Source organism: Loxodonta africana, chromosome 16 (assembly GCF_030014295.1).
Source record: "Loxodonta africana isolate mLoxAfr1 chromosome 16, mLoxAfr1.hap2, whole genome shotgun sequence".
Lineage (NCBI taxonomy): Eukaryota > Metazoa > Chordata > Mammalia > Proboscidea > Elephantidae > Loxodonta > Loxodonta africana.
This window is the reverse complement of record NC_087357.1, coordinates 15716872-15984814: the sequence shown is the minus strand read 5'-3', so window position 1 is coordinate 15984814 and position 267943 is coordinate 15716872. Positions and strand designations below refer to the sequence as shown.

The following is a 267943-nucleotide window of genomic DNA, read 5'->3' as shown; positions in this document are numbered from 1 at the left end:
CTGCCGCTCGGGCTCCGCCCCCCCGGCCGCACGCCTCCCCCAGCTCCCGCCCGGGCTCCGCCCTCCCGGCCGCGCCCCTCCCCCAGCTCCCGCCCGGGCTCCTCCCTCCCGGCCGCGCACCTCCCCCAGCTCCCGCCCGGGCTCCGCCCTCCCGGCCGCGCCCCTCCCCCAGCTCCCGCTCGGGCTCCGCCCTCCCGGCCGCGCACCTCCCCCAGCTCCTGCCTTGGTCTCCGCGCTCCGGTCCCGGATCCCTGCTCTCGCCCGGCCCGCCGTTCCCGCCCGGGGCGCCGGGCCTAGTCCTCAACCTGCTCTGCCCGCTCCGCACAGTGGATGGCTCGGCCGCTTCCAGGCCGGCAGAGGGGTCACCTCTCGGAGCCCTCGTGTCACAGTAACAACCTGGCCCCGGCCTTCTGCCGCATTTTACTGGCAATTAAAAAAAAAAATTTTTTTTTGTTGTTTTATGGACATTACCCTGGAAAATCTTTTCCATTGCCCACAAGGTCACGCATACACAGTATGCGGTATAATTAGGGCCTGCTACTTAATCTGCAGGGCTCGTGAAAAATAAAAATGCGAACACACTCCATACCTAAACTAACACAAATAGTGGTAGAAAATCTAAGTAGATTCATAACAAAAGAAGAAATTGAAGACGTCATTAAAACAAACAAACGAAAAAGCTTAGGCCAAGATGGATGGCTTCACTGGAGAATTCTTCTAAACATTGAGATAAGAGTTGACACTTCTACTCAGACTATTCCAGAACATAGAAAAGGAAGAGAACAGAGGACTCCCTGAGACTATAGCCCTGAGACACTCTTTAAACCTAGAACGGAGCCTATCCCCTGCGATCGCCAGAGTGGGGCGGAAAATAGAGGATACCAACAGTATGACGCGAAAACATCAACAGTTACTCAAAAGCGAAGACAAGAATATAAGGGTGCAGGGGAATTAGAGTACTGGGAAGGGAACAAACTGACCACAATTAAAAAGAATGTTGACACATTTTGATACATGTAACTAATGGCACTGAACAACTTGTGGGTAAATTGGCAAATGGGAACATAACTTGCTGTGTAAACTTTCACCAAAAATGCAATAAAATATCATTAAAAAAAAAAAAGCTAAGAGGGCAGCAACAGAGTATTACATCAAGCCCCAGCTGTCCCAAACCTGTGGATATGGCCCTGGGTACAGGCACCGTTTCTCAGCCCCAGTCTTTCTTCAGCCCCAGGACAAGTCCAACTCCTTCTGCTGAGTCCCAGATCACACAGGGACAATTTGTAGGGGAACAGAAGCCTCCACTCTCCCTCCCCGTGCCTGTCCCAGCTTGGGGTGGGTGGGGTTGTCTGTGTGCAGTTGAATTCCTGGAAGCCAGAAGTGTATTTAAGGCGCTCAGGGGGGCTCAGAGTCCTGGGTTGGAGGCCCAGCAGCACCACTTCCTTAGCTATGTCCCTGGACAAGTTTCTCTCCCATCTGTTTATTCTCCGATCTATAAAATGAGGTCAGTTGTACCTATCTCAGGTATTTGCTAAATCAAACAACATAAAACATGTAAGAGCCCTTAACAGAGCACTGGACACATCGGAAGTGCTCAGGACTAGCTATTTGCACCCAGCTGGCCTATCCCCCCCACCCCCTCAAGCCCTGCATATTGAGGGTAACAAGTGCCCAGGGACAATCTCTTAAATTTGTGCCTTCTGCTACCCACAGCTCTTCCACTAGGGGGGGATGATCCCCAGCTGGCCTCGTGCAGAACCCTGCTTTGGACTTGCATTCAAGGGCAAGTGCCTCCCTCTGCCTTGGCTCACTATACCTCTGCAGCCCTGGCCTTGCCATTCCAGGAACAGGAAACGCTCATGGTTTTTCTTCAGGCCCACATGACTTCTAAGCACCCTCTTAGGAGACTGTTTTCCCTATGCTCACCTGGCTCACTTTTCTATAGCTTCCAAGAGCTCATTTCCTCTCCTCTTCCAGGAAGCCTTCCCCGACCCCCACAGCTGAGTGGGGGCGCCCCCTCTCATTTCCATCACACCCCGTGCATAGATGATTGGACCATGGTGCTCAGCACCTTGTTATTCTGCTGGCTGTACCCTCGAGTGCTTCACAAATCCAGCCGAGCCTTTCTAGAACAAGTTGAATCAAAACCTCTGAAATCTCTCAGACAGAATCCAGAGCTGTTAACTTGCCCATCGGGTTCTCCTGGCCCCACTACCATTCTCTCCTTCCCCCTTCCAGCCACGTGGGCCTCTCTGCAATTCCTCATCCATCCCAAACCAGCTCTTGCCTCAAGGCCATTGCACTAGCCCTCTGCCTGGAACCCTTACCCCCTCACATTTCAGGTTGTGCCATGTGTGATCAACAAAACCTTGAAATAGGTACAATTATCTTTCTCAATTTACAGATGAAAAAATTGACCTGGAGAGATTGACTTCCCTGACAATCCCATCTAGAACTTCTCTGCTCTAGCTGCTTGGTCTTTATTTTCCTTCCAAACATTCTAGGTATTTTTTTTTTAATTGTAATTTAGATGAAGGTTTACAGAGCAAATTTGTTTCTCATTAAATGAGTAATACATATATTGTTTTGTGACATTGGTTGCCAGCCCCACGATGTGTCAACATTCTCCTCTTCTGGACCCTGTGTTCCCCATGACGAGCTTTCCTGTGCCCTCCTGCCTTCTTGTCCTTACCCCTGGACTGGTGTACCCATTTAGTCATTTTACGGGCCTGTCTAATCTTTGGCTGAGGGGTGAACCTCAAGAGTGACTTCAGTACTGAATTAAAACGGAACCATACTTTTGGGGTTTCATCAGTCTGTCAGACCAATAAGTCTAGTCTTCGTGAGTTAGAGTTTTGTTCTACATTTATCTTCAGCTCTGCCCGGGGCCCCCTGTTGTGATCTCTGTCAGAGCAGTCGGTGGTGGTAGCCAGGCAGCTTCTAGTGCTGTGGACTCGGGCTGGTGGCAGCCGTGGTAGTCGTGGTCCGTTGATTCTTTGGACTAATCTTTCGTGTCTTTGGTTTTCTTCATTCCTTCTTACTCCAGATGGGGTGAGATCAGTGGAGCATCTTAGATGGCCTTTCACAAACTTTTAAAACTCCAGATGCTATTCACCAAAGTAGAATGTAGAACATTTTCTTTATAAACTCTGTTATGCTAATTGACCTAGATGTCCCCTGAGACCATGGTCCCCAGACCACCATTCTAGATATTTTTATTGTTTATTGTGTTTTCCCCTCTAGAACATCAGTGCTTGAAGATGGGAGTTGTCTTTTTGGTTTACTTTTGTGCCTCCTCAATACTGCTTTGGGCATGGTACACCAGGATTTATTGAAATAACGAATGTTTCCATGTCTGCCTTGCCTCCTAAACTGAGTTCCTTGAGTGTACAGCCAACATTTTATTCACCTTTGTGGCCCCCAAGTTAAATGCTCAATTGTTGACGCAACCAGAGAAGGAAAAATACAGCCCCACAACATAAGCTGAAATAACTGTGTAAAAAATGCCAAATATTTTAAAATGTTTATTTTTTATTATATATTTTAAATTGAGCAGTTCCAGAAAGAAAATAATTACAATGATTTCAAAATGCAATCCCTGGACTCAATAAATATCATTTATAATCACACCCAATCATTATCTAGAAATGTATGTAGACACTAAGTCACCCAACGAATAAAATAAGTACAAGAATGATGTAAACACGATCGCAGGGATGGGGGTCATGCATGGTCAGTTAAATCAGTTTGCCACTGTAAGTGTTTTCTTCAAAACATGATTCACATTTGTTTCAATCACACATATGTCCATTGCAAGAGTTAAATTAGATCGCTGATGCTAACAACTTAAAAAACCAATGATCTTTGTTACCGTAAAAGAAAATTCAGTTTACTACAAAGAAATTCAAGAAGACAATTTCAGGACCTTGATCAGAAGCTTTGAGTATTTGCTGTGCTACTGTGGTGTACTTAAGCATTCAAGTAAGGTTAAGAAAGTGTTTCTTTTTCCCATTGAAAATATGACCAAGAAGGAGGTGAAATAAGACATTCTAACCAGCCATCAAGATGTTACAAGTAACATTAGCAGCTAGCCAAGCTTAAAAAGCCTTAGACAATGTTACAAAAACACTGAGTACTATTTATGAATACAAGCATAATTTTCTATTTTTGCCTTCTATAAGCAATCGTCTTTGAAATGCTAACACTGGGCTCCAACCTGTGGTTCTTCTCTGGCATAAAAGGCTATACAGGTGTACATGGGATGACCTATTAATGTACTTTCTCAAAGTATTCTTTGGAAGCAGTAGGGCTTGGCTTGATCTGAAAACAGAAAAAAACATTAAATTGGGTTACTGTTGACTTTATGGTAATAGTCTCAAAAGTAAATTGCAAACTCCCAATTTTTAACTTAAAGTTCTTCAACTTTTCAAAGACTGGGTCTGTTTCCTTTAAAATACGTGGATAAAAGTCCTATTAACATTTTCTGGAATCATCTTAACAGCCTGCCTGGTCCCTGGTTCCCACACCCAGCAACTTCACCCATTCCCACACCATCTACACCCTTGCCCCAAGGGTGGGCTTTAGGTGGGCTCCTTTTGTGGATGTTCCAAGCTAGTAGCGTTTGAGGCAGGGAGGACCTGGAACCCTCAAGCCCACTGCTTTTAGAAAAGAAACCTACTGTAGGAGAGTCAGGTGTCCAGTTTGCCGGGCAGACTTCTCCATGGGTCTCCACAAACTGGAATGCCTTCACCAAGCGGAGGGTCTCTTCCACACTTCGGCCCACTGGGAGGTCATTGACACTCAAGTGCTTGATGATGCCATTGGGGTCAATGATGAAGAGTCCTCTACATCAGAATTTTGCCTCATTAGTACCTCAATGTCACCAGAACTAGGAACGCTCACTTCTACCCTTTTATATCTTTAAGTCTCCTTAATAAACACAGCATTTATTAAGCTCTATCATATGCTTAAAAATGGCATTTTCATGTTGCACACAAAGCTTAGAAGCCCTGGTGGTTAAGTGCTCAGCTGCTAACTGAAAGCTCGGTGGGGATTTTTTTTTTTGGACACAAAGCTTACTGTCTCTTCTTAATGACAAACGCTTCAACAAAGGCAAGACTGGACCAGGACACCAAGGAAAACAAGCAGTAAGATGTGTCACAGTTACAAATAAAAATCATGCCCTGAATGTCACATAAGTATCTACAAGTCACTGAACTAGAGAGCGGAGCCTTCTTCAGTTATTAGTGATCTGGCAAGCATTCTTTGAGCTGTCGTATCAAATCTTTGCAAGAAACCATCGGCAGATAGGAAGTGGCAGAGCTGTACTTTATGTGTATTCAACAAATATTTATTAAATGAGTGCATTCTTGGTGACTGGAGTGAAATCCCATGGGAAATTTTTAAAGAAAGAATGTGTTGGCCTTATGCCTATGCAGAGTAGAACTCTAAAGGAAAAACCAAGTCCACTTTTTTTCCTCACTTAGCAGCCATGTAATGAGATGACCACCTGGTATACCCCAGTGGTCTGTGTTCATCTTTTGCTCAAGTGTTGGTGTTGCCGTGATGTATGCAAATATGTTTAACCAGAAGGAGGAAGTCCATCTTAAAAGGGTATGGGGATTCCAAGTGTTAGTCACTCAGGGAAAAGGCAAGTTGGAGAACATTCACAAGGTAAAAATGAGCTTCTTCTTCCCTGAGCCTTGGGGATCCAGGTTCACTGGTCCTGGTGCCTGCTCCTGGGGCAAGGACCCAAGCTGGAATCCATCACACAGCAACAGATACAGAGCTAGGTCGGGGCAGGGCCTACGGACTCCAGGAAGAAGCCTTATCTTACGAGCCAGGCTCGGCCTCTCTCCCTTGTCGATCCTGTATGTTGAAACTGGTAGGGAGGTGGCTACAAAATTAGTGAGACCCCGCAAGGAAGGGGATCCCTAGGGGGAAAAAGACCAGCACTCTTTCCCTCTCTCCATGGCCAAGTCTGTCAGCGCTAGGTTTTAGCTTATTAAAGGAAGATGGTAATCTCTCCTTGGAGTCAAAAAGGCCCAAGTTCCAAGCTGCCTGCCAGCACTAAAATTCCAGGTGTAACCCAAGAATAGAGAAGGCCAGAGGTCAGCCACAAAAAAGGGTAGGTGAGCTGGGTTCCAGTCAGTCCCCACAGATCCAGGTGGAGCCTCTCCTCCTCCTTCACTCCTGCTCTCAGTGGTCACTGAATTGCCAGCTCTAAGGCCTAAGTTCTCAGCCCTCCTAGAAAGGTTGTATTTGAATATGGGGCTGCTGAAGACTGAAAGCTTTTCACACTCAATGGAATAAAGGGTTAGCCACAGACTGAATGCAGAAATGACATTCTGGGACGGGTTGTAAGGACAGCTAGGCTAAAAGCTTGTGAGGCCACATCTCATTTAACCCTCGCAACCAACCTGTGAGGTACATTCTCATTTTAGTAACGGGAAACCGGGGCTCAAGGAGGTTGAATAACTTGTCCTGAGTTACACAGCTATTAAGTAGTAGAATATTCAAATAAAATAAATAAATAAAAGCAAACCCAGGTCTGTTTGATGCAGGGCTTGTGTGAGATCTTAACCATTCCAGGATCCCACCCCCTACCCTGTTGCCTCCCCTTCTCCAAACAGTCTGATGGCTTCACAGCAGGAAAATACCCACACCCCCGCCATGGAAGTGGATCGGGGTGGTTAGAGAACAGTGTGACCAACAGACACAGAGATCCTTCCTGAGACAGAGATGCAGAGTGGTGGTCGGACACGCACGTCTTATCCATTTCTGAAAGTCTGGTGACCCTTGCAGGAGGCTTATTCAAAAATCTAGATTTTTTTTTTAACGCTTTGCCAAACTCTGTATAAATCCCCTAGGAACTAGGATGATGTGAAACATTAAAAACAACTTTAAATTCAAAAGTAACAGGATTTTACCTTAGTGCAAGACCAGGGTTTTCTAACAGCACGCCGTAGTCTCGGGAAATTTGTTTAGTTAAATCTGACAAGAGCGGGATGTTCATGTGGCCCAAACCGCCGTTCTAATAAAAATGCAAACATGACTCGTCGTTACACTGTGTGGTTTCACATCCTTGACCGTGTAACAGTATTTGAGACCCACAACAATGACAACAGGTTACAATCCGAACCCTGGGCCAGGCACTGTGCTAAGCTCTTTTTATTGGCTCATTTCAGCCTGGCAACCTTCCAGCAGTAGGTACTATTATCATCTCCATTTTACAAATGAGCAAACTGAGGTACACAAAGGTTAAGTAACTTGTCCCTGGTCACAGCTACAGGGGGACAGAGGCAGGATTTGAACCCAGCTAATGCTACAGACCTTTCTTTTTCCATTTCTTGTAACATCCTTTTAGTTAAAGACTAATTTCTAAAACATAAAAATGGAAGAGTAACACTGAAACCCTTTGAATAATTACATACTGACAATCCAGCAGCATAGCTAGAAAGCTGTCTCCCAAGCAAGTTTTTAGGGAAGAATCCTGACCACGCAGGACAGAGAAATCAGAGAGCCTCAGCTCCATCTCACAGCCCTTGAAGACATGGAATCTGTATTCAGGGCAGAGGGTGGCAACAAACCATGGCTGTTCCCGGCCCTGCCTCATCTGCTCTCTGTGGCTGCTCTGACCGTGGAAAGAACACGTGGAGTGGGGAGGACACGCACAGGCAGTGCGCTCCCGACCTTCTCTGGCCACATAAAGACACAACTTTATCTGAGTGTGTCATGAGTAGTAAGAACCTACAAATAGTCCATTACGGACTAGTCCTGCTTTAACAGATCCTAGGTTGGCCTGCCATGGGATCTTTTCTGTTTTTAAGACCAGACGTGCATAGGCAGGGTGGACAACATCATACCTTCCTCGGAGTATTTATCCAGGCGAGGTGGCTGAAGTGGGAATCCACCGAAACAGCAACGACGTCACAGTTCACGTCGTGAAATTCGTTGGCTTTGTCACTAAAAGCAACAATTTCTGTAGGACACACGAAGGTGCTGGGAAAAGGGCAGAACTTCTCATCAGAGGGTTCAAAACAGTGATTTAAGGTATAAACAGTGAGTAGTCTGAAAAACCAGTTCAGTTCACTTAAGGGTGAAAAATGCAAGATGGCTAGCTGTCCTCACAGGCCCCCCGTCACAGGGACATTCCAGCTTTACTCTGAGAAATACGATTATTTCCTCTTACCTTTTTATTTAAGAAATCTTATCAAAAAACGAGGGAGGGGAAGAGGGCATGTTCTAAGGCTAAACTTTTATTTACATAAATTTAGCTTTATGAAAAAAACTGATTTTATTACTCTTTTCTCATTTTTTCCCCAAGCAAAAAAAGCCCAAACCCACTGCTGTTGTGTTGACTCTGATTCATAGTGACTGTACAGGACAGAGAGCAGAACTGCCCCACAGGGTTTCCAAGGCTGTAAATCCTTACAGAAGCAGATTGCCACATCTTTTTCCCTCAGAGCAGCTGGGGGCTTCGAACTGCTGACTTTTCGGTTAGCAGCCAAATGCTTCAACGGCTGCTCCACCAGGGCTCCTTTATTTTCCCCCACACCTGTGAAAAGTTCTTACAGGCTGGTTTGTGGGAACCACATAAAATATAGCCATATGCAAACCAAATCAGTGAAAGGAATGCCGCTCCACCCCCTAAGTTTATCGCTTGTGAATAAGCTACAAGGCAAGCTGTATCTGACAAGGCCATCAGTGATAAAGAGTCAGAAGAATGCTTCCCTTGACATGAGGGGTCACCAGAGACAGGCTACTTCAGCAGGGAAGCGGGGATCTCTGCTTGCTCTCAGAATAACATTGAAGCATGATACAAATACCACTTACAAATCCAGAGGATAGAAGAAAAGCACCAGGTATTTCCCCTTAAAGTCATCCAGGCTTAGGTCTTTGAACTCTCCATTGACAACAGCTGTGCCCTTAAAATAGGGTGCATGCTGGGTGACAGCAGGAGCAAGGTAGGAGGAACCTGTGAAAACCATGTATGTATACAGATCACCATTTGCTGAATCAAGCACCTATTTGATTTCACTTAAACCACTCATAATACATAATTAGTTGTTGTTAGGTGCCGACTCATAGCGACCCTATGTACGACAGAATGAAACACTGCCTGGTCCTTCACCATCCTCACAATCACTGCTATATTTGAGCCCACTGCTGCAGCCAGTGTCAATCCAAATCGTTGAGTCTTCCTCTCTTTTGCTGACCCTCTACTTTACCAAGTGTCATGGATTGAACTGTGTTCCCCCAAAATGTGTGTCAACTTGGGTGGGCCATGATTCCCGGTATTGTGTGATTGTCCACCACTTTGCCATCTGATGTGATTTTCCTGTGTGTTGCAAATTCTACCTCTATGATGTTAATGATTATGTTATGTTATGTTAGCTATGTTATGTTACCGAGCAGGACTCAATCCATAAGATTAAATTGTATCTTAAGTCAATCTCTCTTGAGGTATAAAAGAAAGTGAGCAGAGAGACATGGGGACCTCACACCACCAAGAAATTAGAGCCAGGAGCATGTGTCCTTTGGACCTGGGGTCCCTATGCTGAGAAGCTCCTAGAGCAGGGGAAGACTGATGACAAGGACATTCCCCCACAGCTGACAGAGAGAGAAAGCCTTCCCCTGGAGCTGGCACCCTGAATTCACACCTCTAGCTGCCTAGACTGTGAGAAAATAAATTTCTCTTTGTTAAAGCCAGCCACTTGTGGTATTTCTGTTACAGCAGCACTAGATAACTAAGACACCAAGACACATACAAAGTACATGAGACAAAGCCTTGCCATCCTTGCTTCTAAGGAGCATTCTGGCTGTGCTTCTTCCAAGACAGACAGATTTGAAGAAGAATTGATGCCTCTGAATTATGGTGTTGGTGAAGAATATTGAATATACCAAGGACTGCCAGAAGAATGAACATATCTGTCTTGGAAGAAGTACAGTCAGAATGCTCCTTAGAAGTGAAGATGGCTTTGTCTTATGCACTTTGGACATGCTATCAGGAGGGACCAGTCCTTGGAGAAGGACATCATGTTTGGTAAAGTAGAGGGTCAGTGAAAAAGAGGAAGACCCTCAAGGAGACGGACTGACACAGTGGTTCCAACAATGGGCTCAAACAGCAACGATTCTGAGGATGGTGAGGCACCGGGCAATGTATAGTTCTGTTGTACTTGGGGTTGCTGTGAGTAGGAACTGACCGGAAGGCACCTAACAACAACAACAACATAAATCAATTTAAGGAGCCCTGGTGGTACAAAGGGTAATTGCTTGGCCGCTAACCAAATGGTCTGTGGTTTGAACCCACCCAGCATTTCCATGGGAGAAAAGACCTGGCAATCTGTCCCCATAAAGATTACAGCCTAGGAAACCCTGTGGGGTAGTTCTATTCTCATCTATAGGGTTGCTATGAGTCGGAATCAACTCAGCAGCACACAACAACATAAATCAATTAAAAGGTTCAGCTCAACTGCACATCTTCGATACAGCAATTTTTTCCTTCTATAGTTCTAGAATGTACAAAAATTCAATTCAAAGTACTAAAAAGAGCAAGGCAGAACATAGCAGGGATGGAATTAGGGAATATTGTGGAGATTTGCAACGTCCAGACGGGATGGGGAAATGGCATAAAGGAGGAAGGAACAGGGCACGTTGTAAGCAATGGCCCATGGCACAGTCTGATCAGAGCACAGAGTGTATGTGTATGTAAAGGACACCAGTGGGAGACAAACAAGCAAGAATGGCTAAAGGTCATGCTGTGAAGGTCCTTAAACAGCAAGCTCATGAGTGTGTTCTGAAAAGGAGAGAGGAGGGAGTCACTGGAGACCCAAGATGAGACAGCTGTGTTTCGGAAGGTAAGTCTAGCAAAGAGGGTAGAAGGACCAGGAGGAGGAGAGCCTGACCTTAGGCGGTGATTTCAGTTATCTATGTGAGGGGTATTGAGGGGAGGAGTGTGGCAGAGAAAGATGAAAGAAAGGAATGGATGCAAGAGATATATCAAAACTGGAGAGAACTTGTCTGCCTGGGAACAGGGGACAAAGGGGACCAAGTGCCTGGGCTTCAGTGTGGGGCTGCCCTGAACAGAAGAGGAGAAGCAAACTGTCAGGCAGGGGTTTTAAGCCTGTGCAATCACATCACAACTAGAAATCCTTTAAAGCTCGAGTCGTAAAACTGGGAACCTTTTTAGCACCCACAAACAAAGGCTTTGCTAAAGTACATTCCCTAAATTATTACATTTTAAATACATGCTTTTTCCACGGCAGGACGAATCTAAAGGAGGCATTTTCAAATACTTATCATCTGAGGCTCATCTCAGCAAAGCCCAGACCCTAGAGAATGGAGTGTAAATCTCAAGAAACAGCTATGTTCCTCCCTCAACAAGGCAGAGTCCACTGGAATGGTCTGGTTCCCAAGGGCCACCTGAAGCCAGGGTTGGCTGTGCCTGACCATCTTGAGAGGAGCTGCTCTCAGTTCCCTTCAGCTGCTCACTGTGCCCGGTTATCAGACACCTCTTCACACACGTCAGGCCCAAAGGGCATCTGGGTTTTTCTTCTCAGGCCCCTCAACATGTTGTTGCCATTAGTGACCCCATATGACGGAGCAGAACTGCGCCATAGGGTTTTCTAGGTTGTAATCTTTACAGGAGCAGACTGCCCGGTCTTTTCTCCTGTGGAGCTGCTGGGTAGGTTTGAACTGTCAACCTTTTGGTTAGCATCTGAGAGCTTAATCATTGCGACACTAGGGCTCCCCTTCATATGTGTTGTTGTTGTTAGGTGCCGTCCAGTTGGTTCCGACTCACAGCAACCCAACGTACAACAGCACGAATACTGCCCGATGCCACACCATCCTCTGGCAAACAATAAGGAACCGTGACATAGACAAGTACACTGTGCACATGAGAATCACCCACAGAACTTTTTAAAAAACTCACGTCTTGGTCTTACCCCCAGAGACTGATTTGTCTGGGATGGGACTGGGGCTCTGATATATTTTAAAAGCTCCCCAGGTGAGTGTAATGTGTAGGTGGAGTTTAGAGCCCTTGGTCCAGAGATGATGATTCATTTCCTTGACCTAGATCCAACCAAGTCATGGTAACACTTACCGGTGCTGAAGGAGCATTTTGCTTGATGAGAACCAGACCACAACGTGTTTGTCAAGCACTTTCTTCCAGAAGCAGCAGGTCTAAGGGCTGCAGAGGCAGAAACGCCCCAGGGAATGGCGCTCACCTGTCGGGCAACCTGGAAAAAGAATCACTTTATATGAGGAAATGTTTCTCAGATGGTGGCTTAGTCTCCCTGTTAACATTCTCTTCAACTTCCTTCTCCTTCAAGAGTGCACGGCAGAGAGGAAATATAACAACATAGGGACTTAAGAATCAAAAATTCCATGCTCTCAAAAGCAACACAGGGTTCAAAAACCAGAGGGACTTGGTAGGCCCGGTATATTTATTTAAGCCCTTTACCAGCACTATCTGCTGAGCATGTTCTACCTACCATCTGAGTTTTTCTTAAAAAAGACAAGGCCCTTCCCGCCCCAAACACAAGCAAACAAGTAGAGCAAAGTTCAGCCTTTGGGAAACTTTGGACAGGGCTCAAGGGAAATGTTTGCTCAACTTTAATATTCAGCATGACTCAGGAAGGAGAAAGTGCCTGCGCTCAAACTCATCAGGAGAAAGGGGGCAGGGTGGCAGGAGGGCTTCAGGCTTTGCACCAGAAAAGCAGAGAAACAGAACCTAAGGCAGATCTGGGGGCTGGAGGACAGCAGCCAGGCCGACCTGCGGGGTGGAGGATAACAGTGCCTTTTGCTACTCTAGCACTTTGCCCGTTTGCACCCATTTATTTGGATGATCGCAGCAACCCCATAATGCAGACATCATTCTTTCCATTTTACAGATGAAGTAAACTGAGGTTGAGAAAGGTGAAGTCACTTGTCCAAGGTCACAGTTAGCTACAGAACTGGGACCACGAGCTAGGACGCCTAGCTAGAGAGGGGACTGGGGAACTGCGAAGCCGACCAAGGAAAGACTGGGGAACACAGGGCGAGGAGGGCATGGGGTGCGGGCGCAGCGCGGCTCTGCGCAGGCGCAGGAAGCCTTCCCCAGGAGGCCTCCGGGTCCGTTACCCGCTGACCCCTGCAAGAATGGCGAACGTCCCGCAGGTCGCAGGAGAGCGGGGCCCCGTCTGGAATGCACGTCCCCAGAACCATCGCGGTGTCTCCGCGCTTGTCCCCAGCAGGCAGCCACTCACCAAGGCCCGGATTAACCTTCCCGCGGTAGCCGCCATCTTCAGCGCGCGCTGGAGGCGCCGGTAAGGCCGAGAAGGAAAGGGGGCGGGGCCTGCGGAGACGGGCGGGGCTTGTTGGGGGCGTGGTCTCCGCGGGAGCGGGAGCGGGTCCCGGGACGCCGGAACCCCAGACTTCCCGCCTTTGGGGGATCCTCCTGCCTGGTCCCTCGGCTCCATACCGAGGGGGGAAATTCCCGTTATGGCTTCTGAAGAGTTGAACGCTTGGGAAAGCTACACTTTGTCTTCTTATTTGTCGCCCTGACCTAACAAGGAATAATCCAGGTGGGGAAGTAGATATTGCCGTATTTGCTACTGAATTTTTTTTGTTAACCTTGTGTGGGTTAGAAGTCCCCGGGTGGCACAAGCAGTCTGCAGTTTGTGTTAGACCACTAACCGGAGTAGTAGTGGTTGGAACCCTACTAGCAGCACCACAGAAGAAAGGCCTGGCGATCTGCTTTCATAAAGATTACAGCCAAGAAAACTATGCAGCAGTTCTACAGTGTGACACGTGGGGTTACCATGAGTCGGAATCAGTGGGTTTGGCTTGGTGTGGATTAGTGTTTCTGCCACTGCATTGGACACATCTATTGCAAAAGACCTCTTTAAAGTGTTAAGAAGCAAAGATGCCACTTTGAGGACTAAGGTGTGCGTGACCCAAGCCATGGTATTTTCAATTGCCTCATATGCATGTGAAAGCTGGATAAGGAATAAGGAAGACTGAAGAAAAACTGATGCATTTGAACTGCGGTGTTGGTGAAGAATATTGAATATACCATGGACTGCCAGAAGAACAAACAAATCTGTCTTTGGAGAAGTACAGCCGGAACGCTTCTTGGAAGTGAGGATGGCAAGACTTTGTCTCACATACTTTGGACATGTTATCAGGAGGGACCAGTCCCTGGAGAAGAATACCATGATTAGTAAAGTAGACGGTCAACGAAAAAGAGGAAGACCCTCGACGAGATGGATTGACACGGTGGCTGGAACAGTGAACTCAAGCATAACAACGATTGTAAGCGTGGCGCAGGACCAGGTGGTGTTTCTGTTGTGTGTAGCGTTCCTATGAGTTGGAACCAACTCAACAGCACTTAACAACAACAACAACAGTGTTTCTACCATTTGTGTGAAAGGACTCCTTACCTATTTAGGCCTCTGGTAGAGCCCTTGGCTTCTTCATTAAATTAAATAAATTATTAATGCAATTTCAGTCAGTTAATAAATAAAGTGATTGGTGTTGAGCATGGTACTTTGAAGCAAGCTCATCAAACGTATATAAAAACCACATGATAGCCTTACAATTGGTAAGTGTGACAAATTGCAATCTCTAAGTTGGTATTTTCCAAACACCAGTCATCCCATTACCAATCTACACAGTGTCTGAAGTCTGCATACTACCTGCATATTATTTATGATCTCCTTTAAATTGATTCAGTTTATAAAACTTAATTCTCTGGCCCAGTTTTCTCACTCGTCAAATGGGAACAATATTAATACCTCGCCTACAGAGGTGCTGTGAGCAATAAGTGAGCAGGCACATAGTGTTTGTTATATTAGAGAAAAGGCCATCCTCACAATCATTGCTATGTTTAAGCCCATTGCTGCAGCCACTGTCAGTCCACCTTGCTGAGGGTCTTCCTGTGGTTAAGTAGCTCACCTCAAGTCACACAGGGATTCGTTGACTCAGGGACCATAGAAGCAACAGCTCTCCAGTGTTCCTACAGGTCTCCTGATCCCTGCCACTTATCTTAGAATAAAAAAGCTATCCTAGAATCTCAGACCCAGAAAGAATTTCATAAGGGAACCTTCCAATGGCGGATTTAGAGTGGCAAAGTGAGTGTCCACTAGCTAATCTCAGACTGCAGTCCATAGTTTCCCCCAAGAGAACAAAATCTTCTGTTGGTTCATCCCAAGAAAAGATAATAATAAAGGTTGTTTTATATATATATATATATATTTTTTAACATACGATTGCAGTTTTAAAAAGCATACAAATGAAGAGATGTCTGGGAGGGTTCTCAATGTGAGGCCTCCGTGTTCCAAAAAGGGATACACTACCCATCCGTGGGCCCCTGGGTGGCGCAAACGGTTTGTGCTTGTCTATTAGCCTAAAGGCTGATGGTTCGAACCCACCCAGTGGTACCACGGAGGAAAGACCTGGTGATTTGCTGTCATAAAGATTACAGCCAAGAAAACCCTTTTGGAGCAGTTCTACTCTGTAACACATGGGGCCACCATGAGCAGTGATCAACTCGATGGCAGCGATTTGGTTGAAATCAACTGAAAGGCAACAGGTTTGTTTGTTTTTCCTACCTCCCGTGTCTTTCACCAACCAGGAAGCCTGCCCATGCTGCTGATGATGATTTGACCAAATGAGTGCTTGGTCTTAATACTAATGAGCGTCTCTTCTGGGAAGTGTTCCCGGACCACCTCTGCCCAGTCCTCCCTGTCTGTCTGGGTTAGAGGACCGTCCAGGTTCCTCCAGTGTGTCATGTGTGGTATGCCCTTCTCGCTCCCATCACACATGTCATATCGTACTGGAATTTTCTATCACCTTGTCTGAGTCTTAGCCATACAGTGAACTCCTTGAGGGTAGGGCTCATGTCTTACTCATCTCTGTGGGCCCAATGACTGCACTAGTGCCTGGTTCATAGCAACTGCTCAGAAAAAGATTTGTTGAATGAATGAACAAGCTGTGGCTGACACGGTGGTAAAAATGTTCTTTCCACACTCGTTCTGGAAAAAAAAAAATCTTTTGATTCAGCTTTCTCTAGCTGCCACAACAAGGACACAGATTGTTTCCCTACAGGAAAAAGATGAGGTGACCTTGTCCTCGTGACCGAAAGAGTAAAAAATAACTGGAATTCTCCTTTATGAGTTCAGGAGACCAATTTTTGGACTGAATTGAGGGAAAGGCAAATGAAAGGCTGTATAGGCTACTTTTTATGATGATTAGGAAAGTACTGCCCTAGAACCACAAGTTAATGTGCTGGTAACTGGGGCTGCAATTAGAGATGGCAAACATTACTCTGGGTTTGGCTGTGTTCTTGTCCTTTCCATAGCAAAAAGCATTCAGTTTTTTCTTCTTTTCCCATTGAAGAAGAGCCCCAGATTGGGCTCGCTTCTGCGTTGAGCAGAGATGCCTCAAAGCTGAGCATCCCAGTGTCCCAATGGGTAGACTTACCCCTAGACTTATGCTACTGTCAGTTGATCCCCTCAAAGGCAGGCAGCCCAGTAATGAAAGGAGTTGGATGGTTCTCAGTTCAACACCTTCCTCCCTGTTATTTCACCTTTCAGAGCCCCAGGATCTCCATAGGAGCTTACCTCATAGACTTATTGTGAAGCGCCCTGTGAGACACAGCACCTGCCTGGCTCCCTTCCCTGCCCACCACCTGCATCACTTGGCTTTCTCACTTCAGAGCTTCATGACCTCCTTCTCCTCACTGTTACTTCCTAGCCTACCTCCTCTGTAGAGCTGTGTCTCCAGCCCAGACCTGTCCTCTGAACGGCCGCCTGCCAACATCTCCACTTGGATATCTCTTACCCACCTCAAACTTAACAATCACAATACTGACCTCCTGCTTTCTCTCTGTATAACCTGTGCATTTATTTGGAGACATTGCACAAGTCCAAGCAGGAGGTCTCCCTCATCTGCCTCCTCTCCTCCCCCCCCACCATGATGGGCCCTGCAACTTCCTGCTTCCACTTTTGGCTCCTTCCAATGCAGTCTCTGCTCAGCAGCAACAGTGATGCTTCTTCAAACACCATTCTGTCCTTTCGTCTGTTAGTTAAAGCTTTTCAGTGGGTTCCCATTTCATTAGAGTAAAACCTAAATTTGTACAAAGCCCTGCACATTCTACACCCCTGCAGGTCTCTGCACCTATCTACTTCTCAGACCCCTTATTCTGGGTCTCACCCAACCACGTTGTTCTATTTCCACTTCACTACACCTGCCCCTCATCTTGGCATGTGCTCTCCTCTTTGACCGGGATGTTCTTGAACCTCACTCACATCTGGCCAGCTCCTCCTTGCCACTTGAGTCATGGCTTAGCTGTCATGGTCCCAAAGAGAATTTCCTATTTATGTCTGTCATTCTCCGTCTTGGCTCTTGTTTGCTTCCTTTGATAGGAAACTTACAGTTACAATTAAAAGCACTTTGTTATTGGTTTATTGGGTATTTGCTGTTTTTTTCCTGAGAATCTGAGCCCTAACAGGGCAAGGACCATGCCCACCTTGCTCACTGTTACAGCCCTAGCACCTAGCACAGTGCCAGGCACATGGAAGACTCTGAGCAAATTTGGATGACTTGCTGAAGACTCAGATTAAGCCTCACCACTGCGCAGCCTCCTCTGGTGCCCCCCCGCACCCCCGGCAGCTGAAAGCCACCATTCCTTTCCCTAAATGCCTGTGGTGGTTATCATCAGCATCCTTGTTTTGGCAGTCAATCCTGTGTGTTTCATCACAAGCCTCTACTGTTGCCTTGACCTGTTAAAGTATCTTTCTGATGCCTTTCATAGTTTGCAGATTGAAGAACTGTCTAATTTACTTTTTTTGAAGTCCCTAAATACTTCAGAGTGTATTTCCTAAAAACAAGAATATTTGATTACTTGATAACCATATTACAATGATCAAATCAGGAACCTTAATATTGATACAACACCATTTCCTAATCCACTGTCCATATTCAAATTTCACCAATGGTCTCAATGTCCTTTATAGTGAGTGGTCTCCTTCCCTCTGTGATCCAGTCCAAAATCACACATTGCATTTAGTTGTCTTGTCTCTTTAGTCTCCTTGAATCTGCATCGGTTCTTCAGTCTTTTTTCTTTTTTTAATCTTCCTTGACCTTGACATTTTTTAAAATTGTGCTTTAAGTGAAAATTTACAAACCAAGTCAGCCTCTCATACAAAAACTTATATACACCTTGTTATATACTCCTAGTTGCTCTCGCTTTAAAGAGACAGCACACTCCTTGCCTCTACTCTCTGTTTTCGTTTCCATTCGGCCAGCTTCTGACCCTCTCTGCCCTCTCAACTCCTCTCCAGACAGGAGCTGCCCACATAGTCTCATGTGTCTGCTTGATGCAAGAAGTTCACTCTTCACCAGTATTGTTTTCTATCCCATAGTCCAGTCCAACCCCTATCTGAAGAGTTGGCTTTGGGAATAATTCCTGTAACCTTGACATTTTTGAAGAATACAGGCTGGCTATTTTGCAAAATGTCCCTCGGCTGGTTTGCCTGATTTCTTCAGGATTAGCTTCAGGCATTTTTGGCAGGAATAGCACTGAAGGGAAGTTGTGTCCTTTTCAGGGCACCATCCCAGGTGGCAAGCGATGTGACGTCCCAACACTGGTCATGTTAGCAGTGGTTAAGGTGCTGTTCCTTTTTTTTTTGTTTGTTTTTTTGCAATTAATTAGTGGGGGGAAACTTTGAGACTATGCAAATATCCTATTTCTTGTCAAACTTTCTCCTAACAGTTTTAGCATCCATGGATGATTTCATAACTCCATCATTCCTTCCATATTTAGGACTGTAAGAATTTATTTCTATCAGTGTGGACTTGGGGATTCCTAGTTTTTTTCAGTGGGTTATAACCCACTACTATCGTTATTTGTTTTGGTGCTGATTGTCTCAGAATTGACCAATACGAGCCCCTTCAAGGTGGCTGTTATTTCCTTTTGACATATCCCCCATTGATGGCTTTTATTCCTCCTCAGGATTCCAGTTCATTGCTTTCTATAAATGCAGATTTTTCTGGAACTGTGGCCATTTCAGCCTTATCATCCATAAAATCCCCTAAACATAAACCAAGGAGCCCTGGTGGCCCAGTGGTTAAGTGCTCTGCTGCTAATGGAAAGCTTAGTGGCACAAACCCACCAGCCACTAAGTGGGAAGAAGATATGGCAGTCTGTTTCCATAAAGACTATGGCCTTGGAAACCCTACTCTGTCCAATAGGATTGCTCTGAGTTGGAATCAATTTGATGGCAACAGGCTTAACAGGTATACATAACCTAGTTAACCCAGAAGACTCACCGTTCCCCAGACCCGCTGACATTCCCTCCTTGAGTTTGCTTGCACTGTGCATCCTGCCTGCTCTGCCCTCGCCTCACGGCCGCTGTTGGCCTCATGACTCAGCCCTCCAGGCTCAGCACCAAAGATTCTTTCTGTGAGTCCCTCCAACCTGACTAAGTGGTCCCTTCGCCCTCCAATCTGCAGTGGTACTAAAAATATATTTTTATTATAAAAGAAATTTGTATGCATTACCAAAAAAATAAGAAATTTCACACAAGCAGAAAAAGGGAATCATTAAAAAATGCCCAATCCCACATTCTTTTATCATCTTCTATATCCACTTGAATAAAATTTTATTGTATAGATGTTCCATAATTCACTTAACCAATCTGCTGTTGTTGGACATTTATGTTGTTTCAATTTTTTCTTGATGTTATAACCGATAATGAGATCTTTATAAATCTTTGTAGACAAATCTTTGCATACATTTTTATCTATTTCTTTAGGTTATATTTCTAGAAGTCAAATTGCTATGACTAACAGTTCTGTATGTTTCTATGGTTTTTGATATGTATTGCCAAACTGCCTTCCAGAAAGGCTGTGCCAATTTACACTCAGAGAAACCAAGTGAGTGAGAGTGGCTCTCTCTGGGAGATTTTGCCAACACTGATCCAAACAGTGTAAAACACCCCTCTTACAGCCATCGGTACTTCTCATGTTGATGTGTCTTCCATTCTAGCTTCTTGTATGTGTGACTGGTTGGTCCTAAGAGCCTAGAATCCATTTAAAGGTAGAGCTGGCATGTGTCATTCATAAATGTCTGATGAAGGACAGGATGAATGAATGAGTGAATAATGACACTTTATTATGGATTGAATTGTGTCCTTCCAAAATATGTGTCAAAATCTTAACCCCGAATATAACACTGTTTGGAACTAGGGGTTTTCTTTTATTATGTTAATGAGATCATACCAGAGTAGGGTGGGTCCTAAATCTAATCACTTCTGAGCTATAGAAAAAGCAGGATAGACACAGAGACACAGACAGGGATAGACAGATGACAAGGAATGCCATTGATTTACAGTAGTCTCCAGAAACAGGGAGAAAAGCCCACAGAAGGAATTGACATGGAAGAGACCTTGATTTGGACTTTTAACTTGCAGAACTGTGAGAAAATAAATTTCTGGTCTTGAATGCCACCCACTTGTGTTATGGTGGCTCTAGCAAACTAAGACAAAACCAAAAAAAACCAAGTCTTCAGCTGTTGAGTAGATTCCGACTCATAGCAATCCTGTAGAACTGCCCCAGAGGGTTCCCAAAGAGTGGCTGATGGATTCGAACTGCTGGGCTTTTGGTTAGCAGCTGAAGCTCTTAACCACTGCGCCACCAGTGCTCCAAACTAAGATACACCTTACATAATTGTCAGATCCTGCTTTAATGTCCTGTGTTACCAAAAATGTCACTAACATTGGTCTTCCAAAGTCAAACAACTAGGTGCCCTACTGGCCCAAATCAGCCAACAGTCCAGCCCTTTAGCAGTCTCCGTTTCCAAGGCCTCTCGGGAACCCCAAAGAATCTTAAAATTTATCCATATAAATCTGAATCAGGCTTCTCAGCATCCTCACTGCAGACAACTGTTCTGGGTTTCTGGGCTCACCTCTTGCCCTTTCTTCAGGAACGTCTCTGGGCAATCTTCTTGCACATACACACCTTTGGGTCCCACGGTGGTCACATGACTTTCCCTCAGTTCCCCTATGACAGCTAAGATAAGCAATCATTTTAAACTTTAAATTTCTGTGACCTGATAGCCACTTTATGAGCAGAGTTCCTTTTGCAGCCAGTGGGAGCTGTTTGGGTTATATGTGAACTGACCTGGCACACTCACCAACCGGTTTTAGGCAGCAAAAAGGTGGAACCTGAGCTTACTTCTGCTTTGTGGGGGCTGGATGCAGCTCCCCAGAGTCCGAGCTAGATGGCATCCTCTCTCTAAGAAGGAGACGTTGGCAGCCACCTGGACCATGTGCTCCAGTTGTGCCTGCCTGTTTCTGTACCAGCTCATTTCCAAGGCAGGTTAAGCCACGCCTTTGCTCCAAGATGCCAAGTGGCAGGAGGCACAGGAGGGAATTAAGCTCCTCCAAATCAGCTGGGCAAATTCCATAGTGTATCCTATTTAATGTAGTTGTTGAAAAAGCAGTCTGCGCCAAACATTATATTTTTAAACTCCGAATATCCATTACATTACATTTAACATATAACTGGCTAGCTGAGAATTCAATGAGGAGTGAGTGTGTTCTGCTTTTAGTGGGTCCATTAAATATTAAATTTCGTGTTCCAACCGTGGCCTACCTTAGGACAGTAAAAGCTTCATTCTAAGATTTCAAAGATAATCAGGCTGAGTCTCCGGAGCACGGGAAAGTTTCTTACGTTTTTGTTGCATTAAGGCTGAGCCCCTGTGAGTCCATCTCATCCACGAATCACTTGGTTATAAGGGCACCTAACGTAGAGTCCCTGGGTGGTGCAAACAGCTAATGCGCTTGGCTGTTAACCTAAAGGTTAGAGGCTCTAGTCCACTCAGAGGCACCTCAGAAGAAAGGCTTGGCAATCTACCTTTGAAAAATCAACCACTGAAAACACAATGGAATACAGTTCTACTCTGACCCACGGGGAGTCCCCATGAGTCGGGGTCAGCATGAGCCGTTGTCAGCTTGAATACAACTGGGTTTTGCAACGTTTTTGTTGTTTGTTTTTAACGTTACACTCATTTTGGCTTGCTTCCTCCTTCTTTCATCATGAAGCAGTTTTACCTTGTTGTTAAGACTGTACCCACATTTCAGCTATAAGCCCCATGCTCAAACAAAGGAAACTGACCTAGGTCATGTTGTGGCCTGATACATGCTGGTCGTAAAAAGACCGTAGTGAGGGTCTGGAGTCTTTCCTTATCTATATTAAGAGATAATCATTGGCTTTTAAATAAATTATGGTAGAAAAAACCCAAAAACCAAACCCATTGCCATTGAGTAGGTTCTGACTCATAGCGACCCTATAAAACAGAGTAGAACTACGCCATAAGGTTTCAAAGGAGCACCTGGTGGATTCGAACTGCTGGCCTTTTGGCTAGCAGCCATAGCTCTTAGCCACTATGCCAACAATGTTTAAGAGACTGTTTTTCCTCTCTGACTCTAAAAGTGCAGAATTAATTTTCAAACTCTTACTGTGTAATTTTCTTGCCAATTTGGACATTTTCCCTCCATTTTAAATCTGTTTTAATTGCTCGGCATTGAAATGAACCTCATGCCTCCAGTTCCCTCCTTTCAGCTCACCTTTCTCCTCTTTGGAACTCTTCCTAGATGCCTAAAATCACCAATTCTTCTCTGTTTCCGGAGCCCTTTGTGTCTCCACAACGGCCTGATTACATTGCATGGAGGTGGTTTGCCTCCCAGTTGGCTTTCCTTACTAGAGGGTGAGCTGCTCTGGGAAACCATCTTTGAATCCCGGCAGCACTTGGCACATAGAGGGAAACTTGGAAGAAGGTGAAGAATAAATGGGACCATGGAAGCACTGCCTCCAGCTGCTCCTGATGATTAGAAAGCAGCAGGACAAGGAAAGGGATGAAAACTCCCAGCTTCGGCACTTATTCAGAAGGCCGGTATGATTGTTCAGGCAAACGAAATCTATATTTTAGGAAGTAGATAGGCTTGTGGCTTTCCGGAATAGTAAATGTCTATTTATAAGACCTCTGACCCAGCAGCTTTAGCCACATGTGAGACAGGTGCCTCAGAAGAATGAGGAGATTCCTTGCTTCTTTTGCATCCTTGGGTCAGCTGATCCCGAGTGGAGCTGGAAATCAGCCATGTTTGATCTCGCTATAGTTCCATCTGTATTATTGCCCTAGGGCCGTCTGCTGTAACAAAGTACCATGAACTGGGTGGGTTATAAGAGCAGAAAATTATTGTCATACAGGTCTGGAGGCTGGGAGTGTGTGCTCAGGGTGTCAGCTGTGTTGATTTCCTTGTGAGAATCTGTTCCACGCTTCTCTCTTAGCTTCTGGTGACAGCAGCAATCCTTGGCCTTCCTTGGCTTGTAGATCACTCCAGTCTCTGCCTTTGTCTTCATTTGGCCATCTTCCCTCTGTCTTGTGTCTCTCTTCTTTACAAGACACATCACATATTGGGTTAGAACCCACCCTACTCCAGTATGACCTCATGTCATAACACTCTCAAAGGCCATATTTCCAAACCAGATGGCATTCATAGGTACTGGGGATGAGGATGCTAACATATATTTTTGGAGGACACAGTTCAATCCAAAACACCATCCCTTTCATCCTCACCCCTTCCTGCATTTGGTTTCCATTCTTGCTTTCAACAGGCTGCCAATGGCCCCCTTTGGACATTTAATATAATAGACTACATGGTACTCTTCCTTGAAACAAACCCATCTTTCAAGAGGACTACAAGTTGTTAACATAGTTAATTGAAAGGAAAGAAGCTATAATGGTGGAGTATGGATTGAAATAGGAACTCGTCCCCTCACCCCTAAGTCTTAATCATAATAGTCAACTGCCTGCTTAGCCTTCTTACAAAACAATTTGAGTTCATTCTGTTAATCAACCAGAGTAGTTAAACCAAGTTGACTGCCAGCCTGAGCTAGCTGGGGCTGAAGTACACAAGCTCTGAGTCAGAATGCCTGGGTTCAAATCTCCAGACTTATTTGTTCTGTGATCTTAGGCAAGTTGTAAAACTTCTCTTACCCTAGTGACTTCATCTGTAAAATGGGGCTACAAATGTTCCCTACCTCATTCAGATGTTGGATTAAATCAGGTAATCAATGTAAACCATTTAGCACAGATGTTGTACTGAATGAAATAATCCATATAAGGCACTTAGCACAGGCTTGGCCCACAGTTGGTGTTTAGTAAAAGCTATTATCATTCCATTCTGTGCATTGAAATGTACTAATTTCCTTACAGAGATACAAAACCTTGAAGTGCAACAGTTTATTTTGTAGGTAGGATGTGTTACTGTGTAACAGAGAGAGGACTAGTTGTTGTGTGTGGTCCAGTGGATTCCTACTTATAGCAACCCTATAGGACAGAGCAGAACTGCCCCATAGGATTTTCTTGGCTGTAATCTTTATGGGAGCAGATTGCCAGGTCTTTCTCTTGCAGGGCTGCTGGTTGGGTTCAAACCACTGACCTTCAGTTAGCAGCCAAGCACTTAACCATTGCACAGGACTCCTTGGAGACAGGACTAGAGAGGCAGTAAAACACCTGGGATCTCACTTTCCCTTACTTCTGAGTGACCATGCAGAACTTGCTATTCTCTCTGGGTCTCAGCTTTGTATCTGTAAAATGGAGGGGATGGGGACAGGCAGGGATTTTCCAGGGTTGCAAATTTGAATGTCTGCAGAGGCCAAACAGATAGTACCACTGGTCACTATATAGAGTGGTGGGGATTTTGGTTAACTGTAGACTCTTGCTACTCAAAAATGTGGTCCACTGATGAGCAGCCTTGGCATAACCTTGGAGCGCCTTAGAAACAGCAAAATCTCGGGACCCGCCCCAGACCTATTGAAACAGAATCTGCCTTTTAACAAGATACCCAGGTGATATGTATGTACGTGAAAGTGTGACAACACTGCTGTGGAACACAACTAAAAAAACTAAGCCCACTGCCATACAGTGCGGTCTGACTCATAACAAACCATTTAAATTTAGTTTTTTTTTTTTAATGTCAGCAAAACAAACAAAAGGTCTTTGGGCTGCAACAGGTCTCAGGCTGTTTGATGACCAGTATAGCTGGTGAGCTCTAAGGTGCTGCTGGCTCTAGGATTCTCTCTCTGTGAGCCACTCGTTCATTCTAAGCTAGGCTCTCGGGGTTTGTGGGTATGCAGCAAAGAGGAAGACAGCGTTGTTTAGAACAGTCATTCTTGGAGGGGAAGGTGCCTCAAGACGTCATCTGCTCAGCTTGCTGCCTTCTGACAGGTAACCTGTTATTGTTCCCGCTTTGCAGACAACATCAGCGAGGCCAGGGTGACCCACTGATCCAAATCCACACTCCAGGAAGTGGAGGGGGTTGAGTATACCCCCGCAGGTCACCTGCCCCCTAGTGGTGGGTGGCTCTCACGACAGGCAACCCTTTCATTTTTGGTGGGCTCTCGTTTTAGTTCCTTCACTCTTGTGTCATCAGTCCTGGATGTCATTGGTGTCACATGCAAACACTGCAGCTGCCAGGACTCTCTTTAGTTGGCACATCCGTGCAACAAGACAATCCTGCACTGTTAGAATCAGCTCCATTCCGGTTTCCAAGGCCTGGAAAAGTCTATTAATTTTATATTCTCCAATGCATAATAATTGTTCTCCGTATCTGTCGGCACCGCCCTGTGACTTCCTGGCAGCTCTGGGGATAGAAGGTTTCCTCTGTTTGGACACAGTAGGCCCAGAGCCTCCTTCTGAACGGATATCCGGCCTGCACGATGCTGAGAAGGCAAAGCCCTCATTGTTCCTTGGGGTCAGCCTGCCCCTCCCCCAGCCCAGAGGACACGCGTCGCGGACCCCCAGTAATCCCAACCCAGAACCCAGTGCCGTATACCCAGTAATCCAGGAGGGCCCATTTCCCAGGAGGGGGGACTTCAGAAGAAGCAAGGAAGCAGGGCTGGGGCCAGATCTGGAGTCTGGTGTTCTGAGCTCAACAGTGGAAAGAAGCTAAGAACACCAAGATAAATAAGCCTGGAATTTGAAAATGCATTTCAACACCGGCTGGGGGCGGGCCTGGCTGCTACTCATTGGGCTCCCCGCAGCGAGACTCGGTCTGTGTTATTAATTTGAGTAAGTTCGGTGGCACTGAGGATCGTTGATTTGCTGCAAGGCCGGGAGTGCTGCAAAGAGGTTTTCACAACCAGCCTCCTCCCACGCCCCGACCCCTGAGACCGACCCAGCGGTCACCAAGGCCCGAGGGCGCCCCGGAAACTCGCGGGGGCGAAGTGGGGGCAGCGGGAGGTTTGGGCGCCGAGGGCGCTGAGAGCTCAGACCCGTCGCCGCGCCCCGCACCCCGCGGCCGCCGGGGGGCGCTCGAGCTACGCGGCCAGTGCGCGTGCCTCCTGCTCCGGGTCGCCGCCGACTCGCAGACCCTTCGCGCCCTCCAAGGGAACAAAGTGCACCTTTGTCAGCGACCTGGCGCGCGCGCGCGCGCGCGCGTGTGTGTGTATGTGTGTGTGTGCGCGGCAGGGCCAGGCCGACCATCCTCCCGCCCCGGGGCGGCCCAGGGCTTCACGGTTCCTGCCCCGCTGAGACTTTCGCCCGCCACCGTGGCCTGCCGACTCCGCTTTCCCGGCTTCGGCAGGGCGGAAAGAGGGCGAACGGGAGACCGGAGCGCGGGGAGCCCGGGCGGGGAAGCAGGAGGCCCGTGCCCGGCTGGGCTGGGTCGCCCCTCATTGGCCAGCCGCGCCCTCACAGCCCCGAGTCCGTCGTCCGTCCGGGCCAGACCGCGGACTCCCCCAGCGCGCACGAGTCTGGCTCCTGCGCGGCCGGGCCGGGAGAACTACAATTCCCAGCAGGCCTCGCGCGGCGAGCCCGGCGGCCCGAGGCAAGCCCTGGCCTGGCGCCTGCGCAGTGCGGCGGCCGGAGCCTGAGAGTACCACACCCCCGGGAGGGACTGAGGGGAGGCAGAAGCATCCGAGGCATTAAAGCATCCGAGGGAGCCGGAGGGAGGAGAATGGAGTGACAGAGAAACGCGGAGGGTGGGGGGTGGGGGGGAGACTGCGGAGGGAGGGAGGAGGGGGGACACCGCGGGAGGAAGACGCGGCGGCGGCGGCGGCGGCGGCGGCGGCGGCGGCGACGGTGGCGACGGTGCTCTGTGCAGAGGGGGAACTCCGAGGGAGCCGAGCAGGAATAATGCGGTAGGCGGCGGGCTCCAGCTCCGGCTCCGGCTCGGGCTTGGGCTCCGGCTCCGGCTCCGGCGCAGCGGCGGCAGCACCGCGGCAGCACCCTAGGCGCTGACAGCTCCGCCGGCCGGCTCCCTCGCTGACCGCCGACTGTCAATGGAGCTGGAAAACATCGTGGCCAACACGGTCTTGCTGAAAGCCAGGGAAGGTAAGAGCAGGGCGGCGCGCCTGGCGCAGTGGCCGCGCGCGGGCCAGGGCGCGGGTGCCGGTGGCGCGGGGGCTGTGCCTGTGCACGGTGCGCGCAGGGGGTCGCCAGCAGGACACCTCGGAGGTTTGCCCTGCCCTTTGGGGCCGAGAATTCGGACTTGGGCAGAGAGGAGAAAGCAGTGTCACGGTTGCAGGGATTCGGATGCTCGGGCTCCCCTCGTTTCCAGCTCTGACCCTCCACAGCGTGCCATCCCGGCAGCTGCTGAAAGGTCAGTTGGGAACGCATTCATTCAGAGAGAGATGGGCAAACATGCAAAGAAAATAGCTTTTCGAGCCGGCCCGGGATGGTTCTGTGAGTGTGAATTGGTGTCAGTGTGTGTGGGGGTGTATGCGTGTGGAATTAACAGAAGCTAAGTCTTTGCTTGCGCAGGCTGAGTTGATACAGCTATTGCTGGAAACCCTCCGCTGGGAAATGTTTCCTAGGGAAATCCCGTTGTGTGGAAGGAAGCCTTTTAAAGGCAAAGTAAGATGTTGAGGAATTCGCCTGTTTATGGAATAACGAAAGGATGGTCGTACAAATCACCTAGAAACGAGTCAGGATTTCAGCGTTGGATTTTTTTTTTTTTTTTTTGAGGGGGGACAGATAACTGAACTGTTTGATTTCTGGCACAGTTAAGAAAAAGGGGGTTAAGTGTGCCGGTGCTTAGATGCGTGTTTGGGTGCATAATGATTAGACTTGTATTTAGTTGGCAGGAAATAGTGTCTGAATAGAGTGGGTAAAATCATATGTCAAACCCATAAACACATATTTTCACTCTTCCCTGGGATTTTCTTTATTTTAAAGTAGCTCGGAAACTTAGATGCTTCCTGAAATGATTGTGTTGTGTGCATGTAAACACACGTATTTAGGAACACCTGAAATTCATGTAACATCTCTTTGCCAAGATTTGAGCTCTGATGTACAGCCTTTTTACAAAAGGGGAAGTGGTTTTCACTTTTTGGGAGGAGGCTTTACTTGACACCCAGGGTAGAAGGCAGCCTGAGTAAGGTCTTGACTTTAAGATACTCGAGCAGTTTACAAACCTACCTTACCTATTTCCTAGTATTTTCATTCACCCACTTTGATGAATGAAGGAAGAACTTCTGGCCAGGAATAAAATGATTCATGTTTACCCAGCCCGTCACCCTGTGGCTCCTACAAGCCGTGTGGATTGGGGATACACCACCCTGGTTTCAGCAATTCAAGCCGGCATTCATTCATGTCGTCCTTTTGTTGTCACTTGTCCCTCTATTGCAGTCGCCTGGGAGGTTTGCTTTGAAAGCCCTGAAGAAGGGTAGTTGTTGTTGTTAGTGGCTGTCGAGTCATTTCCGACTTGTGGAGATCTACGTGTTACAGAGTAGAGCTGCTCCATAGGGTTTTCTTGGCTGTAATCTTTATGGAAGTAGATTATCAGGCCTTTCTTTCGTGGTGCCTCTCAGTGGGTTTGAACTGCCAACCTTTAGGTTAGTTGTTGTTTAGTTGCCATTGAGTCGATTCTGACTCATGGCGACCCCATGTGTACAGAGTAGAGCCTCACTCCATAGGGTTTTCAAGGCTGTGACCTTTTGGAAGCAGACCGCCAGGCCTGGGAGGGTTGGAACCACCAACCTTTTGGTTAGGAGTTCAGCACTTAACCATTTGCACCATCCAGGGCCTAACTGTAGCAAAACAGATTTTTAGGACAGGTTGTTACTTGGTGACTTCAGGCTCAAAGGCCTGAGTTTTTTTGATTTAGTTTTTTCTTTTCCCTAACCCATCCTGATGTTTTTTAGCGAATTGTATCTAGGCCAGGGCTGGTGGGCTCTATCTTGGTTTGGGCAGTGGGTTCTGGAGGGAAAGAAGGGGAGACAACAGCCCCTTGCTCTAAGCCTCTGCAGCCAGCCACCTAGTGGTGGGACATGGTAGGACCACTCAGTGTTTGGGGGCTGGGATGGTTTTCACCCTCCCTCTGTTCTGAACTTATTTCTTGGGAAATCTCTGCTATGAGGGCGCTGGAGGCCTTTGAGTTTCCCTGGTCCCTCCTGCTACCTAGGGAATTCTGCTCCCAAGACTGGCTCTAGACATTCCTTGGCCTGGGGGTTGCTTTCAGCATTTGGTTGCTTCTTTTTAAACGTATTGTTTAGAGTGGCAAAAGTGATGTCCTGATTCCCCCTTTTCCTTAAGGGTCTCCCCAAGATCTCACCGAAATGAATTTTATGCCTGGTGTTTTTGTTTGTCAGGTTAACAAGTTGGTTTTCTCAGATCCTTAGGCGAGGAGAGCTGCTGAACTTCCATCAGGGAAGAATTACAGAGATTAAAGGGCTCAAGAATGTGCCTTTTCGCTTCCTTTTCCTTCTCTTGGAGAGTTTGGTAGGCATCTCAGGGTGAGAAAATACCCTTTGGCGATGCCTTTGAGTGGAGAGGGCCTTGCACGTTAGGAAATGGGAGAGCCTGATAAATAGGCGAGAGAATTAATCACTTAATGGAAACTTCATTTCTAATTCGTGTTTTTTCCCCATTTTTTCATTTACATCTAGAGAGAAGCCACGATTTTAAGTGCTTCCACTTTCTTTTGTCTGGGCCTTTCTTAAGGATTTGAGTACATATATTCTAATCAGTGTGGAAGATTTTAAAAATAAAAGCAATTTATTTTTCCCTTCTCAGTTCTGATATACTGGAAGTCATTCTTTTAAATGAACTAATTCTCCAAGTAGTCATATTCTGCACATATTCAGGAATGAACATTCCAGTCAGTTAATGAATTATCTAATATAAAAAAAATTGTAGTATCTTAAACAATCCGAATTGTTTAAAATGTTTAAAAACACTTCTTGAAGATTCTTGTGAATGGTTACAGATGAGAAATATTATCGGGGTGAATGTGAAATTTAATTTAGTTCACTGAACAAAATACACTGTAAACAATTTAAAATGTGGCTTTCAAGTACAAGTCACATTTGTCCCAAACAATCGAGAAACAGACCTTGAAGAAAGACAGACACACTTTGCAAAAGCTATAAAGGGAATTGGATATGTTGGTGGGTAATTTTGGGGCCTATCTTTTGTTATCGTTATGTATTCTTAAAGGCAGAGGGCTTCTAAATTCATTGTAGATTCAAATTCTTGCCATAAGAAAACATGTATAAAACGGGAAAATTCATGTAGCAAAAAAATAGAAAACCTGTAAGTGGATTAGAGTAAAAAAGTAATTTATGTGGGTGTCAGTAATTACAAAGCATAGCAAGCAAGTTACACCTTTGTGACCAACCAAATATACCAAACCTGTTGCCGTTGAGTCGATTCCGACTCATAGCGACCCTGTAGGACAGAGTAGAACTGCCCGATAGGGATATGGGAGCAGCTGGTGGGTTCTAACCACTGACCCTTCAGTTAGCAGCTGAGCTCTTAACCACTGTACCACCACGGCTTCTTACCTTTGTGAAAGCTGTTTTGAAATAAGAAAAGATAGGGATCTGGGTTCAAAATTTTAAACCGCTGAAATGTACTTTGTGGGCTGTTTATTTGTCCTAGTCTCATGAGAGACATCAACTTGCTCACTCATGGGATCGTTAGATTACTCTCCTAAAAAGTGGTTAAGGAAAAAATGAAAGAAGTTAAGACTGAAGTCTGGCCAGTTCATGGAAATGAGCTAAGTGATTAAGCATTTAATGAGAAAGAGACCCAGACTAACTCTATCTATTTACATTTCAGAATCTCAGAAAATTGGCAGGCAAGCTAATGTTGAAATAATAGGAGCGAGAAGGGGTGTTTGCAGAATGCCTTTGGGGTGCTTCTTTTTGGTTTTATTGTTGCAGTAAAGGTTCTTGTATTTTTCTCATATTGTAGAGCTGTTGCCTCACTCCTGAGTGAACAGTGGGGAGAAGACATTGTGCAAGGGCCCACCTTTCCTTTTCTTCACACACCAGGAGTAGCCATATCTGATCAATAAAGACGATGGAGGGAGTACTGATGACCATTTCCTGAGCACGATACCAGCAAGAAGCACCCAGCACAGGAAATGAGAAGTTAGAAACGTTATGGCTTTGCCACAAGTGCCAAAAACCAAAATACTGTATGCAAGAGCCGCTTTCTCAGATGCCTCTGTGACTTGTTGGCCTGGAACCTCCTGATGGTTAAGCAGATGGTCCTGGGGCAAGGTGAAACGGGGAAGTAGGCGGGGGGGAAGTAGGCGGGGGACGGGGGGCAAGGAAGGGCTGAGGAGGACAGGAGAGGGAGTGAACGAACCCTTATCTAGCCCTGTGAGGGGCAGGCTCCACCAGGACAGACTTAGCACCCCACCACAGGGCTGAAAGCCAGCGCCCCCTTTATCTCTTTGCCTTGCATGCCTACTTCGTGATGCTGAAACCCAAACATTGGTGACCGAGCCATTAGCGTACTGGAATGTCTCTGAAGCCTGCAGCCCTCTCACTGCTGTCTCAGGCACAGGACTCAACTCTAGCCTCTCCCTTCAGTCCTCATGTGCAGAAGAGCGACACCTTCCGTCCTTGCCCAGACAGCTCAGTGTGCGGAAAAGCGGCCTGGCCCAGTGAATGCAGTACAGACAAGTGAAACTGCCTTGTGTTTTTTTCTAAGTTTCCTTTTCAGAACCGACACCTGGCAGGTCAAGAAACAAAAGGCGTGTTTTCAGAGGGACCTCGTTCTTACAGGAAGATTTCAAGTGATGATTTTAATTCATCTAGCTGCCTGTTTTCAAAATCACCGGATAAATGGTCACACGACTCCCATCTTTCAGTAGCTTCGTTGTTTCTTGTCAGAGCCTAAACTCTAAAAAGCTTGATTCTTCCAGTGTCCGAACTAATCCCTGTTTAGATGATGTCTTCAGAAGCTGTATTAACTTTTGTAGTGGCTTGAGAAATGATACTCTTTGGTTGGGTTTGGGCCGAAGACTTCAAAGATGCCCAAGTGAATTTCAGGAATGGGTTCAATATAGGATCAAATTCACCTTTAACCAATTGCCGTTGAGTCAATTCCAACTATATTCTTGTAATTGGACCCTGTAGGACAGAGAAGACCTGCCCCACAGGTTTCCCAAGGCTGTAAATCTTTTTGGATGCAGACCGCCACATCTTTCTGCAGAGCGGCTGGTGGGTTTAGACTTCGGACCTTTCTCTTGGCAGCCAGACACTTAACCACTACACCACCAAAAAAAAAAAAAAAAAAACACCACCAGAGCTCCTTAAATTCACCTTTAGCAGGGGCTATTCGGCTCATGCCTGGGAACTTCCAGTGTTTTTGTGAAACTATCCAGGATTGTGGACAACACTTAAAGTTAGTATTTGTTGCCGATGTGTTTGTGGCTCAAGAGAAAGCATTATAAAAAATATCTAGGAATCTCAGAAGTAAAGAAGTCTTAGGGTTCCAGAAAGGTATCATTGCAGTAAAAAAAAAAAAACTAGTGCCATCGGTAGATCATGCAATTCAGAGATAAGAATTGAGAACAAGAAAAGGTGACTACAAACAGGTGGCACTGAGAGAAGAAGATAGGAATTTCTTCTATCCTGCTACTCCCAGCTCCCACCTCTCTCATCAAAATAGAATAGCGAAGACAAAGGATTTTAAGATGTGATTAAAATGGGTTGAAATGGCCTTAAATAAGAGGGATGGTATCTGCTTTAAAACACATCCTGTTATACCTCAGCGAAAATTTCTATTTAAAAATAATCCTCAGTAGTGAAAAGATTTTAATCACTTAGTCAAGCTTAAAATTTTATCTTTTTGGGATGAAGACTATGCTGTTCCGTTTAATACCATCCAAACACTGGAGGAGATAACGTCATTTTTGTAAATCATGTCACGTTTCAAAGAGACAGCAATTACCCCCCCCGTGACTCTGCCTCCATCCCCATTTCTCATTCTGAGAATTCATTTCTTGAATTGTCTTCTGAAACTCTTACCAGGGTAAGATTCATTCAGTATTTGATTGTTTAAGGACCCTGTGCTGAGGTGACATTTTGGATGTCAGTGAGAGATGGGTGAAAAGATGGAATTGGGCAGCACTGTTATCTTTTTAGACTTTTACACTGGTAAGCTAGGTATGTATAGAGCTGGAATTTTTTTCCCAAAGAGCTGAAGTTGACTGTAGGGTGACTGATGTCCTTAGCTGCATGGACTGTGTTGACTTTTCCATGCCTAGAATTTGGACAAGTGGACAATGTCCTAAAGGACCAGCATACACTTTAAGGATAGTTAAAAGATCATGCTTGAGGGATATGCTCCAAATTGGAAGACAACTGTTAACTTTGTAAGACGTTGTATTTTTAATGAAGGTCTGTTCCTACAAATGGAAGGCAATGAAAACAGGACTATTTGAGAACTGACAGGATCTGAGAGGAAAACTGGTGTGGCCTTCTTGGTGAAGCTTTGGTAGTACATTTAGGGTGGAGGCCTAGGCAGAGTTGATGGTGGTTCTGGAGTAATGATGGTGGAGGCTGCCTTCCTTTTGGGCTTTTTGCTGGGATTGGTTGGGGCGTGTCCTCTGCTGGCCTCTTAGCTTGTCAGTGGGAATAGTCTGAAAGTGTTAAAGGCATCCAGTCCTCTAAAGCTACTCTGTCCAACATGGCAGTGACTAGCTGCTTGTGCTACTTAAATTCAAATTAATTAAAATAAAAAAAAATTCAGTTCCTTGGGCATGTTAGCCACTTTTCAGTTGCTCAGTAGACACATGCGGCTAGTGGCTACCATATTGACCTGTGCAGATATAGATCATTTCCAATATTCCAAGAAGTCCAATTGGACAGAGCTGCTCTAGAGAGTTCTACACATTGAATTAGGTAAGAGTGTGCTAAACTTGCAAATTCTGACCTTAAAAATTGGGGGAAGTAATGAGAGGGAGGGAGAGGGAGAGGAAGAGATAAGAGACACCTGGTGGAGAGAGAGGGAAATAGGGGGAGAAGGAGAATGGGGATGGGGTGGGAAAGAGATAGAGGGAAGGGGGGAGCCGAGGAGGGGGCCTGATAAGGTGCGAGTGGGGACTTACTCATCTAAGAGGAAGACTCAGCTGCTCCTTAGAAACTCTAACGGGCAGTACTACTCTGTCCTATAGAGTAGCTATGAGTCAGAATTTACTCGACGGCAACGTTTTTTTTTTTTTTTCTTATAGAGCCCTTCGCGCCTCCTTGAAACTCCTGATGTGGGACTATTTAAAAACAAACATTATGTTAAGGAAAAACACTGAGTTGTATGAGTATAGTAAACTCACAGGAAGAAGGAAAAAGTCCTTCTACAGAATTCCAAAAATTAGAGTGAAAATAGGTAAGACAGTTTTCAGAGTTCCCATTTCTTCTGGACAGGAGAGACTGAAGTAGATCATAAAGAAGGTATGTTTGAAGATGTCAAAGGCACACTGTTCTTGTACCCACTTTGAGATGATTGGTCCTTAAAAACTGTTTCCTGTGAGACTGGAAACATTTTAAAGACAAGAGGGTTAAAACACACTTAGAAAGCTGTATTAGCGTTTGAAACAAAACAGTTAATTGCTTGTTCTTAAAAGGAACTCTGTTTGAAGTTGTGCCAAAGAATCAACTGGTAACATATTCCTGACAGACAAAGTTGGTAATAAATTAGGCCCACTTCGATAGAGCCTGCCTTGTCTCTAGGAATTTGTAATCAGTGAAATATCAAAAATTTTTAAAAAGGCAACTATGAAATGAACCTTAGAGGACAACTTCCGGGGCATGTGCAGGAAGCAAAAGAAAATGAGATAAACAGATAAGAACATTCCTGGGTCATGACGTAGCAGAAGCCCACAGGAGCGGCCAGGCCTTGGCTGCCCCAAGCTTTCACTTGGTCTACCATCCTGTCCTCCACTGCCCTAGTTTAAGAGAGGGGGAAACTGAGACCAAAGAAAGGATATTATTTGTCCAAGCTCACTTTTTCTGAAGCTAGTTGGAAGCAGATTTTCCCCACCCTCCAAAGTGCCTTAATATTCCAAAATAAGCCTTTCCTCTTCCCTGTAGTAATTAGGCAAAAACAAAACAAAAAAATGCAAAGAAATAACAGATCCATTTCTCGGGTCTGTATGGTTTCTAAATGTAAATGCTATGAGGCTGCAATTGTGAAAGGGAAAGAAGTTAACTTCTCCTGGAGAAAGGGGCAACATGGGAATATAATTTCCTTCCCTGATCCTGATTTCAGCTAAGTTTCAGTTAGAGAGCAGTTTGGTAGAGTCCTACTAGAGCGTGAATGATTGGTAGATGCATCTTAAAAAGTAGAGCTGTTTATCACACACGCAGACGCGTGCTTGCGGGCGGCTGTGGACCTTTCTGAAGCCCCATTACCTGTATTGCTCCTTCCACCGTTAATCTCCACACCTCAACACATCCAAAGAGCAAGGTCAGCGTCTTGGCAGGGCTTGGAGAGGTTCTGGAGAGAATCTCGAGTAGCCAAAGAATTGCCCCTGAGGTAAAAATCCCAAAACCAAACCACTTGCCGTCAAGTCGATTCCAACTTATGGTGACCCCATGTGTTGCAGATTAGGACTGTGCTCCACAGCGTTTTCCTTTCAGAAGCAGATCACCAGGTCTTTCTTCTGAGGTACCTCTGGGTGAGTTCGAACCATCAACCTTTCTGTTATTAGTTGTGTGCTTAAGCGTTGGCACCACCCAGGGCCTCCACCTCTCAGATATGGGGTGTTAAACCCCATGGGGTGGTGGTGATGGGGACAGTGACAGGAAGGCTGGTATGGGTCATGTCACAGGCAACAGCACTACTTCCTTTCCTCAGTGGGGCCAAGAGGTGAGCAGTGGGCAGGTCAGTTCCTGCTGCTGGTCTTTTGGCTTACTACAGTCAAGTCACATCTGTCCTGCACCCCCTGCCGCTTCATTGGGTGCTGGCTACTCCTTGGGAGACCCTTTCCCTTGAGCACCTTTGCTTGATGGTGGTACCTCACATGTGTGGTCATATGTGTATGATCTTTGTATGGTCTTTGCAGCTTTTTAATAAAACAGTAGGGGGTTAGGAGCAGGGGTGGGGTGTAGAGGAAGCCACCACAGAGTGTGAAGTGCCCTTTCCCTCCCAAAGAGTGTGAAGTGGCCTTTCTCCCGGGAAAAGCTCTCAGCGTTAACAGTTTTCCATTTTTCAGTGGTAACTGTATGGATGCTTGCATTTGGGAACCACATCAACCCAAGTGTGTGTGTGTGTTGCCTCATTAATTTAGCAACTTTTCTTTTCAAGGATCTTTTTGAGGCAGGGGGAAGTCTGTAAGAGCTATGGGCTTCCTTGGGGGTCACTGTCAGATCTGAGATGCTGGAGGAGGAGTCAGCATATGTCACTGCCTGGTAATGAGGGGACAGAAGTCAGCTTTGATCTGCTCCTGCAGAGAAGGTGTAGCTCTGACTTAACCACTCCAGGAAAGGAAGGGGAAGTAAGGGATAGAATTACCCAACTACAGGATGGAGAGAACCCAGCCAGTGTAATTGGCCTGGATATCTGATAAAAGGTCTTGCGAAGCCTTATTTGAAAATGGAATTCCATCTTGGCATGGCCTTAGCACCACTTCTGAAATGGAAACAAGCTGGAGAAGGGTCAGCAAATGGCCCAGGAAAAACATCTTTAGGATGACTGATGCAGAAATGGGCTCTGCCGTCTTCATGCTGTCTGTTAATGCACTCAGGAAGAGCTTGCTGAGATGTTCAAGTAACATTCCACGAGAAGTAACTCCGAGCTCTAGGAAGAACTGGGGGAGAGGAATGTGGGGAAGAGAAGAGAAGAAGAAGAAAAAAAAAAATCGGGCTATTGGCTTGAAATGGCAAAGGATGTCTCAACATTCAATTTCTCTCAAGCTAAATCCTGTTGTGTTTTGATGTCACTAAGCTGCAGTCACAGATTGTTGTTGTTAGCTGCCCTTAAGTCGGCCCTTGACTCACGGCAACCCCATGCACAACAGGATGAATCGCTGCCCTGTCCTGCTCTATCGCTGTAACCGACTGCGAATTGGACCGTTGTGATCCGTAGGGTTTTCATTGTCTGATTTTCAGAAGTAGATCGCCAGCCCTTCTTCCTAGTCCACCTTAGTCTGGAAGCCTCACTGAACCCTGTTCAGCATCACAGCCACATGCCAGCCTCCACTGACAGATGGGTAGTTGCTGCGGATTGGGTGCACTGGCTGGGAATTGAACTCAGGTCTCCGGCATGAAACGTGAGAATTTCACCACTGAACCACCACTGCCCCAACAGTCACAGATTACGGAGGGCTTATGCCAGATGAATATGTACCTCAAGCATAGTAGGTGCTCAACAAACGTTCCCAGAATGAATGACTGTTGCTGTGTTTATGTTTCGTGAAGGAGCGGAGCAGAGCAGAGAAAGGAAGATCCTCAAGAAATGGCCTTGATATCCCAAAACCAAACCCACTGTCATCGAGTCGAACCCGACTCATAGTAAATTAGGAAATGATTGAACATGGTTAAGAAAGATTAACTAAGGGTAGAGGGGAAATTGGAAAACGTTTTCCAAATGTTTGTCTTAACTGTGAAAAACGTCTGGCCAGCAAACTCCCCCCAGCCCCCAATTTGGAAGTGGTTTGTTTCAGTTGTTTTGGAAGAAATAAATATTTGTGTTAGACCAAACATTTGGGGCAAACAGTTTTCCCCAGTTCTGAGGATCTGTGCAAGCTGGAGGAGATGGTTCATGCAGATAACACTCAGACCTTTTTTGGCCAAGTTGAAGGTAGCTTAGGACACAGTCTTCACATGCTTTTCACATCACTACTCAAAAGAGGCTGAGCAAATGGAAAGAAAATATGGAGCCAAGCAATGATCCTTCCAGACATAGGAATGGCTGATGACCTGGCATCTGAAGGATGTAATCGTTAAAGAAAAATTGCCTTTCTGCTCAGGAGAAGGGAGACTGGATCCAATTAAGACAAGAAAAACGTATGTTCACTCAGAAGAAAAATGTCTAAACAGTCAATTCTGTAATCCTCTCTGAAGGGGGAAGAGGCCAATGCGATGGGGCTTTATGGGTGATGCCAAACCCTGTGATATATAATAATTAGTAACCACTCGTTATTTTGCCTCAAGCTTATTCTCCAGACCACTAACCATGGCTTGGGATGGAATGCGCCGGGCCTAGAGATTTGCCCCAGATGTCTTCCCATCAGTAGTTCCCAATTAGAGGGATTTTTTTTTTTTTAAAGCTTAATTCTCTCAAATATATAGCAAAATATAAATGAAGGAAGGAAAAACCTGATTTTCTCAGATGGTTCAGTTGGTTACCAAGGTGAGGGCTAGTCTTAGGGGACCCTTCAAAGTACACTTCTTAGTTTACATTTCAGTAACGGCTGGGTGACTAATTGTTTTACACCATGGTGCCTGGTATTCTCTCTAGTCTTTTGGGTAGCTTAAAAAAAGCACTTCAGGAATGACTGTGAGAGGGTAGAAATTTGAGAGGCTGATCTGGAGTCACTGTTCTTCCTGGGGAGACCTGGTGGCACAGTGGTTAAGAGCTCGGCTGCTAACTGAACGGTAGTTTGAATCCACCAGCCACTCCTTGGAAACCCTGTGGGGGCAGTTCTGCCCTGTCTTGTAGAGTCACTATGAGTTGGAATTGACTCAACAGTAACGGATTTGGTTTTTTTGGGTTCTTCCTGGGCAAGCTCTGAGAAGTGAACCTGTGACTGTAATTTCTATCACCCAGGGGGTGCCCGTGCACTCTAAATATCTGCCTTAAAAAAGAGAGCTTGGGGTTCGGTAGGAGCAAAGTTCTTAGGGAATAGCCCTGGATTGGCCTCTGCTACTTAGGAAAAAAAAAAAAAAACATGTTCTTTTTACTTCATGAGTGCTGTTCATCCAGTGTTTAGGTGGTATTTACTGTGCCCTCGGCTTCATGCTAAAGTCCCTGGGTGGTTGCAAATGGTTAACCCACTTGACTGCTAACTGAAAGGCTGGAGGTTCGAGTCCACCCAAGGCACCTTGGAAGAAAGGCCTGGTGATCTACTTCCAAAAGATTCACCATTGAAAAGCCTATGGGGCACAGTTCTACTCTAACATATACGGGTCGCCATGAGTAGGAGTCGACTCCATGGCAGCTAGCGTTTTGGCACCATGCTAGGCTAGGATGAGCAGTGGAGTCTCCCATCTTCTTTCTAAAAGAATCATTAAAAAACTATAAGGCCCTTTTGTGCCCCTCATTTTATTTGATCCTTACAGTCCTGTGAGGTATGTTTTATTCTTGCCCCTTACAGATGAAGCATCAGAGGCTCAGAGAGGTAAATGACTTAATGACTTGCCCAAGAGCCCCAGCTACTTCCAGAGCCTGGACCCGGTGGCAAGCTGGTCTCCACAGCTACTTCATCACAGCTGCTGTCTCCAATAATCTTACTGACTACTTGGAACGCCAACACTAACATATGTTGTTGCTGTTAGGTGCCGTTGAGTCAGTCCAAACTCATAGCGACCCCATAGAGCAGAGTAGAGCTGCCATGTAGGCTTTCCAAGGAGCAGCTGGTGGATTTGAACTGCTGACCTTTTGGTTAGCAGCCAAGCTCTTAACTACTATGCCACCAGTGCTCCATATAAACATCCATATAGGAGACATTAAAAAATGAATTAAGTGTGTGGACGTGACTTACCATTAGATAGGAGTCATTCTATTTAATTTTTAAGAGTTTGAAATATTCTCACAAACAGTGCATGCCTGCTAAAGAAGATTCCAACGACAATGCAAAACATTAAGAAGGAAGTCAAAATCTCTCTCCTCTCTTGTGCCCCTTCTTCTGGTTCTGCCTTGCAAGATAATGCCTGTCAGCACTGAGGTGGATGTTTTTCCAGACCTCTGTCTATACATGCACATATGAACGTGTAGATTTAATTGTATACAAAAAAGCATCCTAGAATACACGCTGTTCTGCAGCTGTTTTCAGTCAACAGTGTGTTGTAGAGCTGTTCCGTATCTGTGTTTATAGTTTCCCATGAAATGGATGGGTGTTAGCAAAAATTGGGAAGGATTTTGGAAGTGGGCAAAAGATGACTGAGTGTCGTGTCACTGGCATGCTGGATGTTTGCAGCAGATCCTAGGGGTTACCCAATTCTGAAGGGGCCTGTCTGTGCTTTTCGTTATCTTGGACTTGTTTTCTAATTTATTTAATCAGGTCCCTATAGTGGGCCAGTTAGGTTTTCCAATTTTTAAATATAACTAATGTAGGAATAGCCTTGCCATTATATATATTTTATACATCATTATGCACCAACTCTATGGGGCAGTTCTACTCTGTCCTATAGGTTCGCTACGAGTCGGAATCGACTCAACGGCAGTGGCTTTGGTGGGTTTCATGCACTTACCTAAAAACTTAAAATTTTTTTTTTCCTATGGGGATATCTGCCTAATAACATTGGCCGTCGAGCCATTTCTGACTCACAGTGACCCTATAGGACAGAGTAGAACTGCCCCCATACGGTTTCCAAGGAGCAGCTGGTGGACTTGAACTGCTGGCCTTTTGGTTAGCAGCCAAGCTCTTAGCCACTGTGCCACCCGGGCTCCAGTGATCCCAGTGATCTACAAAGTATGTTTTTTTTATGAGAATACTCGTAAGGTGAGGTGACATTTTTGAGACCTTTCGGATTTAACACCCCTCACCTCAGAGTCTTTTCTGTGTTATTCAAAGCTTGGATTTCATTGCCCTTCGATTTTGCATGTATAAATCAGGCAGGGGAGAATACAGGCTTAAATAACTAGCCTGCAGCTTTGTAAAGGTGGTCCCATATTTCTCTCTTTGGATCCTCGCCACCACTCTGTGAGGTAAAACTGTTAGCTATAATAATTCAAGCTCAGAGAGGTGAAGCAGTTTTCCAGGGTCACACAGCAAGTGCCTGCTTTTGCACTTCCCCCTCTAGTGCTAACCCATTACATCTTTACGTCTAAGGTCTTTCGCATTTGTTTGGACACTGCACAACTCTTGGGGCATTGTTCACATCATAGAGATAGTCATTTCCAGATGTATCATGACAGGTGTCAGGAAGTTTCTTGAGGAAGGGGCACCCTTTCCGAATTCTCACAAAGGTGTGGCATATGGTGATGGTAGTCCCTTTCATGTCTTTTGCTCTTGTCTTACCTGGTACCATATTGTCACCCAGGAGTTTTCTGTGGCTTTTCCGTCAGTAACTACTTTGATTGGAGATTTCCATACAATTTACCTAGGTGAGAGTCATATGATTCCCACCTTTGTTACACACCTTGAGAATTGAAAGCTCAAATAAAAATACTATTTTTTTTTTTTTTTTATGGGGCCCTTCCATCCCATTCTGCCTCCCTCCCTACATCCCTCTAAGATGGGCTTGGCATGAGGGCAGAGTCAAAAGCCCAAGGTCTTTAAGATTTTTGTGAGTATCAGAGGAGAGAGTGGCATTTGCTTCCCTGGAAACAGTGGATGTGTTAGCCTGCGGTCCTCCGTGTGGCTCATTGCCCTTCTGCCTGGAAGCAGCAGACTGACTAACCCCAGAGAGGCCGCCCCTTAATTGGATGATTAGCCTGACATGGTTGTGCGGTCGGTGTCTTCTCAGAGTGCAGAAAGGAGCTCTGCCACACCAAGGGCAGCTCCTTCCTTCCCCCGAGAAGGAATCTGAGGTCCCAGGGAATCCCACATGGGCGGCAGTGCCAGGGCAGAAACAGGCTCCAAGTGCGCCAGGTCCCCAGGCCTGGCTTTCCCCCCAAGCTGGCTGGACAGCTCTAATAATACTGATTCCCAGGCTCTGCCCCTGAGGTACTGAACCAGAAGCTCATGGGCAGAGCCTGGGAATCTGTATTTTAAAAACTCCCCAGGAGAGTCTGAGGATTGGCCAGGCTTGGCAATCATTGGTCTGAAGAACCTTCTGTCTAACTGGTTTTCTGAGCCTCTTCTGAGATTATCTCAGGAGACTGTACTGTTACCCTGACTTCCGAAATAGGAACTCTCCTCTGCAGCTTCTCTAACAGGTAGTTTCTGGCCTCTGCTTGAATCTCTTTGGTGATGGAGATCTCACTCCCTCAACCAAGGCAGCCCATTCCATTTTGAACAGCAGTGATGAGGAGAGAAGTTTCTTGTCTCACCTACCAAATTGAAAACTCTCTGATGTCTGGGACTAGGACTCTTCCTTTCTTTCTGTCTCCCTGAGACTCACCAATGTTCGCGGTAAGCCCAAGAATGCCTGGAGGCAATGTTAACCCATTAGGTACTGGTTCTGTTCTTTGTGGGTATCAAAAATAAATTTAAGTACCGTGCTCGTTTAAACAAATTATCTATATGAGACCAGATGGATGACAGTTACTCTGAAGGATAGATGAGAAGTTTGGGGGGCAGTGAGACTAAGTTAATGGGAGTAAAACAACTAGAACAGAAATAATAAGAATGTTGACACAACGTGAAGAATGGAACCCATGTGATGGAACATCATGTGTAGAAGTTGTTGAACGGGAGCAGGTTTTGCTGTGTATATTTTCACCAAAAATACAATAAAATATTAAAAAAAAAAATGTACCCACTCTTGATGTGGAGGCCCATCTGGTATCAGCGACAGCAGTGATGCCCCACTGCAGAACGAAAACCAGCACCCCACATATGCCTATACCCATGTTTTCCTCACCTCAAGCTCAAGTAAGAGATACGTTCAACCAAGGGTCCGACTCTGCTAGCAGATGGCGGCGGTGTTGGTAACATCCCAGAAAGCTTAAGGATGTGGAAGTTTAATAACCTGCCAGAGGTGGGGTCAACACACCATTTTTTTTTTTCTGTTCAAGGTAATGTGGCATCTTCTCTTGCTGTTAAGTGCACCGAGCCAGGCTGTTTCAATTCCCATTGAAAACTCAGTCGGCAGCTGCAGTGAAAAGGTGGCAGGGGAGGGAAAGCTCTACCACCAACGTGCTGCATGAGCTTAGGTGGGCTGCTTGACCTCTCTGAGCCAAGCTTTCCTCAGCCGTATAAATGTGCAGCTTGGCCCAGGTGACCCCCGGGGCTCTTTCTACCCTTTGGATCTTGAGAATTTGCCAGTACATTTTCCCCAGATAGTAATTCACCTGTGGGTACTTGATAATAAAATTCGATGAGCAGGCATTACACATTAAAATGAAAATTACTCCAAGGAGAGATTTAGGCCCAGGAGGGGTTTACCTGAGTAATAGAAACCAACAGGAATAAGCCCTGCCGCCACTGCTAATTTCATTGATGCCTGCAATCTAAGAAAGGCTGATATATGATTCTAGTATTTTCCTTAGTGGATTATAGAGAGGGAAATTAAATCAAAAGTCAAAAATAAACACAGTTTGATTGTTCTACACTACATTATCTTAATAAGCAGTCTTCCTGGAAAGTTTAAAAATACACAGTGCTCTGTCTGACCAAAGAAAATGATAAGTAAATATTGTTGAGAAAATGTAAGAATTTTCCGCCTAGGAGATAGGAATGATGGAAACACTGCCACTTGGACTTGCAGACGTCCGGCCAGGAGCTGGGAACAGGTCAGCATTACCTGGGTTTAAAGGCTTATGGTTGGCAGCACTGGTGTCACATCTGGGGGAAGGGGCTGGCTGTAGGTACAGGCACTGCTGCACCTTCTTATAGGATCCTGGCAAGTCCTGACCCACATCTTCATTCTGCTGCAATGTCCAGTCTAGATGTCTGCCTTATCTTGACTGGTGACTCACAGGTTTCGTAGCCTCAATGACCCTGAGAGGACTGGTGGTTCACGTCTGCTTAATTTCTCCACAGCTGCAAGAGGCAAAAAGTGGACACTGGTGATCGGGTTCTAGTTCAAGCCTTGTTGCTAACTTGCCTGAGGCTGCAATTTAGCCTCTCTGGTAACTTCATCATCTGAGTCATAATAGAAGTTAAAAGTCAAGTGACAAGCAGGGAAAATAGCCCTAATATATACAGTACTCTTACAAAAATCAGACTGAGAAGCTAGAAATATCCAATAGAGAAATGAGGAAAGAACATGAAGAAGTAATTTGCAAAAGAAGACATAGCCAGTAAACAATATGTATCAGGCAGGAGTTTTGGTTGCATGTGACAGAAATTCAGTCTCAACTAGTATAGACGAGGGAGAACTCAGAGGGAAGGATACTGGGTTAGCTTGTATTTCAGCAGAAGGGTGAGAAGTACAGGGACCAGGCTGACCCTGAACACTACCAGCATTCTTTCTCTCTCTCATCTTGCCTCTCCTGATCTACCAGCTTCACGGTTGCTCCGTGTTTCTCATATGGTGGAGAAACATGTCATGTGCAAGCTCTCAATGGCTTTATATCTTGTAACTTCCACCAGTGGAGAGAAACTGGCATTTTCCTCTATAATTCTGATTTGAAAAATCCTAAGGAATTACTGATTGGCCTGTCTTGTGTCAGTGGACCACCTTGGAACAATCAACTTAGATTGCAGGCAGCAATTCTTGGATTCAATTAGCTTAGATTGCAGGCCAGAGGGGTGAAGTCACGTGAGAACATAGTGGCTCTTGCTATAGCCAGAGAGGATGGGGCTTGTAGGTGGGGAGGTGGTTTCTAGAGAAAAGGAGAGGGTACTTACTGGTCTGAAGGCAGACTACACATGAAAAGATCCCCAATCTCACTAGTGATGAAAGATACACAAAAATTATGAGAGTTTTATTTTTCCCTGTTAGGTTGGCAGAAATCTGAAAGATTGATAATTACCCACTTAAGAATGTACGGGTAAGGAGGTTCTTTTATCCATTACTTTCCCATTGCTGATAATCACTACCACTGCCGTTGAGTTGATTCTGACTCACAGTGACCCTGTAGGACAGGGTAGAACTGTGCCATAGAGTTTCCAAGGAGAGTTTGGTGGATAGGAGTGTAAATTGGTAAATCTTTCTCAGTATATTCTTCAAAAGGCCTAAAAATGTACGTAACTGCTGACCTCGAAATGCCATTTCTAAGTTTTGATCTTAAGGAAAAATAAGTGGACAAATGATATGTAGGAGACTATAGAGGATTTTATCATAGAAATTGGAAACAACTTCAGTGACTGTCCACACAGGATAAATAAAATGAATTTTGGCATATTCAAGTAATGAAATCCTGTAGCCATTAAGAAAGAGCCCTGGTGACGCGGTGGTGTAAGCATTTGACTGCTAACCGAAAGGTTGGCACTTCAAAACCCCCAGCAGCTCCGCGGGAGAAAGATGTGGCAGTCTGCTTCCCTAAAGATTACAGCCTTGGAAACCTAGGGGGAAGTTTTCTTCTGTCCTATAGGATTGCTATGAGTTGGAATCAACTCTATGGCAGTGGGCTTGGGTTTTAAAAATTGTGGAGATCATTTCTTATTGACATGGAGAGATGATCGTGATACCGTGAAAGGAGGTTAGGAAAGCCTGGAATTTGCACAGTGAGTATACGTTACACTTAGAATTAGAAGAACAAAGTTAGTTCCATGTGGGGACAGGGAATCACATTCAGTGCTTTGTTAATGTAGGCCACCTGATAGGACCATAAAGAAATAAAATCCCTAAAAAATAAAATAAACATGGCAGGCTTTGTGCATGTCCTCCTTAGCATTTTACCATGGGAAGTCATAAGCTTATTCCAGCTGTGTGGCTGGAGTTTCTCCTTGGACCTGCTTGATGACCGATTACCTAATGGAATGTGTGAATAAATGCCTTAATTCATCTCACCAAAAAAAATCAAACCTGTTGCTGTCGAGCCAATTCCAACTCATAGCGACCCTATAGGACAGAGTAGAACTGCCCCATAGGGTTTCCAAGGAGCATCTGGTGGATTTGAACTGCCAACCTTTTGCTTAGCAGCCGCACTCTTAACCACTACGCCGCCACCAGGGTTTCCTTAGTGCATTTAGTACACTTTTTTTGTGTGTGTGTCTCCTAGGTGGTGACACGTATTTGTCTTTCAAGTATGAATTCGACTTTGAGAAGAAAATCCTTTATTGTCAAAATTTGTTGATATTCACAAAAAAATTCCTTTAGTGTCAGGTTTGATGCATAAGGCAGGGACCCAAAAGGGTGGCAGTTTTGCAGGTGGGAAGTGGGCAGAATTAAGACTGAAATGAAGAATGGGGCTCTGTCTAGGACCTCTCAAGTCTGCCAGGGCACCTGCCTGGTTAGGCCGGGGCTCTTCTGAGTGGGTGGGAGGTCAATATTTGCTTTGAGAGGAACTACCTGGCAGGTGCTTTTATTCTAACTTCCTGTCTCCCTTATTATGCTTGAAGGCTGTGGGAGGGAAGAGCTTGGTCCTTGTCTGACAAGCTGGGAAGTTGATGAAGAGACCCGGTGACTGTCTGGAATCCTGTGACCAGGGGGGCACCAGCTCTGGCTGGTGAACTAATGACCAGATAATGAGCAGAGACATCTTTGGGGCGTGCAAAATTGGATTCAGTTTAACTGGAATGTACGTCCCACCTCCTGGATGTGTAACACAGAGCAAGGTGCTGCAGGAATGCAAGATGAAAGAGATTGCTCCTCCCCTTTGGGAAGTTCCAGTCTAGTTGTGGCAAAGACAAGTCCATGACCAAGTACATAATGAGATTGACTATGCATACAAAGACAGTTGTGATGGGGGGAGGGATCAGTAAAGGTTTCAGAGAGAGGTGGCATTTGGGCTGCACCTTGAAAGCTGGTGGCTGATAGTATGACAGCCACGGTTAACGGAGCCCCTACCAGATGTCAGGCCCTGTGAAGGGAGCTTTATAGTTATTTTTCACTACAGGAGCCCAGGTGGCGCAATGGTTAAGTGCTCAGCTGCTAACCCAAAGGTTAGCAGTTCGAGCCCACCGAGCTGTCTGAGGGAGAAAGACCTGGTGATCTGCTCCCTCAAAGATTACAGCCTAGAGAACCCTATGGGGGAGTTCTGTTCTGTCACATGGGGGTTGCTATGAGTAGGACGGCACCAAAGAACATTTTTCACTACAGCCCTATGAGTTAATTATCATTGTCATTTGCAGATGACAGATTCAACAGAGAGGCAAGTACTTGTCAAAGATCACAGAACAGAGAAGTGTTGAAGCTGAGATTAACCTTAGAGCCCGTGCAGTGGGGAGAATTCCAGCCATGAGGTTACAGGGTGGAGTGTGGTGGAGACAGGCTCTGGCAGTGGGGAAGGCAGAGGCCAACAGTGGTGACTGGGGGGAACAGTTCCAGGTGGTTCCCTTTACCTGGAGCATGGAGTCTCTGTAGGGGAGCAAGGGGCAGGAAGGCTAGAGAAGTAGAAAATGATATCAGAAGGTCTCTGAATGTCAAGCCCAAAAATCCAAGTGTAAATTTTTAGGCACAAGGGAGCCACTGAATGTTTTTGAGCAGAGGGAGCTGATACTAGCTTGAAGACGCTGGACCTGGCAACAGAGATCATGAAACCAAATGGACAGTGGTCCTGAGAAGCATGTGCGGAGGACCAGCATCCTGGAAAAACAAGAGGATGTGGGCTGGGTGGGAGAAGATTTGGGGGCTGAGTCTCCAGAATTTGGCATCTGATGGGATGTAGAAGTAAGTGGAGGGACAAAACTATGAAGTCCGAGCCCAGATGACATGGCAGGGCAGTCAGGAGAGCCGCTGGCCCTGGTGAACGGTGTTAAGCTGTTTTGGCCTCATTAGGTGGAGGAAGGAGCCCTGGTGGAGCAGTGATTAAGAGCTCCATTGTTAACCAAAAGGTCGAGGGTTCAAACCACAAGCCTCTCCTTGGAAACGCTATGGGGCAGTTCTCCTGTGCCCTGTAGGGTCTCTATGAGTCAGCATTGACTCCATGGCAACTGGTTAGGTGGAGGAAGGAGTCCCTGGGTGGTGCAAACTGATAATTGTGCTTGGCCACTATTTGAAAGGTTGGAGGTGTGGGTGGTCCAAAGGTACCTTGAAGAAAGGCCTAGGATCTGTTTCCGAAATATCACAGCCAGTGAAAACCCTAAGCAGCAGAATTCTATCTGGACACACATGAGGGTCGGCATGAGTTGTTACGCAGAGGATGGCCAGCGGAGCCTGGGAGGCTGCAGAGATCCCCCAGGCCAGAGGCGAGGATTCGGAGGACCGAGCACAGCAGCAGCTGTTGAAGAAACAGTAAGAGTAGATGGCGTCCATTGTTCTTCCCTGTCCAGCAGCACTCCCTCTCTTCCTGCTAATAGCACCTCAATTTTTCTTGGGGAACCCGTTCTCTCCGGTATTGGGTCTCTGTAGTTGGGTGGAGGTGACTCCCATTGGCTCCATACACCGACACGTGATTGGCCCTAGCCAATCAGAGCACACCTCTCTGGCCTCAGGCGCTGCTTCTGGGATGAGTGTGTGTGTCCAGCCAGGTGGGTGGTTTTCTAAATGTCCAGAAAGGGCTGCTCATCCTCTGCTGGGGTTGGCAAACTGGTGGGAGAGAAGCCAGGAGCTGCTGGTGGCTCTCTGCCACAGCCTGAGAATAAAGGTGACATAGGAAAATGTTGAATCAAGTGGCTGATGTGGAGGGCACAGGGGAAAGACGGGATGGAGAGAGATCGATTGAGAGACGGAGGTTGAGATTCCTCATTAGTAGTTCTGACTTTGGTTTCCAGCCATCCTTGAGGCCAGATATGCACCCATGAGCTTCCTGTTTAGGGGAACCAACAATTGGATGCTTGTCATCAAAGGGTCCTGACTGGGTCGGCTAAAAGTCAGGACGCTAGGGAATGCCTTCCTCAGGGAACCCAAGAAAGCAGGACTGGAGCCGTGGGTGTGGACAGGAGGAGGTAGCACGGGAGGGTCTCCAGTTATAGTAAAAAAAAGATCTGAAAACAAGTAAACAAACATGCTTGTCACCATGGAGATGCGAACCCATGGCCTTGGGAACAATAGCTGTGTGTGAGCCTGGAAGTAGACCCTGCCCACACGGACATTTATGTTGTCAGTTCCCCCTAGAGAGGGTAACACCTCTGTCAGCCATGGTTTCATCATCACTGGAATAACTATAACCTAATGGCAGTTCTACTCTGTCCTATAGGGTTGCTATGAGTCGGAATCGACTCGAAGGCACTGGTTGTAATACAGTGTTTAAGGAGTACCAGGGACCTGCTCAGAGCCAACCTTTGAGGCCGCTGCAGTTTTTATCTGGATTCTACAAATGAAGAAATGGAGGCTCAGAAAATTTCATTTACTTGCCCAAGGTCACAGTTACTAATGGAAGAACTGGGATTTGAACCCAGATCCCTGAATATGTACCCTTTGAACCACCATGCTCCACTGGTATTGAAAAAATAGTAACAAAAGTAACTAATACTTTAAATGTCTTTTCTCATTTAAACCTATGAGGTAGATGTTGTTGGTTGCTTTGATTCATGGTGATCCCATGTGATAGAGTAGAACTGCCCCATAGGGTTTTCTTGGTTGTAATCTTTATGGAAGTAGATTGCCAAGTCTTTGTCCCACAGAGCTGCTAGGTGGGTTCGAACCACCAACTCTTTGGTTAGTAGCTGAGCACGTTGCACTACTAGGGCTCATTATGAGGTTAATAATAATAATAATAAAACCCAAACCCATTGCTGTCATGCTGATTCCAACTCAGAGAGATCCTATAGGACAGACCAGAACTGCCCCATAGGGTTTCCAAGGAGTGGCTGGTGGATTTGAACTGCCAAACTTTAGGTTAGCAGCCAAGCTCTTAACCACTGCCCCACCGGGGCTCCATGAGGTAGATACAACTGGTTAATCCCATTTTATAGATAAGGAAACTGAGGCACAGAGGATTGAAGAATCTTATCCAAGTTCCACAGTCAGTAAGAAGCAGAGGTATATTTTGAGGTTATTTTCCAGATGGATCTGAAATGCTAAGGTGCCCTAAACTTAATTTGGAAGTCCAGGATGGGTGATAATTATAATTTCTAAATTTGGCTCTCATGGATTGTGATGTTCTTCATGGTGGGTGTATATTAAAGAAACGAATCAGGAGAGTGAACATTGTGGACAGAGAATCATAACGACTTGTCTTTTACTACTGGAAAACCATATCCTGGAACTCACATGTAAGTAATTGGAAAATGTTAAAGCAAAAGAGTGAGGTTTCAAAAACAAAATCACACCATTAAGTCTAAGTTAGTTCCTTGGTGAAGAAAAAATCAGATGTACTACTGTTCGTGGGCTGGCCGGACGTGTTACAAATGCTGTGATGTGGGAGTGTGTGACAAATTTTTTTTTCATTGAGGGCCCATTAAAGACACGCTCAGGCTGCTTAAATGCCCTGAAGCTAGAGAATTGGTTCAGTAACAAAAAGCATGAATCATTTTAACATGAAGGTGCAGGGACATTTTGCTTGAGTCATTTCTAACTTTTTTTTCCCCCTTTTTGAAACTGTTATATTTAGGATCTACTGTTAGAAATAAAAGTGAATTTGAAGACTGGTAGCTTACAAGCTTCATGAGGACAGGACCTGTGCCTGTTTATTGCTTGTTGTTGTGTGTCTCTGTGCAGTAAAACCAAAACCAAACCCTTTGCCGGTGAGTCAGTTCCAACTCATAGCAATACCATAGGACAGAATAGAACTGCCTCATAGGGTTTCCAAGGAGGGGCTGGTGGATTTGAACTGCTGACCTTTTGGTTAGCAGCCATAGCTCGCTATAGCTCTTAACTACGGCATCACCAGGGCTCCCTGTATACAGTAGGTACTGAATATTTTTAGAATGAATGATGAATCTGGGAGCACCGGGATTCTGCTGCACACCTTGTTCACCTCAGGTGGTTGACCAAAGGCTGATAGAAACTTCTAGCAAAATTCCAGCTGGCTTGGGGGCTCAGAGTCAAGGGCAGAGCTCTGGTCAGCTAGACTACGTGGCCCAGTCTAAGAGGGCTAAGGGGTTTCTTCCTCCTCAGGTTCAGCCCCAATCTCAACTGTCTTCACCCTGCCAGAAAGGGTGGCAGTCCCTCTCCACCAGGACAGGAGAGAGGATGCTTGGGAGACAGGCAGAAGATGCAGGAGGCAGCTCAGGGCCTGGCTTGGAGCTGAATTAAGCCTCAGTCAGGTGTTGGCACTGAACCTGGCTGCTCCCAGGGCGTATAGGCCAGGCAATGGTGACCTGTCCAGGGAGACTCTGCTTCTACCCTCTAGGACCTCCAGGTCACTTCTGGGCCTCAACGGTGGAGGACTGTCATAATTAAGAACTAATGTCTCTGGGTGGTGCACACCGTTAAGCCCTTGGCTGCTAATCGAAAGGTTGGTGTTTTGAGCCCACCCAGAAACACCTCAGAAGAAAGGCCTATCTTCTTCCAAAAAATCAGCCACTGAAAGCCCTGTGGAGCACAGTTATACTCAGACACAGATAGGGTCACCATGAGTTGCAGTCGACTCAACAGGAACTGCTTTTTTTTTTGTTTTTTAAAGTATGCTTTATACTTTACTAAGCACTTTATACTTTCTCACTGTGTTATTTTATTTTTTTTTCATTAGGACTTCTATCTTACTGTTTCCCTTTCTGTTACACAGATGTTAGGAAAACGTTAATGCGTCTCCCACCATTTGACAGCACAGAATACTTTATCTTAGTCCTTACAGGATTCTACTAGGATTGTGCAATTATTATCCCCATTTTATGGGTGAGGAAATTGGGGCTTGAAAAGATTAAGTAACTTGCCCAACATCTCAGTTGTCAAAACCAAAGAAGATAGTCTGACCCTTAAGCTCCTTTTCCTTCCCTGCTGTGTCTATGGCCCACACCCTGTCAGTGAGTTTGGGAAGGAAAGCACAGGACTTTGTTTTGTAGCAGGGTTGTTTGATTGACTGGTTTTCCATCAATCATAACGGCCTGTGAACATGCTAAGGGTTTTGTGCTCAGTGTACCATTTTTATCGGGAAAGGGCCACTGCCCATGGTATCTCTCATAGATTTTTTTTTTTTTAATGTGCTTTAAGTGAAAGTTTACAAATCAGATCAGTCTCTCATACAAAAACTTATACACACCTTGCTATGTACTCCTAGCTGCTCTCCCCCAATGAGACAGCACACTCTTCCTCTCTACTCTGTATTTCTCGTGTCCATTCATCTAGGTCCTGTCCCCCTCTGCCTTCTCATCTCCCCTCCAGGCAGGAGCTGCCCACATAGTCTTACGTGTCTACTTGAGCCAAGAAGCTCACTCCTTACCAGTATCATTTTCTGCCTTATAGTCCAGTCCAATCCCTATCTGAAGAATTGGCTTCCAGAATGGTTCCAGTCTTGGGCTAACAGTGAGTCTGGGGACCATGACCTCCGGGGTCCCTCTGGTCTCAGTCAGACCATTAAGTCTGGTCTCTTTATGAAAATTCGAGGTCTACATCCCACTGTTCTGCTCCCTCAGGGATTCTCTGTTGTGTTCCCTGTCAGGGCAGTTATCAGTGGTAGCCGAGCACCATCTAGTTCTTCCAGTCTCAGGCTAATGTACTCTCTGGTTTATATGGCCGTTTCTGTCTCTTGGGCTCATATTTACCTTGTGTCTTTGGTGTTCTTCTTCATTCTCCATTGCTCCGGGTGGGTTGAGACCAATTGATGCATCTTAGATGGCCACTTGTTAGTATTTAAGACCCCAGACGCCACTCTCCAAAGTGGGATGCAGAACGTTTTCATAGATGTGTTTTAACAAAAGTAATTATAAAGTCAATTCTCTAGGTAAATGCAGGTAAAGTGAACTTCAGGAAAGTGAATCTTATTTTCCAAATTATTTTCTTCCTAAAAAGAAGACTGCTTCCAGGAAGCATTAGTCACTAGGCGAGGTGTGAAGAAGACTGCAGCCTCCAGAGCGGTTAAGAGAAGAGGAAGAACAGCTACATTTCTGGGCCTGGAATCTGCCTTTGGCCACGTCCTACCTCCATGCCTGGCTCTCCTGCACCCGTGGGTACTGCTCCAGGGTCTGTGCTGTTCTGTGCAGATATTGGCAGTGCCTTTTTGTAGTGCTGGGGTCAGGGTGTAGCAGGGGCTACTTGTCATCTAGCCCAGGGCTTGCAAACTGACTCGCACCAAACCTAAACCAAACCCATTGCCGTGGAGTCGATTCCGACTCAGAGCGACCCTATAGGACAGAGTAGAACTGTCCCCATAGGGTTTCCCAGGATTCGAACTGCCGACCTTTTGGTTAGCAGCCATAGCTCTTAACCACTGTGCCACCAGGCTTCCTTGGCCTACTCAGTGGTTTAAAAGCTAGAAAGTTTTTTTTTTTTTATAGAAAACTGGAAGTTCTGGCCATATTAGGTGAGAAGTCTTACACAGTAACCTTTGTCTAAAATTGGATATTGGTTATCTCTTTTGGGAGGAGGTTCCAGTAAAAGGGACAGGTTATACCAAGTGCCTTTTACTCGTTTGTCACCTGACAGCCCCTGAAGCTTTGGTGCCACAAAGAGAAGCATAAAAGGGCAGGGCTCTTAAACTTCAGGGAGGCAAAGATGGAAAGGAGGGAGGGGGTCAGGGAAGGCAGGTGGGATGGGGGCAGAGAAACCCTCCCAGCAGCCTCTCCTGCTCCCCACGAGAACATTCCCACACAAAGGAAATGGCAGCCAATGAGCTGGGAAATACCCAAGTTTAAGCTCAAATGATGCTGTTTACATGTTCTTACAGGAAGGACTATTATGGATTATGGGCGAGCTGGTAATGGGTTGTATGTCCATGGAGAAAAGAGGCTGAGGCGGAGGAGGCTCGGGCTAAGGGATGGAATGGCTCTAAACCTGGCTTTTTGCATTTCCTGTCTTGCCACTTACAGTCTGCTTGGGGACTAAAGCCTTTGGGTGGGGGATGGTGCTAATCTGAGAAGGAAGGAGATCTCTGCCTGTGTGGTTTCTGTTTCACATTCTGAATGTTTTAGGGCGCAGAGAGGGGTTTTCCCGTCTGAAGAGGGGAGTTAGGCTGTTAGGTGCTGTTGAGTCAATTTCAGCTCATGTGACACCCCATGTGATGGAGTGGAACTTCCCCATAGGATTTCCTAAGCTGTAATCTTCACAGAAGCAGATCGCCAGGTCTTTCTCTAGCCGAACTACCGGGTGGGTTTGAACCGCCAACCTCTCAGCTGCTGAATGCTTAACCACTGTACCACCAGGCTTTTTGAAGAGGAGGGGGTGCCCCTTAAAGAGGATGGGGGCCGGCAGCTCTTCCCTCTTCTGTATAGCTAACAGGAGGGAGGGTCTGTCTTTACTGGTCTCCTGGATGGAGGATGGACCACAAGGAGGGGTGCCTTGCCCCAAAGATCACAAACTTTGGACTGGCTCACAGGGGAGGTGGCTGATTTCCTCTGGAGATTTAAAGAGCAGAGGTGTGATTCCCTCTGCAATGGTGGGTGCGGCCCTGCCAGGGGCTGGGATGGACCGAGTCTTTGTTCTAGACTAGACACCTCACCCTTACCCACAGGTAAGATTTCTGAGACTAGAAAGGTTTAGTCTCAAAAAACGAAAAAAACCCAAACCTGTTGCCTTCAAGTCAATTCCGACTCATGCAGGATGGAGTAGAATTGCCCCATAGAGTTTCCAAGGAGCACTCGGTGGATTCGAACTGCTGACCTTTTACCACGATGCCACCAGGGTTTCCAGGTTTAGTCTCAGCAGATTAGAAGTGCTACTAGAAAATAAAGCATCTCTGGAACCTTTGGCTTCTTGGGCAACAAGGCAGGACTTCTTGTGTTTGCACTAGTGACTTGAGCTTCAGTGTCAGAGAGCAGAGCAATCCTACTCCTATTTGAAGGTGGGCTGCACGATCGTTGACTCTCTCAAGACCCCAGATTAATATACCCTAATGTGCTGTTTAAGGAGTAGCAGTGGAGAAAGATGTGGCAGCCTGCCTCTGTAAAGATTACAGCCTTGAAAACCCTATGGGCAGCTCTTCTACTCTGTCCTATAGGGTTGCTATGATTTGGAATCAACTTGACGGCAATGGGTGGTTTTTTTTTTTTTTTTTCCAATGTGCTGTTTGGACTCCCTGGGTGGCGCACATGGTTAATACACTCAGCTGCTAACACTCAGAAGCACCTTGGAAGAAAGGCCTGGTGAGCTGAAAAATCAGCCATTGAAAACCCTGTGGAGCACAGACCTGCTCTGACACACGAGTCACCATGAGCCAGAGCTGACTGGACAGCAGTCGGTTTTTTTCTTCAGGTTAGTTTGCTGTTTGGAAGTGGTTACCCACATTCTTCAGCCTCTAAATACCCCAAAGAAGAGTAGCCCCGTGGCTGGTGTAAGGATTAATAGTGTTGCCTTTCATTCTCAAAGGGGTTCCTATTTGGACAATAAATCACATGGTCACTCTACCGTGAAAGAGCAGAAAAGGCTCAGTAGAGAACTTTGTTTCGAGCAAGGGCATTGAAATCAAGGCATTTGAAAAACACTACTTTTATTTGAATATCTATTTCCTCTTTTTGTAGTCTAAATGACTTGGACAACCTTCAGAGCCTGACTGCTTGCAGGAAAGACAGGAAGAAAGTTTTGTCATTGGGACATTCATTTAAAAAAACAAAAATAAAACAAGTGGGGCTCCCCAGTCAGGGGCAGCTGCTGTGGGCTGTGGGGCTGGAATGGACCTCAGTGCTGCCTTCTGTCACCATATGGTTGTGCCTTAAAGGCCACATTTTCTAAAGGAGAGAGGACCAGAGAAGCCTGGGGCTTGAGTGTCTGGCTGCTAACCAAAAGGTCAGTGGTTCGAGCCCACCAGCCGCTCCGAGGGAGAAAGATGTGGCAGTCTGCTTCCATAAAGATCGTAGCATAGGACCCCTAAGAGGTAGTTCTGTTCCATTCTATAGGGTCATTATGAGTCAAAATCGACTTGAAGGCAACAAGTTTTGATGCTTCAGAGCTTGAAATATCCGGGATTGTAGATGCCCAGGCCAAAGGGCCTGAGAGTTGGAGGGAGAAGGATTGTGCCAAGCCTTCAGTCCTGAAGCCCACCTGCTGCCCCATCCATGACTACAGTTCATTGCACAGAGTGGGGATTTGGGATCGGGAAAACCTCTGCTCTAGTCCCACGTCTGCCACTTACTGGCAGAGCAACCTACGTCTGCCACTTACTGGCAGAGCGACCTACGTCTGCCACTTACTGGCAGAGTGACCTATAGCAAAAAGTTTTCCTCTTTCAGCCTCAGTTTCATCTGTAAAATGGGGATGGTGCTGTTTCCTATCTTCGGGGCTTCTGTGAAAACCAAATGGAAGACAATGGGTATGGGTTAAGCTGGGACAGGCTATGCCAGTTGAGGGTTGGCATGTTGTCTGTGTGTGGTCACAAGGACTGCTGTTGCCTGTGGACAAAAGGGGTAGTAACCCTCGACACCTTTATACCAGGGAACGCACGACAGATGGGCTTTTGTGCACTCTCTTCCCAGCGCTGTCAGCAGCTGACAGGTTCAGTGAGGCTCTACCAGAGTGTTCAAGTAGCTTTTCCTGACACAGGTCTTTCTGCAGATTCTGTCCCATGCTGCTAACCACAAACTTCTCTGGGGACATATCTTTTGATAACATGAAGCTGGCACAGCTGTAGAAAGAGGTTTTATGGCAGTATTTTTTGTAATTTGAAAAATGGCATAGTGGCTGGCACATAGGAGTATTCATTCATTCATTCAATCACCCAATATGTATGTCTTAAATCCTTACAGCTCTGTGCTAGGTACTGGAGCTAATGGGGGATGGGGAGGGGTGAACATGGTATCTGCCTTGATCATGGAACTTGTCTGCAGGTGTTGTAAGTAACTTGTGATCTGTTAAAGAAAAGAATAGACTAAGAGACCAAAGATTCAGCACTGAGTGGTAGCATTTTACTGCCAAGTGGGGAGCCCAGTCTAACAGAGGGTTTCGTTCTGAGGGGCAAGGTGTTGGGTGGGGGCAGGAATGTGGCAGATCTTCCATAGTCAAAAGCTCAGGCTCTGTGTAGCAGGCGGTATCTGGGTTTGTCAGTGAGGTGGGCACCTGGCTGCCTGGAGGTGGGCTTCGGGGGATGAGGGCTGCCCCTTGGCATCGTAGTGCCCGCTGCCCCTGCTGTACCCATGATATGTCCTATGACACCCAGTCAGGGTTATGACACTCATTGAGATCTGCACTGGTATTGGCAGGCTAGGTGGCCAGGTCAGGGCATGTCCCCATTAAAAATAATTACAATAATGTAGAAACATGAAATATATGAAATAATAAATGAAAGGAATAGAACATAAAAGATCCCAATGGTGGTATCTAGAAATCCTTTGGTAACATGTGACAGAAACTCAAATCTAACTCCTTAAACAATGATGAGAATAATGGACCCATGTGTCTTGGAATCTAGGGGTATTTCTGGACTTTTGGATCCAAGGATTCAAACAATGTCTCCCCCTCCCCTCACCCCAGGTTCTTTCTCTCCATCTCTCGGCTCTGCTTGTCTCTCCTTGAGCTCAATTTTTGGTTGGATCAGGGGGTCAAATAACAGCTTAGCAACCACAGTGCAAAGAGAGCATCTTTTCTGAAAACCAGCAGAAATAACCGGGAAAGGACCCTTTTTGGCCAGATGGTATCACCTGCTTGCCCCATGGCTGGGGTTGGGGGAGGGAAGGACATTGGGACCATGTGGAATGGTTGTTACCGGGAGAGGAGGGAGGAATGCTAAACAAGTGAAAACCACAACTGCCCATTCCAGTTGCATCGGGCAAATCTGCTGCAGAAGACCACTTTAAAGTGTTCAAAAGCAAAAATGTCACTTTGAGGACTAAGGTGCGCCTGACCTAAGCCATGGTATTTTTTAATTGCCTCATATGCATGGGAAAGCTGGACAGTGAATAAAGAAGACCAAGGAAGAATTGATGCAGTTGTGGTGAAAAATATTGAATGTACCACAGACTGTCAGAAGAACAAACGTGTTTTGGAGGAGGTACAGCCAGAATGCTGTCTAAAAGCAAGGATGGTGGGACTTTGTCTCATGTATTTTGGACATATTATCAGGAGGGACCAGTCCCTGGAGAGGGACATCATGCTTGGTAAAGTAGAGGGTTAGTGAAAAAGAGGAAGACCCTCAACGAGATGGACTGACACAGTGGCTGCAACAATGAGTTCAAATATAGCAACAATTGTGAGGATGGGGCAGGACCAGGTAGTGTTTCATTCTGTTGTACATAGGGTCACTGTGAGTCGGAACAAATTGGATGGCACCTAACAAATGGTTAACACGTTTGGCTAACAGAAAGGTTGGAGATTGGAGTCCACCCAGAGATGCCTTGGGAGAAAGGCCTGGTGATCTGCTTCCAAAAAATCAGCCATTGAAAACCCTACAGGGCAGAGTTCTACCCTGACCCACATGGGTCACCATGAGTCAGCCTTGACTTGGCTTTTTAGTGCTCCTTCACAAATTAATCTATTGAAGATACCAGTCATGGTCCAGCCAGGCAACCAGCAAGTGGGATCCAGAAGGTACAACAAGATGGGCCGTTCAGAACGTCAGCTAGTATAGTTTTGTCTCGTCAGTTTTGGCAACACATATAGTTATGTCACGAATTTTGGATTAGCACAGTATTCCTAGTTGAGGTTTAAAGCTCCCTCCTGTACCTTCCAAACCAGGTGTTGCTTAAGATTGAAAACATTCATTGTTTGGTCAACAGAGGCCCTCACAGCTCTGGCTGGAATGTCACCTGAGAAGGACCCGTCTCCTCACAGATTTGCATTTCAGCACCTTCAGACTCCGCTCCAGCCAGCTGCTGTTTTAATTGGCACAGAGGGACTGGCTGAGGGCCCCCTTGGGGTCCATACCAGATCCGAGTATGAGGCTGGGGTCCTGGGATCAGTCCACGCACTGGCCTGGGGAGACAGACTCCCTGACCCTCTTATTTTCTGCAGATGTTTTAGGTGAGGCCTGAAGACTGCAGGGGTGCCAGGTCTGACCATCTGATTCCAGGCCTCTCTTCCCCAGACTAGCGAAGGGCGGAAACTCTGAGAACATTCCATTTGAATAAGATGCATTTAATAAGAGCAATGGAAAATGGTAAACCTGGCTTGAGGAAAGGGAATGTGCTCTTTCATGTAGAACAAACAAACAAAAAATGTGGCTGTGGGAGGCATCCAAAAAATAAGATGACCTGGAGGCTGGATTTGAAAATTGGCACCGAGGGAAATCTCATTTCCACAGTTGATGACTCTCCCTTCAGCTATGTTCATGCCAGTGGAGCAAACCAAAATAACTTAATAAATTAAAGTTTATATAGTCAGGAAAGCTACGCCTGGAATATCACACACTAGATGAAAACCTTGAAGGTTTTTTTTTCACCACTGACATCCTTGGTTTGAAGGTTAATGGTGTCTGGAGAAAGTTAGATTATGCGCATATGTAGTTTAAAAAAAAATGACTGTTGATTGTCAAAGAGAGACAGAGCTGTGTTTACTTACTATAGTTTATGCCACCGTTGTTTGTTTGTTTGTGGTTCCCTCTGGAAAGAATGTCTTTGTCCTGCGGTAATTAATTGTAACCAGCTTTTGTTTAGATTGGGTACATGGAAGCTGCTCCTCCAAGTGCCCGAACTATGTTGGCAAGTGATGTTTTGTAACTTGGACCTCCATTTTTTTTTTTGTTTTCTCTTCATTTTATTATACAAGTAATAGAAGGATGCATTTGGGTTGTAAAAGGTTCGAATTATAGAGCAGCATGGGAACACAGGAAAACGTGAAAGTCCCCTCACTGCCATACCTCACTACCTCCTTGACAGGTGACACTGGTGTGCTTCTTCCCATAAGCTGACTGTTGGTTGACTAATGACATAGGGTTATTATGTACATATTGTTGCACAACTTGTTTTTTTCACTTAACGTGTCCAGAGTACCTTCTAGTCAGTACGTGTGTGTATATGTATCTCTACCGATTGTGAAGATGGCACAAGACTGGGCAACGTTTCACTGATATACATAAGGTCGCCATGAGTTGGAGCTGACTTGATAGCAGCTAACAACAACAATAAACCAACCTGTTGCCGTTGAGTCGATTCTGACACATGGTGACCCTATGGGACAGAGAAGAACTGTTTCTAAGGAGTTGGCTAGTAGATTTGAACTGGCGGCCTTTTCGTAAGCAGCCATAGCTCTTAACTACTGCGCCACCAGGGCTCCAAGAACAATAGCATGTATGCATGTGTGTATAAAAGGAGCCCTGGTGACGCAATGGTTAAGCGTTCGGCTTTTAACCTAAAGATTGGTGGTTTGAACCCACAAGCGGCTCCATGGGAGAAAAGACCTGGAGATCTGTTCCCATAAAGATTGCAGCCTAGGACACCCTATGGGGCAGGTCTGCTGTGTCACATGGGATCACTACAAGTTGAAATAGACTTGATGGCATACAGCAACAACGTGTGTGTAGAACTTTTTTAATGCTGCAAAGCATTTCATAATATGGATGCCTGATTTATATGAACATTTCCCTACCTTATTTTTTTTTGCTATTGAATGAGGCAATAATAGTGTGAGATGATGAGTATGCTCTCTGGAGCTAGCCTGACTGGCTTTGAAGCCAGACTTTGCTCACAAGCTGAATGACCTAGGGCATGGGCTGGCAAACTATGGCTCTTGGTCCAAATACACCTACCTCATGTTTTTCTGTGGCCTGCAAGCCAAGAATGATTTTTGTGGTATCAAATAGTTGGAAAAAACCCAAAAGATTTCCTGATATATGAAACTGATATGAAATTCAAAATTCAATATCCACAAATAAAGTATTATTGGAACATAGCCACATTTGTTTGTTTACTTATTGTCTGTAGCTGCTTTTATGCTACAACAAGGCTGGGCAGTGTTTCATTCTGTTATACATAAGGTTGCCATGAGTCGTTGTAGCACCAGAACCAGTCCAGCTTTACGGGAGATAATGGTCAGAATCGGTCCAAAGCTGATTCCTATGAGGTAGAGGTCAGACATACCTTCACTCCAACCCTTTTACCAGTTCTGACAGGAGCTGTCCCTTCCACAGCACTCTCTACTCTTCTGTGTTTGATAATCTGTTTCAGTGGCCACACAGAACTCACGGACTATACTTAACAGTTAAGTGGTTTATTAAGAATGTAACAGGGTAAAACTCGGGATCAGCATCAGCAGGCTACAACTTGGGATCAAGGTCAGGAAGCATGCAGGCAAAGTCTTCTTCAGTGTAGGACCACTCTTTCAGCTCCTCTCAACCATGCAGGCCTCCAGTTGATCCCCTGAGGACAGGCCCCTTCTTGGCCCCCAGAGGACAGGCCGCCTCTCGGCCCCCTGAGGACAGGCTCCTCTCAACTGTGCAGGCTTCCTCTCAGTCCCCTGAGGACAAGCTTCTCTTGGCTCTGCCATCTGTCACCACTGACTCTGCCACAGGGCCCCTTCCTGGCCTGTCACAGCAGGCTCTGTTGCTGGGCCCCTTCTGGGCCTCTCACTGCCTTCAGTGTTACAGCCCTTGACCCATGTTACCAGCTCTTTTAGGAGATTCCTTGCCGCCTCTCTCCCTGTTTCTTCTCTCTTCCTTCTTTCTTCTGCTTCTTTCTGTCTGAAAAACCCATGTGGAGTTGGCTGCGTTTATACGCAACTCCGTGTCGGTTTCAAGGCATGGTCCCTCCCAGTGGCGGGGGGGAAGGCACAAACTAACCAATCCCCTCTCGGTAGGCCACAGAAACTTCATTTGCATAGTAGGCTATAGTCACCCTATTTGCATAGTCTATTGACCAATCCCTGCAAGGTACGTACCAAACACAGGACAGGCTGCAGCCCAGGACCAGACAAAAAGTATCAAACCAAGTTGTTTAGTTACCCAGGAAATGTAACAAACCCTCTGGGGTACAAAACTAGGGCAAAGGTAATTCCTCAGGGCTTAGGGGAAAAATCCCTCTCAAGCTGTTTTTCCAAGGAACTAAGGCAAAAGCCACACAAAGGAACTCATTTCACCACGTCAGCAGAGTGAAGAGTTGTGACAGAGACCATATGGCCTGCCAAAAATATTTACTCTTTAGTCCTTAGTCCTTTACAGAAAAAGTTCGCTGGTTCCTTACCTAGGGCAAGTTATCACCTATGTCTCAAGTTTCTCTTCTGTAAGATGGAGATAATAATAATATCACTTTGTAGGGCTGAGGGAGCCCTGGTGACCCAGTGGTTGAAGTGCTCAGCTGCTAACTGAAAGGTCGGCTGTTTGAGCCCACCAGCCGCTCTGTGGGAGAAAGATGTGGCAGTCTGCTTCAGTAAAAATTACAGCTTTGAAAACCCTATGGGGCAGTTCTCCTTGCCCTATGGGGCTGCTGTGAGTTGGAATCGACTGGATGGCAATGAGTTTTTTGTTTTTTTTTTTAGTTTTGTAGGGTTACTTAAGTGAGTTAATTCACATATCAAATATCCCATGTCAGATATTCCAGATGCATCATGAATCAACTGTACACATAAATTCCATGTAAAACACTTAAAAAAAACCCAAACCTGTTGCTGTTGAGTTGATTCCGATTCGTAGTCAATTCTGACTCATAGCGACCCTATATGATAGAGTAGCTGGTGGATTCAAATTGCCAACCTTTTGGTTTGCAGCCAAGCTGTTAACCACTGTACCACCAGGGCTCCATGTAAAATGCTTAGAACTTTTTAAATGCTCAATAAAGGTTTATTACACATCATTTTTATCGTAACTCTTTGAGCATATGTGCAAGGGTATCATAAATACTCTGAAGTCCATTTGGTGATGAGGGTATGCTGATAGTGTTACCAAATTGTCTTCCAGAATGACTTTACCAATTTAAGTCCCACTGATGGAATCTCTTGCTTTCCCATATTCTTGACAGTTTTGGATAGGGGCTCAAGGTACAGATACGAAAACCGAGTCTTGGAAAAGTTGAGTGCTGACCTCCAATATAGGCTCCCAGAGCAGATATCCCTTTGGGGTGCTCTGCCCAGACCGCTGCGCTGGATCCCCTTCGAAGGCTGTTCCCAAATCAGGATACTGTCACCATTTGTGGCGTGAGGGCCTCTTCTGTGCCAACCACTTAACCCGTAAAATCTCACGTTCAGCTTTCACAGCCACCCATTTTACAGATGAGGAAACTGAGGAGCTCAGAGAAGTTAAATAACTTCACAAAGCTAATAACTGCCAAACTGGGGTCCCAAAAAACTCTCTTCCTGTCAACTCCACTCTCCCTGCCTCCAGGAAAGGACAAGGAGATCTCAGACACACCACATTTTCCGCCTGCGCTTTTCCGAGTCAGCATCTCAATAACTGGGTAAGAGTGACAGGAAAAATTTGAAGTGGTTTTGTCATGGCCCATGTTCTTCGTCTCTTGATTTAAGTAGAGAGAATTTGTAATATCTTCTACGCTATTTCTCGCAGCCAGGGCCACAGTCTGTGCTGCTTAGTCATACCAAGGGTGATGCAGTTCTAAGAGATAGCCCTGCTTTGGGCAAAATGTCTATTTTTAGGTGTCTCCGTGTGCTCTTGTCAAAGGCCTTTGCAACGGCGTTTCTCATACCCTGTCGGCTGGTCTGCAAAACGCGAAGCAAATTTACCCAGATATTCTTGACCTTGGACATGAGGGGAAAAATGTTTCTGGTTTTGCTTGTGTCTTCAGTGACGAACATTAGCATTCTTTCCTCCCCTCCCTTTTTTTTTCTCACGTTGAGATGAAGAAACAACAATAACCAAATGCTGCTTGCCCCCAAACCGTTTGAATTGAGGACTTGGGATCTCAGCATGCTCAGACAGTAGTCTTCTGTGAGGAATGTGCAGCATTTGACAGAATTTCCAGGAGGAATGAAGAACTGAGAGTCACTGATTAAAACCATGTTAAAACAAAGAACAAGCTAGGTCCTGTCACAGTGCTTCTGATTTACTCAGATGAAAAAGAGGACATGTGTTGGGTGTTGATCAGCATCACCGAAGTGTCTCTGTGATGCGTAAACTTAGAGCACGCTCAGCTTCCTCGTAAGCCTGTCTCACCGTGAGCTGTTTCCCCAGAAGGCTGGCTTGCCTTCCAGCAGTTTACTTACTGAGAGTCATCACGAGAGGGGAAAAGCCACAGTTTCCATTTTGATAGGTTGTGAACATTTATCTGGGTTTGTAATTGTCCTTGTCGTTAGCTGCTGTTGAGTCACCTCTGACTCATGGCAACCTTATGTACAACAGAACAAAACAGTTGCCAGGCCTGCGCCATCTTCATGATCTTTTGGTATATTTGAGCCCTTTGTTGTGGCTGTGGTATAGTGCCTTCTTCCAGCACTATATCAGGTAGTATTCTGTTGTGATCTCTTGGCTAATATCTATGGCAGTAGATCGCCAGGTCCTTCCTTCTAATCTGTCTTAGTCTGGAAGCTCCGCTGAAACCCATCCACCACTGGCGACCCTGCTGGTATTTGAAATACTGGTGGCACAGCTTCCAGCATCAAAGCAACATGCAAGACACCACAGTACAACACACTGCCAGACGGGTGCTGATCATTGCCCTACTCCCATGTTATTTTCTTGTTATCATGTAGCACAATGATGAAAGCTGTCTGGGGGAAAGCAAATAAAAGAAAAACCTTCTTCCAAAAGCTATGCATCTAGAGCAGGGTTCTCAACTTGGCACTATTGACATTTGGGGCTAGATAACTCTTTGTTCTTGGGGGGCTGTCGTGTGCATGGTAGGTTGTTTAGCAACATCCCTGATCTCTACCCACTCTATACCAGTAGCATTTCCATAGATAGGACAATCCAAAATGTCTATAGACATTGCCAAATGTCCCCTGAGGAGCAAAATCGCCCTGGTTGAGAACTACTGGCCTAGATCTTGGTAGCCTCGAGTTTGTACCCTGCTCTTCCACCCTGAGGGACTGGCTGTGTGTATTTCCACCCTCAGCCCCTCCAGGAATGGGAATGTGGTCCCATCCTCACTGCCTTGAGCTGGCAAGGTAAATGAAGTCAGACATATGACTGGGAGTGAAGCAAGCATTCTCTCTGGCGAAGACACACCCATGCACCATCTCAGGTTTGGCATTTCAGTGGAAAACAAGTCACATAAGGTGGCAGATATACACTGCTCCCACCTCGGTGGTCTCAGCAGCCCCCTGGACCCTGCCAGGTCTGTGGAAAAGAGGGACAAGCTTGCCCCTTTAAAAAAAAAAAACTAGAAGCGTAGCTCATAGGTGCAGCTGTTGGGTTTGTAGACCCAACTGACTGAGTCAGAGCACCTCGGCAGGTTCCCTGAAGTACTCAGAGGGTGTGGCGCTTCACAGGCTGGCCTGAGTGCCAGGCTCTGTCTTCTGTCCACACAGAGTTCACCATAGACATGGCGCGTGTGGCCAGCGCTTTCTTCAGTTTGGCTCCGGGCAGCCAGACTCAGTCAGCTCTTGGGCGGATGAAAGCCCTGAGCGTGAACTTTTTTGAACGATGACACAATTCTGGAAAAATGCAGCATCTCCGAAGAAGGTTCTGGAGCTTTGCCTGGGGATGGGGACCTTGAGAGTGTTTAGCATTTAGGCTGTTGGCAGTTCCTTGCTTCAGAAGTGTATGTTTGCGTGGGGGGGTGGGGAGGGGAGCTGTGCATGTTTTCACAGGGCATACTTATTTTCAGAAGCTCATGTGGACCCTTTCTGAGAGTTCCCTGGGCGGGAGAAGAAAGTACAGAGAGCTGTGACACCTGATGGGAAATATGACAACTTTATCAAGAGGGCTGACGTGTCTCTGCTGACTCTTGCCTCTAAACCAAACCAAACCAAACCATGGCAGTGGGGAAGCCACGTGGGGAAGGCTGCACTGGTGACCGTCCACCTGACATGACACTCTTAATTCTGAGCACCTTTGAAAAAGGCTTTCAGGATCATTGATGTGTGAGTTAGAGGGGGCCTGAAAGGTCATCTTGGCCAAGTACTCCATTTTAAAAGAAGAGGAAACGGAGGGTCAGAGAAGGCCCATGACCCACCCAGGGTCACAAAGCTAGAATTTGAATCCTGTGTGCTGATGCCCAGGACAGGGTTTTGTCCGTTCTGTCCTACTTTGGTTTTTCAGACAGTACATTGTGACATGTTTTAGATAGCACGTCTTTTCCCCTCTGATCTTACTCCTTCACCAGCTACAAAAGTCAACCATTGTTCCAGGTGTTGGGGATACAGTGCTAGCCCTGGTCCTTGTGCTCAGCGGGATGACGGTCAAGTAGGGAAGAAATTCCAAGTGGAATGCAAGCAAGATAGCAGGGCAGTGCCAGTGGGTGGCCCTGGCCTGTGGGGAGCAGTCAGTGGAGGTCAGAGAGCAGATGCAGGAGGAGTAGGAGTTGATGGCTGGGGAACTGAGCCTGTCAATTCGGTTTCAGACCCTGGTCAGGTGCTGAGCCCAGCACTCTGTGTGTGGCCGACTCTGAACGGCTCCTTCCCCAGGAGGAGGTGGGATTCAAAGGCAGAAGCTGCTCTGGATCAGGCAACATGGAAAGCAGAGAGAGACTGAAAAAGTGGGAGCACCGGGACATAGGATGTATTTTGTAATTAAAAAAATGTAAAAATGCTAGAAGCAGTCGGGTGTGTGTGTATGTGCAGGTAAGGCCTGGAATGGGAGGGGGCTGGGAAGTGGCCAGTGCAAAGCCTCCAGGCCTCCTGGGAACTGGAGGAGAGAGGGACCTGCATGTAGGACAAGGATTTCCAAAGGAGGCCAAAGCACAGGCTTCCAGAATGACAGTGGCTCTGGCTGGAGGCCGCACTTTTCTCAGGGGTAGGTGGGGCCAGGCCTTTTCTGCTTGGAGACAAGACAGCAGGATGCTTGTGGCCAGCAGGATGGAAGCCATGTTGGTGTGCTGTAGGAGGCTCAGGCCAAGTGGAAGCTTCCGGGAGGGCCCCTCTGCCCTGTGATAGTCCCTAGGGTGGACCTGGGAGACATTGTTCATGCCTCACCCAACCCCTAGCCTCTGAGCCCTCTCCCCTTTGCCGAAGGGCTCCTTGGGGTTCAGAGAACTTAGGATACCTGCCTGAGGTCACACAGCAAGGTTACAGCCAGGCCCTGCTGCTTCTTGCGCGGATACTTCTCTGGCACACGGCTGGAGGGAGGAGGCACTGTCCCTCCCCAGCGCCCCCAGGCTGTCTTCCTCTGACTCCCTGCAGTGTCAGTGTCTCTGGTAACGAGTATTTTGCCTTTGGGTACCTTTCTTTTTTTAAAATTGAGATATAATTCACATATCATAAAATTCACCATTTTTAAGTATGAATTCTGTGGTTTTTATCTTATTCCTTAGGTTGCACAACCATCCCAACTGTCTAATACCAGAATGTTTTCATCACCCCAAAAAGAAACCCTGTACCCATTAGCAGTCACTCCCCTTTGCCCCTCCCCCATCTCCTGACCCCCCCCCCCCCCCCGCAACCATTAATCTGCTTTTTGTTTCTACGGATTTGCCTATTCTGGATGTTTCACATAAATGGAATTATACAGTATGTGGCTTTTTGTGTCTGGCTTCTTTCTCTTAGCGTCATGTTTTCAAGGTTCATCATGTCATAGCACGTATCCCTGCTTCATTCCCCTTTATGACCGAATTCATTATATGGATATACCACGTTTTGTTTGTCCATCCATCAGCTCATGCGCCTTTCATTTTAACTTCGATTATGGCCACCTGGTGTCTCCCTGAGTTCCCCATCCTTCTGTGGTGAGTGTTTGCAAGTTGTTTCTGATTTCTTTAATGGGAACTGTAGCCCAAATCTTCCATCTGGTAGGCTGGCTGTATTAATCAGGTGTCTTCATTATCTAGTGCTGCTATAACAGAAATGCCACAAGTGGGTGACTTTCACTGACAGAGATTCATTTTCCGATGGTTTAGGAGGCTAGAAGTCCAAATTCAGGCTGCTGGCTATAGGGGAAGGCTTTTCTCCCTCCGTTGGCTCCTTGGTTATCTTCATGTGGAATGGCATCTGTTTTCCCCCTCCCCCTCTCTACTTTTTGCTGCTTGCTTAGTCTACTCTTTTGTATCTCAAAAGAGATTGACTTAAGACACAGCCTACACTAATGCCGCCTCAGTATAACAAAGAAAACCCATTCCCAGATGGAATTAAACCACAGGTAATGTTGTTGTCCTTGTCCTCCAGTCAGCTCTAACTCATAGCAACCCTGTGTACAACAGAAGGAAACACTGCTCGGTCCTGTGCCATCCTCACAATCGTTGTTACGCTTGAGCCCATTGTTGGAGCCACTGCGTCGATCTGTCTCGCTGAGGGTCTTCTTTTTCTCTGACCCTCTTCTTTACCAAACATGATGTCCTTCTCCAGGGACTGATCCCTCCTGATAACACGTCCACAGTATGTGAGACGTAGTCTTGCTGTTCTTGCTTCTGAGGAGCATTCAGGTTGTACTTCTTTCAAGACAGATTTGTTTGTTCTTTTGGCAGCCCATGGTATATTCAATATTCTTCACCAGCACCGCTGTTCAAACGCGTCAATTCTTCTTCAGTCTTCCTTATTTATTGTCCAGCTTTCACATGTATGTGAAGCAATGGAGAATACCTGTGGTTTGCATCAGGTGCACTTTAGTCGTCAAGGTGACATCTTTGCTTTTCAACACTTTAAAGAGGTCTTTTGCACTAGATTTGCCCAATGCAATGCGTCCTTTGATATCTTGACTGCTGCTTCCATGGACATTGATTGTGGATTCAAGTAAAATGAAATCCTTGACAGCTTCAAACTTTTTTCCATTTATCATGACGTTGCTTATTGGTCCAGTTGTGAACATTTTTATTTTCTTTATTTTGAGGTGTAATCCATACTGAAGGCTGCAGTCTTTGATCTTCATCAGTAAGTGCTCAAGCTCTCTGCACTTTCAGCAAGCGAGGTGTGTCATCTGCATAACGCAGGTTGTTAATGAGTCTTCCTCCAATCTTGATGCCCTGTTCTTCTTCTTATAGTCCATCTTCTCGGATTATTTGTTCAGCATACAGATTGAATTAGTACGGTGAAAGGATACAACCCTGACGCACACCCTTCCTGACTTTAAACCATGCAGTATCCTCTTTTTCTGTCCGAACCGCTGCCTCTAGATCTATGTACAGGTTCCTCATGAGCACAATTAAGTGCTCTGGAATTCCCATTCTTCACAATGCATATATGTGTGGGAGAGAAAGATATTTATTGTAAGGAATTGAGTCACATGGCTGGTAAGTCTAAAATCCATGTGCCAGGGAGACAAGAACCTCCAGCGAGAGGGAAACCTCAGTTTTTGCTCTTAAGGCCTTCAGCTGATTGGACAAGGACCACACACATTATGGGGGGCACTCTCCTAAAAGTCAACTGATTGTAAATGTTAATCATATTTAAATACCTTCGTAGCAACATCTAGACTAGTGATTGACCAAACGACTGGGCATCATATTCCAGCCAAGTGACAGCCGTGTGTTGCGAGTCTTCCTTTCCAGCCACATCTAGGCCATGATGAAGACAGGTGGTAGCAGGACTAGCACAAGATGCAGGTTTCAGGGCCCTTGCTTCGAGTATTGCCTTCATCGATTTTCCCCCATTATTTAATTAAGTTGTAATCAACATACAGTTAAATTCTCCATTTTTAAGGGCACAATTCTGCATATTTTAACAAATGTATAATAGAAAAAAATAAAAGGAAGGAAGCTAATAGAGAGTGTTTGTTACTAAGAAAGTTGCCATTTTGGGCAACTGGCACTCAGTCCTCTGGGGAACTCAGGTAAGCAGTATAGAACATACACCTCAGACTTCTTCCACGTGAGGGTCCAGGGAGCTGGGCTTTTATAAGCCATTTCCCATCAGTCATTGGTCTCATTAACACCCAGATGTTCTGGAGCATCACTGTCTAATAGAACCTTCTGTCATGATGGAAATATTATCTCTCTGCACTGTCTAACACTAGTAAGCACTTGAGATGTGGCAAGTGCAGCTAAGCCCAGACCCAGTGCTGTTGAGTTGATTCTGACTCATAGTGACTCTGTAGGACAGAGCAGAACTGCCCCATAGGGTTTCCAAGGCTGTAAATCTTTATAAAAGCAGACAGCCACATCTTTCTCCCATGGAGCAGCCGGTGGGTTAGAACTGGTGACCTTTTAATTAGCAGCTGAGCACTCTAACCACCATGCCACCAGCACTCCCTATTGCAATTAAAGAACTGAATTAATTTAATTTAATTAAGATTTTCATTCATATAGCCGCGAGTAGCTAGTGGGCTGGACAGCGAATTTCCAGAATGTGAGCCTAGAAGGGGGCTGGGCTTGTCCTCTTCTCTCCAGTATATATCCTCTTGAGATCAATTAAAAAAAAAAAAAAAATCTGATTCAGAGTCTTTGTGATTCTGAATCTTTTAAACTCTTACCATCTGCTTCAGAAATGGGAAGTGTAATCATTTTAGGCAACGAAGTTAAAAGTGACCCAAGGATATGTTGCCATTCCTTTTATGAAGCTGCCGCTGAAATCGTCACATTTTCACTCTCAGATACTTATTTTAATTGCGTAGCTCGCCCTGACATGTGTGCCACCCCGATTTCGTGTTGTCAAACGTGTGCGAGTTACCGATTTTTCCCCTGGAAGCTGGAGGCATGGGGCAGGTGGAGGGCCTACCAGGAAGTGGCGCTGAAGTCGTCTCTTGGAATTTGGATGCACAAGCGGTGTCCCTGATGGCAGCTTCAGTGTGGGTTTCTGAAGCTGGAACCAAGTTAGGTTCTGTACAGCCCAGAGATGATAGACTTTCATATTACTTTGCTTTAGCTTCGGAAAATGACTAGAAACGCCTGATTAAAATTATTTTGGAGCCATTTCAGCGGGATAAGGCTTCAAGGTGCACTGCACAGGGAATCGAGACCAGGGTTCTTACTCAAGCTATGCCACTGATCTGCTTGCTTTGTGACCTGCAGCAAGTAACCACACTTTCCTGAGCATTGCTTTCTGGTTTGTAAATAAGGAGCTTTGGTTAAATCTGCATTTTGCAAGTGCTTTGTGGAATAGCATTCCAGAAGATGGTAATAGACGTATCTGAGAAAGAGAGTTCCATGGTCAAATACTTAAGCAACTATCTCCTTAGATATTCACAGTGCACATTCATATAATAAAGGCTCTGAGAAGTCCTGCAGAGGACTAAAAAACATCTTTTTACTTTGTAGAAATCAGGTTTCCCAACTTATTTGAGCATGAAATCCCAGCTTTTTTTTTTCTTTTTTGCAGAACATCTCTTGACATCTGGAATACTGATCTATAGGTCATCAGCTTGGCAGACAGGGGTAGGTGGTTCTCGCCATCTTCAGTGTTACAGCTCTCTCTATCTCTTTCTTTCTCTGTCAGTCTCCTGGTTCCAGGAGCTTCTCAGCACGGGGATCCTGGGTCCAAAGGACATGCCCTGCTCTTGGCTCTTCTCTCTTGGTGGTGGTGAGATCCTCTTTCTGCTCTGGAATTGACTCTCTTTTTAAGCCCAGCGAGATGGCAAAAGTGACCAGTTCCCTTGCTGGGCTACAGTTACCTTATTTGCATAGTCTCACCCAATCACTTTGGGTGGGAGTTACAAGACTATGACAAGAAAGGCCATACAAAAGCGATCCATTGCAGCACAGGCTCTATATTTTTTATTGAAATGAATTATTTGAATCCTGCCTTGAGTAGGCTCCATTGGCATTTACAACTTGTTTCTGTGTCATTTTTTAGTTTGGTGGTTCTGCGTGTCAGCAAGACGACTGTAACTAGGCATATCTCTTTTGATTACAAGTGACAGGAACCCGACTCCAACTAGCTTAAGCAAAGAAAAAAAAAAGGAATTTGTTGACTCACATATCTGGGAAGTTCATTCCTGGATGGGGCTCAAGTTATGTCATTTGCTGTTTGTCCCTCTCTGCTTCCTGCCTCCCCTTCCCAAATCTCTCGGCTCTGCTTTCCTCTGAGTGCTGGCCTTTTTCCTGTCACAGCTCATCCCTCTCCATCGTGGGAAAGATGGCCGGCTGCTGTGTGTCCTTACAGTTTGCCATTTCCCACAAAGAAAGGCCTCCTCTCCCAGCACCCATATGTCAAATGTCATTCAAGCATTTGGACTGGCCTTGCTGGGTTTTGTGCCTGTGCTTGGGACTGGTCACCGTGGACAGGCCTGAGTCATGTGGAAGCGGTGGGCACTGATTGGTAGCCTAGCATAGCTGCATAGCAGGGGGCAGGTCAATTCTTCAGCTGAAACAGGGGCTCTGTACATGTTAAAATAGGAGGTATCCGCTACAGTGCCTACCTTCTTTTCCTTGATGCCAGGGGTGCCCTGAACAGCTGTGATGTCATGAGTCTCTTTGATTTTGATTTACAACTGGGCTTTGGAATTTATAGAGAAACACCTAATCACACAGAAAGGGTGACTTCAGCTTTGAGTCTATAATTTCAAAGAGACCTCCTGAGAGAGAGGCCAGAGCTCACCCATCTGAGTAGCTGTGAGGGCAGAGATATGCTGGTAAAAGTTCAACAACCTGATGGGTAGCACTTGCCCATTCCGTGGTGTAAATAGTCTCTCCATCCCTGAACAGGGAGATGAGGAGAGATGCTCACAATTGGCACCCATTACTACTAGCCAGTTCCAGCACAAAACAGTGTGAGGCCGAAGGTTGTAAGCCTAGGGGAGGTTATCATGTTCATAGTTTGGGTCATGGAGGAGATGGATTAAGTGGGACAAAAAGGAACACAGTTAAAGCAGAAGAACCCGTTGCCGTCAAGTCAATTCTAACTCTTAGTGACCCTATAGGACAGAGCAGAACTGCCCCATAAGGTTTCTAAGGCTGTAATCTTTACAGAAGCAAACTGCCGCATCTTTCTCCTGTGAAGCGGCTGGTGGGTTCAAACCACCATCCTTTTGGTTAGCAGCTGAGGGCTTTAATCACCACAAATCCAGGGCTCCTTAAAGCAGAAGAGCCACATGTATTCAGCAAATGGTTGAGTGGAGGCCGTAGGGTGGAAGATGGTATCCTCTTTGGAGTCAGGTGACCTGGGTTTGAATTCCCACCCACTGCTTAATAGCTGTGTGACCTTGAGTGATTCCTTTAACCTCTTTGTGCCTCACTTTCCTCATCTGCAGAATGGGCAGAATGATGAGGCCTTATGGAGATGATGTGTTTAGCGCAGAGCCTGGCCCCTGGCAAGCACTTAATAAATATTAATTGCTGTTCTTAAGAGTCACAAAAATAGTTTTTACTGGATGCTGGGGTCCAAAGAGGTGGAGGGCACAGACCTGTCCTTGGGAGCTCAGCATCTGGTTGGAGAACAGACTCAGAGATGACTTGAATCCCTTTGTACTCCATGCTGGGCTCGTGGGAGCTCGCAGGCTGCAGCCTCTGCCCACCCCCAGACCTGTCCTGCTGGGAACCCAGGAGCCTTCTGCATCAGACACAGGTTTCCTGTCTCAAACTGCTCCCCTTCAGCACACATCATTTTTGAGACCCCACTCATGCGCCCAACTCTGTCCACCCTGCTGTCCATTCCTTAGTTTGCTTCATCTTGTTAGCTCCTCTAGGAGCCAGGCATCACCAGCCTCATTTTACAGATGAAGAGACTGAGGTTCAGAGTGGAGAAGGCCTCTGCTGTGGCGCCTACTGCAGGTTAGCACGGAGCCAGGATTTTGACCTAAAGTCCAGGTTCTTGACCTCCATCAGAGTGCATGGACTCCTCTGGGATGGGTGCAACAAGCCCCTCCTCTAGAAGGACATTTGCATATTCCCAGGCATTCTGGGGCTGCCTTTGAAACCTTCAGGAAAACGTTGGGCCCTGCAGGCTTCAGCCTAGAACCGCTGGTGACCTCCAAGCCACACTAATGCCAGGAAGTCCTGCCCAGGACGGAAGCCTGGCCCTGGGATCTGCTCTGCTCTGGTCCTGGCCCGTGACTGAGCCACCTGTCAGGGCCCCAGAAACAGAGAGGTTCTCTGAGGAGTGCCAGCCTGTACCGGGCATCCCAGCATCTCCAGCAAGGATGTCCGGGCTGAAGCAGCCGTGCTGTTGTTTTAGGGAAGTTTATTTGAAGATGCTGGAGGCCTGAGCTGTATGATTTTTTTTTAACCTACATTTAGAAACAATGCTGGTGGTTTTACAAAGAGAGCCCTTCCCAAACACTCAGCCACTGCCCAGTGTGGTTCTCCTTCCCTTTTATAACTTGTATGTTCTCAATGGTGAGGAAGTTTAACTCCTAAAGCCGGAAGGTCAGCCAGGGAGTGAGCTAGCCAATCCTTGTGGCTGGGATCGGAAGCAAGGAAGGCAGATTCTACATGATGTCAAAGAGGCTTGGCTGCTTTTTCTTATTGCGAACCTGGTTGAAAACCCAGAGGGAACTTTTCTGCTGATTTCATGCTAGGCTTGGCATTTGGCCAGTGGGTGGGGTTGGGGTGGACAGGAGGATGTGTTTTATTATCTGGTGGTGGTTCAGATGGCACCTACTGCTAGTTTGTCTGTCTAGGGGTTGGGTTCATGCCCATTGCATGAGCTGGGCATCAGGCTGATGGCTTCTCTCCTTGGCCTGGCAAGGGGACTCCCACCCTGAGTTGGGAGGCTGAGCTGACTGCGCCCTGAATTAGGGGTTGAGGATGGTGGCAACGTCTCTGGAGGAAGTAAAGAAACAAAGCCTTATATCAGTTTACCCAATGGTGGCCCTAGTGCCCTCTCTTTTTAGCTGTGGATGAAAGAACAGGTCTGTTCAAGGACCTTCTGGTTGCTCAGGCTATTGGGAAAGAGAGAGCAGAGAAGGCTGGAGCTGCAATCCAGGGCCTGGGTGCCTCAGCGAGGAGGTAGAGCTTTAGCACTAGGGAGCCATGGAAAGTTTAATGCAGAGAAGTAACTGGTGGTTTCAAAAGCTTCTTCTAAACAGTCATCTGTGGTCCCAGAGAGCCTCAGTGGCTGCAAAGAGTTGCATCCATACCCCCGCAAACGATGAGATATCCTTCTTCTTCCTTTGTATGGCATACCGCTTTTATTTCAGGCTTTCTCACTTGTTTTCATCCCTTCTCCAGTCAAGGTCTAGGCTCAGTGTAAGTGCTCCAGACCCTCTGTTTGGGATTGCTCTGGAGGGGCTGTATGTGGAATGTGACTCCAAGGGCCACAGAGTTGAACTGGCCACAGGGACCCTGTGTGCTCTGTTCCACCTTCTTCTCTGTTCTGATTTCCAGGTTGAATTCACCATGGTGTTTTCTGTACCAAGGACGAATAACCACGTTCCATTTAGGCGGGTTCCGTTTCAAGGAGCAAAACCCCACAGGAGCCAGCTGTACTGAAGGGGTTTATTGCACAGGTACAACAGGCATTTCAAGACAGCCAGGCTCCCAAGGCCTCAAAACGGAACTGGAAAAAAGAAATGAAGGCTGTTCTTTGCATATTTCAGGGGCTGCTCGCTGACTTAGCAGCATGACCCTGTGGCTCTCATGTCCCCACACCTGAGTGCTCAAAGCTTTTGGGGGTCCCTGAATCAGAGTTCCACAAGAAGAAGGTGGCTGGCACATCTGATCTCTCATCTCCAGGCTGCGGAAACCAGCCAGCCAATGGTGGGAGTCTCTTGGGTCAGTTGTCTACCCCTGCGCAAGCAGGCACATGATTGCCCCTTGCCGTTGGCAAATCAAGATGGGCAGAAGTAGAGGTGAGGGTGAGGAAGGGCGGCTCAGGCTCTCCCCTGAGGGCCCAGGAGAAGCTGCCCATGGTCTTTCAGCTGCTGTTTGCCAGAATCAACTCGGTTTCCTCCTGCTGCTCTTGTAAGGTACCATTGTGGTGTAGAAAAAAAAAGTACCGGACCAGTCTTGGGTTCTACAGCAACTAGGTCCAGCAACTGCTTGTGGGCCAAGTTTTTTTTTTTTCGATTAATTTTATTGTGCTTTAGGTGAACATTTACGGAGCAAATTAGTTTCTCATTCAAAAATTTGTACACAAATTGTTTTGTGACATTAGTTGCAATCCCCACAATGTGTCAGTACTCTCCCCTTTTCCCTTTACACCCCAGTTTCCCCATGTCCATTTATCCAGTTTTCCTGTCCCTTCCTGCCTTCTCGGTTTTTGCTTTTGGGTAGGTATTGTCCATTTGGCCTTGTATACTTGATTGAACTAAGAAGCATGTTTCTTACGTGTGTTGTTTGTTTTACAGACCTGTCCAATCTTTGGCTGAAAAGTGGACTTGGGGAGTGGCTTCAGTTCTGAGTTAGTAGGGTGTCTGGAGCCATACGTAGTCTCTGGGGTTCCTCCAGTCTCTGTCAGACAGTAAGTCTGGTATTTTTATGTGAATTTGAATTTTGTTCTACATTTTTTTCCTGCTCTGTCCAGGACCCTCTATTGCCATCTCTGTCAGGGCAGTTGGTGGTGGTAGCTGGGCACCCTCTCATTCTTCTGGGCTCAGGCTGGTGGAGGCTGTGGTTCTTGTGGTCTATTAGTCCTTTGAACTGACATTTTCCTTTTGCCTTTGGTTTTCTTCATTCTCCTTTGCTCCGGACAGGATGGAACCAATAGGTGTATCTTAGATGGCCGCTTGCAAACTCTTAAGATCCCAGGTACTACTCACCAAAGTAGGATGTAGAACATTTTATGAACTATGTTATGCCAGTTGACCTAGATATCCCCCGAGACCATGGTCCCCAGCCCTCAGCTCCAATAACTTGGTATCCCTCAAGGTGTTTGGCTGTGTCTAGGAAGCTTCTATAACTTGCCTTGGTCAAGTTGTGCTGACTTCTCCTATATTGTGTGTTGTCCTTCCCTTCACCAAGGTTGACTCTTGTCTACTATCTAGTTAGTGATTTCCCCTCTCCACTCCTCCTCTCCCTCATAACCATCAAAGATTTTTTTTTCTGTGTGTAAACCTTTTCTTGGGTTTTTATAATATTGGTCTCATACAATATTTGTCCTTTTGTGATTGACTTATTTCACTCAGCATGATGCCCTCCAGATTCATCCGTGTTGTGAGATGTTTCGAGGATTCATCATTGTTCTTTATCATTGGATAGTATTCCAGTGTGTGTATGTACCATAATTTATCCATTCATTTGTTGATGGGCACTTAGGTTGTTTCCATCTTTTTGCTCTTATGAATAATGCTGCAGTGAACATGGGTGTGCATGTATCTATTCACGTGATGGCTTTTATCTCTCTAGGATATATTCATAGGAGTGGAATTGCTGGATCACATAGTATTTCTATTTCTAGCCTTTTAAGGAGGCACCATATTGTTTTCCACAGCAGTTGTACCATTTTACATTCCCACCAGCAGCACGTAAGAGTTCCAGTCTCCCCCTAACCTCTCCAATATTTGTTTTGTTTTGTTTTAGTGCCAGTAATGTCAGGGTGAGGTGGTATCCTGTTGTAGTTTTGATTTGCATTTCTCTAATGGCTAATGACTCTGAGCATTTCCTCATGCATCTGTTAGCTGCCTGAATGTCTTTTTTGGTGAGGTGTCTATTCATAATCCTTCACCCATTTTTTAAATTGGATTATTTATCTTTTTGTTGTTGAAGTGTTGAAATATTCTATAAGTTTTTAGAGATTAGATCCTTGTCAGACATGTCATAGCTCAAAATTTTTTCCCAGCCTCTAGGTTCTCTCTTTACTCTTTTGGTGAAATCTTTTGATGAGCCTAAATGTTTAATTTTTCCAGTTATCTAGTTCATCTTCTGGTGTTTGTGCATTGTTAGTTATGGTTTGTATTGTATTTATGCCATGTATTAGGGCCCCTAGTGTTGCCCTTATTTTTTCTTCCATGATCTTTCTTGTTTTAGGTTTTGTATTTAGATCTTTGATTCATTTTGAGTTAGTTCTTATGTATGGTATGAGGTATGGGTCCTGTTTTTTTTTCTTTTTTTTCACAGATGGACATCCAGTTGTGCCAGCACCATTTGTTAAAAAAGACTGTCTTTTCCTCATTTAACGGACTTTGGTCCTTTGTCAAAGATCAGCTGGCTGTAGGTGGATGAATTATGCCTGGATTCTTGATCCTGTTCCATTGGTCTATGTATCTGTTGTTATACTGGTTTTGACTACCGTGGCTGTATAGTAGGTTCTAAGATCAGGTAGTGTGAAGCCTCCTATTTTGTTCTTTTTCTTCAAGAATGGTTTGCTTCTCTGGGACCTCTGGGCTGCGTTTTATCCTCCATGAAATGAGGAGGTCAGATGAGATGGCCTCGGGGAATGTTTTCAGGGCTGTGGTTTTCATTGTGAGCTTGAGAAGCATGGGGAAGCTTGAGAAACTCTCCCTGCTTCTCCTGCCCAGCCAGGTCCACAACCCAGACGCTGCCTCACAGGAAATGGGGTCCCCTAAGGAAATGAGTAAAAACTGGACTGAGTTTCTGCTGACACGTGGAGGAGAAAGAGTGCCCTCATTTGGGCTGGTCTGCAAATGAGTATCCTCTCTGGAGCCCCCAGGGGTTTGAGACCTGAGGGGATGTCTCTAGGTGGCAAAAGGGAAATGTGACGCCAGCCAGTGCTCACTGCATGCCCCGTCTGCGCTCTGGCCTCGCCACTCTCGAGCGCTCACAGATGAAGAAACTCCCTCAGTTGTTGTTTATCTCTCACCTACTTCTGAAGCAGCAGATGGGAAAAAGGAATTAGCAAAGCCAGTTTTGAAACAACCTTCGTGCTAATTGAGTAGAAATAATTAGATAATGTAAAAACAAAACCCAACACAGCCTTCTTTTCGTTTTTGGATGCAGTGGTTTTCCATGCAAAGAAGTGAAGTCACTGTTGGGAAGCCCCAACCTAAGCTTCCCTCTGCCTCTGGGCAGACCTCGTATACTAGTTTCCACAGATGGTTGGGATGTCTTCGGACCAGCCAGCATTAGCGAATCCCCATCCCTGGGCTAAACCCTTTCATGGCAGCAGCTGGGGTGTGACTTAGTGGTTAGAAGTTCAGGCCTCCTGGGCTTGAATTGGAGTTCTTCTACCAAGGAGGATTGCCTTTGGGTGATTTCTTTAATTCCTCTGAGCCTCTTTTATGAGCTGTGAAATGGGGACAGTAATAGGGTTTTGAGATTTAATTAATGTATATATATACATTAATATGTATACGTATATACACCCACACACACATATGTACACATAGCCCTTGAGACAGTGCGTGGCCAGTAATAAATGTCAATTAAGTGTCGTGGATAGTTGCACTTATCACCATCATCTCAGTACTTTGAGGAGAGACTAATACATAGTTTTGCTGTCCCTATGAGGAGTCCCTGGCTTGTGCAAATAGTTAATGCAGTTGGTTGCTAACCAAAACGTTGGAGGTTTGAGTCCACTCAGAGGTACCTTGGAAGAAAGTCCTGGCAATCTACTTCTGAAAAATCAGCCACTGAAAACCCTGTGGAGCACAGTTCTACTCTGACACACACAGGGTTGCTGTGAGTTGGCGTTGACTCAACGGCAACTGGTGGTGGTGACTGCTGTTGTCACCTGCCGTCGAGTTGATTCTGACTCATACCGACTGACCCCTGTGACAGAGTAGAGCTGCCCCATAGGGTTTCCTGGGCTGTAATCTTTACAGGAGCAGATCGCCAGGTCTTTTCTGCCGCGGAGCTGCTGGTGAGTTCGAACCACTGACCTTTTGGTTAGCAGCTGAGTGCTTAACCATTGCACCACCAGGGCTCCTCATTGGTTCTGATTAGTCCCTGTGAAATGCCATCCTGGTCCTGCCCCCAGCCCTTGGCCTGAAGATGGGGTTCATCAATCATCCACAAGGGCCTGGGCCCCAGCTGGCATCACTCCTGGGGGTGACTTACAAAGGGGTGTGCCCTTCCTTGGGAGCTGAGTACCTGCAGCCTGGGAGGCCACTTTCTAGGGGCGGATCGTGTTCTGACTGACCTCTTTCCTCAGAATAGAATTGGGGGCCTTGGTTACAGGCTGATCATAACTTTCTTACCTCATTCTAGACTCTTCCGGGCAAGTTTCTGTTTGTTCTCTAATAGAAGCATAGAAACAAGCCAGCATCATTTCTAAACAAAGAGGGACTTTTCACAGGAAGTTTGTACACCCGACCCATTCTTCTTGTCTCTTGTAATGTGTGACCTGTTCTCTGACAATTGGGGTGACCTGCTTGAGAACAATAGATAATAGTTGTGTCTTGCTTCCTGTGAGAAGGATGAATGGGTACAGGTGGGTGTCCCGAGGTCCCAGCTTCTATGGAAGGGGTTTCCTGAGAGGTCCTGTAACCCCTTAACCTGTCCTCGAGGATTCCTTGTGGCTCCTGGCACTGGGTGTTTAGTCCTGTGACGAGAGCAGAACAGCTCACGTGATTACAGCCTCTGTGGGCAGGCCCTGGCTGGGTGAATTACAAGCTTCCATCCCATAAAAGGGATCAGTACTGACATGAGTTACCAAATTCTGCTCTCCGGGCATTGTCCCTGGACCTCCTTGGAAGAGGACCTTCAGTGTTGATGGGAGGAAGGAGGCCTTGCTTGCCCGGCCCCTGTCCCCTCAGCTAGCCACATCTCACTCCACCCTCCCGCCTTTCCCGGTCCTTTGAGTTGCTTGACTGTGCCTCTGTATGTGCTGTTCCCTCTGTCTGGAAACCCCCTCCCCTCTTTCTCCCATCCCCACCCTTCAGAGCCCTCATTGCCCTTCAGGGTTTGGCAGACACATAACCTTCTCAGGGAGACCTTCATTTGCTGTCTAAATATCTGTGCTCTTTTATGTCTCCCACCCTCAGCCCCATTATTCTAAATCTCAGCCCCCTGTTCATTTTCTTTAGGACTCGCCAAATCTGTAATTGTACATTTGTTGGTTTACTTGTGTGTTGCCCAGCTCCCCGACTGGAACGTAAGGTACTCAGTGCAGACCCTGGTCTGGGCTGCCGCCTGCTGAGTCCCCAGCCCCAGCTCAAGGCCTGGCTCGCAGAGGACCCCCGATGCTGGTGAATGGACTGATTAGTTGGGGGTGAGGGAGGGGTCTCCAGGAGATTTTTCAGGGGGTTCTTCTGAGAGCTTTGAGGTTAAGAGCATTAAATATGGTTTTTGTATATAAAACAATAGGTATTTTCCTTCCAGCAGCTCAAATTGCAGTGTTCCCGGCACACCAGTTCAAAGAGAAAACCATTTAGTACTTAAGAAGGGCCTTGGAACTCTTGCCTGCGTTTGGGCAAATTGGTATGGCGGATCTCTGGCGGAATAAACCAGTACCAGTTGTCGTTGAGCCTACCCTAACTCTTGGCAACTGCATGTGTGTCAGAGTAGGACTGTATTCTGCAGGGTTTTCAGTGGCTGGTTTTTCAGAAGGAGATCCCCAGGCTTTTCTTCTGAGGTGCCTCTGGGCCAGGGAGTGCTCTGGCAGAATACAAATGTGGCATTTTCGTTTTACTAAGTCACCCTTCCCTACCTCAGAGAGCAAGGCTGATGGGGTAGGACCAACACATTGAAATACCATGAGTGTTATTATTAGTCCTAATCTTATCTTTGTTAATAATAATAACAGGCCCGCCTAGAAGTTACTGAATAGGAGACAGGCCCTTTCGCAAGGCCCAGGCTGTCCGACAAGACCGTGGGCCCTGGGGAGGTGCCGACGCCTGAACACTGGGTGTGGGATGGAGTTTCCCCCGGAAGCCCCTCCCTGGTCACACATGGACAGCCATATCCTCCATGCCCTCTGGGGGCTGGTCATTCAGAGGGTGCCCTGGGCAGCCTGTGGCCCTCTCAGACACTGGACTGGGCTCTGTAGAGGTTTGAGCTGCCAACACAAATGGAGGGGGCTGCAGGTTGGGGGACGACAAGGCCGTTTCTCTTTGCAGAGTCCTCTGCACGGCCTTTTCCCTTCCATTGTTTGCCAGCAGAGAGACTTGGAGAAACCATGTGTTTCCTACAGATTTTGCTTGCCAGCAGGGCTGTCTTTGTTTTGCTGTAGTAAACAGACGTTTAGCCTATACAGATCTGTCTGCTCGACAAAGAGAGGTATGGGGTGCCGGACTGGGCGGCTGCACTTGCGCTCAACTCCTTGAGCCTGAAGACCTTGTCTGGTCCAGAAATTGCAGTGATTCACACCATAAATGCCGGCCCGTGGCGCCTTGCAGAGGTCCAGCTGCCCGCGGCGGTGACGGCAGGCGATGTCGACTAGCCGGTGGGAAACAGATGTTTGAGAAGCAAGCTGGTGAAAAGTTTAAGCAGGTGGACTCTGGAGCTAGCTTCCTGGGCTTAAGTCCTTGCATCGGCACTTTCAGTCACTGTGTGACTTTGGGGATGTTGCTTACCTCCTATGTGTCTGTTTCCTCATCTAAAAATGGTTCCTAGTGGTAGAATTCTTGCCTGCCATGTGGGAGACCCAGGTTCAATTCCTGGCCAGTGTACCTCATGCTGCAGCTACCATTTATCTGTCAGCGGAGGCTTGTGTGTTGCTGGGATGCTAAACAGGTCTCAGTGGAGCTTCCAGACTAAGACAGACTAGGAAGAAAGGGCTGGTGATCTACTTCTGAAAATCAGCCAAGGGAAATCCCGTGAGTCACAACGGTCCAATCCGCAACCGATCCTGGGGATCTTGGGGGCGCAGGACTGGCCAGTGTTTCACTGGGGTGTGGATAGGGTTACCGTCAGGGACTGACTTCATGGTATCTGATGACAGCAACCCCATAGGGCTGTTGTGGGGCTTAAAGGAGTTAATATTTATAAGTCATCTGGCATGGTGCCTGGTGTAGACATGTGTTAACTGTTATTTGTCTTGGGCCCTGTTTGGTGGTCTCTCCTTACTCTCAGTGGTCTGAGTGGGCTTTCCTGTGGACCCACTCTACCCAGAAGGGGAACCTGGCAGTCCATTGGTCAGCTGATGCGATCCTCTTGGAAGTAGCAGTGATACTCCATCCCTCAGCAATCCCCTTCTGACCGTGGCCAGGACCCCGTGCACGGCCGTGAGGGTGGTAGCTAGGAGCACTGAGGCTGAATGGGACCCGCCTATGTGTGCACCTGGCTTCTGCTCTCACCCCTGTGTGACTTGGGTGTGGTACTTACCTTCCCTCAGTGTTTCTTATCTGCAGAATTGTAAGCATATACCGAGCCAGCACCTGCAAGTTGCTGAGGCCGGGCCTGGCACAGAGCAGGCACACAAGAAAGGGCTTGCCCTGGCTGGTGGGCTGCATCTGAAAATGCCAGTGCTAGGAGTCCTTGGAAAGGGCATTGGGAATAAAGCAGAATCTGGAAGAAACTGCAGTAACGGAGTGGGGAGCAGAGGAGGTGATTGTGGCCTAAAAATTTCAAGGCTTGACCTCTTCAGATACTCAGGATTGCTGATGTCGTCTGTGGTCCAACTCATGGAACTGGAGTGACAGGGAGGCAGGACTTCCCAGTGGCCAGACACCATTCCAGAGGGGCCTGAGCTGCCCCTAGGGAAGGCGGGTTTCTGTTATGAGAGGGGCTCAAGGAGAAGCTGGATGGTCCCTTGGCAGTAATGCACCTTCCATCTCCGATAACCTTCAAAGTCCTTTCTGACATGGACCTTTTAGGATTCTGGTATAAAACCAAAGATAATGGTCCCCTTCAATGCTGTGTGCTCTGTACCAATCCCACCCCTCGGGATACGATTAGAACTAAACTGGGGTAGTGTATTCGAAATACCTAGAACAGGCAAGTGTACAAGAGACCAAAGCTTATTAGAGGTTACCAGAAGCAGGTAGAAGAGAGGGAAAAAGGGGGGCTCATTGCTTAGGGGACACTGAGCTTCTGTTAAGGGTGATATAAAAATTCGGAAACGGATAATAGTGATGGTTGAACAACATGATAAACGTAGTTAATGCCACTAAATTATACACATGAAGAATGTTGAAATGGCAGGTGTTTCGTTGCATATGTCTACCACAATAAAAATTGATCAGTCAATCAGTCAACCAACCAACTAATCAGTGGAGAAAAAAAAAACCCGACAATCTAAAAACAACTGAACTGGGGATCGCATAGCCTTGAGGAGCTCTGCCAGAGAGGAGGAGGTTACAGGGGTGATGATTACAGGAGTGATGGGTGGACAGAAGGTGAATTTCTAGAGGGAGCCCTGGTGTCTCCACGCTAACCACAAAGGGCACTTGAAATGCATCCACTAGCACTGGTTCTAAGGCTGGTGGTGTTGGGGGCCATGGCTGGTACTGGTGGCTTAAGGGGACTTTGATGTGGTCTCTTCCCGATGGTGCTTCATTGTAGAGTTCTGCCACCTGCCTTGATGCAGTCAGTAAGGGGATTGGTGACTTTAAGAAACCATGCAGACTCTACATGACCATTTCAAAATGGTTTTAGGTAAATTTACCCATGGTCAACTCATGCTAGCTATAAATTGATGCTTGAGGTAGGGCACTCCCCACCGCCCCCCATTCCAGCCCCAGGCTTTCTCAAAGCACTGGCACACTCCTACCACAGGTGTGGGTGGGCCCCTGCTATGACCTTCAGGGCAGGGCCTGTTGCCTCAGTCCTGGTCCCCATTGGCTACCTCTTTCTAACCCTGGCTTTGGGGTTGGTTTGATGATGGGAAAGGGGCCAAGCCATCTGCCTAGGCTTTTCAATGGTGTCACCATCCTTGCTTGTTGAGATTTTTGGGCAGCCTTCCCTCGATAACATGCATTCTTTTTTTCTTAAGCTAGTTAGAGCTGGGCTTATCTCATAAGGGCCCCGAGGTGGTTGGTTTGAAGGAAAGCTTGGTTAGCCATTGGTGTCAGATGGGAGACTGGTTCCAACCCAGCCGTGCTGCCAAATTGGGTGGTGGGGGGTAGAGTGGACCAGGCCAACAGGCAGAGTAGAGCACTGACCTGGCAAGGGAGGCAGCCTTTTGACCCATAAACCCAAACCACACTTTTGCCATGTCTGACACTGACAAGACTGGAAAGTGAGAGCTCTCAAGTGATAAAAGTCTGAGGTGGAGCCACACATGACATCGGAGGAAAACAGACACCAGTAGGAGACATGGGGAGAGATTCCAGGTGTAACTTCTGTTTCCTGGCTCCTGTAGGGTGCTTGCCCTATGCTTCGTCCAGAAGCCAGTAAAGCTCCAAGTCCAAGTCCATTAATTCTGTGCGTCGTACTAGCTTTATTGAGATGTAATTCACATGCCATACAATTCTCCTATTCAAAGTATATAATTCAGTGGTTTTCAGCATATTCACAGATTTGTGCCACCATCACCACAATCAATATTAGAACATTTTCATCACTACAAAGAGAAATCCTGTACTGTTTGGCTATTGCCGCCTATTCCCCCACAACCCTCAGCCTTAAGCAACCACCAATCAATTGTCTGTCTCTATAGATTTCCCTATTCTGGACATTTTATATGAATGAAATCATATACTTTATGGTCTTTTTGTGCACCCTGGCCTTTTAAAGGAGCTCTGGTGGTGCAGTGGTTAAGCACTCAGCTGCTAATTGAAAGTTCGGCAGTTCAAACCCACCAGCCCCTCCATGGGAAAAAGATGTGGCGGTCTGCTTCTGTAAAGATTACAGCCTTGGAAACCCTATGGGGCAGTTAGTTCTACTCTGTCCTATAGGGTTGCTATGAGTCGCAATCGACTTGATGGCAATGGGTTTGGTTGGCCTTTTAAGGTGGCATCAAGATTGTTGGAAACCGGGGGAGCTGTCTTTATGTGGTTCTCTCTGGTGGCTCTGTCTCATTCAGCAACCCCGACATGCCCCTTGAAGTGCGGGCTGGGTAGTTCCCTCTCTAGATTCTGCATACGACAGGAGGAAAAGTGGTGGCTTTTTGCCTGTTGAGTGCAGTTACACTTTTAGGTCTCTCTTCCTTTGGCTGACAGGCTTTCTTGCCCTTTAACAAAGCTGGCACCCTCTGGGTGGACACTGACAGGGGAGTTAGCACCCATGGGTCCAGCTTCAGTTCTGGTTCTCTCTGGGTGGCCTTGGGCAAATCTCCTGCCCCTGTGAGCTGCAGGTTCCTGTGGCTAGCAAAGAAGCTGCTATGGAATTGCAAAGACCCTTCTAGCTTTAAATTGCTCGAGGAGAACCGTTTTGCCAAACAGTAAGAACTTGAGATTTGAATCTTGGTCCAGCCACATGCCAGCTCCCTGAAGCCCTCAGTTTCCTTATCTGTAAAATGGGACTCATGGTAGTCCCTTCCTCCCTGAGTTTGGGGAGGATTGAATGAGACCGCCTAGATGTAGGGGCAGGGTTCTTGGCACATTGGTAAGCCTCTGTAGATGGCAGCTCTAACTGTTATTATTACAACAGGTGTGGCCGTCAGCCAGAGCCGGGAGCCAAAGTTCCTGCCTGTTGCTGAGGTTACAGCTGGGATAACCACCCAGAGTGAAGCTATGAGGACCCACAGTGGATCAGCATTTTTGGTTTTTCTTCCCCAAGCAGTGACCTGGACTGGTTGTCTGACTGTGACCTGTACCTGACCTGTTAGAAAGATATCAGGGCAACCCAGGATAGGAGCCACCTTGGCTCCTGTCAGCTGGGCAGGGCTGGAAGCCATGACCTCCAGGTACAGACTGCCGTTTACATTACCACTTCCTGGAGACACCCAGTCCTTTCACTTTTGTGTTTTATTTATTTAAACTTTACTGTGAAGGAGACTTGATACAGAGGAAGAAAAACATATGGGGCACTCTTTTATTTCCTAAGATAAACGACATCCTCTGGAGCTGGGGTCAAGTCTGAACTCACCAGGGCAGGATCTCTTCACTGCAGTGGTTTTGAAGTCATAGCATACTGTGCTGTTGGCTGCCTGTTTCTGGCTGATGACTCCAATGAGAAGCCAAGAAACTAGATGGGTGCTTTTGGAAGCATTCAGAAATTACTCATTGGAATAAAAATGCAGTATTTGCGGGGAGATGCTGAGCATGTGTAAAAATGAGTGTTACACACTTAGCTTTTGAAATTCAGCATTGGACAGGAAAGGGAGGGCCATATGGAGTTTGGGGACCATCTTGCTGGGCAGTATGAAAGAAGCAGGCTGGGCTGCAACTCCCACAGCTGCCCCAACACTGAGTCATTTAGACAATCCGACTGGTTGGGCTTCAGAGAGGCCTCGGTGCCCTTCCTCCTCCGTTTGCCAGATTAAAGTTTCACACACGTTAGCCCCAGAGGTGGGTTATGCTGGGCTTTTGCAGGCAGGGTGTGCAGCTCCAGTCCAGGGCACTGCCTGGTGCAAAGGACAGATTATTAAAAAAAATACTGGTATGTGTGCAAATGATTAGTACGCTTGGCTGCTAACCGAAAGATTGGAGGTTCAAGTCTACTTAGAGGCACCTTAGAAGAAAGGCCTGGAGATTTACCTCCAAAAACTCAGCCATTGAAAGCCCTGTAGAGCACAGTTCTACTCTGACACATATGGGGTCCCCATGAGTCAGAATCAACTCAATGGCAACTGTTTTTTTCTAAGTATATATAGCATAGAATTTGCCGTTTTAACCATTTTTAAGTGTAGAATTCAGTGGCATTAATTATATTCACAGTGTTGTACAACCGTCACCATTATTTATTTCTAAACGTCTTTTATCACCTCAAACAGAATCCTGCACCCATTAATCAGTAACTTCCCCAGCCCCTGGTCGCTACTTTCTATCTCTGTGTACTTACCTATTCTAGATATTTCATCTAAGTGGAATCATACAATATTTGTCCTTTTGTGTCTGTTTTATTTCACTCAGCATCGTGTTTTCAGGGTTCATCCATGTTGTAGCATGTATCAGAACTTTATGCCTTTTCATGGCTGAGTATTAATGTAAGGATACATTTTTAAAGTGAAATCAGAAAGTGTTTTTGGTTTTCTTGAAGTCATAATTGACATTTTAGCAACACAACTAGCAGAGGAAAGTAGAAAACCACAAGAAGGCACGAGATACATCCTAGACTGGATGGTGTGTAGCCCTCTCATTTAACATGAGAGAAAACCAAGGCCCAGAGAGGGCAAGTGTAGGGCCTAAAGGCACCCAGCTATTTAAGACCAAGGTGGGATGTAAACCCAAGTCTTAACTTCTAATCTAGGGCTCTTCTATGAATGCCCTATGGCATGTTGCAGTTAACTAGAGTTCTACAAGGTCAATTATTATCATGTCAGTCTTCATTTCTGTACCAATTTATATTGGCAGATGGAGTTGTATGACTTACAATGTATTATTTTTTTTAGTAACAAAAGTGACATAATCACATTACATAAAATTTTTTACGAGGAATGAAACAACCCTTAAGCCCACTAAACTAGCACCGCCAGCCGTATTTCTTTCCTGTCTTTTTTTAGCATGAGGATGTGTGAGAGAGACAGACCCACAAAGAGAATACTCACACAGACGTAACTGTATGTATGTCAGACTTATCATTTATCGGGCCTTGAGGTATTAGAAATTGAGTTGGTGTCCCTTAATAGCCACATTCCCATCTCTTGTCCTTGTGCTTTGGGAAAACTGGTGATTCCTTGGCCAAACCTCTGGGTCACGTGACCAGTGAAGGACCTTTTAACCTAAGTGTCCTCAGGTGAAGAATTAGGTGGTGACAGGTCCAGAAGGTGGCTCAGCTGGAGTCCTCTTGGTAGTTGCTGCAGTCTGTGGTGTACTGACATCCTGATCAGTTCAGCCAGCTCCTGCAGGGAGCTCCTAGACCACCTCTCTGGGGTTATAGAGACCAAGCTGCCGACCAGCGACGTGACTCCCTCACTTCCAAACGGTTCTCCGAACTAGTTCCGGAGGATATGAAGGAGTTTCCAGATGTCAAAATGAAAACAATAATGTCAGTGATGTTCGCACGCTTTCCCAGGAGAAATATGTGAGGATGTGGACAAGTGGGCCCGGAGTAAGTTCCGTGAACTCACAGAAGCTGCAAGCGGAAGGCGGAGGCCCGGGATCCCCGGGCTGTTCCCCCTGGCTCTGCTCAAGTGTCAGGGAAGACCTGCACTCCTCCACTCTTTACTCTCCTCTGCAACACCCCAGACCTCCTGACTTTGATGTTCCAGCCTGGGACCCAGGAATCTGCATTCTTTTAGCACTGCTCTGTTGAGGGATAAGGCACAGACAATAAACTCCACGTATTTAAAGTGTACAGTTTGAGAACTCAGTTTGGGCATGTGACACCACAGTCAAGTTGGTGACATACCCGTCACACCTAAAAGTTTCCTCATGCTCCTTTATAATTCCACCCCCGCCCCCCACCGCTTTCTGGCCTGAAGCAACCACTATTCTTTTGCTGTAGGTTAGTTTGCATTTTCTAGAGTTTTATGTAAATAGGACCATATAGCACCTACTCCTCTTTGCCTGACTTCTTTCATTCAGTGTAAGTATTTTGAGGTTCGTGGTGTGTATCAACGGTCCATTCCTTTTATTGCTATACCCTAATTTATCCATTCGCTTACTGATTGGCATTTGGGTTGTTTCCAGTTTTTTGCTATTATAAATAAAGCTGCTGTGAACATTTATGTATAAATCTGTCTACAGATTTATACTTTGTTTTCTCTTGGGTAAATACTTAGGAATGGAATGGCTAGATCATATAGTAGGTATAGGTTTAACTTTTCAAGAAATCAATAGGTTATTTTCCAAAGTAGTTGTACCATTGTACAAGGATTTGGTGTTTGTAAATAGACGTCCCTAGCCATTCTCCTATAGCCCCTGTCTTAGTTATCTAGTGCTGCTCTAACAGAAATACCACAAGGGGGTGGCTTTAAGAAACAGAAATTTATTTTCTCACAGTTTAAGAGGCTAGAAGTCCGAATTCAGAGCGTCAGCCCTCTCTAGGGGAACACTTTCTCTCCCTGTCGGCTCTGGCCTGATTTGGCCTCGGCACCTCTCTGCAGGTACACTTTGCTTGGGGCTGCTGGAGAAGCAAAAGGGGTGGCTCGGACTGTCTTTCTGTCCACATGTGTCTTCAACCTACCCAAGGCAATGGCAGATGTGTTGACGTTCTATAGGGTTGGCAAGCTGTGTGGACATATCCAATGCTACAGTATCCCACGCAGGGGCCTTAAAGAGACAGACAACTCCCGTGGCCCCCGTGGGAAATGCTGGATGCTTGGTCATTTCTAGGCTGCCCACTGGGTTGTCACGGGAACCCTGAAGAGACAGTCTGGAATCTGGTCTGCCTGAAGAAGTGGATCCAAGCTCCTCTTTCCCCTTTTCCCACTTCCCCAGCCCTTCCACCCATCACTCAACATTTACTGTCTCCTGTTAGGTGCCAGAGGAGCCCTAGTGGTGCAGTGGTTAAGAGCTACAGCTGCTAACTAAAAGGTTGGCAGTTCGAATCCACCACCTACTCCTTGGAAACTCTATTGGGAAATGACTCGATAGCAGTGGGCATTAGGTGCCAAAGGAACCTTGATGGCACAGTGGTTAAGTGCTCGGCCACTAACCAACAGGTCGCCGGTTGGAACCTACCAGCTGCTGACCCACAGAGAAAGATGTGGCAGTCTTGGATTACAGCCTTGGAAACGCTATGGGGCTGTTCTACTCTGCCCTACAGGGTCACTATGAGTTGGAATCGACTTCATGGCAACGGGTTTTTGTATTAGGTGCCAAGCCCTGAGCTAGGTGCTTGTCATAGGAAGTTGAACTGGGTAGTTCCTTCTCTTATGGAGCCCAGCATCCTGGGGGAGGGAGGTGTCAGGTTTTCTGATGAAACAAGGCCCAGAAGGGGGAAGGCTGTGCGCTCCTGGCAGGAGGTAGGGGCGGTGGTTAAGATAGGCTTGACTCCGGTGGTAGCAGCTGGGGCTTCTACATCCTTGTCCATGGCAAGCCCTTTGAAGGATGCCATGGTTCCCGAGGAGGAGTGGTGGTGGCCTGTGGCCCCTGGCATTCTGTGGCTGAGGCCAGCTCCAGCCCTGTAGGGTAAGGAGGAGGTGTTCGTGCCAGCACTGACACACACGTCAGTAAGTGCTTGGTGTTTTGTCAAGTGCTCTCGCCGTTTTCCAGGGGGCAGTGAAGTGGAAGGGAAGTGTGTGAAAAGAGGAGCAGCCTCAGGAAAGTGTGACGTCTTTGTTCTGTTACTGGGGAAGGTGTCGCCTGGTTTGCACGCACGTTATGGTAGTGGGTGGTGGTGGTGATGAGTCCCACAACCGGCTGCATAGGCCGGTTCGATCCTGTTGTCGTCAGTTGCCCCTGACTCATGGCGAACTCATGCACAGTAGAATCAGGCCATTTTGATTCATTGGGTTTTCACTGACTGATTTTCAGAAGTAGATTATCAGACCTTTCTTCCTAGTATGTCTTAGCCTGGAAGCTCCGCTAAAATCTGTTCTGCTGGTATTTGAAATACCAGTGGCACAACTTACAGCATCACAGCAACACACAAGCCACCACAGTAGGACACATTGACAGATGGTGGTGGGAAGGCGATGATGGCTGGTTCGCCTTGGTGTTGTCAGTGGGGCTTTGAAGTGGTGCACGCAGCTCCGCCCCGCCCTCCTCCAGGCTGCTCAGAGCAGCTTCCCCACGGTGGCATCTTCCTCACCGGGAGGGATCTGGCTTGCCTCTGGCACTAGTGTAGCCCGGCTTTTGATGCTGGCAGGTTGCCTTGTGTTCCCAGGGCGGCGAGTGTCCGCCCCTTCTTGGGCCTCTGCCCACTGGAAGCATGCCCTTGAGCACTGCCATCCCTGAACCCAGCCCGCAGGCCATTCGATCCCCTGAGTTGGTGGAGAAGCCCGACAAAAATGCTCCTACGGTGAACTAGTGGAGGAGAAGCAGGCAGCCACGCACTGATCCTGTGGGCAGATTCGGGAGAGGTGAGCCTCTTATCACCAAGGGGTTGTCTTGTTGCACAGAACACAGCTGGAAAAGGCCGGTCACCCAGCCAGAAAGCTGGAATCCTCTCATGAGCTAGCTGGTCCTGCCTCCATTAACAGCGTTGGTTTTCCCTCCTAAAATCTGCCCCTTTCTCTCCTCAGCCTTGGTCCACGTCACTTGCCTAGATGACCGCCGCAGGCTTCCCGCCTCTGGCTGCCTCCTTCCAATCTCCCCTTTTACCTTGCACAGTCTTCTAGAGTTAACACCTGAGCTGCCTGCTCCAAGCCACTGGCCTCGCCACAACTCCTTCCCCTTCAAACCCTGGTCCCTAAACAGGCTTAGTTCTCTGCACGTGCTGGGTTCTCCCACCGCCTTGTTTTGCATGGACCTCTCCCTGGGCCTGGAAGGCTTTCCCAGCTCTTCATCAGGCCAGTTCCTACAGGTGCATCAGGCTTCATGTCGAGGTCATGCCCTGGGAGATATGTCTCTGACTTCAGTTCTGCTGTCCCCACTGTTGTACACCCATTCCCGTTCACAGCCATACTCACCACACTGTGTGATAATTGTCTGTTCTGGTTTGTCTCCCTCACCAGCCTGGATGTGCCATGAGGGCAGGAACCATGTCCTGTCTTGGGACCACAGGATCCCATCTCCTAGATCAGGCCTGGGCATGGTGGGGGCTGGTAAAACTGTGCCTCATGAGTGGATGGACTGAAGGACAGATGGACCGAGGGTCTCTATGGGTCCAGGTTACTCACCTGGAGCATGCAGGATGGGCTTGGGTTGTCACGGACAGTGTCCTGCTCTTACATTCAGCTGCTGAGTACACAGCTAACTGGAGGGCCGGTGAGTGCCCAGGAGTGGTCAAGTAGGATCTAGGGTTGGTGATAGCCTGGAGGCTCTTGGGAGTCTTTCTAAAAGCACTTGAGCTGCTTGTCTCTCGAACAACAGTTGTGTGTAGTCCTAAAGGCAGGTTCACGGAGGCCAGGAGGAGCTGGCACTTGGCTTGGTCTGGTTGGCCGGGTGCTGACCTACATCCAGTCCCTCATCTAGGCCTGGACAGTCACAAGTGCCCCTGGAACCTGGTCCCTCTGCACAGATAGCATATCCAGGAGTCTTTCAGAGGTGGCGAGGAGCCTGGCCTGCTTCGGAGTTTGGATTTTGTTTTGCGGTTCCCAATTCATTAAAAAATAAAGAAACGTCACAACAAGGCTACATTGTGGTATTCTAAGCTGTTTACCTTTATATCGAGATGATTCTTTTTAAACAAAAACTACAGAGCAATATAATTATTCTAGTCACAAGGTAATTATAGCATTTATAAAAAGTACTAATTCACGATGTGCTTCAGGCAGGGCGGGCCTGTCATGGGACAGATGTGACCCTGATCTCTGCGAGAGTGCGCGGTCACATTTGGAGATGATGTAGAACAGCTGACCTTGAGGCTTGGGTGAATGTGAGGCTGAGCCTCCCCTACCCATGCTCTGAGGTCCCACAGGTCCTTCCCCGAGGCTGGGCAATGAGGACAAAGAGGTGGAGCCTGGTGGTGGGACAAGTCACACGCACATTCCTGGGCTGCAAGTGGCCAGGTTCAGGAATGCTGCGCTCCTGGGCTCCCCGGCCACGGCGCTGATGGTGCCTCTGGTGCAAATGAAATTACCCAGGTACCTTGTCCTGGAGTAAAGCGAGTCCTGATGCCTGCAGTTTGGAAAACGTGCCTGTTCTGTTTTGGCTCCACTGTGCTGATGGATTTCCATTTCTCTCTGTGGACGGGACAGTGAGCCCCCATCCTAGCCAACATGATTGACTCAAGGTCCCACAGTTAGTAGGAAAGCTGAGACGTGAACTTGGTCCTTGGAGGCCTTATCAGGGATGACTCCAGCAGGACTGTCACGGTTCATCGTTGTGTCCCCCAGGCTCAGCACAGGACCTGGCCTGCAGTAGGGAGATCAGTAGTATCTGTTGAGTGAATATGGCAGCCAGCATTGACTGAGTGCCAGGAACTGTGCTAACTGCTCATCTATGTGATGTCATGGAGTCCTCCCACCAGCTCTGGGCGTGTGTGCTTTTATCCTCCATGTGCAGATGAGGAAGCCAGAGCACAGCTAGGAAAAGAAACCTGCTTAAGGTCAACCAGTTAGTAAATGGTGCAGCTGAGGTTTGGACCCAGGTAGCTTATTCGCCCAGACACAGTCACCACCAATCTGTCTCTGGAGGCTTGTGTGTTGCTATGATGCTGAACAGGTTTCAGTGGAGCCTCCAGACTGACAGACAGACTAGGCAGAAAAGCCTGGGGATTTATTTCCAAAAATTAGCCATTGAAACCCCTACCACAGTGGTTCAATGGTGCACAACTGGGCAGTGTTTCCTTGTGTTGTGCGTGGCGTCGTCATGAGTTGGGGGTGACTCAGTGGCAGCTAACAATGGTTTATGTCAGAGTCACTGTGTACACCACCACTGTCCAACGGAAAGATAATGTGAAACTTGTGTGAAATTAAAAAATTTCTAGAAGCCACCGGGATGGAATGAAGGCCTATGGGGCTGCTTTCATCTGTTCAGGCTCAAAGTGCCTGGGCGTGAAATTCAAGCTTCTCAACTTGCAATTCTGTTTCCTTGTTTATAAAATTGGGTTTATGACAATACTTGGGGGAAAAAAGGAAAAAAGAGTTGAAATTTTAGTCATGTGTTTTATTTATCCCAGTATCTGTAAATATGATCATGAGTATGATGTATCATGATCATGAGTATAATGAGTATGGAAATCATTAATGAGATTTTTACATTCTTTTTCTTTTTTTCTTCCTGCTAAGCCTTCCAAGTCCAGTGTGTGTATTTTGACTGACAGTGCATCTCCATTGGACTCGCCACATTTCAAGTGCTTAGTAGTACCTTGTGGCGAGTGGCTGCTGATGGCCCGCTCTGCTGATCAGTCAGTGACTAGTGGGGGCCGTTGACCATTTGGAGCTGAGGGAAACGTGAGGAAGCGGTGGAAGGAGTAACAGACACGGATTGAATGACAGCCCCGCGCATGTGTACTCAGCTCCAAAAGCTCTTGTGGGGTCTCTCCCCACCCCAAGTGAGTGCCTGCAAAAGCTACTACCATGGCTAAGCGTGTCTCAGCAGGGGCCGCCCCTGAAAATGAGCATCTCGCTTGTCCTCTGGGAAGGCCTGGGTGGGGCTGTGCAGACCACAGGGCCCCCTCACTTCCAACCCCTGCGCCACGGGGAGGGCTTGCTCGGCTGCATAGGGATCTGGCTCTGCGTTTTGTTGCTTTTGGCCAAAGGCTGTTGCAAAACTCCCAGAGCACAGAACAGGTACGATGTGTTCTTCAGAAAAGGTTATGAGGTTTCAGACATAACAGAGGTTCTGAGTATACAAATCGAGGATGTCTCAGGGCTGGTGTCAGAAGTGAAGTCATCAGACCCATACATCATGGGAGCACATTGGCTGTAGCATCTAAGAGCTCCTCAGGCTGTGTCACGGCCAGTACTGGACGAGACTAGAAATTACAGATTCACGGGGGTCGGGGCAAAGCAGTGAGAAATACGTGTTTTCTTAGAGGGGTCTTGAGTGAAGGGGGTTAAGACTGTCACTTAAACCATTTTCTGGATTCATTCTAAGGTCCAATGGGAGGGTCTGTGGGGAGAAGAAAGCTCCCTGGGCCAGCTCCCCCGCCCTCATTCCTGGGTGGAAGGAGAGAAAGGAAAGGTCTCGGGAATCTGTGGCCAGTCCTGGCCCAGACGAGGTTTCTGAAAAGGTGAGTCAGGCTTTTGAACAGCTAAGTCTGACCAGAGGAAGTGTTCCGTTATAATGACGTGATTGATGCTGCTGGAAACATTTTATACCAAGAACCATCCACTGGCCAAACGAGCACTTGGTCCTAAGATCCCATGGGGAGGACTCAGGCTGGGTAGAGAAGCCCGACGATCGAGGGGCTTCAGAATCAGATCAACAAGTCTTGGGAGGAGTATGGGGGGCAGGCGGGCAGACAAGACTTTTTAACATTGAAAAAAGCAAAAACAGTTTGATAACAGCCATGCTCACTGAGGCAGAGGTTGAGGAGCAGGGAGCTGCCAGAGTCCTGGGGTTGGGGCAGAGTAGGAGGAATGAACTTGTATCTGACCCCTTTGGCCAATTTCAAGTCCTCAGTGCACTGCTTTCTAGGTGAAAGTCTTTGGGCAAGCCTAAATCTCAGCTTCTCTGGCTCTGAAATGTTGCTGTTAGGTGCCATCGAGTCAGTTCTGACTCATAGCGACCCTATGTACAATAGAATGAAACGCTGCCCGGTCCTGCATCGTCTTCACAATTGTTGATGTTTTTGAGCCCATTGTTGCAGCCACTGTGTCAGTATATCTCGTTGAGGGTCTTCCTCTTTTTCACTGACCCTCTACTTTACCAAGCATGATGTCCTTCTCCAGAGACAGGTCCCTGCTGGTAACATGTCCAAAGTATGTGACACGAAGTCTCTCCATCTGGCTGTACTTCTTCAAGACAGATTTGTTTGTTCTTCTGGCAGTCCGTGTTATGTTCAGTATTTTTTGCCAAAACTATAATTCAAAGGCATCAATTCTTCTTCGGTCTTCCTTATTCATTGTCCAGCTTTCACACGCATATGAGGAGATTGAAAATACTGTGGCTTGAGTCAGGTGCACCTTAGTCCTCAAGATGACAGCTTTGCTTTTTAACACTTTAAAGCGGTCTTTTGCAGCAGATCTGCAGAATGCAATATGTCATTGATTTACTGACTGCTGCTTTCTTGGGCGTTGATTGTGAATCCAAGTAAAATGAAATCCTTGACAATTTCAATCTTTTCTCCATTTATCATGATGTTGCTTGTTGGTCCATCTGTAAGAATTTTTGTTTTCTTTATGTTGAGGTGCAATCCATACTTAAGGCTGTGGTTTGATTTTCATTAGTAAGTGCTTCAAGTCTGCTTCACTTTCAACAAGCAAGATTGTGTCATCTGCATATTGCAGGTTGTTAATGAGTCTTCCTCCAATCCTGATGCCCATTCTTTATATAGTCCAGCTTCTGTAATTATTTGCTCAGCATACATTGAGTAAGTATGGTGAAGGATACAATCCTGACATACCCCTTGCCTGATTTTAAACCACGCAGTATCTCCTTGTTCTGTTTGAATGATTGCCTCTTGGTCTATGTACAGGTTCCGCATGAGCACAATTAAGTGTTCTGGAATTCCCAGTCTTCACAATGTTATTCATAATTTGTTATGATCCACACAACCTAATGCCTTTGCATAGTGAGTAAACACAAGTAAACATCTTTTTGGTCTTCTCTGCTTTCAGCCAAGATCCATATGACATCAGCAACGTTATCCATTGTTCTACGTCATCTTCTGAATCCAGCTTGAATTTCTGGATTTTCCCTGCTGATGTACTATTGCAACCGTTTTTGAATTATCTTCAGCAAAATTTTACTCACATGTGGTATTAATGATGTTGTTCAATAATCTCCAGCATTCTGTTGGCTCACCTTTCTTTGGAATGGGCACAGATATGGATGTCTTCCAGTTGATTGGCTAGGTAGCTCTCTTTCAAATTTCTTGGCATAGATGAGTGAGCGCTTCCACTGTTGCATCCGTTTGTTGAAATATTTCATCTTGTATTCCATCAATTCCTGGAGGCTTGTTTTTTGCCAATGCCTTCAGTGCAGCTAAGATTTTTTCCTTCAGTACCATCAGTTCCTGATCATATGCTACCTCCTGAAATGGTTGAATGTTGTCCAGTTCTTTTTGGTACAGTGACTTTGTGTGTTCCTGCCATCTTCTTTTGATGCTTCTTATATCATTCAATATTTTGCCCGTAGAACCCTTCACTATTGTAACTTGAGCCTCAAATTTTTTCTTTAGTTCTTTCAGCTTGAGAAATGTGTTCTAGTTATTCCTGTTTTCCTTGAAAGCTGGAATTAGATGATGCATGTAAAAAGAAGTGCTTTATAAAACAACAGTTGGATCAGTTGCCATTGAGTTGATCCTGAATAATGGTGACCCCACGTGTGTCAGAGTAGTACTGTGTTCCATAGGGTTTTCAATGGTTGAGTTTTTTTTTTTAAATAATTTTTATTGTGCTTTAAGTGAAAGTTTACAAATCAAGCCAGTCTCCCACACAAAAACCCATTCACACCTTGCTATACATTCCCAATTACTCTCCCCCTGATGAGACAGCCCGCTCTTTCCCTCCACTCTCTCTTTTCATGTTCATTTCGCCAGCTTCTAACCCCCTCCACCCTCATACCTCCCCTCCGGGCAGGAGATGCCAACATAGTCTCAAGTGTCCACCCGATCCAAGAAGCTCACTCCTCGCCAGCATCCCTCTCCAAACCATTGTCTAGTCCAATCCATGTCTGAAGAGTTGGCTTCGGGAATGGTTCCTGTCCTGGGCCAACAGAAGGTCTGTGGACCATGTCTACCGGGGTCCTTCCAGACTCAGTCAGACCATTAAGTCTGGTCTTATGAGAATTTGGGGTCTGCATCCCACTGCTCTCCTGCTCCCTCAGGGGTTCTCTGTTGTGTTCCCTGTGAGGGCACCATCTAGTTCTTCTGGTCTCAGGATGACGTAGTCACTGGTTCATGTGGCCCTTTCTGTCTCTTGGGCTCGTAATCGCCTTGTGTCCTTGGTGTTCTTCATTCTCCTTTGATCCAGGTGGGTTGAGACCAATTGATGCATCTTAGATGGCCGCTTGCTAGCGTTTAAGACCCCAGACGCCACTCTTCAAAGTGGGATGCGGAGTGTTTTCTTAGTAGATTTTATTATGCCAATTGACTTAGATGTCCCCTGAGATCATGGTCCCCAAACCTGTGCACCTGCTACACTGGCCTTTGAAGCATTCAGTTTATTCAGGAAACTTCTTTGCTTTTGGTTTAGTCCAGTTGTGCTGACCTCCCCTGTATTGTGTGCTGTCTTTCCCTTCAGCTAAAGTAGTTCTTATCTACCATCTAATTAGTGAATACCCCTCTTCCACCCTCCCTCTCTCCCTCCCTCCCTCCTCTTGTAACCACAAAAGAATGTTTTCTTCTCAGTTTAAACTATTTCTGAAGTTTTTATAATAGTGGTCTTATACAATATTTGTCCTTTTGCAACTGACTAATTTCACTCAGCATAATGCCTTCCAGGTTCCTCCATGTTATGAAATGTTTCACAGATTCCTCACTGTTCTTTATCAATGTGTGAATATACCATAATTTATTTATCCATTCATCCGTTGATGGGCACTTTGGTTGCTTCCATCTTTTTACTATTGTAAACAGTGCTGCAATAAACGTGGGTGTGCATATACCTGTTCGTATAAAGGCCCTTATTTCTCTAGGATATATTCCAAGGAGTGGGATTGCTGGACCGTATGGTAGTTCTATTTCTAGCTTTTTAAGGAAGCGCCAAATCGATTTCCAAAGTGGTTGTACCATTTGACATTCCTATCAGCAGTGTATAAGTGTTCCGATCTCTCCACAGCCTCTCCAACATTTATTATTTTGTGTTTTTTGGATTAATGCCAGCCTTGTTGGAGTGAGATGAAATCTCATTGTAGGTTTGATCTGCATTCCTCTAATGGCTAATGATCGTGAACATTTCCTCATATATCTGTTAGCTACCTGAATGTCTTCTTTAGTGAAGTGTCTATTCATATCTTTTGCCCATTTTTTAATTGGGTTATTTGTCTTTTTGCAGTCGAGTTTTTGCAGTATCATGTAGATTTTAGAGATCAGGCACTGATCAGAAATATCATAGCTAAAAACTTTTTCCCAGTCTGCAGGTAGTCTTTTTACTCTTTTGGTGAAGTCTCTGGATGAGCATAAGTGTTTGATTTTTAGGAGCTCCCAGTTATCTAGTTTTTCTCCTACATTATAATATTTATATGCTGTTTATGCCATGTATTAGGGCTCCTAATGTTGTCCCTATTTTTTCTTCCATGATCTTTATCGTTTTAGATTTTATATTTAGGTCTTTGATCCATTTTGAGTTAGTTTTTGTACATGGAGTAAGGTATGGGTCTTGTTTCATTTTTTTTGCAGATGGATATCCAGTTATGTCAGCACCGTTTGTTAAAAAGACTGTCTTTTCCCCATTTAACTGTTTTGGGGCCTTTGTCAAATAGCAACTGCTAATATGTGGATGGATTTATGTCTGGATTCTCAGTTCTGTTCCATTGGTCCATGTATCTGTTGTTGTACCAGTACCAGGCTGTTGGGACTACTGTTGTGGTACGATAGGTTCTAAAATCTGGTAAAGTAAGGCCTCCCACTTTGTTGTTCTTTTTCAATAATGCCTTATTTATCCGGGGCCTCTTTCCCTCCCATACGAGTTGGTGATTTGTTTCTCCATCTCATTAAAGAATGTCATTGGGATTTGGATTGGAATTGCATTAAATATGTAGATCGCTTTTGGTAGAATAGACATTTTTATAATGTTAAGTCTTCCTATCCATGAGCAAGGTATGTTCTTCCACTTTTATGTAAATCTCCTTTGCTTTCTTTCAGAAGTGTACTGCAGTTTTCTTTGTATAAGTCTTTTACATCTCTGGTAAGCTTTATTCCTAAGTATTTTATCTTCTTGGGGGCTACTGTAAATGGCATTGATTTGGTGATTTCCTCTTCGATGTTCTTTTTGTTGGTATAGAGGAATCCAACTCATTTTTGTATGTTTATCTTGTATCCTGATACTCTGCTGAACTCTTCTATTAGTTTCAGTAGTTTTCTGGAGGATTCTTTAGGGTTTTCTGTGTATAAGATCATGTCATCTGCAAATAGAGATACTTTTACTTCTTCCTTGCCAATCTGGATGCCCTTTATTTCTTTATCTAGCCTAATTGCTCTGGCTAGGACTTCCAGCACAATGTTGAATAAGAGTGGTGATAAAGGGCATCCTCGTCTGGTTCCCGATCTCAATGGGAATGTTTTCAGGCTCTCTCCATTTAGGGTGATGTTGGCTGTTGGCTTTGTATAAATGCCCTTTATTATGTTGAGGAATTTTCCTTCTCTTCCTATTTTGCTGAGAGTTTTTATCATGAATGAGTGTTGGACTTTGTCAAATGCCTTTTCTGCATCAATTGATAAGATCATGTGATTCTTGTCTTTTGTTTTATTTATGTGGTGGATTACATTAATTGTTTTTCTAATGTTGAACCATGCCTGCATACCTGGTATGAATCCCACTTGGTCATGGTGAATTATTTTTTGATATGTTGTTGAATTCTATTGGGTAGAATTTTGTTGAGGATTTTTGCATCTACATTCATGAGGGATATAGGTCTATAATTTTCTTGTGGTGTCTTTACGTAATTTTGGTATCAGGGATATGGTGGCTTCATAGAATGAGTTTGGGAGTATTCCGTCCTTTCCTATGCTCTGAGATACCTTTAGTAGTAGTGGTGTTAACTCTTCTCTGGAAGTTTGGTAGAACTGTGCAGTGAAGCTGTCCTGGCCAGGTTTTTTTTGTTTTTGTTGTTGGGAGTTTTTTGATTACCTTTTCAATCTCTTCTTTTGTTATGCATCTATTTAGTTGTTCTACCTCTGCTTGTGTTAGTTTAGGTAGGTAGTGTGTTTCTAGGAATTCATCCCTTTCTTCTAGGTTTTCAAATTTGTTTGAGTACAGTTTTTAATAGTAATCTGATATGATTCTTTTAATTTCAGTTGGGTCTGTTGTAATATCACCCCTCTCATTTCTTATTTGGATTATTTGCTTCCTCTCCTGTTTTTCTTTTGTCGGTTTGGCCAGTGGTTTATCAGTTTTGTTGAGTTTTTCAGAAAAACAGCTTTTTGTCTTGTTAATTCTTTCAATTGTTTTTCTGTTTTGTATTTCATTTAGTTCAGCTCTAATTTTTATTATTTGTTTCCTTCTGGTGCCTGTGGGTTTCTTTTATTGCTCTCTTTCTATTTGTTCAAGTTGTAGGGATAATTCTTTGGTTCTGGCCCTTTCTTCTTTTTGAACGTGTTCATTTATTGATATAAGTTGGCCTCTGAGTGCCGCTTTTGCTGTGTCCCAAAGGTTCTGATAGGAAGTGTTTCCATTCTCATTGGATTCTCTGAATTTCTTTATTCCTTCCTTAATGTCTTCTATAATCCAGTCTTTTTTAGGCAGGGTATTGTTCAGTTTCCAAGTGTTTGATTTCTTTTTCCTGCTTTTCCTGTTATTGATTTACACTTTTATGGCCTTATTGTCAGAGAAGATGCTTGGTAATATTTCAGTGTTTTGGATTCTGCTAAGGCTTGCTTTATGACCTAATATGTGGTCTATTCTAGAGAATGTTCCATGTGCACTAGAAAAGAAAGTATAGTTCGTTGCTTTTGGGTGGAGTGTTCTGTATATGTCTACGAGGTCAAGTTGGTTGATTGTGGCATTTAGATCTTCTGTGTCTTTTTTGAGCTTCTTTCTGGATGTCCTGTCCTTCATCGAAAGTGGTGTGTTGAAGTCTCCTACTATTATTGTGGAGCTGTCTATCTCACTTTTCAGTGCTGATAGAGTTTGTTTTATGTATGTTGCAGCTCTGTCATTGGGTGCATAAATATTTAACATGGTTGTATCTTCTTGGTGTATTATCCCTTTAATCATTATATAGTGTCCTTCCTTATCCTTTCTGATGGAATTAACTTTAAAGTCTATTTTGTCAGAAATTGATATTGCCACTTCTGCTCTTTTTTGGTTGTCGTTTGCTTGGTATATTTTTTTCCTTCCTTTGAGTTTTAGTTTGTGTCTCTAAGTCTAAGGTATGTCTCTTGTAGGCAGCTTACAGACGGACCTTGTTTTTTAATCCATTCTGCCACTCTGTATTTATTGGTGCATTTAGTCCATTTACATTGAGGGTAATTATGGATAGGTATGAATTTAGTGCTATCATTTTGATGTCTTTTTTTGTGTGTTGACAGTTTCCTTTTCCCACTTGATTTTATGTGCTGAGTAGATTTTCTTTATATATTGTCCTTTCCTCATATTTGCTGTTGATTTTGTTTCTGCTGAGTCTGTATTTTTCCCTTATATTTTATTTTGATGAGTAGGATAGTTTGTCTCTTTTGTGGTTACTTTATTATTTACCCCTATTTTTCTAAATTTAAAACTAGCTTTTATTTCTTTGTATCGCTGTATCTTCTTCTTCATATGGAAGGTGTATGATTACATTTCTTAGTCCTTCTTTATTATTTCAATGTTGTCTTCTTTTATATAATAACATCGCTGTTACCCTGTTTTGGGTTTTTTGTTTCTTTGGGTTTCCCTGTCTGGGTTGACTTCTGGTTGCTCTGCCCAGTGTTCGAGGCTTGGATTGATACCTGATATTATTGATTTTCTAGTCAATGGTTGAGTTTTTGAAGGTAAATGGCCCTGCCTTACTTCCATGGTGCCTGGATGGACTGGAGCCCACAACCTTTTGGTTAGCTGCTAAGCATGCTAACCATTTGCATCACCCAGGGACTCCTTATAAAGCAAAGTGCTGCATAAATTCAGGGCATTTTTATTAACCCACTATGAGTATTTTAATTTTATTTTTATAATTAAAATAAAAAAAACTATAGCCTTAAGGTATCATATTGTTTTATCAGGAATTAAAAAAACTTTTCATTGTGAAAAATTTCAAAAGTACTAAAAAATAACAAGCACAGGAAAATGAATTCCCATGGGCCCATCAGTCAGCATCAACGAATTTTAATATTTCATCAGGGTGATTTTTAGCTCACTTGTTAATAATCTCTTTCTATTAATTGAGGTCACAAAGTGCTTTAAGGTCTTCAAAGTAAGAACTCCCTGGACAAAATTGCCACAAAATCTACCCACTTGTTGGGAAAAAGAATGTTTTTGTATATTAGGATTTTTTTTTGACTAGTGTCTATTCTTGCTTTAATCTCTGACTGGAAGTTTTCAGTCACATCTTTGGTGGTGGTAGCTGCTGTTGTGTGGGCTCTGACTCGTGGCGATCTTATCTATAACGCAACAAATCATTACCCGGTCCGCTGTATTGGTGGCGTTCTGCTGTGATCTGTAGGGTTTTCACCAGGCCCTTCTTCCTAGTCTGTCTTAGTCTGGAAGCTCTGCTGAAATTTGTCCACCATGGGTGACCCGGCTGGTATGTGAAATACCCGTGGCATGACTTCTCCTCCTCCTTTGTTAAGCCACAACAGCAAGTTCAATTCTCTAAGGAGTTTGGGGACCACCGTTGACTCTGCTTTTCAACTTGCTTTAATTTGAAGGGAAAAAGTTGTTCTGAAGTCTCAAAGGTTATTTACTCGAGATACTTGGGAGTGGCTGGCAGAAACCAAGAGGGAGCTGGAGAATTGTCACCCATCAGCCTGCTTCCCGGTCAGTTCAGTCTGCCACGCAGGTGCCCTGTTGGAAGCGGTTACTTTGGGGCATGGTTACCCATTGACTGGCCTGAATCCAGAGGCTTTGGCGGGAATGGTGCAGAGTGGGGAGTGGGAGGGACGAAGGCTGATGGTGTTTGCTTTCGTCCATTGGTGTTCAAATCACTGTGTTGAGTTCAAGCTTCTTGTCATTTTGTTTCTTGGTTTATAAAAGGGGTTGATGATAATACTTGGCTGAAGTTACTCTGGGGTGGTTGTGAGGACCTAAGTAAACTCCGTGAGACATCTGTCTGTTCTGTTCACTAATCTGTCTACTGTGCCTAGAGCAGCATCTGGCACAAAGTAAGTGCTCAATAAATTTATGCTGAAGAAGAGGAGGAAGAAAGGAAGCGTGAAGGAAAAGCTATATCCGTTGTCTATTTTTAACAATTCATCACTAATCTTTCACTTCAGCTCAGGGAAATGTTATTAGGAATTCCCTCCTTCCTAAAGCCCCCCAAAGGCCTGTTTCCTCTGGGCTTGGAATGATCTATTTTTTCTTCCTGTACAAATGTTATTCTTATCTTTTGGGCTTAGCTCAAATGACATATTGTCTTTTAAAATATTTTGGACTTTCCATGGCAAAATTTGTTACTCAGTTCTCCCACGGTGCGCTCTTCATACGTCTGTAAAAACACGGACGTGATGATGATAATGGTGGTGCCAGTTGCTCCGATGTATCAAAGGCTACTGGTGTGCAGTGACTTGCTGGGCACCTACCAGGCCGGCAGCATCATTTCCAAGTCACCACAGGGGACACTGAGACGCAGAGTGGAGAAGTGACTGGCCCAAGATGACACAGCTAGTAAACAGCTAGGCTTGGATCCAAAGGGAGCCTTGTATAGTTGCAGAGCCTGTGCACAGCCCGGCTCTGCTGGCTGCTCCTCCAAAAACAAAAAACCGGTTGCCATCTAGTCGATTCTGACTCATACAGGACAGAGAAGAACTGCCCCATAGGGTTTCCAAGGAGTGGCTGGTGGATTTGAACTGCTGATCTTTTGGTTGGCAGCTGAACTCTTAACCGCTGCACTGTTAGGGCTCCACCTGCTCCTCAAACCAAAACCAAAACCAAAACCAAACCCAGTGCTGTCGAGTCGATTCCGACTCATAGCGACCCTATAGCGACCTGCTCCTCAGTGCTTCTTAATCCTCTGCTTCCTTCCCCCTCTCTGCTGAGTGGTGCTTACTGAGATGGAGGGAGCCCCTGCCTGTGCCTGTGCTCCCAGGGCGAGCCCAGGGCTGGGGATGCAGTTAGGGGTCATAATGGAATGGATGCCCCACCTCTGCAGGGCTGGCCCCATAGCACCCTGTGTTATGGACAGCAGTGTGGGATCTGTCTGTTCCCCTCCCGACACCACTGCCTGCAGAGCCCCCAGGAGTTCTAGGCCTGGGGGCAGGGGCGTGGCTTACTCAGCTCTGATCTCCTAGCCTCTGATAGCATTCCTCACACAGTAGTATGTTCAGAGCTGGCAGAAGGGGGCTGTGAGCCCCTTTGGTCCACCAGGGTGGGGAGGCTTGAAGGAGAGGGTGGAGGGGCTCTGAGTACCAAATATGAACTCCATAGACCAGTGCCGTACTGGAACTCCAGTGCCCAGCACAAGGTCTAGAAAACAGTAGATGCCTAATAAATACGTACTGAATGAATGAATGATCTCCGAGCCCTGTTTTCCTGCCTTCTCCAGAGCTGGCTTTGTTGTGGATCCGCTAGGTTCTCCTGGGAGGTGGGTGGCCCAGGCCAAAAGATCACCCAGTGTGACCCTGCCCCCTGTGTAGACAACAGCCCCACTGTGGCACCACCAGTGTGGCTTCTGTTAGCACTTGTGTGGCTAGAATGTGTCCCCATGGTCTGGCCTCTGTTGGACAAGCACTTTTCAGTATGGGCTGGCCAGTGGGACACTCAGGGCCCAACACCTGTCCCCAGGGCAGCTGGGTGGCCACTTTATGTTTTCCCTGCCCCTTTCTCCCACACCCACCTCAGCTTCTTCATCTCCTGGACGCTGGTTTCCGGGTGGCAGGCAGCCTGGTTATCTGGAGGGGGACACAGTGTCAGAGCTACTAATCCCAGCCCCTGCTGTGCCCTTGAACTTTTCTTTAAACAAGCCTGTCCGACCCCCAGCAGAAGTTCAGGTCACATTCCCAGAGAGCCTGCCGATGAGGGCTGGAGTCTATTTATTTTTCAAGATTTCAAAAAACATGCATTTTCCCCCCTCTGACCTTAAACAAAACTTCCCCTCCACCAACACTTGTATTTTTAACTTCATGAGAAAATATGGTCAGAGAGCATATTTTCTCTTCATAAACTGTCAGTTTTCAAGATTTTTTTCATTTCAGAAAGGCTTTTGGGGATGGGAAGAGTAAGGGCTTTTTCTTCCTTCTGGTGCTATGGGGGCTAGTTGGAGCTATTTTCCGCCCTTAGCAGAAAATTCCAGAGCCTGGCGCATATGGCCCCTTTTCAACTCTTCCCAGAGGTTTCTGCATTTGGGGCCTGCAGCTGTTTAGGTCATTGTTTTGTTCAAGGATTTTTGGGCGCCTTTTCCTCTCCTTAAGACCTAGAACTGGACCAGCTGAGGGCTGTAAACAAGTATTTCCCTTCTGTCAGGAAGTGCTTAAGGCCCTTGCCTCTGGGAACCGTTGTTCTGGGCAGGAGGAGGCAGCACCTAACCTGCGGGTGGTGCTTCTCCCAATGTGAGGGAAGATGGTGGCAGGCCGTGTTGGGGGGGAGATGTAGGCAGGAGGTGGGGGGAAGATGGCGGCAGGTGGTAGGGAGAAGGTGGAGTCAGGCTAGGGAAGAAGACGGAGGCAGCGTGTGGAGGGGGGGAGATGGAGGCAGGTGGTGGGCAGAAGATGTTGGCAGGTGGTAGGGGTAAGATGGAGGCAGGCTGTGAAAAAAGACGGAGGCAGCCTGTGGGGGGAAGATGGAGGCAGGCTGTGGAAGAAGATGGAGGCAGCCTCTGAGGGGAAAATGGAGGCAGGCTGTGGAAGAAGATGGAGGCAGGCTGTGTGTAGGGGGAAATGTAGGCAGGTGGTGGGGGGAAGATGGCGGCAGGTGGTAGGGGGAAGATGTAGGCAGGCTGTGGGGGGAAGATGGCGTAAGGCTATGTGTCTAGGAAGAGATGGTGGCAGCCTGTGGCATATTTGTCACCCAAATTCTCATCCATCCTCTTCATTCAGTGGATGTAGGGACAGAGGCCCAGAGAGGGCCAGTGACTTGGCCATGGTTATACAGCTACTACTCACATAGTGAGCAGAGGGTCAAGAGGAAAGCATAGCTTCCCTGCTTTCTTGGCTTTGTACCAGGCCCCGCCATTCCCGAGTCTGCTCATTGCCACAGCTCAGCTCCCTTGGGCCTGCGGTGGGATTGCCTAGGAGGAGAGTCTGGCGCTCACCATGACTCTTTGTTTTCAGCTTGAAAAACTGTGTTCTGTCAGCGTCAGGGTGCCCAAACACCCTATGTTTCAGGAATTCTAGAATTTTAAATGTTTAGTTCAACAAGTAGTTATTGATTGAGCGACTACTCTGTTCTCAAGAAAAATACAAAAGTCCGTTGGTGCCTACAGAGAGCACGTACCTAGCAGAGGAAGTTGAGTCATAAGAACTCCCAAGTGCTGAACAGCCTCTGGAAGAATGCCTCTTTCCCCTTCTCTTTACCTCCGTTCTCTTCCCTGTCTTGTGTCCCCTTTTCTCCCCGCCATTCCCCCCTGTTTCCTTCCCTCCACTTCCATCTCTTTCTCTCCACCTCTATTGCCAGTATCCTGGTTCAGAGTCTCAGTCCTTCTCTCTCTCAGACTTTTGCAATAGCCCCGAAATGCTCACCCCTGGTTCTGTCAACAGCTTGATGGTTCTAAAACCAGCATCTGACAATGCTTCCACCAACTGGCCCCAACTTCTCCCTCCAGACTCCTGTCCCTTCCCAGGCAACCCACAATCCAGCCATTCCCAAAGACATCCAGCTACCTGAAGCCTCTCGGCTTGGAATGCCCTCCCACCTTCCTTTGCTTGACAGACACCTACTTGTCCTTCCAGGTGGCACTGAGACATCCGCTCCTTTGGGGAGCCTTCTAGACTCCTTGGGCTTGGTTGCCCCCTCTGTGCTTCTACAGCCTTCTTTTCAGATGAGTCCCGTGGCCCTTCTGTGTTGGGACATAAGCATCTGCTTACTTGTCTGTCTTGCCTTCTGGATTGGACTCCCAAAGGAGGGGGCTGCTTTCATTCCTGGGTTCCTGGCAGAAAGCCCAGTGCCTGCCCAAGTCAAAGATCAGATCGAATGAATTCCGGGGCACAGCAGGGTGGATTGGGGAGAGAAGGAAAAGGTTGCTCCTGGGTTCAAGTACTGAGGGAAGCTTGCAGGGGGGGAGTGGTCTTAGGCAGGGGAACAATGTGATGGAAGCCCCTGGAGTGGGCTGTGGGCAGGTGGAGGCTGGGAGTCCAGGATGCAGTGGTGAGCAGTGCTTGGGGAGGGGGGGAGTGATCCCATGGGTGTTTGTTTTTTTTTTTTAACCTCCGTGATCTTCAAGTTTCTTGTGCGTTGACTTCTTCCATTTTTGAAAGCTGGCATTGGAGGTAAAGCATATTCCTTTTGGCTTCCAGAGTGTTTCCAATTCCGCAGAAAACCCAATGAAATCTGTGCCCTCCTTTTAGCCACACCCCAGGGGCAGGGGTTCAGCCTGGGATCCCAGGAAAAACAGGTGTCTGGGCCCAATTCTTTTGGGCTGGGGCTGGTGAATGGGTATGAGCACCCTGCCTTGGACACTGGGGGTGTGGAGCTGCTTCCCGGAGCCCGGAAGGGACGCCTCCAGAACCTCCTGGGCTTTCACAATGCCTGGTGCCCTCCTTCCGTGGGCAGCCCCACGCTCATCCGCTCATTGTTTTGGGGTTGGTGCTTTGGGCGAGTAGCTATTTTGGGAGTCTTTAAGAGAATTCTAAAAAAGAAAAAAAGCCCCAAACTTAGTTCTTATCCTCGGGGAAAAAGTACCACTTTGAAGTAGCGCACAAACTTAAGGATGCCATTTTTGTGATGAGACAGGCTGGAAACTTTCTTCTGCCTGTGGTTTTTGAAATCTGGTGTCATAAGTGTTTGAATGCTTGTCTGATTCTCTCCACCAGAGACCGTGAGATTCTCAAGGGCAGGGATTACTTCCTGGTGGGAGGAAATATACTGGAACAAGCTCCACTGTCAGACAGACTGGGCTCAAGTCCAGGCCCAACCCCGGCTGTGTGTCCTTAGTCAAGTTACTTGTTAGGGCATCCGCTTTGTCATCTGAAAATTGGAGGTGATAATCATACCTAGATCCTAAGTTAGGTGGTGAGGATGAAATGAATCAGTGTAGGTGATGTGCTTAGCACAGGCTGAGCACACAGGAAGCATGTTCTCTGTGTTTTCACTGATTGCTGTCACTTGTCCACCCTTTGTCCTCCAGGAGCACTGCCGCTGGGGCGTTCATTCTGGTGAGACCTTGACCATGGGCACTAGCAGGTCACTTTATGTTGGCTTGCTCTGTGCCAGGCAAATTGGCAAATTAGGTGCAGAGAGCAGTCCATTGCTTCTCTGCACCTACCTCCTGCCCTGAGATGGACCTGGTGCCCACCTCCTCGCTGCCCTAGAAGGTTCTGCCTGTGGTATGGGTAGGTGTGGACCAAGGCAGCAGTCAGTCACCTAAAGACAGGAGACAAGGCAACGTGTGAAAGTTGCACCCATCCTTCACCGTCTCCCCAGGGTGGTACACAAGTCAGGAGCAGGAACAATGACGTTAAACCTGAAATAGACACCTGACTGCTCTTTGGGTGGAGGGGCGCGTACACGTGTATTATGATCTAATAATGACACAGAGCGCACTCTGTCTTTTCAGATGCTTGACAACCGCCTGCTAATCTCTGAGATCTGAGAGTGGGAGTATTTTCACCCCCACCCCTCCCCTTTGTAGAATTTGGGCAACGCTGAGACTGAGAAGCAGGGGAAGCGGGGGAGGAGACTCGGGCTTCTCAACTTGTCTTCATAGTTTAAGAGGATGTATCTGCTGCTGACCCTGGCTGGGCAGAGGAAAGGGCTCCTGGAGCTAGTGGAGATGTGTGGGTGCTGGTGAGATCAGGACATTGCATGGACCCGAGTTTGAATCCCAGCTCTGTACCACTTGGGCAGGTTTTTTAACCTTGCCTAGTCCTGGTTTCTTTGTAAACTATACCAGCTTTCAGTGGTATAATCTAGTGTCTGAGCCTGTCTGCATCTATATTCAGGAGGAGGGACGAGAATCAGGGTTAGCTCAAAGCTGACTGTTGTGAGGTGGAGGTCAAATATACCTCCACTGTCCAACTTTTTTCACCATTCCTGACACTAGCCGCCCCACTACGGCACTCTCTGCTTCTTCTGCTCAGTTTGATAATTCATCGCAATGGTCACACAGAACTCACAGGCCATACTCAAGATTATGTGGTTTATTAGGGAAGTAACAGGCTATAACTCGGGATCAGGATCAACTTGGAAGTAACAGGAGACAGGATACAGTTCATCAATCAGGATGGCTTCTAAACAGGATGGCTCTCAGCTCCTTCTAGGTTCTGCCCACAGGCAGGCGCTTCTCTCAGCATGCTAGCTAATGGTCTTTCTCTTAGCTACACCACCTGACAGCCCTTCTCTCAGCTGTGCCAGCCTGCAAGGCCTCCTTTTGGCCTCTGCCCTCCTTAAGCAAATGTTATAGCTCTTTAGTTCCACTGACAAGTGCCTGGAGTCACCCCACCCCTCCAGCAAGCCCTGCTCCCGCCCAAAGGCGCTTAGCTCTCCTTACTCTGTGGGCTGGCACTGTCACCGCAGTCTCCTCGCATCATGGACTGGCAGGCCCACTGCAGCCATCTGCTGGTCCTGTGGTTCTCGCTGCTTGTATTGCTGCCACTGTTTCTCTGCTGCTGGACTCTGTTGTGGCTGCTGCCATTTCATGCTGACTGGCGCTGTCTTCAATGTTACAGCTTTCTCTCTCCTGGGTCTAGGAGGTTCTCAGTGTAGGGACCCTGGGTCCAAAGGACGCTCTCTGCTCCAGCTTCTTGATGGTAGTGAGGTCCCCCTCAGCCTCTGTAGGACTGGCCCTTATATTCAATTTCAAGGCATGGCCCTCCAGCCAGACTGTGAACTAAATGATGCCGTTGGAAGGTACAATCACTAAATTTGCCTAGTAATCGACCAATTCCTGCAGAGTCACTTAATCTTATTGGGTGGTTTTACACACCCTATATGCATAGTATACTGATCAATCCCATGCAGGATTGTGGCCCAGCCAAACGTTTTTGGCAGAATTATGAATTCAAGGCCAAAAAGGTCATATGTAAGAGAAACCCGTTGCACTGCAAATGAGTGGTCTATAAGGGGCTGGCCCGATCTAGTGGATGCTCTTGGATGCATGTGAGGACCACCTCTCTGTCAGTCCTCTTGTCCCCACCCATTCACCAGGAGCTGGGACGAGGGGCTGGGTTGCCGTGAAATACTGAGTCCTGAACGGGGCTTTCCCAGCCAGGGGCCTCACTCTTCTGTCCTCCAAGAGGGAAAACTTTCCTGTCTCTGGCCATCTGCCAGGCCTGGCCTCTGGAATTTCCCCCTCCATACAGACTCTTGTTATCAGGAAAGGGCCAAGACTCACACCAGAGCACATGGTTCCAGGCTTAACTGTTACTCTGTGTGACCAGGACAGTCACTGCTGGTCACAGTGCTACCCTCTCCCTGGCCCGAGGTGGAGAGTAGGGGAGAGACTGACATAGTTTCTAGGACTGCTAAGATTCTAGGCCCCATGGGCCAAACCCACCCTTCCTTCTGTCTTTGTAAGTAAAGTTTTATTGGAACACATCATGTCCATTTGTTTGTGTTGTCTAGGACTGCTGTCTTGCTACAACTGCAGGGTTGAGTAATTGCAACAGGGACCATCTGGCTACACAGCCTAAAATATTTACTATCTGGCTCTTATAGAAAAAGTTTGCTGATCCCCAATGTAGGCCATGAGCATCTTGAGGACAGGGATCATGTCCTGTTCGTTTGTGGGGCCCTAGACTCAGTACCATGCTGGGCAGCATAGTGGGTATTCCATAGATAGTAACTGAATAAATTAGTAGAAAACCGGTCAAGATAATTTGAGCTTCAAGAAATAAAGCTTGACTAAAAGTGGCCTAAATATAGTAAAAAGCATTTATTATCTCACATGAGGAGAATTCTGGGGCTAGGTGGCCCCAGGCCCAGCTCACTAGAGCCACCAAGGATCCAGGCTCTTCCCTTCTTTCCCCACCTGCATCCTCAGAGTATTGGCTTGGTCCTCAGGCTTGTCTTCTCATGACACAAGATGGCCGCCAAAGTTCTGGTCATCACATCCAGTCCCATTTAGACATCCAGCTGCAGAAAAGGTTTTTCTGCTCTTGCCACTCTTTTTATGAGGGAGGGAAACCTTTCCTGGAAGCTTTCCAGCAGACTTCCCTTGGGTACCATTGGTCAGGACCAGGTCACATAGCCCATGCCTGAGTTGCAAAGGAGAATAGGAAAGCAAGTTTTGGGCTTTGGCAGCCTCTGTAGTTGGAGGTGGGCCCTGTCCCTGCAGAATTAAGGCAGGGGAACAACAGGCTGTTGTCACTGTCATCAGTCATTGGGTCTTTGTGCATGATGTTCCCTTGGCCAGGAGCACAGTTTTCTCTTAGCCGTACTCTCCACTCCCGTTCCTGCTCGACGTCCCCTTTGCCATGGAACCTCCCAGCAGACTTCCTGTGGTCTGCACGCTCCATCCTCCTCGACTCTGACCTTCCTTAAAGGCTGACACATCCACCCTGCACCCCCACCACCACCACCCCGGGAGCTTTTGGAGTGCAGGGACCAGGCCTTTCTCCTTTTTATCTTCTGCACCAGATGGTAGGTGTTCCCTGCCCCACTGAATGAATAGATGGATACTGGAGTAGGTTTCTGACAGAGGCTGAGGAATGTTGATCCTTGGAATTATCTTTCATACCAGGATAAACAGTAGAATCCTGGGTCTCTTTTAAGGAGCCTTAAGTTAATCTAATTCAGTAGCTTCCAAGCTTTAAAAAAAAGGTCTTAGAAACCAGTTGTTCAGATGAAATCTCCCCACTTGAATGGTTTCTGAGGGCCCCTGGGGAACCCTACAGGGTCCAAGTGAAGCACGGTTTGAAAACCAGTGGTCTAGTCCAAGCCCTCACGTTATAAATAGGGAAACTGTGGACTGGAGAAGAGAAGGGATGGGTTGAAGGTGCCCCCATCCTCCTAGTGGCAGTGTTGGGACTAGAACACAGGGTTCCCAGTCCCCTTTCCAGTGCCATTGTATCCCCCATTAAAGGAGACCTTCTAAGGGGGAAGCAGATTTTACTCCTCACAATGCACTTAGTGTCAACAGCGATGAACAACCCATTGCAAAGACTCCATTGCTGGGAGTTTAGACTTTACATTAAACTTCAAGTATAGGTCTTACTAAAGAAAAGTGCTGCTGATGAGTGGAGAAAAAAGTCCCCTCTGATCCTGGGTGCCCCACAAGTTTTTATAGTAGTTGGCAAATACGTCTTTGGAAATTTAGAGGTGGACAGGAAATGAGCTTGCAAGACAAAAAGGCTATAAATATTCTTTTTGTAGGGTGCAAAATTGACGTTTGGTTTATTTGAAGAGTGGTGTGTTGCCTTCCAGAGAACTAGCCACAGGCTTGGACTATTAATTTGGGGTCAGCCCTGCTAGCAATTGTTTTGCAAAACAAAGTGAGTCTCCGTAAGAGGGAAAAAAGCGAGAAAGCAATCAGTATATTATGGGGATGGGAGATTGTGAAGGGGAGCAGCTCGCTCATGATGTCAGCGTGTAGTTGGTGAAGAACAGAGTTGCCCCTTCTGACACACAGTGGTCCAGCTTAGAAACACAGTGCTGGGCAAGAAGGACAAGGTTCCCGTAACCAGTAACCACTTGCTATTGAGTGACCCCAACTCATGGTGACCCCTTGCACGTCAGACTAGAACTATGTTCCGTAGGGTTTTCCATGGCAATTTTTTGGAAGCAGATTGACAGTCCTTTCTTCTGAGGCACCTCTGGGTGGACTCGAACCTCCAACCTTTCGGTTAGCAGCTGAGCTTGTTGACTGTTTGCACCACCCAAAGACTCCCCCAAATCACAGGGTGGCATAGAACTTTGGAAGCTTGTCTCGCCTTCCTTCCGTTTCTGAGGGGTCGGCAGCACTTGTGTTTTAAAATACTCTTTTATGTTGTTATCTCGATTTAGGAGTTTATAAAGAATTCCCATATATATATATTTAACTTTTATTGTGCTTTGAGTGAAAGCTTACAAATCAATCAGTCTCTCATACAAAAACTCATATACACCTTGCTGTGTGCTCCTAGTTGTTCTCGCCCTAATGAGACAGCACATTTCCTTCTCTCCACCCTCTATTTTTGTGTCCATTCAGCCAGCTTCTGTCCCCTTCTGCCTTCTTATCTCCCCTCTGAGCAGAACCTGTCCACATAGCCTCACGTGTCTTCTTGATCCAAGAGGCCCACTCCTCACCAGTATCATTTTCTATCTTACAGTCCAGTCCAATCCCTGTCTGAAGAGTTGGCTTTGGGAATGGTCCCTGTCTTGGGCTAACAGAAGGTCTGGGGACCAGGACCTCTGGGATCCTTCTAGTCTCAGTCAGACCATTAAGTCTGGTCTTCTTACGACAGCTTGAGGTCTGCTCCATTAGGGATTCTCCGTTGTGTTCCCTGTCATGGCAGTCATCAGTTGTAGCCAGGGACCATCTAGTTCTTCTGGTCTCAGGCTGATGTAGTCTCTGATTTACGTGGCCCTAAATTTTTTCTGTCTCTTAGGCTCATAATTACCTTGTGTCTTTGGTGTTTTTTATTTTCCTTTGCCCCCTGTGGGTTGAGCCAGATGTATTTTTTGATAAGCTTTTTATTGAGGTGTACTGCCCATATAGAGCCCCGGTGGTGCAGTGTTTAAGAGCTCGGCTGCTAACCAAAAGGCCGGCAGTTTGAATCCACCAGCTGCTCATTGGAAACCGTATGGGGCAGTTCTACTCTGTCCTATAGGGTTACTATGAGTCACAATCGACTCGATGGCAACGGGTTTGGATTTTTTGACTGTCCATATAGAAAAGTGCAGAAACAGGGATGTACAGCTGGGTAGATTTTCACAAAGTGCGCAGATAATGTCACCCCGGTTCAGACTAAAAAAAAAAAAATCACCAGCCCTGAAGCTTCCTTCCAGCCACCGCCTGCCCCAAGGCGGTTCTTACACTGTGGACTAGTTTTGTCAACTTTTGAACTTTGTTTAAGTGGGATCATACAATGTTTATTCTTTTCTGGGTCTGGCTTGTTTCACTCACCACTGCGTTGAGACTCAGCCATGCCGCTGCATGTACTTACAGCTTATTCTCGATGCTGTGTAGTATTCCAGTGACTTCCACTCATATATGATCCTCGCAGCAACCCTGTGAAGTATGCTGAATGGGGGTTATTAGTCCGGTTTTAGGGAGGAGGAAGTCCAGAGGCAGGAGGGTGACGCAGCCTGCTGAGGTCATGCAGTTGAGAGAGGTGGGACTGTGGGCATAGTCCCCAGATATGTCTCCCCCGGTCACCCTGCTGCAAGCCTGGTGACACTGCACCTAGCTGCTCCTCCTCCAGTTGAGTATAATATGTTCTGGAACTTTCTCCTCGAGTCTGACGCAAATGCTCTGTGCTGCAAAACAAAACAAAACAAAAAGCCAAACCCATTGCCATCGAGTCGGTTCCGACTCATACAGCGGAAGTTACTTCCCACGTATTCTTGTCTTCTGTAGAAATTGAGAATACCTCATGTGTCCTCTGGGAAGTGATGCTCATTCCCTTGATGTCACCCCCTACACTTCAGGCTAAGCAATGACAGCCTGCCTGACCCCACCCTCTTCCCAACCCTGTAATTATCTGTGTCGCTTGCCTCTGAGCCCTTCCCTGCTTAGCTATGCTTCTACATCTGGGAGCCTGCTAGAAAGCCTCCAGCCAGGGTCAGCTTTCTGTGGGAGGGTTACTTGATGCAGTCCTGTTGGAAGCCTTCTCCTCAGGCCTCTGTGCTGAGATGGAAACATAATACATTTCACTTAGAGGCGAAAGTGCCTACTTTGTCCTGAAAAGTTGCCACAGTGCTCTGTTTGCCAGGCCTGCCCTTCTCTCTGGCTGTGACCTCACTCCTGCATAGCCTCTGACTAACAGAAGCCCACGCTTGATTCTGAGCTCCAGCTGCTCTTTTTCTCTTTATTTTAAAGGGGACATCTGTCACCAGGGAGACCCACATCACCACCCTCCCTCCCCATATCCTATCATAGTAGCAAATTGTCTTCATAACCCTGGGTATCGATTTCTGGGCCCCAAAGGTCATGCAACCTGCCGTCTCCTGGCACAAGTCTGGAGTAGTGTCTCACACAGGAGCTGGGAGTGGGTGTCGAGTTGAGTGACATTCTAGATTGGGCTGTATGTTACCCACACCACAGAGGGGTGCCCCGGGGGTGGCCTCCCCCCCTCCCCATCCACCAGCTGCTGAGGAAGTGACTTGATCTTTCTGGAAGTAATTTGTCCTTTTTGCCCTGGAAATTGACAGTGGCTTTCCTCTTTGGGTCTCCAGAAGACCCTGGCACTCCGTTTGAATTACTCTGACCGTGTTTCCATACCAGTTGAATCCTGGGTTTTCCGAATTTCACCGCTGTTTTTAATTTTTTTTCCTAAGTCCTAAACAACACACATCTAGCATGTGTAGCATCATTCCCCGTGCCTGTGCTAGTGACAGACGTTGCTAATCAATTACTGCACTCCTTCGCACTGAGCTTGAATCCTGTCTGGAATCCCGGGACTCCAGGCAGCCACTACCAGTTGTTTGGAGCTCACGTGCATAATGAAATCTTCTTGCCGTTGCAGCTCCAGGCAGTAAAAGCAGAATCTTGCTTTCTGCCAAGGAGACATGATTTCCTATGAAAGGACCAGGAAATAAAGAGAACACACCTTTTTGAAGCATTAGTTTCCTGACTTTCCCTTTGCAGGTGGGCTGGGGTGGCCTTGTCCGGTGGGAATTTTGAATCCAGGAGTCCACATTCCTGAAGGGTATTACTTGCTGCTTCTAGAATCAAACTTTCAAGGAGACTTGAAAATAGTAAGATAAATAACCTGTTCCTCCCCAGCCTGCTGAGGTCTCACAATGGGAGGTTGTCAGCCAAGTTCTCAGAAGGCACCCAGTGGGATAAGAATGTGACTTTGTGTGAGTCCCCAGTTTGGAACAGGGTCACTTCTGCTTCCTGAGCGAGACGCTGCCTGGCAGGAGGGTGATGGGAGATAAAGGGGAGCCCAAGGGGAGCAGTCATTCTCAACGTGGCTGTGTCTGGTCAGTGTGCCCAGCCTCCTTGCCCTCTGGGTTTCTTTCTAAAGCAGAACACTGGGCCTCACTGGAGAGGTCACCACCCCTGTTCACAAGATCTGGGTCTTCTTCAGGAGCAGGTGGCTTAAGGTAAAGGGTGGGGCTGGGGGCCGCTGGGGACGTGGCCGACTCCTCCCTGTGTCCCATGGTTACCTGCCCCCCGAATGGATTTGTTATTCCAGCCTTTCTGGATGGGTATCTCAGGCCTTGGGCCAGCCCATGTGATTTCAAAGCAGACTTAATCAAGAGGTCAATATATCTGGGCCAGAAAGCAGGTCCTTCCAGGTGTTGGAAGAGAGACTGAGGGGCCTGGGAGCCTCCGAGAGTGGGACCTGGGGCTCCTTCCACGCTAAGGCCTGGGATCCCTGGGGCACCCCTGCCAGGTGCCTCTGGAGGAGCCGCTGGTTGCCAGGGTGACTGCTGCACAGAGATGCCATCACAGGTGGTTATGGTGGTGATGTCATCCGCTCCCTTCCTCCTTCTTGGACTCCCCTCTACACCCCCTTCCCCCAGCCCCAGACAGGAAGGTGGTGCAGAGGTTGCCGGATCCAATCCCTGACATTTTACAAAGAAGAAACTCAAGACTCAGAGAGGATCTGCGGCTCTCCCTGCATGCACAGCGACTAAGAAGAAGGTCACGTGTGTTTGTGGAGGGCTCACTCTGTGTCCTGTGTTGTTCTGTACAGTGCGGATACAGCAGAGAACAAGGCAGACGGGCCCCTGTCCTTGGGGTGTGGTGGTGGGCTGAGAGTAAACCAGTAAAGAAACAAGATAATGTTATGTTTAAATACACCGTCTGTAAATCTGGAAACAGTAATACTTTCTGATAGTGATGAGTGCTATGAAGTCAACGAAGTGAACCAGCATCAGTCCCTGGGTAGTACCAGTGGTACAAATAGTGCCAGTGGTTAGCACACTCAGCTGCTAACTGAAAGGTTAGCAGTTGGCGGTTTGAGGCCACCGAGAGGCACCTCAGAAGGAATGCCTGGCTGTCTACTTCTGAGGAATCAGCCACTGAAAGCCTTACGGAGCACACTTCTACTCTGGCACACATAGGGTCACCATGAGTTGGGACACCGCCTCTTGCTGGAGAACTTACCTACAGAACTGGGTGCTGGGGCCCAGGACTTGGGCTCCTCCGACCATCAGGACTGAGGGGCATCACGGGAGCTACAGGAAGAGGCAGTCTTTGGATTGGACAGGAGCTCTGCAGCCCTGTCTTGGTGGGCGGGGTGGGGCAGGCTTGCAGCTGCCTTGGCTACCACAGTTGCCTGGGCCCTGTCCACCCCTTGCCCTGGCACCCATAGGGCCCACCTGACCAAACTTCCCTTTGGTTCCTGCCAGCTGGTGGCGAGCAAAGCTCCTTCCTCCCGTTTGAACAAATTCAAAGAACTCCCTCAGGGTATGAGGATGAAATTCATGCTAGAAGGTTGTGGTGCCAAGTTCTCCTCCAGCAGGGAGGGGAGGAGATATTTATTCTGATGCCCAGAGGAAGAGGGTATGAATTGCCCACATTTTCCAAACCGCAAATCGGGCTGCCTGGCCTGACAGGTGACCATCTACATCCTTATGGGGACAGGACATGGGACTGAACCAGTGGGAGACGGTTCCCGCTGCCGCCAACTCCCATGTCTGCCCCCAAATGTAAAACCTGTGGGAGGGGTTGTTTCTGCCGATTCCTGCTGTGCATCCACCCCGTGTACTGCCTGGCACACTGAAGGCACACACAGTGCATACTGCTTGGCAGGTTTAGTGAATGAACGAGCTGGCCCTGCTCTCCTTCCAGGCATCTCTGGTGCACTGGGATTTGTACTGTCCTAGATGGCGGCCTGCACGGCACTGGGTTGGGTTTAGATGGCAGCCACTTGCTTCATGTGACTGTGGAGCCCTCGGAACGTGGCTCGTGTGAACTGGGTGCATTGTAAGTATAAAACGCAAACCAGACTTGGAATGGAAAAGAATGCAGACTATCTCAGTAATTTCTATATTGATTACACGTTGCAGTGATAAAATTTTGGATACACTGGGTTAAATAAAATATATTGTTAAACTTAATCTCACCCTGTTTTTTCCTTCCCACTTTTTGGAGTGGTTACTAGAAAGTGTAACATTACCTGTGTGTCTCACGTTGTATTTCTTTTGCATAGGTTGTCTTTCCGAGGCAAGGAGAGCTGGGTTGGAACCCTGACTCTCCTGTTCCTGCTGTGTTACCAAAGGCAGGATTCTGAGCCTCAGTTTTCTCACCTCTAAAATGAGTATCGTGAATGCGACCTCACAGGCTAATGTAAGAATGAAGTGAAGTAGGGCAGGATGTGCCTTGGCCCAGGATGCACCTCACTCACTGCCACTCAGAGACAAGTGTGATTTCTGAGGTTCTGGGCCAGACCCACGATGGAGGCCTGCTTGTGGAACTCAGAACATGGGCTGTACAGAAGAGTTAGAGGAAAGTGAAATTAAAACCAAAAATCACCAAGCCCCAAGGAAGCAAACCTGTCAGAAGGAGAGATGCTTGCTGATCTGAAGGTAGACAGGCTTCAGGCTTCCTTTCCAGACCGCAGAGCCTGGGTGGGTGGGGTGCAGGAAGCAGGGCACCTGTGACCACACCCCTCCCCACCCCTGGGGCACCCCCAGGCGGTCACCCTCAGAATGTTAAGGGCAGGGTGGGTTAGGGACTAGGAGGGCGCTCAGAGCCCTGTAGCAGCATGGGAGGCTGTGGGGATTCTGCTGTGTGGAATGGCTTCCCATCTATTTCCTCAGTCGGCCCTCCTAACCCAGTGAGCACTGGCCCATTTCACAGAGAAGAAAACAGAGACTGAGAAGGGAAGCTGTTCACCAAAGGCCACATGGCTGTACACATGTGGGACCAGGACTTGAACTTAGGTCTTTGTGGGTGCCTGGAGAGTCCAGCCCTGATATGGTACCTGAGGGGCCTGGGAAGGGCTGGCTGCTGGCTGGGAAGGCCCCAGTGGCTGCTTCTTGCCATTTGTTCTTTATCATTATTTATAGCATCATGGTCATCCATGTGTATCTGTCTGTCTGTCTCCAATCAGCTTTGTTGGTTGGCCTTTAAGGTACTTGGACAAAGCCCCAGATATCTCCCAAAGCGTGAAAAGAGCATCTCCTGGCTCTGAAGAAAACAGACTTTTGCAGGCTCTTCCAGGCCTCCTCTGAGTGAAGCAGCTGACCTTCTTCACCCTTTCTGGGCCAGGGCATCCCACAAGCTCCTGTCTATGGGGGTGGTGATTACAAATGTGGGCTCTCAAGTCTGGCTGTGTCCTGGTTTTGCCCCTTACTAGCCATAGGTGGCTTCTCTCTGCACCTCAGTTTTCTCATCGGTAGGATGGGGCTAAGAGCAGAGTCTTCCTCATCAAGTTGAGGATAGGGAGAGGCTGGCCTGTCCAGAGCCTCACTCAACAATAGCAGCTAATGTGTATTGTTATTTCCTTGGCTGTACCCCAAATTTTCCTGATCCAGAACTTTCTCTTGAAACTTTGGAATCAGAGACACTAAATGGTTGGTAGCACTGCCCAGTCTTGCTCCTTATCCTGATCCAAGGTGTGGCCGGCAACATGGAGGCTGGTCTGGTTCCATTCATACAGGAATGCCAGGGGTCAGTAGGGGTCAGCCACTGTCCCCAGGGCAGCTACTTCTCACAACCAGAGCATGGCCATGGGAAGCATGTTCTCCAGCTGCTGTGGTTGAATGGGAAGAGGTGTCTAGCTAGGAGCCCTGGTGGTACAATGGTTAAGCCCTCAGCTGCTAACCAAAAGACTGGCAGTTTGAACCCACCGAGTGGCTCCATGGCAGAAAGACCTGGTGACCTGTTTCCATAAAGACTACAACCAAGAAAACCCTATGGGGCAGTTCTACTCTGTCACATGAAGTTGCTGTGAGTCCGAATCAACAGCACCCAACAGCAACAGGTGTCGGCTGTGGGTGCCCTAGGAAAGCCCAGATGCGGAAGGGCTCATGAGTGTCACCTTGTGCTCAGCTGTGAGGACCTGGCCTGATGTCTCTAACCTTCCAGCTCCCAGGGCTTCATGCTTTGGGGCCTTAGGCCAGTAAGCTGCAGGAACCTAAGGCCCCTTCTCTTAGAAGGCAGGGCAAGGGGTGGATGGAGACGGTGACAGGCTCATCTCTTGGATCCTGGAGGGACATGAGTGCGGCGTAGCTTGTTTCTGGTGTGACGCCTCTGCTCACTCATTTATTCCAGCGTTCACTCATTCTGCAGACACTCTGAGGTCTGCTGTGTGCCAGGCACTGTCCTAGGCACTGGTGAACCACTGGTGAGCAAAACCAACACAGTCCCTGTCCTCTTGGACGTGAACCCAGTAAAGACACAAATCAGTGTCTCCTGAGAACTGACGACTGTGCTTTGAACAAAAGGCTGGGGAGCAGTGAGAGAGAAACCTGGGGACGTAGCTTAGATGGGTGGGGAGGATCTCAAGGAAGGACTTGATGATGACGTGACGTAAGACCTGTGGCTCAGGAGGACTTGGCCAGGGCAGGTGGGGGCCAGACTCTCACACAGGGAGATGTGTGTCAAGGTGTTCGGTGTGACATTATTTGTAATGCAAAAAATTGAAAATAATAACCTATGTGTCTCGACAGGAGAGTGAATGAATGAATGTCAAATTTTGGCAAAGTCTGTGGATACACATGTGTGTTTATTTTATTCTCTTTCTTCAAACATTTCATTTAAGAATGATGCTGGAAGTCCACATCTGGCAGAGGGAACAATATGTGCAAAGGCCCTGAGGCAGGAAATAACTTCCCCAGTGAGGAAGCAAGTGAAGGCCTAGCTTTTGCCCTGGAGGCCACCTCGCTTTGGCCATTTCTGTTTGAAAGCCCACTAACAGCTGCCCCTGTGACCACAGGAAAGGCCCTTTGTTAAGGCTTCGGAAGACCCTTGTAGGAGCCCTGGGTGTCGGCTGGAGGATGGAGTAACGTGGGAGAAGGCGAACCATCTGGCCAGGCCAGCCTAGGCCAGGTTTGGGGTGGGGGGAGCCTTCTGGGTGAGTCAGCCCTCTTTGATTGGAAGCACTAGAGCTAAATTGGAGCTTTGCCCAGGACCTGTGATGATTTCCCTCTGCTTTTGTGGAGGAATTTGTCTACTTAATAGGCTGCTTGTGAGGCAAGTCATCCTTCTCCTGATTTTGTTCATCACGGCCACCTCAGAGCGGGTCTGGCAGCCTGACCTGCCCACAGCGACCTCCACACCCAGATGAGCGGCTGAGCGTGTGCTCTGCTCTGTGTGCACACGTTCTTCCTGGCTCCCTGAGGCTTGGTCAGAAACCCGGGACCCTGGGAGTGTGGGCTGCAGATGGACAGCCACTGATCTGGTCCAGGGTTTCATATTTCTGATGTGGAAACATGGCCCCAAGAGGGGAGGTGTCCGTTCCAGTCACATAGCTAGGGAAGGAGGCATGGGGCCGGCTGATAGTTCCAGTCCAACACGCCTTCTCTGGCCCTGAGCAGAGTCTTGGTGACCCCAGCTGAGATGAGTTCTGTCAACTTCGCCTGGAAAAGGTGTGCCATGCCTGTCCAGGCCTGGTGGGCGGCATGGGAACTTCGTGTGAGATTCTGGCCCAAGCTGCCTTGCAGGTGCTTCCTGCTGACACTCTCTAGGGAGTGTGTCCCTTCCCTCCTTATGAAGTGTTCCAGGCAGAGGGCACAGCAAGCACAAAGACTCCGATTGGAAAGCGTGGTATGTTTGAGGCACAAAAGGCGACCCTGTGTGGCTGGAGCAGAGTGAGGCAGGAGATCAGGCTGGGAGGTTGGGAGGGAGACAGGTCGGGTGGACAGGTGGGCTTCAGCCTGTAGCTTCTTCTAGGTCGTGGTGAAGAGTTTGGATTTTGTCCTAAGGGCAGTGGGAGTCACTGGGAGCCTGCAAGTGGTTTGCTTTTATAAGTCCCTCAGACAGTGATGTGGACTCTGGGTTGGACAGGAACGAGATGGAAGCAGGGAGATCAGTTAGGAGGCTGCTGTGGTCATCCCATGAGATATGACAGTGGCCTGGGCCAGAGCAGTGGCAGTGGAGGAGAAGGGAGATGGCAGAGTCAACATACCATTTAGAAGTAAACTCCATAATATATGATGGATGGTTTCAGGATGGGGGCTGTTTTAGTGAGCTGTTGCTGTGTAACAGATTATCCCAAATTTAGCAGCTTAGAGTAAAAATAAACATTTGCTATCTCATGATTTTTGTGTGTCAGAAATTCAGGAGCAGCTTAGCTGGGTTGTTCTGGCTCAGGGTCCCTCATGAAGTTGCAGCCAAGTTGTTGGTTGGGGCTGCACTCATCTGAAGTCTTGATTGGGGCTGGAGAATCCACTTCTAAGATGGCTCACTCATGTGGCTGACAGATTAACGCCGGCTGTTGGCAGGAGGCCTCAGTTCCTCCCCACATGGTCCTCTCCATAGGGCTGCTGGAATGTCCTCACAACGTGGCAGCTGGCTTCCCCCAGAGCAAGTGGTCTGAGAGAAGCCACAATGACTTTCATGATCTACCCTTGGAAACCACATTCCATCATTTCCACCACATCCTACTGGCTACACAGGTCAGCTCTGCTCAGTGTGGGAGCGTGCTGATTACATGGGCTGTGAATACCAGAAGACAAGACTCATTGCAGACCATCTTGGAGACTGTTTACCATCCAGGATCTGAGAGGCAGTGAGGGAGATGGAATCAGGGAAAGCACTTAGATTTGTGGACTAAGTTACTGGGTAATGGTGGTGCCATTTATTAAGACAGGGAGGCCTAGGAGAGGAGCTTGTTTGGGGTAAAGATAGGTGGGAATTAAGAACTCTCTTTTAGACCCCAGTTTGGGGAAGTTCACCTTGACATTGGAAACTCCTCTGTCTATAGATCCTTCTGTGGTGTGCTGGTTTTGAGCTTCCATGGGCTCAGACTTTGGGGGTATTTTCTTAGGGCCACAGCTCTTATTCTGCCCCTTGAGCTAACTCCATGTCAGCCTTACGGACTGGGAGCTAAGAGCCAGGCACTCTTAGGTTCAAATACCATCTCAACCACTTATTAGCTGTAGACCCTCAGATACTTGACCTCTCTGGGCTTGTTTCTTCATCTGCGAAATAAATCCACTTTGCTGTGGTGTCATGAGGTTCAGAGATAGTGGAGCGGAAGCAGTGAGGCAGGACCTGGCTCTCCCTGACCTCTTCCATGCCCCAGACTTCCTAGGCCTCTGTGTGCATAGTCACATTTACCTCATAACTACCAAGCACGCGGCAGGGATTTTGATTGAGAAGGATTTCTAAAGAGTCTGTTCAGCTTCTTTAAGAAGGTGATGCAAAAATTCTGGGAAGAGCAGAAGTAATTATTACTCACAGTGAAATGCAAATATTTTTGTGAATATCCTATGAAAAATTGGGGCATTTTTCATGAGCTAATAGTCCTGTTTATTTCTCCAACAAAATAACCACAGTTGTGCTACCGGGGCCAACTTACAACTGCCTGTGGCTTTTCTCAGGGGTCGGTTCACCTCCCTTCCCCCAACTTTCTCTTCTTTCACCCAGAGAAAACATAATGAAGACAAAAGTGACCAGATTTGTGCTTTGCTGAGAGAAGAAGATTGCTTTTGCAGTGAAAAGTTAATTTTTGTGGCCAGACTTTTTCAACTGTGAAAATTGGTGCAGGCAAAAGTGTAGTTAGCACAAAAAATACATTTAAAAAACTTATTTTACTTGGAATGGACATGTTTAAGAAGGTCAGTAGTGTTTGCTGGAGGAAAGGGGTCTGCTTTCTCTTAAAAGAAATGTTCTCTAAACTCCTAAAGAGACAGAGAGGAATAGAGGAGAAGGAGGGACACCACAGAGGAGTAGGGTTTGGGGAGTTGGGGTGGGGGTCAAGAGAAGAACATAAAATTGTATTCTCTCCCACTCTCTGCCTGGTACCGTGGCAAACACTTTAAGCACATGCTCTCATTGCCCCTTCAAAGGGCATTTAGTTAATATACTGGTCAGGAAACTGAGGCTCAGAGAGGTTGAGGAAGTTGCCTGTGGTCACTCGGCTTGTGAACAGAGGACTCAGAAGTCCAACCCTGCCTGTCCTTCCACACTGTGCTAGGAGAAGGGGCTCTTGGTCCAGTGTCAGGGCAAGTGACCCGCTGAGATGGGTGGGATACAGCCTGGGGGGAGGTGAAACTAGTGGTGATGGTGGTGGTAATGGTGCTAATGGTGGTAGTAGTGGTGATAGTGGTGGTATTGATGGTGGTGATGGTGGTGATAGTGGTGGTGCTGGTGATGGTGGTGCTGATGCTGTTGATGGTAGTGATAGTAATGATGGTAACAGCTACAGTCAGTGAGCAGCTACTCTGTACACATGGCTCTAACCCTTAACACGGCAATGCAAGGTGGATAGCAGTATCTTTGATTGCTCCGCCCGTCTCAGGGAAGGTGGTGCTATGCCCATTTTCAGAAAGGAAAACGAACGCTCAGAAAGAACTATGGTGTGTGGTGTGGCCTTTTTATTTTTAAGTCCATTTGGAAATCATCTCTACCGTTCTGGTCTTGCCTCTCTGTCCATTTACCCATCCATTCATCAAAGATTTATTGAGCGTTTACTATATGCCAAGCACTCTTCAAGGTTCTTGGGATTCAGCAGGGGACAAAACATAGGTCCCTGCTCAGGTGATGCTTGCATTCTAACGGGAGGTGGGGCAGAGACAGGCAATAAGCAATAAACAATGACTAAGTTAAGGTTTTTTTTTTTTTAAGTCATGTTAGAAGGTTAGTAGGTGATATGTGCAATGGAAATTAAAAATGAAAATGAAAGAAAGGGAGAGGGAGGAGGAGAGCTGGGCAGGGCCGGCTGCAGAATTACAAAAGGTGGTCAGGGTCAGTGAGAAAGTGAGATCCGGGCAAAATGTTGAAGGAGATGAGTGCGTTACTCCGAGGACGTCTTCTCCCAGGATGGAGGAAGGGGGTTCCAGGCAGAGGGAACAGACAAACTAAGGTAAACTATGGTCCCTGGAGCCACATCCAGCACGCTGCCTGTTTTTGTAAATAAAGTCATATTGGAGTACAGCCATGCCCATTTTTATGCGTATTGTCTATGGCCACTGCCCTACAACGGCAGAATCAAGTAGTTGCAACAGAGATCCTCTGGCCCAGAGACCCTGTCTGGCCCTTTACTGAGGAAGTTTGCCAGCCACCGGTCTAGAGCAGAGGTCCCAAGGTGGGAACGTGCTTGAGCTTTTGAGGAACAGCAAGGAGATGGACTGTGTGGCTGGTGTGGAGTGAGCGAGGCGAGAGTATTAGGAGGTGAGGTTAGAGAGCTAATGGGCCAGATCATGTGGCGTCACTGCGTGATTTCTCTGTAGCCACACCTTGGGACAGATGCTAACATCATGTCGATGGGGAAGCAGTGTGTGTATGAGTGGATGGGGAAGCGGTAGGGTGGAGAGATGGCTGAACTTAGGGTCGAGAAGACTTGGACTTGAGATGTGCTGTCTGTCTCTTGCCAGCTCTGTGGTCTCTGTTCTGTCATCTACAAGTAGTCCTGATAGTGGGGTGGGGGTGGTGGTGATGGTGGCAATGGTGCTGAAGATGGTGGTGATGGTGATGATAGTAGTAGTGGTGGTATTAATAGTGGTGATGGTGATGATGGTAGTAGTGGTGGTATTGATGGTGGTATGGTGATGATGGTGGTAGGGTGATGATGGTGATGGTGGTATTGATGATGGTGGTAGGGTAATGATGGTGATAATGGTGGTAATGGTGGTAGGGTGATGATGGTGATGATGGTAGCAGTGGTGGTATTAATGGTGGTGATGGTGGTAATGGTGGTAGGGTGATGATGGTGATAATGGTGGTAGTGATGGTGATGATGGTAATGATGGTGGTAGGGTGATGATGGTGATAGGATGATGATGATTGTGGTGGTGGTAGTAGAGATGATGGTGGTGATGCATGGTGATAACAGTGGTGATGGTGGGTGGGGGTGATGGTGCTGGTGGTGTTAGGGTGATGATGGTGGTAACAGTGGTGGTGATGGTGATGATAGTAGTGGTGGTATTAATGGTGGTGATGGTGGTAATGGTAGGGTGATGATGGTGGTAATAGCGTGGTGGTAATGGAGATAATAAACATAATGATGGTGATAGTGGTGATGGTGGTGGCGATGGTGGTAGTAGTGGTGATGGTGGTATCGATGGTGGTGATGGTGGTAGGGTGGTGATGGTGGTGCTGATGGTAGTGATAGTGGTGATGGTAACAGCTACAGTTAGTGAGCATCTACTCTGCACACATGGCTGTAACCCTTAACACGGCAACACAGACTGGGTAGCAGTAACTTCAATTGCAGAAGGAAACACTGAGTGACTTAACCAAAGCCACACAGATGGCATGTGGCAGAGTTCAGGTAACGACACAACAACTCACCTTTCATATTGCAGTAAAGAGGCAGTGAGGCCATGCGTGTGAGAGCCCCTGGTAAACAGCCTAGCCTTCACTCAAGGGGGGCAGTGTTTGGTTGGAAGTAGCCCAGCCTTAGCACTCTGCCCTCAGCAGCAAGGGCTTCCTGGAAGGGACCGTCCTTCAGTCTCTCCACCTCCCCCAAACCATGCCAGAGTCCTCTCTCTGGCTCACTGGGCTGGGGAGAAGGCGTGTCTGCCTGTCCCCATGGTGACCGGTTACAGGCCTGGTGCTGGTTTTGGTTTTCCTAATTTGAGGTTGTGGGATCCTTCTGGTTGCGACTGAGGCTTTTCTGCCCTGGAAACTCCAACTGTTGTGTGGCCATGAGGCAGGCTTGGAGGTGTTTGAACCTGCCCACAGGCCACAGGCTCCACCGGCCACAGGCCCCACAGGCCCTGTTCCACCTGCCTCACACCACTCCGACACTTCACTTCCTTTTGAGAACTTACTGGGGAGGTTTCAGGTTCTTGCAGCTGAGAACTGCAGCACCAAAGAGCTCTCTGGGGCAGGATAACTGTTGTATCTTCGCCTCTCTACATCCCGTCCTATAAAGGGCAGAGCTGGCTGGGGACTACCATTTACCCGCCACTGTTCTTGCCCACGCTCCTGGTGGGATCTTCTTGAGCAGTGGAAGCCCCCTCTAAGCAGTTGAGCACATCTCCCAGTGGTCAGGGCTTGGAAACCCCTTCCCTCCTTCCCTCCTCCCTACCTCTTTGCTTTCCTGAGTTTAGGGCAGGTTGCTCCCTGGCCTCTTAAACAGAGTCTGGGCTTAATTCTACGTGACTCTGGGCACATTTCTAAAAACCAGTTGTCATGGAGTCAACTCTAACTCCTGGCCACCCCCTCTGTGTCAGAGTAGAACCGCGCTCCCTAGGGTTGTCAATGGCTGATTTTCTGGAAGTAGATCGCCAGGCCTTTCTTCCTAGGCACCTGTGGGTAGACTCCAACCTCCAACCTTTTGGTTAGCAGCTGAGCATGTTAGCCATTTGTACCAGGGACTCTGGGCATGTTCCTACTTTCCCTAAAATGGTTCTGTAACAAGGGTCAGTCCTCACGGCATGGTGAAGGTGGTGGTGTTCAGGGCGTGAGAAGCCCTCCTGGGCAGGAAGAGGCTCTTCCATCTCCTTTCTTCCCTCTCTTGCCCACCCCTTGCCCGGCTAGGAGAGAACTGAACACACTCCCGAAACATCAGGGTCACAACTCCTTAAAGCTCCTGATGACCTGTGCCTTGGGGAACAGTTTACTCAGGCCACCAGAGTAAATGGTATAATTCCCACCTCAGGGTGTCTGGGGCCACAGGTGCCTTTGGCGGCCCCCGGTGTTATGTCGTCTTCTGAACATTTAAATCAGCGTGTAGTTACGGGGGGTCCTCCACCTGGTGCCACCAGACCCTGACCCCCAGTGACAGCCACACTCTAGAAAGCAGCTTGGGACAGTATGGTAACGGTGGGGGGAGGGTGGAGCCTGGAGTTGCCAGGATTCAGGAGGCATCCAGGAAAGTCATGAACAAGGATGCACTGAGGCAGTGTCTTAGTGCTGGTGTTCTCAGAAGGTAGGAAGTACCGGGATGAGAACGGGGTCCCCCGGCCCGGTATTTGTAAATCCCATCCCCTCTCTGTCCATCCCACCCCATCAGCTCCCTTATTATCTGTTTCACCTTTGGGGATTGTGTTCATTTCCTAGGACGGCCCTAACTAGTTGCCACAAAACTGGTGGCTTAAAACAACAGGAATTTATTCTCTCTTAGCTCTCAAGACCAGAAGTCCAACATCAAGGTGTTGGCAAGGCCACTGTCCCCCCAGAGGCTCCAGGGGAAAATCCTTCCCGGCCTCTTCCAGCTTCTGGTAGCTCCTGGTGTTCTTGGCTCAGGGCAGCATCACTCTAATCTCTGCCTCCGTCTTCACACAGCCTTTTCCCTTCTGTGTCTGTCTGTGTTCATACCTCCCTCTCCTTTCTCTTATAAGGTCACCAGTCATTGGATTAAGGGCCCACCCTAAATCCAGGATCATCTTATCTCAAGATCCTTAACAAATTACATCTGCAACGACCCTGTCCCAAATGAGGCCACATTCTGAGGCTCCAGGCAGACATGAATTTGGGGGACACTGCAACCCACTAAAGTAGCCCTGGTGGTGCAGTGGTTAAGAGCTCAGCTGCTAACCAAAAGGTCAGCAGTTTGAACCCACCAGCCGCTCCATGGGAGAAAGATGTGGCAGTCTGCTTCCGTAAAGATTATAGCCTTGGAAACCCTATGGGACAGTTCTACTCTGTCCTACAGGGTCGCTATGAGTTGGAATCAACTCGATGGCAATGGGTTTGTTTTTTTTTTTTTTGGTTTGGTACAACTGAATACAGGGATTTTAAATAAAAACTCTTTTGACAAAAAGGGTTCTGCTGCCTATCTTGGTGCAGTCATCTCGGGCCCAGATGAGGAAACTGAGGCACAGCATGCTGCTCTCTCCTGCTCTCCCGCAAGTCGGCAGCAGAGCTGTGGCCAGGGCTTGTTTCTCCTGATCCCTCAGACATCTGTCTTTCTTTCACTCCAGTCGCCAAGTGTGTCGGGTTGTTGAAAGCCCTCTGCAGACTGAGGTCACCTCAAGTACAGTTGCCTGAAGTCCTGTCGCTTCTGAAAAGGCTTGAGCCACTAGGTGATGCCACCCCCGATTGGGCCTGTAGTTGGGATCTCTCCTTGTTCAGGGCTGGATGGAAAGAGACTTTGACTCAGTGAGTTGCTCCACACCCACGTCATTAGCGTGAGGTAAAGAAAGCGGAGGCCAAGGTGGATATAAAAGAAGCATGAGGGCAGGGGCAGGAGAGTTGGGCAGGGTGTTGAGGAGGGTAGTGGTAGGGGGCAGCAGACACAGGGGTGATCTCCCTTCATTAGAAAAACCAAGCCCCTCCGCTTTGCTGCTGGCCATATCGAGTCTGAGGACACCCACAGGCTCTCCATGGTTGTATTTTCTGGAAAACCAACCCTGCTGGCAGCGCAGTAGAAGCTGAATCCTGAAAGCTCACCTGGGTAAAAAAGAATTGAATGGATTCTTTAGCCCCACAGACGTCACCGGCAGAACTGTAACACGACCTTCCACTGGAGTGGCTGAGAGCTGGTGAGTCATCAGCTTTTTGTGGCCGGGAGTATAGTGGAAAGGTCCTTCCACGTTCCAGCAACCACGATATTGAGCACCTCCCAGACCTTAATCAAAATGTACTGAGAACAACAACAGACAACTCCTGAGGGAGCAGGAGACCAATGGGATGCAGACCCCAAATTCTCATTAAAAGACCACACCTAATGGTATGATTGCGACTAGAGGAATCCCAGAGACAATGCTCCCCAGAACTTCTGATGGCACAGGACAGGAACCATCCCCGAAGACAAATCATCAGGCATGAAAAGGACTGGTCAGTGGGGGGGAGAGAGATACTGATGAAGAGTGAGCTAATTAAATCAGGTGGACACAGGAGAGTGTGTTGGCAACTCTTGACTGGAGGGGGGATGGGAAGATAGAGAGAGAGGGAAGAAGGTAAAATTGGCACGAAACGAGAGACTGTAAGGGCTGACTCAATAGGGGGAGAGCAAGTGGGAGAAGGGAGTAAGATGTCTGTAAACCTACATGTGACAGACTGATTGGAATGGTAAATGTTCACTTGAAGCTTAATAAAAATTAAAAAAAAAAAAAAAATGTACTGAGAACAGAGCCTCCGACTTCCCTTGTTTTCCTTTTCTTTCCCCCAGATACATATTCTAAAGACCTGCTTGGCAGTGTAATTTGTGTTTTTAACGAATTTGATCCCTCACCTTAGAGTAATGCTGACCTTTCCAAACTTTGTGACTCTGGGTGGACCACAAACCATTCCATATGAGGGGCTGTTAGGTGGCAGCAGAGAGGAGTTCTGCTGGAAGCCCTGAGGGCTTGGTGGTCTGTGTCCCTCTGCCTCATGTCCTTGTGCCCCTAAATAGCCAGCAGCACCCCAAACTGTGGAGGTGAGGAGATTGTTTTGTGGTCTTGCCCATGTTGCCCCTGGTTAGGGCTGGCCCCACCCCAGAAGTTTCCACACTGATCTTGCTTGCTGGGGTAGACCTGCTGCTCCCTTGGCCCCACCATCCTGCCCTCTGCTCTCTCCATCTTTGAAGACCAGAACCAATTGGATCATTTCAGACTCCAACTGGAACCATGTCCTAGCTTCCTAGGACTGTTATGACAAAATGTCACAAAGTGGGTGGCATTAAAGAACAGAAATTTATTTTCTCACTGTTCTGGAGGCTAGAACCACAAATCAGGATCTTGACCACGTCCATTCCTTCCTTTGGCTTTGAGAGAGGAACTATTTCACGTCCCTCTCCTAGTTTCCAGTGCTGCCGGTGATCCTTGGCGTTCCTTGGCTGCTGACAGATGCATCTGCCTCTTTTGTCACATGGCATCTGTCTTCTCTGTGTGATACCCTCCATGTGTCATGGATTGAATCATGTCCCCCCAAAATGTACGTCATCTTGGCTAGGCCATGATTACCAGCACTGTGTGATTATCCACTATTGTGTCATCTGATGTGATTGTCCTGTGTGCTGTAAATCCTACCTCTGTGATGGTGGTGAGGCAGAATTAGAGGCAGTTATGTTAAGGAGGCAGGACTCAATCTACAAGATTAGGTTGTATTTTAAGTCAGCCTCTTCTGAAATATAAAAGAGAGAAGTGAACAGAGAGACAGGGGGACCTCATACCACCGAGAAAGCAGCACTGGACAACTGGACTAAACCAAAAGCAAAGAAGTTTCCTGAATAAACTGAATGCTTCAAAGGCCACCGTAGCAGGGGCAGGGGTTTGAGGACCATGGTTTCAGGGGACATCTAAGTCAGTTGGCATAATAAAATCTATTAAGAAAACATTCTGCATCTCACTTTGGTGAGTGTCGTCTGGGGTCTTAAACACTAGTAAGTGGCCATCTAAGATACATCAATTGGTCTCAACCTACCTGGAGCAAAGGAGAGTGAAGAACACCAAAGATACAAGGTAATTTGGAGCCCAAGAGACAGGACCACATAAATCAGAGACTACATCAGCCTGAGACCAGAAGAACTAGATGGTGACCGGTTACAACCAATGACTTCCCTGACAGGGAACACAGCAGAGAACACCTGAGGGAGCAGGAGAGCAGTGGGATGCAGACCTCAAATTCTCATAAAAGACCAGACTTAATGGTCTGACTGAGACTAGAAGGACCCCAGAGGTCATGGTTCCCAGACCTTCTGTTAGCCCAAGACAGGAACCATTCCCAAAACCAACTCTTCAGACAGGGATTGGACTGGATCATAAGTTAGAAAATGATACTGGTGAGGAGTGAACTTCTTGGCTCAAGTAGGCACATGAGACTTTGTGTGTAGCTCATGTCTGGAGGGGAAATGAGAAGGCAGAGGGGGACAGAAGCTGGCTGAATGGACATGGGAATACGAGGTGGAGAGGAGGAGTGTGTTGTCTCATTAGGGGAAGAGCAACTAGGAGTATATAAAAAAAAAATAGCAAGGCGTATATAAATTTCTGTGTGAGAGACTGACATGATTTGTAAACTTTCACTTAAAGCACAATAAAATTAAAAAAAGAAAAAGCAGCACTGGGAGCAGAGTGTGTCCTTTGGACTTGGGATCCCTGGGTGGAGAAGCTCCTAGCCCAGGGGAAGACTGATGACAAAGACCTTCCCCCGGAGCTGACAGAGAAAAAGCCTTTCCCTGGAGCTGGTGCCCTGAATTTGGACTTGGAGCCTACTAGACTGTGCGAGAACAAACCTCTCTTTGTTAAAGGCATTCACCTGTGGTATTTCTGTTATAGCAGCAATAGGTAACTAAGCACCGTGCCCTCCCGGCATCTCCTTGGGCTTTCTGGAAACATCACCCACCCCTCAGCCGCCAGGACTCGTTGTAAATGGCTTTGAGGCTGCTAACTGTTTTGCCGTGAGAAAAATCCTTGACTCAAGTCAGGCAGTCAGGTAGGGGGCTGGAGTGGGTTAAGAACCCCCAGTCTCCAAAATCACTGTACTTTGAAGCTGGGCGGAACTTTTTGAGTTAACTTGTCCTAATTCCTGTGTGTTTGTTCAGATCCTTCTTAAAGGTGTTGTTGTTCGGTGCTGTCAAGTTGATTTTCGACTGATAGTGACCCCATATGACAGAGTAGAGCCGTCCCGTAGGTTTCTTAGGCTGTAACTTTTACGGAGAGGCTCCCTGGTGGCGCAGTTAAGCACTTGGCTGCTAACCGAAAGATCTGCGGTTTGAGCCTACCAGCTGCTACTCTGGAGGAGAACGTGGCAATCTGCTCTTGTAAAGATTTGCAGCCTTGGAAACCCTTTGGGGCAGTTCTACTCTCTTCTATAGGGTCGCTATGAGTTGGAATCAACTAGATGGCAGAGGGTTTGGTTTTTTGATTTAATCTTTATGGGAGCAGATCACCAAGTCTTTCTCTCGAGGAGCTGCTGGGTGGGTCCGAACTGCCAACCTTTGTGTTAACATATGAGTGCTTAACTGTTGTACCACCAGGGCTCTTCTAAAAATTTTTTTTAGAAAGGCAGGGCAGAAATAACACATTAAAGAGAGGAATTGCAGGAGAGAGTGGCTTCTTCGCCCCATTTCCCAGGCATTGCTCAGGGACTTTCTCTTCTTTTAGGGTAGTGGTTTGCCTGTGTGTTGGACTCACCTGGGGGATTTGTTAAAATGGGATTGCTGGCCACACCCCACGTTTCTGACTTGGTAGATTTGGGATGGGGTCCGAGAATTTGCATTCCTAACAAGTTCCATAGATGCTACTGCTGCTCGTCAGGAACCCCAGATTTAAGGGCAAGAAGGAAGGTCTTTGCAACACGTACATAGAGGCTTCCTCGGTTTCCCCCAAAGGAACCTTCTCAGATCAATTACACATTTGTCCTAGGGAGGAAGTAAACAGTGGGAACACTTGTGTCCTAGGTCAGGTTGTGACACAAACTGCCTGGGTGATTTGGGGCTAGGTTTTTGCCTTTCTGGACCTCTGTTTCCCTATCTGTAAGATGCGTACAGTAATAGGACCTACCTCAAAGGATTAATGAGAGCATTAAATGAGAAGATGTATTAACCATACAAATTACTCCCTGACCCTGCGGGTACAAGAAATGCCACTTTTCTTCAATTTCCAAATCAAATATACAGTAAGATTGATGAGAAGTCCAGGGTCAGTTGTTTTGCAAAAATCTATGCCACTACTCCAAAAGGTGGTGTAAGAAGCCACTGGGTTCAAGGAGGTCCCTGGGTGGTGCAAATGGTTTGTGCTCATCTATTAACCTAAAAGTTGGCAGTTTGAACTCACCGGATGGTGCTGTGGAATAAAGGCCTGTCGATCTGCTTCTGTAAAAGTTACAGCCAACCCTATGGAGCTCAGTTCTACTCTGTCACGTATGGAGTCACTATGAGTTGGAATTTACTTGATGGCTGTGGGTTTGGCTTTGGTTTAGGGTTCAAGGAGTCTAGTAAATTAGGCCTCAGACTATCAAGGTACCCAATATTGTCCTTTTCAGGGTCCTTTGGGGGATAGGACTCTGCTGGCAGCCCCAATCCACTATGTCAGGCTGGTTGTGAGTCTGTGGGAGGCTGGAGGCTGCTCTCCACTCAGACCCCCTCATCACTGGCCCCCACACCACCCCGCATCAGGATCAAGCTGCCACAGGGGCAATGTCTCCTGGAGCTCAGCCCCCTTTCACCCTCATCTCCCCCTCATCTTCTGCCCACAAAGCACAAACACCTTTCTTGGAAGCAGTGAGAGTAACAAGAATGACAGCTAGCCAGTTTATTCCCCTGTAATGACAGCCCATTCTCCAGTGGCAGTTCTTTTGGGGGTGATCCTTGTATTCTCCCCGGGGCGTCCCCAGGAGCAAAAGGAATGCCAGGTAGTTTCTCGACCCTGTGCTTGGCCTATGCTTAAGATATGGTAGCGATGTTGTTATGACTTGGATTTCCCCACTCCTGACTCCATTCCCTGCTAGGACATGGCCTCCTGCCCGAGGGCCCCCACCCTTCTCTGTTGGTCATGTTCCCTCCTCCTGCCCCGGCCACCCCCTTATCGTACTTCCCCAGTCCAGCAGGGAGGGCGCCTGGCTGAGGCCATGGTTGGCAGGCGAGGTGGACCCCGGGGACTGGGGAAAGCAGAAGTGAGCTGGGTGGGATCTGATAAGCAGTTTCCTTCCTGTAGGCCACCCCCTCCTAAGGGCCAGCTGGAGGCTGAGGCCATGCATGGGGGTTCACTTGCATTTTCGTGTTGCCCACTTTCTCCAGGTTTTGCTTTGGTGTCACACACACACACCCTCAAGGTGAAGGGCTGGCCACCTTGGTCCTTCGGTGCCCTTCCCCAGAGCCGTGAGAGGGCAAAATTAAGCCGAGGCCCCTCAGCCAACATCTTGGCCTCTTTCTGCCCTCTGACTGGAGCCCCACTTCTGGTCTGAACCGCTGTTGCTGCCATCCCCGCTCCCTGGCTGGGGCCACCCCTCTTCTATGCCCTGCCTGCCTGGCCACACCCCAGCTGTCTTGCTTGTCTTTGCTCCTTGTGCGTGGGCTGAGCAGTATGTCCGCGGAGGCGGGGACCAGGTCCTCTTCACTAACTGCGGAAGGTGAAATCTAGCTGCAGCGAATTGGTTGATAAAGCAAATGAGCATAAGTCTGCTCTCAAGGGGAAATGCCTACAAATGTGGGGCAGGAGGAAGTGGGGACGTAAGTGCTTCTGTTTTGGTGTGGGGTTCATTCATTGGCCCTGTTAATTCCCCTCCCTGAGCCTCAGGTCTCTCATCTGTAAAATGGGGCTAAAAAACGGCAACCAAACCCATTGCCCTCCAGTAGATTCTTACTCATGGCAACCCCACATGTTACAGAGTAGAACTACTTCATAGGGTTTTCTTGGCTATAATCTTTATGGAAGGAGATCGCCAGGCCTTTATTTCAAGGTGTCACTGGGTGTGTTCGAACTGCCAACTTTTAGTTTAGTAGTGAGCACAAACCATTTGTGCCACCCAGGGACCTGGAATGGGGCTAAGACCACCTTAATGAAGACTGAGTATACCACACCTGGTTTTCAGGGCTAAGCCCAGAGGGCTAGGGCCTGTTGCTATTTATTCCTTCAGTCATTCATTCGATTTTTAGTCCATCAACATAACTTAATGAAAACTTGCAATGAACCAGGCATTGTGTTAGTTGTTGAGATACAGCTGGCCGCCCTGGCCTACCCTCTAGAAGGCCAGATGGGGAGGGTCGGCCTCTCAGTTGGCACTGGAGGGGCTTCCCACAGGAGCTGGCACGGGAGCCAGGCTTGAAGATTGAGCTTGGGGGCAGGGGCAGAGGATGGAAAGACCATCCCTGGAGAGAGAACCCTGTCTGTGGGGTCACGGGGGAAGGAAAAGAACAATACCAGTTGCACTTAGGGGCTAGAGCATCCACCAGGTGGCTGGGAGGTAAAACATTTTCCTCTATTCAGCAAGTACTGTTTGAGCATCTCCCGTGGTTTGGGGAGAGTCACAGGGAGCAAAGAAGCCCAGCTGCCTCCCATAGTGGAGCTGGTCTCAGAGCTGGGGAGACTGTGACGGGAAGTCCGCAGGCAAATGGGACTATTTCAGGTCATGATAGAGCAGTGGGCCAGTGCTGGGCATGGAGCAGTCGCTTAACACCCTGAGATTGAATGGGCCATTGAAAATGTGCTGAGAAGGGATATGTGGATCTAGTATGCTGTGTGAGTTGGAACAGACTGATCCACCCATCAGTGGTCCCCAACCACTGTTTAATGGCAAGCGGAGAAAGTAGAGAAGGACCTTCTTCAGTGACCGAAGTCACAGGAGGCCCCTGCAGGAGAGTGGGGTTTAGGCTGAGACTTGCAGCGTGGATGAGAGGCATTGAGAAAAGCAGGGAGAGGATGGTCTGGCAGAGGGACTGTGCAAAGGCCCTGAGGGCAATGACTGTGAGGGAAATAAAGCCTGGAAAGAAGATGACCAGGCAGCGGTGAAGGCCTGGAACCTGGCTGAGGAGGATTGGTGGAGCCTTTGGTTGGTGGGCAGGCCTGGACCCTGGGTAGGAGGCAGGAGTACCTACCCAGGGCAGCTGGGGCCATGGGGCCAGGACACAGGGAGTTTTCTGCCACAGTGTGGCCAGGCTCTCAGGATACTGAGAAACAATCAAGTCACACAGAAATAATAAACAGTATCAACACTTCAGTCATCAAATATGCCATTTAACAACCCAACAGCACACTGAGAGCCAAGTATTTGTCTGGAAGCAGTGATTTCTCTGAGACGGGTTGTTTGTTGTTAAGACAGGAAGCCTTGCCCAGCCCTCCGGAGCCCTGGAGGAGCTGGATTTATTGATGGGATATTCAGAGGAACTGGGGGCCACATGTGGGTGGGGAGGCCACTCAGGGACCCTGGGGCCATTTGTGGGGGGACACCCTACTGAGAGTATCCGTCTGCCCTGTTTTGGGAGCCAGGAAAGTAAAGAGTAGTAGGAATGCAGCCCCAGGTGGGGCCAGGAGGCCTGTGCCCTGTGCCTGGGCAGCCTCCAGGTGGCTGTGTGGTTCCCTCCTTCCTAACTCCAGCTTCCTACCTAACCCCAACTTCAATGACACCTCCTCCAGGTGGCCTTTACCTGACTGGCCCCCACCTCCATCACCACCTCAGTCATCTCATGACTAACAAGCTTCCCAGCCCTGCACTTCTCTTGCATGTTGGTCAAAACTGCCATTAAATATATCAAGATGTCTCAGCACCATCAGCATCTTGAACTGGGTAATTCTCTCTGGTGTGTGTGTGTGTGTGTGGTGGGGGGATGACTGTTCTGTGTGTTGTAGGATGTTTAGCAGCACCCCTTGCCTCAACCCAGGAGATGCCAGTAACACCTCTCCACACAGTTGCCACAACCAAAAATGTCTCCAAACATTGCCAAATGTCCCCTGGGGCCAAATTCCCAGGCATTGAGAACCCCTGACATAAGCATTGGATATCTGTCTCTTCTGCTGGATTGGAAGCCCAGGAGGGTAGAGACCATGCCCACCCTGTAATCGCTGCGACCCCCAACCCCGCTTAGTGGTTCACGTTTAGTGGATGCTCAGCTCATGTTGATTGAACGAATTTAAATGAATCTGTGTTAACTTTTTAAATTAATAAGTTAATCTAGAAAAAGGTTTTTTTTTTTTTTTTGTGTGTGTGTGTGTAAAACAGACCCCTGGTTTCCATAGACACCTGGGGACCCTTTTTTTTTTTTTAATTTTTATTGTGCTTTAAGTGAAAGTTTACAAATCAAGTTAGTCTCTCATACAAAAGTTTATATACACCTTGCTATATACTCCTAGTTGCTCTCTCCCTAATGAGACAGCACACTCCTTCTCTCCACCCTGTATTCAGCCAGCTTCTGTCCCCCTCTGCCTTCTCATCTCCCCTCCAGACAGGAGCTGCCCACGTAGTCTCATGTGCCTACCGAGCCAAGAAGCTCCCTCTTTACCAGTATTGTCTTCTATCTCATAGTCCAGTCCAATCCCTGTCTGAAGAGTTGGCTTTGGGAATGGTTCCTGTCTTGGGCTAACAGAAGGTCTGGGGACCATGACCTCTGGGGCCCTTCTAGTCTCAGTCAGACCATTAATTCTGAGAATTTGAGGTCTGTATCCCACTGCTCTCCTGCTCCCTCAGGGGTTCTCTGTTGTGTTCCCTGTCAGGGCACTCATCAGTTATAGCTGGGTGCCATCTAGTTCTTCCGGTCTCAGGCTGATGTAGTCTCTGGTTTATGTGGCCCTTTCTGTCTTTTGGGTTCATAATTACTTTTTATCTTTGGTGTTCTTTATTCTCCTTTGCTCCAGGTGGGCTGAGACCAATCGATGCATCTTAGATGGCTGCTTGCTAACATTTAAGACCCCAGACGCCACTCTCCAAAGTGGGTTGCAAAATGTTTTCTTAACAGATTTTATTATGCCAGTTGACCTGGATGTCCCCTGAAACCATGGTCTGGGGAGCCTTTTAAGAAGAGACTGTGATTCACTGAGTTCCTGGTGCAGCCTGGGAATTTGTATCATCAAGAGTGTGTTATATTATCCAGCCAGGTCCAGGAATTGTCAGTGGCGGGGGTAGGGGGATGGGAAGTGGGAAGAGAAGACGGCTCAGAGTTCTTTGAAGGCCCTGCTAGGCTGTGCAGGTTCCTTGACCCGTGGGGGTGCCTTGACCTGGCGGAGCTAAAGTCTTAGGCTGACTTCTCAAGAGGGCAGCCCTTCTCTCGGGGTTGCACATACAAATCCCTATGGAGGCCGGTGGGTCACATGAATGAGGGCCCTAGCTAGGTGAGGATGGGGCCCATCTGGAGGCCACATGTCCTGTCCCAGGCAGCTGTTACCCAGCTCTGGCCGATTCTTGCCATATGGGACGCCTGGGTATGTGAGAGAAGTTAGAAATTTGAATTTGTATGTGAAATCTAACGTTTAAATGTTGGCATCTGGTTCAGCGAACAAGGAAACAAGTCATGTGTGGGTCAAACAAAATGACTGCAGGCCTTCGGTCTAATTCAGCATCTTTTCTTGGAGCTTAGTGGGCCGGGTCTGAGCTACATCCCCGCTCCTGCTCCTGTTACAGAGTGCTGGTATCACTTTGGAGGCCCGACATCAGCATTCTCTTGGATCCTCTGACAATTTCCCTGGCTCTCAACACATCCCAATGAGAGCTTTACAGACAGAATGGGAGGGTGAGAGTCTAGGGTCTAGACTCCGCCCAGTTCGCAGTCTTGGCTCTGCCACTTAGGAGCCAAATGGCCATAGGTGACTTGCTTTCCTGTCCTATGCCTCAGTTTACTCATTTCTTGAATGGGAATAGAGTGCACATTGCAGGAGAGGGCTTGCGAGGGGCTTGTCCCAGGGCAGGGTGTGGTTTGTGGTATAGGGGTGATGTGTGTGATATGTGCGGTATGTGGTGTGGTACTGATGTGTGTGGTGTGTTGTGGTGTGCGTGTAGGGTGTGGTGTGTGTGGTGTGTAGTGTGTAATGTGTGTGTGTATGATGTAGTTTGTGTGACGTGTATTGTGATATGTCTGTGGTATGTGGTGTGTGTGTGATACATTGTGATGTGTATGTGGTATGGTGTGTGTATGTGGTATGTGATATGTTGTGTGTATGTGTGTGATACGTGCTGTGTATGTGATATGTTTTGATGTGTGTGTGGTGTGGTGTGTGTGTGGTATGTGGTGTGTGTGTGTGATGTGATGTGTGTAGTGTTTGGGATGTGTCTATGTGTGTTGGCTCTGGCTGGAGGAAGAGCAGGTGTGGAGTAGGCAGGCCCCCGGCTGGTGAGTTATACAGCCTCCAATGTCTGTTTTTTCATGTATGACATGGGCCCAGGGGTTTCTTCCTCTAAGAGTCATTCTGAGCATTAAACAAGATACTGTTCAAATAGTGCCTGGTCATGGTAGGTGCCCAGTGCACATTATTACCATCCCTTGGAGTCTGAGGCCTTTGCCATCTGTAGAGACGTGAGAGGAGGGAACTGGGGCTGGTTTGTTGGGGTTAGAGACAGGATAAGTGGAGAACAAAGAAGTAGACCCAAATGCCCTGCTCCTCCCTCATTAGCTCCCTTTTCTACCTCCTGGTCCCCAGGTTTGGGTCCTGGTCCCATCATCAGAAGATGGCATCATGGTCCTGAAGGAGCCCTGGCCACCTGGCACAGAGGTGTTTCCAGGTCCAAGGCCAAAAGCTGGTGACACCCCAGTGACACTCTAGACTTAGAGTTGGCATCCCATGACTGCACACCTGTGTGATCTGACGTCTGTCCAACGTTGCCTGGACAACAGGTGGCGGGGAGAGTAAGATGCCTGGTATGTGCATCTCTCAGCCCCGCATGTTCCTTACACTTACTTGAGGGACAGTATGAGGCAGGACGGGACCCGTAGGAATCCTTCCAGCCTTTAGAAACAGGCCTTCAAAAACCCTTGGGTTTGTGAGGACAGAGAAGAAGAGGATGACCAAGACAAGTGGAAATTGAAGCCCTTGTCCCCTGACAGGAAACAACAGGACAAAATGTGAGAGGAGGCGGTGAAGGGTTCCACAGCCCAGTAGCTTGTTGATTTGCTGCACAAGATTTCCCGAGCCTGAAGGGAATACCTTAGTTTTCTAGCACTGCTGTAACAGAAATACCCAGGGGGTGGCTTTAAAGAACAGAAATTTATTTTCTCATAGGTCTGGAGGTTAGAAGTCCACATCAGGGTCTCAGCTGTGTCGAATCCTTCCTTGTTGGTAGCGTTCCTTGGTTCCTTGGCTTGTAGATGATCCTCACGCATCTGTCTTTTTCCCTTATGTGTGTGTCTGTGTCCATTCTGCTCTTTATAACTCAGAAGTGGTTAGGTTTAGAATTCACGCTACACCAGTATGACCTTAACTGATTGATTGCATTACGTTGCGTTATGGAAGGTGATTACATCGCATTGCATTGCATTATGGAAGGCAATTACCTTACATTGCATCCACAGGTGTAGGGGTAAGGGTTCTAACACATATTTTGGGGGAATACAATTCAATCCGTAACAGAAAATATTAAACAGTAGAAGTCCTGGCCCCTGCCATTGGAGGCTTCTAGTTTAGTCTGGGAGACCAGAAACCAGGCACCAATAGGGCCTGAACGTCAGTGGTGAGGAAGAACATCATGGATGTTGGTGTGGGTGTGGTATAAGTGGACAGAGGGACTCACCTGCTGCCTCTGGGAGGGAGCCCAGGCTTGACGAAGCCCTGGGAGGGAGAGTGTATATGTGTGTGACATAGGGGTTGAGGGTGTGTCACTGGGCCTCCCTGCCATCTAGCTGGTAGATGGGGTCACTGGAATGGGACGCAGACTCCACAGCCTTGAACAACACCAATATCTTTCCCCCATCTCTGCAGGGGGCGGAGGAAAGCGCAAAGGGAAAAGCAAGAAGTGGAAGGAAATCCTGAAGTTCCCGCACCTCAGCCAGTGTGAAGATCTCCGAAGGACCGTAGGTAAGTCCCTGCCCCAGGAGGCAGTGGGGAGGGAATGAGAGGGGAGTAAGGAGCCTGGTAACAGCCAAACCATCTGTACAATGAGTCAAAATCAAATCAATACGGTAAAGAGGTTCCAGGTGGGAACTCCATGATGTCTAATTGACACAAAGATAAGACCAACATTCATTAAACGTTTGGTGTGTGCCTGGCAGAATTATTTCTTTGCAATAATCCTTTGAGACAGGTCCTGTTATTACCTCCACCTTTCAAATGGGGAAACTGAGATGCAGAGAGGTTCTGTGACTTATCTGAAGTCACACAACTTATGGGTTTGTGATGGAGTTGGCCAGGCCCAACCCACAGAAGCTTCCCACATTTCCTTCTTAGAGCTTAAATTCTTCCCAGAGAAGTAGCTCTAGGCTCTGGGAGCTGAGCAGTGTACTGAGCGTTTGATGGTTCCTCTTGCTGAGGATGTCGATAGTCACCGAGGGACCGCCAATCTCAGGGGCATGGCCAAGTCCTCTCTGTCCAGCACTCACACAGCCAGGCACCACCAACACAGAGTGGGCTCATCTCTTGAGGGAAATGGCACAGCCCAACACCCAAGTGGCTCTGTCCCTAGCCCCACTCAGAACCCATGTTAGTGGTGAGGAGGCCAGGGTGACTGGGCAGGTGGCTGTGGCTGTGAAGAGAGGATGTGACCATCCTTTGTCACTGACCTGCTAAACATGTGCTATTATAATCAGACCTGTTGAGGACTGGGTACAGAATGCTCTGTTACCCAGAACTCCTCAGGCCCAGCTGTTCTTAGGACTTCTGCCCAGGGCTTTGGGAGAACTGCCCCGTGCCTGCTGTGGAACGTGGAGCCACTCCTGTGGCCTGGCCTCCCCCAGTTTCCCAGGCCAGGTGGGCCCCTATGCCACTCAGCCAACCCTGCAGATGCCTTGTCTACATTGTGATGGTGGACGACAACTGTTGGCTCTCTGGGAGAGGAGGTGCCTGCTGAATTGGTGTTTGTGAAATGGAAGGAAGCTGCCTGCCCTGCCCCCTCATGAAGGCAGATATGAGCAGATAAAGAATGATAGGGTGCTAAAATGTGGGGACAATGTCCTCCAGATCCATCTTCTACCCTAAGACTCTCTGAGGCAGATGGAAGTCCCTATGATGTTCTCGGGGCCCAGAGTGGAGCTGGCCTAGGGGATCCAGGCCTCTGGGTCCAGACAAACTAGTCCCACCCTTTCTGTGCCCTGTGACAAGTTACTGAATGTTACTGACCCTCCTCTTCCTCAGTTGTAAAACAGCAAACCTCCATCCTAGGCTGGTTAAGAGGATTAGATGAGACGGTGTACATAAAGGGCTTAGTTGGAGCCCTCCTCAGTAGCCTGAGGCCCACTCCCCTCAGCACTCAGAAGTTTCTTTCTGGGATTCCCCAACAGCCCCTGCCTTGCTTGGTCCCTCCTGTGTTGGGAGCTTGGGTGTCTGTGCTTGCCCTCAATGATCATCTTTTTCTCTGAGACACATCAGGGCAGGGTGAGAGAGAAGAGGGGCTGTTTTTCCTGGGGCTGAGAGAGGGGATATGAGAAAGAGCCCCTCTGGTGTCTGCCCACTACTCCCTGGGGCCATTTTGTTTTTCATGCTAATTTTGGCATGGATTGACTAGAGCCTTTCTCTATTTTCTCAGCAACAGTTAATGTTGTCAGACTTTGCAGGCTGGACGTCTTGCTGTTTCTTTAACTTGAATTTCCCCGATTACTGGCGGGTTGAGCATCTCTCATGTATTTATTAACCAAATTTTGGACAGTTTATTAAACTAGTTAAGCATAAATATTAATGAACACTGCATTTATTAAGATAATATACAAACTATGTAGAAAAGCAGTGCATAGGAAGAAAAGTCTGGTTGGGTATTTTAGGATAATTTAGGAGTTAGAAGGTGGAGGCAGAGCAATCAGTTAGGAGATGGTTGTCGTAGTCCAGACATGATCTTATGGGGCACTGGCCTGGGGGGTAATTGCAGGAATAGGCAAAAAGGGCTTCTTGGGAGGAGTGTGATGAAGAACTGATGAGATTCATTGAATGTGAGGGTTGAGTATTTTTTTTTTTTAACTTTTATTGAGCTTCAAGTGAATGTTTACAAATCAAGTCAAACTGTCACATATAAGTTTATATACACCTTACTCCGTACTCCCACTTGCTCTCCCCCTAATGAGTCAGCCCTTCCAGTCTCTCCTTTCATGACAATTTTGCCAGCTTCCAACTCTCTCTATCCTCCCATCCCCCCTCCAGACAGGACATGCCAACACAGTCTCAAGTGTCCACCTGATACAAATAGCTCACTCTTCATCAGCATCTCTCTCCTACCCACTGTCCAGTCCCTTCCATGTCTGATGAGTTGTCTTCGGGAATGGTTCCTGTCCTGTGCCAACAGAAGGTTTGGGGACCATGACTGCCGGGATTCCTCTAGTCTCAGTCAGACCATTAAGTATGATCTTTTTGTGAGGATCTGGGATCTGCATCCCACTGATCTCCTGCTCCCTCAGGGGTTCTCTGTTGTGCTCCCTGTCATCAGTTGTGGCCGGGCACCAACTAGTTCTTCTGGTCTCAGGATGATGTAAGTCTCTGGTTCATGTGGCCCTTTCTGTCTCTTGGGCTCACAGTTATCGTGTGACCTTGGTGTTCTTCATTCTCCTTTGATCCAGGTGGGTTGAGACCAACTGATGCATCTTAGATAGCCGCTTGTTAGCATTTAAGACCCCAGACGCCACATTTCAAAGTGGGATGCAGAATGTTTTCATAATAGAATTATTTTGCCAGTTGACTTAGAAGTCCCCTTAAACCGTGGTCCCCAAACCCCCGCCCTTGCTCCGCTGACCTTTGAAGCATTCATTTTATCCCAGAAACTTCTTTGCTTTTGGTCCAGTCCAGTTGAGCTGACCTTCCATGTGTTGAGTATTGTCCTTCCCTTCAGAGGGTTGAGTATTAATCAGGATAAATTAGGTTATACCATGAACTGCCAGAAGAATGAAACCTGTCTTGGAGGAAGTACAGCCAGAATGCTCCTTAGAAGGGAGGATGGTGAGACTTCATCTCGCTTACTCTGGACATGTCATCAAGACGGTAAAGTAGAGGATCGGTGAAAAAGAATGAGACCCTCAACGAGATGGATTGACACCATGGCTGCAGCAGTGGGCTCAGACATAGCAATGATTGTGAGGGTAGTGCAGGACCTGGCAACGTTCCGTACTGTTATTTGTAAGGTTGCCAAGAGCTGGAGGGAGTTGATGGCAGCTATCAACAATAACAACAAGTTAGATTATGTTGCGATAACAAACAACACCAAAATCTCAGAGGCTTTATATTACAAAGAATTTATTTTATTTCTTGCTTATTCAAGGTCTATTGTAGACAGCTCTCCAGAGACCACAGTCTACGATGGCAATGACTCAGGCTGGTGGGGCTCAGAGGTCCTGTAGCTATACCACCTGGAAGACTTGGCCTCCATATTCACCAGGACAGGACAGGAGAGCACCAGCAACTAAATGCTCTGTAGTGAAGTGACATGTGCACTTCCCCTCACTCCTATTGGCCAGAAGAGTCACACGGCCCCACCTACCAACAAGGGGTGAGGAAGTGTCGAGAAGGAAAGGAGAGCCAGATGCTAGTGAGAACTAGTCGTCTCTGCTAACTCAATGAGTGTGGTCTCAGGGTTTTGAGGTTTGGCGATGGGGGCAATGGTGGGGCCACCCACAGAAGTCCAAATGCCTAATCAGGCATGAGAAACCAGCACAGGGTTAGGGTTCACATTGGAGGATGGTGGTGAGATTTTGGTGTTTGAAATGGCCCAGGGTCCCTGAGGGGAGGATGTGATTAGAACCGCAGGTCTGGAAAAAATCAAGGACTTACAATAGGCTGGGGGACTGACCCTTCCTCTGGTGAGCGTTACATTTTGAGGGGTAAACATGGGTGAGAGGAGACGGTAAGGATTGTGGGGCGTGAGGAATACAGAGATCAGATTAAAAGAGTCATGAGAAGCACCGAAAGGGAGGTAGGAGGGGAAATAGACCTGAGACTCAGCAATCACAGGAGGAGAGAGAAGGAGGGGGACCAAAAGCGTCACTTGTCAGAAGAAAGGTGGGGAAGGCTTGGGGTGGAGAAGGCCACTGGTGACCTTACCTAGCTCAGCCCTGGAGGCTTTGGGCAAGTATGGATCTGTTTGTCCGGGGAGCGAATAGGGTAAGCCAGATCGCAGAATGATCAGGAGTGAGTCAGCAGAAGGAATAGAGGCAGCGGATGCAGATTGCTCTTTAGAGAACCTGTGAAAACTGGAAATCGGGAAAGGAAAATGGGGTGTAGACAGAAGGGGGAGCTGAGGAGGGAAGGGTGGTTCAGGTACTTCTCACTGGGAGTACTGTGCACTAGGAGTACTGAGCACTGGAAATACTGAGCACTGGGGGTACTGAGGAAACAGTGGTGGCATAGTGGTTAAGAGCTACGTCTGATAACCAAAAGGTTAGTAGTTCAAATCCACCAGGCGCTCCCTGGAAACTCTATGGGGCAGTTCTACTCTGTCCCATAGGGTCACTACGAGTCAGAATCAACTTGACGGCAGTGGGTTTGGTTTGTGTTTTTTGGGGGTTACTGAGCACTGGGAGTAATGAGCACATTTGTCAGCATAAGGAGGGTATGAGGGAAGATGTGTGAGAAAAAAGGAGCAATCAGTTAAGGGAATAAGGCACTGGGTGGGGGCCTTCTGAAATGTAAGGAATTTCTAGGCCTTCACTGTATATAAGACTCTGAGCACCCTTCCCTCCATTTCCTCTTCACAGATTCTAATACTTGGAGGTGAACTAGCCCTGCCAAGTGCCCCTCCTGCCCATCCCTCCAATCAGTACCCTCTGATGTCCCTCACTCCAGTGCTGCTCCTTATGGGGATTTGGGGGAATGCCCCAGAAGCACCACAAATGTCACTTGCCTTCCAGTCTGCCTGGCCCCTCTGTGTGCTTCATGCTTGGGGTACCCAGGAGCCCAGGATTTGCCTCAGTTTTTCTCAGTCCTTGGTCTTACCCCAGGCCTGGCCCCACGACTGTCCCTCTAAGTCCATAAATGGTTCCTTAGCAGGGACCGCTCCCCTGAGGGGTGAAAAAAGTGTGTGCTAGCGTGTGAAAACACATTCCTCTGTTCTCCTGGAGGTCACTGAAAAGACTGTGATCCTGAGGGTAGCGTGAAGAGAGGCCCAGGACAACAGGAAGGCCAGCCCGAGCCGACCTTAAAAATTTTGTGACATGTGCTTCCTGTACCCAAATTTAATCTTAGCCAGTGATTTAACCTTAGAGTGGCAGAATTTTAGACTTAGAAGTTACCTTAAAAAGTACCTCCTTTACCCGTCCCCGCCCTGCGCCCATTCCTTGCTCTGTAGATGAGGAAGCTCAGCACAGTTACAAGACTCCCTAAAGGAGGAAGCCACACTGGGGACTTCTGGCCTAGTCCAATTCCTCCCAAGGCTACAGTCTGAGTAATTAGCACCATCGTCATTGATTTTCATGGAACCCTAACATACCTCAACTGGAAGTATCTTGTCCAACCGCACATTTCAAAAAGTGAGAGCAGACTTGAAAAGGGGGAATGACTTGCCTGGGACCAGTCTTGTCCCCTCATCCTGAGCTATATCTGACCATGCCCTGCCGTCATAAAAAATTAGTTGCCTTCAAGGGGATTCCGACTCATGGCGACCCCGTGTGTGTCAAAGTAGAAATGTGCTCCACAGGGTTTTCAGTGGCTGATTCTTTGGAACTAGATTTCCAGGCCTTTCTTCCAAGGCACCTCTGGTTAACCTCTTGTTAACCATTTGTACCACCCAGGGACTCCCCTGGCATCATATCATAGTCACTCATAAACATTTTAGGTGTCAGCCCCAGCCAGTACTCAAAGCAGAAGCATTCAAGGAGGTAGATGTTTCTACCTGTTCCCCCCCACCTTTTCTTTAATTTTCTTTATTTTGTTGTTATTGTTGAGAATATACACATCAGAACATACACCGGTACACTACTTGTACCATTTAGTGACATTGATTACATTTTTTGAGTTGTGCAGACATTCTCACCTTCCTTTTTTGAGTTGTTCCTCCCCCACTAACATAAATTCACTACCCCCTAAGGTTCCTATCAAATCTTTCAAGTTGCTGTTGTTACTTTGATCCCATATAGATAGTTCTTAAAATGCCCAGTTTGTATGTATTTTATAAGTAAGCATTGTATGTTCACTTGCTTATTCAACAAATGTTCACTGGGTATTTACTGTGTGCCACACACTGGGGAAACACCAGTAAATAAGACAAACCTGGTTCCTGTTCTCACAGAATTCATTCATGGCTGAGCTGAGGAGACAGACTGGTAGGTGAACCAATAAAGAAATGTGTGATTACAAAGTGAGAATGGTCCAAGATGAGGAACGGGTCACTGAGCTGGAGAACAGTGATGAGGGTCCCCACCTATCAGGAGCAGCCTCCTAGAGGAAATGGTATTATGCTGAGTTCCCAGAGACATCTCTTTATATAAGCTCCCTAAGGTCATAGGCCTGTCCTCTCCATCTTGATGTCTCCAATGATAGCATAGTGAGCGGATGGTCTGGATGGATGGTTGGACGGATGGATGGATGGACGGATGGGCGGGTGGGCGGACGGATAGGTGGGCGGACGGATGGATGGATAAGTGGATGATTGGATGGATGGATGGACGGACGGACAGTTGTTAGCTTCCTCCCTAGCATGGAATCCGGAACTGTGATTGGCAGCAGTGAGTACTATGGCAGAGATTCCTTGCTGCATGTACCAGTCTCCAGTGTGAGCCCCAGAACTGGGGCTGCTTTTAGACTGTACTGGCAGAGGGCAGAGTGACAGTGAGAGGAAGACAGGCTTCTCTAATGTCGGCTTGTTGTGACATCAGATAACTGCATTCTTAGTTGATAAACTAATTGTTCACATAAGATTATTAGAGGGCCTAAATCAGAGAAGTTCTCAGCATGTCCAAAACTTGTTAAGCTGGAATGTCATTGTGAAGATAAAAGATTGTTGGGGTCTGCAAGTGTTTCTCAGTGACGCAGAAAGTTCTGTTGAGTAAAAGTGTGGCATTTGTATTTATTTAGCACAGGCTCATTGCATACTTATTCTTTCATTAAAAAAAAAAGTATGAGGGGGCTTGAGTGAAAGAGTTGATTATTCCACTGTTTGGCAATATTTCTGTAGGAACTGTCCAAAAGCTATATAATAAATCAAGGCGCTCTCCCCAGCCCCCGCGAGACTGACATTTACGAGGAGACTGTTCGCAGAAAGTAACTGCTGCTTCTGGTGTGCCACGGCTGTGCCCTGTGCCCTCATGGACTAGGGAGATTGAGTTTGCCTGGGGGAGAGTCTCTTGCCAAAGCCTTAACTCTTTCCAGGAGTAAAAGCTCTGAGTTGTGGGGGATTCTTAGAGGAAAATGTACAATCTTAACATAAAACCCCCCACAAAACTGCAATAATTATAAAGACTTCCTAAAACTAGCGTGTTGTTGTCAGATGCTGTCAGGCCTGCCGCTGACTCATGGTGACCCCAGGCACAACGATCCACAGGGTTTTCATTGGGTGGTTTCCGAAGCAGATGGGCAAGGTCTTTCGTCTGGAAGCTCCCCTGAAACCTGTTCAGCATCACAGCAACACACAAGCCTCCACGGACAGATGGGTGGTGGCTGCGTGTGAAACGCACTGGCCGGGAATTGAACCCAGGTCTCTCACATGGAATGTAAGGATTCTACCCCCGAGCTACCAATGCCTTCATTAAACTAGCACAGTACCTGTTTATTCACTCGGCTTTGCTCATGTTCTTTTAACAAGAGAAATCAATCCACAAGTATTTACTGAACCCCTGCCGTGTGCTGTGCACTAGAGCTGTGCCACTGGCTGCCATAGAGAAGCTGCACAATTGTTGTGTGACCAGCATTGTGTCAGCGGCCACTGTCATTGGCCTCACATTCAGATGGTGGCATCTCTGCTTCCAGTTGTGTGACATGGAACAAGTTGCTTAATTTTCCTGGGTCGTAGTTTGTCTATCAAATGGAAATACTAACACCAGCCTTGTCGACCGGTTGGGAGGGCAGCAGAGTGCCTAACACATGCCATTTGCCATAACCATTGTCATCATCACCATCATCACAGTGGTAGTGGTTTGAGGGCAGAGGAAGAGGACACTTTGAGGGGGCTTCAGAGTTTCCCAAAGAAGCTGAATGGGGTACAAATGATGAATGGGGCCAGCTGTTTCTATGCTGGCATGAAATCTGTCCAAATGCCCCAGGGATCCAGCCTTGGAGTCATCTGAATCTAACCCTTCCTTGAGGACCTGCTTCCAGCCTCCTCCTCCTGGAGGCCCACCGTGATTCCTTCAGCCCCCAGCCTCCCTTCCTCTCCCAGCCCTCAGCATGCCCAGGGAGCTGTTGCATCACACTCTGGCCTGGTAGATTTGTTCGGAGAGGATCAAACCCTTCCATATATATGTACGTTCCAGAAGGTTACATCCCAGAGTCCTAACAGTGATTATCCCTGGGGAGGGCATGGAGGTCAGAGGGGTGTCACCTTTACCTGGAAGGTAATTTTTTAAAAGGAGAATAAATTGGCCTGTTATTTGTGTAATTAAAAATTAAATGAGCGAAGGCTGTATTTGCTGCCTAATTCCACATTGGGACAGTAGGAGTGGTGGTGTTACTGCTCCCTCCCCAAGTTGATTTTGTGCCGCCAGTGATTCTCTGGGCTCCAAGAGGAAGGTCTGAGTCTCATAGGTTTTTGTGGCCCCCACAGGGCTGTGGCCGAAAGGCTCCTGCCTCATTCCTCTGGGATGCTGCCAGCAGGAGCTGCCCTGCAGCTTTCAGCAGGTCAGGCCTCTGGGCCTTCCATCTGGCGAGGGTTTGGAGGGAAACCCAGGAGTGGTATCAGCTCAGTCTGACCCTGAGCACCATCCCTGGAGTCTCCAACCTCCTCGGCTGCCCAGCTCCGCTCTCTGAACCAGCCAAAAACCAGTTGCTGTTGAGCTGACTCGGACACACGGCAACCCCATGAGTGTCAGAGTAGAACTGTACTCCATAGGGTTTTCAATGGCTGATTTTTTTAGAAGTAGATTGCCAGTCCTTTCTTCTGAGGCACCTTTGAGTGGAACTCAAACCTCCAACCTTTCAGTTAGCAGCCGAGCATGTTAACCATTTGTACCACCAAGGGACTCTGCAGTGGCTTCTTAATTCAGCCGAGGGAGTCTCCTGCCTGGATACAGTAGGTGCCTACCGAGTATTTCCTTTTTCCTCTCCCCCTGTGGAATGGGAATGGGGCAGCTTGGGTCCTCCCCTGGAGATGGGGACAGGGTTGGGGCCGTGCTGCAAACGGCCTCCCTTTCTCCTTGCCCCACTCAAGGGCTGCTGCTCCCCTGGCATTGCCAGGTATGTGACCGGGTCTGGAAAAGAATCTGGGCTCCTAACATGGGACCCACCCCACCTGAGGGCCCTCGTGACCCAGTCCCCCAGGCCTACAGGCTGGCACCTGGGCACTTGATTTCATCGTCAGGGAAACCAAGTCTATCTGCTGACGTCACTCCTGTCCTTGGAGTGATAAGGGCACATCACATGTGTCGTTCTGACACTTAGCATGCACTGATAAGGCACAGCATCTGCATGCCCTTGGAGGGCAAGATAAATTTAGACGTGGCAGATTTAGAGCGTCAGGTGACCTGTTTGCAGCTGTAGCTCTCAGGAGGGAGAGAATGGCCTGGCTTGTCTGCCCACTGTTTCCCTGCACCCAGACGGGCAGCAGGTTGAAGGCAGGGGGCCAGGTCTTGGTGCCTGGAATGTGCTGGGTGCGTGGGAGATGCTCAGTGGTACCAGTCAATGGGTATCTTGTTTGGAGAGTCTTAGAATGGAGAACTGACAGGGATGTTACAGGTGATCTCGGATTTTCAAAGGCCTCTCCGCAGGGTGGGCCTGTAATCCAGAGTAGGCTTCAATCCCATTGTTCTTCTTTGACCTTTTATATCCGGGGCTTCTGTATGAGATTGTATTTCAGGGCCAAAACCAAATTTGAAATCCAGTGCTATAGGCCAGGCCTCCCGTTAACCAGATGAGTAAACCGAGTTGCAGGGAGAGAATTGACTTACCAGCCTCCATGACCTAACTCCAAGGCAGGCCTTTCCCTATCTTGTCTCGTGGGCTGTGGAGCTGAAGTTAGAGGGGCTAGAAGGAGCCTTTCCTGCCTCCTGACCTGGCTCTGAGTTAACCCCTGCAGAGCAAGGCTAACCACTTCCCCAGTGGGCCGGAGGAATGTCTGCGGGAGGGGTCACTGCTTTCCAAGCCACGCCGCATGACACATTCTCGCTCTCTCTTTTAATATTGTTGTTTAAGTCATAGTGGAGCCCTGGTGGCGCAATGATTAAGAGCACAGCTGCTAACCAAAAGGTCAGCAGTTCGAATCCACCAGCTGCTCCTTGGAAAACCCTGTGGGGCAGTTCTGCTGTCTCCTCTAGGGTCACTATGGGTCGTAATCGACTCGATGGCATTGAGTTTGGTTTTTTGGTTTATGACTTATTTCCTGTGGGCAAACTCTTCCTTTAAGCTATCTTGAAGATAAGGGCTCGCCCATGTTGTTGTTGATAGTTGCCGTTGAGTAGACTGACTCACGGTGACCTTCTATATAACAGAACTAAACGCTGCCTGGTCCTGCGTCATCTCTGTGATCTCTGATATGTCTGAGGCCGTTGTTGTGGCTAATGTGTCAATTCATCCCACTGAGGGTTTCGCTCATTTTCACTGACCCTTTAGCAACCATGATGGCCTTTTCTAGTGACTGGTCTTTCCTGATGACGTGCCCTATGTAAGCGAGTCAAAGTCTCCCCATCCTTGCTTCTAAGGAACATTCTGGTTGTATTTCTTCTAAGACTGATTTGTTTGTTCCTTTGGCAGTCCGTGGTATATTCAATATATTCTTTTTTCCCCTGGATTTGCCGTTACCATTAATGGTCATATGAACATTTTTGTACTTATTCATGACATTTTGATCAATAGCTCAAAAGTGAGAAAGCCCACACTATTTAAAAAAAAAACAAACAAAACTTTTTTTGTTAAATTACCATCCTTTATTATGTGGTTTAATACTGCAATTAATGTCTTCAGTGATAATGAACATCTTAAAAATTGGCTCTAATGGGTTAGAAATGTTCACAATAAAATATCACAATAAAATACTTTGAATACCCAATTACACAAATAGGGTATATCCTCTTTTTTTTTTAAACATATCACATGGTCCTTTTGAAAGCCAGGTAGTCTTTCATTAAACCTGAGCAGTGGGCACAGTCCCTCTTTGCTTCCTCCTGCTTCCTCTGGATGTGCCCTGTGTCCAGCTTTGCACTCACCTCTGCAGCTGCCGTTAGCCTGAAATGAGTAGGTGATGAACACAACAAACACTGCTTGGTGAGCGCCTGCTCTGTTCTCCTTGGCCAACCCCGACTTGCCACAGCAGGCAGAAGGGCTTTTCTGTTCACTTTAAGGCCGTCCCTGAAAACAGGGAAAAACAAGCTGGTTTATGCAGCAACGGGGACCTCAAACCAACACAAGAGGCCCGCAGCAGCCTGAACATGACAGTGTTCTCCCTATAAAGAGACGCTGGGACAACATTTTAATGGGCTCTGCCCAGACTCTATTTACAGAGTCTATTTCACGGCCTCCGTCCATCCAGCAAGACCTTGGCAGTGAGGCTGGCAAAGCTGCTGCGCCTCTCTCCCTCAGGATATAGCGCCTGCTGCAATGTATCAGATGCCCCTTGTTTGAGTCCCCCAGAGCTAGCACCTGAGAGAGAGAGACAGAGACGGAGACAGAGAGAGAGGGGGAGACAGAGAGAGACACAGTGACAGAGAGAGTGAGCGAGGACAAAAATGTGGGTGGAAGGGTAATTGGGGCCAACATGAACTTTTTGAATTAAAACAAAACAAAACAAAAACAAAAAACAAACTTACCTCAAAAGAGCTCCCAGGGGCTCATTCTTTGACTGCCAGCTATGGTAGGGACTCCACTTTTCTCTCCCCTTCCAGGCCCACAGCTGACCTCAAAGGGAGGCAAGGGAGAGCTGGCGTGAGGGGGGTCCTGCCAGCAAGCCATTGCAGCAGCCCCTCTCATTGTCAGAGCCCCCCTGCCTGTGCAGAGGTGGGTGAGGGGTGATGCTGCCCCAGGCTTTAATGAAGCCCAGCTGGGGGCAGAGCACGACACTGAGAACAGCTTTGCCAAAAGGTTTCATCACCAGGCTTGGGTGTCAACAACCCCGGGTGTGCCCGGCAGCTGTGGGCACCGTCCTTGTGCGTCAGGCAGGTCCACTGGGACAGAACTATTGAGTTGCTAAACCAGTTTCAGTCAAGTTGGGGTGGAGACAACAAGGAAGAACATGAACTCTTGAGTCGGACGAGCCAGGGCTTGTGGCAGGCTCTTGTCCTTACTCACTGTGACTTTGGGCAAGTGACTGAACTTCCTTGAACCTCAGTTTCCTTCTTTGCACAGTGGGAATGGGAGCGTTTCAAGGATGAAGTGAGGAAAGTAGAAGGAGGGTCTGCGCTGGACCTGGCCCACAGGGAGCGCTCAGTATGTGGTGGCTGCTTTCCCTTCATGATCACTGTCGTCATCACCATCTTCAACAGGCCCATTCAGTTCAGAGCTTGTTTTTTGATTCCCCCGTGATGCCAGATCCTGCTAGTTTCAAGTTCATCTGCTCATTCATTCATCCATTCATTGGTTAAGCTGTTACGTGGTGCCAGGGGTCCCTGGCGCTGCCAGGTGGTGAGGATCTGGGTTTCAGAAATGGCTCTTGGCACCATGGGTTTGGCCACGTTTATTTCCTTTCTGTGTTCTGAATGGAACCTTCTTCCCTTAACCCTACTCCCACCCCTCAAATCCCACCCCTCGCACTTTCAGCGGAATTGGAGGTTCTGAATGGCTTCTTCCACCTCCTTAAAGGCCATCTCATCCATCCCTCTGCCTCCAGGCAGGAGAGGCCTCACCACCGCAGACACGTTGAGTGATAACAAATCTAGCCCATGAAACTCTATTCGGCTTTCACTATGGGCAAGACCCCAGGAAGGTCCAGAGGGGGGTGTGAGGCCAGCTCTGTCCCTTAGGAAGCCACCCCTCTAGTTGGGTAACATGACGTTGGGTAACAGCCATGTGAAAGGTGTCAACTGTTGCAGGTGACAAGTATGAAATGTCTATCATCAGTACCAGGTGTCCAGAGGTGGGGCAGGGTAGGGAAACAGAGATATTTATGTGGGACAGGAAGGTACCATTTGAGTAGATGAGAGAAAGAGAAGACTCTTGGGGTTGAGCATCATACAACTAACAAGCCTTTCCCTGGCACTTCTGTGGGTCAGGCACCATGCTATGTATAAGCTTTACAGGCAGATGCTCACTGAGTCATTACTATGGGTGAAGTGCCATTTCCCCACTCTCAATTTATGGATGAGGGTGTGGAGACTAAGAGAGGTTAAGTAAGTTGCTCAAAGTTACAGAGCTCAGGGAGAAGCAGTCTGGATTCAAACCTGGGCCTGTCCGGGTCCAAGGCTGTGCTGGTTGTGGATTTCCATCATATTGACCACGGTCTCCCCACAGAGATGGGACAACTTGGGGTGTTTTTGGAAGGTGACATGTGCTCTGCTTTGCTGGTCTTTATGTAGAGAAGTCACAAGGGAGAAGGTCAAAGAGAGGCTTGGTCTTTGGCCTTCAGGTAGTAGGGACCCATTGAGTGTTCATCTCAAATAGCCACTCCAATCAGCCTCAGGGTGAGAGTAGAGAGCAAAGGGAGGCCATGGACAGCAGGCTGAGCTTCCAGGATGAAGTGAGATGCATTCATTCTTCCCCAGGTGTGTGTTATTTGTGTGAGAAATGGGGCAATGTTTCTCAAGCACTCAGCCCAGGACCTAGAATGTACCATAAATTGCCTCTGATGCCGATGATGCATGGCTCAAATAATGCCAGAGGAGGCAGGATCTGCCCCCACTTGCAGCACCAGGCTCGGAGCAGATTTCTTTTTGTGACGTTGGGTCACCGGGTGGCTTTTAGCACCACCGGTCGGAAGTCACAGAGCCAGCAGCTGCTCCCGCAGCCCACCGGTCCTTTCCTCACACTTTCAGGGATGGCTTCTTGCTACCCTGCTGTCTGTCCTCTCTCCCTCCTCCCCTCGCTGGGGCCTTTCGGAAGGCGGCAGATGGGCGTGAATATCATGCTTGCTGTGCAGGGCAGGGCTCTGGCTGGGACGGACTGTCTTAGAGCCATGAGGTTCGGCACATCCTGGGTAGGGCTTATGTGGTGAGAAGTTCTCATGGACCCAAGCTGACGAGGGTCAGGGTGTGTGGGCACAGGGTGCAGAAGGAGCTCCCTATTCCTGACCATCCCCCAGCTTCCTCTTCTTGAGGGTGTTGCCACGCTCTGCCCCATTTGTGTTTAATGTGAAAGGAGTATTTCTCAGCCTTACTGATGCTGCTGCCTTAACTTCTGACCCATTCCCAACCTGCACCTCCTCCTGGATTCCCTTTTCCGACAGTGGCTTTACCCACCTACCCAGGTAGAAACCTCAGCACTACCTGTCCAATTGGTTGGACCCACACCTCTCTGTCCCACTGCCTTGATACTCATCACCTGCTTGAGCTGGTGCAGCAGCCTCTGCATTGGTCCTCTTGTTTCTGGCTGATCTTTGTTTCCTTTCTGCCCATCCAGTCCAACCTCATTGCTGTTCTTATCACTCAGAAGTGTCTTGACTTTTCTGAAGACATCAAATTCAGAATCCTTGCAGATGCAGATATGAACGTCCTGTCCGCTGCCCTAGGGGGCAGAGTCCAAACCACATAGCCCCAAGGCAGGGCATCTTCCCCAGCTTGGCCTCAGCCCATCACAAAAGGTTGGTCTCTCTGACTTTGTCCCTGTGAAGCCACCTACTACAGCCCCAGTCCCTGGAAGGCCTCAGGTGTCCCATGCCCTTGGGAAAATCTCCACCTGCATGGAAGTTCACAGCATGGCCTTTCAAGTTACAGCAGGCATGGAATTCTTGCTCTTCTACTTACTTAGGAGCTGTGGGCAATTTGCTTAATCTCTCTGAGCTGCCAAAACAGAACAGAACATTGATAATGGTAATGATAGTTATCACTGACCAAGTTTTTATTATGTGCCGGACACTGTGCCCGGGACTTTACATGACCTCTTTATAGCCACCTCAGGACTCTAAGAGGGAGGTACTATTTTTATATTCAATTTGTAAATAAGGAAATAGGGATTTGTGGCGTTTCAGTCTCTTGTCCAAGGTCACATGCAGATTCAGCTCCTGTCTATATGCTGGTCCTCTACCGCAGAGATGGGGACACATCACCCACTTTTCTGGGCAGCTGGGAGGTTTCACAGAGACGGTACCCTGGAAAGCCCTGCCCAGCCTGGGGCATGGAGCCATGCGCAGCACACAGAGGTTTTCTTCCTGCTTCTCAGCCTTTGCTTGGGCTGGGGGCTCTGTGCTGCTCTCCATCCGCTGAGTCCTGCCTCCAGTGTCAGCAGACCCCTGCCCAACGTGAGAACTCAACCCTCAGCTCAGACCTTGGAGCATGCCATGTGTGCTGGCACTGGACCCTCATCACTGGGAAACAGGATGGGGGCTTCGGTGTCTGTCTGTTTTCTTAGGGGTTGCCTGGTACCTTGTCCACCTTGGTATGCTTGAGACCTCACCCAGAACCTGGACCTCTAAAGAAGCTGAGAAAGTGTGTACAAACACAGCCAGTGAGTAAGGGAACCATAGGGGGTGGGGGGAGAATGAGTGATCCCATGGCATGGTTGGAGCTGGACCAAGAAGAGGTCCTCCCCCGGGTCTTGAGAAGATGTGATGTCTTAGTGGTCCAGGACTGCCGTAACAAATTACCACAGACTGGCTGGCTTATAAAAAGAGAATTTTATTGTCTCACAGCTCTGGAGGCTAGAAGTCCAGACTGAGTGTTGGTTGGGCCACCCTCGCTCCGAAGTCTCTAGGGGAAAATCCTTTCTCCTCTTTCCCAGCTTTTGGTAGCCCCAGGCATTCCTTGGCCTGTGGTTGCATCTTCACATGGTGTCCTTCACATGGCGCCCCTGTCTCTGTTTCTCCTCGTTTATAAGGACAGCACTCAGATGCGATCAGGACCCACCCTACTCCAGTATGACCTCATGTTAACTGAGAGCATCTTTAAAGACCCTATTTCCAAACAAGGTCACATTCACAGGTACCAGGGGTTAGGACTTCAACATATCATTTGGGGGGACACAATTCAATCCATAACATGGGGTTAGTCAAACAGAAAGATGCCTTCCATTTCCACAGAATTGGCTGGGGAGCTACCATCCTGGTGAGGGCCAGAGCATACCTGGCTGAGAACTTGGCTAGGTGGCCATTGGAACGTGTCCTAGAGGGGAATTAGGCACCACAAGTTATAGCACTGAAGACAGGTCAGCTAAGTTTGCTGCTTTTCTTTTCCACTCCCTGGTGGTAAAGACATACAATGACTGAGGATCCACGGTGAGGCAACACAGTGACATTGTCCTAAAAAGGAAATGGCTTGATGGAGAGGTATAAATAGGATACTGGGGGAGTAGCCAGATGACAAGGCCACTCTGCCCACCCCGTCGGCCACCACAGAAGGGCTGCTCTTGAAGTTCTGGCCACCAGCAGGAGACAGATTTTTTTAAGATGTTGGCAAGAGATGAGAGTTGAGCAATCTCCTGTCATCCTCTGCGTGCCTCCCTCAGCCCACCCTGGTCATAATAAAAGGACGTGGAGAAAATGAGCTCTAGGTGGAAAGGCTAAACACTGTCCACTTGCTCCATTCAGAGGAGAGCTCATGGCTCTGGAGAGGCCTTGGCTCTGGCCCAGAGGGAGAAGAGGAAGGAGGAGGGAGGGTAAAGGTCCAGTGTGGGAAGGAGGCAGGCAAGGAGCTAATGGGGTTGGGTTTAGCAGTAGGCCAGGCCTCATCCTGATTGAGCTTACATGTTACAGAAATGCTGGAAGGGAGAACAACAAGACAAAGTGGCTTTGGGAGGTGGGTGGTGGTGATCCTATGTGAGACTCAGTTTCTAGTGCCTTTAAAGCTGGGTCTGGGTTCAGCTCTTTGCTCTTCTACTTACCTGCTGGATGGCTGTGAGCAAGTCCTTCACCTTTAGGAGGCAGTTCCTACCTGCACCACCAAGTCACTAATACCTCCCCAGAGCCTCTCCTGAGGATCAACTAGACCACATGTGGGAAGCTCCATGGACACAGATACGGAATACTTCTTGCTAGGACTCCATATGTTCCTAGTGAGCCTGCCTCTTCACAGTCCTGGAGGCAGCTCTTCCTGGGATCATTGGCCAGCAGCCAAGTGCTTTTCTGCTTAGGCCCGAGTGGTGAAGCCTGGCTCTGCATCCAGGGTTGATTCAGCTTCCTCCTCTTCCTCCCCCTTTGAATTCTCAGGATTCCTATGATCCTCCCAACCTACACCTGCCTGGAGTGGTTGTTCATAAACTGCCCATGAGGTTGCCTTGCTCCGAGTATACCCATCTTCACTATCCGTGGAGGGTGTGGGCTGTGGTGCAGCTTCAGGGCTCTTCTCGCTCTCCCAACAATCCCGCGGGCTCACTGGTATTTTCATTCTCATTTTGGAGGCGAAGCTCCAAGAAGTTGCCCATGTTGTCCATTTACAGGTAAAGCCTGGCCCTTGGAATTCTTGGGCTTTCCACAACAACTCATGGTTGCTTTTTGGGGCTTAACCGTGTCTGTGACCTCCATAGGACTTGCCTCCTGATGGGGAGAAGACTACAAGTCCAGATGGGGCTGGGGGGTTAAGCCCTTTTCTGTGGGTTGAGCTTCCTGCTGAGCGTCTGCCGCCATCTTTGATGGGTTTCCCCAGCCCCTGGCCCCAAGCTGTCATGTCTGCTGTCTACACCTGTCTCATTTTCTCAGGAAGGCTCTTGGCTATGGGAGAGTAAAGTGGGGGGAGAAGTGAGTTACTGTCAAGTCTGAGTTGGCATAAATTTTCCAAGTCAAACATTTTACATGTGTCCAAAAAGCATTTTACTCAGGTACTTCTTAACAGGCCAGGTGTGCTATTTTTTAACAAAACATTTCCGTTGCTCAAACGTGTCTCTAACACAACAACTGGGTCCCGCAATGCCATTGTCATAGCTCATGTGGTGTTTGGGGTCTGGTATTGTCAGATTGTCACCATCTCCTGCCATGCTCCCTGTTGGAAATAGTTTGCAAGAATATGTTCTATTGTTGCCGTGGTGCAAGACCTTTCTGGGGAGTCCCTGCCGCATTTCACTGGCCAGTCCAGGTTTGATAGCACGAAATGGTCAAATTCCTTTTACAGCAGAAGCCGTTTAAGTTTCGTAGAAATGTTTGTGGAAACAATTTGCAGACCATTCTGCTGACAGCTCACTTCTTGTGTGTAATTTTTGATAGAACATGTACCCAGCACAGCAGAAGAATTTGGACCACCCTTGGAACGTGCTGGAATGGAATTGGGCTGTGCTTTCTGGCCAGGTCTCTGATATGGCTTCGAGGGAACGTTCCACTCCTTAGCACATATCTAACAGGTTTCTTCTCTGTCCCAGATATGGGACTAATCACAGAGATAAATGCAGCCCAGGCTTCATTCTGAAGGAGGCTGGTCGACAGGAACTAGGCGACATGTATACATTTCATTCCTGAATACATCAGAGCCAATTAGGAAGGGTGGCAGGCATACCTCTTAGACAGGGTGAGGTGATTTCAGGTGGGACACAGATGAACTGTGGTTACACATCTAACACAGCAAATACATTTAATGTCTGTCCTGAAAACCAGTAACTGCAGCAGCTATTCCCCATATGTTAATACTTAGAAAGGTTAACAAAAGGTGGTGGGCAGGGGAGTCCATTAACACCCAATTTAAATAAAAATATCAGGTAAACGCTGTAATAGTGCCAGCAAGGATATGGTAAAGCTCCTGATGGGGTTCGTGAACAGCTGATGTCTGGGAAAGTTAGATTCAGGGGTATTGTGTGCTGACGAGGTGCCAGGGGCTTTACCTATATTATCATCCAGTTCTCAGGTGACCCTGGGAGGTGGTGATGTTACCATTCCAGTTAACTACTAATGAAACTGAGGCTCAAAGAGATGGAATGATTTGTCCAAGGTCACGTGGCTAGCAAGTGGGAGAGCTTGGATTTGAACCCAGGTCTGTCTGACTCCTGATTCTGTACTCTTGGCCACTGTAGTAGATAACAGAGCTCTGCAGTTGGTCAATATTTCCTCCCTGGGTGTAATCCAGAAAAGGAGTTAGCCTAGATGAGAGACAAGATTTAGCAAGGGGAGTTTGCATGGTAAGGCGGTGTCCCATGGATCATATACCTGTGATTGTTGTCTGGGCTATTTAAATTAAAGTGACTAAAACAATATTTTTTCCTCACATAAATGAAGTCTTACGGGTTGGCTCTTTTGTGTCATCAGGGCCCCAGACTCCACCAGCCTTAAAATCCGGCTTCCGTCCTCAAGATATCTCATGGTCCAAGATGGCTGATGCAACTCCAGCCATCACATCGTTGTTCCAGACAGTACAAAGAAGATGTGCATTTCTTTTAAGGAGTCAACCTCTCTTAAGGAGTATTCCTCAAGGCTGAACCTAAGAACTGTTGTAGGGGAAAAAAATCACAAACTTTAGTAAAGCAAAAAGAAAGTTTTATTAGGCATATATTCACAAAAGCAAAAGTGGGAAGCAGACAAGCATGCTGCCAGAGCCACATCTACCTGAGTCCAAGGAACTATTACAGAACAGACAGAAGTGGGAACACGGGTAGCATGCTGCACACCCATGTCTGCCCGAGTCCAAGGAGTTTTACAGAATAGGCAAGAATGGGAAAACAGACAAGCATGCTACCACAGCCATGTCTGCCCAAGTCTGAGGAATATTAGAGTCATCAGTATACATTAACATTACAAATGGGCAAAACCTTTGAAAACTTCACCTTTTCACAGATTGGCTAGAAACGGTGATCCTCCATTTTGAATTGTCTTTCTTAACAATCATTGGTACAGATTGCAATAACCACAGTCTGGAGGGCCTTCATTGGTCCAACAAATTTTCTATTCACTAAATGCTGATAGAAAAAATAAGTGTGGAAAGCCTTTTGTGTTCTGATTGATTGGCTTATGTGAAACATTCCCTAAAAGATATTTTCCAAGATTATCCTAACTGTTGTCTTTATACCTCAGGGCCGGTTGACGTGTCCTTGTGAGTCCTTGTGAGCCCAGCTCCATCTGAATCACATTCTCTTTGCTCAAGGACAGGGAATAATAATTCTAATATTATTTTCTAAATCACAACTTATCTTCACATCTCACTGCTTATAAGGGGGTCACCCACCTAGTGCTGCCACCTGGGTGCAGGACAAAAATCCTGTCCTCCAGGTGTTTCCGGTGTTAGCCCGCAGCTTCCAGGTGAAACTGTAGAGGGGACAGCAGCTTAGTGGAGAGGATAAAGCCTCCCATGAACTGGGAATTGCTTCTGGAGTGGCCCCAAGAAGCCCCTTGGTCTGTTCTGGTCTGTTCTGCACATTTATTTGGTGCTTAGTTGGAGTGTAGCGTTGCAGCAATTAGGCCACCTGAGGCAGCCCTGCCCACTTAGCTCATCAGCCCCTCTGAAGAGACAAGAGCCACTCTTGAGAACAATCCAGCTCCAGTTCTCCCACCCTCCTGTGCAATTAGAGTGGGAGCCACAGAGCCAGCTTTTCACAGCAGCCAGGAACTGAATCCCCGTGTCATTTAGGCTCATTTGAGTCCCATGTTGCCAACAGGCCCCCAGGTCGGTGAGGGTGGTGTTCTGTGCAGCCCACGGACCAGTGTGAGAGCTAGGGCCCCATCCTGCCTCCAGGTCCTGGGGGCTAAGTTCTCTTTCCACTTCTTATCTCATGGAATCCTGCTGGCTAGGTACTGGTAATATCGCGTTTGGAGAGTTCTTTAAAACCAGCGATGCTCTTCTGAGTAGCTAAAGTGAGAGAAGGTCAGACTTGTTCTTTTGAAGCCCTTTCTGCTGGGATTTGGGCTCATTTGGGTCTGAAATGCTCACTTTTTGTGAATCAGGTTGTTAGGGCCGAAAGGGGCACGCTACAAATGGGACCCAGCCCCCGCTTCCTCCACCCACGGTCGTACAGCTGGCTAGGGGCAGAACTGGGGAGAGCAAAGCACCTGTACCCCCAATCTGGTGCTCTGTCTGTATTCTGTAATTTAAAAAAAAAAAAAAATTCTGTAATTACCCCTAAGCAAATAAGATTGTAAAGAGGCTGGAGAGAAGCTTTCATGTGACTTTAGAAATCAAACTGCTATTAATATGCTAATTACCACTGGTTATAATTTACCATTTAAGCAGGTCCTGCAGAGGTTCTCCTTGGCAACATTGGTAGGTGTTCTGTTCTGGAAATACAAAGCCCATATTATTTTTAATGAAAGCTCTAAATTCAGACTTGCCCTATGTCTGGCCAGCCCTTTTCCTTGGATTTAGTAGGTCCAGCTCTGATCCCTGGTAATGAAGGCTGGGTGGGGTGAGGTGAGGAGGATTTGATGCACTTTGGAAAATAGGAGCTCCACAGAGACGCTGGAGATGATGGGGCCCAGTGTGTCCCGGGCCAGTTACCTGCTAATGTCATTGGACATCTAAGCTTTATTTTTAGCAGTGGCATCACTCACTCATAAAACTGGTTCTACTGGCTTTATTCTTAGGTTGGTCTTAGATTGGATGACGTGGGTGCTGTTTGGGAAATGTCTTTTCCCCTCCCCACATCACTTTTGTCCTGGAAGTACCTCTTCTGTGAGGAAAACAAAATGGCAGCCACCCAGCCAAGGGCAATATAAATATTTGTTTGGGACACAAGGGATGAGAGATCTATTTGCTTTGAGGGTGGATCCCACAGGGCAGGAAGCAGGGTTGGCCCCAACATTAGGCTTTCTGAGGAACTGGACAGGGCAGGAGTCTTCTCTGAGCTGGGAGCATTCTCATTCTCTGGCAAACAGGAGAGGGATCCTTTGTTTCAATCAAGGATTGAAGATACAGTGAGGATCATGGGACTTTTCTGAAGAGTAGGCTATAAATTCCAGTAAGAATGCATTCACTAATATATTTTTAAAATCCAACAAATATTTATTAAGCACCAGCTATATGCCAGACCTCAATGAGGCACGTTCCAGTTACCATGGTTGTGTGACAAATTACTCCTATATGTGAAACAACCGTTTATTATGCTCACGGATCTTATGCGTCAAAAATTCAAAATGTACAGCTATGAGCTAGAATTGTCTTGACAGCACAAAACAACCACGACAGTAGAAATGGCTTATTTTTGCTCTATGTTACCTGAGGCCTCAGCTGCAAGACTCAAAGGCTGGGAGCTGGAAGGCTCGTTCACTCACATGTCTGATGGTTGATGCTGGTTGTTGATGGATCCTCAGTTCCTCTCCATTTGGACCTCACTATGTGACTTGGGCTTCCTCATAACGTGGTGACTGGTTCCATGGGTGAGCACCCCAAGATGTGGAGAGCTATATAGAAGCGATATCCTTTTTATGAGCTATCCTCAGAAGCTACAGCATCACTTTCACCATATTATATTGGTTGGAGTTGTCACAAACCCCTACCCAGATTCAAGGGGAGAGACTATAGACCCTACTTCTTGGTGGGAGGAATGTCAGTTACATTATAAGAAAAGTATATGGGATATATGTATATTTCAAGAAATATAAGAAAGACTTGAAAATATGAACAAGGGGAAAAGGCTATAAAAATGAGAAAGCAGATTTGAAAAGAAATAGAACTTCTAAAGAGGAAAATTTAATAAATGACAGTAAAAACTCAATGGATATATTAAACAGCAGATTAGACTTAGCTGATGAAAAAATTAGACAACTGGAAGACATATTCATATAAATTAACTAGAATGCAACTCAGAGAGATAAAGTGATGGCAATAATAAAAGACAGCTTAAGAGACATGTAGGCTATATTGAGAAGGTCTCACATACATCTAATTGGATTTCAGAAGGAGATAATAGAGAAAATGGGCAAAAGACAATATTTGAAGAGATAATGACTGAGAATTTTCAGAATCTGTGAAACATGTGAAACTTCTGACCTAGCAAATTCAATGAATACCAAGTGCGATAAATAAAAACAGATCTACTCGTAGATAAAAACCCAACCCAGTACTCCTAGATACATCAGTGTAAACCTACACCAAGTAAGCCTAAGACAAAGAGATGATATTAAAAGCAGCCAGAGAGAAGAGCAAGATTCCCCATCTAGATATGTCAGATGACTTCTCAACAATTATAAAAGTTAGAAAGTGGTAAGATATCTTCAAAGTGCTGAGAGAAAGTTACCGTTTACCTGTAATTTTACACCCAGTGAAAGTACCTTTCAAGAACAAGAGGAAAATCAGATATTTCAGAAGGACAAAAGCTTGGTGAATTTACCACAAATTTATCTCACAATAGGATTGTCTAAAGGATCTACTTCAGGCGAAATAAAATACCAGATTTTAAAACCCGGGATGCAAGATGGAATGATGTGCAAAATTTTGGTAAATATTTGGCTAAATCTGAACAAAGGCTACAATGGCTCTTCTGAGGCTGAATTTCTGCCTGCCAGGAACCACGTAAGGGCTGGCCAGCTGAGTTTTGAGTTTCATCTGTGCCAGTACCTGCCGTCAGCTCTTTCACTTGTTGCTGCCTTGTTTCTTTCACAGTTGTTAGTGGTCAGATTCTTGGCTGCAACCGGGGACTTTAGACCATGTTCGTGGCTTAGGCCTTCTTGATTTCTGGAGTCCTGTCTGATTTCCGAGGCTGGGCTAGCTAGAGTCCCATTTGTCTATTTTGCTGATGCTCAGTACCAGGATTTCTGCTTTCAGCATTGCCTGACCCCACTCTGGGCAGGTTTTGGGCTCTTGCAACTCCTTCTCTTTCCTTTAACCTGAAGCTTTCTACCCTTTGTGCCCTAGGACCATCAAAAAAAAAAAAAAAGCTCCGAACAGAACCACGCTTCTGATAAAACCCTTCTGTATGCTTCAGTGCCCCATAGGCTCAGCACAAGTCACCATTGATCCCTTTTTCAGAAGCTTTCAACTCAGTCTATAGGAGGGTTTGTCTTCTCATATGGGAACTGATCTCAAAACTGACGACGGGAAAAAAGGCGTTGGTTTACTGAAATGTACTCTGCCAACCCTCTCTTTAGCAACCTACCAGTGCTGGGCAATCTCATGGAACCTCTGTGGCATTGTCAAAGAAGACAGGAGCCTCCACACCCACCAGAAAATAGCATGTGAATGAGGCTTAGACTAGCGAAGGAAAAATTCTTAACAACCAGTGGGGTGTGAAAGGGGCTGGGAGCCAACTGAGCATTGAGCCCAAATGGAGTGAAGTGATGCCAAACGCCTTTCCCTACCCAAGGTAATGAAAGGGATCTGTGAAGAACATTTTTTCCTTTTAAAAGGCAGAGCCGGGCTGAGTCAGGAATAGCAATTTGATGGTAAGTGCAGGTGAGGCTTGTTTGTGCTCCAGAGATAAAGCAACGAAGAGAGGCAGGTGGCTGTGACCTTCTGCTGTGTCTGGAAGCTGTTCCCTTGCTCTGGGTGAGTTCCCTCCAAGACCATCTTAGCACAATGACAAGGTGCCTTCAGAGAGACCTGAGTCCTGTCTGCAGACCCTTCCCCTGGGAGGTGGAGGTTGAGACCCAGCGGCCAAGGCACCGTGGGTGAGTCCCACTGTGCAAGGTGGCGCTTGGGGTCAGGGAGATGCTTGGCAAGGCCAAGGGCACCATCGGGGAGAGTCTCTCTGGCCCTGGTGGGGAATGTGCCGTTCTGGTGCAGGCCTTGCCTGCCACCTCCTGGATTCCTGCTCCTCTGGGGAAGGCATTAGAGTCTGGACTGTTGTTGGCCTGGCTATTCTCCAGAGACCTGCGGCAGGTGCCAGGGACATTCTGACTGAAGTTGGTTCAATGATAGCAATAGCAGCTCAACATCAGGCCTGCTGCCCCCACTGTCTACAGCTCTGCGTGTGTTCTTTCTGTCTGAGCGAATGTCCACGCTCATCCCCACTTCTTGGCCCTCTGCCTGCCTCTCGGCCACGTGGCAGCCCCTCCCTGCTCACTTGTGTACCCTCTGTGAGCTAGAGCTTTGCCATTGCCATCATAGGGGCCACACTATCAGAAGGTGGTGGGTGGGTGGGGCACGCCCCTTGTTTGGCCGCCTGGGCCCTGGGGGCTGGAGTTTGGACAGTGTTTACGCAGCCTCCCCTGAGCCAGCATTTGTCGAGCAGACCCCAGTCCCCTCTGGGTGGCTGTGTCAGTCACACCCCAAAGGTAGAGGGCTCAGTGTAGCAAATATGTGAGCCATGGGTGGCACCACGGACAGCCCAGAATGCTGGCCCTGTCTCTCCAAGGCCCCGGTTCATTGCCCCATTGTGCAGTGGGGCGGGTGCCTGAGTTCCTGGAACACCAGCTGGGCCAGGGGTGGGTGAGGGCTGGGAGGCAGCGTCCTGGGGTGGCTGCCCAGTACACGTGGCTGGCCCTTGCTCAGATGCTGTGTACACATTAGCGGATGAACCCTCACCCCTCTGAGAAGCAGGTCTTCATCCCCGTTGCTTAGCCGAGGAAAAGGATGGGCTTCTCCTAGCCAATGCTCTGCAAATAGTACCTGCTCTTATCAGGTGATTTGCCTGGGGCTGCCCAGATGGTGAGCAGTAGGGCCAGAATTGAACTGTCCCTGTCACGCCCTAGCCCAGGCCCTCCCACCCTGCAGCCTGTCTCCCTTCTCCTGGGCCTACATTCTGGCCGGATGTGGGGAGGAGCCTGATGAAGCCTGACTTCCAGGTCACGATCTGGTCAGTGCTGTCATCTGTGCCTTCCCACAGACCTCTCAGGAGACAGGCAGGGCAGAGAGACTTAGTAGCCCCATTTTCCAGACAAGGAAACTGAGGCCAAGTGAGTCAGTGGAAATTACTGAGTTTGTAAATGGCAGAGTTGAACAACAAACCTGACTCCTTGGGTTGTATACCCTGAGCCTCTTCTACTGTTTTGGGACCACCCAGATCATACTAGGAGACAGCTGCCACCGCGCATCAAAATTGTCTTTGGGAGTGATTGTCCAAGAGCCCAGGGATGGGGCTGAGGCAATCAGAGAAGGCTTCCTGGAGAAGGTGTGTATTCTACCCCACAGGGTTGTGGTGGGATTAGGTGAGAGGATGGAACAGTACGGCTGGGGTTCACAGTAGGTGCTAGATATATTTGGCATGAGCAGACACACATTTATGGTATATGACCTCTGACCCTGCTCTGCAGTGCTTGCTGGGAGTACGGTGGGCTTCAGAGTCAAAAAGAGCTAGACTCAGATCCAGCTCTTCTGCTGACACTGTGTGACCTCAGGCAAGTTCCTTAAATTGGCTGTGCCCTGGTGCTCTGTTCAGTAGGATGGGGAGTACTCTGCACCCCACAGGGTAGTGGTGCATTAAGTGGGAGAACGGGGCAGGAAAGCGTGGGGCTCATGGAAGGGTGTGATACGTCGAGCTCCCTAGGGCCTGAGAGCTCAGGGCCTGGTGCATACCAAGCAGACGCCTACACGGTTCTCCGTGCACAGGCTTTGCTGCTCTATAACCGCTTGATGGGGAGGCCTCATCTTCTTCCTCTTGTTAAAACCATTCCCTTACTCCCTGTCTTGGTTTCATAAGGTTGCTGTAACAAAATGTTACAAACTGGTTGGCTTTAAACCACAGAATTGTATTGCCTCACAGTTATGGAATCTAGGAGTCCAAATTCAGGCTGTCAGCAGGGCTGTGTTTTCTCTGAAGGCGCTAGGGGAACATCCTTTCTTGTCTCTCCCAGTTTCCGGGGAGAGGGGGTCAGGTACTCTTTGACGTGTAGATGCGTTTTCACGTGGTGTCCTTCCTCTGTCTCTCTGGGTCTCTCTTTTGTAGGAAGAGTAATATAGGATTACGGCTCACCCTACTCCAGTGTGACCTTATGTTAATTTAACTGATAACATCTTCAAAGACCCTGTGATGGATTGAATTATGTCCCCCCCAAAATGTGTGTATCAACTTGGTTAGGCGATGTATGGTTGTCTTCCATTTTGTGATTGTAATTTTATGTTGAGAAGATTAGGGTGGGATTGTCACACCACCCTTACTCAGGTCACCTCCCTGATCCAAGGTAAATGGAGTTTCCCTGGGGTATGTCCTGTACCACCTTTTATCTCTCAAGAGATAAAGGGAAGCAAGCAGAGAGTTGGGGACCTCATACCACCAAGAAAGCAGCACTAGGAACAGAGCGCGTCCTTTGGACCCGGGGTCCCTGTGCCTGAGAAGCTCCTCGACCATGGGAAGATTGAGGACAAGGACCTTCTTCCAGAGCCCACAGAAAAAGAAAGCCTTCCCGTGGAGCTGACATCTTGAATTTGGACTTTTAGCTTACTTTACTGTGAGGAAATAAATTTGTTTGTTAAAGCCACCCACTTGTGGTGTTTCTGTTATGGCAGCACTAGATGACTAAGACACAACCTATCTCCAAACACAGTCACATTCACAGGTACCAGGAGCTCGGACTTCATCATAATTTTCTAGGGGACGCAGTTCAGTCCATAACATTCAGCAAGCCCCAGGCACCATTTATTCATTCATTCGTTCATTCCTTCTCTGATTTCTGAGAGCCTGCCGTGTACCAGGAAACCCTGGTGGTGTAGTGGTTAAGTGCTACGGCTGCTAACCAAAGGGTTGGCAGTTCGAATCCGACAGGTGCTCCTTGGAAACTCTATGGGGCAGTTCTGCTCTGTCCTATAGGGTTGCTATGAGTCGGAATTGACTCGATGGCAGTGGGTTTTGGTTTGGTTTTGGTTTTGCTGTGTACCAGGCCTTGTTCTTGGCCCTGGGCGATATAGCCATGAATAAGACAGACCAGGACTTGCCCTCTGTTCCCGGCTGAAGGTGGGAAGAGGAAAGTTAATCAAGAAATCACCCAAGCAAGTTTCAAAGGACACCTGTGCTGTGTGCCTTGGAGGAGAGGTGATGGAGCCCAGACTAGGAGCCCTGCAGAGGGTCAGGCTGGGAGGTCTAGGGGCCCTGCATAGGGTCAGGCTGGGAGGACTAGGGGCCATGCTAGGGGCCCTGCACAGGATCAGGCTGGGTGGGTATCAAGAATTGAAAGACAGCCCTTGCCCTTAGGAAACGTGGGTGCCAGCTGCAGGTTCTCCCTGTTCTGTGTCTCTGATCTTTGGAGGTGATGGTGCTATAAGAAGGGAAGAGTCAATTCTTGAGAAAGAAACACTAGTTCTGGTGGTGCACTGGTTAAGCACTTGGGTGCTAACAAAAAGGCTGGTGGTTTGAACCTACCAGAGGCTCCTCGGAAGAAAGAGCTGATGATCTGCTCCCATAAAGATTACAGCCAAGAAGACTATGTGGGACAGTTCTACTCTGTCATGTGGGGCCACTATGAGTCAAAATCGGCTTGATGGCACACACCACCACCAGTTTTTAGGAAGCCCTTAATTCCCCTGTCTTAGTCATCTAGTGCTGCCATAACAGAAATACCACAAGTGGATGACTTTAACAAAGAGAAATTTATTTCCTCACAGTCCAGTAGGTTACAAGTCCAAATTTGGGGTATTGGCTCCAGGGAAAGGCTTTCTGTCTCTGTGGGCTCTGGAGGAAGGCTTCCCCTGATTGAGGAGCTTCTCAGGCACAGGGACCCTGGGTCCAAAGGATGTGCTCTGCTCCTGGTGCTGCTTTCTTGGTGGTATGAGGTCCCCAACTCTCTGCTTGGTTCCCTTTCATCTCTTGAGAGAGAAAAGGTGGTGCAGGCCACATCCTAGGGAAACTCCATTTACCTTGGATCAGGGAGGTGACCTGAGTAAGGGTGGTGTTACAATCCTACCCTAATCCTCTCAACATAAAATTACAGTCACAAAATGGAAGACAACCACACAATGTGGGAATCATGGCCTAACCAAGTTAACACATATTTTTGGGCGGACACAATTCAATCCATGACAACGCCAGATACAGTCTTCTGTTTGGCCAATTAAATAAATTCGTAGCCTGGTTCAGGGACCACCTGGATGTTTGGCCCTTGAATACATGCACACCACCCACCTGCCATCCCACGTGAGTGAAATCAGTGTCATCCCAGGTGCTGATGTGGCCAGCTCAGGATTGTTCCATCCCCATGCTCTTCGAGAGCCCCAGAGACACTTGAGTCTGAGTGACCTGATGTGCCAGGACAAGGGTAGTTTTGTACAACTCTTGGATCTTGGGGAAACAAATCTGAGTCCCAATGTGTTACTGGAGTTCCTGGAACCAGGGTGTTTATTTTATGGAATGTACAACAGAAAGAGTTTTCTTGACTTTAGAATCTTCCAGAATCCAAATTATAACTCTTACTAATATAGTCTTTCAATGTGGACTACTAGGATATCATAGGGAAGGAAGACTCAAGAGAGTTTGGTGGGGAAAAAAAATGTTCACCATCTTGAGAATTGAACACGTGCTTTTTGAGCTTTGGGTGGATTAATTCCACCAGGGAAACAAGCCCTCTATTCATTCAAGTGCAGGGGTTGCCTGAGGAGCATGGGACCCTTGGAGCCTTATTACAGCTCACTGGGTCACACTGAGGGAGGTGGGGTGGGTAAGCTGTGTTTGGAGGACATTGCCATCTATGGGCTAAGGAATGCCACTTAGCCTAGGTCTCTACTTGATGGCAAAGAAGTATCTGCAACTCAGCAGGATTTAGTAGATGAGGTTTAGGTGGGTGAGCATTGGTTCCAGTTAGCCAGTTGTTGGTAACTTGTTCTTAAGCTCTTTCTGAGTTCCCTGGTTGGGAAGTGAAGGGGGTGGGTGTAGGGAATTTTGGCAGGAGTGTCTAGTAGCTGTTCTTTATAATAGTAGTAGATAGTAGTCACCAAGGGCTTATCATGTGACAGGCACTGTGCTAAGCACCTTGATTGTTAACGATAGGGTTGCAACGACTTGGAATCAACTCAATGGCAATGGGTTTTAATGGGAGTGACGTAGGTAACAGTGTTATTATCTCCATTTTAGGACTATGAACCTGAGTCTCAGAAAAGATCATATAGCTAGCATATGGTTGTATCAGGCAGAGTATAGGTTCAGCTGCTGTAACAAAGACCCAGACTAACTTGGGTTTAAACAAGGTTATTGTTGTTGGTTGCTGTCCAGTTGATTCCAACTCATGGTGACCCAGTATATGCAGAGTACACCTGCTCCAAAGGGTTTTCAAGACTGTGACCTTTCAGAAGCAAAGTGCCACAGCTGTCTTCCGAGGCTCTTCTGGATGGCTTCAAACTGCCAACCTTTCAGTTAACAGTCAAGTGCCTAACTGTGCCACCCAGGGAACTTAAACAAGGTAGAGGAAGCTTATTTCTCTCTCTTGGAATGGTGCTGGGTAGGGGTCTAGAGCTGCATGGAAGCTGTGTCTACGTGGTGATTCAGTTCCCAGTCTCCTTTTGTCCTTAGGATGGATGTTGCCCCATCTATATGGTTCAAGATGGCACCCCACTGTGTCTGCAGTCTACTGTGTGGGAAAGAAGAAGGAGGGGGGAGCTGCACACCTTTTCCCTTTAAGGGCACAACCTAGGACTTGAACCCATTATCTCTGCTCACAGTCCACTGGCCAAGTCTTGGACACAAAGTCACACCCAGCTGCAAGAGTGGCTGAGAAAGGTAGCCTTCTCTTGGGTGACCATATGCTCAGCTAAAAACGGTGGGAGAAGGTGGCAGTATATTACTACAGAAAATATATGGACAGACATTGGGTGACAGCTAGTTGCTTTTGCCCCAGGTTGGAGCTGGGACATGAGTCCAGGTGGAATGGAGTTGCTGCTCCTCACCACATCTCATCCTGGCGGGGCACTAGATCAGCGCCAAGGAAGACAGTCCAGAGCTACACTGTAAGCTCCTTGGGTAGGGAGTGGTGGATGTTTCTGCTGACCACTGGATCTTCTGGGCCTAGCACAAATTAGGTACTCAGTAAATCCATCTTAAAGGAAGCGAGGGAGGGAAGGAGAGAACCAGCTGGTCTACCAGATCCAGTTTCAGCTAAATGCACTGAGTGAACCTGGATGTGAATCTAAGGGGGCTGGATACCAGGGTGACCAACAGCCAGAAGGCAGCCAGGTCTAGAAGGATTCCCTTCTGGGGTGGAGCTCCACGACTGCTTTGCTCTGGGCTTAGACTATTACTTTATCTCTGAGATGCCATTGGTTCAGGGCATCCTGTTGGCCCCTCTGACTTAACCCTAACTTTGAACAAACGTCTTGTGAGCTGTGTTCCTAGAATGGAAATTTGATGACCATTCACCTTTGGGAGAACTGAATACTTTGAGCAGTTTCTGTGGTTGCTTCGGCTGCACCCTCCACGCTGCCTATTCGGTTCCAGCCACATATAAGTCTGGGTTTCCCAGCTGCTGGCCCTATGAGGACCCTGTCTGCCATGAAGCATCTCCACCTCCTTCCCCAGCGGTTTATTTAACAAAACCCAGTTACAGTGAGACCTTTCCGAACCCAGGGGCCCGTTAAGAAGTCCTCAGAAGGCGTTCTGGGGCAGTGTACTGATTAGGAGGAATGGAGAGGTCGCCTGTCTCTGTGACTAGTTATATTTTTTGAGCAAAGCTTCTCCCCATGCAGGTACTCAGAAGGAAAAATAAGTGACCATCGGAGGCTCCAGCTTGGAATTTTTCAGTCATCTGAACATTGTTCTTGGCAAGGAATAATTTAAAACAAACAGCCATTGTGGGTTACTTTTTTAGACCAGTTAGAAATAAGGGTTTCACTAAAGCCTTCACTACAATGATAGTCTGATCATCCCCATCTCCTCCCCGCCCCTTCACCCAGTTATCTATTGTACTAAGTAGCCGAGGAGGAGACCTGATCAGCCTCGCATCAGTGAAGTATCTGTCACAATGCCTGTTTCCAGCCTGACCACTGAGGGCAGAGAGAAGCTGTAACAGCGAGTCCTGCTCCAGGCAGAGACAAGGGCTAGACAGTTATGAGATACATGGGGCTCTTAAAAAGGAAAAAAGGGAGAGAAGCATGTGTTTTGGGTTCTGTGCTTCTTGTCTGTGTTTGTGTAGCTGAGAAAGCTTTCGGTTAAAATAAGTGGAATTTGACGAGAAGTGGTATTGCATACTGACAAATTGATTGTATTCTTTTATTTCCACAAAACTGAAGATGCGGGAGGCATTTTGGCCCTGCCCCCCATGATGAAAAGGGTCTCCTCGGCTCCATGCTGAGCCAGTCTTTGAAAATCTGTGGGAGACACCTGTATGGGGCCATCGCAGCCTTCAGGCCTGAGTAGCTACGCCTGCCTCACTGGCCCCAAGTGCCAGGTTCCTGGAGGGAGTTCTGGAGGGCCTGAATGGAATGTCTGCTCCAGGCCTGGGCGGGACCCCTGAGTGGGGATCTCTTCCTCATCACTTCCTCCCTGCACATATTGACCCAGGGCCTTTGAGTAGCTGGGCAGGAGGCGAAGCAAGCCCTGGGGTGGTGAACACAACAAGACCCCTTTCCTGGAGGACCTAGCCCCTACCTCGACCTCAGTTTCCCCATCTGGGAAATGAGGGCGTGGGACTTGCATTCCTTCAGGTTTATGCAAGGTCTGGGAGTGAGCGAGCTCCAATATGCCCTCCCTTCTCCAACTCTGACGTTATTGCTATGCGAAGAGAAAGGGACGTTAGTTTTGGGTAGGGGCTTCCCTCATTAACCTGGCCCAGCGCAGGGGATATTTGAATGCTAGTAAGTTAGAGCACAGACGACAGCTAGCAGATTGATGAGTTGGGTCATTAATTTATTCGTTCATTTGCTCAACAAATGTTATTGCATGCCGGCCCCATGCCAGGCTCTGTGCGAGGGCCTGGGGAGACAGCCGGGAACACGACGGCCTGGGCCCGGCCTGCTCCGAGCTCTGTTTGGACTCCTGTCCTGTTGGCTTAATGATGAGCCTCCATGTAGGTCCGAGCACAGGAATGTGCTGTGAGATGTAATTCCAACACCCCATTAAAAGCCAAGCATTTACTTCTGAACACCCGGGACTTTCAGACTTCTCCCTTAAAGGGCAACGGAGTTGTTTTGACAAAAGAAGCGTAAACAAGGTCCTAATGAGAGTACTTTTCTCACGGTTGCTCCCTGTAATCAGTCACATATTTATTGTGACCTCATAGGTGCCCAGACTGTCCTAGGCTCTATAGGAGAGACCAAGTGGGGGGCGGGTGGAGAGAGAATTTATAATTTAGCTGTGGAGGCAAGGCCAGCTTGCAGTTGTGTGTGTGTGTAGTGTGTGCATATGTTTGTCTCTGTGGTATGTTGTATGTGTATCTCTGTGTGTGGTATGTATGGTGTGTGAGTGTGTGTATGTGTATGTGTGTCTTTGTGTGTGCTTTGTGCGTATGGTATGTGTGGTGTATGTGTGTATATCTGTGTGTGCTGTGTGTGTATAATGTGTCTGTATGTGGAGGAGTGTGGCGTGTATGTACGTATATGTGAGTGTGTGTCTCTGTGTGGTATGTGTGTCTGTGTCTCTGTGTGTTATGTGTATGTGTGTGTGTGGTGTGTGTGTGTGGAGGGGTGTGGTGTACGTGTGTGTATATGTGACTCTGTTTCTCTGTGTGTCTCTGTGTGGTATGTGTGTCTGTCTCTGTGTGTGTGTGGAGGAGTGTGGTGTATATATGTATATTTGACTGTGTGTCTCTGTGGTGTGTGTGTATGTGTATCTCTGTGTTGTATGTGCAGTGTGTGTGTCTGTGTGTGGTATGTATGTGGAGGGATGTGGTATATGTATGTATATGTGACTGTGTGTGGTATATGTGTCTGCGTGTGTGTGTGTCTCTCTGAGTTTGTTGTATGTGTAGTATGTATGTGTGTGTGTGGTGGGTGTGTGGAAGGGTGTGGTGTGTGTATGTGTATGTGACTGTGTGTGTGTTTATATGTGACTCTGTGTTTCTCTGTGTGGTGTGTGTGTGTGTGGATGGGTGTGGCGTGTGTATGTATATGCAGTCGTGTGTCTCTGTGTAGTGTATGTCTGCATGTGTCTCTGTGTTGTATGTGTAGTGTTTATGTCTGGGTGGTGTGTGGAGGGGTGTGATGTATGTATATGTGACTGCGTGTGTGTGTGTGTGTGTGTGTGTGTGGTGTAGGCTGTACAGCTGAAGGAGCTAAGAGCAGGGGAGGGGTGGCTTCCTCAGTTCGGGCTTCCTGGAGGAGAAGAGGAGAGAGAGAAAGGCATCCCAAATAGTCCTCCTGGGCTGGCCCAGCCATGGCATGGTAGCCACCCTGGAGCTGTGTGGCTCTTTATACGCTTGACTCTCCTGAGATCAGAGCTGCTGTTGGAGACACTGGGTGAAGTGAATTAGACCGCACCCCCAGAGCAGCCTGGACCCTCAAGTGCACAGCAGCCCTGAGCACATGCAGACCGAATGACCAGTAGTAACTCATTGGTGCAGCCAGGTTACAGGGGTGGCCACCCTCCCCTGGGGGTCCCTGGAGGTGGCCATTTGGTGTTTCTGGTATGACATCATCCAATTCTAGGGGTCCCAAGTCCTTGTCTGCTGCTGCTGTGAATTCCCAGAAACTAAAAATGCAGAATAGTCATTCTGGTGTCAGAAAGAGCTGAATTCAAATTCCAGCGCTGCCTCTTGCGAGCTCTGTGGTCTTGTGCTGGTTGCTGCTCGTAGCCTCACTTTTCCCATCTAAACAGTGGGACTGATAATAGCACCCGTTTGGTAGCATTGTTGGGAGGATCGCTGAGATGAGTGCCTAGCACGGTGCTTGGTATACTGTAAGCTCTCAGTTCACGTTAGCTACTGTTGTTTCATTTGCTACTGTTTGACCCAAAGGACATCTCTTTCTGAAAACTAAAAACAAAACACAATTGCCACTGAGTTGATTCCAACTCCTGGTGACCCCACCATGTGTGTCAGAGTAAAACTGTGCTCCATAGGGTTTTCAATGGCTAATTTTTTGGGAAGTGGATCACCAGGCTTTTCTTTCAAGGTTCCTCTTGGTGGGCTCAAACCTCCAACCTTTCTGTTTGCCAAGCGCATTAACCGTTTGTCGCACTCAGGGACCCGTTTTGAGAACTAGCTCTGCTACGCTCTGTGAAATTCCATGTCTGAAATGGAACAACCAGATGGAAATATTGAGAATGTTCACACTTTCTGAAGGATGTAACCAATGTCACTAAACAATCTGTGTAGAAATTGCTGAATGGGAACCTAAACTGCTGTGTATAAACCTTCACTGAAAACACAGTGAAATATTTAAAATAAAGAAATAAATAACTCTTCATGGCATTTTCAGGAGTCCCCCGGTGGTACAAGCAGTTAACAGTTGGCTGCTCACCTAAAGGCTGGTGATCTGTACCCACCCAGCAGCTCCTCGGAAGAAAGGCTTGCTGAACTCCGTCCATAAAGATTACAGCCAAGAAAACCCCATGGAGTGTAGTTGTCCTCTGTAACGCGTGGGTTCACCCTGGGTCCTGATCAACTCCACAGCAAGAGGTTTGGCTCTTTAGTTTCATAGCATTTATACAATGAAAGATTTAAATTTATGTTTTAAAAAAAATCCATGTCTGAACTCCCGACACCTCTGAGCTATAAGTCCGCTACCAAAAAAAAATCCAAACCCGCTGCTGTTGAGTCGAATCCGACTCGTAGTGACCCTATAGGACAGAGTAGAACTGCCCCATAGAGTTTCCAAGGAGTGCCTGGTGGATTCGAACTGCTAACCTCTTGGTAGCACTTAACCACTAAGTCACCAGGGTTTCCTAACTCCACTAAGCGAAGGCGGAATGAGACTCCAGCTTCCTCTACGTTCGTAAGAAACGAACTCGCCTCTCCACAGCCCTCACCTGGAATGTTTCACCGGTGAGCCCTGCATGCCTGTGGGTGTGCTTATCTCTTCCTTCTTCGCACAGCCCTGGTCCCTCTCTGGGCAAAGATGGCTTAATGGAAGGAGCTGATGTGGCTGGACGTGTAACCACCCATGGATCTGGCTCCAGTGGGTCAAGCCCTCCGAGCTCTGTCGTTGTTATTAGTTGCCGTCAAGTTGGCCCCGGACTCATGGCATCCCCATGCACACTGGAAGGAAACGCTATCTGGTCTGTGCCATCCCCACGATCAGCTGCAGACTGGACTTTTAATCCATAGGGTTTTAATGGGCTAATTTTTGGAAGCAAATCACAAAGTCTTTCTTCCCAATCCATTTTAGCCTGGAAGCTCCCCTGAAACCTGTTCAGCGTCATAGCAACACGCAAGCCTCCACTGACAGATGGGTGGCGGCTGTTGTTGTAGGGGAAAAAAAAAAATCGTAGAGTTTAGTAAAGGAAAAAGAAAGTTTTATTTGGCATATATTCAAAAAAGCAAGAGTGGGAAGCGGACAAGCATGCTGCCAGAGCTTGTGTCTGCCTGAATCCCAGGAAGATTACGGCATCACCGTTTATATTGACATCACAGAATGGGTGGAATTGTTGAAAGCTTCACCTTTTCATCAATTGGCTAAAAGCTACTAGATCAATGTGATTCTACATTTTGAATCATCTTTTAAAATTATTATTGGTACGGGTATCAGTAAGGATAGTCAGGAGGATCTTTATTGGTCCAAAAATTTTCTATTCACTAAATGCTAATAGAAAAAGATAAGAGTGGAAAGTCTTTTGTGTTCTGTTTGATTGGCTTATGTGAAAGGTTCCCTAAAAGATATTTTTCTTCCCTAAAAGATAATTTCCAAGATTATCTCAGGGCCCAGTTGATGTGTCCTTGTGAGTCCTTGTGAGCCCAACTTAAGGATAGGGAATAAGGATTCCAATATTATTTCCTAAATCACTGTGCGTTAAGTACATAGACAGGAATCACACCCAGGTTTCCAGCATGAAAGGTGAGAATTCTACCACTGAGCCACCGCTGGCCCCTGTGTTTGTGTGCTGGGGAAACTGAGCAGGGTGTGGTCACATGGGCGGGTCTTTTAGGAGCCTGGATGAAGCAGCTGGAGGAACTGGAGGGGTTTATCTGAGAGAAGACAGAGGGAGCGCATTTGTTCTCTGCATCCCAAGAATGAGGACCAAGGGGCAGTGATTACAGAAAGACAAAGTTGATCTCACAAAAAGACGGACTCTGCCCACTGTCCCCACGGGCAATGAGTGGACACTCTGTCACTGATGAGCTTCTTATCCCTGGAAGTGCACAGACTAGGGATATGTGCCTTGATGGGGAGCATATTGAGATGACTGGGGTGGCCAGAGGGCTTCAGATCCTGAGACCACAGGACTTGCAGGAGACAGTGGCCCTTTACTCCTCTCTCAAGCTGCATTTGGCCAGCCCAGCCCAGCCGTGGAAGCTGAGCCTGCAAAGCCTTGCCCACGGCGCAGGAGGAAGAGGGCCGCAGGGCCGGGCAGGATGGCCAGCTCAGCGCGGAGGCTGCTGTTGGCCTTGGCCCTGGCTTGCCCAGCCACTTCCTGCCCCGCCCTCCTGGGGCTTTGGCTTTATTAGCTCAAAGCTCCAGGTGAAGCCAGGTCCTGGAAGACAAGGTGGGCCCAGCCTCCGGTGGCTTCAGAGCCCCCATTCCTCCCTGCTCCTTCCTTAGCAAGCCAGGGGCAGCTTCTAATGCGGGGGAGGATGTGTGTTAGGCCTTGTCATCCAAGGGTAACCTGAGAGCACTTGGGAGAGACTGAGGCACAGAGAAGTGTAGCTCACCCCTACTCCAGGGGTCGTCTGTCCCCTTGGCTCTCAGAGCAGTGTTCTTCCCAAGCCTTCAGGAAATGCTGTCCCCAAGCCCCCTATTGACTTTGCTCCTGCTCCCTAGCCATGGCACAGGTGCAAGCGGGGAGACAGCTGGGTGGGCCTAAACACCCCGATGGTATGAATCTCTTTGGGGCTCTATGCTGGAGAAAGTTCCTGTGGATGTCTTGGTTGGGATCTACAGGGTTTTCACTGGCTGATTTTCAGAAGTAGATCACCAGGCCTTTCTTCGTAGTCCATCTTAGTCTGGAAGCACCACTGAAACCTGTTCAGCATCATAACAATACGCAGGCCTCCATTGACAGATGAGTGGTGGCTGTTCATGAGGTTCACTGGCTGGGAATCGAACCCAGGTCTCCTGCATGGAAGGCGAGAATTCTACTACTGACCCACCACTCCCTCCGTTTGCTTTCTAAGACCTTCCTAATTAGTTGCACTGATTTTGCAGATATGTTTTTAGAATAGTTTTCCCTTCATTCATAAAAAACTGAAAATCTAGAAAAATAGAAACAACCGTAGGAGACACATTTGAATGTCTCCTGTCACCGGTGCATTTTAAAGAACCGACCTGCTGACTGCTCCAGGTGTCTGTCCTGCTGCTGCCTCTTGGCTGTCCCGAGCTCTCCACATTAGCACAGAATCTGAGGTTTACAGTCATAGCCCTGTAGGTTTTTGCACATAGAAGAGGGCTCAGGGCTCAGCTGTTCTGGCCTCACATTTAGAGATGGCAAGGAAAAGGACCAGGCCTGGAGCCTGGGTCTCAGCTCTGTCCCCAGCTCTTTCCAGTATGCCAGGCACATTTCTGCTACTGCTTGCAGTGTCCGTATCTACCTGCCTCAGTCTACGCTAGAATGCCTGCCCCTCCATTTACTCACGGCACAAGGAACTAAGCTCTGTCCTCTTCTTGGCCTTGAGAATAAGGGAGAGGTCACTGCCTGACTTGGGGGCCCCATTATTGCCCAGAGGGCCCTGTGGTGTCAGCATCTGCTCCATGTTCCGTCTACCTCAGCCTTCAGCCCTGCCCCAGACTCCCAGGTACCTCTTGGGCCTTGGCTGTTTCAGGTGGTTTCAAGCTAGAGACATGGACCCTCATCAAAGAGGCAGGGCTGGTAGGGGCTGCTGAACTGGGCTCCTGTAGAAGCACACCCATCTCCCCTCTGTCCCGTTACAAATCCGTAGACGAGATCCCCCTTCTCCTACCCCAGCTCCTCACCCCTGTTTCCCTTCCCCTGTCTGCAATCCAAGGCCCCTGAGTGGCACAAACGGTTTGCACTCGTCTACTAACCTAAAGGTTGATGGTTCAAACTCATCAGTGGTACTGCAAGAGAAACGCCTGGCAATCTCCTTCCATAAAAATTACAGCCAAGAAAACCCTATGGAGCAGTTCTACTCTGTAACACATGGGGTCGCCATGAGTTGGAACTGACTTGAAGGCAACAGGTTTGGTTTTGGTTTGCCTGCAACCCAGGCCCAAACACTCTGCAACGCAGTGGGTTTTTTTTTACCTATTTTCTTATCCAGGTGCTGACAACCTTTGTAAGACTTGGGCTTCATATTTCGATCATACAAAGACATATGACGAGTACAAGACATTCAGTAAACTGGAGACCAAGATGAGGGGAACAAAGGCATGGAAACATGGGGCTTGTTTTGGGTGTGTTTGTATAGTGTGCCGTATGTCATTTTTTATTCACATAAAAACTTCTTTCTTGAAGTAATAGGAACCCACTCAGCTGTTGCTAACCAAATACCAAATGTTTCCCTTTTCCTCTCCTGCTGCTCTCAAGAGGTGGATTGTGAAGAATTGCCGTTCTCTGTGATGCTATCTTGTCTTTCAAACGTCAGAGAGATTTTTCCTCAGAGCAAATGCCTGATTGTTTTTTCCAGCTTTGGCTGGAATTTTTAAGAGAAAGCTCCTTTCAAATCACTTTTCTGTTGATTGTTCTAGATGTGGAATATGGCAAAGTGAAGATTTTGAGGAGTTCTGTCTAATCCAGGCTCCTCACATCTGTCTCCTTCAGTTACCTCAGGATCTGTCAGCCAACCCCTCATCCTTCCACCCCCCCAAAAAAGTATTTCTGAGAAATAAAGTAAATAAAATAAAATTGCATAAAGTAAAGTGAATCCCCCCTTGGTAGAGAGATGACTCCTGAATCACTTTTAGACACCCCCCCCCCATTCACAATAAACATGTGGTTTCATTTCCAAGGGCTCCGGTGTTAGCGTTTCCATTTCCTCAGGAAGCCACATTTGGTTCTTGCTCTTACTTCTGAAACGGAACGTGCGTTTTCATTGACCCGAGTTCAAGGAGCGCCTGAGGCAACAATGAAAACAGTCCCAGGCAGTTTTCAGCAGCGACACCCCCTCCCAGCCATCACTTCTTGCTCCCCAGTCGTCCAGGGATGGAAGCCAGCTCCCCGCCCACGGAGGGAGGGCTGAGGCGTTCCTTTCACTGAGTTTCGTGGCCATCTGAGGGGAGCCATGCTATCCTCACTGCCTGTGTTTCGGCCTTCAGTTGGGAAAGTCTGGTTGACCTCCAAGTGTTCACATACCACAGGCTCTTAATTAAGAAAGTATGTTCCTATTTCATGTCACTCGAAAAGAATGAAAACAGTGACAGCATTTATTTATCTTCACTATCAATATCGTTCCTGTTTTTAAGTCTACTGGGGGCTCCAAGTCTTGAAGGAATTGACTGTGGGTTATGAGAGTTTAACCTCGGGCATGTTGCTGTGGGACGCACGTGACTTCCCTCAGAAAAGAGGCTTCATGAAAGGGAGGGAAAGGCCAGCAGAGCCCTGGCCAGCCCCTGCCCTCCCAGCGCTTATGGTCAATGGCTCAGCCATGGTGGAGCAGCTTTTGCCTTTTTTTGCTGATGTGGAGCCAAACCCCCTTTCGCCCAACTACATCCCATTTTTTTTCTGAACCTTAAGAGAAATAAAGGCCATCATCTGTTGAGTCATCTAGAAGTGATGTGGCCTATTAGAATGACTACTGTTTATGTAGGACCTACTGTGTGCTAGGACTGGGAAAATCACTAACGTGTTGTTGCCAATCCTCGGCAGCAATGGGCTACTCGGATTGCCCGCTGGCATGTAAGGCAGCTGGACCTCTGACAGGTTAAGAGACTTGCTCAAGGCTATATAGCAAGCCAGGGTTTTTCAACAGTGGCGCTCTTGCCATTCAGAGTTGGATAATTCTTTGTTGTGGAGGTTGTCCCGTGTATCAGGGAATGTGTCGCAATATCCCTGGCCTTTATCTGCTATCCTGGGGAAGAAGAGAACCCAGAGGTTGAAGCCAGAGAAATGAGGCCACAGGTTGGGGATGAGGGGCAAGGAGAAGCTGCAGCAGGGAGGTGAATCCCCTGGTGAGAAGCTAGGAGGACCAGGAGGGTGTGGCAAAGCATAGGGCAAGGTATGTTAGGGCAAGAGGTTCAAGGCTAGGTCTGTGGCCACTGCAGAGTGCCACTGAGTGGACCTTCAAGAGTGGCTTAAAGAAAATGGACAGATTTTAGAAGCAAAGGATAGATTTCTTGGCAGCATCAGCATTACCTGGGAGCATGTTAAAAATGCAAATTCCCAGGTTCCGCATCAGACCTACTGAACCAGAATTTCAGTGGTGGGGCTATAAATCTGTGTTTTAACAGGCGCTTCAGTTTAGAGCCATGCTTTTAAAACCATCCCTGGTGAAGGGCCAGTTTTTAAAGTTCCAATCCATCTTGAACTGATACTTCTGTAAACTCATTCCGCTTGCAACTTCCCACGTGAGTTTGGCAACACCCAAACTGCTGTATGTCCTGTTCAGTGAGATGAGCGTGCTTATCATGCACGTGGATGCTACAGCAATGTCAAATTGCCATGAGTGTTTCTAAACCTCGATTTCTGTGCTTAGCTTGTCACCAATCAGTAAAATCAGTCCCTGGCTCTGCTCTAGAAGCAGAAGTTGTTTTTGGTGTCATGCTCCTTTATTGGGAGAGCCATCCCTCCCCGAATCTATAGTAATTCTTCTCAGTCCGTAATGCCAACCCCAGCCTCAGAGATAGACCCAAAAGCCTCGCCATTCTGAATTTTTCCCGGGGCTTTCTTTGCCATTACAGGAAAAGTCACTTTTTCTTTCTCTGAGGTTTTGAACTCTAAGGACCATGTATGCCTGGAGTTGGTGGCTGTCTTGTGGACATAGAGAGAGAACCTGCCTGAGAATGAAGTCAAAACTACAGAGCAGTGTCGCCATGATGCTGTTTTAGGCCTGGATCCACCCGTACCTGAAGCCATGAGGTCTACTCCTACACTTTTTGTAAACCACTAGATTTCCTTTTCACCTTAAGCTACTTTGATTTGGGTTTCTGTCACTTACAACCAAAAATATGCTAATTAATAAGCCTCTCAGCCTTGGAGATTATTTTGGGAGATTCAAAATGAAAGCCTATACGCAAGGGCGTTGTAAATGGTAAAGAGCTCCACTGTAAGGTCGCCAAAGCAAGCAGATGCTGTACTAATAAAAGCTCCTGTGCTCTGCCTCCACTGTACAGCTGGGTCCTCATGGAGGTTCCAGAGATCCTGTGTCCATGCTGATGAGTGCAACATTGCAGAAACACCAAACCACCACCCACCCTGCTGCTACCCTTATACCACAAAGACTGTGTCCTCATTCTTGGTCTCAGCTGATGGCCAGCTACTAACTTCTAGCTTGCTGCTGCTGTTGTTGCTGCCAAGTCAATTCCGACTCATGGTGACCCCATGCGTTACAGAGTAGAACTACTCCACAGGGTTTTCTTGGCTGCCGAAGCAGATCGCCAGGCCTTTTCTTCCATGGTGCCACTGGGTGGGTTCAAATCACCAACCTTTTCCTTATCCAAACAAAAAAAAAAAAAACAAATCCAGTGCCGTCGAGTCGATACCAACTCATAGTGACCCTATAGGACAGAGTAGAACTGCCCCATAGAGTTTCCAAGGAGCGCCTGGCAGATTCGAACTGCCGACCCTTTGGTTGGCAGCGTAGCACTTAACCACTACGCCACCAGGGTTTCCTTTTGGTTATCAGTGAGTGCAAACTGTTTGTACCACCAAGGGATTGAGTCACAAACACAGGCTCGGGCCCGCATTCTACTTCTGTCTTCTAGCTCAGTGGTTCTCAACTGGGGCGATTTTGGCAATGTCTGGAGACGTTTTTGGTTGGTACAACTGAAGGAACTCAGTATGTTGCCAGAGGGTGTGGCAGCCCTGTCTTCCTGGGCCAGCTGTGGGCATACTTGGATGTGAAGAATGGACAGCCCTTGAAAAAACCAATGACGCCTGTTGTTTTCTTAAAGCCAGTGTGGTCCAGCTCCTTACCAGAGCAGAACCCCAACAACAGGGGGCTGGTATCCTTCCTGTCCAAAGGCTGGGGCCTGAGCCCACAGTTGACAATGGCTCCTAAACAAATGTCCTCCTCCGTGAGTGTCTCAGCCTCCCTGTTTCCTGCTCCATCTGTGCCGGCCTTCCCAGGGTCACGTGACGTGGCTAAGCCTGTACACAAATCAGTTTTGCTCTAGGATTGTTGACCTCCTTTTCCCCAGTAGAACGCCCTCAGCCTCTCCTTGGACACTCTGCCCCTTGATCAAGGGCACAGCTTAGCAACCGAGAGCTTATGATTGGATTTCTAGACCCTTCCCAGTCACCTTCCTCTGGACATCCTTCAGTTTGTTCACGTCCACCAGCTTCTGCAATTGGGATTCCAGACCTCTATCCCAAACATCACATCACAAAGATCTCATCCCCATTCTTGTTCTCAGCTGATGGCCAGCTGGTAACTCCAAGCCAGTTACTGGATCATTACCCTGCCAGCGGGTATAAGCTATGTCTCCTCCCATCTGGTTAAGTGCTATGGCTGCGAACCAAAGGGTCAGCAATTCAAATCCACCAGGCGCTCCTCGGAAACTCTATGGGGCAGTTCTACTCTGTCCTGTAGGGTCGCTATGAGTCGGAATTGACTCGATGGCACTGGGTTTTGTTTTCCTCCCACCCACTGTTCACATTCCTACAGGTGTTGAATTCAAGAGGAGAGTCTTAAAGTTGAAGAAACTTCGTATCAAAAAGTGGGAGACTTCAGAAGAGGGTTTCTTGAATGAATGTAGGACTCAAAGGAATAAAGCTAGAACAATTGGAGGATTGGGGCTTACTCTGGGGCAGGGAAGAGTAGTGCTCCCTCAGCTTAGATGTTATATAATGACAGCCTCTTTCTGATTTGGAGGAAAAGACCAATGAGGGACATGGACCCAAAGCAGGGCTTCCGTGTGTGTGTGTTTGTGTGTGTAGATGGTGTGTATGTGTGTGTAGACGGGTGTGTGTGCCTGTGTACATGGCACTCCAGGGTTCTCCCAGCCTGAGAGAGAGATTAAAGAGGCGGAGAGAAAAGGCTTCTGCCCCTCGGTCCTGGGTAGACCATACTTGGAAGAAAAGATGTAGGTAGTCCCCATTCCAGGCTGGATTTCAACAACACAGCCAGTGTCTGCTGAAACACATCAGAAACAATCTGCTCCGAGGGTATATTGCTAAGTCCCTCATTGCTTCCAACTTCAGTGTCCTCTGACTTTTCCACTCGAGGCATCAAGAACTTTGATTTGTGGCTCTTCCTGTTACCTCAGTCAGTTGTTCTCCAATTTGTCTTCTTCCTTCTCTGGCCTTTGTAATGGATTGAGTTGTGTCCCTTGAAAATGTATGTTGAAGTTCTGACCCCTGGTACCTATGAATGTGACCTTGTTTGGACATAGGGTCTTTGAAGATGTTCTCAGTTAACATGAGGCCATACAGGGTGGATCCTAATCCAATCTGAGTGATGTCCTTATAAAAGAGGAGAAAAGACACAAAGAGACAGAGGAAGGACACTATGTGATGCTGTAGCTGGAAGCCAGGGAACGCTGTGGGCTCCCAGAGCCAGGAGAGAGGCCTGGAACAGATTCTCCCTCAAAGCCTCTGAAGGAATCAACATGGCTGACACTCTGCTTTCAGACTCCAGCCTCCAGCACTGTGAGACAATCAATTCTTTAAAGCCACCCACTTGGTGTTATTTTGTTATGGCAGCCCTTGGAAATTGATCCAGCCTCCTTATCCACATCTCAAAGAACTGCAAATGTTGCACTTTGATTTTTTGTTGTTTTTTCTGGTGCTTGCTCAGAAGGTGGGCCCATTTAGTCTTTTTGAGAACAGAATCTGACTAGCTGATTACTCGTCCTTTTATTTCTTCCTGAGCTTCCCATGAGTGACTTTCTTCCCTGGGATCCTCGTTACAGCTGGGACAGGTGCTGACAGCTTGTGCCGGAATCACGCGGTGTTTACTGCACTGTGAGTTTGAAACTGCCTTGTTTCCATACTGACGCCAAACGCCATATGGAGAGAAACAAACCCTTTCGGATGCCCAGGAATCACAATATTCTACATGAAATCTCATCATTGCTCTTCGGAAGTGGGGGGTAGGGCACCCAGCTCCTGTCATGTAAGTGACGTGGCACTCCCTCCCACGTTTAATAAACCTGGAGTTTCACACAAAGAAGTTTTCTTTGGTTCTGTTTGTGCTGGAGAAGCTCAGCTGATGAGGAAGGGAGGAGAAGGCTTGTTTTTCTCTCCTGGGGGACCAGGGTGAGTGGGAGGCAGTGAGAACACAGGCTGTGTCCGCAGGGCATCACGCTAACAGGTGCGGGGTACAGACCTGTCGCAGGCCGCTAAGACCCGTTGCCCTCTGGCTTCCTCTCTCCCAGATTCCCCACAGCGGCTGACGATAACACTCATCTAACTTGACCTTTTATGACTGTCACTTGGGCTCTTGTCCGCTCACCCCCACACACGCCTGTCATCCTTTCCCAGAGTCCGAGCTCTGTGAGGGCTGGGACCGCATCCCGCTGCCCTGGCAGCCCCCACAGGCCCTGGCACACAGCGAGGCAGCTTAAGTGCTTGTCAGAGTGACTGCTCCTGAACGATCTGTGCGTGGAGAGGTGAGCCTCACCCAGAGCTGAGGAGTTAAGGCTAGTTTCAGCCCCAAGCCACTTGGGGAGGGGCCGGGGGGGGGGCCTTAGCCAGTTGCCGTGGAGTCAGTTCCGCTTCACCGAGGTCCCACGTGTGTCAGGATAGAGCTGTGCTCCACAGGGTTTTCTATGACTAATTTTTTTAAAGTAGATCACGAGGCCTTTCTTCCAATGTACTTCTAGGTGGACTTGAACCTGTAACCTTTTTAGCGAGCACATTAACTGTTTGCACCACCCAGGCACGAGAGGGACTTAGAAACTGACTTATCCACATTGATCCAAGTTTCCACTCAGGAGCCTGGGAGAAACTTTTTTAGCTCCTGGAATCGACTCAACGGCACCGGGTTATACATACTATGGAAACCCTGGTGGCGTAGTGGTTAAGAGCTCCAGCTGCTAACCAAAACGTGGACAGTTCACATCCACCAGATGCTCCTTGAAAACTCTATGGGGCACTTCTGTTCTGTCCTATAGGGCCGCATGAGTCGGAATAGACTAACAGCAATGGGTTTTTTTTGGTTTATACATAGTATACTTAGAACTGTGGTGAATTCCTATGAAAATCGCCCCTGCCCTCAAGCAGTTTACCCCTAAAAGGAGAGATGAACTCTCAAACTCTCCAGCCTGCGTGCCTCATCTCTGTTTCCTCAGTTGTAGGAGACAGAAACCCAATGCCAAGCGACTTAAGCGAACTTTGCCAGGCAGAAACACGTCCAGACACGAGGCTGGCTTTGGGACTCACGTCCAGGTTTCTCTCTTCTCCACTCAGCTCTGCTTTCCTGTGTGGTGGGAACACAGCCTTGGCAGGGCATCCGAGAGGACAAGCCTCTTTCCAGCAAGTTCTGGCAAAAGCCCTGGAAGGACTCTAAGTGCCCCAGCTTGGGTCAGGTCACATGCCCGTCTTTGAGCCAATCATTGTCCCTAGGAGAGGGAGGACTCTGATTGGCTAGGACTGACTCAAGTGTCTATTGCTGGGCTTTGGGAGGAGTCAGCTTCCTTAGTACTAGAAGGCTGGAACTGTGCTTTTAAAAATTCAGGGAGATGGGGTTCCCCAAAGAAAGGGATTAGGACAGACCAAAAAACCCACGTCTGTGATAGTAGCAGCATTTTATGAAGCATTTCCTATGTGCTAAACTGGACAATGAAAAAGGAAGGCCAAAGAATTGATACCTTTGAATTATGGTGTTGATAAAAATATGGAATATACCATGGACTGCCAGAAGAACAAATAAATCTGTCTTGGAAGAAGTGCAGCCAGAATGCTCCTTAGAAACAAGGATAGCCAGACTTCATCCTGCTTACTTTGGACACATTATCAGGAAGGACCAATCCCCAGAGAAGGAACACTGTGTTTGGTAAAATAGAGGATCAGCGAGAAAGAGGAAGACCCTCAATGGCATGGATTGACACAGTGGCTGTAACAGTGAGCTCAAAAGGGTCTTAAAAGCCTGTGAGCAGCCATCCAAGATACTCCACTGGTCTCACCTGGTCTGGAGCAAGGGAGAATGAAGAAAACTAAAGACACAAGGGAAAGATTAGTCCAAAGGACTAATGGACCACAACTACCACAGCCTCCACCAGACTGAGTCCAGTATGACTAGATGGTGCCTGGCTACCACTACTGACTGCTCTGACAGGGATCACAATAGAGGGTCCTGGACAGAACTGGAGAAAAATGTAGAACAAAATTCTTACTCACAAAAAAAGATCAGACTTACTAGTCTGACAGAGACTGGAGAAACCCCAAGAGTATGGCCCCTGGACATCCCTTTACTTAATACTAAGTATCTCCTGAGGTTCACCCTTCAGCCAAAGATTAGGCAGGCCCATAAAACAAAATGAGACTAAATGGGCACACCAGCCCAGGGACAAGGATGAGAAGGCAGGAGGGGACAGGAAAACTGATAATAGGGAACCCAAGGTTGAGAATGGGAGAGTGTTGACACATCGTGGGGTTGACAACCAATGTTATAAAACAATATGTATATTAATTGTTTGATGAGAAACTAATTTGCTCTGTAAACCTTAATCTAAAGTACAATAAACAAACAATGAGGTCAAACATACCTACTGTTGTGAGGATGGCACAGGACCAGGCAGTGTTTCGTTCTGTTACACATAGGGTCATTATGAGTTGGAACTGACTCGATGGCACCTAACAACAGCCTCTGCTCTGAGTACTTTATAGCCATTGTCTTATTTAATTTTCATGGCAGCCCTAGGAAATAGATTCGATTACTATCCCCAGTTTAGAGGAGGAAACTGAGGCACAAAATACCAAGTCATTTGTCTAGGTCACACAGCCAGTGAGTGAGGCTGGGATCTGGACCCACCTCACAGCCACCACATCAGCTCACCTTCCTACAAGTAGTAGCTTTACCTCCTGTGGATAAACTCTTGGGGACTCAAGGCAGATTGTTCAGGCTCCATCCCTAGACTCGGCAAGGGTGTAATCATTCCTTCCGTCCAAGTAGCTCTCCTTCTGAGGTCTAGCTTGCCCACTTACCTGTTTGCCTACCAAGTCGCCTGATGATTTCCAGTGTAGCCACAATATTAAAGGCCCAGTATCAGTGCTCAGGAGAGTCCAAGGCTGTGTGTCTCAGTTAGTTCTTTGAGTGTCTTTCTACCAGAGAAAACTTCTGGCAGAGGTTTTAGCATCATTGCAGAAAGAACCAGAGGGACCCCCCCATCCCACCCCTCATTTTTCTGAGGAGGAAACTGAGGTCCAGAGAGGGTGAGTGAATTACTGGAAGTCACACAGCAAGTCAGCAGCTAGAACCCTGGTCTCTGAACCTTTGGGCTTGGGGCCTTGCCCTCCATTTCCTCTTCAGAACTCTCTAGGCTACTGAGTGGCTGAGTGCAGGTCACTTCCTGTCTCCATGCCTCTATCACTTCAGCTGGACAATGCAGGATTTTCATCATCTGAAGCATCCCAAGACTGGGCTTTGCCCAAATTTGGCAAAAGTGAATTTTTTGGACAGCATTTATTAGGATGCTTTGAGTTACAAGTAATTAAAAAAAAAAAAGAAAATCTCAAGCTGCCTTAAATAAAGGGCCTGTGTTGCCCTATTCATAAGTTTTTCGTCTGCAGTTTGGGCTGCAGGCATGGTTTGATTCAGAGATTCATGACATCACCATGGCACCCATTTTGCTTTTTGTAACTTTCCCAGTCCTGACCTCCTCCGTGTGTCAGCCCTGCCTCATGGCAACTTCCCCTATAGTGTGAAGGATACTTCCCCCAACCCTTGCCTCATACCCACACACCCGCCATCCAGAGGAGGAGAGAGCATCTCTGCCCAGTGGTCCCAGGTGGTCTGTGGTTCACTCCGATTGGACACATCCCTCTCTGCTGTTGTTGTTAGTTGCCATCGAGTCAGCTCCAGCTCATAGCAACCCCATGTATAACAGAAAGAAACGTCGCCTAGTCCTACACAATCTTCATCATCATTGGTATGTTCCAGCCTATTGTTGGGCCGTTGTGTCAATCCATTTCATTGAGGGTTTACCTCACCTTTGCGAGCCCTCCACTTTGCCAAACATGATGTCCTTCTCTAGTGATCGGTCTCTTCTGACAATGAATCCAAAGTAAGCGAGTTAAAGTCTCGGGCAGTATTCCGTGCTCCACAGGGTTTTCATGGGCTAATTTTTGGAAGTAGATTGCTAGGCCTTTCTTCCTAGTCTTTCTTCATCTGGAAGCTCCTCTGGAACCTGTCCACTATGGGTGACCCTGCTTGTATTTGAAATGCCAGTGGCATAGCTTCCAGCATCACAGCAACACCCAAGCTGCCACAGTATGACAAACTGACAGACGGGTGGTCACGTCTCCACTACCCTTATCCAATCACCATAGCTAGGGGAATGTGACGTGCTGATTGGCGAGTCAGGGGGCAGTCATAGCCTCCAGAGCAGCTGGCATCTCCAAACAGAAATCAGGGTGTTAGAAAGGGGTGGTGGGGTGGGGAATGGTTGCTGGGAGACAATGGGTGCCTTCCCCTGACTGATGTGTCTCGTCTCAGCCCACAGAGCCTGTGAGGTAAATAAGGGGTCTTGGGAGACCTGGATCCAGGTGTGGGCTGATGGGCTGACCCTGGCCCCCCTCTCCGGGGTCTCACCACGCTCTTCTTGTCTCCAGACAGAGATTACTGCAGCTTATGCGACAAGCAACCGATTGGGAGGCTGCTTTTCCGGCAGTTCTGCGAGACCAGACCTGGGCTGGAGTGCTGCATTCAGTTCCTTGACTCGGTGGTAAGTACCCGCTCCAGGGAGGTGGCCCCTGGCCCTCTGTGATCAGCAGCCGTTTTTCCTTGAAGGAAAAGATAGAAGGGTGAAGAACAAGCTTGTTCCTTTAGAAACTCCCAGTGCAGACTTTGAGAATGCAGACTTGTCTCGGGATCTAAACTTGTTGGGCAATCACAGGTGGCGATGCCCCCCTGGGCCCCAGTTGCTGCTGCTATAAAGCAAAGCCCCTTTAGCTCTAGGATTCCAGGAGCCTGGGTTATTGTTGGAAGCAGTTTTCCCAATACCCTCAGGTAGCACTTGGATTCCGTGGTTCCTTACCCCAAGGGAGAACCGATTTCAAAGTATTCAGAGCTTCTGCGTGTTTGTATACTTGTTTACTGCCTGCCTCCCTGCTAGAATCAAGCTCCCTGAGGGCAGGGGTCCTGGGCTTCCTGTGCACTCTGTCTAGCACAGCGCTTAGCACATACAGGCCCTCAGTGCCTGGTTGTGGCTGGACAGGTGTTGGCTGTTTCAAGCCAGTCTGCTGGGCACTGGTACAGGCCTGCTCTTGCGCACACCACCATGACTGCCTTCAAATGCTCTCGGTCACTCCTTTGTTCAACAAATACTGATTGTCCTTCAGGAGTCCCTCAGCACTTGCTATCTGCCCTTTGGGTTCCAATCCAGGGACGTGGGCAAGAGGTGGGGAGGTAAGGAATGAAGACCGGTCATGAAAAGAATGGGGTCCCTCAGACCACCCCCCACCAGAGGCAGGGGCCAAGATGCTGTTGTTTCTTAGAAGCCCTGATGGCATCATTGGCTGCAGCCATACTGACTTTGGTCTCAGGTTGGGGGACACCCTGTGGAGGGGTCTCTAGATCTCTAGATCCACAACCCAACCTGCCCAGTGAATGTCTCCACTGAATTCACACAGGCCAGTGTGTCTAAAACCAACTCAGCTCCCTTCCCCTGCCCCCAAAGCTACCAGCCCTGACCTGTTCCTTATTCCAGTAACAAACACCCACAGTCACCTGAGCCTGAATTCTTGTGTTGTCCTTGACCCACTCTGTCTCCCACCCCTTCCCCCACCAGATCAAGCACATCTGAGGCAGTCTGGCTCCTTGACTTCTCCCAGACCAGTCCCTTCCTCTCTAAAACTTCTGCCTTGGTCTTAGCTTAGGCTCTCGGCATCTCTCCTGTAAGCAATAGTTCTCACCCTTGGCTGAGCATTAGGAGCACCTGGGGAACCTAAAAAAAAAAAAAAAACCAGTGTCTGAGTTGAAACCCAGACTAATTAATTTGAATCTCTGGTGGTGGAGTCCAGTATTTTTATAACTTTATTATGGAAAATTTGGGCTATAAAAAAGTGAAAGTCAACAGAATAGTATAATGAACCCGCATGCACCTTTCGCCTCGCTTCAGCAGTTATGCGCTTGTGGCCAGCCTTATTTCATCCATCCCCCAGCCATGTCATCCTCTCCGGTAGTATGGCAGCAGACCTCAGATTATCATATTATTTTACCTGTGACTATTCTGGTATATGTTTCTAAACGATAAGAGCTCTTTTATTTAAAATAACCACACTACCATTATCACAGCTAAAAAAAATTCTGTACTGTCATCAAATAATAGTCAGTGCTCAAATTTCTAATTTTCTCATGAATTATACATGCATGTTTTGTTTATTTTGAATCAGGGTCTGGATAAAAAAAAAAAAAAAGGGCCGTGAAGTCTATTCCAACTCATGATGACCCCATGTGTGTCAGAGTGGAACTATACTCCACAGGGTTTTCAATGGCTGCTTTTTCAGAAGTAGGTCTCCAGGTCTTTCTCCTGAGGTGCCTCTGCGTGGACTTGAACCTCCAACCCTTCAGTTAGCAGCAAGTGTGTTGACCGTGTGCACCACCCAGGGACACCTTCCTTGACTATAGGTTCCCCCTATAACCACTTCCCCTTTGATGGTCATCAAGAAGAGTTTCCAACATTCTGGATTTTGTAATTACATTCTCATGGGTCAATTCACAGGTTCCTCTGTAATTCTTTTAAATAGAAATTTGATGAGATTCTGTTTCAGTTTTTTGGGGAGCTGGGGGATGGCTGAGTTCATAAATGATTTCAGGTTCTTTAGGCAGGAGGCACATAGTATCTGGTTGCCTTTCTTTTTGAGATGGTAGCAGCTGTTGGTATTTACACCTAGATCTGTATTTAATTAGGAATTGAAGCATGAGGACATTCTATCTTTCCTTCTTCATTTGTTAACTGGAACACTTTCTTTTGATTACTATTTGGTTACCCAATGGTAAAGTCTGTATAAGAAATGCTTGATACTTTTCCTGTATTTACATTTTCAAAATAATCAATTGGTTCACTAGCATTTTCCAATAGCAACCAGTTAAATTTTTGAACTCATGGATTTAAACAGATTGGTATACTGAATGATCTCATCATTCACCAATGAGAACATCTTGGAGTTAGTTCCTGAGTCCTTTGACAGGGCCCCAAATTCATGTGCTACCTCCTTGATATCTGGCAGGATACCATTTAGAGTGAAATGGGAGCCACTAGAGAGTTTTGGGTGGAGCAATGGCATGATCAAACTTAGGTTTTAAAAGGACCCCCTTGACTCCCGTGTTGAGAACAGGCCATGGGAGGGGCATATTGGTTTTCTAGGGCTGCTGTAACAAAGTACCACAAAGTGAGTGGCTTTAAACAACAGAGATTTATTGTCTCACAGTTCTGGAGGCGAGGACCAGGCCATGCTCTCTCTGCTGCAGGAGAAGTTCTTTGTCTCTTCCAGGTTCTGGTAGCCCCAGGGGTTTCTTGGCATTCCTTGGCTTGTAGATGCATCTTCACATGGAACTTCCCTTGTGTCTTTTTCTGCCTTGGTATCTTCTCTTTAGGACACTGGTCCTGAAGAATTATGACCCACCCTACTCCAGTATGACCTTGTGTTTAGCTGATAACATCGTCAAAGACCCTATTTCCAGACAAGGTCACATTCACAGGTACCACAGGTTAGGACTTCAACATAAATTTTTGGAAGACACAATTTAATCCAAACAGGGGCAAAGGAGATCTGATAGAAGGCTATTGCAGCCATCCAGGTGAGACCTAATGGGGTGATTCAAGTCAAGGTAGAAGCCATTGGCAGTTGTGAGAAGTGGTTGGATTTGGGCTATATTTTGAAGGCCACATTAACAGTGTTCCTGATGGATTGGGGGTGAGAGAGAGGAATTAAGGATGACTTCACAGTTTTGACCTGAGCAGCCGGAAAGCTGGTTAAGAGTAAATCTGTGGGTGGATTTTGTTTGACGGGGGGATCAGGAGCCCCATTTTAAGCATGCTCAGCTTGAGATGTCTATCAGACATCCAAGCGGAGATGTTCAAGAGGAGATGGGTATTCAAGTCTAGAGTTTGGGGCTGGAAGTAGAAAAGTGGGAGTTGTCAAGATAGATCTGGTATTTACAGCCTGGCACTGGGTGAGGTCACCAAGGAGCTAAGTGAAGATGGAGAAGAGATGAGGACCCAAGACAGAACCCCAGACCAAGGACTGGTCCCATTTTCAGAAAGATGAGGCAGTGGCAGACTTGGCACCTGTCTAGAGAGTTGATGAGGCAGAGCAGGGCGCGGCTGAGCCCAGGAGCCAGTGGAATTTTCCAGCCACAAGTTTTGTTAGGCGCTTATAGTCAGCTTGAGAAAGAAAAAAAAAATCCAATGGATGCCCATTTTCCTTCTGGTCCTGCAGACTTTCCCTTTTGCTGGGCCTGTACTAAGAGCTTTTTTATTTTGTGGAAAGGAAATGTGAGTCTGGCTTCCCACATTGACGCCTCAAATGCTCTTTACATATGTCATAACTCACAGGAGGCTGGCTCTGTCCTCTTGGCGTTTTTGTCTGCATCCTTTTCATCACCCATCTTAATGTCAAATGGCCAGCCTTTAGAACACCTCTTTTACACATGAAGACTTTATTGAGTTTTCCAGGGCTGGCACAATTTCTTGTCTGAAATACGTTTTTGTTCCATCCTGACTGGAACTTAGAGGACAGAGGAGACAGTGGTATCCTTGGTGTTGCCATCCTACCCTGGGCACTCCTGGGCTCAGCCAATGCCATTTGTGTTGTTCCCACTTCTACACTGAATTTTAAGAAGTGGACTTTATTAAAAACAATCCACCCTAATTGGGCTTTGATGCTCGATAGCTTGGCTTAGTAGCCCCCAGGAAAGGCTGCTGTTTGGCACACTCTCAATGTTTGGGTTTCTGAAGTCAAGTAGAGGACTGCAACTGTTTATAAATGGGATCGGGGTGATTTGGGGCAGCAGAACTGTTTGTGGTTCACTCAGCAGATTGCAGAGGTTATTTAGCCTTTAGTCTTGGCAGTCAAGGGGCTTCTTGGAGCCCAAGACAGACTCCTCATAGCCCTCCCACAGAAATACAGAATCAGCAATCTAAGTCACGGCTATGACTAGGTCTCGCCTCTGGAGGGCAAAGGGTTTGCGCAGCTTGTCAGGGGATTCGATGGGGTTAATGTCAACTCCCACAGGCCAAGAGGGTCTTTCCATGGACTCAAGATTGATGGGCTTGTTCTCTAACCTGTCCTCTGGGAGCCTTGACCAGATGCTGGAGCTTTTGAAACCCTCCCATTCCCATACTTGGGTGGGAATCAGGGTTTTCGGGTCTCTTCTCTTTGGGGTAGGGGAAAGGCTTGGCAGATACTCAACCACATTTACTCAGTGCATAGTTTTTGGATGTCTCCTATGTGTCAGGCTCTGTCCTAGGAATTGAGGACTACATAGTGAACAGGAGAGATAAGTTCCTACTCTCACGGAGCTTGCTTTCAGGTTAAAATGAAGTAAATGACTCCAGCTATGAGTTCAGTTATTAAATATTAGTTATGTATTGCTGTGTGACAAATTATCTCAATACTTAGTAGCTTGAAGCAACAATAAACATTTATTATCTCACAGATTTTGCAAGTCAAGAATTCAGGAGTGGTTTAGCTAGGTGAAGGAGCCCTGGTGGTGCAGTGGTTAAAGCGCTCAACTGCTTTAACCATGTTTGAAACCATGACTGGCTGTGTGGGAGAGAGATGTGGCAGCCTGCTTCCATAGAGATTTACAGCCTTGGAAACCCTATGGGGTCACTATGAGTGATAACTGACTTGACGGCAGTGAGTTTTGGTTAGCTAGGTGGTATCAGCTAACAGTCTCTCAAAAGGTTACATCAAGATGTCAGCTGGGACTGAAGTCATCTGAAGGCTTGACTGTGGCTGGAGGACTTTCTTCCAAGATGACCCACGTGCTGGCAAGTTGGTGCTGGCTGTGGGCAGGAGGCCTCAGTTGTTCTCTGTGTAGATCTTTCCATGGGGTGGCTTGAGTGTCCTGCTGACATGGTGGCTGACTTTCCCCAGAGCAAGTGATCCAAGAGAGCATGGTGAAGCTACATTTTTTGTTTTGTTTTGGTTTTTTAAAATATTTTATTGTGTTTTAGGTGAAAGTTTACACAGCAAATTAGGTTCCTAATAACAATTTTGATACAAATTGTTCCATGACATTGGTTACAATTTTCACAATGTGTCAGCATTTTCATTATTTCCATTCTGTTTATTCTGTTTTCATTTATCTAGTTTCCCTTCCCTTCCTTGTCTTCTCATCTTGGCTTTTGGGTGAATGTTGGCCATTTGGTCTCATATAGTTGATTGTTTAAAGGAGCACATTACTCACAGGTGATACTGTTTATTTTATAAGCCTATCTATTTTTTGGTTGTAAGGTGACCTCCAGGAGTAGCTTCAGTTCTAAGTTCAAAGAGTATCTTAAGGGTGATAGTCTCGGGGGTTCCTCTAGTCTCTATTGATTCAGCAAGTCTGATTTTTTTTAGGAATTTGAATTTTATTCTATGTTTTTCTCCCATTCTATCCAGGAGCTTACAATGTCTTTTGTGATCTAGTCTCAGAGGCCCCATACTGTCACTTCCCTACTATCCTATTAGTTATACAGGCTAGCCCTATTCCACATGGGAAGAGTCTTCTCAAGAACACAAAGAACAGCAGACGGGGATTGTTGAAGGCCATCTTGGAGGCTAGCGAGAACTAGGGTGAGCTTACAACGAATCAAACCTCATGTCAGGAAGTGCTAAGAGGCCCTCTGAACAATAGAAGACTAGAGCAATAGAAGACTGCTTGGAATTAGTGGGTCATCATTTGGCTTCCGAGATGCCTGGCCATCCTGCTTTTAGTGTAAAATGATGTGATATGCCTCACCAGAGTGTATCTAGGAGAACTAAGTGTTCTGCCCCTCTTATTGATGAGCCACATCAAATGTTTGTCTTTGTCCTTCTATCACTACTTGATCACCCAGGGGTAGAGGGAGGGTGTGGCCATCCTCCAGGTGTTTACAGAGACCCTCAGGACAGTTGATGAAGCCGAACCCTGGGAGCTGGGTCATCTCAAAAAAGTACCACTTCTAAAATGCTAATACAGTGGACTTCTATGGATGCCCCCCATCCTGACTCCCAGACAACATGGCCATCCAAGAAGCTGTCATGTTCTTAATGATGGCACCTCTGAACCACAGTTGATTGAAGTAGGGATGAACCTGTGACCCAAGGTTGGCCAAAGGCTCCTTTCTCTGGGCTTTGTAGGCTAGGGAAAAAGTCCTCTGGTAGAGAAGACTTAAAATGAAAAACCTGGGAGCTGTTCACTGCCATGTTTCCCACCACTGTAGCAAGCATGAAGAACGAAGGACTGAAAAAGAATGAAGCCAACACACACATGTACATGCTCACATGCACACACACATGCTCATGGGCACACACGTGCATACACTCACATGCATACTCTTACACACACAGGCACTCATACACACACATACAGATGTGAGTAGGTTCCAAAAGGGCTCGTGTCCCAGGTCCTGGCGCATTTCCCAGCTGCATTCCTTTCTCCCCACAATTTGGTTGTTCAACTCATCCTTGGATTCTAGAGCCAAGGGATTACCATTTTGCCATTTTGCCTGAACTAGGTCAGGTTGGGATTGTTTTCACTTATCACCACAAGAGTGACAGGGAAAATCAGAGACCTCTGCTTGGTGGCCTGATAAGTCTTGGCAGAGGTGGAGACAGAGAAATGTCCTGGGAGCTGGAAGGGAGGAGAAGCAGCTCGAGGTGCAGGGGGAGGAAGCCATTCTGGGTGTCTCTTGGGAGAAGAACGATGGGGCAGAACAGGAAACGGGTAGCTCAGCCCTTTGCCCTGGGATTCATTCTGGTGCTGCCTGTGAATCTATCACCTCCACCCAAGGGAGAGGGGGCATCCTGCCTTTTTCCTCCTTCCTTCTATTCAGAGTCTGCCTCTAGGCGAGACATGTTTCACAGGCCGGTGGCTGTGGTGCTGCCATTAATGTTTGAGGGCCACCTTGGGCTCACTCCTACCACCCTCAGTCTGTACCCCAATGTGGACAGAGATCTGCTCCTCCCTCCTCCCCTGATCCTGTCCTGTCTGCTGCCTTAAGGTGGGTCAGTGACTCCCTTCCTGAGCCAGGCCGGAGAGAGCTCCTCAAAATGGGAGCCAGAGACCAGAGAGCAATCTGTCCACCTGCTAAACACAGGATTTGGGGTTGACCAGCAGGTACCTGGAGGCCCATCTGACCCTGGGGCGCCTGGGGGGGATGCCCCCTCTATGCAGTTTCTACATTCACTGGGGGTCAAACAGGAAGCCAGGTCAGTGCCCACCCATCTGAAGGACATGTAGGTACCAGTCAGGGTCTTGGCAGAAATGGGTGGCCCACCCAGTGCATGAATTAAACAGAGTTTAATGAAGGGCTCTTACAAAGTGGCTGGCAGCATAACAGGGACACTATTCAATTCCTGGGAAACCCTGGTGGCGTAGTGGTTAAGTGCTACGGCTGCTAACCAAAGGGTCGGTGGTTCAAATCCACCAGGCTCTCCTTGGAAACTCTATGGGGCAGTTCTGCTCTGTCCTGTGGGATCGCTATGAGTCGGAATCGACTCAACGGCACTGGGTTTTGGGTTATTCAGTTCCTGGTCAGTGTACCTCATGTGCAACCACCACCTACCTGCAGTGGTGATCTGAGTGTCGCTAGGATGCTGTCTTAGCCTAGATTCTCTAGAGGGTCAAATTAGGGAAAGTACATATAAATACATAAAGCGAGATTTATGTCAAGGAAATGGCTCACACGATTGTGGGGAATGACAAGTTCCAAATCCATGAGTCCAACAGTAGGCTGGGGACCCCAGCTAGTTCACAGGGTTGCTGGGGGTTGGCAAATCCAAGATCTGTGGGTCAGGCAGCAGGCTGGAGACTTCTTAGGCTTACGCCCTAAGAGCCGGGTCAGACAACAAGAAGAGTGAAGGTTGAGAGAGAGAGAGAGAGAGCTTTGGCAGAACATCCATTTATATATTGGATGCAGGCCACACGCCTAAGGAAACTCCCCTTTCAACTGATTGTCTGCTCACATCAGATCACAAAATGGAAAGTGATTACATTGTATTACTTATGGAAGAGCCCCTAATTCAGTGTCTCCTAAACCACTGAGAATCATAGCCTAGCCAGGTTGACTCCTAACCTTTACCATCACAGATGCTGAACAGGTTTCAGCAGAGCTTCTAGACTAAGACAGACTAGAAAGAAAGGCCTGGCATTCTACTTCTGAAAAATCAGTTAATGAAAGCCCCATGGATCACAACAGTCCAGTCCCATTGTTCATGGGATCACCATGAGTTGAGGCCCAACTCTACAGCACCCGACAACAAGGAAACCAGTAGTGGATGATGGTGCAGTACCTCTAGGGTAGCAACAGCGGGCACCCTCACCACCTCTAGGCCTGGAGGGGGAAGGGGAGGGAGTGGTACAGGAACCAGCAGGAGTTCTGGCTTAGGAGAAGTCCAGTGTGCCAGAGCAAAGCCTTCCAAACAGAGAAGCAGGAACCCATGGTGCCCAGGTAGGGAGGGAGCCAGGGATAGCTACACCCCCTACACACTCTCCTGCCTCACAGCTGGGTGGAGAAGAGTGAAGAGTGGCTCTGGGAGGGCACACGGAGACTCCCCAACACACGCAGTCAGCACAGGCCAAGATGCCAAGGCCAGTGTGGGTGGACCGGGTGTTTCTCCAGAAAGAGTGGTGAGTAGCACTGCCGACCGGCCGCGTCATTTGTCCCTGCCACAGGGACTCTGGAAAAGCTGACCACATCGATAATTACAGAAGCTGGAGGTGGCAAGACCTCAGAGCCTGTCTGACTTCATCTTCCTGTCAGAGCAGGAGAAGGTCTCCCAGGAGAAGGAGGTGACATCCAATGTTCATCAAAGGCCAAGAGGAACTCAGCTCAGCCTCTTGGCTGTTTAAACCAGGGCCAGCTTCTCCAAAACGTGGCAGGTCCCCTCGACCGGCTTGCGGTATTCCTAACCTTAAAAATCATTGCAGAGAAGGTGTCTTAATAGGGAACACATATTTCCACTGGCTGTTTCTGAGATGATGAAGGCATTAGAGCAGGCCAAGAGAGTGAAATATTAGGTTTATAAACCAGGTGGCACACAGATATTTATCCTCTTTGGCGGGCACGGGTCTATGAATAATTCTTTTTTCCTCAAGCCCAATGTCGTGTTCTGCTCTTTGCGTTAGGGCAGCATCTGTGCCCCCAGGGCCAGCCCTATGATTGCATCCGTCTCAGGGCAAAGAGAAGACTGCTTCAATGAGGCTTCCCTGTCGGCACCTTGGATGCATCTGGGGAAAAGAAATGCCCTTTCAGTGACTTGGCATAGGTGCTCCTTGGAGCTCTGGTGGTCAGAATCAAGCTCTGGGCTGGGGAAAGCTTTCAAATGGGCAGGACAGCAGAGAGGAATGTGTGTCCCCCTCTGCTGGGGGCACGAGGGATGAAGGACAAGGCCCACCCCTATCTCTGGTTGGAAGGGCATCTCTTACACATGGAAGTCACTGGGACCTTCTAGCATATGGCTTACCTCTCTTTTCATTGAGGTCCTTGTCTTACTCCCATTTCCCAAGCCAAATCTGATGTAAAAGTCTAGTCTGTTGACACAACTTCTTATTTGCTGCTTAACTTTTCTGGCCTCAGCTGATTTCAGAAGCTTTCCCCAACTGCCTGGGCAGGGTTTTTCTGTAGCAGTGGTTTCTCGGGCACTATCCAGCCTCGTGTTGTTGGATCTGCCTTTAGCTGTGCCTGCTGGTTGGGCCGCCATAGTGGCCCTGGTAAATGGGCCTTCTCTCTGAAGGCTGCCTTTGGGACTTGTGCTTCCACGAGCCCTAGCCCCTCTCAGGGGTCGCCATAGAGACATGGCCTGCCACTCCAAGTGACTTAATCAGTGTGGAAAGTCAAGCTGGATGCCTTCTGTTGGTTTTCTGCCTCCCAACACAAATGCCCTTCAAGTAACGGTGACCTGACGTGGACTCTCAGAGAAAGGCCTTTTGATCCCGGGCTGGTGGTGTCTGTCCCCATGTGCTCCCGCCTGCCTCCCTGTGGAACTGTGGCTCCCATCCGCCCTGCCGGGCCTCTGCTTGGAGGCAGCTGACCTGAAAGTGATGTTATTTTTTTTTAACGTGGGTTTTCGTACCCAGAGCAATAATATTTTCAACTGGTTACTGAGGCTGATTAGTGAGCCTCAGACCTCCATTTGGTTAAATAGAGCTGCCTTCATAGATGTATTTTGGGACACTGCAAATCCAGCACTCTGAATGGGATTGAGTTACCCCAAATGGTGGTCGGCCATTTGCCCAGTGCCTGGGCCCTGCAAAGCAATCTGGGTAAATTCCCAGGATGCCAGACCACCAGGCGGGGTGTCCAGGGGCAGCAGGACACTGGCGCTTTCTCTCCTTACCCTGGAATGAGATGGTTGGTTGTGCTCTAGAGCGCTCAGCCCCTTTGGAGGTGCAACCCCCAGCTCTGTCAATTATTAGCTCTATTTTTTTATTACAGTTGAACCAGTTATTTGGCCTCTCGGAGCCTTAGTTTCTTCATCTGTAAATAGGGAACAATAATATCTGCCTTGTAGGTTCAACCTATATGGGATGCCTGTGGGTCTGTATGCCCATATGTGCACTCATGTGCACACACATACACTTGTGTGTGTGCACACGTGTGCTTCTGTGCACCTGTGTGTGTGTCAGTTTCGGGGATTGTTGGGGAGCATAGAGGGAGAAAATAACAGGAGAGTGTCAAGAAGAAAGAGCGACCTTCTCTTCTTTAAGCGTCTCAAGAAATCATTGGTCCCGCTGGTTCACCTTCATGGTGAGGAGGAACTGGTCTTCAGAGAGAGGGGCTCTGATGTGGGTGGCCTGGTGGGAGTCAGCATGACCGGGGGTGAGTCTGTCACTTCTCTGAGCCTCAGTGTCCATCTTTATAAAAGGAGGAGGCTGGACCCTTTCCAGAACCACCATCCCATAGCCCTCTGATCCCAAACAACTGTAGTGTTGATATTTCTCCCTTGGAGAAAATGGTTGGATCTGGATTGTCCATTGGAGAGAGGCAGCTATACAAGGACACTTGCTTACCATGGTTGGAGACAAGCCCAGGTGTGTCTGTGGATGTCCCACTACTGCCTGGCTTTGCCCTTTCCCAGGAGGGTTCTTCGAGGCTGGACTGAGGAGAAATGACACCCCAGACACTGAGCTGTGAGGTTATCTTGAACCCCAGAAGCTGAGCTGTGAGGTTATCTTGGACCAGGTGAGTAGGGCCAGGCGTCTAAGTCCCCAGTGAAAGGCCTCGGGAAGGAACTTCAGCCCACCGGTGCTGATGTCATTTCCTCTGTCTCTTTTGGAATAGCTGTACTTTTGGACTGAGGCTGACAAATCCTTAGGTGGTGGATTTTTAAATGTCTATAAACTATTTGTAATTAATTCCCTTATCTCAACAAGCAAGTCAGGCTTACCCAGGCTTCTCCTTAACCCGAGGCCTTTTTTCCACTTGGCAAGGGTGTCAGATGTGGGTCAAGGGGAATAAAAAAGTCTGTCTTTCTGGCTAACAAGCGGCCATCTAGATGCATCAATGGGTCTTAACCCACCTAGATCAAAGGAGAATGAAGAACAAGAACACCAAGGTCACATGACAACTACGAGCCCAAGAGACAGAAAGGGCCACATGAACCAGAGTCTTACATCATCCTGAGACCAGAAGAACTAGATGGTGCCTGGCCACAACCGATGACTGCCCTGACAGGGAGCACAACAGAAAACCCCTGAGGGAGCAGGAGATGAGCGGGATGCAGACCCCAAATTCTCATAAAAAGACCAGACTTCATGGTCTGACTGAGACTAGAGGAATCCCGGCAGTCATGGTCCCCAAACCTTCTGTTGGCCCAGGACAGGATCCATTCCCGAAGACAACTCATCAGACATGGAAGGGACTGGACAATGGGTTGGAGAGAGATGCTGATGAAGAGTGAGCTACTTGTCTCAGATGGACACTTGAGACTGTGTTGGCACCTCCTGTCTGGAGTGTAGAGAGGGATAGAAACTGGCAAAATTGTCATGAAAGGATAGACTGGAAGGGCTGACTCATTAGGGGGAGAGTAAGTGGGAGTATGAAGTAGGGTGTATATAAGCTTATATGTGACAGACTGACTTGATTTGTAAACGTTCACTTAAAGCTCAATAAAAATTATTTAAAAAAAAAAAAAAAAGGTCTGTCTTTCTGAGGCCTCACTTCCGTAGCGCTCGGGTTCAGCTGGCCTGGCCAGCAAGTCCAGAGTCATGAATTCCTCAGTGCTGTTGGAAGAGAGCTCTGGGTTTGGAGATTCAAGTCCCAGCCCTTCCAGGGAAGCATGGTAACCCTGCCTTCCACATCACTACCTGGGCACTTGAGGCCCAGCTGAGATCACCTGAAATAATCTCTGTATGTTCACTTTATAAACTGAAAAGCTTGAAGAGAGGTGACATCCCATTATTATTTTTTTCTGGCAAGGTATAATGACAACGATGATAACTCCAGCAGCTGTTTATTGAGTATTTGTTATGTGCCGGGCTCCGGGCTAAGAGCTTTATCACATTGTATCGGAACAATCGCCGTATAAATATGTGCTGTCATCATCTTCGTTTTATGGAGAGGTTGTCTTAGTTACCTGGTGCTGCCGTAACAGAAAATATCACCAGTGGGTGGCTTTCAAAACAGGGATTTATTGTCTGACAGTGTGGGGGCTAGGAGTCTAAATTCAGGGCGTCAGCAGGGCTAGGCCCTCTCTCTCTTGACTCTAGGGGAAGACCCTTGTCTCTTTCAGCTTCTATAGCCCTGGGTGTTTCTTGGCATTTCTCGGCTGCTTAGAGATGAGTCTTCATGTGGCATCTGTCACCCCTTGTGTGTGCCCCTGTCTGTCCTGCTCTTTTATAAGATGCTACTCAGAAGGCATTACTCAGAAGGAATTAGGTTTAGAACCCATCCTACTCAGCATAGCAAAACCCTATTTCCAAACAGGGGCATATTCCTAGGTACCAGGGTTAGGTTTTAACATCACTTCTTGGGGAACACAATTCAGTCCATAACGGAGGCAAAGGAAATTGCCTGAGGTCATGCAGCTTGTAAGGTGTGAGTGGCCTAAGGCAGCCTCCCTATAGCCTCCCAGTTTGGTGGCCTGTTATTTTCCAGTTTTCTTTGATTCATCTAAGTCAGGGGTTCTCCACCCCAGCAGTCCAGATGCCTGGGCCTCTTCTGCAGAGAGTCTTACTCTTGGTCTGGGTGGGCCCCAGATCAGGACTTGTTCCTGGCCCCTGGGATTCCCACGTGCAGCCTGCGTGGGAACTGCTGGGCTGAGTGCTCGGGTCCACAGAGGCCCCAGAGTCATCGGATGGGAAGTCAGGGCTCGGCCAGGCCCTGTCCACTCTCTGGGCCTCACTTCCCTGCCCTGTCAAAGGAGAGGATTGGCCAGGTGGCCTCCAGGGCCTGCTTGGCTCTAAGGTCTATAACCATAAGAAGCCCATGAGCAAATATATTATTGTTCTTTTTGTCCTTTGTTTTAGGCAGAATATGAAGTTACTCCAGATGAAAAACTGGGAGAGAAAGGGAAGGAAATTATGACCAAGTACCTCACCCCGAAGGTAAGTAGGAAGGGTGGGAGCCTTATCCAGGAGTGGGTGCCTGAGGCCCGTGCGGGGTCACCTGGGGACTGTGACTGCTTCTCACACTGCAGCTGACCCCTGTTCTGGGTCAGGTGTATTCTCCAGGGTCTACTGTTGGCCAGAGGCAGCTCACAGAGGGCAAGCCCAGCCTCGTACCCAGAGCTGTGTCCCCTGTCACGGCTGACTGCACCTCCTGAGTGGCCGCCCTATAGTTGCACAGCAGTTGTGTTTTCCCGTGCCTCCCATTCAGAATCATAATCATGCTCCTTACAAGAACTTTAAACACATTCAGGAGTGACAGGGTTAACGCTCATCAAACATCTCCAGGCCCTGAGCAGGGCCGCCTCCCGGGACTGTGGCCCTGGGCCAATATGGGCATTGAGCAGAGCCGCCTTGCTGGGACCTGCGCGTGGTCCTGGGCCAGCGTGGCTGCTCCTTTTATTTGCAGGTAGCTGTCAGGCAGGCCTTCCTTGCTTTGCTCCAGAGACAGGCCCTATCAGTATCTGTGAAAGTTCTCAGGTTGGAAAGTCGTCAGAGATGTGTCTGAGCAGGGTCTCTGCTCACCCGCAGTTGCGGCTGGTGATGTATGGGTGAGGCCACAAGTAGGTGTGTGTTTGACCTGCTGCCCCCATTTGAAGCAGTGAGGACACCTGGGCATAAACAGGCTCCCCCGCCCCCTGCCCCAAGCCCAGAGGAGGTGCCACCCTGAGAGTTTATGTACCAGGAGTGGTGAAAATAATAATAGCTCATTGACTGAGCCCCTACAATGTGCCAGACACCTCTAGACATTACCTCTGATGGTTTCAGTACCCATGAAAAGGGTGTGACTGTTCACAGTCAGGCTGTGGGGCCCAGAGAGGTAGGTAACCTGCTAAGGCTGCCCAGCTGATAGCATCTGCACCTACCACCTGCAAAGGCCCTTTCTCACCGTGGCTCAGCTTTGCCCAGTCCAGCTATCCATCTGTGCCTATACACAGCCCCAAACAATGGCAGCCAACATGTCCTGAGGACCCACCGTGTGGCAGCATTCAATCCTGCTCTCATCTGTAGGCTCTACAGGCTCCATCTTACAGAGGAGCAGGGGTCTCCAGGAGGGGCTGTACTGTCCCAGGTTGCACAGCTTATAAGTGGCAGAGCTGGGGTTTGAACCCACATGGATTAATTTCCTAGGGTTGCCGTAAAAAGTACCACAAAGTGGGTGTCTTCACACAACAGAAATTCATTGTCTCACGGTTCTGGAGCCCAGAAGTCTGAATTCAGGGTGTCAGCAGGGCCATGTTCTTTCTGAAAGCTCTAGGGGAAGATCCTTCCTTCCTCTTCCAGCTTCAAGTAATTGAAGGCGTTCCTTGGGTTTATGGCAACATCACTCTAATCTCTGCCCCCATCTTCACATGGCCACCTTCCCTCTGTGTGTCTCCGCATCTCTTCTCTGCTTTTTATACAGACATCAGTCATATTGGATCAGGACCCACCTTACTCCACTAGGACCTCAGGTCCACTTAACTGCTCACATCTCCAAAGACCCTGTTTCCACATGTGGCTGCGTCTACAGGAACCAGTGGTTAGAGCTTGAACATATCTTTTTGGGTATACAAATCAGCCCATGTCACCAGGTCTGAGTGGTCCTGGAGCCCTAGCTTTTTCCATGGTGGTACCCTGGTTCCCACCTGCCCTCACTGCCACTGTTCGCTTGCCCCTCCTGGCCAGGGGTCTGCAGTGAAGAGGCTCTTTCTAAGGGGAAGACGGGACAGGTGCTGGGATCTGCTTCCCTGTCTCCCCTACAGCCAACCTCTTCCAGAAGCCTTCACCCCAGCCCCTGATCTGGGGCCTCCTCACTTCTCTACCTCTACTCAGAGCTGCCTCTGTCTCCTGAAGGGCTACAGCCCAGACTCGCATCAGCTCAGACCGTTTTACAAGTGCCTCAGAGCCTGCCAATATTTTTTCTTTAAGTACTCCTCAATTTTTTAAAATTTAAGCTGCACCATATGTTATGGCCCAGAGGCTCGGGGGGAGGTGGGCGCAGTGGCCTCCTGGGCTGCCTAGTTTCCTACAATAAATTTTGCGCTGCCCTCTCCATCCTTCCCGTGGTAGCTCCTTCAGGGGCCTGTTTTACTTCTCAGCTGGCAGATGCCCCAGGTGCAGGGGTGCGAGGGGCTGGCTGAGGGGCTCATCTGGGCTGGGGCTGCAGCATCGGCTCTGAACCCAAGTCAGATTGTCCTCCCCCAAGCAGCACTTTCCAAAGGGTGGCCCACAGGACACTAGTTATTTGAGAGGCTCAGTGCAAACAAGGCTAATCAGTAAGTCAAGTAAGTTCGGGCAACAATGCTTGCTGCATCTCCTCCTTGGAAGGACTCGCCCAGTGCGTGAGCACCTGAAATGCTTGGTGAAGCCTGGCAGTGAGGAAACCTGTTTCACTGTTAACAAAGCATTTTCCAAACTTATTTGACCACAAAATTACCAACCTCCCCTTTTTTTATGTTTTAACTTTTACGTCCTCGTGAACACGTCATGGTCCTGGGATCACAAGGGCCCTCGAGGTCACGCCTACGTCAGCCCTGACATCTTTATGTCCTGTTACTTTTCCACCACCTTCCCTACCCTACCGTTACAACTCCCAAACTCTGGGCTCCTGCTATGCGGGTTCCCGTGCTCACCTTGATGGCTGTACTGCGTTGCCTGGGTTTGGGCTGCTCCCTGGGAGGCCGTTCACCTGGACAGCTCTGCCCCCTCCTCCATCCTTCTCACCTTCTGTGTCCCTGCCCTGCTCAAAGGCTTCTGGCTCCACACAGCCTCTCCCCAAAGCTGAGGTCCCCGTTACATAAGGAGGTAAATCGTTTTATCCCTGGTGAGGATGGGGAAGGACAGCAGATGTAAGAAATGAGATTGCTCCTGCATAATGGCCCCGTTTGGGGTGTGAGGAGAGAGACAGTGGGATGAATCCTGAGTGACTCCCTGGGTTTTGTCTTGAGTCACGGGGTGGTGGAGACTCTCACCCCAGGAAAGATGGAGTGCATGAGATGAGGGCCATTGCTGTGTGTGGCTTCTTCTGAGGATGTTAGTTCCCTGGGATGAGACGATGGTGTCTGCTCAGCCCTGTGTTCTGGCCCCAGGACAGTGCCGGGCACACGGCTCTCCATGTCTGCAGTTGGTTTGAATGAAGCGTCGAGGGGAGCCTGGGATGCCTCCTTTCTTGACCCCTCCTTCCTGTCCCGAGGCACTGCCTGGGAAGTGGCACTGTGGCTGACGTCCCATGTTGTCTGACATTGCATATTTGCTGGGCATCTGGCTGGAAAGTCCCTGCTCAAAGTAGAAGCCCAGGCCTAGAGCCAAATTCTTGCTCCCCATAGGCTGATGCCCTCAAACCCTTGCTGAAGGCCCATCCCAAGAAGAAAGCCTGTTCCTTATACACTGTTCAAACCCACCTAACTTGCCCACCTGGCCAGCATTGCTTTGGGGACCTGTTAGAGGACACCCACCAAGGGCGGGCTTTGTATCGAGTTGAAAGCTGTTGGAGCTGGACAGAAAGACAGCAGGGTGCTGGGAAAAAGTAAGCTTTAGAATCGGTAGACCTTCGTTCAGCGCCAGGCTTCACCTCTTTTAGCTGTGTGACCTCTCTGTGCTTTGGGACCCTCATCTATCAAGTGGGAGGGTCCTGCTGAATAGGCCTGAGTGGGTTTCATCCTGGGCAACAGAGGTAGGCAGGTGGGTTGGGGCAGGCTTCTGACCTGACCGGCTTGTCGTTCCTCTGGGATACCAGAATGTTCCAGCACAGGCAGTACGAGGGTACATTTCATGCCTATGTCTGTGGGCAAGATATTGTTTACTAGGCCCTCCGCAGCCACAGAGCTACCTCTTTGTTTCCATAAACAATGATAGGGTAAAGCAGAGAAGTTTGTTCTTGCTAAAGGGGAAATCAGCCACCAGCCAGAGTTTCTGCACAAAAGAAATCTATTCCTAGTGTTTGTTTGGCTCTCTGGAAATAAACATCCACCTTTTAAGAAGTAAAGAGCTTGAATGAAAGGAAATTATGATTATTCCAAGTTCCCTCTTTCTCTAGCCACTGGTTCCCCAGCATCTCTTTGCAGGCACCACCCCCATCCTCAGCAGGCATCGGCATCAGGGGGCTAGCAAGCCTGACACGGCTGCCTTCTCAGCAGGGCACAGATGCTCGGCCACTGGGGCAGCCTGCCAGCTTCCTTCCTGTCCTCAGGACCTCGTGGAAGCCTGGTTCTGCCACTGTGCAGCTGTGTGACCCTGGAGCCTCAGTTTCCCCATCTGGAAATGGGGGTGATAAAAATGACGCCCAAATGGGCTTGTGGCCATCAGTCATTCTCGAAGCATGTTCGCAGTTTTTACTAATTTTGTAGGGCACTCTTACGATTCTCGACAGCACTGGGGTGGGTCTTACGATTATCTTTGTTTTTCTTTAAATCAACTCACTTTTTAACTTAAAATGAATGTGTTTTAAAATGAAACCTTGTATCAGGAACAGACCTGGAAAACCAGTGTTGATTTGACATACATAAAGATCACCAGAAAAATTGCCTTTAAAACCTAGCTAGCTATTCTGTTTCCTGAAGAAGGCTCAGCCCGCAGCCTCCTTTCTCTTTATTTTAAAGGGAGATTAGTGAGTGTTCAAAATATCGCAGCACCAAATTGAGACTTTCTGCTTGATGTTGAGAAGACTGAGGGAGAATTTTAAAAAACACTGGACTGATTATCTGCTCCCCAACCTGGGCACTTGTGTCTAGAATATATAAAGAACGCTTACAACGCAGCAATAAAAATACAAACAACCCAATTAGAGAATGAGGAAAGAATTTGACTGGACATTTCTCCGGAGAAGATATACAAATGGCCAATAAGCACATGAAAAGATGCTTAACATCTTTTATTTTATATAATTACTATGTAGTTATATTTTTATATGTTATTTCAGTGGTAAAATTCTCGTCTTCCATGCGGGAGACCCCGGTTCTGTTCCTGGCCAGTGTATCTCATGGGCAGCCACCACCTGTCTGGCAGTGGAGGCTTGCGTGTGGCTTTGATGCTGGTCAGGCTTCGCTGGAGCTTCCAGACTAAGATGGACTAGGAAGAAAGGCCTAGTGATCTACTTCTGAAAATCAGCCCATGAAAATCCCTTGGATCACAGTAGTCTAATGAGTAACTGATCATGGGGATGGTGCAGGAGCGGGCAGCATATCTTTCTGTTATGCATGGGGTCACCATGAATCAAGGGCAACTCAATTTGATAGCAGCTAACAATAACGACAATTACATTATTTAATTACATAGATGCTGGCTTGTTGGTAGAGACTGTGGCCTGGGGCAAAGAGCACTGGCCTAGGAGTCTGGCTCCCTCCTGGACCTCCCTTCCTGGGTGTGGCCTGGCGGGAGGTCTAGATATGGCGTAGAGCGCACCCTCACCTAACCATCTAACCAGCCCTTGGTCCCCAGGCAACCAAGGGCACGGAATAGGGATGGCTTGGTCAAATCCCTTCCTTCTAAGTGCCTGCCCATCTTCCATGGGCACTTGGGCTCCCAGCCGCTGACCCAGACCTGGCTTTTCATCTTTGCTAAGATAGCATGGCCCTCATCTCCCAGGGTCCAGAACAGCGTCTCCGTCCTGTTGGCAGTGAACCCAGCAAGCTCAAAGTCCACCTCTTCTTGTGACCCTGTGAGCAAGGTCTGGCTGGGTGGCCAGCTAGGGTGGGAGGGCAGCTGGGCCAGTTGGCCATGGTCCTGGCCTTTCCCACTTCCTGCCATGGCAGTGCAGAGGGACTCAAGGGGGAAGAGGATGGAAGGAAAGCTTGAGAGGGGAACTGCCTGGAGGTTTCTCCTGCAGCTGTGGGGAGGGCGGGGTAGGGCAGAGCTGGGCCTCTTCCGCTTCCTCTTCCGCTTTTGGGAGCAGCAGAAAGAGGAATTCAAAATGAAATATAGCCACTCTTGTCCTCACCAGCTGTCCTGGGCAAGGCGAAAGGGAACTACCATTTATTGAGCAACTACTGCGTGCTTGGAACTTCACATCCCACGTTTTCACTCAGTCCCCTTAACAGCCTCAGAAATGGTGAGAGAAGGGGCCCAGAGATGTTAAGTCATTGCCAGGACCCCTTGCTGCAGCCAGATCTAGGGACTGACCCCGGGCCTGTCCTCACCTGCCCTCCCTCACAGGCAGATGCTTCCTCTTTCTAGGCCTCAGCCTTCCCATCTGTGGAGCCAGGAGGCAGCCTGGACACTTATGATAATGACAAAAGCAGCAGTCACATGGCCAGCACTTAACTGTGTGCCAAACACTGTTGTTTAAACGTTCACCTACTTAACCCACACATCCACCCCGCAGATTACTACCTCCGTTTTATAGTGGGCGAGATGAAGACACAGAGAGGTCAAGTAACAAGCCCAAGGTCACAAAGCAGGGGGGCGGGGAGCTGAGACTTCAGAATCTGTGCTTTCCCAGATAACCCAGCCTGGCCCCCTGCCTCATGGAGGGATTATCCAGGACCAGGAGCAAGGGTGGGTTTGGAGAGCCACAGGCCCGTGGTGCTTCTGTCCTTTGAAGCCCCCACTTCCCTCTCCCAGCCAGGGCCTGGCAGCTGCCTTGCTCCCTGTGCTGGGTCCTGAATTGTGGCTGAGCCCCCAGAAATCCCAGAGCATCAGGAAGGGGTCTGAGCACCCATCTTGGGGACCTGTCTCCCAGTTCACCCCAAGGGGAAAGAGGTCACCACCTAGAGTGGGGCCGCAGCACCCAGGAAAATCACGGAGGCCACTGATCCAGGGCCTCGCAAACAGTTTTAGCTACAGATTTCCAGTGTGCAAACAGATCAAAGAACTACTGCAGGTGACCAGGCTGGGGGCTGCACCCCCTCCTCAGGCCCCGACTCTGAGGCACTTAGGGTCCCTTGGAACCCCGCTTGAAAATCCCTGAGCCAAGCCAGCCTCCTCAACTCTAGATGAAAGAACTGAGACCCAGTGAGAAGCTGGATCCCCCAGGGCCACGTGGATTGCGAGAGAAGGGTGTGGACACCCCTCACTGGGCTTCTCCAACCTGTGCTAAAATTTTGGAGAGGTACCAGCCACCTTTCCCGACTTCGTTTCCTTCTGCCCATCATGCTGGGCCAGCAGCTGGGCCTGCATCCTCTGCGCTTTGTATTCTTCAGGCCAGGAGGTGTCTAATTGCTGAGACCTTTGAAATGTCTGAGCAAAGCAGAAAGGGCAGCTGATGCCAGCATCCTGCTCCTTGAAGGGGTGGCCCCAAGTCATCGACTCTCTGGTACTCCTTTATTGAGGGTGCATTTGCAAGGAGGTGGAGAAAGTAACATGAATGGAGCACCTCCTGTATGCTTTGTGCATACAGTCTACACTCATAGCGCCTTCCATCTTCACGTCAGTCCTGTCTGATAGGCATGATTGGCCCCATTTTGCCCCGGACAGTAAAGGTTCCTTGTTGGCAGAAATGGTTAAGCACTTGGCTGTTAACCAAAAGGTTAGCGGTTCGAACCCACTCAGCTGCCCCTCGGGAGAGAGACCTGGCCAAGAGAACCCTATGGAGCAGTTCTACTCTTGTCACATGGGATCACTATGAGCGAGCCAGAATCAACTCGACAGCACGTAACAACAAGAGTTAAGGCTCCCTAGCTGGTAAGAGTGAAGCTGGGTATAACCCAGGTCTGTCTGATTCCAGGGCCTGTGCCCTTTCTCCTCCCCTGGGTTGTCTTCTCAAGAGTTAACCAAAGACCACATGTTCCTCGAGTCAGTTTCCCAGGTGTAGCAAGGGGTGGCGAGGGTGAGCAAGTACGAAAGGGGAGGTGGCCTGACAACTGAAAGGTGTACACGGCAGCTGGTCACTGCCTGGCCCCATCCAGCTACTGCCCTGCACGCTGGCCTCAGCTTCCTCCTGCTGCTGTCTCCCTAGCATTTTCTTTCATCACGGTCCCCTGCCTGTCCTTTTTAATGACCATGTAATTGTCCATCAAATAGACATATGTTTTCCTCCCCTCAGCCATTCCTGGAAAACAAGCTCTTCCTCGCCCACAGCCTGATTTCTTCTCGGCTCCTCCTGACTTCCTTGAGGTGGATGAGCCAGCCGGGGTCCTCACAGCAGGCTACAGAGGGCTCTTCTGCACCCCTTTCCTTTCTCGTGACCTTCCAGGTCAGAAAACTGGGTGTTTCTTTCATGCCAGCGGTGAGGCTCTGCCTCTGGCCCAGTTCTTGTGTATGTTTATAGCATTTCCTGCTCAGAATTCCTCCCTTTAGAGTGACTTCAGATGGTGAATCCCCCACAGGCTTCCTGAGGGTCCTCAGCTCTGTCATTTGGGGGATGGGGGGCCAGCGACATGCTTTTGGGGTCCTTGTGCGGCCTGAGAGGCCCTGCCCACCCGTGGGCCTTGGGCAGAGAAATGATATCACGCAGGATTTTCAGTTGAATTCCCAGCCCCTCGGGATGAAATCCTCACTAGAGAAAAACCTCCGAGGCCCAGCTGTTTCGACAGTTTCAAATTGAACCTGGTTTGGAAACAATGGTGTGGGTGGCTGGTGGGTGTCCCTGGAGGTGGAAAGTTGGCCCGTTGTGCCCCACCTCCCACACACAAAGAATGAAGTTCTCATGGCACCTGGCCCCTTTGGACCAGAGTGCTGCAATGGGTCACCTGCGTGCATTGGGTTGACCCGGAGCCGAGCTGACTGGGTTCAAACCAAACAAAAAAACAGAAACCAAACCTGCTGCCGTCAAGTTGATTCTGACTCCTGGCGATCCCGTGTGTTACAGAGTAGAACTGCCCCATCGGGTTTTCTTGTCTGTAATCTTTACGGAAGCAGATCACCAGGCAGTTCTTCAGGGGTGCCATGGGGTAGGATTGAACTACCAACCTTTAGTTTAGCAGACAGTGCAAACCATTTGCGCCACCCAGGGACCTGGGTTCAAACCACTCACCAGGAAACATTCTACCCTTGCTCACACAGCTGTCCCTGGTCTCACGGCAGCGCCTGGCCATGTCAACCGCATGTCAGGCCCATCACACTCTCAGGCCTGACCAGGGTTATCACGCTGACAGAGCACAGCTGGCCCCTCACTCCGTGACCCTGCACTTTTCATTTCCTTAATTACTGCCTTTTGCTTTGACGTAAGGGGCCGAGGTCTGGGTCAGGGTTGCTTGTATATTTTCCTTTCTTTCTCATTAAAATTGCCCAGCTCTCGGGGCCCCTGGTTAGATTTTGACTGGGTTTAAAAATGTTCTCTCTCTCTTCCCGACCCCTAAAAACCCTGCATCCTGATTTCTGCGAAGCCATTTCAACAGCAAAGGAAATAAGGGGTCAAGCTCTTGGGAGCCCCAATCTGTTCTTCCCTTCGTGAAGAGTTGTGGCTGTTTCTCAAGGGCTGTGTTCCTCCACTTTGCTGACCCAGGGAGTGTGACCCCTTGGGCCCCGGGTGGCCAGGTCAGCAGGTCACCATCTGGAAGGGCTGGGACCCCCTCCAAAGGCAGGCCTTGCTCACAGCACCTCCTGGTCTCATGATCCCCCACTTGGTTGTAGGGCAGATGACCCTGCTGTTTGTTTGGGGTCCTCAAATGCAATCCTACCATCTTAAATTTGTCCGGAACAGTGTCAATTTTCCCATAAGGAAGAAACTGATTCTTTCAGCACCCTGTCTTCTCAGGAAACTTCCCAGTGGGCAAACGCCAGAAGTCCACGACCCGTTGCCATTAAGTCAATTCCGACTCATAGTGACCCTATAGGACAGAGTAGAACTGCCCTATAGTGTTTCTGAGGAGCAGCTGGTGGATTTGAACTGCCAACCTTTTGGTTAGCAACTGAGCTCTTAACCATTGCACCACCAGGGCTCGCCAGGAGAAGGGTATTCCTTACTGCCCAGCCAAATCCCACTCATCCTTCAGGCCTTGGTCACACCTCACCTGGGCCATGAAGCCACCTGTGTCTGATGAGCCAGGGCTCCTTGACTCTCCTTCCTGGAAGCTGAGAACCCACGCCACACTTGGGAGCCTGCAGTCCTTGTTGGCCTTAAACTGCTGCCATTGGTCGAGTGGGTTGGTCACTGAGGTTCTGGGATGGAGCTAATGCCTGGGGCACAGAGTGGATGCTTGAGGAAGCTGTGTGGCTGATGGATTGAACTGGCTTGGACCCCACCTGGAGAAGCAACGGGCTCCTTGGCTGACTCAAGGGAACCGGCCTGAGCCAAACTCTTTAAGTGGTCACAGAAGTAGCCCACCTCCCTCTCTATTTGCAGAGACAACTCCCATCCCTGGCAGTCTCTTTCTGGTGGGGTTCTGAATGTCAACGAGTCAGGAAGACCAATATGGCCTGCCCAAATAACCAGCTACCCCAGGTCCCCACCAAAGAGGAGTGAAAGATCGCTAACCAAAGCATTGAGGAACTTGCCAGAGTGGTCTCTGATGGAATTGTGGGCCTCGTGGAGGATAGTGGGTTACTTCCTTTGCTTGCCTTACCTTGGCCTCTACTGACCACGCAAAGCTCCAGAGAGCCCCGTGAGCCCTCCAGACTCTGGACCCCTTGGCTATTCCTCGAGAGAAAGGCAGAGGTGGCAGATTGGGTGCCATCTTCCTCAAGGTGTGGTGGGAGTCAGAGGCAGGAGGAGGTGGACTCCTGGGCACGTCCCTCTCAAGATGGCCCCTTTGAGACTGAGTGCTGTGTGTAGGAGACAGTGGAAGATCCAGATTTTGTAGGGAGCCGAAGTTAAGTAATTTGGGGAGGGCCCTCTTTAAGAAAAAGAATACACCAACTGGTCAGCAGTTACTTTAAAACAAAGAATGTAAGGAGGCAGGGAAACTAGATTAATGGAAACAACCAGAACAGAAATATTGAGAATGTTCATGCATCGTGAAGGATGTAACCAATGTCACTGAACAGTTTGTGTAGAAGTTGTTGAATGGGAACCTAAACTGCTGTGTAAACCTTTCCCGAAAACACAATAAAATATTTTTAAAAAGAAAAGAAACAGAAAACAACATTAAGTACAAAAGCAAATATTTACTGAGAATGAGAAAAGAAATCGCAACAGATTACTAGAGGCTTAGAAATTCAGGTCCCTTTAGTCTGAGATCTCAATTTACCCGAAGCGTTGTTATTAGCTGCCATTGAGCTGGTCCCTGATTCTTGCGACCTCATGCACAGCAGGGTGAAAGCTGCCTGGTCCTGCTCCATCCCCTTGATTGGTTGTGGGTTAGACCATTGTGATCCGAAGGGTTTTCACTGGCTGACTTTCAGAAGTAAATCACCAGTTCTTTCTTCCTAGTCCACTTTAGTCTAGAAACTTGGCTGAAACCTATTCAGCATAACAACATGCAAACCTCCACTGACAGACCAGTGGTAGTTGTGCATGAGGTGCGATGGCCAGGAATCTAACCCAGGTCTCCCACACGGAAGGCAAGAATTCTACCACTGTGCCACCAGGGCTCCTTCTTATCACTGACTCCTGGTTTTCCCTCCCTTCCTGGAATACTCTGTAGCTCCCATCCAGGACCTAAAGCTTGTGCTTCCTCTGCTTCATGGTAACTCCATTTCTGGTTGGAAACCTTGCCTGCCCTCATGGGGCGTGGTGAGTACCACCTTGCCTTAGAACTCATCACCCAACGGGAGGGAGATTTCTCCATTTTTTAGCTGTCATCCCGCATCATCCAAGGACCTCCGGCCACCAGCTCCCGCCCAGCCGTGTGTCCCTGCCTGTTGGGGCTATGTCTGTCCATAACAGCCGTGCCTCCCAACTGGCCTGACCATGGGGGACCCTCCTGGGCTAAGTCGGGGTGTTTGGACCCAAAGCTGACAAGTGGAAGAATAGACAGCAGTCTCCAGGCATCCGAGCATGAGCTTTTGGGCTGATTGTCTCCCCCTAAGGACCAAGAGACAAAAGCCCTGCCTTTTCCTTTGGTTCTGTTCTCATCTGGGCTCATGCAGTGTGTGTCCTGCCCGGCCGAGGACAGAGAGGAACCGCTCCAGACGGATGCCAGGCGCCACGGGCCTCCCCACACGGCGGTGACGGTTTTGATTAAAAAGGTGGAAAAATGGCGCTCTTTCTTCCTGTCAGCTAGACCTTAAATCAACCCTCGTGAGGAAGCCCCCCTGAGGCTTCTGCTCCCTGAGCTTCCCTTGGTCCCTGGTGAGCTTTGCGCAAGTGTGTGGAGTTTAAGGCCAGGATTCGGGGTGGGGACGAGCCCCCTTGCTCCGCTGCCTCCTCCAGTGCCACGTCTGGGGTCAGTGAGCCAGGCTGAGTTAGTTCTGGGAACCAGCACCTTCAGGGTGAGAAAGAAGAGCGAGGCAGCGGCAGGTGCTGAGTTGTCTGGAATTTCGAGCTCTCGAAGTTTGAAGGCCCTTTGGGGTCACCTGGGCTAAGCCTCTGATTTCACAGAGGAACCAGCCTGGACTCTTGGTGACCAGAGACAGATAACTGCCTCACAGTTGCTCAAAGCACCAGCTGCAGTTGAGTGGACCCCAACTCATGGCAACCCCACACGTGTCAGGGTAGAAGAACTGTGCTCTGTAGGGTGGTTTTTTGTTTTTTTTTTTTTTGTCTTGATTTTATTTTTATGTTGTTGAGAATATACACAGCAGAACACACACCAACTTAACTGTTTCTCCATGTAGAATTCAGTGACATTGATCACATTCTTCCAGTTGTGCAGCCATTCTCACCCTCCTTTTCCAAGTGGTTCCTCCCTCAGTAACATAAACTCACGGCCCTCTAAGCTTCCCTGTAACCGTTAGAGTTGCTGTTGTCAGTTTGATCCCATACAGGTAGATCTTAAAAGAGCACAGTGCTCAGGGCAGACATTCTTTACTAGTTAAGCCAAACTGTTGTCTGGTTTTAAGAAGACTTTAGGGGGTGTTTTTGGTTTAAGGTTTAAAGATTATCTCAGGGCAGTAGTTGTGGGGACTCCATAGGGTTTTCAGTGACAGATTTTTTAGAAGTAGATCACCAGCCCTTTCTTCTGAGGCACCTCAGGGTGGACTCAAACCTCCAACCTTTTGGTTAGCAGCCAAGCGATCAGCCATTTGACCACCTAGGGACTCCCTGCTCAAATGGGGAATTTATTGGAAGGATGGGGAGAAGTTCTCTCATATACTCAAAAGAACCCATGAGAAGACCCTGGGCTGCCCAACACCTGGAACCAGGATGCTTCTGTCCAAGGCCAGCTCCAGGTTCTCCTCAGCGGGAAGCCTAGCCCCCAGGCATTAGTTTCTGCCTGAGACAGTCCTTCATCCTGGTTCTAGTCAAGAAGACTCAAAGAAGAGCTCTGATTGGCCCAGCTTGTCACGAAGGCAGGGGCTGGACCTGGTGACCTGGTGAAGGTGCTTCTGGGTGGACAGACCCCCTTGCTCTCCACCTGACCTCTTAACTCTATCCAGCTGTGCACACGCACACACGTACTTAGTCACGTAGTATGTTGAGTACGTGCTATGTTCCAGAAGCATCATTCCATCATTTCCAAAAAGCCGGGTGAACAGATCACAGGATTTGTGGTCAGACAGGCCTGGATCTGAGTCTCAGCCCCACCATTTACTCACTTTATCCAGTCTACGAGCATTCATGGAATATTCACTGTGCCCCAAGTGCTGGGCTGGCTTCTGATGAAACAGGAATGAAATGGCTGCCCTGCCTTTCAAAGCGCTAAGGCCCAGTTTCTATACCTGGGACCCTGGAACACTCAACCTCACCTCACAGGATGGTATACTCACGGTACGCCCAGGCCACGGGCTGCACCCTGCTGCTGCTCAGGCCAGTGGCTGCAGCAGCCCCTCTGAGGCACCACAATTGCTTCTGGCCCCAACTGGGGCCCCACCCCTGTCCCCGCCCACGGCCGGCTGGGGGCTTTGCGTGCAGAGCTCCCCACAGCTGACGCAGATCCCCTCATGAAGGGTCAAGGGACGGCCAGGGTGCAGCTGTGGGAGGGCCCCTCCCCCGCTCCCGTCCCAGAGGAGAAATGGGGTGGCCCCCCAAGAAACATCTGCCTCCACCCTGGCAGGGCCGGACGGGCAAACCCTAGGCAGCCCCTCATTTAGAAGGACGGGGGCCCCCCCGGGACCCCTTCTTCTGGAGAGCCCTGGCTCTGTCTGCTGCTCAGCTTTTCCTGAAAGCCAGGTCTGTCCACATTGGGAAACTGCAAGTAGTTTACATGGGGGAATGTCAACTGCCCACATGTGAAAATATACACATCATTAAGCCCTAAGTGCTTGCGTCTGTAGATAGAGCGGATAGTCTCCTGGGCTGACCTTTTGTCCACTGACGGAACACTGCTAATGAGCCGAACTCCTCGCGGGATGTTTTCATATGTTGAAGCGAAACATATGTTGGACATTAGCCTGTGTATGTGCATGGGGTGGGGGGTATGCACGAGAGCGCTGCACCAACAGTCTTTGCCAAAACAGGGTCTAGCACACCTCGTTACCGAGGTCTCTCTAGAGCCAGGGCTCCCCAAGGGCCTCAAAGCAGGGCTTGCTCCTCAAGGCCAAGTCCTACCCTCCTGCAGCGCCATCTAAGAAGGAGGATTGAGGGCATGACATGCTTAGGGATAAGGCTCTCTAGTCAGATGCCTGGACGTGAAGCCTATATTCACTCACATACCAGCTGTGGGAGCTTGGGCAAGTTACTTAATTCCTCTGAGCCTATTTCTGCATCTGTAAAATGGGGAAAATAGTAATTAAACCTACCTTGAGAAGATTAAATGAAATAAGCAGCAGTATAGCTCCCAGAGAAGGCACTCAAGAAATGCCAGTGATGATGATGACAATTGTCACTGGGAGGTGGGATTGGGTGGAAGGTCATCTTGTATGAGGTTGTGTTGGAAGAAGGTCCTGAAGACTGGGTGGCTTTGGACACACGATGATGGGTGGGAAGGGCTCCTTCTAAGGGAGCGTGCCCAGGAAGCAATGAGTGTGGAGCCAGAGCACCAGGGCAGCAGGTCTGGAAGGGTGTTAGGGGCCAGGCCCAAGTGGGCCTTGGAGGCCAACACACCAAGGCCTTGGAATTGGTCCTATACGCAGTGGGGACCATCGATGCTTTGTGGTATAGAAAAACTACCTGGGAGACCATGGTGTCAAGTGCAAGAGCCAAGTGGGTAGCAGGGAGCTCTGAGGCTACTGAATAGTCTGAGCAAGAGAAGGGAATTCTTGAAAACAGGGGAATGAGGTGGGGATGGAGAGGAGGGTTGGATGGGAGAGACACTGGGGTAAGGTTGCTGTGTGTACATGTCCCCATCTGTGAAATGCGGACAAGCTGGTCTGATAAGGGAAAGCTATGTCCTTCTCATCAAGCTGGCTTGGGCAGGGCTTCGAACCCACTGTGCTTGTGTGCATGATATACATAAGAATCACCTGGGAGCTTGTTAAAATGTAGGCGTATACATAAGAATCACCTGGGGACTTTTTAAAATGTAGGTTCTGATTCATTATATCTGGGGTGGGAGTGCAAATTCTCAGCAGTGAGTCAAACTGGAACAAACCGGTTGGAAGCCCTGGGTTAGAGCTGGTCTAGAGCTTGAGCAGCTCAGGTCCACTCCCTGTACCCTGGGTTCTAATCCTGGCTCTGCTGTGGGCCAGCAGTGTGACCTTGGAAGGGTCCCTTCCCTCCTTGGGGCCTCAGTTTTCTCATCTGTGTAATGAGTGGGTTGGATTGGGTGAGCCCTGAAGGGTCTCCGGGAGAGCCCTGTGTGTCCTTCTCTCCTCCTGCTCCACCTTGGGTCCTGAGTCTTCAAAGAAGTGTAGCGTTTGAGTTTCCAGAAGGTTCAGTCAATGACGCTGACTTCAGGATCATTGTCAGCTGCTGAAGAGATATGCATTGGAGGGGAGTGTGAGCAGAGGAGCATGTCACAGCCCCTCAGTCATGCACCATCCCTGTGTGTCTGTCTCCAAGGACACCAGCCACGTACAACTGACCCCAACTCCACTCTGACATCTTGAAACAAGAGGCTTTGATGCACAGAGATGCTTTGGGAACCAGGACCTCACACATCTGGAGCTTCTCTCTGATGCAGGAGACCATCTCCCTCCCACCTGTCAGACATGTGTGGTGCAGAGGGGACAGAAGGGCCAGGAAGCAGGTGCAGCTGCCGAGTCAGCAGGCTGCAGCCCTCTGGGAGTCATCTTAGGGGCTGATGATTCAGGCCTCGTCGCTGCCTGAGGAGAGGCTGCAACTTACTCAGGACAGTGGGGTGCCCTGCCAGCCCTTCCTGCTGTGGTCCACTCTCTGGCTGAGTCCTCATCACTGAGGACCTTTGCTTACTCCAGTGTAAACTCCACCTCTCCTTCAAGGTCCTGCCCTGTCTTATCTCTGCTGGGCTCTCTCCCAAACTGATATCTCATTTACTCCCTTACCTGTTATTGCAAATGCTGCGCTTGGTCATTATTCCAAGGTTAAGCACTTGGTAATTATTCCAGGTGTGCCCGGCCGGCCTCCCAACTCTGAGGACCAGGAGGGAGGCTAGTGTACCTCGTGGGGTCCCACAATCGTGGCAAGACTCAATCGCGCCACCTAGTGGACAGATGCTGGGCTGGCCTTGCTGAGTGAAGGGCGGAGGCAGAGCTGGGGTAGGCTGTCTGCCTGCCGTGGGGTTTCTGTGACTTCTGCCCAGTGACCTCTACAAAGTCACTGAGAGTGGGCAGTGAGCATCAGAGGGAGGCCAGAGTTTGAGGGTGGTGGGACATCCTTCCTGATTGAGCACTGAGTAAAGCATCCGTCAGGGTGGTTTTGTACTGGGACAGCTGACACCGAGGAAAGGCCAATACCCTCCCAGCCCCCTCGCCCGTCTGCCTCAGTGCCTGAAACGCCCTGGATCATTCCTGCTTCAGGGTAGACACAGGGCTTGTGAAGCCGCAGCTCTGAACTGAGAGGGGTGAAGAAGCGTTGAGCTATCACAGCAGCGAGGAGTGGCTTTCAGCCTTCTAGAACATAATCTCTTAGTCCCCACGTCACCCCAAACACATGTTTACTCTTAATCCGTTGTACAAATAAAGCTTCAGGTCAGGTCCTCCCACCCTGGCCCTCAGCTTCACCACAGTTCCGGCGAGAAAGGACCATGGCACTGCCAACAGTAGTACTTCCGATGGTCCAGAGCCTGCAGGGAGTGAGGACCAGGTATCCAAGATTTGGCCAGAGCCAAAGTAGGCATGTCTTTTTTAATTTTTTATTGTGCTTTAAGTGAAAGTCAATAATTCAAGTCAGTTTCTCATACAAAAACTTATATACACATTGTTACGTGACCCTAGTTGCTCTCCCTACAATACAAATACCCTGCATTTCCCGTGTCTATTCAACCAGCTCCTGTCCCTCCTGCCTTCTCATCTCGCCTCTGGACAGGAGCTGGGTAACATGGGCATTTCTGTCTGGGACCCACTCAGCCTGCAGGATGCACCCCTGCCCGCCCCACCTCACACACCCTCTGGGTGAGCCTCCTGGAGAGGGATCTGGAGTGGAACAGAATTTTCCTGCCTTTGAAGACCCCCAGCGTGGCTCTTGGCGGCAGGGCTGCAGCTGGGCTGTGGCTGCTCAGAACCCCAGAGCCACTCCAAGCATCCAGCTGTTTTTCTTGCTGTAGGCTGTGACCCCCTTCTTAGTGGCTTCTCTTTGAAATGGACTTCTCTGAACTGGTGGGAGTCCTGGTGGCATAGTGGTTAAGTGCCCAGCTGCTAACTGAAAGGTTGGCAGTTAGAACGTAACAGCCATTCCGAAGGAGAAGTTAGACGTGGCAGTCTGCTTCCATAAAGAGTTTCTGACTTACAGGGTCAGAGTCAACTCGATAGCAATGAGTTTGGTTTTTCTCTGAACTGGAGGGGAGGACCCAGCACCACCCAGCTCCACCGATGCAAATAGCAAATGTGGCCCAGCTGGACCCCCCCGAGCAGCAGCCCCATCTGTGACCCTCTTGGCAGGTTTGGGTTTCCGTTCCAGATGTAAACTGGCCAGCAGTTTCTTATTCCTTCTTATTGGCAAAGGTGTCACTCCCTGGAGTCAGTTGAAGTGACATTTGGTTGGAATCGCTTCATCTCTTCATGTCCGACCAGAGACTGATCTTAAAGTGATGGTCATTGAACCAAATGCGTTATTATCTGCTTGTTAGCCACCCTCGTTGGGCTTGGACTGGGGGTAGTGTCCCCAGAGCCCACTGCCAGCCCCAAAGCTATGAGAGTGGTGTGACTTCATGCACACAGCTGATCGCTCCTCCTGTCCCCTTAGGAGTTAGTAGAGTATGGCCGACAAGGGAGCCAACAGCAGCCAGTTGGCTGTCCTTGCTCGCAGGTGGGAGGGCGATGAGGATTGGGGGTACTGAGGCCGCAATCCACTTTCCCTCTGACTCCATCCTGCCTGAAGGCTTTCCAGATGACCCACCTATCGTTACCTCTCCCTTCTCTGAGCCCTGGGCTGTGGGCCTGAGCCATGTCATCTTTCATATGGATTCAGACCACCGTGGCTGGCAGGGCCTCACAGTTTCTTGGTTTTCAAACTGGGCTCTGCACGTCAGGGGCCTCTAGAAGATGGGGAGGGGGTGAGGGGAGCACCAGCGGCTCAGACACCCCACCATCTGCAACTAGAACACTCCTTCTATAGTCACGCAACCTGGGCTGAAACCCCCTCTCTGCCACTTGCTGGGTGTGTGACTTTGAACAAATCACTTAACTTTTGTGAACTTCAGTTTCCTCGTCTGAGAAATAGGCATCATAATAATACCTACCTCAGAGGTCCTAAAAAAGATTTAATGAAATGCTGCAGGTAAGGTGCTTAGCACAGAGCCTGACCAGAGTCGGCTTTCAACGTATGTAAAGCATTGTTATCAATTACCTCATTTTTATCAGTTTTAAGTATGGGTCTATATGTTGTTGTGTGCTGTTGAGTAGACTTCTGCTCATAGTGACCCCATATGACAGAGTAGGACTGCCCCATAGGGTTTTCTAGGCCAAAATCTTTACAGGAGCAGATCACCAGGTCCTTCCCCTGCAGGGCCGCTGGGTGGATTCAAACCGCCAATCTTTTGCTTAGCAGCCTAGCCCTTAACCATTGTGCCACCAGGGCCCCTTATTGGGTCTATGTTGTTGTTATTGTTAGGTGCCATCGAATCGGTTTCAACTCACAGCCTCCGTATGTACAATAGAACAGTACACTGCCCGGTCCTACGCCATCCTCACAATCATTGTTATGCTCGAGCCCATTGCTGCAGCCGCTGTTTCAATCTGTCTCCTTGAGAGTCTTCCTCTTTTTTGCTGACCCTCTACTTTACCAAGCGTGATGTCCTTCTCCAGGGACTGATCCCTCCTGATAACACGTTCAAAGTATGTGAGACAAAGTCTCACCATCCTCGTTTCTAAGGAGCATTCTGACTGTACCTCTTCCAAGACAGATTTGTTCCTTCTTCTGGCAGTCCATGTTATATTCAATATTCTTCACCAACGCTGTAATTCAAAGGCATCAATTTTCTTCTGGTCTTCCTTATTCATTGTCCAGCTTTCACGTGCATATGAGGCAGTTGAAAATACCATGGCTTAGGTCAGGCGCACCTTAGTTCTTAAAGTGACATCTTTGCTTTTTAACACTTGAAGTCTTTTGCAGTAGATTTGCCCAATGCAGTAGGTCATTTGATTTCTTGACTGCTGCTTCCATGGGCGTTGATTGTGGATCCAAGCAAAATGAAATTCTTGACAACTTGAATCTTTCCTCCATTTATCATGATGTTGCTTATTGGTCCAGTTGTGTGGATTTTTTTTTTTTTTTTATGTTGAGGTATAATCCATACTGACAGCTGTAGTCTTTGATCTGCATCAGTTAAGTGCTTCAAGCTTTCTCTTTCCTTTCAGCAAGCAAGGTTGTGTCATGTGTATATCACAGGTTGTTAATGAGTCTTCCTCCAATCCTGATGCTGCATTCCTCTTCATATAGTCCAGCTTCTCGGATTATTTGCTCAGCATACAGATTGAATAAGTCTGGTGAAAGGATACAACCCTGACGCACACCTTTCCTGACTTTAAACCACTCGGGATCCCCTTGTTCTGTCTGAACAACTGCCTCTTGATCTATGTAAAGGTTCCTCATGAGCACAATTAAGTGTTCTGGAATTCCCATTCATCGCAGTGTCATCCATAGTTTGTTATGACCCACATGTCGAATGCCTTTGCATAGTCTGTAAAACACAGGTAACCATCCTTCTGGTATTCTCTGCTTTCAGCCAGGATCCATCCGACATCAGCGATGAGATCCCTGGTTCCACGTCCTCTTCTGAATCCAACATGAATTTTTGGCAGTTCCCTGTCGATATACTGCTGCAGCCACTTTGAATTATCTTCAGCAAAGGATCTATAGATAAATTTTATTTGGAAGGAAAAAAAAAAGTCTGCTGCTAAAGAGTTTGAAAGCCGTTTGAGTCCCAGCCACCCTGTTTTATACATCATCAATAGAACTGAGAGGTGAAATAACTTTTCTGTTAGGATAGTAAACCAGAAAACCAGCTGCCACCCGACTCATGGCAACCACATGTGTGTAGAGTGGAACTGCACCGCATAGGGCTCTCACGGCCGTGATCGTTCAGAAGCAGATCACCAGGCCTTTGTGTAGAGGTGCCCCTGGGTAGGTTTGAACCACCAACCTTTAGGTTAGTAGCCCAGCCCTTAACCATTTGTGCCAACCAGGGACTCCTTATAGTGTATCATTCACGTCTTACTGGAGAAAAAGTACTTAGAGGTCAAAGACCACACTGGCTTCCTGTCCCATTCCCACCCCCACCCCCACCTCTACCGCCTGCCGTGCCTGGCACCAGGCTGGGCCCACAGTGGGTAAACAGGGCTTCCCACTGGGAGAAATGAAGGAAGTGGCTCTGTTATTCCCCATGGCCTGCCCACCCAGTTGATTTACAGCAGGTTCAAAGTCACATTTGAACACCACAACTGAATACCAAGTTCACAGTCACATACTGGCACATCTCGTTCATTAACAAACACACAGTGAGCGCCAGGTCTGTGCCAGCAGGCACTGGGCCCTTCCAAACTGAGGCTGCCCCAGCCATCAGCTCTCATTCAGAAGCATTTTCAGGGTGAGAAGTGTTTGCCTATGGCCTTGGGGTTTGTTTTAATATTTAATTGCTGTAAAGTAGAAGGAGTTATTGATTCCCTTGAGACTCAGCTGCCAGAATTCCCAAGACAGTTCCCCAAGTCTTAGAAGCAAAAAACCGCCAATCATTCGTTCCTAAATCTCGAAGGACACTTGGGGTGTCTCTAGAGCAGCTTCCTCCTGTTACAAATAAGGAGACGGAGACACCAGAGCTCAGGGCTGCTGCCTCCTGGCCTGGGACTCCCTCCACAAACCCATCAGCTTTCCTGTAAAAGGAGCAGCCGTTGCTGCAGAGAGGGGTGCTCCATCAAGTTTGTAGTCTGGAGAGGGAGAGAGTCTAGGGCAGAGTGAGATGGAGGGTGAGTGGCAGCCCCCACCGTCGGGATTGCCCCCGGGGTCAGCAGCCACAATGGGATGGTTGCCATCCCTGGAAACGCGCTTGAACCTGATGTTTGGGCCAAACAGCTTCCCTCCTCTCGCAAGTGAGAGGCATCTGCCATCCCAGCAGCTCCTGCCCACACAGGCTGGGGCTGGGGCTCTGGGTCCTGCTCAGTGGGGAGACCACTGGAGGGGAGACTGGGAGAGAAAGAGGGAAGGACTCAGAACTGGGGGGAACAGAAAACGAGCCACTGATTTCATTCACCAGGGATGGCATGGACCCCCCTACATGCTAGCACTGAGCCCCTCCCACAGACACCCCCACTGGACTTTGCAGAGTAATCAGCCTCACAGTCGTGTTTCAGTGCGGGGGGGGGGGGCGCGCGGGGGGCCGGAAGCAAGCCTTGCAGACTTCAGCATCCCTCAGGGAGAAAGATATGTCTTCACCCTGTCTTCCTGAGCCTACTCCCAGCAATTTTCTCAATTATCCCTGTAATTTGTTAAAAACCCACCTCATGGCCCAGCTGGTGCATCAGCCCGGTGAGCAGCTGGTAGAGGGTGAATGGTTGGGGGAGGGGCAGGCGTGGGGGTTGTGGGCCTTGGGTGGGGCTGCCTTCCGGCCCTGCCATCTCCCTCCCAGAGGCCCCTGCTGCTCCTGGGTAAAAAAAAAAAAAAAAAAAAGAACCCACTGCCTTCGAGCCAATCCCAACTCATAGCGACCCTGTAGGACAAGTAGAACTGCCCCACAGGGTTTCCAAGGCTGTGATCTTTATGGAAGCAGACTGCTGCATCTTTCTCCTGCGGAGCAGCTGGTGGGTTTAAACCATTGACCTTTTGGTTGGCAGCCGAGCGCTTAACCACTGTTTCACAGGATTCCTTTGCCCCTGGGTAAGACACAGAAACTCCCGTATACTCAGCCAAACAGCTGAACCTAGAAGGCGAAGAAAATGGCAGTGGGGGCATTTATCGTGTGCAGGTACAAAGCCAGGATTAGGCCACGTGCTTTACCTAAATCATTGGCATCATCCCAGTGATTCTCGCCGGGAGAACCTGTGATACCTGATCGCTTTCCTTGTAGCAATGAGGCCGATGAGGGAAGACAAAGGTCCCACAAATACAAGTAGCAGAGCTGGGATTCAAACCCAGGTCTCTCTCCTCCGAAGCTATGCTCATAACCACTCAGCGCCAACCTGCACCCCACTGAGCCTTTTGTTCACAAATGAACCTCGAGGCTGGAAAGGGCTCGTCTTCACTCTAGCCCTCTGAGGAACAGGCCCAGAGTGGCTAAGGGATGCAGCAATGCTCAGTGGTCACCCACCAATGACCTGGGCCACGTTGCCCAGTTCTGTACAGCTGTGAGCACCTTGTTCAGCCCTGGTCACAAGCCCAGGACCTGGGACTATCACTATCTGTGTTCTGCAGGTGAGGACTGTGAGACTCAGAGGAGATTGTGATACCCGCAAGGTCACACAGCCTGTGCGTGGCAGAGCCAGCAGTCTGACCCTAAACCCTGGCTCTTGCATCCCCTTCCAGCCCAGGCACCTCCCTGAACCACTGAACAGTGGGCGCAGCCTAAGACCAGGTGTGGGTGAGAGGGAAGATGGGTCCACCTGGCACACCTGGGGTGGGGCTGTCATGTGCACCTGTAGTGTACTCTGTCACCTGGGCCTGGCTCCTTCTTGGCCCTAAAAGAGCCCCCCACATACACGTGAGAAGCAGCGCTGCCCAGCCCCTCTGGCCACCCTCCTCCTCCTCCTCACTGACCACTGCCCTTCTCCTCCTGCTTCCAGTCCCCAGTGTTCGTCAGCCAGGTCGGCCAAGACCTGGTCTCCCAGACGGAAGAGAAGCTCCTTCAGAGGCCCTGCAAAGAGCTCTTTTCTGCTTGTACGCAGTAAGTGTCCCTCTGTGACTTCCCCTCCGTGACCTCCACCCTGCAGCTCTGGGCACGGGGTGCAGGCCTTCAGTGCCCTAGGGACCAGCTAAGCCAACCAGCTGCTTGTCCACTTCTTACGAAGGGAAAAAGATACGCGGGTGCCAAGTCCAAAGAAAACATCTGCTTTGAAGGGTGTTGAAAGAGAGTAGCTCTCCAGGCCTTTGAGACGAGGGATGTGCAAAAATGTGACCTGTCTGGGAGGTTTGGAAATCTTCCCAGCCCCCAACCCCTACCACCACCTGAATGGGCAGTGCTGCTGCGGGGGGGACTCACACTGCCCTTAGCCTCCACCTTGTCTGCAGGTGCCTGGCACTGGTCCCAGTGAGTGTGAGAGGAGTCAGCAAATATGGCACCTGACATGCACCAACTCAGCCCCAGCCATCCCCCCCCCACACACAAGTGTGGACACACACACAGCCACGCACCCACACCTCCTTCCCCATCTCTGAGATCCTCTCGCTCAGGTAGCAGGTCACACTCCTGCCCAAAGCTCCCATGGTTCCCCATTGCTCTCAGGCTGAAGACCACAATCCCCAGTGTGGCCTGTGATGGTGGGCGGGGTAGAATGAAAGGACGTCTGACAGACCCGTTGCATCTGTCCTGAGACACCTGTGTGTTTGCATCTGAGCCTGGAAATGGATGAGGCCGGGAGGTGACCTGCCGGATGTAGCTCTGCCTGTCTGCTTCCAGGACAGGATTATAAAATGTTTTCTGTTTGTTCCTTCTGAGCTAGATCCGTCCATGCCTACCTGCGGGGAGAACCATTCCAAGAATACCTGGACAGCATGTATTTCGACCGCTTCCTACAGTGGAAATGGTTAGAAAGGTGAGCGCCCCGTGCAATGTGTGCATGAATGTGGGGGTGGGGTGCAGGTTTTTTATTTGAGAATCATGTAAAAATCCACCACCTCCCATGGGTTCATGGTTAATAAAATGAACCACCCTCCTCCTGTAAAGTTCTGTGTATTCTTCTAGAAACATTCTATGCTGATGAAACCGTCTGCACACACATACACTCACTCATGTACACGTACACAAAGCACCTTGCTCTTGCTGTTTTGGTTCACTCCCTCTGGGAATTCTTTCTCCACCAGCCAGTAAAGACCTACCTTATTCTTGGAGCTGGTTGCACATCCGCCTTTGTTTATCCCACTCCTCCATTGATGGACAAAGCGGTGGTTCTCTGTTTTTGTGCAGTCTCCCCTGAGTGATGAATAGCTTTGTAGAGATACCTTTATGTACTTTTCAAGTACATCCATAGATACTCCTAGCAGATGAGTTTCTGGGTGAATATTTTGCTGTTAGCTGCTGTCAAGTCAGCTCCAACTCATGGTGACCCTTTGTATAACAGAATGAAACCTTGCCTGGTCCTGTGCCATCTTCATGTTTAAGTCCATTGTTGTAGCTATTGTGTAGGGTCTTCCAACCTAACCTGGGGTGGGGGGCTCATCTTCCAGCACTATATTGGACAATATTCTGTTGTGATCCTTAGGGTTTTCATTGACTAATTTTGGGAAGTAGACCATCAGGCCTTTCTTTCTACTTCATCTTAGTCTGGAAGCTCCGCTGAAACCTGTCCACCATGGGTGACCCCGCTGGCATTTGAAATACCAACGGTATAACTTCCAGCATCATAGCAACATATAAGCCACCACAGTAGAGCAAGCTGACAGATGGATGATGGGGGTCAGAATTACCCAATTTTAAAAATTTGAGGGACTACCAAATTGCCCTCTGAAATGGTTGCCTCAGTTTGTCGTCCTGCCTCCCACAGCTTCATCAACGCTGTTCTGATAAGCGAGCATCGAGGTTTCCCTCCTGTCTAGCTTTTCTTCTCTCTCAGAACGGGTGAGACCCAGAGTCTTTCATGTGCTTGATTTCCTGCTTTGTTCTTTTCAAAGTGCTCTCACATGCACGGCGGTGACTTGCTTGGGCAGGTAGTGCCTCCACATGACTGATATGGAAATGGAGACGTAGAGAGGACGTGACTTGCTTTGTCACCCAGCAAGCCAAGGATGCAACCCTGGCCCGGGTAAATCTGTGTGCCGTCACACGTGCGACTGTCTATAGACCAGGCTTGGTTCTTCCCCAGTGTCTCCTCTTGGAGGCGTACCTGATTTTATTACCAGTTTTCATACCAACCCATTGGGGAATGGGGGCAATTCTGCTTTTGTTTTTTGGCCAGGAATTTCTGGATCCTGAAAGTCTTAAGAGAAGACATTGCAGGGTGGACGGCAGCTGCACACACCACGATGGCAGAGAAAAGGAGAAAAAGCCATAGCTACTCTTGAAGAAATCCTCCATGGAAAACCTTCTCTCTGCCGCTTCCATCAGAAGATTTGGATTTCTCTGGAAGTCACCTTTTGGGCACCACTGCTCTTCTGATGCAGCCCTAACACCCCGTGGCACTCTCTGGCCCACCCATCTCCAATCCACAGAAGTGGACTTGCGTATCTCTTCCCCGGTGTTTGCTCCGCTCTCCTGTCTCTCTGTGTGTCAACCCCTGCAGATGCTGCTGAAGCTACGGGACCCAAAGCCAGTTGCCATGGAGTCAGCTTCAACTCTTGATGGCCCCACGTGTGTCAGAGTAGAACTGTGCTCCACGGGGTCTTCAATGGCAGGCGTTTCAGAAGCAGATCGTCTTTCTTCCAGGGCGCCTCCGGGTGGACTGAAACTTCCAACCTTTTGGTTAGCAGCCAAGTGCGTTAACCATTCTCACCAGCCAGGGACTCCCAACCACCCACCCAAAAGCCATGTTTGTGGCTCCTTCCTAGCCCACCTCAAGAAGACCAAAAGGAAAACGTCGTACTCTGCAGCCATTGATTGGGCTGGTCTCTTTCTCTTTCTCCCCCCTGACCAGTGGGATGACAGGGTGACCAGTGGATGGCCCTCTTGTTGGCCTGCCGACCACCACCCAGCACACAAATGACATGGCTCCAAGAGAGCTGGTGACGTGAAGGATCAGCCCATATGTCCTGCTAAGGGTCCCAGGTCAGAATTCAGGCTCTGAGCCCACAGCCTGGGGTTGGATCCCGGGTCTGCCTCTATCCAAGGGACCTTGGAATGGGTTACTCACTTCTCCACACTCAGTTTCCTAACCTGTAAAATGGAGTAATAGTAGTGCTTGCCTGGGAGGATGAGATAAGATAAGCTTAGCACATGCCTAGAACAAGGCAAGTCCCCTGACAAACGCCTGCCATCTGGCCCCAGGAGCTAACCTGCCAAGTGTAGTTATTGCACTCGTCACCGTGATCATCAGCGTCACCACCATCATCAACCTCACCACGTCTGGTGTTGGGGAAGGCAGTTGACCCTTGCTGGAGGCTCCATCCTGGGTCCTAATGATCACAGGACAGTCTGGTGGGGATGTAGCCGTCATGCCCACTCCACCGGTACCTCCCACTCCTACTCTGGAGCACGGGCTACGTAGCCCATGACCCCGATCTGTGCCACCATGCATAGCCCACGACTCTGATCTGCGCCACTGTACGTCTGAAATCTGTGCCGGGTAGCAGTGTGGGCCGGAGACACAGCATAGGCTCTGTAACGGGCTTTTTGCCCTTGAATTCCAGCCCCATGGCTTACCAGCGTGGCCTTGGGCAACTCATTTCACCTCTCGAAGCCTCAACCTTCTCATCTGCAGAATGGGGCTGTAATAGTCGCATCTCCTGAGGCTGGTGTGAGGATGAAATGAGGCCCTAAGCGAGGTGTTTCATACAGTGGGTGTTGTCGTTACGAGGGATGGATTACTCAATGAGCAAGGTACGCACAGACTTACTTGTGCTTACTTACTAATCTATAGTGCACAATTTACTTGTTTTTCACCACATGCAGATGAAATTGTGCACTACAGATTAGTAAGTAAGCACAAGTAAGCCTGTGCCTACCTTGCTTCCTGGGTAATCTGCCTCTGATTGTTACCATAGAGACTGCCCCCAGAGGCCATATCCTTTATTCCTGTGAATTCTAATAAGGACATCTGATCCTCACACAGCATTTTACAAAGAGCCCTCAGGGACACAGGCATTAAAGTTACCTCCATTTTACTAAAGACACGGAAGCTCAGAGAGGTTAATGGGTTGGCCCTGGGTCACACAGCAAGGGACCAGCAAGGCTGGAACCTCACCCAGCCCCTTAACTGGAGTTCTTCGCCCTTAGTCCACCCGGCTCTCCAATTCCGGTGGAATCCTTTAGCTGTGGCCCCTGGAGTTCATTTGACTGGTTTGTACCAAGTTCATGAAATGGAGAAATGGACACTTTTAATTCGTGCACGACTGCAAAGAAGTTAATAGTTCACACTTTTGAGGGTATTACATTTTTGGAGCCAGGAGGGCAGCACCCTGGCCTAGAAGTGCCCTAAAGCATGGCACCCCACCTCACCCCATTTTTTGCTGAAAAGATCATGCCCTGTCAGGGCTATGCTGTTGGAATATTAAAGGAATTTTTTTTTCCCTCCCAAGTTTAACCAAGGAGACTTGGTGGTGCAGTGGTTAAGGTTAACCAAGAAATTCCTGGGAAATTGTATTACGCTCCTTCCCCCAGCAGAGGGGTTCTCTGGTCATATGGGGTGCCTGTAATGGGTTAGGCCCAGGCCCCTTTCTGTGGTCTCCAGGGCAGCTGTAGGGAACGTTCTTCAGCCTTGTGGCAGGGTACACCTGCAGCCAGCGGCTGCGTGCTCCAGCTGGATCAGGGTGTTGCTGTTGTGTGCTGTTGAGTCAATTCCAACTCATAGCAACCCTGTAGGACAGAGTAGAACTTAGCTTTCCAAGGCTGTAAGTCTTTACGGAAGCAGACCGCCACATCTTTCTTCTGCAGAAAGGCTGGTGGGTTTGAACTGCCAACCTTTTGGTTAGCTGCCAAGCACTTAACCACTGCACCACAACCCCCCGCCCCCAAAAAAAGAAACTTGTTGCCGTCCAGTGGATTCAGACTCAGAGTGATGCTATAGGAGAGAGTAGAACTGTCCTGCAGGGTTTCCAAGGCTATAATCTTTATGGAAGCAGACTGCTACAGTTCTCTCCCAAGGAGTGGGTGGTGGGTTTGAACTGCTGACCTTTTGGTTAGCAGCCAAGTGCTTTAATCTCTGCACCACCAGGGCGCCTTAAATAAACACCAGGGAAGAGATACGCAAGTCCACTTCCATGGATTTGAGACAGGTGGGCTAGAGAGTGCCCTGGGTTGTTAGGGCTGCATTAAAAGATCAGTGGTGCCCAAAAGGTGACTTCCAAAGAAATCCAAATCTTCTGATGGAAGCAGCAGTGAGAAGGTTTTCTACGGAGGATTCATTCAAGAGTGGCTATGGCTTTTTCTCCTTTTCTCTGCCATTGTGGTGTGTGCAGCTGCTGTCCACCCTGCCATGTCTTCTCATAAGACTTTCAGGATCCAGAAACTCCTGGCCAAGAAACAAAAGCAGAATCGCCCCCATTCCCCAATGGAATGAAATGAAAACTGGTAATAAAATCAGGTATGCCTCCAAGAGGAGACACTGGGGAAGAACCAAGCCAGGTCTTTAGAGAGTCGCACATGGGACAGCACACAGAGTTACCCTTCTATCAGGATCACTAGCATTCTACCATATCAAGTTAGGAATTTCGCCACCATCTGTACAAATGAACGTGTATTGGGAAAATTCTGGTTTCTCCCTTTGTTTTTATGCTTCTGCATTAAGACAGTGACTACACTAATAAATATGTGAGACCTTGCTTTGGAAAAAAAAAAAAAAAGTGTGGTTGGGGACTAGAGTCTCACTGGTCTTTCTCTAGCTGATCCTGTTCTGTGGCCCAATTCAGTGTCCTGCCAGCCCCTGAAAAACAGGATTCTTGACTTGTGTGTGTGTGTGTTGAGGTGAGTGTGCTCACAAATAGCTTTGGAGATCCAAGAGTCAATTTTTTTTTTTAATTGTGGTAAATATATATATAACAAATCATTTGCCTTTTCAACATTCTTCATGTTACATAATGTACAATTTAGTGACATTAGTCATATTTATCATGTTTTTCAACCATTAACGTTATCCATTTCCAAGATTTCCCATCACCCTTAGTAGAAACTCAATGTCCCCTCAGCAGCAACTCCCCTTTTCCGCTCCCCCCTCCCACCCCTGGTAACCACTAATAAACTTTGGTGCCTATCCTAGATATGGAGCCCTGGTTAAGCATGTAGCTGCTAACCAAAAGGTAGGCAGTTCGAATCCACCAGTCACTCCTTGGAAATCCTTTGGGGCAGTTCTACTCTGTCCTGTGGGGTGGCTATAAGTCGGAATCGACTCAGCAGCAACCGGTTTTGGTTGGATCCTAGATATTGCATATAAGTGGAATCATACGATATTTGTCACTTAGCATAATGTTTTTAAAGTTCATTCGTGCTGTACCATGTATCAGGATTTCATTTCTCCTCATGGCCAAGAGCAAATCTTGACATGGTAAAAGCCAATTATAGTATCCAAACAGGCTGGCAATGAATAAGTACAAGCTATCTGAAATAGGAAGTCCTTTGCTGTGACTGGAATGACCATTTATTTATTAACTCTGGAAAGTAACATCCTGATCAGAGGTTCTGATTAGACATGACAAATGGCTTTGGTTAGTTAAAATGGGGAGGTAGGGATACAAGGTGATTATTACTTCATAATTACCACTTTAGACAGATAGGATCTTTTAGAGCCCTAGATTTATGGAGGAATATAATAAAGGGGTCCTTGGTGGTGGAAAGCAGCCCTGGTGGTGCAGTGGTTAAGTGCTCGGCTGCTAACTGAAAGGGCGGAGGTTCAAACCCACCAGCCACTCCTGGGAAGAAAGATGTAGCAGTCTGCTTCCGTAAAGATTACAGCCTTAGAAACTCTTTGGGGCAGTTCTACTCTGCCCTATAGGGTCTCTATGAGTCGGAATTGACTTGACGGCCGTGGGTTTTGGTGGTGATGGAAAGGTGGGGAACCAATGGTTAAAGTTGAGCAGGACTAGACTTGAAGACAAGCAGCCTTTGCAACCTAAGGAGGCCTCATTTAAAGGCTGGAGCAGTGTGGTAAGGGATCATCCAGGTTGGTTTCCTCAGGGCTGTGTGGACTGGGGCTGGAGGAGCACCTACAGAAGTAGCCCTGGGCTCCCAGGGACAGGAATTGTGGCCCATCCTGCTGGGCAGGCCTGGGTGTGCAGGTGTGGGGAGGGTTGTGGTCTCTTTCATGTTCCTCCAGGGGGACGCTCATCCTCCATGGCTCCTTGGCCCCCTCCCCTTTTCCCTGCACAGAGGACATAGCTTCCCTCTGAGCTTAGCCACAGGATTTGCATTTAGGAGAGAGAAGGGAACCACGCGGTAAGTGCGGTTAAGCAGCTATGGGCTCACATTTTTTTCATGCCTTCAGCTTTCCCCCTCTGAATAAGCAAGAACTCTTTTTCTCCCAGCCTACGAGGATTTGTCTTAGTTTCCTAGGGCCGCCGTAAGGAAGTACCACAAAATGAATGACTTAAAACAGCAGAAATTTATTGCCTCACAGTTCTGGAGGCCAGAAATTTGAATTCGAAGTATTGGCAGGGCCATGCCCACTGTGAAGCCTGTGTGGGAGAATCTATTCCATCCTCTTCTTTTACTTCTTGTTTTGCTGGCAATCTTTGATGTTCCTTGACTTGTAGACACATCACTCCAATCTCTGTCTTGGTTTTCACGTGGCATTCTCCTTGGATGCCTTGCAGGATGACTACCTTAAAGGAGACCATTACAGGTTCTTCAGGCAATGTGGGGTTAATCTCTACAGAGAGGGGTTGGGGGTCTGCCTGTACTGGTAAAGAAGAAGGCTCAACAGAATTTAGGGGTTCAATCCCCAGCTTCATCAGGATCTGCCCATATGTCCCCATTCAATTTTTTTGAGATCCTTTCCAATCAGTGCCCTCACTTGTAACAGCGGACACGGGTACAAGGCTGGGAATTCAGTTTGTATTGTTTTGAACCACTTCCAGGATGAGACTCTGGGTTTGGTTTTCAGAGATCTCAGCTCTGCAGCTGCAAGAGATAAGGATTTTTTTCAGGTCAGACATAGAAACTTTCAAGTCATTTATGAGGAGCTTGAGCTGGGAATTTGGAGCCCTGAACTCGTCGTTTTTTCCTTCCCCACTTCTCCAGCACTGTTAGGAACAACTAGCCCATCTTGTTATATTTGTTAGTTTGACAAAAATGCTCTAAGATAATCAAATACATGGTCACCCAAAATCTTGCCTTTTATAAGTATTTGATTAGGAGTATCCACTGGTGGTATTTTGTGTATCTATTGCTACATCATGCTATGGTTTATGAGTGCCCTCTTTACCGTTGGAAATAGAGTCATCAGTGCCTTTAAATCTAACCAGATTAAAGAACCGATTCCAGAAACTCCAGAACCAATTCAGAAAACTCATCCTTAAGGTACTGTTCGTCTAGAACCATTCTTGTCACCAAAACCCGTATCAGTCAGGGTTCTCCAGAGAACCAGAACTGGTAGGAGATGTGTGATGTGTGTATGTGTGTGTGTACATATATATTAAAAGATTTAAGAAATTGGCTCACGTAATTGTGGGGTCCAGAAAGGCTAAAATCTGTTGGGCAGACCACAGATTGGGCACTCAGCAGGAGGATTTGAATACCCAGCTCCAGAGTAAGTCCTTGAAGGTTTTATCTGTAGCCGTGATTTCTGGGGGTACTCAGGGGCCACTTCGGAGATCATAGAATTGTGCCTCCCACCAGCTACTTTTTTGGTGCAGTTGTCTATTTCTTATGGATTCTGGATCTAAACACTGTGAGATCAATGTTGTATTCTTGCTTTTTTCCAGGCAACCAGTGACCAAAAACACTTTTAGGCAGTATCGAGTGCTAGGAAAAGGTGGCTTCGGTGAGGTGAGTGAACGTTTACCTTTTTCCACGGAAAGTTCCTTTAGTCTAGTAGTTGCTTTTTTTGTCTCTTCTGAATAAGCCAAAAGTATTCTTCTAAGCAGGGCTTCCCAGCAAATGGATCAGCCATGGGTGTCCTCGGATGTTCCCAGATAATATGGATATTTGAGGGGCTGGAGGTGATAAGAGAGGGCAAGGGTCAGAGACATTTGGGAAAATTAGCTATGTCTAAAGTGGAAAGGGAGAGGTGTTGAGCCACCCTCAGCTGTCTGGGGTGGGGCAGGGGAGATGGAGGTGCTCTCAGGAGTCAGCCTTAGGCAGGGTTCAAGTCTGGAGGGGAGAAGTATACAGGAAGAGAGGCAAGGGCATGAGGGCCTGACTGGCCTTGGCCACCACATTTCTGAATGATGATGTTAACATGTACTGTTGCATGGGATTGGAGATTCCATTGTACTCTCTCTGATATTCCCAGCAACTGAGGCAAGACTTTTTATTCCTCTTTTAAAGATGAAGAAAGCTGAGGCTCGGGATAGTTACATGACCCACTCAAGATCACACAGCTGATAAGTGGGCAGAAATGAGACTAGATCCCCCTGACTTATAAAGGCAGGATTCTCAAGGGTCTCCCATACCTCTACCCCCAAAACAAGCCACTCCTACTAGTAGCTAATGCTTGAAGCCCCCCAGTTAGGAATTGCTACATTTAGCTGAAAGCTTGGGACAGTGAAAATGCAGTTGCCTCTGAGAGGGATATAGTCCTTTAGACCTTGGCCTGTCATCTGAACATCTGTGTGAATGTTGAATAAACCTTCCTGTTCTTGAAGGTTTCTCACCTTCCAGAGCTAGGATTCTTCTAAGGGGAGGGGAAGGTAGTACTGAGGGCAGCTTGCAAGGGCAGCAGTGGATCCAAGGCCATGGTCTGTGGTCAGGTCCTATGGGCTGGGAACACCTTTGGGCCCGTCAGCTCCCATCCCCAGAGAGCCAGCATCCTGGCCTCAGAGGAGCTTTGGACAGCCCTCCACAGTGCCCCCGTGACCTTGGCTTCTTTCTTGCTCCTCAGGTCTGTGCCTGCCAGGTTCGGGCCACAGGTAAAATGTACGCCTGCAAGCGCTTGGAGAAGAAGAGGATCAAAAAGAGGAAAGGGGAGTCCATGGCACTCAATGAGAAGCAGATCCTAGAGAAGGTCAACAGTCAGTTTGTGGTGAGTGTCCAGGGCCTGGTGGTAGGCTACTCTTTGGTGAAGGAACTTCATTCCCTTGGAAAGGGGGGTGGTCCTCCAGTGTCTCAGTTTCCTAGTGCTGCTGCAACAGAAATACCACAAGTGATATTTTTGGTTTAAGGTTTAAAGATTATCTCAGGGCAATAGGCTTGGGGCTTCAGTCAGCCTCCATGGCTCCAGAAGGTCTGGAGTCTGTGAGAATTTGAAATTCTGTCTGTATTGTCCCCCTTTTGATATGAATTCTTCTATAGAATTTTTTATCAAAATGTTCAGTAATGGTAGCTGGGCACCATCCAGTTCTTTGGGTCTCATAGCAAAGGAAGCTCATCGAGGCAACTAGCCACACATTCCATTTCCTCCTCCTATTCTTGACTCTCCTTATTCCTCTGTTGCTCCAGGCAAATACAAGTGGATGGCTTTAAATAACAGAAATTTATTTGCTCACATTTCTGAAGGATGGAAGTTCAAATCAGGGTCTCTGCCTTGTCAATTCCTTCCTTGTCAGTAGTCCATGGTGTTCCTTGGTTCCCTGACCTGCAGACAGCCCTTACCGGCATCTCTCCCCCCATGTGTGGGGGCCTCTCTGTCTAATCTGCCCTTTTTATAGCCTAGGAGTGATTAGACTTAGAACTTACTATACTCAGGCATGATCAAATTTATATGACAGAGAAAACCCTATTTCCAAAGAGGATTATGTCCACAGGTATAGAGGTTAATATTCCCACACATATTTTGAGGGTATACAGTTTAATCCATAATAGCCAGCATATGCGGCCCCCATTCCCCAGGGAAATGGAATGCCAATGAGAGGGGTATGCTACAGGAAGCCAACTGGACATTCTTTCCAAGGGAAGGCACTTCGTGGTTAATTCAGGCTGACTTTGTCCTATCACCAGAGCTGGCCAGTGCCTGGCTCCCTTTGCATAGGAGACCAAGGCCTCTGTTCTCCAGGACCACCTTGTAAACTCCTTGGTGGATAAAACAAGCCTGCCCTGGGCCTAGCCAAGGAGTTCTGGTTTCCCTTGACCCCTCTAATCTGCTTTCATCATGGTGGGGACGTGTCAACGTCCTAGTGAGGTGCCATTTTGTTTATATATATTGTGTTAGTCCAGGCTGCAGTAACAAATTAGCCCCAAGATCTCAGTAGCTGAATACAACGAAGGTCCTTCCCCAGCCCACTTCCCTTCATCCCTGCAGTGAGGAGCCCCCACCCACCTGAGGGCATCTGGGTCCTACTTCTCTTGACCAGCCAACAAGGCAATGTACGGTTTTAACTGGTTGATGACACACATGCTTTTGTGGTGCAAAAACTCAGACATCAGCCTCCTAGAGTCACTGAAAGTGCAGGTACTGGCCTGTGCCCCACCTGCTTTGCCTCACCTGCAACCACTGACTTGGAAGGACCTAGTGTCTTAGTCATCTAGTGCTGCTATAACAAATACCACAAGTGATGGCTTTAACAAAGAAAAATTTATTTCTTCACAGTAAAGTAGGCTAAAATTCCAAATTCAGGGCATCAGCTCCAGGGGAAGGCTTTCTTTTTCTCTGTTGGCCTTCTGATCTATCTTTCCCTGGACTAGAAGCTTCTCTGCGCAGGGACCCTGGGTCCAAAGGACCTGCTCTGCTCCTGGCACTGCTTTCTTGATGGCATGAGGTCTCTCTGTCTCTCTGCTTACTTCTCTCTTTGGTATCTCAAGAGATTGCCTGAAGACACAATCCAATCTTGTAGACTGAGCCCTGCCTCACTAACACAGCTGCCACCCATCCTTCCTCATTAACATCACAGAGGCAAGATTTACAACATACAGGAAAATCACTCAATACCAGGAATCATGGCCCAGCCAAATTGATAGGCACATTTTTGGGGGGACATAATTCAATACATGACACCTAGGTATGTGTCCTCCTTCATCAGCCAAGAGGGGCAGCAGGCAGGGTCACCATGAGGCCAGATGGGTCCAGGGGAATAGTGTGAAGCTGCTGGGGTCCCCGACCACACCGCACCCACCTCTACCCCTGCTTTAAGGACCCCAAAGAAGAAAAGAGGAAGTAGGGGTGGTCATCTTAACCTCACCTTTGTGCTGTTTTTGTGCTCCCAGGTCAACCTGGCCTACGCCTACGAGACCAAGGATGCGCTGTGCTTGGTTCTGACCATCATGAATGGGGGCGACCTGAAGTTTCACATCTACAATATGGGCAACCCTGGCTTTGAGGAGGAGCGGGCCTTGTTTTACGCGGCAGAGATCCTGTGCGGCTTGGAAGACCTCCACCGGGAGAACACCGTCTACAGGTGAGCAGCACTTATCTACTTGGTTCGCCCATCTGACTCTGAGTGAGTAGGCTGTCCCTTCTTGCCCTTGAGTGGGTGGTCGTCCTCGCCCTAGAAATCAAGGCCTGGTCACTGTGGGTAAAGGTGCCTGCCTTGGACAGAAGATTCCCACCTTGGAGTCTCAGGGCTCCCGGGCACAGGTAAGTGAGATGGGCCACTCTCCAGCCAGTGCTCTCTGGCCTCCAGAGTTTGAGGAAGAAAAGAATATGATATGATGTTCCCCAAACTGACTGCTGCTCAGAGGTGATGAGGAAGGGCCAATACCACCATCCCCTCCAACCTAGCACTGGGGAAGCTCAATGGAGCTGGTGGCCGTGATGTGGAATCAGCCAAGGAAGCCTTAGTAAGATCACCAGGCACAAGCAGGCATCTGACTAGAACTCGGCCACACCCTGCACTGCCCTCTGTCTGCTCTGGCCCTCCACCCTCTCTCCCCACTTACCTCAGTCTCATGAGGCCTGGACTTTGCAGGACCAAGGGTCCAGATTCTTTGAATAGGAATCTTCAAACTTTTCTCACAGCCCCCTCGAAGAATTTTGAAAAATCCTGTGTCCTCCTCACACATTTTAAGTAGACATTTGAAGTATTTCATTGTATGTTTAAATGGTGGTAACTATTGATACTTTGAAATTGAGTAGTGACGCCACACTTTTAAAGATACCCAAAACCAGTTGCCATCGAGTCGGCTCCGACTCCCGGTGACTGCATGAATGTCAGGGTAGGACTGTGCTCCACGGGATTTTCCAGAAGCGGGTGACTAGGACTTCCTTCCTAGTCTTCCTAGTCTGGAAGCTCTACTGAAACCTGTGCACCACGGGTGACCCTGTTATAGCAACACAAAAGCCGCCACAGTACAACAAACTGACAGACAGGTGGTGGAGATGGATGGATGGATTTATATAAGATTTTTTTTAAGTTTCCTTTCTGTAAGGCTCTAAACGTTCAAGTAATTTCCTCCATGAGCTGCCATCGCAGTAGCTGGTAGTAGATCCTATTTCTAGTTGACCCTTTGGAGCCTTAGGGGTTTGACACCCTGGACCAGGACACTGGACTAATATTTGGGAGGGGGCTGTTTTCCTTCTATCAATTGGGAGAAGAGCTATTGAGAAAGGGCAGAGGGGAGGGAAGCCCCACAGGGCTCCAGGACAGAGCATGAGGGGTTAAAGATCTAGAGATCCATGCTCTTAATACTGCCAGCACCTGGGAACCTGCTGCAAAGAGCCCCCTCCGCTGCCCCATAGACCCCAGCCTGAAGACCTTTGCTCTAGAGCTCTAGGTGGAGATTATTTTAGGAGATCAAGAAGGTTTCAGAAAACAAGAAGGAATGGTCTTGATGACGTTCCCTTCCCCCACACACATGCCATCTCCCTAGTTATGCTTTTGCTTTATTTTCATTCAAGTGAAAAGAAAGCTAGAAAAATTTCCCTAAGGGTTGAAAAAAGCATCCTCTACTTCATTGCTTTTTACTTTAAAAGGCCCTCAAAGTCCCAGACCCACTTCTTCTGGGGAGCAAGGAAACCATGATTCCTCCTCCTAGCCCCAACCACTTGCCATGGCCTCCCCAAGGGTGAGCTGTCCCTCCAACCGGGTGGCCACTGGCTTGTTGAGATGATGGCTCTTGCCCTTATTTGGAATTGTTAGCACATCAAAGGGATGCCGTTTAAATAACAACAATAACAAAAGTATTTTGTAATAAATAACCACACACAAACACCAATTATCACATTGTGAGGCTACCCACACTGGGATAGGGTATGTTAACCACCCCCCATGAGGACAGCTGCCATCAGTTAAATAAACAGAGCCACTTGGTTGAGAACTAGAGCATTGATCCAGATGCTGTATACTCGCTTGTCTGATGGCTTTCAGAGCTGCATGCACTATCCCACTGGCTGCGCTTCCACCCAGGAGAAGACTTTTGCCAGTAAAGCCAAAGTCCTGCTGCCTCCCACCCTCCTCCCATACTGGGAATGGAGAGGTTCCCTTTCTTTGTTTTTTTTTTTATTTTATTGTGCTTTAGGTCAAAGTTTAGAGCACAAATTAGTTTCTCAATCAAAAATTTGTGCCCATATTTTTTTGTGACATTGGTTGCAATCCCCACAATGTGACAGCACTCTCTCCCTTTCCCTTCCCCCACACCCCCCACCAGATTCCCAGTGTCCATTTGTCCAGTTTTCCTGTCCCTTCCTGCCTTCTCGTGTTTGCTTTTGGCCAGGAGTTACCCATTTGGTCTCGTATATTTGATTGAGCTAAGAAGCATGTTCCCTGTGTGTGTTATTGTTTGTTTTCTAGGCCTGGTTGATCTGTCTGAAAAGTGGGATTTGGGAGTGGCTCCAGTTCTGAGTTAGCAGGGTGTCCAGGGGCCATAGTTTCAGGGGTTCTTCCAGTCTCTGTTGGACCAGTAAGTCTGGTGTTTTTCTGTGAATTTGAATTTTGTTCTATGTTTCTCTCCCACTGTGTCTGGGACTCTCTATTGTAATCCCTGTCAGAGAGGTTGGTGGTGGTAGATGGATACTGCCTAGTTCTTCTGGGCTCAGGCTGGTGGAGGCTGTGGTTAATGTAGTCCTTTAGTCCTTTGGCCTAATATTTTCCTTGTGTTTTTGGTTTTCTTCATTTTCCTTTGCTCCGGATGGGATGGGACCAACAGATAGCTTAGATGGCCGCTCACAGGCTTTTAAGACCCCAGACGTCACTCACCAAAGTAGGATGTAGAACGCTTTCTTTATGAACCATGTTATGCCAGTTGACCTAGATGTCCCCAAGTCTGTGGTCCCCAGAGGTTCCATTTCTTGTGAGGACACATCAGGTACAGGACGAAGCAGCCCACGCCTACAGCTATGCCTCTGGCTCCGCTTTCTCCCAGGCTACAGCTGGAGTTGGGGGCTGTGCCAACCTCCTGGGGTCCCCATCCCAAAGGCGGCCTTTCTTCTGGGAGTTACCATCCTCTCCCGCTACAATCCTCTGCCCCCAATTTCACAGCTGGTGTTTTGTTCTCAGTAATTTCTCTTCCTTCATTCCCATGTCCATCCCAGAGCATTCTGAAACGCCAGGGTCTTCTAGTCCTGTAGAGGGCCATCACCACAAAAAGCAGACATTTCCTCAGCCCTGGGGGCTGGCCACATGTGGACTGTTGCAAAACCAAAAAGCCAAGCCCACTGCCGTGGAATCAATTCCAACGCATGGCAACCCCATGTGTTACAGAGTAGAACTGCTCCATAGGGTTTTCTTGGCTGTAATCTTTATGGAAGCAGATCGCCATGCCTCTCTCCCATGGTGCCACTGGGTAGGTTTGAACCATCAACCTTTATGTTGGCAGCCAATTGAAAACCGCTTGTGCCACCCAGGGACCTTGGACTGGTGGCCAGGACTGGCCTTTACCTTCCCAGTTACTCTCCAGGATTGAGAAGCTGCTTTTGAAAAACGGCAGCATCAATTTGTTAAATTACTGGAAGGAGAGACATTAGCTCAAGCCTGTCTTGACCCAGAGAGTGTCAGAGACCAGACAACCTGAGCCAAGGGGTAGGAAGGAAATATCCTCCGGCAACTCAGGCCTAGTTGGCCCAGGATGGTCGCCCCAGACACCAGTGCCCTTGCTGCTCAGAATGCTCACGCTCAGATGCTTGTTATCTTTTCCTTTCAGAGATCTGAAGCCTGAAAACATCCTGTTAGATGATTACGGTAAGTCAGGGACTGCTTGGGAGCCCCTTTTCCTACTCTGTAACTGAGGCGAGCATCACAACCCATAGGGCACAAAGGGCCCCCAGAGACTAACAGGGATGGGGAGGAGACTGCCTTAGCTAGCACTGCCGTGGGACATGGGAGGGGTAGGCAAGCAGGGGGAGAGGACCCCATTCCCTTTCCTCAATCCTGGTCTCCTGGGGAAGACAATAGGCCTGGGTAGAGCTTCAATCAGGTGGAGAGGCAGTGTGGCTCAGCTTAGAGAGAGGAAATATTGGGCAGATCACTTCACTTTGAGGCAGCTTCTCTGCATCTCATCTTCCTTGTTTGTAAAATGGAAATCATGGGCCCTTCCCTGCCTGCTTCAGAGAGTGGAAAATGGTGATGAGGTCCTTACAAGAAAATTTGAGGGAAATTGTTTTTTCAGTGGTGGCCAACTACAGAAGTGTTAGGCATTGGTATTCGTGCGTCATCATTGTTCTTTTCTCTTGAAGGGGGTAGGGGCTGGTGTGGATAACAGCAACCACAGGAACCCCTCACAACTCTAGCCTCTCAGCCTGGGAAATAGTTCTCATCTTTTATCTCACTAGATCTTCATGCTCCTCGAGAGCGTGGAGCTGCTATCACTGTGCCCATTTTACACATGGCAAGGCTGAGGCTCAGAGTAGCCAGCCTACAAGGGTCCCCAGCTGCATCATTGGCCAGGTCTCCTCCCCACCAATGTCCCAGACACCAGGCAGCCCCAAGTAGAGGGCAGAGGGAAAGAGGGAGGCAGATCATTGGTGACCTGAGAGAGGTTTGTGTGTGGTATTTCCCATGTAGAGGAGCGGGCAGAGGCGCAGGGCCTGCCATCCATCTCTGGGCGAGCCCCAAGCCCACACGGGGCCTTGTTCCCTGCTGGTCTCAGAGCCGTGCCCACCACTCACGTCCCCATCTCATCCTCCCCTTTCTTGCCTCTGTCAGGGACCCGCTGAGCTGTGAAATCCAGACAGTTCCAGCCCAGGGGGGGTTGCTGGACTGGGGCCTTACTGAGGTCTGGGCTAGTGGGTGCCCTGGCACCCACAGGCAGGGAGCAAAAGGGTCAGAGGTGACATCTCTGCCTTCCAGGGTCAGTCCCAGACTGTAAGCTCCAGTTCCATCCCCCAGGCCCCTCCAGGCCCAGCCCAGACATTTCCCTTCTTGCTTCCAAAGGGAAGAAACAAACAACTTCCAAAGACTAGCAAGAAAGGGCAGGGAGCTGCTGCCCGAATGGCTTTATAATTTTTCCCCTGAAGCAAATTGTTGCAAAATGTTATGAGGATCTCGCATTTTTCCCATGAAGCAATCCCAGAATCAGGCCAGACATCAACTTTGTGACCTCAGCCTTCCAGGAAGCCCATTAGGGCATTTTATGAGGCAGGTCGGCCCATGTCCAGCCAAGTCCCAGCATCCTTCTGGGCCTTTATGTTTCACTCCTAAAAAGTAATGACTTGCCCACATCCTTTAACACCTGGGCCCCTGAAGGTTTTGCAGTCACCCTGAGATGGCAGATTAGCATCACAGTCTCCACTGGCCAGATGAAAACCCCGAGGTTCAGAGAAGCCAAATGCCTGGCTTCTCCCAGGGTTACACAGCAAGTCTGTGGCACTGCCCTGAGAGGGCCAAGCATCCCCAGGATGGTCCCAGGGACCTTACCCTACTCCCCTCAGGCCACATTCGAATCTCGGACCTGGGCCTGGCCGTGAAGATCCCGGAGGGAGACCTGATCCGTGGCCGGGTGGGCACCGTCGGCTACATGGGTAAGTGCCAGTAGGGGCCCGCACATTCACACACCGAGCCTCCCGAGCCCACTCCCCTCACCCATTGTGTGACACCCACTGGAATTAGAGTCATGGTCTCCCTAAGGGCTGCTTGGTGGGAGGCCGTAGCCGGGGCGGGTGGAGTGAAGGGGACCCAGGGTGTGGATGGACTAGACTGAGCTCTCTGCAGCCCCCAGCCCACCTGCATCTCAAAGCCAGGCCCTGCTCCAGGTCACGGGACAAGTCTGGACGCACTGGTGCTCGGGAGGACCGCATGGGAGCAGTGGCCTGGCGAGCTGGGCGGCAGCTCCTTCAGGAGCCCCTGTGGGGAGGAAGGCCCCAGGAATGGGCTCAGAGAGGAGAGTGAATTGTTGGCTGTGTCACCCAGCCTAACGCTAAGAAGGCATCAGCCTTGGGCTTCTGCCCCCGCCATCCCCCAGCCTGCCCAAGACCATTGTCCTGGCGCTGCAGGGAGGCGACCCGCAGCCCAAGTCCTGTCCACCAGAGCCCCCTTATAAGTGGGGGCAGCACCGGGCTTCCTCCTGCACACCTCACACACCCCACTTGCCCAGGGGAAAGGGGACCTGGAGAGCTCTCGTTGCTGCCCTGGGCCAGGCCCGCACTGATGCAGCTGAGCAGGGTCCTCTACCTAGTCTCTGGCGCTAGAAGGCCCTTCTCCGGTTTCATGACGTTTGGCAACTTGGGTTGTGTGTATGTGAGTGTGAATATGCCCACATGAGTGCTGACAGATAGATGATAGGTGGATGGATGCATGGATGGAAGGAGGGATAGAGGGAGGGATGGAGGGATGGATAAATAGGTAGGTAGATGGATAGATAACAGATACCTACATAGGTACATAGATTCATAGAGAGAGAGGTAGACAGATACATACCAAAAAAACTAAACCAAACCCATCGGCGCTGAGTCGATTCCAACTCACAGCGACCCTGCAGGACAGAGTAGGACTGCCCCATAGGGGTTCTGAGTAGCAGCTGGTGGATTTGAACTGCTGACCTTTTGGTTAGCAGCCAAGCTCTTAACCACTGCACCACCATGTCCACATGATGTGTGAGCATCTACCTGTGTTTGCGTCTGTTCTCTTTTGCACACGAGTGTGAATGCATCTGTCTTCACAGCTTCAGCTGTGTGCAAACCAGCACATGTGGCTGTGCTTGCCTCCAGATGTATGTGTCCTGCCCAATGATGGGAACCTATCTTTTGTATACTTTTGTGGTGAATCTATAATTCATTTTATCAGAGTGAGGGGGGTTGCAGAAGCCATATTTAAAAAAAAAAAAAATTTAAAGGCTGTTTGAATTCCAGATATGTTTGAAGTTATCTGCTTTAATTTGGGTGGATACACCTTCATTCGCTGAAGCAAATACACGTGCAGCACCTACCGTGTGCCAGGGGCCATTCCTGTTACTGGGGACACAATGTGGATGAGGCGGCTCATTTCCGGGAGTAGGCCATTCCCACCCACCGTGGTCAGGGCTCTGAAGCTGAAGTCAACAGGGTCCTTTGGGGGCACACAGGAGAGCAATCGGGGTCGGCTCTCTGGAGGAGGCGGCATTTATAGTAATCGGTGGGGAGGAGTTAGCAGGAGGAAGAGCGACCTAGCTATGAGGATCAGCCCTGGCCCTTGTGCACAGGCTCTGTCCTGCCTCCAGCTGTCTCTCATCTCTCCCTCGTGTCTCTGCTCTGCTCCAGCTCCAGAGGTCCTGAACAACCAGAGGTACGGCCTGAGCCCTGACTACTGGGGCCTGGGCTGCCTCATCTACGAGATGATTGAGGGCCAGTCACCCTTCCGTGGCCGCAAGGAGAAGGTGAAGCGGGAGGAGGTGGACCGCCGAGTCCTGGAGACCGAGGAAGCCTATTCCCACAAGTTCTCCGAGGAGGCCAAGTCCATCTGCAAGATGGTGAGCCTGGTGAGCCAGACCCTGCCCTGAGGCTGGGCATCCAGCCAAGAAGTGGGCTCAGGGCACCCTTGGCGTAGGTGGTGAGCTCACCGAGCCAGAGGAGCAGGTGCTTGTGCTGTGGACAGGCTGGTTATCAAGGGCTTCCAGACGAAAGCCTGGGACAGGGTGTGAGTCAGGGAGGCCCTGTGCACCAAGGGGCTGAGATAGACAATGTGAAATGCCCTCCCGTCCAGCAAGCTTGGTTGAGGCAGTCAAGGTAGGGAGAGAAGAGGTGATCCAAGCTGGTCCCCCAGACACCAAGGGGACTTGGGGCAGACCCCTGCCCTTGACCTTGGGCCTCTGGACCCTCCATCTCTGGATCCGAGGGCTCTGGCTTGGGGCCAGGGACTGCCAGTCTTTGAGTGTCTTACAACTTCTTACAACGAAGTTTCCATCCACTAAGCTCTGGATGAGGCTGTCAGTGGATTATGAGATTTGACCCGGCCACGGGCAGGGCACACGGCTGAGCAGACCAGCCCGAATGGGGGCTTGGGAAGCCAGATAGCAGAGGGAGTGACAGGAGCCATTGAGAGTGTTGGAGCTGGGAATGGGGATCACCCCTGGTCTACTGCCATCATTTTACCCAGGTGGCCCCACTTGGGGGCCAGCCCATGGGCTCTGCCTTTCAGAAGCAGGGCCATGGTTTTGTGGGAAGAGGACCACTCCCCATTTCTGCCTGGCTCTCAGGCTACCGTGTCCCCACCCAGGCCACTGTGGGGCCCTTCTCCCCTGTGTCTGGCACTCGCCTGCAGACAGCTGCCCTCCACCGGGGCCCACATGCAGACAGGAAGGACCTGCCAGCCTCTGGCTGGCTGCACCTGGAGCAGCAGGTGGGGGTAAGGGGGCAGGCTGGACCTGGGGAGGGGCTCTCTTCCCCCGACCTGTCTGCATTTACAGAAGCCTTGAATGAATTCATCATGTACATAAACCATCCAGGCTGGAGTTTCAGAAAAACCAGCCCCAGGAGTTGATTTAAGTAGCAAAGCTGCTTCTTCCAGAAACCCCCAGGCTGCATTGCTAGGGCCCAGGAACCATCTTGCTAGTTCCCCCAACCCCCACACCAGGAGACCCATCTTCTGTAGCCATTTACTCTGTGCTCAGCCACTTCCTCCTCCCACCTTCGTTCTCAGGGCGCAGAGCTGTGGGAAGAAGGGTTTGGGGCTAGATTTGCCATCCGACCCCTTCCAAGCGAAAAGCAAGCACAGATATGTCATTTACATGTGTGAGAGAGGCTGAGAGAGGGAGGTAAACACATAACCGAGCCACAAGCTCTCTGGGCAGCCATGCGGCCAGGCACTCAAAGAAACCCAGACGGTGGCCTCAGGCAGAACTGGAGTTGGGGACAGGAAGAGCCATGCAGTAAAGGTCAGATAAATGGGAAGATGAGGTCTAGGGTGTTTTGAAAGCCAGGGAGCTGAGCAAGCACTGGGTTGTGTCATATCCACTGAAGAGGCATCTGTGTGGCCACATTGGACAAGTGATAGACAGTCATAGAGCATCACCAGATACCCCCAGGTCAGGGTCAGGAATGCAGAGAAGCAGGTTTTGAGAGACCCCAATGGTACTTGGGGCTTGCTGAGACAGGTAGGCTGAGAAGGCGCCCCCTAGCCCTCTCCCCTTGGGTCCTGGCTTTGGGGCTGGGATCCACTGCTGCAGCCAGGATAAGTCACTGCTGGCCTTCTGCCGCCCCCTGGTGGTCACTTAGGGAAGGCGGCAGCCGAGTCTGCTGCTCCAGGCACTCCTGGGCCCATGGATGCCAAACCTCAAACCCATGTCCCTGTCACATTTCTCCGATGGAAGCTATTTGTGCCCAAATGCTGGAGGCCTCCAGCCTTGCTCTGTCTTCTCTTACAAATGACCCTGGGGTCCTGGAATCCTGGTCTTGGGCCTCCTCTGTACCCTTAACCACAGTCTCTCTGGTCCAGTAGCCTGGCCTGCTTGCCCCTCCAGTTCTCTGGCGCCAGCTCAGGACAGATGTCTTGTATAAAGGAGGCCCAGGGCCACAGGGCTATTTCTCAGGCTCTGGGCTGACTCAGGGGTGGCAGCTCCAGGCCTCTCTGCCTAAGAAGGCCGCTCCACTAAAAAAAACAAACAACACGGAAACCAGTCTCTGGCCCTCAGGCTTGCCCCTCCTTCCATCTTGGCAGTCATAGGACCCTGCCTCTTGTCCCTGGGGTTTGGAAATTCACACACATCATTGCTTTGTCCCCCTGGGTCCAGTCCCCAGGCCCAGACCCCCAGCCCCACCTTCCTTGAGCCCCTGGCTGGATCCTGCCACTGAGCTTTCCAGCCCTACCCAGCTCTCTCCCCCTTGCCCTCCAGCCCTCTCAGTCCATCTCAGCTGTCCCTGTCTGTCCCTGCCTGCCCCTCCTCCCGCCCCCCCAGCTTATACTATCTCCCTCCTGCTTCTGGTGTGGGTACCACTTACCTGTGTACCTGATGCCAACTTTGCAAAGAGGCAGCACCTTGGTGGATGTCATCTCCTGCCCTCTCAGTGTTTTAAAAAGAGGTGACTGGAGGAGTTAATGGTAACTTTTAAAAACTGGGAGATTTTACTTAAAAACCTGCATTTCCTGGCTTCTCTTGAAACAAGCAGAGGCCGGACACCAGCGACACTCCTGCCTGGCAGGAGCTGATGGCAGCCCGGCGCTGCCACCAGCCCACCTCCATGGCCCTATTGTATCAGCTGTCTGGCCAGCCCCTGCACCCCAGCACCTGCTCCATCTCCCACCTTCAAAAAGCCTATTTGGCAAGACTACTCAGATGCCCCTTCCCCATGAAGCTGGTGCCAACCGTGTTCCTCTGATTGTTGGCACCATGTCTGGGGGGCTTTGATGGGACTGGGCCCCTGTGTGTGACAGCTCCCCTCAGCTCCAACAGCTCTGTGGGGGCAACCCCTCATCAGCACAGTGTTAGCACCAGTAGGTTATTGTTGTTGTTGGGTGCCATCAAGTCAATTTTGACTCGTGGTAAGCCCATGTGACAGAATAGAAGTTTCCGGTAGGGTTTTCTAGGCTGCAATCTTTACAGGAGCGGATTGCCACATCTTATCCATGTGGAGCCACTGGATGGGTTTGAACCAACAACCTTTCGGTTAGGAGCCAAGCACTTAACCTTTGTGCCACCAGGGCTCCTTCACTAGTAGGTTCTAGTCTACAGTGTACTTGCTAGTTGAGTCAGTGAATGAGAGGGACCGACAGACCCAGTCCCTGCCTCTGTTACACACCTGTAGCAGAAGAGGCAACACTTTTCCATCCACACATTCCACAAATGAGGTGCCCACTATGTGCCGGGCCCTGGTGTCTAGTAGTAGGGAGAAACAGACAAGATGACTGCTCTCTGGGGAATAGAGATGTCTGACCATACTGTGAGTGGTTGACCACAGACACACAGAAGGGCACGGAAGGCAACCTTGGAAGGTGAGGCCTCAGCAGGGTCCAGCAGTGACCGTTGGTTGGCACCTGGGGGTCGTGCAGACACTGCTGTGGGCAGAGGAGGGACGTCTGGGAGGGCTCAGGGACGGACACACGTGAAAGGGAGATGACCACAGGTGCTCCAAGGCCACCTGAGCCCTGTGGCGGGAGGAAAGGCCCCAGGCCTCACGGCCTCTATCTTGACCATAGCTGCTCACCAAAGATGCAAAGCAGAGGCTGGGCTGCCAGGAGGAGGGGGCCGCAGAAGTCAAGAGACACCCCTTCTTCAGGAACATGAATTTCAAGCGCTTAGAAGCTGGCATGTTGGACCCTCCCTTCGTTCCAGATGTGAGTAGCCTCCCTCCCTAGTAGGTCTCTTCCCAGGGCTGTCCCTCCATCCATCAGCTAACTTGAGGGTGTTTGGTATCTGTTGTCTTCATGAGGACCAGAGTGCCTGTGGCCACCACTCCCTGCCAGACATTGCAAATGACTTTCATGCCAGGTAGTACCGGTGGGGTGGTGGACCTGGGAGCCCCACACTGGTTACCTAGAGACTTGGGTGCTTGTCCAGGCCTGGGGAACCTGGGCAAACCCTTCCTTTCTGAGCCTCAGTTTCCTCACCTGCCAGTGGGACTAATGGTACCCACTTTCCCAACCGTCCAGGACCTTTAAGGGTGAAATGAGAACAGATTGTGAGGTGCTTTCAAGAGCCTTAAGGACCATCACTTTCGGTTCAGTCTAACCAGTGTACATTAAGCACTTACTGTATATGCTAGGTTCTGGCCAGGCACAGCGGACCCAGTGATGAACAAGCTGGCTCAGCCCCCAGCACTCACATTACAGAGAGACATCTTCCCCGGGGCCCCGAGTCAGCATGTGAGGTGGGAGTCCGGTTAAGGCCCAGTTGCTGTTGACAATTCCCTGAAGTGGCTCAGGCTCGGCTGGGCTACAGGTTCGAAGGAGCCAGACCAGGAGAGAACAGGGTGAACTCACATGCACGGTCTTTACCCCAAGAGCCCTTGTAAGAGGTACTGTGTTCCCGGGGCTACACTGTGCAAATTCAAGAAGTCAGTCCCCAGGAAGGTCAGCTTGTGCCTCTGCTCCTTCAAAGCTCCCACAGATGGAGAACTCAGCCCCTGACTGGGGGGGGAGGGGATGAACTGGACCTGGGAGGCCACAAGAGATGACGTGTCCTGAAGCCAGCTTGCTTCCCCTTGTAAGAAGTGCTTGTGCACACCTGTTCCTAACTCCCGTTTAGTAACTTCACGTGGGTGTCTTGAAAGCAACCATGGTGGAAGTATTTATACCACAGGAATTGGCAAACGCTACAAGTGAGGGTTTTCTCATTCCTCTCCCTCAGAACAGGTTGGTAACCATTTACCAATCCTTGGAACTCTGGCGCCCCCTGTAGGTGAGAGTCTCCTGTCCTCTGGGGCAGGGCAGGGCAGGGCAGGAGGGCAGCAGCAGGTTTGGGAAGCCACAGGCCCTGCTGGGTGCTGAATTGTGTCCAGGCAACCATACCTCTAACCCCATCTGGCCAGTTCCAGCATCAGTGCTGTGGGGGTCACCAGAGAATGCTTCGTGGGAGAAGGAAGGGACCATTGAGAATATAAAGTCTTGGAATGCTACAAACTTAGCCTTTTGGCAAACTTCAGCAGATGGTGGGGAGAATGGAATTGCAGGATCTGGTCTCTGGCTGCACGTTGGGCCCGGCCCCCGGAGATTCTGGTGTAATTGACCTGGGGCAGGCTTGGGCGTCACGGTTTCTAAAAGGCAGGTGACACTAGCACGCGGCCAGGGCTGAGAACCACTGTGTTAAAGGCGCCCTGGTAGCACAGCGGTTAAAATGCTCGGCTGCTAACCAAATGTCCCGCATCCCAGGCACACCTGGACAGGCGGCCACCCCAGGTGTGACCCTGTGCACTCTGGGGCATGAAGAGGACAAGGTAGAAGAGCCCTTCTCAAAGCCAGGCTCAGTGTGGTGGGCGCAGAGCAGACTCAAAAATCGGCCAGTGTCCTTTTCCCAGCTCCTCAGCGCCCCCTGTGGCCCATGGGCCCTTGTTCCTGAGCACTGAGATGGGAAGCTGCAGGCATGGAGCACGAAGCCCCTGTGAGCTACAGGGTTTGCCCCTACTGCCATCCTCCCAGCAATAGTGTAACTCCTCATTACACACGACTGACTTTGGAAACATTGCCCCCTTTCTGGTTAGATGGGCTTTGTTGTTGTTCTTAGGTGCCGTCGAGTCGGTTTTTGACTCATAGCAACCCCGTGTGAAGAGTAGAACTGCCCCATAGGGTTTCCTGGGCTGTCATCTTTGTGGAAGCTGACTGCCAGGTCTTTCTGCTGTGAAGCCGCTAAACCAAAAAAAACAAACCCCTTGCCATCGAATCGATCCCGACTCATAGCATCCCTATGGGACAGAGTAGAACTGCCCCTTAGGGTTTCCAAGGAACAGCTGGTGGATTCGAACTGCCAGCCTTTTGGTTAGCAGCCTGAACTTTTAACTATTGTATTACCGGGGCCCCCGTGGAGCCAGTGGGTGGGTTCAAACTGCCAACCTTTCAGTTAGCAGCAGAACCCTTAACCATTGTACCACTATAGCTCCTTAGACAGACTTTAGGGTAATAATATCTGACAGGGGGTAGGGGCCCCTGGAAGTACTGAGGAGTGTGAGCTTAGGAGGGGTGCTGTCTCCCTGCTTGGCCGACATCTTGCCATAGCCTGTAGGGAAGGCGTGGGGTGACCTGTGGGGTGATAGAAGGGGACAAGCACTGGGCAGGAAGTGCAGACACCTCAAGTTCTCAGTGCTCTTGGCGATCTGAGAGAGGGAAGCTCAGGTTCTCAGGAGAGAACAACCTCAGGCTGATGTCCCCTCTGCTCCCCTATCAATACCCTGTGCTGGACCTGTGGGGGCCTGGCCTTGGGATGCCCATGTGACCAAGCACTCTGCTCCTGTCCCGGCCACAGCCTCGTGCCGTGTACTGTAAGGACGTGCTGGACATTGAGCAGTTCTCTACTGTGAAGGGCGTCAACCTGGACCACACAGACGATGACTTCTATTCCAAGTTCTCCACGGGCTCCGTGTCCATCCCGTGGCAAAATGAGGTGGGCAGGGCTGGGTCATTGCTTCACTCAGTCAGCTGCTGCTGAGGGCTTGGGTGCCGTGAGGGCAGAGAGCAACTGCTGGTTGGGCCACGAGGGGTTGTGGGTGGCCTGGGCCAGGGCATACGTGTTGTGTTAGGGTCAGAAGCTGGAGCAGGTTGAGAGAGGGCTGGAGGGAGATGTGACCTGTATAGATGACTCCTTGAGAAGTTTGGCTGGAAGGATGTATGGGGTCTTGTAAATGGAAAGTTGGAGCTGGTTTGAGATGGAATGATGGGGGCGGGGCTGACATAAAGCCTGAGATTCTGATGAAGGGGAAGGGGATCCGAGGGAGGAAAGGAGGGAGCTCAGGTGTGGATTGGGTGGGATGTGGACCAGGCGGGGTGTGGACCAAGCGGGGTGTGGATTAGGCGGGGTGTGGACCAGGCGGGATGTGGATTAGGCGGGGTGTGGATTAGGTGGGATGTGGACCAGGTGGGATGTGGATTAGGTAGTATGTGGACCAGGCGGGATGTGGACCAGGAGGGATGTGGATTAGGCGGGGTGTGGATTAGGTGGAGTGGGGATTAGGTGGAGTGGGGATTAGGTCGGGTGGGGATTAGGTAGGATCTGGACCAGGTGGGATGTGGACCAGGTGGGATGTGGATTAGGTGGAATGTGGATTAGGTAGGGTGGGGATTAGGTGGGATCTGGATTAGGTAGGATCTGGACCAGGTGGGATGTGGACCAGGTGGGATGTGGATTAGGTGGAATGTGGATTAGGTAGGGTGGGGATTAGGTGGGATCTGGATTAGGTAGGATCTGGACCAGGTGGGATGTGGGTTAGGTGGGGTGTGGATTAGGTGGGCTGTGGATTAGGTGAGGTGTGGATTAGGTGGGGTGTGGACCAGGTGGGGTGTGGATTAGGTGGGGTGTGGACCAGGTGGGGTGTGGACCAGGTGGGGTGTGGATTAGGTGGGGTGTGGACCAGGTGGGCTGTGGATTAGGTGGGCCGTGGATTAGGTGGGCCGTGGATTAGGTGGGCCGTGGATTAGGTGGGCCGTTGATTATGTGGGCTGTCAATTCGGTAGGGTGTGGACCAGGTGGGCTGTGAACCGGGTGGGCTGTGGATTAGGTGGGCTGTGGACCGGGTGGGGTGCGGGACCGGGTGGGGTGGGGGTCCGGCGGGGGTGCGGGTCAGGTGGGGTGCGGACCAGGTGGGGGTGTGGATTATGTAGGGGTGCGGATTAGGTGCGGTGCGGACTAGGTGCGGCGCGGACTAGGTGCGGTGCGGGCTAGGTGCAACGTGAATTAGGTGGGATGCAGATTAGGTGCAACATGGATTAGGTGGGGTGCGGACTAGGTGTAACGTGGATTAGGTGGGATGCAGATTAGGTGCAATGTGGATTAGGTGGGGTGCGGACTAGGCAGGGTGCAGATTTAGGTGGCAGGAAGATGAGCACAGCCCAGCATTTTCTGTTTTCTCAAGAGAGAGAAGTTGTGTGGTGAGGAGGCCATGGCAGCCTGGGTCTCGGCCCCTGTAAAATAGACAGGAAGGACCAATGTCCTGTAGGACCATGCTCAAGTGAGGGTGTCGCCCGAGGCTCAGTGGCTGTGGTCCTTCCCGCCCACGAGGCGGGGCCCTGACACCCATGTATTTGGTTCTGCTTCTGCAGATGATAGAAACCGAATGCTTCAAGGAGTTGAATGTGTTTGAACCTAACGGTACCCTCTTGCCGGACGTGAACAGAAGCCACCCTCCAGAACCCCATCCTCCAAAACCGCCAAAGAAGGGGTTGCTCCAGAGAATCTTCAAACGGCAGGTGAGACCCCCGGCCGAGGCATTTCCATCTGAAGCAGGAAGAGCCTGCGGTGGAGACCCGAGCGGCAGGGTTCTACATACCTGTGGGCTTGAGAGCAGGACTTACCAGGGGCAGTGTGGTAAGGCCACCAGAGGCCCAGAAACCCGCTGTGGCTGAAGGGGCAGGCCAGGTCATCCTCAAATGCCCTTTGGCCAAAAAACAGTTGACAAGTTTGCCAGTAGAGGGAGTGGCAGGGTTGCCCAGTGGTCGGAAGCACAGTCTTTGATATGAGGTGCCTCTGTTTCCCCCTCTGTAAAATGGGATGGTAAAGTTTACCCCACATCAGGGCTTCTCACCCTTGGCACTACTGACATTCTGCCTTAATTCTTTATCGTGGTGAGGAGACCATTCTGTGCACTGTAGGGTGTTTAGCAGCACCCTTGGCCCTATCCACTGATGCCAGTAGCATCCGCACCCCTCGCCCCACATCTGTGATAATCAAACATGTCCCTAGACATTGCCAGATGGCTCCTGGAGAGCAAAATTGCCTCAGGTTGGGAAGCAGAGCTCTGTGTGGCTGTTGTAGAGACTGAGTTCTGTGGGCAGAGAGGTAACATGATGGAGAACAGACCTTCACTGCCCCGGGGCAGGACCCCTTAATCTGACACGTGATCTCCAGCTGGCAGCGGCAGGGACTTTGTTCGTGGGGAAGAGATGTTTGTCCCTAGAGCCTGCCCCTGGGCTAAGGGCCAATGTGAGCAAAGTGGTACGGGTGCTGCGGGTCAGGGGGTGAGAGACTACTGCCCCCCTCCGAACACACACCAAGTGAGCATACAGCACCCCCTCTTGGCATAGCCCTTCAAAAGCACTTCATCCCAGTGCTCCTGGCCCAGGACCTGGGGGGCTCCTTTGCCCCTCCCAGTTCCTCGGCTTCCTCCTCCCCGACTAGACCTGCCCTTGCCTCTCACTCCTCAGCAAACTGCACCTAGAGACCAGGCCCACAGCCCCTGCGCTGGGAGGGTGAAGGCGTAGGCAGGGCTGCTCTGCTCCTCAGGCTGTTTGATGACAGGGATGAATGGCAGCCCCGTGTGTTTCAGGGTAGAATTGCACTCCACAGGGTTTTCAATGGCTGTGATCTTTTGGAAGTAGGTCACCAGGCCTTTCTTCTAAGGTACCTCTGGATGGATTTGAACCACCACCATTTTGGTTAGTAGCCAAGCACTTAACCGTTTGCTACATCCCAGGACTTATAGGCATGGAAACCAAGAGATTCAATAACTTGCCCAAGGTCACTCAGCTAGGAAGTGGTGGATGTGGGATTCAACTCACCTCTCCCAGACTTGGGTCCTGTTAAGTCCACTGCTCTCCCCAGGCCGTGTTGCAGCCACTCTGCATTTGCAGATAAAGCCCTCTGCCCCCAGAGGTGGCTCCTGGGCCCAGGTCTGCAGGGGAGAATGCAAATGACAACAGAAAGCAGAGCAGCCCCTGGCCCAGGCTCCCAGTTCCCAAGCCCACTCTGTTGTGTCTGATTCTCATTCTCTCTTCCCAGCATCAGAACAGCTCCAAGAGCACACCCAACTCCAAGACCAGTTTTAACCACCACATCAATTCCAACCACGTCGGTTCAAACTCCACAGGAAGCAGCTAGTTTCAACTGTTCACAGTGGAACCAGCCAAAGCCCTCACACTCAGACGAGGAACTGGGGACCAGTGGCGCATACGCTCTGGCCGGGCAGTTGGGGAGCCCTGCCAGAAGCTGAGGAAGGAGGCAGCCGCCCCCTCGAGGTAGAGCCTTGAGGTTTCTCAAAGAAATTTCCACTCAGGTCTGTTTTCAGAGGTGGCCCTCAAGCCGGTGTGGATTGGATTTGTCTTTGTCAAACATTGCAATAGAAATCCAGTTGGCTATGACAACTTGCACATATTTTAAGTGTCATAACTAGAACTGAATTTTGTCTTTATTATTTTTAAAGGAAAGTTTTGTAAATTTCTCTATTGTCTCAGTTTACATTTTGTATATTTGTATTTAAATGAAAGTCAGACTTGGAGGGTGTATATTTTCTGTGCAGCCACAGTTAAGCCATGTGTTTTAAGGCATTTTAGGGGTGGGGAGGGATTTACAAAAAAAAAAAAAAAACACATCTTGACTTCCAGAGCCTCAAACGAGAAAAAGTTTTTATTAAATTTAGAAATGATTCCCATTTGACCTTTCAAGGATTGGTTGTATTTACCTACATCCATCTCTGTAACCTTTCTCCTCACATTGATGCTGCCATTTTGTTGGTTTGTAAGATCCTGAATCAAATGCTCAAAGACACACCTGGGGCTTCACTCGCAGCCAGAACACCCTCTGTTGGGCCCGTGGGTGGCCTGGGGTTGGCTCTGTTGAGATGCGTACTTTCTCTTGAGTGGCCCGCCAGGCCCTTGTTGCTTTGGCCTTGGCCGCCTCTTCCTTCTGGAAGGTGGCCGTTGCACAGAGCTGGGTGCCTTCAGCCCAGTGGTCTCTGGGCCTTTATCCTTCTGAGCAGGTCCGGACTGCTAAAGCCAGTATTTTTTAAGAGGCTTGCATTTGGGGATTTTGTTTTATTTTTAAATAATAAGTGATAATAAGGATTAGTCACGGAAACCCAAGTGTCCCAAACCCCTACAGCCCATGGAAGCATCAGGAAGCAAGAGTCAGTGGGGTCATCCTGAGTGACCACCTTTGTATCCATCCCACTGGAACTTGCCACAGCCAATGGTGCTACAGAGGAGAAGCAGGGAGGCTTGTCTAGGCTCCAGCAAGCTCCTTAGGTGTTCACAGGGTCTCGAGAGTTTCACAGAGCCCCACAGATGAGCTGGCATGGATGGGGCTGGCTCTCCAGGCAAATGGGATGCCCAAGGAGAGGTGCAGCCATGAAAGGAGTTCAAGACAAACTCACTGTCACTTCTGGGGAGAGGTGGGCAGAGCTTAATGGGGTACCTCAGAGTTTCAGAAGTCCCCAGGATGTGTTGCCAGGCCAGGGGCCTCTGAAGACAGTCCCCAGGCCCTTTGACCATGGCCGTCCCATCCCAGGGACCTGCTGGCCTTCGTCTGCTGCCTCCAGAGGTGGCAAGGAGCAAATCCACCCTCACCTCCCATCCAGGACAGGGCAAGCAGTTGCCCTCTCTGCTCCCCTGGCCTACTGAGCCCCTGGTGTCTGATTCTGCCTCACACCTGATGTCAGCCACCAGCTGCTATCAGAGTTTCTCACAGCGTGGGCCCTGTACTACCTGCATCAGAACCTCCTGTTGAAATGAAGATTCCCGGGCTGTACCCCCAGCCTACTGAATGGGCATCTCCAGGAGTGAGGCCCAGGAATCTTCATATTTTAAAAGCGCCCCAGGTCATTCTGAGGTACTCAAGAGTGTGAGAACTACTGCCTTAGGCCAGCAGTGGGGCCTCGGTGGTGTCCATCCTAAACGTGTCTCTGGGTCACCCAGGCCACTTTGGAGCGTGAGCTTTTAGGGAGGAGAGAGTAGCGGGCATGTCAGCCTCCTGGTCCAGTCTCCATGCGCGTTCCCCAAACTTGGCCAGTGGGCCTCTGGGGCATGCTGCTAGAGAGGGGCCTGAATGTTGGGACTGATAATTTCGAGGTAATTTTCCAAACAAATCTAAGAGAAGTCATAGTTGGGCTTCCCTCAGACCCCTTTAATCTGCAGTATTATTTTCTTGAAGACCAGCCGTCAGTCTCAGGAGCTGCTCCAGCAACGTTTCTTGGGCTGAATACAAGAAACATACAAACAGCCATATACAGTTTGGCCAAGGATGTGGAAATCTCCGTGGGCAGTGTTTTAAGACCATCAAGCTCTTGCTGACCCTCCTGTCATGATGAAAAGGATGGTCATCCCCTAGGACTGTCAGCAGCTTAAGCCGCCAACCACCCTCCCACCCTGAAGGTTTGTCCTTTTGGCCCAATTCACAGCCCCACAACCCTTACAAAATGGTTGGTGTTGAAAGCAGTCTCTTTTGATGCCTCAGAGCCAATGCACTGTCCATTTCCAATAGAGAGTCCCCAAGGAGCAGGAAAGAAAACCCGTCTGGTGACTGCATTTCTAAGTCACGAGGGCTCAGACAATATTAAAGCACAGGACTCCACGTCAACTCGTGTTAATAACTTGAGTCTTCCTTTCTGTTCACCACCCACAGGAGATGGGGCCAGAGTCACTTGGCCTTTTAAATCCTCCTGTTCCTTTTGGCCTATTGCTTTGTAACAAGACATGGGACATCCTTATTTAGAGCAGTGCCTAAAAATCAGCCCTTTACTCCCTCTGAGTCCCTAAGCCATCACAGGCCTGTCCCTGTCTCTTTCCCCACCCTGCTCTTATTCCAACTTTGTTTTCTATAGCTGCTTTTTAAAAATGATATTTGTAAATCAAAAAACAAAACTTTCCCACCCATCTACCTTTCTGGGATAAGACATGTTTGGGCAATGAATGGATTTAAATCTTTTTTTTTTTTTTAATGCATTGGAGCTCTTCCCTGAAGGGCCTGTCTTCTCCACATGCAACCTTCTCCTCACCAGACATTAGCTGAATTAGTGCCTTTGAGGTGAGATGCAGGGTCTTGCAGAAGCATCTCTGCTTCCACTTTCAGGAGACAAGCCGCTGTCCTGTGTGGGACAGAGGTGGTCTCTGCTTCTATCACCGTGACCTATGAATATTTCTTGAGCCCCCTCGGGGGACTAAGAATTGCCCATAATGTCGAGAAGACCCAGCCCCTGCCTTCATGGAGGATGACATCCACATCAGACATGAACTCATTCTCTAATCATTCTTGGCTGGGACTTCACTCCTGAAACCATGAGGCTTCCAGGGCTGCTCACTTGCACAGTAGCTATGTGTCGCTATATATCTTGAGCAGCCACAGATGGGTCTGTCTGCTTTCTGAAATGCATTGCTCTTAGCAAATGGGAACATCAGCCTTGGAAGGGCAGCAGCAGGAGAGGCTAGGCTGCATGGAAGAAAGCAGTTGTGGTCCTGGGCGTGTGTGCACTTGGCAGGCAGTCTGCTGGGATGACGTTGGCGGTGCATTCTGGGGACAAACGTGGATGCCATCTTTGCTTTAAAGGCACAGCTGAGATGCCTCTCCATGAGCCTACGCCAGCCCCTGCTGACCCTAAGGGCCAGCCCTCCAGAGAAGCCAGGAGGTCCACGCCTTGTTGGAGAGATCTCCAAAAAGCCCAGCCCTGGCATTAAACTCTTTTTTTCTTCCACACCCTTGTCCTTCCCTGAAAGGCTGGGTCATCGGTTCTGGTTTCCCAGTGCCTTTCTCAAGTGAGCTGCTGTCCCAGATCATGTACTGACTCTCCTATAGAGGGGGCAGGCCTCGGGGAGCCTCTTGGAAGCCCCATGGCCTTGATCAGTCTAATATCCCAGATCTTACCAAAGCAGCACGACGTCCTGGACAACCGGAAGTCTCCCAACCGGAAGAGGAACGCCGTCTGGGTGACATTCAGCTTTCCTCTTGGGCTATTTATGTGCCTGAGTATGCAGATGAACACTTGTACCCTTCCAAGGGCAACCTCTCTGGGTCAGCTTCTGTTTTCATAACCCCACACTCTGAGATACGACCTTCTTTGTTGTGGAAAAAGAGTTAAGTGTGAAATCTTTGTGCTTTTCAAAGCGACATACTGAGGGCTGGCTTCCTTCAGATCACAACAGACCACCAGGATGAAGCCTCGCCCCCCAGGCTCCTTCTGCACTGCTCTACCAACCAACCACCCAGCTTTTGAAGTCCAGATGGGCGCAGGTCAGACACCTGCACAGGTGTGGGGAGTCTTACCTGGTCTGACTTCAAAGGCTAATGCTGGGGACAGTGTTTTAAAGCATTTGAAAAGCTAGCTTTCCCTAGGAGGGAAAGACATTTCCCCAAAAGAAGAATCTAGGTATCTTTCCCAAATCCATTGATAAGCCGTTTTGTAACAGATTCAAAACAAACATTCTCAATTAGGAGAGCTTAGTGGCTGCTGGTATTGTTAAAATAATAATCATCTTAGTATCCAAAGGTTTCTATTTTTTTTTCAGGGAGATTTTAACATTGATGATGAAAATAGGTCCATTTTGGAGGTCATTCCTGAAGATAAGGCTTTCGTTCTCCTGCTGCTCTGAATCCATGTATGTCCTGTCTAATATGTCACAGTGCTGCTGTATCTAGATTGAACCACTGTTGTTGTTGTTTTTTAAGAGAAATAAATTCCTTACTGAAAATAACATTGCATTTCTGTCCTTCTACTGAGCTCTCGTTGTTTGTTCTGTGTATGCCCCCAAGATGCCTGTACCTGCTCAACATCCCTTGTAGTTAACCCTGTTCTTGGGTTGACGGTTCAGCCATCAAATCTAGCCCACACACTGACCACCTCCCCTCTCCCCAACTACCCACAGATGGCCCAGTAGGGCCATAGGGTACCTTCTGAACCCTCCAGGCTGATCGGCTTCTGATCTCAAACTCAGCAAAAGCTTCCAAAAGGGCTTCAGCTCCAGGTGACATTTGGCCTTCACCAAGCCAGCCACATGCTGAAACGTGGGGTAGCCAGCAAGCAAGGCTGCGTAGTGGCTCAGAATTGAGAGTTTCAACCTAGGAAACAAGGCCTCTCCATTCCCCTTCTACTTGCTTGGCTTAGTTGTGGAATGAGCAAGGTTTTAGACTCGGGGGTTTGCTCAGTGGGGCACCAAAACGGTCTCCAGCTAATTCATTTCCAGGAAAGGCTCAAAGTGGACATCCCCAGGCACCAAGGAACTTGAGGCCACTGTCCTTCTGCAGGGTCCTTAGGGGTGTCAGGGTCCTGCCATCCCTGGAGGCCGTGAAGGGGAAGGAAAAGCTGGGCCTCTGGGAATAGGCACTGAACAACAGCAGGTCAGGGCTCTGGGCACTGCTTTGCCCAGTTGTTCCTCCAGTCCAACGCTGCCCAGACCTGGGCACATGGTCGTGGGCCTGGCTCCGCTGCCTTGGGAGGAGCAGCAACCAGCAGGACTGAGCCCCAGTGGCCTTTGGAGGGAGATTTCTTGCTTCCTAGTCAGTCACTCCGTAAGGATTTAGGGAGCATATCTTTACTATGCCTGTGACATCGTCTTAAGAGTTAAATCATAGAAAGCCCTGTCATTGAGAGATTTGCATTCTATGGGGCATCAGCACCACCAGTAGGTAGACCAGAGGGCACAGGGATTTGGAGCACAGACCCACCATGGGACCTGCCACTGACAGACCAGAAGGCATGGAGACTCGGCCCACAGACTTACCTGGGGACTTGATCAATTGCAGATTCTGATTCAGTAGGCCTGGGGCAGGCAAAGATACCAGGTGAGGGTGCTAGTCCAGGGACAACACTTTGAAGAGCCAGGCCTGAGAGAACCTAAGCCAGAATGTCAGGCCAAGGCATTAGAAATGTCTTTAGTCAAGCCAGGACCTGCATTCCCATGGCTGTCCCCTTCAGCCCGCAATTCGCATTTCAAAGGTACAGGTGTTTTGATAATAATCACATTCACCTTGCCCTTGAGGGTTCCTCAGCATCCCTGGAAACTTGTTAGAAATGCAGGTTCTTGGATCCTGCCCCAGGCCTATTGAATCAGAAACTCTGGGGGTGGGTCCCAGGAACCTGTTCAGGGCCCTCCAGGTGATTTGGATGCATACTCAAGTTTGAGGACTCCTGGTTTGCAAAGTGTTAGAACCTTGCAACAACCCTCAGGGCAAAGCAACAGCTGTCTCAGTTTTCAGTTTTTCAAGCTGAGACTACAGTGGGTCAAACAGGATGAGGCTCTTACCTGGAAAGAGAAAAAGCTGTGTATAATTGGCTACCATTTTCCTTAAAAAATGGGAGAGAGGCTACAACATAAAATTATATTGCAATTTATTTATTTATTTTTAAATGAAAGGATAAACCAGAAACTAAAAAATAAAGTTAACTAGAGGAAGGGGGAGCATTCAGAGCAAGGGGAATAGGGCAGAAGCCAGACTTCTCTAAACATACCTTGTTTTGTGGATTTGACTTTGGAACCATGTAAACATTTCACACAATTATAAAACAAAACTAAAGTAAAAAAAAAGCCACACCTAAAAAATAAAAAAAAAAAAAATGGAGCAAACAAATCTACCTGTATATGTAGTTGGCAGCATAACCACACAAAGAAAAACATTCCCAAGTGACTTTAAGCACGGAAATGTGGCTTTCCATTCCTATAGTGGGACACACTCTAAGGATAAAAAGCACTGCCCCCCACCCAAATCTTGAACTGTTTTCACTCATAATCCTGTTAATAATAACATGGGCTTTATTATTCTGCAACTATTATATACTATAGGGTAAAACAAGGAGTTCTGTCAGTATCATTAAGAACAAAGATGTTCAGTGTAAGGAAAAAGAAAAATATAAAATCAAGGAAGTAAAATTCCTTTAATCTAACAGAAAATTAATTAATGTATCCAGTAGAATTAATGATCAATCTGGTGGCAGAGAACACCATGGGCCCAGACTATGGCCTCTAAACGACCTTTTCCAGTAAAAGGAACCAGGTCTCCTTGAGGAAATGGATGGTTTCAAGTCTAGGGGATGAAATGTCCAAGGAGAGCTGGAACCTTTTGCCATTCCAGCAAACAAGGAGTCTGTCAAAGACTTCTAGGGTTGTGGTAAACGTGCTCAGGAGCTACCGGTGGAAAAAAAGAGACAATTTGAACCTTAATAAGGATAAGAAAAGATTAAAACACATCAAATATGTTTAACTCCATGAGTTCATAATAATATTAAAAATAATAATATTAAAAATGAAAGGAAGAAAAGAAAAAGCTCATCAGTCCCCTTGGGAGGATTCTAGAGAACTAACACATTAGTCTGAAAACTAGTCAATAATGGGAAAGAATCAAGTCCCATCCATCATCCAATTAGTTGATGGAGTTTATCTCGGGAATGCAAGGTTAGTTTAAAATTCAGAATCGATCAATGTAATTCACCACATTTACAGGAGAAAAGAGAAAGATCATATGATGTCATTAGTTGCAGAAAAAGCATTTGAAAAAAACCCAACACCCATTTTTTATTAAAACTCAAAAAATTAAGAATAGAACAGAATGTCCTCAACCTGATAGCAGCATCTATGAAAAAAAAGCCTACTTCTAAAAAAAAAAAAATCAGCCTTCAAAAACCCCATGGAGCACAGTTCCGCTCTGACACACAAGAGGTCACATCATGAGTCAGAGTCAACTGACAGCAACTGGTAACGCCATACTTAGTATAGAAATTCTGAACACGTTTCCCCTACCAACAGGAAAAAGGTAAAGATATTCACTCTCACCGCTTCTGGTCAACGTCAACAGGAGGTTCTAGCATGTAATAAAGTAAGAAAAATAAATAAAATGCATAAAGGTTGGGAGGGAAGACGCAAAGCGGCATATTTGGAAATGACACAACTGTGTGCAAAGGAAACCCAAATGAATCTATACACAAACATTCACACAC

The 267943-nt window shown here is 48.5% G+C and overlaps 2 protein-coding genes, 1 long non-coding RNA gene and 2 pseudogenes across 8 annotated transcripts; 3 read left to right on the top strand and 2 right to left on the bottom strand.

The window, feature by feature from the left end:
* Nucleotides 1-3511: 3511 nt before the first annotated feature.
* On the bottom strand, nt 3512-13353 carry PRDX3 (peroxiredoxin 3). Its single transcript, XM_003409098.4, has 7 exons — nt 13251-13353; nt 12107-12242; nt 8836-8977; nt 7866-8001; nt 6930-7033; nt 4679-4844; nt 3512-4320 (listed from the first exon to the last, which is right to left on the bottom strand). The coding sequence occupies exons 1-7, from the start codon at nt 13284-13286 to the stop codon at nt 4270-4272; spliced, it is 771 nt and encodes a 256-aa protein (XP_003409146.1). The 5' UTR covers nt 13287-13353; the 3' UTR covers nt 3512-4269.
* Nucleotides 13354-27221: 13868 nt separating this feature from the next.
* On the top strand, nt 27222-264707 carry GRK5 (G protein-coupled receptor kinase 5). Of its 6 annotated transcripts, none has more exons than XM_064269250.1 (16): nt 27222-27385; nt 142804-142899; nt 192847-192959; nt 206900-206977; nt 230222-230322; nt 231098-231190; nt 239160-239223; nt 240278-240418; nt 242536-242726; nt 246406-246443; nt 248132-248221; nt 249935-250143; nt 253806-253943; nt 256564-256701; nt 258354-258500; nt 260029-264707. In XM_064269250.1, the coding sequence occupies exons 1-16, from the start codon at nt 27334-27336 to the stop codon at nt 260125-260127; spliced, it is 1788 nt and encodes a 595-aa protein (XP_064125320.1). In that variant the 5' UTR covers nt 27222-27333; the 3' UTR covers nt 260128-264707. The 6 variants fall into 6 exon arrangements, with proteins under 6 accessions (XP_064125320.1, XP_064125319.1, XP_064125322.1 ...); XM_064269249.1 differs by lacking the exon at nt 27222-27385 and adding an exon at nt 27427-27653; XM_064269251.1 differs by lacking the exon at nt 27222-27385 and adding an exon at nt 141725-141746.
* LOC135227891 (uncharacterized) lies at nt 31588-71312 on the top strand. The gene is made up of 2 exons (XR_010318051.1): nt 31588-33322; nt 34524-71312. It is a non-coding gene; the product is annotated as an uncharacterized LOC135227891 (long non-coding RNA).
* Nucleotides 231197-239225, top strand: LOC135227889 (large ribosomal subunit protein eL39-like; annotated as a pseudogene).
* On the bottom strand, nt 232294-232585 carry LOC135227890 (large ribosomal subunit protein eL39-like; annotated as a pseudogene).
* Nucleotides 264708-267943: the final 3236 nt, after the last annotated feature.

Excerpts from the sequence above, each read along its gene's own strand:
- GRK5 (XM_064269249.1), top strand. The coding sequence starts at position 27,587 with ATGCTCGGGCTCCCCTCGTTTCCAGCTCTGACCCTCCACAGCGTGCCA. Across the intron at positions 253,944-256,563 it reads ACCCTCCCTTCGTTCCAGAT|CCTCGTGCCGTGTACTGTAA; the intron begins GTGAGTAGCCTC and ends TCCCGGCCACAG. Across the intron at positions 258,501-260,028 it reads AGAGAATCTTCAAACGGCAG|CATCAGAACAGCTCCAAGAG; the intron begins GTGAGACCCCCG and ends CTCTCTTCCCAG.
- PRDX3 (XM_003409098.4), bottom strand. The coding sequence starts at position 13,286 with ATGGCGGCTACCGCGGGAAGGTTAATCCGGGCCTTG. Across the intron at positions 8,978-12,106 it reads AAAATGCTCCTTCAGCACCG|GTTCCTCCTACCTTGCTCCT; the intron begins GTAAGTGTTACC and ends TGGTTTTCACAG. Across the intron at positions 4,845-6,929 it reads AACCCTGGTCTTGCACTAAG|AGGACTCTTCATCATTGACC; the intron begins GTAAAATCCTGT and ends ATTCTGATGTAG.